This window comes from Lagopus muta, chromosome 1 (genome assembly GCF_023343835.1).
Source record: "Lagopus muta isolate bLagMut1 chromosome 1, bLagMut1 primary, whole genome shotgun sequence".
Taxonomy (NCBI): domain Eukaryota; kingdom Metazoa; phylum Chordata; class Aves; order Galliformes; family Phasianidae; genus Lagopus; species Lagopus muta.
Window position 1 is genome coordinate 82895425 of NC_064433.1, and position 285883 is coordinate 83181307.

Consider the following 285883-nt stretch of genomic DNA (forward strand, 5'->3'; position numbering starts at 1 on the left):
AGATGGTGGTCTAGCATTGGAGCAGGCTGCACAATGAGGTGGTGGAGCTCCCATCCCTGTAGTTTTTTAAGAGATGTATGGATGTGACATACAATGCAGTCTAACAATGCAACTTGGTTGATGGCTGGACATGATGATCCTGAATGTCTTGAACCTAGATGATTCTATGATTCAATTATTCTAGTTTAGTATTGTTACTTTGTGAAATATCAAGAGATATTAAAATGTTCTTTCTAAAAACCACCTGAACGCTTTGGATATTTGAAGGAAAGGAAGGGAAAGGAAAAGGGTAAGGGCAAGAGCAAGAGAAGGGCAAAGGGGAAGGAAAGGAATTTTGTTTCCAGATCAAGAAATAAAAGAATAAGGACAACCAACCTCCCTTGGGTGCTCGTTCCTGAATCCTTCTGAGTGGGATATGGGAATGAGAGGACATTCTCACTCCAACTGAAAGTTCAGGGGCAAGTGAATGGGCCAAGCTAAGCTTAAAACTGAAGGGCAATTCCAGATTTCCCTTCAAGGAAGCTTACAGCCAGGGAGGGCATGCTGGTTGGCAAGTCTCCGGGAAAGGTAGGAAGGAGTAGCTGAGGGGACATCAGCACAAGAGGAACTCTCCAGGAACCTCATGGCACAAAGAAGTCAGGCTCTACCAACACGAAAAGAAAAAGCTGAAGTATCGTATAGTGGGGCCCATGCATAGCGAAAGTTAGCAATCATTCAAAGCAATACAGGAATACACCTAATGGTGGTGGACAAAGTCACTACTGGTGGGGTTTTGCAGGGCTTCTTTTTAGTGCTAGGTCTCTTTAATGCTTTTGTCAAAGACTTTGATAAGAGTTTCAAAGGTACACTAAGTAAGGTTGTGGATGACATTGAATTGCAGAGAGGCCTTGCAGAGAGAGGTTGATAGGGCTGGACAATCACCAATTGCATGAAGTTCAACAAGATCAAGTACTGGATTCTGCGTGTGGGATGGGGCAGTCCTGGGAGAAGCTGGAGAGCAGTGCAGTGGGAAAGGACCTGGAGTTCTGGCTGATGGCAAGTTAAATCTGAGTCAGCAGAGTGCCCTGGCAGTCCAAAGGGCCAGCAGCACCCTGGGGTGCACCAAGCCCAGCACTGCCAGTCAGGTGAGGTAAGGGGATGTCTCACTCTGCTCTGTGCTGTGCAACCTCACTTTGATCGCTGGGAGCATCTATGGATGCCACAATACGGGAAGGACATAAAGCTATTAGAGTATCCAAAGAAGGGCTATGAGTATGGAAGGGTTTGGAGGGCAAGGCTGTTATCTACAGCGCAAAGCAGAGGAGCTGAGGGGAGGCCTGATGGTGGCTGCAGCTCCTCACAGGGAGCAGAGGGGCAGCTCTGAGCTTGGCTCTGTGTGACAGTGACAGGGCCTGAGGGAATGGCATGGAGCTGCGTCAGTGGGGTCAGGTTGGGTCCCTTCCAACTCGGAATAGTTTATTTTATTAACTCCTCGTTCCCCACAGGCTTATTTTAGTAGAAATAAGTAAATTACCCCATAGCTGAATAAAGATTGTGCCCTGCAGATGGTTCTGATTAAGCTGCTATTTTCTCCTTCAGGAAAAAACACTTAATGTAAGATCTTAAGACCTGAGCAGCATGCAAACTGCAGTGAAGTAGGAAGACGCAGCTAGGTATGACACCTTAGATTGTTCCTTGACTTCTAATGCCTTTCAGTGACACAGCATGGAAAAACAAAGAGCCAGCTGTAAGTCTCACCATTTTGTGTCTCAGGAGGCAGCCCAGAACAGTAGTTCGCACTGAAAAGTTCTCAATAAATTAAAACAGGTTTTGGTGAGGTAGGCAGAGGTACGTGATTTATGGCAGATGTTTGATGATGCAGGAGAGAAAAGGGAGGTCTGCAAGGCAAAAGCACAAAAGGAGATGTCAGTTCACAGCCAGGGAACTGTCCAAATCCACAACAGTAATTTCCACTTGATGTATCTGCAGCTAAATCATTTAATTAAAAATCTAGATTAGAAAAGGCCTTCAAGATCCACAAGTTCAATCTTCAACCTGACCTATCAAGCCCCATTGCTAAAACGTGCAACATCTGCATGTCTCTTAAATATCTTCATGGATGGGGACTTCACCACTTCTCTGGACAGCATCTACCAATGCCTGACCAATGCTTCTATGAAGAAATTATCCTTGGCATCCGATTTAAACCTCTCACAGTGCAACTGGAGGCCATTTCCTCACGTTCTATTATTTGACTCCTGAGGAAAGAGACCAACGCTCTCCTCATTACAACTTCATCTCAGGCAGTTGTGGAGAAAAATGAGGTCTCCCCTCAGTCTCCTCCAAGCTGAACAGTGCCTGTTCCGTCAGCTGCTCCTTATGTGTCATATGTTCTAGAATCTTCACTTGCATCTTAACTCTTCTCTGCATGCACTCGAGCAATTCAGACTTCTTCTTATGGTGATGATCTCAAAACTGAACCAATATTCAAGGTGTGGTCTCACCCCTGAAAGATATAACGAGAATACAGTGTAATTTCTTGTCTCACTCTTTGGGCTGTAATTCTGTATGTCTAGCTGTCTGTCAGTCCTCAGTTTAATGTTCTCAGTGTTTTAAGTCAAAAAGTCTCAGAAGTTTTTGAACCTTATTGGTCTTTAGGATGGAAAAGGTAGGCAGGAATAAGAGAGCTGCATGCAATTTGGGATGATTGCATGGGCTTTTTAGCTAAGGCAAAATCCTGTTTGCTGGAAAGCACCAGGTTGACGGAAGGAAGGATGCTGACCTAAGGAGCACCTGTAAGGTTAGCATTTGGATTTGGATCATGAGACCCCCCTCCTCAAGCTCAAAATGAGCAACCTGCCTCTGGCTTCACTCCATCAGTTCTGGAGAGCCTTCCCATGTAGAATGGGACGCTGTCCCCCCAGGAAAAACACCATTACTTCCTGTCTCCAAGTGTGGTGTCAAATGGGCTGCTCAGGGTAACCATTCTTTGGAGTTTGGGCTTTGGCGGGTGCTTTGGCAGCCCCAGCTTTTGGAAGAATGTGCCTCACAGCAGGATGTGAGGGAATCCCTATCAGCTTATTCCATCGCATTTTTCAGAACAGGAGTGAGGTTCAGTCTCTTAGCTCCTCAGCTTCTTTGCAGGAGAACATGAACTTCTCCCTGAAGACCATAACAGTACTTAGGAATGCTGTTGCTCTTTTTCTTGCCTTTTCACTGGGCCTTGGGCATTTTTCCTCCTGTGCCTACAGAACATCCTCTTTACTCTGCATGTCCCACTGTTTCGTCCTTAACCTTCCTGGTCCCCTAATTGCTCCTGTGTGCAGCACTTATCCTTGTAATAATATTATTTTGTTGTGTAAATTCATCTGTAGATACAATTTCTATGACAAACATTTCCTTCCAGAATGCAAATTCAGGATGCAGCCCCCCTGCTCAGACTAGAAAAAAAAGGAACAGGGAAGGTAAAGGGTGAATGGAAAGGAATTGACTCTCCTGTGAATCCCATCTGATGTGAGCTGTAGTGGTTTCCCTCAGTTTCTCCAAGGAGCCTGTACAGATTCTGCAAGCTGCTGTGCATCTGTTACTCTGAAGCTGCCTGACTTCCATGTTAGGTAGCTGCTGCAAAATAGAGTAAGTTTTGTAAAGTATTTGAAGTGGCCAAAGCTGAAAGGCATGTCATGCTTAGATGATGGGTATGAACTGAAGTTTAATCAGAAATTTGTGTGTTGTTGCCCAAGAAAGCTTTGTTTACATCCATTTGGCAAGCCACAGTCAGAGTTCAGGGTTTTATACAGCCAGGTCCTAGAAAACCCCGAGGTTAAAACAGAGCTTTTTAACAGTGTTCATTGTCAGGGGAGCATCTTGGCTGGCAGAGAAAGCAATGAAAGTTGCATTCCACCTGAGCAGTGCATATTGGACTCTGACTGTAGTGAGAATGAGCATGGCATGAAAGCACAGCCAGTAACAGTGAAAAACCCTCTGTTGGTGGTTTGTTTTGTGGAGGTTTTTTGCCTCTTTCTGGGCAGTGGGGGACAAGAAACCCAGAGACAGATTGCAAGGTGAAGGGTGAGAAGCTTGGGAGCGTGGCAGGGAGGGACAAACTAGCAGGAAGAATCTGTCTGAGGCCCGGGAGCTGGGCAAAGTGCTGAAGCTAGGGCTGTAAACTGAAGGAAACAACACAGCATGGACTGGTAAGAAGAGAAGGAGAGTCTACAAAGAGCTGCTGGACAGACAGCACCAAAAAATATGAAGGCTGGTGGAATGGACAGGAAGATGGAGGTAAAAATAAGAGAGAACACTGAGATTTATCCTAATTATTTGAAGTCTTTCACAAAAAGCTTTGGGGACAAGTGTGACTGACAAGAAAGGGGCAGTGTCAGAGGTTGGACTGGAGGGATTTAGAGGACATGGGCCAGGCTTGGGAGCAGTGGCCTCTCTCAGCTTAATGGACTCCTGTGGTGGAGCTGGAGAGCCAGGAGTTTTACCATAGTTAGTTAGCATATACCTGTGACATCCTGTCACATGCAGCTTCCTGCATCTCATTATGATCTATTGCTGCAGTCATCTATAGTGCAGACCATGTCATCACCTCCAACGGATTCACCCTGTCCAATATGTGAGTGGGGCCAGCATGTGCCACATATTTGATTTTGGGGTAGGGAGAAAGAGAAAAGTAAATGAGAATGGCATTGCGCTAAACCAGGAACATCCAACCTTCTGGCTTGCCTGGGCTGCACTGAGTGAAGAGGAATTGTCTTGAGCCACATAGGTTGCTCTGAAAGTAATACCTCTTATTTATTTCCATAGAAATTATAACAAAGAGCACAATAGCACTTCATTGAGCAAATTTTCAGCTACAAAACATGGTTTTTCCACATAGTCACCACCACTAGCTATGCATTTTTTGCCAGTGATGAACAAGAGCCTGCATGCTGTGCTTGTAAAAATCTGCACCATGGAGGTGACCCACTGTTGCTGTTGTCACTGCTAAAATGCATCACCCACCACCTCACTGTGCTCACATCCACTGTTTGGTCTCTGCAAACACTCAGCAAGCATTGAAGAATGACAAGGGGTGCCATTTTTTCCACATGGAGGAATTCAATTCCACACCTTTGCTTCACCCGCATTTCCACATCAGGTGTCATTCTGTCAGACTGCCCCTCTGCTGCCGTCTGTCACACAGCAGCAGCATGTTTGGAATGTTGGTGGGAAGGCACCACCCCTACTATCATCCCACTAACATTATTCTCTGATGTTGCGAGCCAACATAATAACATAGGAGGCATTATTTTTGGAGCAGACCTCATTAAATGTATAACATAGTTAATGTATACAATGTAATAAATTTATTTAAATTTTAATGTATTTTATTAAAATGTATACAAAAGAGAGTAACAAAGCCATAAAACTAGTGGGATATGTGACCTTGTTTGAGTCAAACCAATGCCTTAGGCTGGTTCGATGGCAGTGACTGCAATCCTCAGTGATCTCTCAAGGTGTTTGTCAGAGATTTTTGACAAAATTTTGCTCTTCCTGTGTTTAATCCTTAGAAACAGTTGTTCAAAAATGTACATGCTGCCAAAAGCAGTGACACAAATAAGGTGTGACTGTGAAGTGAAGGGTATTTCTCTCTGGTAATGAGGTCTGATCTAAGTTTGGTGAAGAGACATGATCAAATTTTTAATTGCAACTTATACATTCCATTTGGAAATTCACAGATGTACTTGGAGTGATTGAAAATGGAACCGCAAATAAACTAAAAATTTGATGATTTTTTCAGCAATCTTGAAACGCATTCTCAAATCCCCGTATCAAAACGGCTGTTCAGAGGACTGTGGTGGCCCAGTGTAACACACTGCATAACCCCACTGTCCACCACTTGAGCTGGCACCGCACTGCGCCCCACGTCCCAGTCCCAGCCCGGATGGGGTCACAGCGCACCGATGTCCTGTTGGTGCTGAGGGGCTGGGCCGCTTGGCGGGAAGAGACACCGCCATCATAGTGTGGGGCAGGGAATGGCTGCAGGGAGAGCTGTGCCGGACTGTGGGTGGGACATGCCTGCACTGAGCACTGTATTAATGAATGTGTAAAATTAAAACACTCCTAGCAACTATCGCAATTTATATTCCCAGCATGATTTAATTCAGTCCTGCCTCCGTGTGTAGTACAATCTTATATAAATTAAATAATCACATGGATCGTTATCTTGCTCCACTAGACCACTGCCACAGAGCAGACACAAGGTAGTCATTGGGTTCATACCCCAGACAGTGCTTAGGCTCAGGGAAACCATGGGCATGAACAGAACCACGCTGGTGTGGAGTATGCAAAAGAGCTTACATAGAGCAGCAACAAGGTCGGTTTTATATTTTTCTCAAGACAGTATAATATTAAGAACAGAGATAGAAAGGAACAGAGGTGGTTGCAAGGCTGTGGTGAGGCACAGCTGGGACAAAGAGGTGAGGAGGCTGCTGGGAGAGACCTACTACCATAGGAGCAAACGTGCTGGGGAAGGGTTCGATTCTGAGACTCTGCAAGGTGGGGATCTAGGTGAGAGCAGAAATGCCTATGGGTGAAGAGCAGTGTTTCTGCTGTAGAAAAACAAGAAACATCCCTGCCTCAGAGGAGGGCAACAGGTGTGAGGACACATCTCTTTATTGATTCTTGGTTATCCATTATACATTGAACAGACAACACGAATTAAGCAAATTGCAGTAGCGCCTTGGGAGACCAGTGTCCTAGAGCTGACACAAACACCTTACTGGCTACACTCCTTAAGGAACCACATACAAATAAACTGCATTTAAAAATGCTAAAGTTAGGCAATGTTGCATCCAGCACTTGGCAGCTTCTTCCCCACTGCACAGAGCTGCATTCTCCAGATATTTGCACCCAGCCTGCCACTCTTCACAGCCTTCACTCGACAGAGGAAGCATCCTGGCATGCCCTTCTCACTCCAGTTTTAAGCACAGCCTGGGACTGTACCAAGCTCATAGCTATAACTCCATGCACAATTTGCTTACACGTCTCCATGACAGTGGGCAGTAGAGGATGGATGACAGCTGAAGTTAATTGGACACATAGAGTGATCAGCGCAGTCCATGCCACACCATTCCAGAGCCCTCAATCAGGCTCTAGTCTCCTTCGTGGCTTGTCCACTCTACAGCCTGACAGCGAAACCCTTCACCAAGGATACCTGTGAACACGTCACCTGTAGAGACTGAACAGGCTTGTTGGGGTCTCCCAGCACTATTTGTCAGCTTGCTTGCTTGGGGCATGGCTGGGTGTGAGCTTACAGGTTTGGTGATGGCAGCACTGAGACCTGTGGGCATTTCACACTTCCAGTTCCCCCAGACAGGCTAAAGCTGGTGTTTGGGCATTGGAGCAGTTAGTTGAAGGAAGGGGAGCTCAGGTGATGTTTTTTCTTGATCCCTTCAGTAGTAGGGAAAATTACTGTGAGGATTCAGGAGGAACAGGAAAGCCCATCTCACAAACACATGGCTAAGAGGCTGGTGCCATCAAAGGAATATTTATTTGTTTGTTTGTTTGTTTGTTTGTTTATTAAATCATGGGGCAGTTTATTCAGCACCAGGCTTGCTGGTGAAAAATGTCTGAATGGGGAAAAGAATTCTCACCCAGGAGTCTGTGGGGCTTATTGAGAGCGATTAAAGCTAGGTTTGAATGGAGAAGGGGACAAAATGAAACTTGCTAAAGACGAGCTTAGGAGAAGCATGCCAGGGTTAGGGTTGAGACAAATAGCCCACCTGAAATACATCTCCACCAATGCACACAGAAGGGGCAACAAACAGGAGGAGCTAGAAGACATTCTGTGGGAGCAAATCTATGACTTAGTCATCACTGGAGTGCTGCAATGGATAAGCTCTTTAGGAAGGACAGGCAAGGAAGGAGAGGCAGTGGGGTGGCCCTCTCTATATTAGGGAGTGTTTTGAGGTTGTAGAACTCAATACTAGGAATGATGATATCAAGTTCTTATGGGTAAGGAACAGGGGAAAGGCCAACAAGGCTGACATCCTGGTGGAAGTCTTAGACTGCCCAACCAGGATGAAGAGACATGGTTGGACTAGATGATCTTCATAGTCATTTCCAACCATGATTCTCTGATTCTGTTATTCTCAAAATACCCACTTCTAGTAGCCATGTGTGCTCTCCATGTCTTGTCTTTCCTATCGCCCTTACCTACAAAGAGATTATCCCGGATATCTGCTATCCAGGCAGCAATGGTCACAAGGCATATTCATCAAGGTTACTCATTTCTTTAAAATGCTGCTTTCTGCAGCGCTTCCTCTCCTTACCCACAAGTCAGCCCATGGCCACAGATACATGAAGCCTGTTCCCCATGACAGTGAGCCTTGTGCTGTGCTACAGCGGGTCATGGGTGCTGCCCACTCCCATTGGGTCCACTTAGAGCTTCAGGGCCAACCCACTGCCCTGCAGAGCCATACAGACCCCATCTCACACCTCGGGAAGCATCTCCGAGGCGCTCAGGATACTTCTCCAACACCACGCTGCCGTTCAGCTTTTCCTCCACTTGCCATCTTCCATCCCAGGTTTAAGGCAGATTTCTGTAACTGTCTCCTTTGTAAAATCCCTCTCTCCTTTAATCTTTTAACTAACGATTTTTCAGTTCCACGCCCCAGCTGCCATCCCAACACCCCACGTTCCCACTCACCGAACCCCCAGAAGGGTTTCGGCCCCCACGGACCGCCGCCTCTCCCGCCCCCCCGCCACCGCGGGTTCCCGCCCGCCCCCTGGGCCGGGCCGGGGCGGGGAGGAGGCGGCACCGATCCCGAGCCCCGCTCGGCCGCGACGGCGGGGCGCAGTGGGCAGGGGTAAGTCTCACTCGCCGCCGGCCCCTTCCCCTCCCCGGGCCCCCCTAGTCTCCCTCACCCCCCGTACCCCGATAAGAGATGGGAGGAAGGGAGAACGGCAGAACGGCGGGGATGGGGGCAGCGGGGCTCTCCTGGCAGAAGGGGATATGATAGCGCTTTGGGTTGCGATGAGGTACGGGAGGGACCCCTTATCAAACCGCGTAGCAGGAAAGCCTTGTGCCTTTCGTTCGTTTTCTCGGGTGGTTTTGCTTACGGGCTGGGCAGCTGCTTTCAGTGCTACGGACCTCGCCTTTCGTGGCCCTAGACAGTGGAGCCGTGTCGGTGTACAGCGAGCCCCGACTTGGGTGGCTTCAGTGGGACCGCTCTGTGGAACGCTTCCCTGGGCTCAGCAGCAATGCTGGCTCCACTAGAAATGAATACTTCACATCCAGCGGGGGTCTTAACTTCTTGGTTGAGTCAGGCAGAAGAAAGACACAGAGGGGAGGCAAGTACAAGCACTTGCAGCTGAAACGCTCATGGTAGGAGATGGGTTCACCCTGTCCTGAAGGATGTCTGTGTTGGTGGAATGGGAAGATCAGCTGCCATCTCCTTCAGCCCTTATCCTCTCACAACGACAGGCTGGCATGGGTAGCTTAGTTTGAAGGATGCTTCTATGAAAGGGATTGGAGCAATTATCACCTATTACATAGCTACAAGTGCATACGTTGTGGATATTCTCTTCAGTGGTAAGATGGAGCAAGGAATATTATTTATAGTGCTGGCATTGCAATGTTCTGTCCTTGCCTTTCAAACCTCTCATGCTGATAGTGAGTTTAGCAATGGGAGCACTAGTAAAATAATAAAATAATTTAAAAAATCAGATAAAAGGGATTGAATGCCGTAGGACAACCCTGGGACAGCAGCCTTCATATACCTTGAAAAAATTAGCATCCTAAATCAGGAGAAAATCAGCCACCCGAATCAAAAAAGGGCAGGTTCCTGAGCACAATCACAAGCCCATTGTAAGAAAAAAAAATGCAGACCTTGCTTCATGCATCATTCCATTATTCCATCCCAAATGACAAGTTGATTTGCTCTTCAGCACATGAAGTGTATCTTCCAGCCAGGCATGGAATACATAGAGCACAATATGGATGAGATGGGGGCTGCACTGAAAAATTTGGCATGCTGAGCAAGGTTGAAGCTGAGCATCATTTGAACAGAAGGCCTGGGATGAGAACACATTGTAGGAGAGGAGTAATTCAGCCTGTGGTGCTCACTGTGAGGCTGCGAGGGTTCAAGAGCCTTCTTGAGCAGTGCAGGTGCGATCTTTGCCAGGCTGCTGAGATCTCAACTGCATGAAGATACTAAAGAGTTTTGTAATGAGGGAAGAAGGAGAGTGCTTCCCAGGGAAAAGATAGGAGCTCCAAGCTCTCATTTGGGTGAATGTGTTGGATCTTCTAAGTGCGATGGACTGCTTTGTTTTAGACTGCGCTTACGCCCATCTGGCCTAAGTGGTAGTGTGGTGTGACTTTGGTGCAAGTTGAAACTACTGCCGTTTTCCTCAGCTGTATTGGTTGGTAAGATGAACTGTTTGGATGAACACAGTTGAATATGAAAAGCTGAAAGTTGAATGTGAGTCAGCGGAGTGCCCTGGCAGCCCAAAGGGCCAGCCGTACCCTGGGTTGCAGCAGGCTCAGCACTGCCAGCTGGGCAGGGGGAGGGGTTGTCCCACTCTGCACTGTGCTAAGCGGCCTCACCTCCTGCACTGGGTGCAGCTGTGGGTGCCACAGAATGAGACAGATAAGCTATTAGAGAGCATCCAAAGGAGGGCTGTGAAGATGGGGAAGGGTTTGGAGGGCAAGGTGTATAGAGAGCAGCTGATGTCCTGTGGTGTGCTCAGCTGTGTGACAGCGACAGGAACAACATGGAGCTGTGTCAGAGGAGGGGCAGCTGGGGATTAGGGACAGGGCCTGCACCAGAGGGCGGTGGGCATGGAACAGCCTGCCCAGGGCAGTGGGCAAGGCCCCAAACTGACAGAGTTCAAGGAGCATTTGGACAGCACCCTCAGACATAGGGTTTGGATTTGGGGTGGTGCTGTATGGAGCAGGGGGTTGCACTCCGTGATCCTTTTGGGGCCCTTCCAACTCAGGATAGTCTATAATTCTATGGTTCTATGATAGGAAATGAAATACTGCATTCTTCTTTTGGCTTAGATTCAATGAAAAGCAAACCAGGCCAAACTAGACTGTAAAATGAAGCTCTGCCTTTATTTGAGCAGAATAAAGACCTCTAAATTTGACTTTAAGTAGCATCACAAATGAAATATGGCCGATAAATACCATCTACCAAAACGTATCATTCTCCAGAATTATCGTATGGCTCAGTTTTCCCTCATCTTTTTCTCTGTGCAGCAGCATCCCCATGGCACTCTTCACAAGAGCCAGCATCCATCTTAACGCCACCAGCTCTGTTCCCTGTGGAGCAGGTAACACAACAGAACCTGACCTGCCACGCTCACACGCCTACTATGCCCTCTGTTACTGCATCCTGATTTTGGCTATCATCTTTGGGAATGTGCTGGTCTGCTTAGCTGTGCTGAGGGAGCGCGCATTGCAAACCACCACAAACTACCTTGTGGTAAGCCTGGCAGTGGCGGACTTGCTGGTGGCTACTTTGGTGATGCCATGGGTGGTGTACTTGGAGGTGAGTATGTCTTGAAAAAGTGCAGCAGCATTGAACTGAGTACAAGTTAACTGGCATGACTGTGTGCATTCAGGATAGGCAAGCTCTGGGACAGATAAAGCCCATTAGCATTTCAGTCTCCCAGCTAGCTCTGGAGCACTTGCGGTGTGTGTGGTGGCCCACGGGTGGCTCTAGGAGACCATAGTCAAGTTGGATAAGTACACACCACCAGCACATGTCCTGAGCCCAATTCTTTCTGGCACAGCTCTTTTAGTTCGAATGGCATCTGGGCTACCTCCAGTGATGTCAGCTTTGGGTCTCAGTGTGCTAACAACATTTAATTTGGGTGTCCTTGAAGCTGCTACTACCAGCCAGACGGTTGCCAGTGGGCACTATGATGGATTAGGAATGACAGGGGGAGGCAAAGGGGTGGAAATTTCTTAAAGGAACTCATTTCAGAGTCCAGATCAATCCCTGCCTGCTGGAAAGAAAACAAAAGAATGGTCAAATCCTCATGTTTTGTGGAGCTTCAGAACTTTAATGTCTGTGATGATAGCTCCAAGTAATATTACCTAAGCAGGCTGACAAAGAGATGAAGCTAAGGATCATGCTCCAAAATCTCTTTAAGTCATGTGAGGGTTTTCACAATAACTTCAAAGGACTCATCAAGCCCTCAGGGCCTTATTCCCACTTTCCCAAGTTTTGCACATTGGGCTGGTGTAAATCTGTAGTAGCATGACAGTGAAAATATGAAGAACATTGTCAGATATAGGGTAGTAATGATGAACTCCAAATTCCCCCCCACAGTGGCAAAATTCTGAATTACTGAAGCCACTCCAGCAGTAAACATTTTTGCTACAGTAAATACAGAAAACACACTACAGCTGGCATTTGTATCTGTTCTCTTTAGCATTTTCATACTAACTCAAGTAAATTGGTAGATCCAGAAAAATTAGAGTGAATGCCTATGAGCCATAGGCTTTCAGCTGTGCCCTGTCAGCCCTGTTCCCATGATAACAGAGACAGAACAAGCCTCTGAGCTATGATCTCTACAAAGTCTTGTGCTCCTTCTCTAAGGGGCAAGGTGGGATCAGGCCAGAGGGTGGGTAAAGCATTCTGGTGACGGCTGCCCACCTTTGGCTGACCTCCTTCCCACAAAGCAAAGCAGCAGCAGAGAGGGATTTTAGCTTGTGTATATGGGCTATACAGTGCATGAAGAGAAAGTAGGACAATACAGGACAACTCCAGCGAATGCCAAACCAGCTGTGCATGTGCAAGGATATCTGATCAAGCAGCAGTGGAATGGCAGTGGTCTGCAGCCCTTGTCTGTCAACAGGGCACTTTGAATAGCCAGCAGATCTCTAAAGTTTGGCACTGAGTGCAGGCATTTCCCTTATGTTAAACCAAGCCTCTCCCAAACTGTATCTGTTGCAGTATCAGCAAGACCACAGTTTAGAGAAATTAAGGGTCTGTTCTGTGTACATGCATCATTAATTAGTAAGGGTATTGATGGTTAATTATTTATGTATAGCATCACTGTGGAATGAAAGAACAAAGCATCATAATCCTGCTTGTGTGATCACGTTCCTAATGGAGTTAATAGTAATATTTAGACTAATCTGTGTGGAACAGTCCTGGAGCTGCTCTGCAGGATGTGTGCCCTTCGGTGGTGTTACCTCATGGGGTAGGAAGGGGTGTTGGAGAGATGGAAGCAATAAAGAAGGAAAGAACAATAAAAGGCAAGAAATAATAAGAAGAAAGACAACCCAATTAAAAAAAATAACTATGCATTTTGATTACACCTAAAAAGTATTATTAAAATCAAATTTAATTTCAGACTGCTCATACAGGAATATTCCATTACCTCAAACATAATTCCAGTCTCGGAAGAAATCACCATATGCATTGCATTAGAAAAGACCAGTTGCTATTGCTGTGAAGAGTGTGTGCACAGGAGCACATCTGTGGAGCAGCCTCTGCCCCCAGCAGTTTCCCACTTGTCAGCTGGCCTGTCTGAACGCATGCTTTTAGTTTCTCTGGCCATGCAAAAGCGTAAGTGGGATTTCTCAGCTGCAGGGTGCTAATGGCATCCCCAAGAAGAACTTACTCCTAAATACAAAACTCTTTAAGTGATCGTGCTTAGAGGCACAGCTGCTTACAAACCTGACGCAACTTTGTGTTCATGCTTAATTTATTCCTATCCATGCATCATTATTTTAATACAATTTGCAGATTCCTTTGTTTATTTTTAGGGATTCAGGAGAGTGATGGATTTGCATAAGTTTATGAATGCGCAAAAATGGTTTTTAGATTGGAAGACTTCCTAAATTTATAAATACTAATGCTGCAGTTTTGTGGATAAAGCAGGCTGGTCACCATGTAGGACGAGGTGAGAGCCTGACCTGAATGCCATAGGGAGCATTAGCTGTTCTGTCTTTGACAGAACCAGGATTTCATCCTGGGCTCTGTTCTCAGTTCTGCTGTACACACACTGAGTGGTAATGAGAGATTGTATCGGCTCATCTCTATGAGATTTGCTCTCATCATCTGTAAGAGGAGAATGTTATTTAACCATCCACCTCATCCACGCAGTTGTGAGGTGACATTCAATTAATACCTGCAATGTGCTTTGAGATTCCTGGATAAAAGACTCCAGAGGGATAAAGAATAGGTGCCCTGCCAGCATATGAAAACCATGGCAAGTTATTGCTTCTGTAACAAAGATGAGTAGAACAAGAAAATAAAGAGCAGGAATAAAATTTGAAAGCATGAACAAGGCCTATAATAAAAAAGCACTTCTTTGTTCAATTCTGGAATAAATTCTGTATTCTCATGTATGTAAACATCAGCTTCTTCACTGACTTCTGTAGGGCTGGCCCTCATTCCAGTTCTGACTGGTGGATGCTAGAATGGGTTTTAAGCCCAACATTTTGATCTGCCAAGCATCCCCTGAACACAAGCAGCAGCTTAATATACAAGTGATGTGATCTGAATACATCATCCTGAGAGGGTTCACTTCACAGCCATTCCCACCACCGGCTTCTTCAGTTTTAATGGTCCACATTCCCAGAGCTCCTCTCTGGGCTTTGTGTTCAAATATGCTCAGGACCTTAGAAACTCAATCCATTAAGTGCTTGCACATCTGCTAGGATAGCAGCTGCTGGCTTCATGCAAACACCTGCCAGCAATTCCTGGTGAGATATTCTTCAGACTTCACAGATCTCTCTGTCTCTCTCTCACACACACACACACACACAAACACTCACACTGCACTGTATTTTGCCTCACACTACAGACGTACCCTTTCGAAGTGGGCAAGCAGGTCTCAAAATTTGCAGCTAATGCACAAATGATGTAGGATTTCCTATAAAAAAGGAACCTATCTGATCAAGTCTCTGAGGGGCAGCCTTCAGTTTATTCATCTAGTAGCTTTCCAATTGTGCAGAAAATCTCTAAGGTAGGTTTTGTTTGTCTTTTTGCTTGCTGTTTTTTGAAAAGGAAACAAAGGCGCCCCGAAAGCACTAGAAAATTTATAAGAAAACTGAAGATGAAAGCACAGTTCTTGTCTGCGTTTTGTAGGCTGATTTCCTTTTCTCTCCCATGCACCCATTCAGTGCTAGGGGATCTAATGTTCCTCTGGCAGTCGGTTCAGTGCCTGACTTCTGACATACAGCAGCTGGGCCCAGCAGAGAACACCCTGAAGGCAAAGCTCACCTCAGCAAGTTTCTGTGCTCGTCTGCAGGAGTGGTGGCACAGGAACAGCCAAAAACATGACAGTTTCTCAGGATGATTTCTTGAACAACCTCGAAAAAAAAAAATCCATACAGAGTGCATTAGTGTTGTTTCTTTCTGCAGTGAGCTGCACCCCTCTCAGGTACCAATGCTTGCCAGTGTTGACCCATTGACCTACAAGAAAAAGGCATCCCATGTGGCACCATCTCCAGCCTGTCCTGGTATGAGAATTTTCAGGTGTCTAGCTCTTGTCTTAGACATCATCAAAGACATAATAGACATCATAGAATGGCTTAGGTTGGAAAAGGACCTTAAAGATCATCCAGATCCAACTCCCTGCCACAGGCAGGACTGCCACCAACCAGATCAGGCTGCCCAGGGCCCCATCCAACCTGGCCTTGAACACTTGCAGGGATCAGACATCCACAACCTCTCTGAGCAACCCATTCCAGCATCTCATCACCCTCTCCCCATTTCATCTGATATAAATCTCCCAAGAGAGATAGTATACAATAAATGACTTAAGCTAAGATCAGTGATGTAGATGGGGGAGCAGGAGCTGAAGGAGGAGCACACACCCATTCTAAGAAAAGTCATTTATAAGAAGCTGTTACACCTTTCATGCCTCATCAGCTTTTTTCTATGCTGCATGGCCCAGGGACCTGACAGGTAGGTTGCTGGCACATATTCACAAGATCACAGGACAATTCTGGGGGCCTCTGGTCCCACTCCAACCTGAGGCAGGGTCAACCATGAGGTCAGAACAGGCTGCCTGGGGCTCTATCCAATTGGTTCTTGAAAACCTCAAAGGATGGAGCCTGCACAGCCTCTCCAGGAAACCTGCTCCACTGCTTCATTACCACTTTGAACCTCTCTTCATTCGGTGAATGCCTGTTATCTCTTTTTTTTCTTACCATACACTGCTGAGAAAAGCCTAGCTTTTCAGTAATCTGGCTCCAACTCTGTTAATACCTCCCATTAGATACTGAGGGGCTGTTGCTAGGTCCCCACAAAGTCACTTCTCCTCCAGGCTGATCAAGGCCTGTTCCCTCAGCTTCTCACAAGTCCTGCAGCCCCTCAGGACCATCACAGTGGCCCACTGCTGGCCTTAGTCCAGTTCATCAGTGTCTTTCCTATTCTGGGCCCCAAAACTACATGCACTACTTCAGATCTTAGCTGTATTCATTCATTAGGCTTGTCTGTTTTAGAGCAAGATGCTTCCTTGTTCATCTCCTGCAAGGAGCAGGTGCTTCTTGACCACCTCCCTCTGAGCCAGGCCAGCATTGCAGCCTCGAGGAGAGCTGACCCATGCACAGCAGTGCCACACAGTGTTTGGAGCATGCTGTTGCCAGATGAAAACATCAATTGCGAAGATCTCAATACCTGGGCCAAATATTTATTTCTCCATCACAAAGATTGGCCGCAGCTAAGCTTTCCTGATTAAAAATTCAAAGCAAGCAGAACAAGAACTAGACAAGGTAGTGACCCAAAAAAACCCTTTATCTGAATAGTTTTTTATTCTCATTCAGATCTAATAATCAAAATCTATAACTGAGATGAGAATCCAGATGAGGTTCTAGAGAAGCCTCGGGTCTCAGGTCTCTGCTTCATGCATAAATGCATAAGATTTTCAGCATTTTTCAAGCTCAGTGGCTACAAAAAAACTCCATCAGAACTCCAACAGCTAAGTTGAGGAACACTTTTAGCCCTTAGATTTCCTTGGATAATTCTTAATCAAAGAAGGCATACAGTGATACCATAGTTAATTCAATTTATCATACTAAGCCGTAAGAAAATGGACAGCTGCTATCTATTTCTGCACACTGCCTCCTTCTGTAAAAGTAAAGCAGTTAAATTCAGCTCCTAGATTTTTTGTGACTTATCACATGTTATCCAGAACATAACACAGATGCACCAGTTTCACTCTGAGCATCACAGTGAATACAAATTCATCTTGATATTGAGGTGCTTGGAGGAGAGCACCCTCTTATTCGTAACTTTTTAGAACTTGATGAAGAACAGGGCTGACAGCTTTGTGATTCCTGATGCAGGTGACCGGGGGAGTCTGGACTTTCAGCCGCATGTGTTGCGATGTCTTTGTCACCATGGATGTCATGATGTGCACAGCCAGCATTTTAAACCTCTGTGCCATCAGCATTGACAGGTGAGTACCGGGTACATACAGGAGAATAGCCTGGAGAGGTGTAGGCCCCAGATAACCGTGTAAAGGATGTGGATGAGGGATCTGCACAGGCAGCATCAGCATCCTCAGGAACATAAGCTTTCCATCAAGTCTGTCACTGTCTCTACAGCTGTGAATATGGCTTAGCCCACTATGTGCTAGAAGATGTCTACACTTAAGAAAAGGTGCAGATACACAAGCATTATAAATAATAAAGCATTATGTGTTGATAGCCACATCCTCATTCTTTCTGAAGGTAGAAACCAGAACAATCATCTGGTTCCCACTGAGTAGAGATATTCCCCCCGGAAGATTTACTAAAGGAAGTCCTGCCATATGTGTACGGAGGGGAGAAGATTATTGCTGCATAATCTTCAGCCCTGTCCTGTTTTTCTGTCTTAAAATTTAGCTTTTTCTAGGCAGCAGTGAGAGCTGGGAGCCAAGACCTTGGCACATGTGGTCCAGTTAGGCCGTAAACTTCCTCTTTACAGGGATCAGGAGGGAAAGGAAGAAGCATAACATACTGTACCTTTGTAATTTCTGGCTCAAAGCTAAACTGAAGAGGCAGCTCTCAGCAATGGGATGGACCAATGTTTCTCCATAGGAGCATCTTTTCCTGTTTCAGTTCAGTTCTGTCAGTGGGTGCTCCTCAAGCCAAGACTCCTGAGCTTTCCAAATCCCAGGCTTGTGGAGCTGTTTTCTAGGGCACCCTGGTACCCAAATGTTTCTGAATACACACTGGTGTGCAATCATCTGGCTGTGGCCAACACATGGGAGGGCAGCTGAGGCACAGCAGAATGGGCCACAGTTGCTCCAGAGAGTGCTCCTTCCCGGCAGTGCACATGTAACCCTGGGGGGCTGAGGGGTCCATCTGGTACCACAAACCTTGTAGCTTCATGCCAGCAGTTCTGCGCGTATTTCTCCCCAGTGCTGCCAACTAACTCTGTTTTCCTTTGTTCCTCCCCACAATACCCTGCTTATCATTTCTGCAAACTGCTGATCCATCATCTGTTCTTCTTTCCTCTTCCATCTCTTCATCACTTCTACCATCACATTCCCTATGTTGCTTTCCTTCCTCCTTTTAAAACTGATGCTTTTCCTCCCGCCATTCTTACCTCTCCTTTTTTGGAGCTGGTTTGGTTCACAGATACACTGCAGTGGTGAAACCAGTGCAGTACCAGTACAACACTGGGCAGAGCTCCTGCAGGAGGGTCTCTCTCATGATCGTGGTAGTCTGGATGCTGGCATTCGCAGTGTCATGCCCTCTCCTCTTTGGCTTCAATACTACAGGTAAGTGATATCCTGAACAATAGCACACAGGGTCGGGCTGGCAGTGGAGCTGCCCTTTATATGGCCAGGTCATTTAGCATGGAACTTGCAGGTTTTTGAAGCTATAGGAAATTTTAGGGAACTGGAAAGAGCATCTCAGGAGATGTCAGGAATGGCAGAAAGGACAAAGGAGAAAGGATCTGAGGAAGAATGGAAATGGAAGTGAGAGAAGCGGGCACAGCTGTTGGCCAGAAGAACAAGCAGATGCTAGATGGTCTGAGGGAGAGCTGGTTTTAATCACCCTTTAGGTGACTGGGTAGGCCTCAGTATAATTTGTGATAAAGGAGACTGGAGATGCTTGCGCTCCTTAGACTGCCCTTGTCCCTCAGCCAGCATATTACCTGCTTTGCCAATACACCAGAGCCTCCTTCCAATAAACAGAAGCAGCTCAGCCATTCCTCTCTCTTTTTTCTCCTCCCCAGGGGATCCCAGTGTCTGTTCAATATCCAATCCTGTTTTCATAATCTACTCCTCTTTGGTATCCTTCTACCTCCCCTTCATGGTGACCCTTCTGCTCTATGTCCGGATTTACCTCGTGCTAAGACAAAGGCAAAAGAAGAGAACCCTCACTCGGCAGTGCAGCTACAACGCCAGCACCAAACCATGTTTTACACACAAAGTAAGATCCACATGAACACAGTAGGAACTGTCAAAAAGGACAGGGCATTTATCATCTCTTCAGAGGGTCAAAGCACAGAATCGAAAGCACAAAGGGATATGACATCTTTTCATCCCATCCTTCATTAATACACCGTGGTATTTGAGTTGTAGAAGCTTTGGTTAAGTCCTTTTTTAGCACTCTAGAAACAAGATATCTCAAGTATATGTCTGCCTCTGGATCCAGGCAACTGGAAAAGAGCACAGCCTCCACCCCCCTGTTCCTTCTGAGCTGTCCTTTCTCTGCCAACGAAACTGATTTATTCATTTATTGATTTTTACTCCTTGAAATTTCATTCTTGAGGCTTCACAGACTTTAATGACCTAGATCATTAATAAAAAATCTTTATTCATCACACTTAAAAGTTCAAAATGCTCAAGGGAACCAACACAGTAATTTGAAAGGGATCACCTGGTCACGCAAGCCATGCAAGCCCATTTGTTTTAACCATTTTCTCAGAGTGAAGTACATTAGGAAAGGGTCAGGATGTTTAAGGTATCAGGGCCAATACAGCACAAGAAGGGAGATGTTAGCAGAGCAGGTGGTTCAACTCTTCTTGTTCTCATGCTTCTCCTTGGAGGGATAGAGGCAGAGAGCTGCCACACAATGGTTCATCCTTCAGATAAGTTAAGGCCAGTTCCAATCACTAGATTTTGTGCCATCCCCAGAGGTTAGTCTTAGCACCCAATAAATGATACAGGCTAAGGATAACTCCTACAACTCCTCTCCTCATCCTTTGACCCAATGAACAGATGAGATGGTTCCAAGCTCCTCTGTGGCATCCTCTTTTGCAGGAACACATCAAGAGGAAAACTTTGCCAAACAGATGCCAGGGCCCATTTTCCCCTTGTTTCCAGCTCAAATGCTCAGACCACGAGATGTCTACCAAAAGAAAGTTGCTGACTGCCTTCAGCCTCCGGCAGTACCGCAGCTTCTGCCAAGATAGATCTCTCAGCAAGACACCTGGGACTCCACAACACAACAGGCTGGAAGAGAGGAGAAAGAGCAAGAACCCTGGGCTGGAGGTACAGAGGCTCAGTAATGGGAAAACTGTCAGCTCTCTGAAGCTAGCACACCAGCAGCCCCGGCTGATCCAGCTTCGGGAGAGGAAGGCTACACAGATGCTGGCTATTGTTCTGGGTGAGTGAGAGCCAGTTCCCCTCATTAACTGAGTACTAACAGGGAAATAAAGCAGCCCTCATCATAACTCTTTAAAACAGCTGAGGCAGTAGTCTTCCCTCCTAAGTTTTGGTCACTGTCAGCAGGTCACATCTGAAGTATTGTACTTATCTGAGTACTGTACTCATTGACATAACTGACTCTGAGGAACCTGAACTCTTGCAAAGTCCCTCTCTATGAGAAATTAATGTCACCTTCTGCATTTACCGAAGGCAGACAGGTGTACCGGGCTGCAGGGAAATACTGAAAGGGTCAGGGATAAGGGCACATGTGTAGCCCTCTTTCCAAATTGTTGATTCTCTCTGAAGTCAGAGTTTGTTTTCTTTCTTTAAACTCAGGGACATTCATAGTCTGCTGGATGCCATTCTTCTTGATTCACATCCTCAACACCCACTGCCTGGCCTGCCATGTGCCCCCAGGGCTGTACAGTGCCAGCACCTGGCTTGGTTATGTCAACAGCGCCCTCAATCCCATCATCTACACCACCTTCAACACTGACTTCCGCAGAGCCTTCCTCAAGATCCTCTGCTGCTGATGGAAGGGCCAGCATTTCTGGTTGTTCAGGAATGCACTGAACCTCATCCAAAGCACGACCAGAATAAGGATTCGTCCTGACTGCTGGAATACCTGCTCTCACAGCACAGCCCTAGGGAGATGGTTTTGATAACATCCCTCTGGTAAGAAATAACTAGCACCTCAGGCCAGCTCATCAGTCCCCTTGTCAACCCAGATGTCAGCATGCAGGCTGGCCCAGTTTGCCACAGCTGTTCTGGAGCAGTACTTCCATGGGCTCCTTTCCCTGTGATATTCCACAAATCCATCTCCCAGTAGTTCCTAGGTCAAAACACCAGATGAGTCCTGCTAGGCCACATCAGCTGGTCTCATGCCAGAGCAGTCTAATGCTCTTCTCCCTGTTCAGAAAAACCCACCCTGGGACAGTCCTGATGTTTCTCCCATTTTCCCCTCTCACTGTACAGGATCCAGAGAGACTCACCAGGGGCCCCAGCTCTTTCTCCCAAGCCTTGGCTTAGCAGTGCTGTTAGCCACGCTTGTTTGACAGCTTTGGGCATAACTACAAGTTGTCTATGCCTTCTACACCTTGGCTCCTCCATCCAAGCAGTGCTTTCTCTCTTTCCTAATACTAAAGCCAAAGCATTGTCCTTCTCTTGTTTGATGGGTTTTGGGGTGGGACACTAGTGGACAGCATGTATAGTTTGCGTGGAGAGATGCTCCTCATCCTGTATTGTAACTGCAGTAATCCAATAAAACACATATCAAATTGGATGTTTTGGTGCTTTTGTGGGACCTGTTTGCCACATTTGCCATAAAGCCTTTTCTCACTGGTAGCCCTCTCAGCACTTTCCCTCTGTGAAGCAATCATCCTCCCAGGCATCCACACAAGGTCATTATTAGTGCTTGCCTTTTACTGATACAGAACAAAGCAGGGAAGTGTTTCTCCAGGCCTCAGACAGTGAAGCACTAGTGAAACTGGGAAAGAAATCAATGCCTGTTGTAAACACCTCCCGCAAACAAATTCTGAGAATGTGGTAAATTCATTTCTCAGCTGTGCTAAACAGGCATGTGGTGGTGTTATTCCATCTGCTTAGAGGTGCTGGAGTGCATAGGAGGCACTCAGGATATGCTGGGGATAAATCCAGCGAATCAACCTGTAGTAAGATTGTTGCCCCAGTAATTCTCATTAAGATGCTGTCAACACAGACCACCAGAGACCAGCTTTGGTTTCTTTACATGGAGTTGATAGAAAAGTGGAAAACAGGAAACAGATCTTTTAAAGGGTGAGTGAGTCCATTTTGGACACTGGCCTAGCATTTCTCAGTTGTTATGTTCAGTCCAATCTTACTTGAATCTGAACCTTTTCCTTAAGCAAAACCCATCCCAAAATACACCCACAATCACAAAAATTCAGCTGCAAAATAGAACAGTGACTTTTTCCCTCCCTCAAATACTGCTTGAGTTCTGTGCCTCAGTCTTACCATGGCAGTAAGAACACAAGCAGCCTTGCAGGAAAGCCCAAGGAGTAGAAGCAAGTGAAAGTGCTGTGAGCTGTTGGACTCCTTGCTACTCCAGCATCAGGCCTTGGAAGATGCAGAAGCTCCTCTCCCACGGAGGTAGAGAGGGAGCTTGGAGCCTGCCACAGGCTGCACATAATCCACAGAACTGGGAAGCCTGCACTGCTGGCATGGCACAACAGATACGTGGCACAGCCAGGTACTGTGCAGTCTGAGCCCACCCTCACTGTGCTCCACATGGTAGCAGGGATAGGATACTAAAGGTCCCCTGTGCTAGACACCATCTGTGATCAAGCCAGCAGGCAGAAGAGCCAGAAAGCATCTCTGTGATGGTTTTAAGGAGAGTTAAGAGCCTCTGGAGACAGAAGGGAGCTGGCAAAACCCAAACCCATGGGGAACAACAGCAGTTTGCCCAGTAAGGCAAGAGGAAGACATCCAAGCACTGCCTGTCTAGACATAACTTGGAGCAGTGGCACATGAAAAAATTGACGGAAAAATACCATTTACCCCTTTCTCCACCATTTCTCCTGGCAGACATTAGTCCCAACCCACAAAAGGCTGTGATTAAGCCACTGCAGCTCACATACTGCCATGCCTTGTTCAGGTAGAACCTGTCTTCCATGATGCCTCTCAGTCTGTGACTTCTCCTCAGGCTGCTGTGTGTCAGCCATCATGCTATGCCAGTGCTCATGCTCAGCTACTATGCTCCAGCTGTGGGACATGTCATCTAAACAGTCTCAGATACAGTCATATTTGAAAAACCATTGTTCAGGCTACAGTTAGGACAAAACCCTGCAAAGCCTTGCAGAAAATCTCTCTTCCCCACAATGAATGCTCCCTAGACTCCTTAAGGGAGAGGCAGGCCAGCTATTCAGCTGCACCTTGCTATGGGTCGAAGCACAAGCAACTCCTGCTTGGGCGAAGAACACCTGGAGACTGCTGTATTTCAGCCTGTAAGGGAATCCAGGGTGGCAATTGCACTCCTATTTTCCTCAAGTTGGTCCTCTGCTGACAGCTGGGGTCAGCACAACCACTCAGGCCAGCAGCTACGCTGGCAGGGCAGCCTTACATAAGATAGAGCTTTGTTTAAGCTCAGTGCAAACCAAAGTTCTGCTTCAGACCTGCTACTTTTGAAAACCCCAGTCAATCACTGCCAGCATTTGGAGGAAGGACCAGTGGGCTGCAGGCTACTAATACTGGTGATACACAGAAAACTAGGAGCAGAAACTGTGGACAGAGAACCTGTGTGAAGGTCCGCTCATGATATGATGACAGGCTCTAGCAGCCTGCAAATACTCCTGACCTGTGTGGTGTCACATCTCCCAGGAGAGAGCAGGAATGCCAGTTCTGCTTCAGACCAATACAAGTATCCCAGATCTGAATTAGCCGTCTAGTGAACAACTGAAGTGAACTTTTCCTAATGACGATGATGTCTTCAAAGCCAGCTCCTATGACACTGAATAGGAGTTAGAATCATAAAATCACAGAACAAACTGTGTTAGAAGGGACGCACAAGGATCACTGAGTCCAACTCCTGGCCCCACATAAGCAACACCCAAAATCCAAACCCTATGTCTGAGCACAGTGCTCAAGTTCACTCCTTGAACTCCAGCAGCTTGGGGCCATGGCGCCCACTGCCCTGGGCAGGCTGTTCCATGCCCACCACCCTCTGGTGCAGACCCTGTCCCTTAACCCCCAGCTGCCCCTTCCCTGGCACAGCTCCATGCTGTTCCCTCGGGCCCTATCGCTGTCACAGAGAGCAGATCTCAGTGCTGCTCCTCTGCTCCCCTCGTGAGAAGCTGTAGGTCGCCATGGGGCCTCCCCTTAGCCTCTTCTGCTCTGGGTTAAAGAAGACATTTCTTACATCAAACATCACTTTGGTTTCACTCAGTCTCAGCTGCCAGAACCGCAGCCCATCAGCCATGCCTCTCTCCAGTAGGGATGCTCCCCCTGGGTCCAGGCAAAGAGTTCTCCTAAGCCTCCCTCATGATTCTGACTGCACATCAGCAAGTCCCATCTTGCTAGACACTGTTCTCAGCTCTTCCCTAAAATGCCTCTAGAAATGTGAAACAAAGAAACAGAAAACCTCTAGAGTCAAAAAAAGAAAATGAGCAAAATTAAAAATTAATTTCAGAGTAATGATTTAAGCATCTTGGCAAGACAAGCACCAGCCAGCTCTATGCTTGGTGATGTGGGAGAGACCTTTCCGGTTCCCTGCCCTGGGGACTCTTGTCAGTTTTAATAAGTTTTATCCTGCAGCTATGAGCAATGCTAATCAAACAGCACAATAAGGACTACTTTTCACTGGGCAGAAGCATGCTGGCTATGGGACTGTGTGTCTCTTTGCCACCCTGTGCCTCTGCCGAGGGGCCATGATGTAGGTAGGCTGCTCACCTTGCTTTGCCCCAGCAGAGAGGCAGCAGCATTCCTGTCTGCCCATGAAGGACATGCAGAGGGAGGTGGGCAGACTGTGAGTTCCACAGCATTAACATCTTGTTAGCTGTATCTCTGTGGTGCAACTAACTGTTAGGGTGAGGCCAACACCACAGAGCCTCAGGTGTGAAGGCCACCAGCATCACTCCTCAGCCTCTTGCTTCCTGCTGAGCAAGAGGATAGCAGCCATGGCTGAATTTCCTGAACAAGATGCTCATCCCTCCTCAAGATGTGCATGAAGCAAAGGATGTGAAAGGCCTCATGCCAGTGTCTTCTGCAGCTCAGTGTTACCAATGCTCTGGATATCACGCACAGCTCCTGCTACTCTCTTTGCTGGCCTTGCCAAGTGCTAATAATCTTGTTTGCCTCTGCTTCATCTCCCACTCCCCCTTCCCTGAAGATTCTGCATCTCTTTGAAGGCTTCAGCTGCCTGCCAGCATCCTGTGATCTGCCCCCAGCCCAGCTCACCTGGCTCTGCTGAACATCTGCCTTTCCTACAGGTTGGTTTCCCTAGCTGTTTTTCAGCACATAATGACATTAAATGTGACATCATATTGCATATAGCTCCATTCTGGACTGGGAAGGAAAATATAAAAAAATCTGGGCAGATCTTGGGTGGATAGTGAGCTTTCCCATGATGAGGTGTGGGGCAGCATAGCCATTTTAGAGGCATAAGGTGCTGGCAGGGGCCTTGAAGGATATGCTGCATTGAGAGGTGCTAGCAACACTGCTGCATATGTGAAATCCTATGATGATGAGGTAGTGATTCCTGGGGCAATAGGAGAAAGCAATGGGGAAAATCAAGTGATATACCTAAGAGGCATTAAGGAGTTATCTGTTAAGGAAGTGAGGAGACCAGCTGCCCAGCTGAAGTGCCTCTACAGCAGTGCATGCAGTTTGGGAAAAAAAAAACAACCAGGAGGCACTGGAAGCTACTGTGCTACTGGAAAACCATGATATAGTTGTCATCACCGAAACCTGGTGGGATTATTCTCATGACTGGAGTGTGACTATCAATGGCTACAAGCCGTTCAGGAAGGACAGATGAGGAAGGAAGGGAGGGGGTGTTGCTATCGACATCACGAAGGGAACAGAGTGTGAAGAGCTGTTCCTGAAGAATACTCAAGACCAAGTTGAAAGCCTCTAGTTGACAGTTAGAGACCAAGTCAATGAGGGAAGCCTTGTGACCAGTGTCTACTACAGGACACCAGATTAGGCAGAGCCTGTTGATGAGGCCTTCTACCTCCAGGTACAGGAGGCATTGCAATTGCAAGCGCTCATACTGCTGGGGGACTTCAACCACCCAGACATCTGCTGGAAAAGTAGCACAGTGAGCTGTAGGCAACCCAGGAGGGTCCTGGTATGCATTGAAGATAGCTTCCTGACTTGAGTAACTCACCAGGGGGGATGCAAACACTATTGCTCGTCAGTGTAAATGAAATGATTGGTAACATCAGGATTGGAGGCTACCTGGGCTGTAGTGACCATGCTATGGTTGAGTTCACGCTCCAGAGAGATATGAGACAGGCAAAGAGTAAAATTAGCAAGCTAAATTTTAGGAAAGCTAAATTCCAGCTCTTCAGGGAGTTAGTCATCAGAACATCCTGGGAAAGTGTCCTCATGGGCAAAGGTCTGGAACAGAGCTGGAAGATCAGAAAGGTGGCTTTCCTCAAGGCACAAAGCTCTCCATTCCCACTTGTAGGAAGTCGGGAAAGGAAAGCAAGAGACCAGCGTGGCTGAGCTGGGATCTGCTGGTCAAACTGAAGAGCAAAAAGAAAATGCACAGGCAGTGGAAACAGGGATAGGTACTGTGGAAGAGTATAAGGAAGCTGCTGGGCTGTGTAGGGATGGGGTCAGGAAAGTCAAGGCCCAGCTTCGACTGAACTTGACAAAGGATGCCAAGAAGAACAAGAAAGCCTTCTGCAGATACCTCAACCAAACAAAGGAAATCCAGGAGGGCTTTCACCCACAGTCAATGACACAGGCAGGCTGGTAACAACAGACAAGAAAAAGGCTGAGGTACTTAACAACTTTGTATGCCTTCTCTGCTAACTGCTAACAGCCTGCAAACATTTGGTTTGGCAGGAGGGCACTGGAGAAGCAGCGTCCTTCCCACTGTAAGCGATGATCCTGAACATCCACAGGTCTGTGGGTCTCGATGAGATGCATCCCAGAGTCCTGAAGGAACTGGCTGATGCAGCCACCAAGCCGCTTTCAATGATACTTGAAAAGTGGTGGAAATCAGGTAAAGTTCCTGTGGACTGAAAAAGAGGTAACAGCACACCCATTTTGAATTCCTCTGTGCTGGGAAAGATCACGGAGCAGGTCCTCCTGGAAGCTACGCTAAGGCACAAAGAAGGCAGGGAAATGATATGGGAGAGCCAGCACGGCTTCACCAACGGCACATCCTGCTTGACCAACCAAAGTACAGGGGGGGTTTCTGCAGTTTCCCGACCCGCAGCTGCCGCCAGCTCTCGGGAGAAAGGCCGGTGTACGTGAACGTTGCCGAGGCAACGACGGCCGCACGCCCTCCCTTACAGAAAGCCTCAGCGAGAGCTACGATGCGTCGCTGCCCACCAGGCACGGGGAGGAGCGTGCGCGTCACGTGGGCCGCTCAAGCGCGCGGAAGCCATAAACCGCCCGTTCTCGTGTCTGCACGGCGAGGTGGCGGGAGCGGCTTGGTGAGCGTGGCAGTGTGTTAGGCTGGGTCTGTCCTACTCGAGTTGGGGGCTATTCCAGCGCTACCGAGGGCTATTTAACGCGGAGAAACCGTTTGCCACCCGTTTATGTGGCTACATAGTGAGGAGGCGTGTTGTCTCACCGTTCAACGAGTGATAAGTGCAGGGCACCTGCTAACGGGCTGGGAACAGGACAAGATGGAGCCAGCGCTGCCGGCAACGGGGAAGAACGGGTGAGTCACACCCCATTAACGCTACCCTAATGGTGCTAGCGAGTCTGCTGGTTTGCCGTGGCTGCAACCTGGCGGAAGGCTATTGCCAGGAAAAATGTGGAGACCCAGACAGGGGCCCTGCAAAAACACGCTGGTGCACGGGTCTGTGGCTGCAGTGGGTGCCAGAGCCTGGCCCTTGCAGGGCAACAGAGATAGCACTTGTGTTAGATGTGGTCAGCTGAATGATTTACTTAGCCTAGTGGCTGACCTGAAAATGGAGGTGGAGAGGTTGAGGAGCATTAGGGATTTGAGAGAGAGGTAGATTGGTGGTGCCAGACCCTGCCAGCTCTGAGATCTAAGCATCCAGCTGAGGCTCCACAAGTATATCACCCCCTATCCCCCCCAACAGCAGTTGCTGATAGACTGGGGGTAGGGGGCAATGGCAAAAGGTCCCTGCTTGGTGATGCAGGCACACCTGCCCTGCAAGTCCCCTACCCCCCCAGCTGCCCCTGCAGAATAGTGCTCTGCAGGGACAACTGGGCAGTACAGGGGGTGATGGTTCTTTCTGCTTGAAGGTATCACCAGACTACCCTTAGCATTAAAACCTCCTCAGTAAAGAAAAAAAAAAAAAAGGCAGGTCGTTGTTGTTGGTGATTCACTGCTGAAGGGAGCAGAAGGCCCAGTATGCAGACCAGACCCACTACACAGGGAGGTCTGCTGCCTTCTTGGGGGCCCGCACTGAAGATGTAAGGAAGAAAATTCCTTCCTTAGTGTAGCCCTCAGATTATTATCTCCTCTTGTTGTTTCAGGTAGGTGGTGATGAAATAGGAAGAACTTACCTAAGGACTATGAAGAAGGACTTGAGAGCCTTGGGGCAACTGGTCAAGGTTTGGGTGCACAAATCGTGTTCTCCTTTTTCCTTCCAGTTATAGGGAATGATGAGGGACTGAACACGATGGGCCAACAGATTGGATACTTGGATCTGAGCCTGGTGTGCCCAGCAGGGATTTAGGTTTTTTGACCTCAGATCAATTTACATGAGACCAGGCCTGCTGGCAACCAATGGGAAATAGCTTATCGCACTGCTGGAAAGGGGTTGGCAGGGTTCATTGATAGAGTTTTAAACTAGGTATGAGGGGGGCTGGAAGTGAAACTGGGGTCACTGGAAAGGAGCCTGAATGTAACATGCCAGCAATTGTGAGAGGAGGATGTGCTGGCAAGATCCCACAGTTCTGTGTCTTGGTGAAGGAGGAGGGTGACACCATTTTTCAGGAAGAATACAAGGGTTGGTGTGGGGCTGGTTACTATGGAAACACCTAAGTATGGTCTAGGGGGTATTAGGACTTTTTCCACCCAAAAGGTGACCCAGCTTAGATACACTTACATTAATGCATACAGCATGGGTAACAAACAGGAGGAGCTGGAGGTAATTCTGTGGTTGGAAAACTATGATGTGGTTGCCATCACAGAAACATAGTGGGATGACTCGCAGCTGAAGTGCTGTGATTGATGGCTACCAACTTTTCAAAAGAGATGGGCAAGGCAGGAAAGGCAGTGTTAATAAAAAATGTGAATGTCTGGAAGTTAATGATGGTGATGATAGGGTTGGGAGCTTATGGGTCAGAATAAAAGGGAAGGCCAATAATACTGACATTGTTGTGGGAGTCTGCTACAGGCCACCCAACCAGAATGAAGAGGTGGACAAGACACTTTATAGACAGTTGGATAGGGACTGCAAGACCTCACCCTTTGTTCTTGTGGGGGACTTCAACTTCCCAGACATCTGAAAGGGAACAGTCCCAGAGGTTCCTAGAGTGTGTGGCAGATAACTTCCTGACACAGCTGGTGAAGGAGCCAACAGGGGAAGGAAACTCCTGGACTGCTGCTTCTTAAGAAATAAGGTCTTGTGCGGGATGTAAAGGTTGGAGGCCATCTGGGGCAAAGGGATCATGAAAGGATAGATTTGTTGATGCTTGTTGAAGTATGGAGGGGTGTCAGCAGACCTGCTACCTTGGACTTCTGAAGGGCAGACTTTGGTCTCTCAGACCATGGTTGAGAGAGTTCCTTAGAAGGTAGTTTTGGAGGGCATGGCAGCTCAGGAAGGCTGGAAATACTTTATGGAAGTTATTTTAAAGGTGCAGGAGCTGAGCATCCTCAAGTCACAGAAGATGATCCGATGGGAAAGGAGACCAGCCTGGCTGAACAGAGACCTTTGGCAGGAACTCAGGAACAAAAGGAAAGTTTATGGTCTTTGGAAGAGAGGGCAAGCAGCTTACAAGGGTTACAAATATGCGGTGAAGCTGTGCAGGGAGAAAATTAGGAAGGCCGAAGCCCAGCTAGAGATGAACTTGGCCACTAAGGTGGAAGACGACAATAAGTATTTCTATAAATACATCAACAGTAAGAGGAGGGCTAGGGAGAATCTCCATCCCTTCTTGGATGCAGAGGGAAACATGGTGACCAAGGATAAGGCTGAGGTCTTCTTTGCCTTCTTGCCTTCTTTGCCTCAGTCTTTAATAGGAAGACTAGTTGTTCCCTGGGTGCACAGGTCCTTGTGCTGGAAGATAGGGATGGAGAACAGAATGGGCCATACATAATCCATGATGGATTGGTTTTGGACTTGCTTTGAAAGCTGGACACTCACAAGTCCATGGGGCCAGATGGATTGCACCCAAGAGTGCTGATGGAGTTGGCAGATATGGTTGCCAAGCCACTGTATGTCATCCTTCAACAGTCCTGGCTAACCGGGGATGTCCAGGTGGACTGGAGACTGACAAATGTGATGCCCATCTTCAAAAAGGGCTGGAAAGATGATCCTGGTAGCTGCAGTCTTAGATTCACCTCAGTGCCAGGGAAGGTTATGGAATAGATAATTTTGGGAACCATTGTGGATCAGTTAAGGGTCAACCAGGGGATCAGGCCCAGTTGGCATGGGTTCATGAATGGTAGATCCTGCTTGACAAACTTGAGTTCATTCTATACAAGGTGACGTGCTTAGTGGATGAAAGTAAGGCTGTTGATGTGGTCTACCTGGACTTCAGTAAAGCCTTTAACACTGTCCCCACAACATCCTCATGGGGAAGCTGGCTGCCCATGGTTTGGATGGGCATATGCTCTGCTGGGTGAAACACTGGCTGGATGGCCAGGGCCAAAGAGTTGTGGTCAATGGAGTTAAATCCTGTTGGTGGCCAGTCATAAGTGGTGTCCCCCAGGGCTCAGTACAGGGGCCACTCCTATTTAACATCTTCATTAATCATCTTGATGAGGGGATTGAGTATAGCCTCACTAAGTTTGCAGACAACACCAAGTTGGGAAGGAGCATTGATCTGCCAGAGGCACTACAGAGGGACCTGGATAGGCTGTATCGATGGGTAAAGGTAAACTGTAAGTTTCAACAGGGCCAAGTGTCAGGTCCTGCGTTTTGGTCACAGCAACCCTACAGGCCTGGGGAGGAGTGGCTGGAAAGCTGCCTGACAGAAAGATACCTTGGTGTACTGATGGACAGTTGGCTGAGTATGAACCAGCAGTGTGCCCAGTGGCCAAGAAGGCCAGTGGCATCCTGGCTTGTATCAGGAATTGTGTGGTGAGCAGGACTAGGGAAGTCATCCTGCTCCTGTACTCGGCCCCATGCCGAGTAATGTGTTCAGTTTTGGGCACCTCAGTACAGAAGGGTCACTGAGATGCTGGAGCAGGTCCAAAGAAGGGCAACCAAGGCTTGTGAAGGGCTTGGAGAATATGCCCTGTGAGGAGCCACTAAAGGAACTGGGGCTGTTTTAGTCTGGGGAAAAGGAGGCTGAGGGGAGACCTTACTGTTCTCTTCCAATACCTGAAAGGGGATTGCAGTGAGAGTGGGGTTGGTCTCTTCTCACTGATGACAGGACAAGGGGAAATGGCCTCAAGTTGTGCCAGCGCAAGTTTAGGTTGGATATCAGGGAAAAATTTCTTTACAAAAAGAGTTGTTAAGCACTTGTTGAGTTGTACTAGGCTCCTATTACTGAGTTGTAATAGGCTCCCCAGGGAGGTGGTTGAGTCACCATCCCTGGATGTGTTTAAGACTGTTTGGATGTGGAGCTCAGGGACACGATTTAGTGGTGGGTTGTTAGGGTAGTGTGGTCGAACTTGATGATCTTTGATCTTCGCCAACCTGATCAGTTCTAATTCCATGATCTTAGTGACCTTTTATGATGGAGTCACTGCATCAGCGGACAAGGGAAGAGCTATTGATGTAATCTATCTGGACTTCAGTAAGGCTTTTGACATAGTACCCCACAACAACCTCCTCTCCAAATTTGAAATGTGGACTGTTCAATGGATGAAGAACTGGCTGCAGGATCAAGTTCAGTGTGTGGTGGCTGAGATGGAGATCAGTAATGAATGGTGTTCCGCAGGGGTCATTGCTGGAGCTGATACTCTTTAATATCTTCATCAGTGACATTGACGGTGGGGTTGAGTGCGCCCTCAGCAAATTTGCTGATGACACCAAGCTCTGGGGTGCAGTTGATGCACCAGGGGGATGGGATGCCACCCCGTGGGACTCAGGCTTGAGCAGTGGGACCAGGTGAACCTCATGAGGTTTAACGAGTCAAAATGCATGGTCTTGTGCCTGGGTCAAGGCAACTCCCACTACCAACACAAGCTAGGGGATGAATGGATTGAGTGCATCTCTGCTGAGAAAGAGCTGGGAGATACTGATGGGTGGCAGCTGGACATGAGCCAGCAATGTGCCCTTGCAGCCAAAACGCCAGCCATATTCTGGGCTGCATCAAAAGAAGCGTGGCCAGCAGGAGGAGGAAGGTGATCCTGCTCCTCTGCTGTGTGCTGCTGAGGCCTCACCTGGTGAACTGTGTCCAGATATGGAGTCCTCAGTGCTGGTGAGACATAGACCTGGAGCACGTCCAGAGGAGGACCACAAAAATGATCCGAGGGGTGGAACACCTCCCTGATGAGAACAGGCTGAGAGAACTAGGGCTGTTCAGCCTGGAGAAGAGAATGCTCCGAAGTGACCCAATAATGGCCTTTCAGTATCTAAAGAGGAACTACAGGAAAGAAGGGGGACAGACTCTTTAGCAGAGTCTGTGGTGACAGAAGGAGGGAAAATGGTTTCAAGCTTAAAGAGGGTTGGTTTAGGTTAGATATAGGGAAGAGGTCTTTTGCAGTGAGGGTAGTGAGATACTGGAACAGTTTCCCACAGGTGTGGTTGATACCCTGTCCCTGGAGACTTTTAAGGTGAGCCTGAATCAGGCCCTGGGCAACCTGATGTAGCTGTGCATGTCTCTGTTCATTGCAGGGGAGCTGGACTAGATAACACTGAGAGGACCCTTCCACCTCTAAGGATTCGATGGTTCTGTGAGAAGGTGTGTCAGAAGCACAACAGGGCATTGCACTGTGTTGCACATACAATTCCCAGTTTAATTACATAGTAGGAATGACAGATGTAGAAATAGCCAGGCAGTTCATGGTCACCTCACTGTGATGCAGGAAAGGCAACACCTTTCCTATTCAGCATGCTCCGGGGGAGGACAAGGCATATTCTGACAGAAGCCATTCACACTAACACCATTTGAGGAGAAGCATTTTGCTGCAGGAAGAAGTTAACCACTTTTGTGCCAGTACTGACTTGGCCAGTTCAGCTTCTCCAGTGGATTTAACTTCATTCTTTTTTTGTTTGGAAATTCTTAAGCTCGTGCTTAAGGATGGTGATGTGCTTGAACTTGTAGTAGTGAGAAGGAGCTCATGCCAGAAGTGCATTAGCAGAACAGAGATTAAGTATGTAGTGAATTGTGTAGATCATGACAGAGTATTGTAAATAAGGCTGTGGAACAGGCCTGCACTGCCATGTATTTTGTATGTCCTCTCTATCACAGAGGAAACTTCGTTGAAATTACTGAGATAAAGACTTAAACATTTTATTAGAACAGGCCCTTTGCCCGCCAACGCAGGTTATGAGTCAAAAATCAGAGTTCAGGGACTTAAAAATACAACACAAAACCCACAGAAAACAGCTACACAGTGCTTAAAAGCACTGCTGAAACAAGTCTGGAACCAATTTTTCTATGAAAATGTTTTTCTATAAAAGTTCCATGATCTGAAAGCCATCTGGGCCTCAGAGGTTTAGAAATAAATGGAACATCCTGCTGGAACACTTTCAGGCTGCAACAGCTCTCCTGCAGGCCTGCAGAGCCATGGAACAGCAGACTTAGAAACTGTCAGACAAGGACTTGGTACAACCTGTCATGGTCAGTGTCATAGCAATCTACAGGATGGGGAGGGTTGAATGTCCAGGAGCAGGAATGTCATACCTGGAGGAACGGAGAAAACCTTTTTTGGTAGACCAAATTTGATTATTTTTTTCTTTAATACATTTTAAGGCATACCTTTGAAACTGCTAAGGAGTCTGCAATATTAAAATAGCTCTGGAATGAGTAAGTTACTGAGCAGAATACTGATGAAGTGGTCAGAGAGGCACAGAACTTAACGCTTAGCATATGGGCCTGCTGATTATTCTCATCAGAAATAGAAGAACACAGGTTTTTCTTCATCGAGGGGAAAGTTACACTAGAAGTTGCTAGTTTAATGTTTTTGTAACACACCACCTCTTCTGTACTCTGCTCTGTTCTTCTGTATTCGTTTTGTATTCTGCCATCTGGGAATGGAAGGCAGTCAAGAATGTTGTTGCAGAGTTTTCTGTGCTATGTAAAGTTAATAAAGAACAGGGAATTTTCTACTCTTTATTCATTTCAATTTTTGCTTCTCTGTGGAAGGTGGGGAAGAAAACTGCGTGTTCAGGCAAGAATTCTGTCTTTGAAATAAATTACTTCTCTGCTTGTAAATAAAATAAAAAGCTTCCTAATTTGGCATTAGAAACGTTGCTTAACTTTTACAATTTGAATTAGAAGTGCTGACAGAATGACAGCGTGTAAATATAACACATCGGGGTTGTTGCAGAATTAGTGCTGATCAGTACTGTGTTAGATAAAGAGCAGATGTAGGTGACCAAATGCAGTCTTGCCCAATGTGAAGTTGTTTAGGCTTTGCAGCTGTAGCACACACATGCACACACATACAAATCAGAGACTCACAATGAAAAAATTCATGAGCATCACTGGAGAATTAACAGGAACAGAGCAACATGGAATGACTGGATGGTGAGGAGAAAGAGCGGAAGTGTTTTAAGACTGGCATGTTATGGGCACTTAGATTGGTCACAAAGATCCCAACACGCAGCTTGTCAGCACGCTCAGGGTGGTGAACAAAGGAAATGAGTACAGCCTAAGTCACAGAGGTGGGACAGGATGAGGAGACTGATCAGAGCTCAGTCCTAAAGGGCACAGAAGGACACTTCTAAACTTGGTGATGGAGCAGCCAACTCAAGAACAATGCAGGTAAGAGGACAAGAACAACGTAGCTAACATTCCTTGTCATCTAGTGTGTTGCAGAACATTTCTGACAGATCTCCTCCATACAGGCACTGTGGTGCCTGAATGCTGGGCACTCATGGATCTTGCTTATTTTGAGTGTGTGCCTAGGGATGTGCATGCAGTGAGGAAATTTTAATAGCCACTGTTCCCTCCTGTAAAATTTCCCAATGACACATGCAGCATTGTGCAAACTGGCACTGCAGAAACAAGCACTGCAACATCCCAACATTACTGTCATTTCCTGCTTTGATCTTGAAAGAGGCATAATGCATTTTTGTACTTTGGTGAAACAGTGAAGAGCATAAAACTGCAGATTAATACTTAATTGCTTTAAAATCAGCAACTGCAGTATTTTTCTAAACTTCAAGGGAGGGGTAGGTGTCTTCAACGTTTTCAGGCCTATTATGGCTCCTTCTGAAGCAAGCAGTGAGACCTCTGCTCAATCACAGTATCCTAATCCCAGATGGGTCGTTGTTCTCTGTCAGGCTGCTGGTTCATGTTCCCAGGAGATACCACCTTGAGTGCTGCACTCAAGCTCCCCTGTTCTTCAAGGTGTGATGGAGATAATGTACCAGTGGAATTTAAAAAAAAAAAAATAATTTATTGTTGCTTTGCAATATAAAAAGAATAAATCCATAATTACAAAGTCAGAGGCATAAAAGAGCTGAATAAAAGGAATGTGACATAACAAAGCAAAATCTTAAAACAAGAAACAAACAGAATCTTGTCTGAATGCCTTTTCTTGTGATACACCCCTTCCACAGCTCCGTATCAAACTGGCATTAATGGAGCCTGCTATAAGTCCAGTGCTAGGACAGCTGGAAAGAATGGCACACAATTATTTATACTCCAGTAAAGGACTGAAATTTTAATCCATAGAGATGTAAAGGATACAGAGTAAAAAGGGCTGAAGTGGAGAGCCCAGAGAACATTCTGCACTGCAGAATAACAGAAGTATGGGTATGGTGTCTTTGTGCCACTAAATACAGCACACTTCCAACCGTTTCTTTTTGGGGACATGGATGCTGGCAGTGTTCACAAGGAGCATGTGTGCTAGGCTGAGGCAGGATCTCACAAGGAGCTGCATGAAGGGACAACCTCATCACAAGCATTTTTGGGGAAGAGGGGCAAAAGACCCAAACAGCTGCTGAGCTTCCACTCAGAGTTCTCACACATGGAAAGCCACCAACGAATAACTGGAAACAAAGCTGTCCATATTGGTTTTATGAGCTGTTTAGACTATTCTATAACCTGAGAATGCACCAAGCCAATTAACTTCAAGGGATGTTTGAGTAAAATCTTCCTCCCCTGCCTGGAAGTGAGATCTTAAAACATCCATTTACAGTCCCTCCAGGAAGGGAGGCATTTTAGTACCTAACAGGTGATTCTGCTAGCAGTGAAGTTTCAGCAGTCCCACTGGGTAAGGATGTAAGCTGTGACCTCCTCTATTTTCTCTGAACTCACTCATCTATCTTTGCATTTTCTGGGCCTTGCAGTGCCTGACTGAAGATGAGCTTTTTCAGCTGATCCAATTTGTCGTCTCTTAAGGCATCTCGGATGGCGCTGAAGAAGCTGAAGTAGTGCTGAAAGTTGTGCATCATGAGCAGGACACCAGCCAGAAGCTCATTGCTGACAAGGAGGTGATGGAGGTATGCGCGAGTGTGCCTCTGACAACAGTAACAGCTACATCCTTCCAGCAAAGGACGAAAATCATCATAGTATCTAAGGAGGGAGACACATTTGGTTACATCAACAGTCAGACGACTCACTCAGGTAACAAAGACTATCTAGTTACTCTATGGCCTCTACATGGACCTGAGCCCTGAGGGCTGGAATCTGCTGCATCTAAGCCCGACACAAAGGACTCTTAAGAGCATTCAGAAACTCAGTATGGAGCCAAGAAGCCACACAATTAAGTCAGAAGATAATTCTGACTGCATCACCACTAACAGTAGCAAGAAGGCTTATCTGCACCGTCCCTCACAGAAAAGCTGCAGCTCAAGACTCACCGTGTCAGCTATCAGTCTGCAGAGAAGGAAGCTACCAGAAACAAAGATTCACAGAATAGTATTCCCTGCTACTGTGAGATGCACTATGCTCACAAAGTGGGCAGAGAATGGAACAAATCAACACAGTTGATTAATAAGCTGTAAAAACACAAAACAAAACAACAACAAGAAAACAGTTGAAAAATAGTGTTTCATAGCTGAGAATTTGCTCTTCAGTGTTATTCTGCTCTCTGTATCTGTTGTAGTTTCCATGGAAATAAATAGGAGGCATTACTTTTGGAGTGACCTGTGTACCTTCTGAAAATGACTCAAGTTAATTAGATGCAGAAGAACAAAATGATCCTCAGACAGCTTTTGTCACACTAGTTTTGCAGCTGGAACATTGCTGTGGCCACAGTATTTCTGCTGGATAAGCAATCTGAAAATCTCTGGCTTTAGATCAGAGAAATGATAGCACTTTCAGCCATACACTGCTCTGTATATCAAGGTAAAATGACTACCTGACACTTAATTCAGTGTCTAGGTCTACTTTACGTCCTCCAGTGGTTTTGCATTTTATGAAGTTTCTCATCCAGCTACTGACAACATGAAAATATAGAGGACAAAAACCATAGTATTCCCTGGTACAGGTGCAGGTTCCTTCCTCACAAATATAAATACCTTTTCTCCTTCAGAAATATCTCAAATGGTGTCATTTCTGGGTCAGCTTTGACAACCTCCTCCTCGTCTTCTTCAGTACCATTTTTCTCCAGGTCCTGGGCCCCATTTTGCTTTAAAGCTGCTATGAAACAAAAAGACAACAGCTTTTTATCAACAGTCAGCAAGAGCACAGGGAGGGTTGTAATATCCTACATTAGAGTATTTCTGCCACTCTTGCCAAAAGAAAAAACTTGCCACAAGTTTCCACTTCCTTCCTATGGTAAGCAAGCATTTTTCTTTAATTATCATAGGTTAGTTAACAAAAATAGAATTTCAGATTATTAGAACAGCAAGAGACAAGTGAAAACTCATCTATCAGACTTAATGAAGAGTTAGAGCTGAAATAACAGCACAAGTTTGTGCTGCTCTGCTGAACTGAATTCTTAATAAAATGTTTCCAGTCTGAACGGCATGCTGACTAGAATGCAGTCACCTGAACAAATTGATTTTATTGGGATTTTGTTGGAATAAACAGGCTACTGATCTGCATTCAATCATTCTACTTTCCATTCTGTCACCCAACTCAAAGATTTAGATTTCTTTTTTCTTAAACAATTGAAACAAAAGAAGCTGATAGCACTGACGCAGGAGATGTAGATTCCATATGTGTATGTTCACAGTCTACCTTAAAACACCCCATAATTTTGTAGGTTGGCATTTTTGTTGTCGAGCAGGAGATGTTTCTGGAAACATCAGTAATATTATTTTTTGCACAATCCACATCTAGTGAGTGTTGCATAGGAACAGAACAAAGAGGTTATTCCTACCCGTAATTTCTTTTGGTTTAGTAATAAGATGAGATGAGGCAAACAACAACAAACAAAGAGAATGGTTTAAAAGAAAAAAACTGACAGCAAACAGAAGGAAACAAGATGTTCCTTCTGTTCTATTTATCTGGTTTTGAATTATCCAGGCATGAAAAGAAACCAAGTTCCACCTAGGAAGAAAAATGTAAAACGTTTTTTTTTTCTTTTTTCCATATTAAAAACATTTACTGAGTCCAAAACAAGACGACTGCTTGAAGAATGTTTAACAGCTGCTTTAATGGTTGCTATGCTTGCTCCTCTCTCACAGCCCAATGAGGTAATGCACTATGAACATCTTGGTTCTGTTCTCATATGAATACACAAACTGAGAGGAAAGCTACCCAGAGAAACAGCATCCCTAACTTTGGTCAGCTATAAAGGAAAAGGACTTCAAAATAAACTGTAAAAACAAACAAACACATACTCAGTTAAATGTAGAAATCGAGTATCATAGTAGAACTCCATATAAATTTGCCCAGCCTGCACCGCTAGCACTAACAGAAACATTTGTAAATGGTGTCAAACAGAGGACAGATACACAGTTCAGTCTACAGAAACAACTGTGTTCAGTGTTAGAGAAATCATTATGCACATTTTGCCTAACCAGACATTCAAATCTTTGGCTTAAATCAAGGACAAAAGAACCCTCAAAAACAGATTCTTCCAAAGCATGAATTATGCTTGCCACACTACCAGCTGATAGGGACACATCCTACCTGCTGCTTTGGGATCTGAATGGTAATCATAGCCAAACACCAAGGCACAGCCTCGCTCCGTCACCTGGAAGGGAAAGAAGCTCTCAAAGATGTCCACTCCCCTTTCAATGCACTCAAGCACCTCATCTGGTTTGCCCACACCGTGGATGATTCTGTAAGAGATGCATAAGAAGATAAACCTGAGAATATCCCAAGCAGAAACAAACAGATACCTCAAGGAAAAGAGGCATGTGGAACACATATAGGTTAACCCTGGAACTGCTAAACACAAGTCAAGTGTATACAACAGTCTATCACTCCAAGCCCTGCACAGCTCTATTTCCACACCCCTAACCAATCCAGTACACAAGAGGCTTTTCCTCCTTTGCCATTCAGAAGACAGCACAAACACTCATTTACCAAGAAAAATCTCATTCCGCTCATGTTTGAAGTGAATAAAATACATTTATAAAATTCACCTAACAGCTATGTTTTAGAACAGATATTTTCCTTAGTCATATTTCTGCCCTAAATAGCTACCAGGTACCAGATACACTGACCTCTTCACTCGGTAATTGCTCAGGAAACAGTCTGAAAGGACTTGGCCTAGACCAGCAGAAACAGCAGAACATGTTTCTAGCAGTATACAGTTCTCTAGCATCTGAAGAACTGCCTGGAGCAAAATGCACTAAGGAGAAACATAACTGGAAATAGTAAGAAGTTCCTTGCTTTTTTCTTCCTTCCTCTCCACACTCTTCCTAGTCAAGCCTACCTTTTCACCCTCACTGATACCCTTTATTCTATAAATGTCTCTGATTCACCCAAACAAATGACTTTGTCAAAAAACTGGGCAGTAACATCCACTGGGATACAATATGAGACAGGAACAGCCCAGCTGGATTGCCATCAGTGGTAATAGGAATCCTGCTGTTAGCCAAATTTAGCTGGCAGCTTCCTTGAGGGCTGGTGAAGCAGAGGAGAACAGAGTGGTTCTTGCTCTCCTGCAGGTGCATGGCTGGGCTGAAGGCAGTAAAAGCTAATGTAGGGCAGTGATCTAAACAGATAATTAGAAAAATACACAGGGGCTGATAAATGAAGTCACAAGGTGCCATTTTTAGTCACTTTTCTAAGTACCTGAATTAAATTGATGAGCAAAGAATATGGATGGGGAACGATTTACTGCGGAGCATCTTCTGCTTCAGGCTCTTATGAAAGGGAGAAACTAATGTTCAATAGCTAAAGCAGTAGTTCTGCATGTGTGATCAAAACCCTTGCTAGAATTTAAATTTGTACAGACAAGAACAAAAGTTTGTTCTTGCAAGGGTTCCACCCCTACTAGAAAAAAAGAATAAGAGATTTCTACAACCTTAGGTTCCTGAAAGGACCCTAAAGATCACATTCATGACATCATTTCACTAACACAAAAAGCAATTCCTTCTCAGGTGAAGGTGAGAGTGTTTGGCTTCTGGAGAATTTCGCATTAGAGTGGAAGACAGCTGCAAAACAGCTTCTCCAGCCAGAACGGCAAGGGTGAAAGCAGGACTGTCTGACACTCACTCAAGGTACTTACAAGACCCCAAAGGTGAACCAGCTTTCTTCTTACATAGGGGTCACAAACACTTGTCTTACTCAGACAAGCAAACTACTTGACAAATGAGGTTACCTGAGCAGATTGGACTTAATGCTCTCAGGGGATCTTTTTAAGTAGTTAAACCAGACAAGATGGCAACAACACAGCAAGGCTTCTAATTGTCAAGGAAATTCAAACCCTGGGCACCCCTTAGCATGAACAAGCTGCAGCATGACAGCACTTTCACATTTTCCTTTCTTTTGAACACCACCTGTTCAAACCAATGCTCAGATAGCAGAGGACAGCACAGCTACAGCAAAACTAAGGGGCCCTTGTCATTCCCTTCAGGAAATGATGAAAGAAGCCCCCATACAAGAGCAGCAGCAAGAGAGGAACAACTCAAACTCATACAAAAGTTAGCAAACTCAACACTGTTCTAAGAAATCCCTCCACATTTGAACCACTAGTAAGTATTAGCACATCTTTTCTGGAAGCCTTTAGTTACTTTTAGTGATTGGGAAAAGTCAAGAATGCTGAAACTACTGTGTGGACTCTGACATGGATCAATCAGATGGGCATGACCAACAACACAGAATATACTACAGTTCCCACACTATGCCAATCCAGAGAATGCAGTCAATCCAGAGAATGCAGTTTCTCTTGTCCAGGCTGATTGAGCTCTGGTAATTTACAGGCTCAGCACCTTAGGTACTAGGTCAGAGCCTGCTGGTCATGTAAGCACTTACTGATTCTGTCAGCACCCCTCTCTACTCTTCTCCAGCTCAGCCTGTATAGAACTGCAAACCTGACCTTTTTTCTTAGAAGAAGTCCCTGTAGAATGAGTTGATCATTTTTGTTCTAGCTGAACCTACAGTAAAACATGGCTTCAGAGGCCAAATGCAAACAAGTTCAGACAATAGCCTAGACATATCCCATCTATAATTTTTCCTCAAGAAAGCAAAGAAGCCCTGAACTCAAATTTGACTACTCTCTAAATGTGGGGAATGCTCATATCTAGAACGTGAACACAGCTTGGTGTCAGTTTCAACTAAAAACTGAAACAACAGTTGAAGCCTGCAGCCTGACCGTGGCCTGGCACACACACACAGCACTGTGCAAGACAGTGACTATTTCTCACAGTGATATTGCACAGCAGCCTTGTAAAAAGATGGGTGAACTTCTTGGGATGTCACCCATATAACTTACCTTGGCTTATCCTCTGGCAGCTCTGCTGTCACAGAAGAAATCAGGTTCAATTTGGTCTCCTTTGCCATGGCATGTCCCTGGAAGCCATCTAACAGAAAGCCACCCACGGGTCTCTTGGCAGTTTCCCTGGCTGATCTGAGCCTCTCTTCCAAGACATCTCCACCTTCAATTGTCCCAAACATTACACTTCCTTGTAGTTCCTGGCTCAGAAAAAAGCAACAAGCGTTAGAGAGTTCTGCCAAAGACATGCAGGATCTCACAGCACAGACTACAGATGCTTGCTACCTAAACCATGCATTCACAGGAACTTGGAAGAGCCACAGTGATTCATCCTATGTAAGATAAACCTTCAAATGATACTGTGAAGTCCAACTGGAAGGTAGAAAGGAATTAGGAGAGAAAAGATTCTGTTTCCAGCCTCAGCACTAATTCACTGAGAATTTCAGAGCCATTCTTTCCACCTCCCCACAGAAAGTAATAACAACAGATGATCTTTGTGCACAGCTTTTTGGAGGTGTCCCCTCAGCACTCCATGTCAGTCCAGAATACAAAGCATGTTAAACCATCTTGGCTGCCAGACAGCAGAGCTCACATTCTATTGCCCTTCAGGAGATGACAGTACGGGTTCCTGCAGCCACTTTCCTTTGTAATGCACACCTGAATAATTTGTTCCCTTTCACCAAAAGGTGAAACCATCTGGAGAAAATAAATGATAGAACTGGCAAATTCTGGCAAGTCCTCCTTCACCTGGAATTGAACAGATTTCAGGGGAAAAAAAAAAGACTTGTCTCAATCTGAATGAGAAGATCCTACTTTGCCAGAGTGCACAGCATGAAGGAAAGTGAAAAGAAATGCACTACAGTCCAAAAGCAGAATAATATAAAAAATAGAATTCTCTCAAACTAGTAGAAATTGTTGTTTTGTAGCTGGAGACAAGTTATTAAGAGAAGAGAAAGGCAGAAGGAAATCCCACAGTGCTACTGATCTTACCTCCTCCAGGACTTTCACCTGCACATCCTCTGATATATATGTGTGACAAGATCTCCTACTAAATCACATCCTGGAACTGGCACACAGTGCAGCATAGGCCAAAAAGCAGCTGCAATGCTACAGTCTTGACATCTTTGGGACCTTACCGGTGCCTTTTCCAGCAGCTGAAGGCATGCATCCAGGAAGGAAAGCGATCTGTCCACAGACTTCTTGGCCCTTTTTCTAGTAACTTCTCCAGAAATAGTGTCTCCATCAGCAATGCACTGGAACCAGTCAGGCTGGATAGCCCGCTGTATGTCCATGAACTTGGAAGCTGTCATTTCCATGCGTCCTGAGCTGCCCCATAGGGACACTGTCTGTCAAGAAAAGAATAGGACTGAAAGACCATGCAAAGGTTAATGGATCTCAAGTGGCAAAGGAGAGAAGTCTGATGAAACACCAGATACTGGAAAGACACTGAAGAGATAAGTTCTGCAGCAGCATGGCTCAGATATTCAGTTCTCCTTGATACAATGAGTGAATGAGAAACGACCAAGTTGGGATTTCCAGGATACTCTTTCATGAAACCATCAAACACATGTAGCACAGCAACTCCTCAAAGTGTTTGGAAGTCTCTGAGATGGAACAGCTGGCCTTATCACTCAAATTAGTGGCAGAATTGGAAAAAAAATAAAAAATGAAAAGAAATATAGATTTAGGTAATTCCTTTCCTGCACAGGGAGAGGACTCGGGCTGGTTCCTAACAGCAAAGAATATGCAGTGGAAAAAACTACATGGTGAAGCTTATCCTGCCGTTCATGATAAGTTGTCATATCCAAGCAGGATCCAGAACTGACCAGATGTAAGCAAGTACCAGGAATTGCCCCTCCAGGCCAGTGCCACAGCACCCAGTATGTACCATATGTACTGAGTGGGAAATTGATACATCTCTAGGATGGAACTGGCAAAGGCTCACAAGGCTCCTGGGTTACTGACATCTCTTCCTGCAGAAATACTATGTTCTTTCCTTCTGTGGGTTTGTATCAGACTATAACTACAAAGACAGGGTTGCAGGTTTACTGCAATCAGTGCAGTGGCATCACTGCAAGCCTGCTCAGCACGTAAGCCAAAATGCATGATTTTTCCTTTACTGCCATACTAACAGCACAAGATTCCAGAGATCTCTGTCCTATCTGAATCATCACTTAACTGCTCCGGAAAGAGACTTCCAGTAAGGAAATATCCAGATTTATTTAGTTGGAGCTATGAGCACACAAGCGTCACTTTTCTTACTACAGAGAGTTCTTTTTCTATATAGTGCATGAACATCATCTTGTTGCTTTCCAGACACATCCACACAAATGTGGGGACAGACTGGCAGCTCTTGTTTGGTAACTTTAAGTGGATTCTTTCAAGACTTTACAGTTACTGTACCTTGTTGGTGTTGTAGCCAGAAGGACAGGGAGCAGCTGGATCTTGAAGGGAGCAGTACAGCACTGTATCTGGCATACCTGGGAGCAAAGCAACAGAGAAGAGCTTCATGAACCAAAACAAGGCTAATGTAAAGGAATGGTCTATGAATTTGCAAAATGGAATATGTTTTCCTCCCACAAACAATCTCACAATCCTCCTCTGCAGTTCTTCTACAGGACAGATAAAGAAAAATGCCGCTCAATTGATCTCTCAGTACCAAAGAAGGTAGCCAGACTTCTTCCTCAGCTTTACCAGCTGCAGGGAACAGAGCACAGTAGTGGGATGAATCAGGAAACAACAGCCATTGTTTCTGCAAGCTGCACAGCCCTTTAGATTTTTTTTATTATTATTTCTTCTTGATTAACACACCCACTACTAAAATTTGCCAGACACAGTAGCTAACTCACTTGACAACTTGACAGGTACACTGCGAGACATCTGACAATCTAAACAGAATAACAGCCTCAAGCCTACTATTGTATAGGAAAGACAACATACTGTGGGAGATCAACTACAGAAATGAGAGCCTCATCTCTGCTAGACCAGAGGTTTCTAATGTCATACATAAAGCTCGTATGTCTTAACGCCACAGTTTTCTCTTCACAGACAGGCACTGAAATTGGTAAAGTCTCCAAGAAGTTTCAGATAGAAGGGACTTACGATTGTTCTGGATGGAATAAGCAGTCCCAAGACAATTATCAAAAGCTGCATGTAAATCTCCTTTGGAAATCCAAGCCAAAGCTCTGCTATGTAATGAAATAAATGTCCAAAATCTTGAAGTACTTTTTTTTTTTTTAAAGAAAAACAAACTCTGTCCAATAGATTTCTATCTTAACAACTGTCAATGTTACTGAAATAAATTCAAAATTCAACCACTTCAACAGGATTTACCATATAGCTGTTATAGCCCTAGATACCTGGACAAATCATCCCAGTAAGCCTGATGGTAGCTGATCACCCTACCATTCTTTGAGTTACCTTCCCAGATAGAAATACTTTGAATGTTCATTCAAGATGCCAACTCTGCTTTCACTGCACTCTCAGGTTCCTATACCACCTGAGTCCAAAAACAGTGATCTTGGTGATGCATGTGGGCAGTCCTTTAGCAGTCCCTAATGACTGACAGGGAAAAAAACCTACAACTGTTGCATGCACAGAAACCATGGTCTGTGCTCACTCTTAGCACCAAGCTAAAGGTTTCATTCATTAACTGCTCCAGTAATAGAGGGACTGATAAAAACTACAGAGGCTCAGTGCAGTAACGGAGAACTGCAGCAACACTTACTTCATATTCCAGCTTACTTGGATGTATTCCTAAAAGCGACCATTCAGCATGAAAAAATGGAAGGCGAATGGATCAGTGCAAGTACAATCTGACAAACTAAAAGGAACAAAGAACAGGAGGAAAATTGATCTCCAGCTGCTCATTTAGTTTCTCAGAGCTCCTGCAAATCCAACACGGCCCCTTCTCTCAGAACAAGATCAGTTTAGAGGCAGAAGCATTCACTCAATGAGACTGATTTGACGTAGGGTGTTTTGTCCGTTCCTCATAATGGATGAATGAATGGATAAAATTTTCTTCTTTAATTAATCTTCATGCCGGATTAAAACTGTCTGTTGGGCTTAAATGAAACCAACTGCATTATGATAACCAAAAAATGGCAGTGCTTATTAGAAGATGGATACTCTCAGAGAATCATTTAGACAGCTGCAGGAGAAGGTTATTTTCAAGGCAATGTTCTCCTCGCACGACTAGTTAGAAATTGCACTTAGCAAGATCCTTTTGTAGCCCCCCCACTGACAGTGGCTACTGTAACTTCTCTCTCAGTTTTAGTCGCAAATTTTGACTTGGGTTCATTCTTGCCAGAGTTGAAAATTCTACGGCAAAGATTAGGGAAGAAAAAAGTAAAGCAGAACTACATATCCTCATGCTCTGTTTGATGGATTTCTGGCCCTACTGTTGACAACAAAATATTTTAAGTCCTTAGATTCACTCTGACTGAGAGAATGCATAAATGTAGAAAGCCTGCACCTAGGTGTTCGCATCTCAAGACACACCAGTTAGATCCATCTCTCTCCAGACACGCATTGTCCCTCATTAGGTCTGAGTCTGTACATGCGGCTTGTAAGCACACAAGGTCAGAATTCATGTGAAAGCTTCATTTTAATTCTGTGCAGAACTAGGAGCCTGGCAAGCCGCCATAAAGCAAGTGCATCCCTGAATATTTACACGCCGCTGTTTACTGAACTTTCCCTCTCTGCAGTTTCTAACTGGTTATCTGTTCCATCTATTTTTCGTCACCCAGGTAACTAGTGATATGATGGGAGAACAGCCTCCAGTTGCACCAGAACTGGTTCAGGCTGGATATGAGGAAACTTTTCAGGAGTGGTGAGCTGGTGGCACAGGCTGCCCAGGGAGGTGGTGGAGTGACCATCCCTGGAGGTGTTCAAGAGCCGTGAGGATGTGGCACTGAGAGATGTTTTAGTGGGCACGGTGGGGACAGGCTGACGGCTGGAGTAAGTGATCTTAGTGGTCATCTCCAAACTTAATGATTGCAGGATTCTAAAAGTCAGCTATGGGGCATTTCCCCTCGCCTTCTGCTGACAGCAGTTTGTCACACTGGACATGCTTGTGTCATACTGCTGCCTTCTCACACATACTCGTGATCGTTTCTGCTCCTCGTCCACACAGACTCCAAGCTCCCGGCAGCTATAAGCAGTAAACATCCGCACTTTACCTATAAACTTCGCCGCTCCCTCCTTGTACTCCTCCAGGACGTCGTGCAACTCGGCCCTGCAGCCAGACACAGAGACGCATTAGGCACGCGAGGCGCTGTGGCAGAGGCAGGCACGGAGCCGCACATCCCGCCGCCGTTACTCACATGGTGGGCAGCGTGAGCTGTGCCACGGCAGGCACGCCGCCGACCTCGCGCAGCGTGTCGCGGGTGAGGTGCGGCGCCGTGCCGGTCCGCGTGTACAGCAGGCAGCCGGGCAGCGCCAAGGCGGCCGCCCCGCTCCGGCCCAGCCCCGCCAGCGTGCCCAGCCGCCCGCCCGCCGCCCCGCACAGCTTCACCCGCATCCCGAAAGCCGCAGCCGGCGGAGGAAGGAAGACGCGAGCCTCGCCGCTTCCCCTGCTTTCCCCAATCGCCTCCCGCTACGGCATCGGCGAGCGACGGAGGGCGGGCGCCGAGTTGCCATGGCGGCGCCGCGGAGCACTGTGGGTCGGCGGGCGGCCATGGCGCTGGCGGGAGGGAAGTCGCGGCTGTTCCGCTGGCGGCGCCTGGCCGCCCCGACCGGCCCGCAGGTAACGGGCAGCGGGCTTCGCCGCCGCCGAGCCGGGGCGGAGCACGTTGGAGCGGCGGCGGCCAATGAGAGCGGGGAGCGGCGCGGGGACCGCCAGGGGGCGCCGGGTGGCCAAGGGGCTGCACCAACGATTCTAACGGGAGGGGCGGGGTCAGTGCTCGTGGCGGGCAGGTGATGCGCTTTGTATTTTGATGACTGTAAGGTTTGCTTTATCTTGTTTCCAGGCCAGGTTTGACTCCGACAGCGCGGAATACTGGATGAAGGTGCAGTAACTCAGCTGCCTTACGGGGGAGCTCGCCCGTAAGTGGGGTTTGCCCCTGCTCCGCGGGGAGCCGTGGGTCAGGCAGAGCCGGCTGCTGAGCAGCACTGCACGGCGCAGGTGGAAGTGGCACCTGGAGCCTTTCTGCTGCTGCTGTGGCCACCTGATACCGAGGAGGATTGCGTGAACTCTTCCTGGCCGGCAATGGCTGTGACAAAATTTTCATTGCTGGTTGCAGGGCAGCAACGAGGCGAGTCCTCGTTCGACCCCCAGGGGGCTGGGTGTTTGCATTCCCCCAACGCGTTCTCCCATGGCTGTGATTGGCAGTAATTGCCAAACGAGCGCTTATCGCTTAATCATTTCTGAGTGAAATTTCTCCACTCAATCAAAAGCAGCTGCAGAAACGTGTTTCAAAAGGAATCTCTTTTAACGGCCATACTGCCTTGTGTGACAGCCCCACTGATGCTTGTTCTCTCTCGATGAATATACATCAACCCTTAGAAATGTTTCTTTAATTTAAAGAGAGTGGAGCAAGCCTCTGAGTATGCTGTTTCTGAAGCTTTTTCCCTTCAAAAGCCCAAGTACCTGCAAGGGCTTTGTGATCCTGCAGTGAGGCTGGAAACTATGGAACAGCTGCAAGAGCGCGATGAGGCATGTCTGGAAGGTGAGCCATATGCTGCCTAGGATGAACCCCTCTTGATGCAACACCCTGGTCTGGTGTGGACAGGCTGTTACGAAGCTGTAGACCAAGAGAAACAGTTGGCAGTAAAGATCTGAGCCTTTCATCTGAGGAGGAAAGGTATAAAAGAATCATTTGGTAGAGTTCAACGTAGTTCAGTTAGTAGACTTAGAGGAGTGATGAGCTCCCCATCTCCTGGAATTTTCAGGTTGAGACAGGTGAATACTGCCTTTGAAGATCTGGTCAAATACAAGTTACTGGCCCACAGGAAACTGGATGAAATTAGCTGCATATTTTTGACAGCAGGCCAAATGTGAAAATGGATTGGCCCTGTGTTACTTCCCCATCTATGAATAATTGTGTGGGCTTGCTTTAATTCCCACGCAGTTTTGCTTACTAATTAACTATCTAAATACTCCCTTTGCACCGTCTGCAGCCACAAGTGCTTACTGACATTTAAAATTAAAACTGTGGTACATTATAAAATGATTTTCCATCAATAGTGGAAATATATCTGCAGTGTAAAGAGCTGGTAGCGCTCTTGCTTTCCTCCTGTTTCCTTATTGTTTTTATTTGTCCTTCTATGCTCATTTTACTCAGTTTTTTATTTTTTAAAATAGCTATCAACCTCACCGGATTGTTCCAAGCACAACTGGAAGCCATTTATCTAGAATCTGTTATTAGAGTAATTAACAGTATTATCTACATGTATCTCAGTTTGCAAAGAAAGGTATAACTGAATGATACACAGTTTTTCTCTCTTCTTTCTCATATCAGATTTACTTCCTTGTTCCTGAGCTGAAATGATGGATTACAAGAGAAAACAAAAGTGATTTGAAGGACAGTAAACATAGGATTTATTTTTTCTAAAAAAAAAAAAAAAAAAGTTATTCTTTTAAAAAAAGTCTTTAAAAGCATTTTTGCCTTTGAATGAGAAAGGTTTGCTTGGAATATCACCATTTTCACAGAATCACAGAATTGTAGGGGTTGGAAGGGACCTCCAGAGATCATTGAGTCCAACCCTCCATTTTGAGTTAGAACCAGAGATTTAGAGCATCTGCTTCCTCTTTTTACACGCCTGTTATAGGTGTGCCCTGCACTGCAGCAGCTGGCAAGATTCCTGCCCTTTGCCCACCCTCACCGCATGGATGGTTCCACTAATGCAGCTGCTCCTGATGCCTTGTGGTTTACTGTGTTCTGCTTCAGGAACAGCCCAGACTCCCATGCAGTAAGAACAGGTGGCTCATTGAGGCAGCACTCACATTAACTGTCTTTGCTTTGACTAGGAGTGCTGAAAAAAGGATGTTTTACATTTTTCTCCACAGGAGTGGAGGTGCAAATAAAGTCTGCAGAAGAGCTTTTATACCCAATTGTGTATTTGGCATCTCATTGAGGAGCAGCAAATCCATCGTGGGTGCATCCCTGTAGTTAAGTTGCAGCCTTCTGAGTAAAGACAGTCCCTACTGAGGCTTGCTGTGTGACAGATTTTTAATCTAGACTTAACAGACGTTACTGGAGCTGTGCTATTTGCAGAGGTTAATCTGTACACTTGAAGTAAATATTTGTCTCAACAGTGATTCTTTTTGTATTTAATGTGTGACAACATTGGCTGTACACATGAAAAAAATCTTAAGTGCCTGCAGGTGCAGTGGTGAAACACTGTAAAGCTATCTGAGATATCAATTATTTTGTGTGCATTTTCTCTCCTTGATAAATGGTATAATGATCACTGTGGTGATCTAGATGTCCAAAGAATCTTGTAGGAAAAAATAAGGTGCAAAAGAATTCATTTGTGATACATGTGACAGAGAAGAAGTTTGCCACCATCCTATTCTTTTATAGATCAAGAATATGAGAACAGAATTATTAGTCCTATTCCATTTTCTGTTGTAGATCAGCTTCCAGTCATTTTAGAATGTTTTCCGAGCACGTGATACAACTGTCCCAGGGAAAGAGTTTTGCTAGTTGGCACTTACCTGTATATTTTTAAAGTCATCAGTCTCTTTCTTTGTGATAGCCCGAGAGCTGCTCAGTAACTGGGCTAAGTCCAAACTGCAGCTGGAGCTGACAAGTGATGGAGAAGCAGAAGTTGACTCTGTCCCGGAAAATCCTACAGCCCTTCTGAAGTATAAGCGGTTTGATGGTGAGAGCACAGCAAAACAGCTCTTGGCTCGTTTGTAGAGGATGTAGTGGGGAAGGGAGATGGGGCTCATGGCTTCTGGACTGAAAGGTGCAAGTCACGTTATGGGTGATGATTTCTCTCTCCCAGCTCTTAAAGCAGCTGGCCTTAGGGATGCCCAAATGTACCTCATAAACATCTGATCACAGAATGGCCAGGGTTATGTCTCCCTTGTAAAAGAAATTATATTTCTGTTGTTTGTGGGTATGTTCAAGGCCTGTCAGATTTATACAGCAATTTGAGATGCTTGGAGGCAAGGCAGTAAAAAATGGACATAATGTTGTTATTGCTCTCGTGCATTCAGTGGAATACACTAGATTAATCCTCATTGGGGATACATGGAGTGCAGTCAGTATGTCTGCTTTCATCAGAAATGCACTGACAGTCTGGGAAAAGTGATCCCTTTAATTATATTAGGCTTTGTAATCTGATGCAGGGATTTATTCATTTCAGACTAGTTTGAGATAATCTGAATTCCTCATTTCAGACTTGTACAACTATCTGGAACATGAATTGGAAAGTTCTTCTGTCCAAGAGTACCTACAGCATCTTTCACAGAGTGAAATTGTGAACTGTGGGATAGTGGAAAACCTCAGACTTGAAGACATCAAGGGAAAACAAAAACCTGCAGATCCACGAATAACCATGGAGCTCAGACACAAGCAGGTGTGCATGCAAAGCAGCACAGTTAAAAGGAATAAGACTGAAGATTATAGGATTAGAGTAAATGCTCAGTGACACTTGTTAGGTAGTCTCTCCTAGACCACAAAAATCCCTGTCTTGGAGGCAAATACACTGCAATACTCTTCCAGGATGGAGCTGAAAAGTTACTGTGCTTCAGCTTGCACGTTAGCCATTCACAGTAGCGTTCATGGTCAGCTTTCACTGTTCAGGTGAACTTTCACTATTTCATCTATTCAGGTTTTCCTCCTTTCTGAAGACTGACAGGAGAAGCCAACACAGCTGTCACTTTTGAGTATGCTCCTATCAAGTAATGCTGGTTTAATACCACTCTCTTGAACTGAGTTTTTTGGTGGTCTCAAAACAACCAGTTCAATCACTGCCAGCTACAGATAGGGTTGCGTGCTTCTCACCCTGTTGATTCGCACTGAAGCTCAAATTCTTGAGCCCTTCTCACCTGTTTTGATTCTTGCCAATGTCCTCCTCCTCCTCAGGTAAAAGAAAATCGACTGAGGCGTCAGAAGGCATTAGAGCTTCAGAGACAAGAAAAGGCTCTGAGGAAGGCCATTCTGTGCGAGGCCAAGCTTCAAATACAGGAGGAGGACAGAAGGAAGGCCCTGAAGGCAAAGAAGGAGGAGGAGGAGATCCGAAGGGAAATGGTGAAGCTACGAAAGGAAATGGCTGAGAAGAGGCAAACTATGGCAGAAGCATGGAGAATGTAAGGGGGGGGGAGGGGACATAGAAAGCACCATATGGAAGAGCAACTCTTTTTAGCTTCTTCAGGTAAATGTAAGAGAAGTAGTGGTCCCAAAGGAAACATTTTCGATCGCTCTGTCTTCAAACATCCCCAAACCTTTTATCCCTCTGTTACTTCAGTGGCAGAATTTATCATTAGAGAGAAGACGGGCTTAAGATGTTGTTAGACTCCCTCCAGCCATTACCGTTATGTAGACTGGAGCACAAAGCAGGAGTGTGTTTGTAATACCATGCGTTCTCCATCAATTTCACAGCCATAGCCAGCCTTATTAGTGCTTGATACAGCATGAAAGCCAGCATACTAAAGTAAATGAACGAAATGCTGGCCTACCTAGAATAGTCTATGTTGAAAGCCTATCACTTAATAGACCTCTTCTCCTATAAGAGTATAAATTATGTTCTTGGCTAAGAATTCTGCAGAGAGATGTTCTTTGCTTCAGCTAAGCTTGGATTGCCACAGAGATGTGACCTGTAGAGATGCCACTTATTTACTCAGGCAGCCCTCACATCCTAATTCTTCTCATACAGTTCCATTTTCGAGCTCTTTTTAGTTTCTTCTTCATGTTTTATTTTGGAAATGCTCCAGGCTGCATAATCATTGAGATCCCAAACCTTGACTGGTGCTGTTCTCTATGAAGACTGAGTTAAATAGCAGCTTGCTAAGTGCTACTGGTCACTCTCCTCAATCATCAGATTGACAAAAAGTAGATAAGACCTGTACTATAGTATTTTCTTCATTGTATTAGATCTCAATGTTTGCTCACTTTGCAGGGAACAGAAAAGGGAACAAGAAAAAAGCCAGAAGCTGTCAGTGCAGGAGGTATCTACTAATGTGTCACCACCTATGGACCTGAAGAAAGAAGAGCAAGGAAAGGAGAAACAGAGGAAGGTTCAGGAGCTGCTGAGCCGAATTCACACCAATAAACAGAGAGTAAGCATCGCCATCCTTTTATCTAGGGCTTTGAACTACCTGCCTTCAGCTACTCTGCAGAATTGAAATAAAAAGTCCTGGTTATTAAATCTCTTTTTACTTTTCCCAAGTTTCCCAAGATATCAGCAAAGTAGAAAACCAGGGCGAGAAGTAAGACCAGGAGCAAGAAATCTTGATTCCTCATACCCACTGCATCTAGCTCTCAAGTGTACCCTGTGGGAGATTTTGCTTAAAACTGTGGAAAAGATGTCACATCCAGAACAGCTGCAGGAAGGAAGTAAAAAGAGGGGAAGTAGTGGTGCAAAAGGGTATGAGAAGATACTTTAAAGATTGCCTTGAAAACCCCAGTACAGGAACAAGGAGTAGGAAAGAGAAGTACTGAGGGTTTAGGCTGACCTGAGCTGCATCTCTAAGAGTTGAAGCATGCCACTGTATCTAGAGTAATGGTTTCTTTGAGGATCCACTCCCACTAGGGTCAGGAGGATATTCTGCAGTATTGCAACAGCTTGGGACAATCATGCAGAGTTCAATAATCCTTAGTAGGAAGCTATTTCTTATACCCTTGTTATTGACTGTTAATACCCTATTTTCAAAAATATCTCAAAACAGAAGGGAAATAAAAACACAAATCTCCCGGAACCCTGAATCCACCAATTTGTTATTGGGAGATTAAAGAAACTGATTGGACGAAAAACCATAGTAACTCACTTCATCGATAGCTAAATCACAGGAGTGCTTTCCATCTGAAATCACCTACACTGTCTTACCAAGATAGGTATATAAATGTGGGGATTTCCAACGTTCTCCTTTGTATTTCTCAATGTCATCATCCTGAGAGCTTACAAAAAAGGAACACGGATGCACCTGCTCATTTGTGATACTGCAGCCAGCTGTAGGATTTATATGTACTTGTATCACATCCTTGCAATTAAAGAGATATTTTTGTACTGAATAATCTTATGTGGGTAGTTTCAGCAAAGGAAATAAACTTTCCCGTGTTCAGGTATGAATGCCATCCATCATGAAACATTCTTAATTAAAACAGCAGTCATAATTAACATCATCTATTTTTTTTCCCCCCACAATGAAAGAATCCCATAGCTTTTACAGTGATTATCCCCCAGCTTACTTCATCTGCTCACGCACCAACTTCAAGCTTAGCTGCAGTTAGCAGTACACAGTCTCCTTCCAGCACAGTTGAAGTTGTGAAGATAAGCCTAAATGAAAAGCCACTGTTTAACTGAGCTAAGCAATAGCAATTCTGATTATTTTCTTATAGCAGAAAGAAATAGCTAATGCATTGACATTTGTCCTTTTCTAAGTCTCCATTTGGAGATTTCAGTGACCGAGAAGAATGCAATTAATACAGGGCATTATCACAAAAGGGGAACAGCTGAGTCTTGTGACTTGACCCACTTGGAGGATCAAAATGAGCAGTGTCTGCAGTGGCAGGGCTAGAATTATGGAGAGATTAGATAGCAAATTTCTGTTCTGTACAATGTAAATCACCCCCAGAGGCAGTGACTCTAATTACACAGTAGAGGAATGGTTTTGCTTCCTTCTGGAACAAAGGTGAGCTTAGGTCATGTTATAAATCTACACTAGGAAGGATCTCGATTTTCATCTAAGTTAAAAAAAAACCCTCATGTATATCCATAGACTAGTTGCTGACTGCTTTCAGATCAGGCACCCTTACCTATAGAATCTTTGACATTTTCTAAATGTTTAAACATCTGTCTTGTTTCTAGAAATTGTTTCCATATTCCTTACTCATTTTATTCCTTTACATTTCATGAACTGAGAGCATTTCACTCAAAAGCATTGAGCCCCATGATATTTCTAGCCCACTTTTTGCATTAGGCTACGTTTGTTCTGCATTATTTATATTTACCCTCAAGGTATTTGTAGAAAGTGGGAATTATGAAAATAAAAATCTTAAAAGCAAAGTCAGATAAGGGGAATGATGGAAAAAGGACTGGTGTTTGTGTTGGTCAATATCTCGCTCACTGTTTTTTTGTTTTTGTTTTTTAAACTCTCCCATGCAGTGCATGCAGCGGCATTTCTCTGCTTGGTTCAGACTCATTCTGGAGCACAGAATTAAAATGGAGAAAGCCAGAGCTCTTGCTGACTGGAAATGCCAACAGAAGGTCCTGCGAGCATGGAGAAACTACACATGGGCCCAGAAAATAGAGCGGGAGACACAGCAATTAGAAGTTCATCTGCAAGATCAAAACAGGTAATGACCCTACACTGAAATTCCTCCTACTGCAAGTATTCCAGGTGGTGATCAGAGGGTTGTTAGGCAACAGGAGGAAAACAGTAGCTTGCTGAGAAAACTGCTACATTGCCTACAGTCTCCTAGAGGGCCTGTGGCACAGATGCTAAGGAAAGCAGAAGAAAAGAAAGAGCACTGTTCAACAAGTCTGCAACTCTCTCTGTCTAGGTATCTTTCCTGGAAATCTCACTCTGGCTGGCTCGGGGCCCCAGCTAATATTAAAAATATATTAATCAGGAATAAATATGGCTTATCGCCTACTTCAGTGGTATTACAGTCAAAATCATTTTGCCCACTACCTTTCATTAAAGAGGCTGTTGGATGAATTCCCTGTCAGCAGGGGAAAATTCTGTTCTTGCAGAGGCTGTGGGCAAGGCACTGGTGCTTCCCCCTCTCTGCAGCTGGCAGGAAAGCAGAATGCCTCTTTAGCACCTATTCTGCTGCCCAAGGATGACAGGAAAATGCAAAGTGCCAGGGAGGGAGATTTACTTCAAAGTAATGAGCATTACCTCTGCTCTCTCATTCCTCCTTGGAGAAACAGCACAGCTTTGGAAGGCCTCCAGAGTTAAGTAACAAAAAGACTTGGGAGCCTGACTACATATCTTGGCCTGCTGTACTCAATAGAGTTGTTCCAGGTGGGCTTTGGCAGATGCCTCACTCCTATCATAACACAAATGCTTTCTCATTCAGGAAAAACCAGCTGTCAGCAGAGCATAACCAGCGGCGGCTTTTGCGCTCCTGCTTTCTGGCATGGCAGCGCTGGAGCCAAGCAGAGGCTGAAAAACGAGAGCTGCAGCTCAAGAGAGAGGAGATGAAGAGGAAGATGGCACAGCTGTTGGAGACAGTGTCACTGGGGAAGAGTAGCTTGAACAGAACACTGGAGGTCAGCAAGTCTGAGACAGCAAAAGCAAACCAGCATCAGGTTTTGCAGCAAGACGAGGTAAAGTCCTGTGTGTAATTTTGTCTGTTGGCATTCCAGTACATTCACAAAGTACTTCTGTGCAATCTGAAATAAAAGGCACGCTGTTCCAGAGGAAGGCTTCTTGTTCAGGGTGACCTCCCAGTACCTACCTACAGCTGTTCAGGAGGGAAGCTGTTAAAGAGCAGAGGCAACTGTGAAGGACAGTGGATGAGTTTTAAAAATAACTAATTTCTTATGCTGCCAGAGAACAACCCTTCATGTACTGTGAGTCGCAGTCCCACCCCCAGATCACTTCTGCTGAGAGATTAGTTACATCTTTAATGCCTGCTTAGACTGAAAAAGAATAACACTTGACTGCATGGCAAGAGATTTTTGTCATGTCAGTACAGCGCTCTGGCTTTTCAGAAGCGTGGGGAAAAAAAAGGTGTCAGTGAGTATCTAAGGGTAATGCACATCACAAGGAGATGGGAGAATCAGAGGTTGCTTCCTTAAATTTCTCTTTCGTTGGTTCACAGCCTGCCTTTCCTTTCTGTCTGTAAAACCTATAGGGCAGGACCCATATGAAAGCTGACACATTCACATATTTTACAAGTCAACCTTTTCATTAGCTCATGTGTCAGTTAATCTGATTTTCCATTGTGTTTATATTATCAGAATAGGTCAGTACTTTCCTTTGGAGGCTTGTTGTGATGGAAGGATGGAACCAAATTTGGAGTTTGACCTAGAAATCAGTAAGCAAATCAGGTATCTCATGCCTCTTCTGAATAAAAACAGGTGCCAGAGGAGGCACAGCATAATTCCTCACCATGCACCAGTGTCATGGTAATATTTGATCAAATCTGGAGAAGAGGCAAAATGTAGCTGCCCTTTGTAGACTGTTCTCCCATCCGAGAGGGAGCTGTCAAGTAGATCAGCCTTGTAGATCACTTGTATTTCATTTTCAACAACTGTTTTGCCTCAGTCTGAGCAGAGCATTGAAAAGAGACAGCAAAGTCCAAAAGGGAGTGTGGTAATTGAGAGATGAGCTAACCCCTGAGAAATCAGTTGTCCCACGCTGTGCTCCCTAACAAAATAGAGATAAATTCCTGCCAGAACTCTTTCCTGATCAGGATTTCCTCCTTGCAGAGAAATGGCAGAGAGCTTCTTAAAATAGTTTTTTCTCCAACATCCTCCCATTTTGTGCATACCCAGGCCCCTCTGCCCTGGCTAGGAACTAGATAAAGATTGTATAGCTGAGATTGTTCTACTTATCAGGAATCTTGCTAGATTTTCATTAGAGTAATACTGTGTATCAGAAGAAAGCTTGCTTTTAATTAATGCCAAATCTTCCTTCTCGTTGTTTTTTTTTTGTTGTTGTTGTTGTTTGTTTGTTTTTTTTCCCACCCCCCCCCCTCCCCAGCCAACCAAAACATGCCTCATGCAGGAAGAACCTGACCAGATCAGAGACCACTCTTGTGGGGATGCTGCTCACATGTCTCATTCTTATAGAAAACCCAAGTTTGCCTGGCAGAACACCATCAAACATGCAGCCCCGAGTGCCCAGGACCAGGTTATGTACAGGAATGAAATAGCTGGTCTTCCCAAGCAGTTTCAAGCACCCAGCCCAATGACAGCTCCTGCTTATGGTAGCTGTTTTGAGTATCGTCACACCTTCCAGCAACATCTGATTGAGGAGCAAAAGCAGCAGCTTCAGAAACAGCAAGAGCTGATCCTTGAACTGCAAGAAAATCAGAGGCTGAGCAGAGCAAACGAAGAGGCAGTGCAAGCTACAGTGGCAACCCAGGCACTTGACTCTGCTTCACAAACCAAGGAGAAAAAACTGAAAAGCAGAAAACAATCCAGATGCCAGAATACAACTCCTTTGAGGTATATGTCCTAGATAAGGCAGGCTCAGTTAGTCATCATGTCTCATCCCTACTCAAGTGGAAACACAAATTGACAGGAATGTTTCCATCATATTAGTGCTATCTGCTGTTCCTCTTAACAGTGATAGCCTCAAGCAGTGTCAGTCTGGCCACAGTTCTCCATCCTCTGTTTTTGTAATTGCTTGACAGCACATGATCTGTACTTAGAAGAAGCAACGAGTGTTACACATAGTAGCAGCATGAATTTATTTAGTTAGGAGATTGTCATACTCAGTATTTCAGAATATGCAACAGCTCTGGGTACTCATCTCTTTTGTAAGAATGCATCGCTAACCACATTTTGGGCAGAAGAAAGGTGTATCAGGGACCTACAATGAAAATGCAGCACAGTGGAGAATAGAAATTATAAGGCCTGTATCTCAGTCATACGTGGTAAGCTTGAGACAACATTTACCATATTTATTGATGAATTTCTTTACTCTTTCTTTTCGTAGTCTACTTGTTTCTTGTGAGCCAGAGAACACAAAGGCAGCGACGCAAGGCAAGAGGTCAGCTCATCCCATAGTGAAAGGTATTTTTCTAGGCAGCAAAGACCATTCTAGGCTACTTTTTTCAAAAACTCATGTAAACTTGTGTTTATTTACCTCAACTTTGCTGGTTGAGAATGGTATGCAAGTAAAACTCAACACTATTTTCTAGCCTGGCCACCCCTGGGAGAGAGTAAGCTGTTTTCATGGCTAAATCAGGCATCTGTAGAACTTAGGCTACTGCAAGCTCTTGCTCAGTATGCTGTAGCAGCTGTTAACTAACACCTGAGTCTAGTCAGACTAGAAACAATCACTTGAATGGAGCTCTACAAGTTATTTTGCTATCATTCCCTTCACTGCACATTCAAGTAACACTTAAGCTAACTGCTCATTTTAACTTAACTTTGACACACACAAGTATTAGGAATTCCCAGGGAAATTAAGTACCTACCTAAGATTTTGAGAGACAACAGTAGACTGGAGAAGAAGCATCGGATTCCTGTCTTCTGTGAGTTATCTCCCCATCTCTGGCCATACTGGAACAGCATGCACACATTAAACATGCAACACAGCCTTTCATAGGGTATATTAAGATCACGTTCTGCTATGTCCTTAACTTATCTTTTTCCATATTAACCTAGGGGTGGTCACAGTCTGCAGAAAAGATTGTCTGCTATGTGATGTTTCAACAGTCTTGAGAATTTCCAGAGCAATTTTGGCTATGATGGCTAGGCATTAATAGGTATCTTTCATTACAACTGACTCTGTTCAGTTCCCAGCTTCTTAGTGCAAGCCATCACTCTGATTTCTTTGAGCTCTGTACAGCTTGAGGACAGTAAGAGTATTTCCGAAGCACTCAAGTGCTTTTCTTTAGAGATCCGTAAGTAATTAGAGGCAAAGTTGTTACTAGATATTTTCCCTTGGCAGAGAAATCTGGCACAGCTGATAGAAAAAAAGAACTTGAGGTAACCTGTTGACATCCAAACAATTATGGACTGCTCCAGCCTATGCTTTGCTTGTGATTGCAAGGGAAGCTTCACTGCATGTTCTGTGACGTTACATCAGACTAACATCACTGATAGCCAGCAACACTGCTGCACTGCAACTTACCTTCCAGAAGAATTAAGCAGTAGTTTCACACTAATGGGACTGAGTACCTGTGTGTCACCATGGCAGAGGCACTTTTTTATAATGCAGTCACTCTTTAAATAAGCAGCTGGAGTTGCCTGGTGACCTTGCTGTAACTGCTCCTAAATAGTTCCTTGATCTTTGGCCCTCAAACAGGAAATACTGGGGTGAAACTTCTAGACACAGCTGCTTTCATAATCCAGCCTCATTGCTGTGACTGACAACAAAGGAAAGTGGAATGACACTAATTGGGGCAGTCCTGAGTCTTATACGGATTTGTGGGCTCCTTTTTCATAACACTGACAGCGTTAAGGGGCAGCTGAAAACAAGTTCCTTAGTGCTGCCATTGCCAGGTCAAAAGGGGACTTGGCAGTATAGGGGTCATGTTCACCAAACTTGTACCATTACCCTATAGCTCATTTGTGTTTCCATTTCTGTAGCTATGGAGGAGAGAGCAATTCAGAGGGCAGAACGGAGGAGGAAACTAGAAGAAGCTAAACAACAAAGAGAAGAGGAAAAATTGGTATGGACAGTGGGAAAAATGAAAGACTTCCACACTATTCTAATGACAAGAAATGCTGTTCTAACCTCAAAAACCCAGGGACCAAGAAAAATCCCTTTAGTATCTAAATGGAGTTTTACAGGTTGTCAAAAAGCAAACATCCAGCATACATTAAAAAAAAAAGTTCCTGCTACACTCATATTCAGGGAACCCACTAGCCTTTCCATATCATGTATCACTTTGTGTTGATGCAGCTGCAACTCTAGAAGCAGTCTCCCTCAACACCCTCCAGCACTTTTTCACACTTACTTTATGACCTTAACTGTCCTTGCCAAGGATGGGAAGAGTGCAGAGATCCACTTGATTGGACCTGGTAAATGATGGGTGTTCCTTTTCCCTGCTTTTCCTTTCTGGCCACATGCAGCTTGAAAACATGCAGTCTAACCTAGTAAAAATCCTGTAGCTTGGTTTCTAGCAAATCTCTGCTGAAAGGAGAAGATACTGATAATGTTTACATAGTTAATATAGAAATTCCATGATACACATCTAACAGAGGAGCCTTCTTAGCTTCAAGGCATTAATTAAATCTGTTACTGAGAGCATTAATACTAATTTGCATTAGGAATAGAAAGCTAAGAACCAGGATCCTAAAACAAGCAGTGTTTCTTTCTTCAAGCAAGAACGATGCACATGCATACTGGAAACTTAAGCAAGCATTAGATATCGCTTTAACCATAGGGTGGGCAGACAAGCTTTAGGTTAGGTTTCTTTAGCTACTGCTGTTGTGATCATAGAGATTAGAGGAAGCACAGTGATTGCCATCATGCATGGTGGTGTGGGTTTTAGACCTCTGATGCACATGCCAAGAGCAAGAGCTTTGTGAATGAAAGCAGGTTGAGACTGACAAGGGTCATAGGTGAATATTAACCTAGAACTAAGAAAGACTGCCACATACGGGTAGTAGAAAGAACAATCTTTCCTTCCTCTCTCTTCCACACAGTTCTTTGTCCAGCATGCATCATGTCTAGTATGAGACAAAGTCTGCTTCTTTCTGGAGTTTCAGATACTAGTCAGTACTAGAAGAATACTGCTTGTCCAGGGGACGTTTAGAGGCCCGTGTTCTCCAAAAAGGGACACTGAACTAAGTTGTATCTATTTTGTGCATTCCAAGGCCCAGCTGAAGGCTGAAGAGGAAGCACGTCAGAGGAAGGAGGCTGAGGAAAAGGAAGCTCAGCAAGAAAAAAGACGAGAGCAGAAGAGGCAGCAGAAGCTGGTGATCAAACACGTCATCTGTCTCCCCAACTTCAGCAAGGATAGGGAATAAGAGCCATTACTCACTTGCACTCAGTCAGCAGCCAGTGCTGTGAACTTAATATCTTTGTTAGTAGAGAAGCATTCCACAGCACCAAATGCATCAACTCACCACCATCTCCCTTTCTAGCAACTTTAGAAGGGCTGTTGGCCAAATGCATGAGGTATATACTGTCCCCATCTCAGCAGCCAGACTAAAGGTCCCACATAGTGAATGTCCAGTGCTGAGCCATGGCCACGTAACCCGCAAAGAGGGGGTGTGTTTGGACTATCCTCAGGCTGTTCCTTCCAATTGTAGGCTCCTCCAACAACACAACAATACCAATCACAAAGACACAATTTAGAAATAAACAAGCCTGACAGATGTATGGAGGGCAACCTTCCATCCAAAGAATGCGAAGCATCCCCACCTTGGAGCTCACAATATCCAGCAGCCTGGGAATAGCCCCACATCGATCTTATTACTTACAAATGAGCTGCCCTAGTAACCCAAACAGCACCACACTTGAAATCCCACAGGAATCCAATCTATAAATACTGTTCTACTTGGACCGTTTTAGAATGTTTGACCTTTAACTCTGTGTCTCAACCAAAAGTAATACTGTACAGTTACGTAATACCCACATACCTTCTCTATTCTTCTGTTCTTCAGTGTTTAAGCTAGATTAAGTGATGGGTTCCATGGATAAAACAATCATTTTTGTACAGGTTTCCAGTCTAGTTTCATAAACACAAATAGCTACCCTTTGAGCTCACCTCTCTTCAGTTTGATGAGGGCCCAGCAGAAGGAGGTTGTTGTTACCTCAGCGCTGCTGGCAGCCACAGATTATATGGCATGTTACTGTAACACCAGACTGCAGTGCTGGGGGAAGGCCCTGTGTTCACATATGGCCCAAGGAAATGTCTAGATATATCATCTTCTTCCATGAAGATTTTCAAGACAGCTTGCTTTCTTCTACTGGTTCGTGTCTAGTTTGCACTGCTAAAGATAACACAGACCCTTACTTCCCGTCAGGAGCTCCAGCTCCAACACAACAACCTTAAGGTTCATTTCATCCAGACTGAATTAAAACTACTGCTCTTCGTATTGTAGAAAGAGCTGGAGAAGCAAAGAAGGCTGGAGAAAGAGCAACAGCTCCAGAAAAAGGCCAGAGATCACTATGAGAAGGCCCTACTGAGAAAACTGGGAATGGTGCCATGGAAGAAGCTAAGGGAGCAGGCCATGGAAAGCATGATGGTAAGCACTGTGAATAAAGGAAAGGTCTGATGCCATGGGAGGAAGGGAAAAAGAACAGATGTAGCAGAAACCATAATGGGCTTTTAGGACAAAGCAAAAATTCTTGCACACTCTGCCCTACATTGAGGCTTTAAATGATCTCATATGACAATAATCATGAAAGGTCATCACACTTGTGGGATTTTTTTTATATGTCCTCATTTATAGCTGGTTAAACAGGAGCCGAGAGGAGAATGAAAAGAACAAATCTCAATCTAATGAAAAGTCATTTTTTGTTAGCATACACTTGCCTGCAATTAACTCAACTGCCACTTAACTCAATGCCAGTAACACAGTAGAAGTTAGTTTAGCCCTCCCCAAAAAATAAAGCAAAAAAATAAATAAAATTGAAGTCATACGATTTGAGCCTGTCAGTTCTTTTGCACCACAGATCACAGCAAAGCTAGTTAGTAAGATACTGCCAAGCCATTGTATTTAGTTAATGCCAGCCCATCAGTAGGAGTTTCATTCTCCCTGGCAGCAGTGCTGACACAGTGTGTGGTACTGCTTGAGGTAAGACACATGTGATAATCCAAGTGACCAAAAGTCACCTCTTCCAGCCTTGCCACACCTTCAGTGGAGAATAACTAATAGCTTCTGAGATCCTGACACATACATCTTGATAATGAAACATTTCTGTATGTGACTGAGTTGGCATGCCTTATCAGTGGTAGATAATAAACTTTATCCTGAATATTTAGCCAAAGCCCAGGGCTAAACTGGCAAGCTTCCATTTTTAGTCACAGGAGCTACTTACAGTATTCAATCCAATTCACATAGGTGTCCAGCTGGGAAGAAGTAGAGGGATAGCAGATGCTCTGGAAGTCTGTCCTGCTGTTCAGTGTTAAGGATTGGGTTAGACTAAATTGCTAGGCAATGCCTCCGCTCCACAACAGGTGAAACTGTGTATCAAATTCAAAAGGATTTTATCTAGGAAAGACTCAGCATTCCCTGCTTTTAGGAACTTACCGTGCAAGTTGCTCCAGTTGTCAGACAACTGCATTTTAGGAGTCCCCAAGAGCTGGGGTAATATAATATTGTATCTGGTTTTCAGGACACACGCACTATTCCAAGTAACCAGCTGCCTTTTCTGTTGCCTTTGTTCAGGTGGCCCAAAGGCACTACTGCTCGAGTCTGCAGAGGAAATGCCTGATGAATTGGTTCCAGCACACCCAGGAGAGACTCATGGAGAAGGTGTCTCGGGCTGAGGCCTTCTTCTCCCACACATCGATCAGATGGTGCTTCAGGAACTGGCTAAAGGTTTGCCTTCTCCACAATGGAGAAACAACACCAAGGGAGCCTGCTGCTGCCATACTTTCCCATCATCACACACTTGTTTACAGTCCTGCAGCCTAGCCTTTGCTGGGATATGCTGTCCTCGTTCTAGCACCACCGTTCCCTTCCTCAGAGACCTTCTTTCAGCTCTACACTCTCCATCATTCTCTTCAGTTTAGGACGCTCCGACACTCCCCACATCCACCTTTACACACTCTATCCCTGTTACCCACTGATTTCCATCCGACTCCTGTTCCTGTTACCTTTTACAGCCACTGTCTCAGTGCTGCTCTGTATGTGTTTATTGGGATGGGGAATTGTGAGGAAGCTGCCATTCTTACCTCCTTCTGTCTTCCTCCCCCAGTACAAAGATTACTTCTCCACTCTGGAGAAGAAAGCAAGTGCTTTCCATGCAGTCTGCCTCAAGAGGAAGTCTTTCTGGGCATGGTTTGATCTGATCATGGAGGAAAAAAGCACCTTAAAGGAGAAGCTAAAGATTGCTACTGAACACTGTAACAAGTAAGCACATTCCCTTACCAGCAGTTCTTTTTATACACAGGTTTAATTCCACCCCACAGAATATTTTAGAGACTCTGCTTTTGACGGGGCAATGATCCTCTCCCCAACATTATGTGAAGTGGGTTATATACTGCTGGTGTTTTGTTTCTGTGATATGAACAGACAACATCAGCAGAGATTTATAGTAAAAAAAAAAAAAAGTCCATACAGCCCAGAGAAGGAAGTTTAGTCATATCCTTTACAGGACTTTTAAACCTGCTGGAAGAAAATACAGTGAAAGCAGTTAAGTGGCTGAAACTTTCTAAGCTAATTAGCAGATTGGGCCATGCAGCTTCCTCTAAACTCAGAAAATCTTTAAGTACAGTTACACCAAGCAACGATTGTGCGGGAATTACATTATATTGTTTCATCCACAGTGAATGATTTGGTTTACAAATTCAGAGTTGATTAACTAGAAACCCTACTTAGGGAATCATTCTGTTTCTGCCATCATGAGCCTGATTTGACAGGAAAAAACACAGCAAACAGTTCTACCGATCACAATTGGAGCTAGATGCAGCTATTTCACTCATTGTCACACAACTGCATCAACTGTGCATTTGAACAGGAAGAAAAGAACTACTGTCAAAGTTCAGCAGAAAACAGAAACATGCTTACCTACCTGACCACAAATGTATGTCAGCCACACAGTCACCGATAGGGATGTACTTGTGTACACCTCAAACAGGATCTGCCAGGATCACCTCTTACATAATATAGTGAAGCTGTTCTACCTTGCTAAGTCAGTAGGGCCAGAACAAGGCATGGTTTAACTCAACAAACCAGCAAACTGGAGGAGTCAAGGAGAATTCAGATGCAGGAAGAGTCTGGATTGATTCTACAGCATGACCTGCATTAGGAGCATAGTCACATGGTTTGCCTCATCACCTCTTCCTCCAGTGGCTGGCAACAGACAGTTGAGAGCTCAGCAGTGAGCTGTTCCTTAAAAGGGATGGTTGTTCTCCACAGAACACGTGGGAACCCAGAGCAAAGTACATTGGTGAGGTGCTTAAACTCAGATAAGAAATGGAGTCCAACTGTCTGTGTTCCCACACAGTTGACCTGGACTGAACAAACCCATAATTTCCATTCACACTTCTCCTGAATAAGTTGCTTTCAGAGACCCTGTTTATTCTTTAAGAAACATCTTTTGTCTTCAGAGCACTGAGCACACACAAGCTAATGAATCTTGTCAGAGAGAAGAGCAAAATCCTTGCAGGAGAAGGATGGAGAATGGCAATGTGTTATTTTTCCCTGGGATGACTAACATATTAATGAAATGGCATACATGTACACGTTCAAGGTGTCACAGTTCTAACTAGCTGCAGAAAGGTCAAATCCCACAGGTATTTCCGGGGAATTTCCCCTCAAATAGAGGTCATCTTTTATCTGGTCCTCTAAGCAAACATCTAGGGACTGTTCTTTATGTTCATCATTTCTTTCAGGAGACTCATGCTTGATGCATTCAAGGCTTGGAGGCAGTACCCACTACTGATGAAAAAGGAAAGAGAGAGAGAGGAAAGGAGGAACCAGCTACGAAGGAGAGTGGCTGAAATTCTTCCTGACTTCCAAACATGACAGAAGAAACTGAAAGGAGACTGGGAAAATGGACAAAAGGTCTCCTTCTGTTCAGTGCTATCTTTCTTCCAGCTGAAACAAATTCAAGATGAAGTTCTGTTCAGTGAAAATGGTAGTCTTACAGCCAAAGCAAGTTCCCTGGGGCCAAACCAAACGTATATGGAACTTAGTTTGATGTTTTTACTTTGGACTTGAGGGAGAGTTCTTCCCCATGAGATCCTCCCATGATGAAGTCTCCATAGGGATTTATGGGCTGGTAGCAGCAAGGCCTAGGTAGCCACAGCATTTCAAGCTGAGACCATTTCTACACTCAAAAGCTGCAGCCCTGACGCTAATCCACCCCAGCTCAGGAAGTGGAGAACTGAGATGTATCTATTAAGCAGAAACCTTGGTGCTTTTCTGTTGCCAGTACTCCACAGAATGACAAATTGACCAGAGAGCAAACAGACTTGACTATCAGCTGATCCCTGCTAACCACTGCTGTGAACTTGGCCACACAAAGAACAGATTTTAGCTAATTGTGCCAGGGAAGTTTGGATGGGAGGAGAAGAGCTGTTTGTGCAAATCCTATTTACTAACAGAATAGATCACAGCATCACATATGGATAGTCTAAAACCTGGACTTCTACAGTGACTGTCTAGTTTGTAGTGCTGTCCAGTTCAGAGGCATGGTGCTTTGATTTTGGTGGCAAGCGGTTATTCCAGGTTTATGAACCTCTTATGATAAAGATCCCCTCCTACCTAAGCCATTCTAAAATCATCTAGTTCCAACCCCCTGCCAGCCATCACATCTGGCTGCCCAGAATCCTAGCCAACCTGGCCTTGTATATCTCCAGAGATGGGGCATCCACAACCTCTCTTGGCAGCCTGTGCCAGTACCTCATCACCCTCTGAGTAAATAAAAAATTCTTCCTACCATCTAACCTAAATCTACCCTCTTTTAGTTTAAAGCCATTACTCTTGTCCTGTCACTATCAGACTGTGTAAAAAGTCAGTCTCCCTGCTGCTTCTGACCTCCCTTCCTGGAAGACCACAATGAGGTCTCCCCAGAGCCTTCTCTACTCCGAGCCAAACAAGCCAAACTCCCTCAACCTTCTCTCATAGTAGAGGTGCACCAGCCATTTGACTATCATCATGGCCCTCCTCAGGACTTGCTTTAACAGCTCCACATCCTTCTTATTCTGGGGACCCCAGGCTCGGACACAGCACTGCAGATAGGCCCTTGTGAGTGCACAGTAGAGGGGAATAATCCCCTCCCTCTCTCTACTGGCCATTCCTCTTTTGATGCAGACCAGGATTCCATTGGCCTTTTGTGCTGCAAGCACACACCGATGGCTCATGTCCAGCCTTTTGTCTATCAGGACTCCCAAGTCCTTCTTCACAGGGCTGCTCTTAATAAGTTGTTCTCCTAGTCTGCACTTGTATATGGGATTGCCACTCTCCCAAAACGTCACACTTGGCCTTGTTGAACCTCCTTAGATTCTCATTTGCCCACTTCTCAAGCATGTCTAGGTCCCTCTGGATGGCATCCCTCCCTTCTGTTGTGTCCTCTTGCTTCATGTCTGTCACATAAACATTCTCCAGGCTGGTTCACTGTAATATTTAAAGATTCATTGTGCAAGTCTGTCTAGGCCCTTTCACTTGACCCATACCTCAAACAAAAAAAACGCTGACTGTTTTTACATAAGCTAGAACTGACATAATCAAAAGGAAGGTTTCTCTTAACTCTAACCTTAACCTGCAGCATAGTGCAGATACACTAATGCAGCTAAGGTACGGTCTTTTCTTCAGCAGTAGCATAAGGGAGGAGTCTGGAAATGCTTTCCCCCCAAGATAGGTGAAGTTGTCTCCAAAATAGCTTGGCAATATGGAAAATACCAGGGCAAAGCAAGGAAGGTGGCAGTTTACCGTTACCCATTGTACTGGATAATTTTCTTAATCCTGTATATGCACTGAACGTTTTCAGTACACCCAAATCTGAAATGAACATAACCAGGTTTTCAGTATCAATGTGACAGAAGCTGACTGAATGATTGGAGTCTGTGTCTAGGGAGCGTGGACCAGAGCTAAGCACTATTGATTAAGCAGTGTAGGATAGGCCAGTTTCCAAAGCTTAAGAAGCTTTAGTTTCAGAAGATAGTCTGTCCAGAGAGCCTCCCCTCTCACACAAGCTGGGCTGCCCAACTGACTCAGTGTCTTTCTGAAGACGTCTGCTATGCCCAGGCTGCCTCCCTCCCAAGAATGTTAACATCTACCACTCTCCCCACGGCAAATGACAGACCTGACCACCACCAGGTCAGATGAGCGTGCTATCCAAGTGCAGGGAGCTGAAGGTGCCCACACAGAGTGTGGGCGAGTACAGACCATCTGGCTGCATTAAAAGCAGATTGTGAGAGGAAGCTACAAGCTGAGAGGGTAGAATAACTCATCTTGCAGAGGGGGAAATAGGCACTGCAGAAGGATGGTATCTCTTGCAGAGGACTGAGCCAAGGAGGCTAGCCATAGGCTAAGCAGAGCTAAGTCTCTCACATGTTAAAAGGGTACTGCATATCACCAGCTGCTCAGGAGTGCATCTAGTTTACTGAACTGTGGATTCTTCCTCCAACAATGCCATAGTTGTGCATTTTGTGCCCACTCACCAGCCATGAAAATAATGCTGCTTCTGTAGAGCATGACTGTACTTTAGGTGGAAGGGGGGGGGGGAGAATGAAGGGTGAGTCAGCACTTGCTTTTGAAGAGTACTGAAGACAAAGACCAGTCTTATCTTCTGGGGTTTTCTTCTATTCTTAGTAGTTCTGACCAAGGTTCTCCCACTGTCCCAAGATGCTCTTCTTCTGTATTGTTCTGGCAGCAAAAAGCCAAAAGAAGATCCAGGAAGGTGTACTTCAGCACCTATTTTGTCATTGCTGCAGCTAATCCCATAGAAAAAGGCATTTTCACTTCGGTATAACAGCAAATTCAGAACCGTAATCTGATCACAAGCTGCCCTTCTCTTTATCCCCATTCAACACCTGCCCTGCTGAGTTCTTTCATGTCTTCCCAAAAATCCTTGACTGCACCCAACACAAGTCTGGCTACTGCTGCTGAAAAGTCTTCATTGTCAGCAAGCACAAAGCAATCTTCAAAGAGACACTGCTGAACAGCTGAGAGAAATGCCACCAGGCAAATCAAAGCAGAGCTCTGGGAACAATCAAAGGCACCTGTTACTCTATTCATCAGAAGTCATCTTGCCTTTCAAAAGATGTGTCATTTGATCCTTTTGGTATCTTGGGACACGTCTCCCCACTACCTGCACAAAAAATATCCATGTCATTTCCAAGCATGGCTTAGAAAAGAGTTCAAACAAAGGAAAAAACAGTTCCTTTTCAGGGTTCTAGATGTACTGCAAGGGCAGGTACAGGAGAGAAACCAAGACATTGGATGGCATTACTCTAAATTCAAGGCCCTGGTTCAAACCCCCACTGAAGGGAGTATTCCTAACTTCTGTGGTGGTGAGAACTGCCAGCCAAGTCTGTTTCATCCCAACATGAAAAGATTTGAATGTCAGTAGTTGAAGAACTGCAAGAATATCTATTTCCAAATGCCTCCTTAGCCTGCTGCTCCCTTGTTCCTATGTCCACTTTACAGCTAAGTAGCCAGGAGATGGTGGCACATTTTGGATGTTTGACCTGGCTGTGGGCGTTGGCATAAATCAAGAGGCAACTTCACAGATAATGTCTGATAGTTTATTTTGATTTATCATTGCATCTATTTGAAATCACTGGATACAGTATACTGTGGACACATACACACACACCAGTCCTTTCAACAAAGCTCACAAATGTTTCAGGAAATTCTTCCTAAAGCTTTGGCAGGGGGGAAAGAAAAACCAAAACAGAGACAAGAAAAATCTCACAAGACACACTCCACTCTCCAAGGCAAACAGTTCTTCCAGAGCATGTCATTCTTAGTACTGTAATTAAATGCATGAAGACTTTGGGAGGCTTCAGAAAGAACCTCACCTGTCCAAAGATTTCTGTTGTGCAAACACCCTAGAAGAAGAAAATCTTAATAAAACAAGAGTTCTTCATTGAAAGCAATATAGGAAAACATCCATAATCACACACGCTTTCTGCCCTAACGAGGCAATATACATTCATATAGAAGGAAAATGTCAAGCACATTATTAAGACATTAGGCAATGAGGCAGTATCCATTTTCACTCTAGAAGAACTTTTATAGCAAATGGTTTCCATTAAGACACTTGAAAGCAACCTACTTCAGAAAAGCACCATCATAGCATGAAGGTTAAATATGAGAAGAAATCACAAGCAGCACCAACTTGGGCTCACCAGCGACTCTTGTCATCTGAAGACAAGTTAAATGGAGAAACAATGTACGTAGGGACCTATGACTAGTCTACAATGAGCAGCTCAGTTTAAGATGACAAAGTTAAGAGTGCCAAGCCACCATTTACACAGTGTATCTAATGATGTACAGCTCTTAGTACAGTCACCAAACAACAGGGTGCTAGTATTTGTACATAGGGGGCTTAACACTAGGACAGCAGCAACATTAGAACCCTGGCCCTTCTATAAAACCAAACCAGTCATGAAACAACAAAAGGTCATGGTTAAAGCAAGATCCACCCATTTCTAAGTTTGGGTGAAGAAACATCAAGGCTGGATACCATTCAAATACTTCCCTGCTTCTTATTGTCCCTGGGTACTCTCACACACAAAACTCTGAAACGACCAGCAGCGTACTGTTTTCTTATTGTCACACTGATGCATGCTGTTTACTGGTTTTATGGACTGACTCTCCAGCCCTACCAGGCTGCTCTAGTTTTTAGCATTTTCTTCCCAGCACAGCCAATGTTGAGCTCAGCAATAAAATTTAAAACAAAAACTGCCCTTTCGTGCACAAGATATCACAGCAGTCTGTCTACGTTATAAGTGAAACAGGAAACGTTGCCCTTTAAGGTCTTCTTAATTCTGAAGGCTATTAAAAGGAGAGCTCCAGTGCATACATCTGAAGCTTTCAACACTTCCACCCTTTCAGATCTCCACCATCTCCAAAGGTATGCACAAGGTAAATTCTCTCAGCAAGAAGCCAGGAGGATAAACAGTAGCCATGTCCTTAAAGGAAAAGCCACCACTGCTATGCAGACTACAGTGAAGTGAGCTTCCTGCTCACTGGGAAGTCAGCACTGCACTCTCCTCATATAAAAACCCGGTCTTGCAAGCATTTTATTGTCCTGAATGATTCTGACTCTCTCTGGATAGGATGCAAAAATAGAACTTAGTTTAAGCACTTTACCCTACATACTGGAATGGACTTGATCAAGCTTGGCAGGGTTACAATAGTCCAAGGTCCTTGATACCTAATTTGCACTCAAGCTCACACTGACAATTCCACTGAGAAAGCCTTGGTATAAGTAGTTTAAATTTTCCCACACCAGAGTTCATTAAAAAGCAAGGGACAAGGCTACACTGATGTGCAGCTGCAAATAATGAAAACCCACCCATGGGAGAGAAAAAGTACAACAGGGTCAGGTGACTGCCAGGGGAATGAATCTGTCACCTGCCCAGCTCTGCTTTCTTCCAGAGCAGAACTCTGAAAAACCACTTATCTCAAATCTGTGAGCACTCCCAGAGCTTGTTCAGTTTACAGGCATGATTGATGTCTGTGTGTGTAACTCAGAGGAGCAGAAAGGTTGGCTACCTTCACAGCAGGGGTTTAGTCCAGGAGCTCATTCTGGCTTCATCTTCCCACATGGCAGCAGAACAAGGTTTGGGAAGATCACAAGCCTGCTAACCCTGGCTCCAGGGTTGCCAAGCTTCAGCTCATCTCAGCAGGCACTGCAAAATGCATATGTTCTACAGAAGCATTTACAGACAACTCACACAGAGGAGAGATCTTTGCGTAAAGCTAAACTTCTAAGGTCAGACTCCAGCTCCAAACAATGAGAAGGTCATGCTTAGCTGCCAGAGAAATAGAGTCCAGTTGAGTGCCTTTCACTTCACACTAGTGCCAGGGAAGTTGTCAGAAATCTAAGTGTGTTAGACAAGAGGCAGGAAGCACAAGAGGTGCCTCCTTTACTTCCTTTAAAGAGCTGCTCACTAGTTGAAAAGGGGTAAGAAGAAACAAAGGATGCTCAGTAAATCAGTAGCTGTTTCTGAACAGCCACATTCCAAGCACAGCTGCTCCTTGGTTATCTGCTGGTTATAGAAGTTGTAGGTGCCACTTAAGATAAACAAACAGTGCAAAGAAGTGCATGCCCTTTACCTTAAACTGGGACACATACTCAGGAGCATACACACCAAATATGGCAGGGATCTCAAGGGGCAGTCCCAGTTCTGCTGTCCCTTAGCACCATGTACCATCTCTTCTTTAGGGAATATGCACAACAGTGCACACTGAATTTGCATCATGCAAGCAACACCCCTTAACTGCTTACCACACAAGCGGAAGCAGGGCAAGTCTGATCTGTGAAAGTTGCACACGTATCTGAAGGCATCATTAACTAAGATGAGGCTCTTACCACTGCTTCTGCATCTTAGGCTTAAGCCATAACTCTCATGCCACAGCCCCAGACTTTTCCAGCCAGACGTTTCTGCAGGGTCAACACACAGAAAGGATTTAAGGTGAAAAACAACAAAAACCCCACCCCCAAAAGGGTAGAAGCCATCACCACTAAAACCTTGTGATTTCAGCTGAAGCTCAAGTCTAGGCAATAATACAGTTGCAGGCTGCTGAAAGACATGCAGCCTTCTTGCAGAACAGAGTTAATGCTTTCATCTACGTGCACCTGTGGGTCATCTACCCCAAAAGCTGCCAGCTCCAAAGCATCTTCTCCAACTCTTTACATATGCAGACACCAAAATTCCTCAGCTTCCTGGCTTGAAAAAACCACAGTCAGGCACCAGGGCAACTCCCCGGTGACTGGGTTCAGAAAAGACCACATCATTCTTATTAGCAACACAACTAATCAAAACGTTGCTTACCAAAACTGTTAGCAACAAAGTCAATTCTCCCACAGACTCTCTCCTCCTTGAGAGGGAGGGAGTAGGGCAGTTCCTGTAAAACAACAGCATCAGGCAGCAATCTGTTTTCCCCTCACAATCAAACATCGTGTTTCTTCAAAACATTTTCCTTCTTACTCCGCCTATTTACACCTGCTGTCTCACATCAGCATCCATAATCAGAGCAGAAATATTTTGAGGGAGATGAGACAAGCCATCAAACCAACACAAACTCAGCTTACAAAAAAGAATGAGATCAAAGATGACACTCTTCTCACCCAGTCAGAGAGACAGGTCAAGTGACAAGAGGATCTTACAATACCCTACAGGAATGTTGCTCACAAAGGCACTTAATACAAGCAATAGCATGTATACAGCTAGATGGGATGGAAGAAAAAGAAAAATGCACCAGAGATGATGGAGCACTCAGTGACTGCCTGAGCAGTCTTTTTTTTTTTTTCTCCCCAACTAAACAGCATGGCTTCTGCACCAGTCCATCTGTTTTCTATATTAAAAGTTTGCTCTTCTAACAACACTGAAGCATTGCATGTAGGTACAAGCCAGAGATTCCTTAAGCTGCAAAAAACAGCGTACAGTCTGAAATCCAACAGCAGGTTCCCACTGATGCCAGAGTTCATACCTAATGAAAACTCAAGTTTTCATAACCTTGTGCTCTTCTTCCTGTCGAGCTGCACAAAGTTTCCCACAGTGCAAAAAGGCAGCGGGTTCCCACTCTCCAGGTTTGTGCATATGGCTTACTGCTTTCCGCATCCTATTGCTGGCTGATGGCACACAAAGAACCATTTCTGCTTGGGAAAGCCTCTGATGTCTGCGATGGGATGGGCAGCCCATACACCGACCACAAAGGAAAGGTGTAGAGGAGGAAGTTCTAGTGGAAGGGGCTGTTCCCCTGCTAAGGAAAGTCAGTCAACGTCATCTGCACAAAAAAGGGTGTCATACAATGTCTTCAGCAGAGCGCTGCTGGTGGGGAGAGCCCAGACTCAAGAAGTGGCCCCAGTTGCATAGAAAGCCCCTGTTATATTGGCCAGTGTCTATCACTAACCCACCCAGGAGCCTGCGCCCAGCGTTGTCCCGCAGAGCCAGCCGAGCTTCCCTCTCAGTCACGTTGTAGCTGATGTTCAACAGCTGGATAAGGAGGATGTATCCCATGCCAGCTGTTACAATTGCACAGTACCACACACAGGTGAACGACAGAGCAGAGCTGGCAGCAGGGAAAAAGATGGGAAGGAAGCCATTTAGTTTTGGAGCAGCTGCTTTACAGTGACTTTCCCTGGTAATCACTAGCCTTTCAAATCCCTGTCTACATCTGCCACAGTGATCTCACTTTGCTGCTTTCGTCACATAATCCTTGAAGGCTTTCTCAAAATTAAAGCTTTGTGGCATATTTAATGACAGCTTTTAGTGCTAGCAGAGCTACCCTTGCACATTCCTTTGGTACTACCTAGCGCTTCGCTCTTACTGCTGTGAAGCCCTTTCTTAAGGAAACAATAGAGCTCACGCTTGACAGATGATGGAGTACAGAAGAAGGCAGAGTCACTTGTGCTGCTGTACTCTACACACCAGTGGTAGAACGAGCCTCTGAACGTGTGTTTGAAGCTCCTCACCCTGCTCCCAGCCAGACAAGGCACGTTAACGCTGCACGAGCAGATAACTTGAAGTGACAAAGCCATTAGACAAATGCCATCGCCTTCCTCAGAGAGACAGCATACTGAATCCTGACTGTTGGACTATTGGCATTAACTGGCAACAAACATCTAAAGTGTCTGTCTACACAGGACACTAAATAAAGATTTTTAAGTCCAAGCTTCTTCACCAATTTGCTCAAATTGTGAGCTCTCTCACAGGCTCCCATCCTTGGCAAAAGCAGAGATGCATCCCTGCTTTCCAGAGCCATTTAAGGAGCACTTCTAGATCAGGTCTGACAGCCAATAGCACTGGCCCTAAGAACAAAATGAAGAACAGCTAAGGAGCTAAGCTGCCTGGTCAGGCCTGAGTTCCCCACCCAGTTCTCTCACCTGTAGTCAGAATAGGCCCCAGGGCAGTAGAACAATGCTGTGAATGGGGTTCGTCCCCTGCAGATGGTGTCCAGAGTCAACATAATCCCATACAGAGAGGTGAGCATGAAGAAGAACAGTGCAAGGACGAATGCTTGATGGTTCTGCTCCCCTACACAGCTGTTAATCCTCCAGAAAGGAAAGAAAAAAAGATTACTTTAAGGGGGAAAAAAATAAGCTGGCTTCTCTTTCCTCCTCCTTTCCCCAATCATCAGAGAACCTGATTTCTAAGGTCTCACCGCAACACAGGCAGCTTCAAAGCAGCTTTATAGCTTTTTATAGAAAGCTTATAGGCACAAATCAATAGACCAGTAAGGCAGGAGTGGTGAATTGTGTACCCCAGGAACTTTCAGGTATCCATAGCTGAAACACTCATACCCTGCTGCTCCTTGGTTACAATGCTGTAGTGATGACAGCTTTGGGTTCCCTTCACACATGAAAAGCAACCCCATTTCATAGGGTCTGGGAGAAAATAAATAAATAAATAAAGCTATCTTAAAAGAAAGAAAAGAAACGGAAAACGCACATCTTCAGCAAAGCCAAACATACCAGACACAGTGATGATCCAGTCTCCTCACACACCTGCCACACAGCCGGCAGTGCCCTGCTCGGGCCGGCCTGACCAGCTGGCACTTGGCACACCAGTCCATTTTCACACCTTCCCGCTCCTCAGCCAGCACTCTGGAGTAGCCTTTGGTCTCCCCATTCACAGAATGGCCGCTGGCAGCAGCTCCATGGAGCCCATTGGAGCTCCCTCGAACATTCTTGCTGGGAAAAGCCTGCTGGGATGGCCTGTCATCACCCGCTGAGATGGGAAGGTAGCCAGGGTCCTTCTTGGCTCGTGACAAAGCCGCAAGCATAAGAATTAGCCCACAGGTGAGAAGTGTCACTTGGGAATACCCCACGTGGCCTCGAGGAACCACCTCCTGGAGAAAAACATAGTACATGTAGCCCAGGGAGAACAGTCCCAGGCTCAGGAAGAAGAGAGTCCGCTCCTTCCTCCTGTGCGTGAGGTAGTAATACCACAGCACCACGGCGGGAAGCGATGTCAGCACCACCAGCCCCAGCAGGAAGTGCAGAGCTGCGATATGCAGGAAGACGGGGAGCAGGACCATGGGCGGCACAAGGCTGACGTTAATCTTCACGGCCCCGGCAAACCAAGGGACGCGGCACCGATCCGCAACGGTGTCGGCGATTCTCTCCAGCGCTCCTGGGGGCAGGGATCTGCAGGTCAGCCACCTGTTCGGGAAAAGCGCGGGGCGTCGCTGGCGGGCGGGCAGGCAGACGTGTATACGTACCTCTGCGGCGTTCCCTCTGCTCCCATCCCATCCCATCCCAGGGTCTGCCACCGTGCACCCAGCCCATCTTTCTCCCCGCTGATTCACGGCCGCTCGCCCCTCGTTCCCTCCTTCGTCGCAGGGGGCCGCAAAGTTCCCCGACGGCCGCTGAGAGCCGAGCCCCCGCTCCGTACCCGCCTCCACCGGAGCGCGGAAGGCAGCCCCGTACGCAGAAGGAAGGAAAGGGGCTCCCGGCCGTCCACTCCCGCGACCCGCGGGGCTGCCGGAACCCCGAGGGCGCCCAACGGCCGCCGGTTGAGGAGCAGCGCGCGGGGCCGCTACCTGTCGCAGCCCTCGTCCAGCTCCTCGCAGTCGCAGCAGCACGCCGCCAGGTGGTTCCGCTCACCCCTCCGGTCCACGTACTCGCAGCAACACAGCGGCTCCTCCATCTCCGCCCGCCTCGCCCCGGCCCGAGGGCGCGGAGCCGACGGAAGGAAAGGGACGGGAGGGGCGCGGCCGCACCTCTCACGCCCCTCCGCCGCAGGTGCCTCGCGCCCGCCCCCGCCTCCAGCCCGAGGGCCCCGCCCCCTCCCGCCGAGGCCCCCCGCGATTGGCCGCCCGCTGCCCCGGCCCCTCCCCGGCGCGGAGGCGGGGGGTGAGGGACCCCCCTTCCCTCAGGGCCCGTCCACCTGACGGCGCGGCGGCCCAATGCCGGCACGAGAGGGGCGGGGCCGCCGTGACGTGACGGCACCTGGCTTAAAGAGACAGCGCAACAGGTGGCGGCCGCGGCAGAGCTTGCCGAGGGGTGGAAGGCGGGGGGAGCGAAGGGCGGCAGAGCGGGGCTGGGGACCTACAGGGAACCTCCCCCGGGGAAAGGGAAAGCTGAGGAAGGAAAGGGCTCAAAGAAGGTAGGGTTATCGACATTACAGAACAGTTGGGATTGGAAGGGACCTCCAGAGATCATCTGATCCACGCCTCCTCCTTCCTGCTCAGTTAATTCATTATAGAAATACTCGTCCTTGGAGATGGTGACTTCTTGTTACAGGCTCCACCTGTCTGAAAAGGGATATCAATAACCTGTGGGTGTGGAACCTCTACCTGCTCCTCTCCTCCAAAGCACTTCTGGTTGGCCGTGGCTCAGGCTGACACCACTAGGACTCCTCCAGCACAAAGGCAGCACTGCTGAGGACCTTCCCTCTCCTCCAGTAACCAGCAGCACAGCTGCCTTCTGAGTGTCTGCTACCCACAGATCTTGCTTTGAGCACAGGGCTGGCAGTGAAGGCCAATCACTGAGCTACAGGAGCACAGAGCTCCACTTACTTCTTCTAGAAACCTTTATTCCATGAAGCTTTTGAGCCAAAATAGAAAAAAAGAGTCCAAAGATGGTTACAGTCCCTACTCCACAAGTCCTTAAACACACATCTTCTCTTCTGAGGTCCTGACTCGCAACCTGCCGTGGGCATTAACTCTCAGTCTTGCTGCTCTGTGTCTTGTTCAAGTGATCAAAGCTTCTTTGGAGCATGGAAAGGGAGAGCTTGAGCTGTGAAGAGAAATAATTGGGGAGCACAATGTGTTAAGTCTGTCTGCTGCAAGGGTCAGGAGTATTGGTAAATTCATGTCTCCCTGCTTCTTTCCTTTTAAGGATTCCATGTGATTTCCTCCTCCCTCTTCCTATAAAGAGCTTAAGAGCTGCTGTAGTGTGCTTTCTTAACAGCCATGCTCTGTGCAGTTTATAATTACTAACAGTACCACGTGATAAATCTTAACATCCCACTAGACAATAGCATGGAAAATAATCTGCCCCACTCATTTTTAGTCACAGATGATGTTCATGGAACATCAACTTTCATATTTTCATACCCAGCCCTCCCAGTGCATTTTGCTGCAATTAGATTAATGACACCTCCAAGGAAATAAGGTAACAGAACAGCAATGTGTCACAACTTCCCAACACGTTATTTGGGATGAAATAGGTGGCCGAGATCTCACTCCATCTTTTAGAGGTTTTCACTCTATGCCTGCATTCAAAAGGGTAATGCTTCAGAATTTGGAATTGTCTGGGTAGCAGGCAAAGAACCCCAAAGGGCAAGGAAAGCAGGAAATTCACTTCTGCAGTGCTTCAGCACTGGAAGCGTTTGAAGCTGTGATCAAAAGGGTTAACAGAGTTATAGCAATTTTGTGTGCAGAGACATGTCTAAACAAGAAATAGAAAAAAAAAAGTGTTTTTCTCTACTCTCCTGTATTGTGTGGGAGAACACAGAGCCAACTGCTGATGGATAGAGGTACATGTGAACTCCTCCACAGCTTTCCTAATCTAATAATTTCTTCTGCCACATTTTAAGATTTATTAAAAGAACTGAAAACCAGAATATTCACAGGCTGTAAATACAAACAATGTGTGCATTTACTGTCCTTCACTTGCTGAACTGCAATTTCAGCCAAGGGGTTTAAAGCTGTCTTGAATTTCAGGACCAGAGACTCACCCCACAACTTATTAGCAGTTTTTATACAATGTTTGTAGTACAAGAAGAGCCTGGAAATGCAAGTCATTGGCAGAAAGGCTTAATTCCATGGCTATGGAGCCTCTCAGAAATATATAGTCTGGAGAATTTATTTAGAAACATTTCACTGAAGGTTTACATGGCTCTCTGATACCAAGATTAAACAAAAGCTCTCACCAACAGTGGGAAGGAAAAGCTCAGACTAGCCTGCATGAAGAAACCCAGTGATGAGGTGAGCAAGTAGTTACGTTCTGAGACTTAAGAAAAGATTATCTGTTTTGAATAATTCCAATCTTGCTTTGTCATGATTCAGAACTGCTTCAACAGACCTCATCAATAAAGGCGCTTTACAGGTTTAAGAAAATTGATATGAACATTTAATTTTAGTCCAAAGACAGACCCATCAGAAACATGAACATTTCCTTCACACCAAATTCAAGCACAGGACAAAATTAGAGGCCAAGCAGGCACAGACTTCAGTTAGTATCAGAAAACATTAAAACAAAAGCTATTCTGGCATAAAAGGAAAAAACTTGAGCTGTTGAAAAAGTGAGTATCACAAGGAAAGCTGGGCAGACTTACCTGCTCAAGCATTTCAATTGAGTCTCTTAGTACTCCCTTCACGTGTTTAACCTGTTCCTTATCATATTGAGGAATCTCCTCTTTCGATCCCATTTCTGGGGATATGCTAGAAGAGATTGAGATCGCATCAGAAACATGAAACAAGCACCTCTGTGCCTTCCTATCCAAAAAGAATTGCTCTGTGACCATTACTGTGACATTGCTAAAAAAACCCATTTTTCTAAAAGCTGCAGAAAAGGTGTCAGCAGTTGATTTTCAGTTCCTTTTTTACTTGAAGATACTGCCTTAGCCCTTTGCAGACAACAATCACCAGAAACAGGTGTGCTCACATAATGCCTGCAAATCTTTCTGTGAAAGAAGTTACTCATATCAGTTCTGAGATCTTTGCAATGGGAGATCACTACACTGTCTCCATACTCAAGACCAGGAAATAATTTATGCATGTAGTATAAGCAAATAAATGACAAGCAACAACATCTAATGTTCATGTGCTTGAAAATAAAAGCCATCTAACACAAAGTTAGAAGGGGAGAGGGAATTTTGCACAAAAGCAGAAGCTAAGAAGCTAAGTGAATCTTTAACATTATATTTGAGATCATGCTGGCTTCACACAGGATGAAGCAAGTAATTCAGTTCAATGTTCAACAATATGATATTCACAGAAGATGAGTCACAAGAATGTGATAAATGCAAGCTAAGGTTAACACTCCCCCCCAAAAAAACCAAAGAAAAACATTTTTTCTTTAACAAGGACAATGCAATCAGAGATGTCACTAGATATCAGCATAGACTACAGAAAAGTAACAAGTCACAGCAGCTTTTGAAAACTCACCACCAAGATTCACTGTTTGAAACTTATTTCTTTCTGTCAGATTCTGCAATAAACTGAGGAAGAATGAGAGCTAAGATCGTGAATTCAACTTACTTCAAAGAGCTCTCTTCCTGAAGCTGGACGTGATAGAGGGACTGAGCTGCATGCTCTATTTTTGACAGCTTGAGAAACAGTGTTATATTGAGCAAAACCAAGAGCAGCAAACTGTAGAGACCAGAAACATGAAGTCAGACAAAGTTTGTATTACTGTTACAGTGCTACAGAAGGAAGAGCTGGGCTACAAACAACTAGGAAAAGAAAATCCTTCTGGGGCAAAAATAACTGCTCCAGCGCTATACTGAAAGTAAAAACTTATCTAAATAATTCTTAGCAATTAGCTTTAAGTTGTGTAATGCAACCTGTAGGAAGTGACAATAGTGCCTCCTCTTGGACCTTTCAGAGGTAGGAATGAATAAATTCTAAAAATTTTTTGTAGGCTCAGACATACAGAGACCTGAAAAGTAGGCCAGTTTGACAAATCAACGTTTTAATTTTGCATGTCCTTTCTGAAATCAATCCACCCCTCTCTTCTACCCACAAGCTCCTGTATTTACACTCCTTATAGGTTAGGATCAGTCAAGTCATGGCTACATGGAACATCAACATGCAGGTGAGGTAGGTACAGGCAAATAAAAACCAGGATAAGCTCTAATTAAGCCACGTTTTAATGCAAGTAAGTACTTACAAGACACTCATTACTACAATGATGGTAGTGGTCCTACTAATAGCATCTCTTTTCCTTCCTATAGGGCATGGAAGAGAAGGTGGTTAAAAAGAACTGAAGAACATTTCTAATGCATGTCTGCATATACACATCAGTGCTCAGAATTTTATACAGAGTAGTGTGACATAGCAGATCACTTGGGTGCACAAGAGCCTCTCCAGAATGCACTTGATGCACCTAGTCACTTCTGTAGGCATCTCAGACAAGTCAGCTAGACAGGCTCTTTTATTACAAAGAGGATTCCCTCACTTCAGTATGCTGCAGAGAACAGCTCTAGGATAGGTTAACATCAAACCCAGATAGCCTGAGAATACTACAGTGCACCCATTGCTGTCATTCAGCACATACACCCCTAGTCACACACATTAGTAGAGATGGTCTGCAACATGGCTCTCCTCTAATTGTTCTCCTGGCTGTATTAGTCTTTTTGCCAAGTAATGCTAAATCAAATTCTCCTGCAACTTGCCTAGTCTGGGCCAGCTATATTTATCTATTGACCTGATGACTCTTCTTGAGAAGACTGGCTGTCAGACAACAGTTACCTAAAGCTAATGGGGACAGGAAGTGTGTGTGTCCTCTCCAAGCTGAGTAGCAGTCACCTATTTATGTAAGCAGGTGGATTTTTAAGCTAATTAAGCTGATCTCCTGAACAGTTCCTTACATTGACATTTCCTGTTCTAAATGAGGGACATATGTCAAACATGTTGCAGCATGCACTGAGACACACAATCATCTTAAAAGGTGGAGCAGGAGTGGCAAAATTAAGGTTTCAGGAAGTAATCTCACCTGAGGAAAGAGGCCACCATGTCTGCTGTTGAACCAAATGCTCTCTTGCTGCAACATTCAGTACTGTCTTTCCCCTTTAGGGAAGGGCATTTGCTCCTGCTTCAGTTTACAGTTCAACTTGTGTTATGAAATCCACCATTCTCTGGTAAACATTAGTGAACCAGATGTTCCTCATCTCTTTGAGTGTAGCTAATAATGTAAATGCCTGTACAATACAGAGGCTAAGTCTGTCACCCTTAGTGGCAAAAGCATTCCAAGAAATGTTTCAGTGACCCAGAAGTTACAGGAAGAGACAGGAAATGGACTCTTCAACATTACCAAAAAATGTAAGTATGAAGTGATAGGATCAAGAGGTGATCAATATTTAATCATCTAATGACTTGGGTGTGCAACTTGAAGAAATTATGCATAGCAATTTTTCAGCAACTTAGCAGAATTCAGATTACATTTCTCATTCCATCTCATTTTCAATACTATGCAGGTACAGTGCAACATTTTAGAATTTCAATCCAGTCTCATAAGACAGAAGGTAGGATTAAGTTTGATTTCATGACGTGTAACAACATAATGGTGACTGTGTCTGTTCTTGGTCTGTTTTATGCAAGGCTGAACAGTCTACACATTTTCTGTCACACCAGTTAGATAAAGATGAGAGCAGCATATGCACAAGCACTAATCTTGCATTATTATAAAAGTTAAACTTTCTTGAACAAACCTTACTGAAAATAACAAACATAAGAATTCCTACCTATGATGCTACCCTGGGACTCTAGCCCCATGTCACCAGAGGAGTGCTGGGAAGAGCGTTTGGGAAGTGATTCTGCCAGACTCCGGTGTAAAGTGCGTCGTCTTCGTCTCAGGGCAACTAATTTTCCAGAGTCTTCTATGGACTGATTAATTGCATATTCCTCCATTAGCAGTTCTGATTCTGTAGTGGAAAAATAAGGTTCCTGAACTTTGAAAAGGAATGTTGAAAAGCCTAGCACTTACATTGCAAGTGACGTATCTGTGGTGGTAACGAGAAGAAAAAGCACATCTACCGCACCCTAACCTACACTGTCTGTCCTCTTTGCTATATGGCACTTGTATGCTTTTCAAATATGATGTAGGTGCAGTCTATGCAGGAATGTTTAATGACATATTAAGCAGCAGTTGGAAGAATGCTTCAAGACACTGTTAGGCTGAAACCAGGAATTGTGTTAGACTGCGAGCCAGCAGCCAGAGCTGACCAGGCTGTTAACAGACATAGCCAAGGAGCCTGCCAAGTGCCACTACTCTTCTCATACCCACAAGCAAGGAAATACTTGTGTTAAAGACAGGGGCATGCAGTTGAGAGTAACAGCTTTTCTCTCGCTCCTCATGTGTCCTCCAGAAGCAATTGCTGACAAGGTGTACAGGAGTTCTTGGCTTCCAGGAGTATTGATTTATTTATTTTTACACACTCCAGAATTGAAAAGTATATTGATGACAGGAGATTCTTCTGAGTGCTGCCTTCCTTTCAAACCATTATTTAAGGAATCAAGTTTGACGTACATTAGAATACACAAAGGAAAAAAGGTAGCCTCCTTACTTCAGTAGAAGAAGAAAATACCTCACCAAGTTGTTTGAAGTTCTCCTGTATCCCTCCCCAGGTGTTCTTCTCAATTACAGATTTGACAAGGCCCCAAGGCTGCTTTTTGTACTTTACTTCTGCAGAAACCCTAATAAACAGAATGCAACAGTGAAGAAAGGAAGAAGGAAAAAAAAAAAAGGAAAAACAATAGTGCTGTGTTAGGACAGCACAGTGACAGTAGAAATCTCTTATCAGAGGGAAGCCTCCAGCTTACCTCCACAGCCTGAAATACCAACTGGAATTGCCTTAACTTTCCAGCTGAGCAGCTCTTATACTGAACTGATGCAAGAAACAGATGCACGCAAAGACAACATATCCAGTTAAAACCTCAGGAGATCTGATCTTTCCAGGTTCTGGAAAGAAATTTTGTTTTCAGGCTCAGAGGAACAGGGAATTTCCCTTCTGTGAACTGTTCTGATTTTAACAAGCATTTAAAATAGCCTTACAAAGTCCTGCTTTTTACTCTGTATGTGCACTCATGGTACAATACAAGGGGCACAGCAATGTAAGCATGTGAAACTCATCACTACCAACTATGCATCCAGTACTAAGAATGTACCTTGAGTAGATAAATTGTCTCAAAGGAAGCACAGAGAGGAAATGGCATTCCTATCTTGTGTTTCTCAGGTTATGCTAGTCAGTAGTGCTTCTACAATGGAAAGGTACTCAACTAGAAGCAGCCCTCTGCAAGGTTCTAACAACTGAATGAATCCCAAAGCTTTTCATAAAGATAAAGGGACAAAATAATAGTCCACAATCTTTATTTATTAAAATCAAGAACACTAACCTTACTGGAATGCACACTTCTCTCCGACTGTTTCACATAATCATCCCAATCAGCATATGCATGCCAAGCTCCTACTCTAACAAAACAGCACATTTCAATTAATTTTTGAGCCACTTCAAACAGTATAAAGCCAGCTGTAATACCAGCATGCACGTTCTGTTCCATAAAAGCATGCTACAAAGACTGTAGTCAAACCCTGGCTTTTGCACTTATCCTAGTGTTGTCTTGTCTCAGTCAAACAAATACAGCCATCAAAAAGGAGTAATGATTCACTCAGTCATTCAGAGTGGCTGTTCAAGGACTTCTCCTTTTTCCACCCAGTGAGGGAGGGAGTCTTCAATACTTTTATAGCCCAAGATAAGTCAGAAGGAAAATTAGGCTTGCTTACCTTTCCTTACCTTATGTTCTGATGAAGTTTGAGATAAAAAGACTTGAAGAAAAACTACCAAAGATTACATAGTCTGTCACACAAATGCAGTGGACAATTAACTTCACCACTTCAAGTATTTTCACCAAATGGGAGAAGAGAAGGAAGTGTATTAAGACTCCTCCATCCACCCTGATGGTAACAGCAAAGCCTGATCTGCTTGAATAGCCTCTCTGTGACAATGAGTATGCTTCTTCGCCTTGTAATATCATCCTCCCCTGCAGGCTTTTAGCAAGGCTATTTCAGAAACTTTGTTACAAAACATCTGGCATAGTTCTAATTTATCACCCTTACATGACTGCATTTGAAAACGTACGGCTGGGCAGGACCAGCCCACAGCCCTGGAGATGAGCTCTGTATCAGTGTAAGAGTTCATGTCTCACTGAATTAATCAGATCCAAGTACAGTAGACATCTGACAGGAGATGAACCACACTTGTTTGTTTGTTTGTTTTTTCTCCCCAAAAGAAATTTCCAACTTCAATAGAAAGCAAACCTTTCCTGTGCTGCAGGCAGATCTTTTGGTAAGCACATTTCAGCAACCTGCTCCCTCCCCTCCCACTGCACACCGCTCAGGCTCACCGTAATCGACATTTGTGACTGGACGTGCGGCTGATGTAGTATCGGTTCACAGTGTAGAAATAATCATGGTAGGGGACATCATGGGTCAGCACCTCAGCATCCACCTGATAAGACTGACCTTTCTGGCTCTGCTTGTGCAGGACCTGCCACAAGAGATAACAGAAATGGATAGGTATATTCTATACTCATGGAGTCAGATTATTTATTGGTTTTTTAATTTCAAACCAAACTGCTTAGGTTGGATCAGCCAACTCCAAGTGAACTGGAATAGGTAGAAAGACTGAACAACCATGACAAAAATCAATTAAGAATGGTAAGAGTAGTGGAGGTGGGATGTCTCCAGCCAGAGCCAGCACAGGAGGTAGTAGTACGCCATTCCTCTTCCCTGCTTTTCCTCTTCTCCAAGATTTCAAATACCAAATGCAAGAATGGCCACTGACTCTTGACCACAGTCCTTTAGGATTGAGTTATGAGATCTTTCCCAAACCACAGTCACAGAAATATTAAGGTTAGATCTGGTCCAAGCCATCTGCTCAAGCCAGGTACACCAGGACTATGTCCATGCAGCTTGTGAAGATCCCCAAGGAAGGAGACTCTAACCTCTTTAAGAAACACATGTCAGTGCCTGGTAACAGTAAAAAGACTGCTTCCTGATGTTCAAAAGGAACCTCTTGTATTCCAGTTTGTGTCCAGTGCTTTTTGGTTTGGCACTGGGCACCACTGGAAAGAACCTGGCTCCATCTTCTTACCGCTCTTCCCTCAGGTATTTATGTACATCAGTAAGATTCTGTCTAAGCCTTCCCTTCCAAAGGCTGACCAATCCCAGCCCTATCAGCCTTTTTCTCATAGAATTAATATTCCAATCCTTTATCTTCTAGCTCTTTACTGAACACTTCCCAGTAGCACCGCCCTCTCTTGTACTGGGGAGCCCAGAACTGGACACTTGAAAGCACTTTGTTTCATTTTTTTCAGACTGCTCTAATTCATACAAGCGGTCAATACTACTCTCCCCAGAGTTTTCAGTAGAAGTTCAGCCATGCTGAAATTCAAAAGCCCCTTTGATTTCATCAGCACTTACTCAGTAATAGTGAAAGGGATGGAAAAACAGTTTCTGAGATGCTGTGTTTGAATTGGAGATCCAGATTCAGCTCAATGAACTCCAGCCCACGGTCAGATCTGACAGACTGTACAGCTCTCCCTTGCTTTAAATGGCATCAAATAGACACACATACAGACAGGTACCTGCTTTTCAGTTGCAGTCGTAAACTTCCCACAGAGTGGATTGTTAATTGTCACAGTGTATGTCAAAGTCCTCAACTGATTGCCGCTGGAATCTCTATTCCAAGGAGTTGACACAGCATCTAAATGACAAATAATGCTAAATCTCACATGCAGGTTGCCTGAATGGCATCATCTCTGCCCTGTCATATCTTAAACTGCAGAACAGTGCAGAGAGAAAAAACAGACTCCAAGCAGTTGGGTTCTTTTTTTTTTTTCCCCCCAAGAAAAGGGAAAACTAGTTCACTAACGGAGCAAAAAGTGAGGTAGTAAGTAGCTGAATCTGAGTCTACTGAAAGAAACTCAAGGGTGCAGAGAAGAGTAAGCAAGTAAATGAAAACGTGCTATTTCCCATCTGCTTAAAAGTTGAATAGATTCACTTAGTGATATTCAAAAGCTTTTGCAACTTTGCCTTCCAAGCTAATACTGAATAAATATTACCCTTTTAACTTAGTTTTCTTACCTTATTATCTCAATGAATAAAGCTTACTCATCCAGAAAATTAAAGCCTGCAAGTGCCGTTTAGGAGGCTGCAATAATTTCATCTGTGTACTAGCTCTACATATTTCACTATTTCTGGGACATAATGGAATCAGAAATACCCCACAGAATGCAACATTTTAATACCGTGCTCAAAATTCAGGCATCAAGTGATGGTTGGTGGTGGTGGGTTTTTTTTGTTGTTTTTTTTTGTTTGTTTGTTTTAAACAGCATTAAATAAAGTTTTTATTCAGAAACATCACTGATCTACAGAAACAAGCTAGCTTTCAATGTCTACATTCACAGAGAAAATATAGAGCTTCAAAATTCTTTTAAAGCAGGAGGAACAAAATTCAACTCGGTTCGCTTTAACATTTATCAGAGGTTTACATTCTCAAGGTAAATTGCAACACAGACATTAGGAAGAAGAGTACATTACCTACTATACTCCTGGAATTGAGAAACCTCTGCATGAAGTGAGAATTGGTGAAGAGGATTTCAAACATCTTATCTGCAGTGATGTGGAAAACTCTGTTTATAAAAAGTCTCCCATAGAGATCATTCTCAGAGGCAGTCTCCTTCACTGCTAAAGAAAGGCAGAGGGATCAGGTTAAAAAACAAAAAGAACAACACAACATTATGAAGTTTCTTCATAGTATTAAACTTTATTACAGCTCAAATCCTTTCTAATCTTGCATCAGTAATTGCTTCTTATTCCCAGAAACTCAGAAGTGACAGCAACACATCATTTTGTAATAAGATGGCTTTCAGGAGCAAAGTCAAGAGCTGGTTTTCTAGACCCTGTCTCACTGTTTCTTTGTACAAATGACTTGATAAATCAACAATGCAAGGTCCCATCACTTGGAGGGACCTTTGGCCTTCAGGATCCTACAAGCAGCATTGGAGAAGACAGTGTTACCACAATCCTCACTTAATGCGTGCCTCTTGTGTGAAGGACATGTGCACAGCAAAGGGGACAGTACAACCACACTAGCATTCCTTTTAAGTTGTGGCTAGTTTCAAAATACTGCTTTTCAAGTCTATAATGCCAGCAGCATCCACATTCTAACAGTCTCATAGTCCAGGTACAGACTCTCAAATAGCTTTCCTCAAACTGTTCCTCCCCCAGTAACTACTACATGGGAAGCACAAGCAGTACCTTGTTCTATTTTGCAGTCCTGACAAATGCTCTGAGATGCTTTACCATCCTCCCCTATTTCAACCCTATTTCAAACTACCAACAAGCACCCAAAAGCTGTTCTGTGTACACCACTGAGCTTTGCTATTTCTGCTGCTTGTTGGTTCCTGGAATGGCTCTGCTTTGTGGCTGTTTCAGCCACTCTCACAAGATATATGGAACAGAATTGTTATCCTGGAAGGAAAGCAGTTTCCTATGTCAACCCCAACTCAGTCTGCTTGTGCTTTAGGAAAAAAGTGCATCCTCAGGTTGTCAGGGAATTAACAAAAAAAAAAAAAAAAAAAAAAAAAAAGCCAAACAAAACCTGAAAACCCATCCTCACCAAAAATCCTGAAAATAAAGCTCATGAAGCAAGAGAAAGATAGGACACCTAGCCTTTCAATTGATACAAATAAATGCTCAGAGCTAGCAAAAGGTCACTGCCAGCACACAATGCAAAGGTAGTTTGAATATCATGCTACAGTTCACAAAGTGCCCATAGGCTAAGATTACAGCACTTAAAATCACTATTATCTGGTAGCAGTCAGTATTGATAAATGCAAGTACATGAAGTAAATACCAAAACAGAGCTCCTCAGTGAAAACAAGATCTGACTCTGAGCAGACTTCTGCTCTAGCACTGCTTCTAGCCTTCTAGAAGTCCCCATTACACATACACATGTCCCCAGAATAGTTCTTTGACACAGGCAGGCTACATTATACAACCCCAAAAATTGAAGTAGGAGTGAAAACTTTATGCCTGCACAAGAGATGTACTCCCTGCGCTAGGTTCTGCAAAGTGGAACAAGTAGCAAGCACATATTTTAAGACCTATTGAACCAACCAATATATAGTAGTTATTTGCTAGACTACAAAGCCAGTTGTACTGAAACATTCTGCAGACAGCAAAAAGCTCAGCTCCAGTTTTCAATCAAAAGTTTCAACAGTTTCAGAGTTTCCTCTCAGAGCTGAACCTACCAAAACACAAAACAAACTTGTCTGTCTGACCTCAGCCAACAAGGCTCCAACACTGCAAACCTCCTACTAGAAAAAGCATTCCCCACTTTCCATACTTTGCTAAGAAGGGGGGGAAGCTTCAGACATTCTTATGCTGACACCTCCTTCAACTACTATGCATCAGCTAATTAATATGGAGCCAGACAGTAGATAATCCAAAGACCAAGTGTTATTACTTTAAGATCTTACCTTGCTCTTGAAATACTTTCCTTTTCAAGCATGAATCTCTCCTTCTTATACTGAGGCTCAAGTTTAAGAGCATCCATGGGTCTTGTAATGTAAATTCATATTTATGGATGGATTCCTGTTAGCTGGCTTCCCTACATGTTTTAAAAATCCATTCCTTATAAGTCACGACTAGGGAATGAGCTGCCAAGTACATGGTAATATCTACTGAGGGATGTTTTTCCTCACAATCTCTTTCAGTTCTTGGAAAATTGATGGCATTATCACACAAAACAACACTTTCAGAAAACCCAAGCTGGAACTAGGCTGATATATCAGGCAAGTTAGCTACTTAGATGCTAGGATTCAACAGCCATTTTTCAGGAAGCGTGGACACCTTTCAGATGTGAGGTCTGCAACATGCATGTATTAACACCCCAACTCCACACCAGCAAAAGCTGGTCAGTGCAGGTACCGAGAGCTTGACAAGCCACTTTCATCTGGGCTACTCAGAGCATCTACAGAAATCCTCCAGGAAGCAGTGAGCACAAACAGTAACATAGCTGAAGAATAAGCACGCACATTACATACTTGCAATTTGGACAGAACAGGAAGCTCGAGTGCTCACCTTTGCTACAAATAGAAATCATGTTTGTCTGTTTCCTTTGGTTTAACTCACAGGTAAGCTTTTTACTTACCAGCAATTTACCCAGAATTGGCTTAGAAATATTATTTATAAAAAATGATTATTTTCTTGTAAAAATCTGTCTAATCCCTTAGCTTTTAGTGCTGTTCCACCCCCTTAGCAGTACGCAATTGCCAGCTGCTACCTCTCAGTCTGAAAACATTTATCGATGAATCAGAGATACTATCTGATAAGAGAATCTGAAATTACCCTGACTTTGGGTTAAGGATCCCCAGGGACCCAAAAATCCAGAAGCAAACATTGCCCTGAGTATCCTTGTTCTACAAAAAGGTAGCAAGCCTGCTCCCTCCCCCACTACTGCCTTGCACTTCATAAGGTCACTTCCATCACTGCAAGGCAAGCTGTGAAATACTGTTTGCAGATAATACCGTTACGCACCAGTGATTGCAGAGGTTTGAAAACATCTACAGTGTGAGACAAGGAAGAGCCAGAAAACCAGAGGGGAGCAGGGGGAAAGGGTCCAGGAAAGAAAATTCTGGTCTTTAAATTCCCACTAATAACCAATAGCTCGTGAAGCTAAATACATGCTGCAAGCAAATTAAAGGAGTTGAATCAGTTAGAACAGAGGCTATCCGACAAATTACCAAGACTTCTGATTTTTTCCACTCAGTGGAGATGAGGGAGGGTCAGGGGAAAAAATAAAGTATATACACAGCTCTTGGCACTGCCTGGGATTTCTGTGCCACTGGGAATAGGGGAAAATCGCACACTGTGTGAATAATGTGCAAGTCAGAAACTTAAAACAGATGCACTTCAAAATAAGTCAATAAGACCAACTCTTAGATGGAACATTTTCCAGACACCACCTATTTGAAGATTGCACAGCAGTGTTTGCCACCATAGTAGAATTCTACTATCTTTTCAAAGACCAAAGTGTTAAATTAGCTTAGAGGATGTATTGAGAAATATTGTTATCTTTTTCCTGCTCACAAGATAAAACTTAAACCTCCTGTCTTTAGACAATTCAGGACAGATAACTCTCCAAATGCCTAACCAACAAATTATTGATAGCCATACATTTAACAGAACATTCACTGTCAGGATTTTGATTAAAATGTTAACAAGGCAACACTGCTACCACTGTGTATACAAGGCTGTGTATCCAGAATTTCACCTCTTGAAAAGAACAGGACTAATTTCAACCAAACTATTTTCAACATTTTCTACACCACATATCCCTATCTATAGGATAAGTCCAATCACTGTGGCACCCATCTCACAGTATTATGCTCTCTCATCTCACAGTCATGCTCTCCTGCAGATCGTGCATTTGAGGTGGTCATTAATACACATAGAAACAAAACAGCATGTAAAGTTATTCAAGATCAGGAATTTATGATGTCCCCATCCACAGTAAAGCTTTCAATCACAAAAGACTGTTTTCCAGCATCTTATTTCTCATTCTTTGTATAAAGTATTTTCTGCTGCTGAGCTTCATAGCCACACATAGAAACTCTACATACAAAAAAGTCCTTTGAGGAAACTCAGAATCTGCTGCTTCTATTTTGGGAATACATATTCTGTGCTAAAATTTATCTTCCGAAATTTATAATTGAGACTACAGATATTAGCTTCTAGTTCAGCCAAGAGTTTGTCATGAGTCAAAGTTTATCACACTAATCTAGGAAACTAAACAAAAGCACCAAGATGCAGGTAGCGAAGCTAGTGGTGTACAGGAAGAGACTCCCTTCCCCAGTATGCTGTGTGAAAATTGCCTAGGACAAGAGAGCTACTTGCCAAGGCTCTGGTATTCCAGCTTTGGGTGTCAGGTAGGCCTGGAGGTAGAGAATGACAGCCTTGAATTTGCCCCCTCGCTTTATTTGCCAGGACACAAGAGAGATTAACTGCATGGGTAAACCTTTGCCATGTGGGTAAGCTAATTTCATCTGCATGAAGGAATTCACCTTGTAAAAGTATAGGGCAACTGCAATAGGAAACAGACAAGAAAAAATCCTAAGCATGAAGAAATGAACCTGTGAGAAAAGACTGATGCTGTGTGACTAGAAAATCCTGCTCTGAATAAAAGAGATTTATCCTGAGGGTGGGTGGAGAAATAAAAGCAGCATAAGTTCAGTTCTCTTTTAAAGAGACACCTCCAGTTTAATATGCTCTCTTTGCTCAGCATCAGTTGCAGGGATGACAGCTGTTATTTGCTGCTATCACTTCGGCACACAGCAGCACAAAGACAACAGGACTATTTTCAGTCTGTTTCATTGCATACCTTTACTACCAAAGGCTGAAAGAGGCAGTACAAAAAGGAAAACTGCAAAATCTCTCAACACCAGAAGGCTGAAGCTTTCTGCAGCTTTACAGGATACAACTGAGATTGAGTAAACAATCTGTAAAGCCTGTTAAACATGTACGGGATTAAGCAGCAAATTGCCCAAATATGTAGACTCACAAAAATGATACAGCTTGATATGTATTGAGTTGAATTTGAACTCAAGAAAACAGAAGCAGTACTGGTGAGCAAAAGGAAAGCTAACTGAAATATAAATATATCCTCGGGCAAAGATCACAACTTGCAGGTGGCCAATTCAATCGATTACTTTGAAAGCTTTCCTAGACACTCCAATGACCCCAATCTAACAGCATCTACAAGCACCTTCAATTGCCATCTCTGAAAAGGCAGATTAAGAGCTGGCCTCACACTTCCTGCCAGCAGATGATGAAAGTTCTTTCTCTGCGTATGAAACAAAATTAGCAGTGTATTCAGAAGCTGAGCTCTGCTGTCCTTCATTTGCACACATGTCACTGTCATCCAGTCTGGGTGCAAGGCACGCTCTGGCCTTACTCTCTCCCTAGGACATGCAAAACCTCTCACGCCCATGAAAGCATGAGAAGTGAACATCACATTGTCAAAAAGTTTTTAATATAAGATATTAGCAACTTTTTACCCACCAAAGGGAAAAAAGTATAATCAAAATTTTCACTTTAAACACCTCCAACATTTTTTTTCTCCTCTTAGAATAAGACATTGTTGCTTCAACTCTGTGAAATACTGAAAAGGCTTAACAAAATCAAAAAGGTCTCCAACTTACTCTACAGGTGAAAGGGGACAAGAATAAGGCCATCTTATGGATTCCAAACAGTTAAAAGAAATTACCTTCTTCACTGTCTGAGGCACTGCTCTTCTCTTGAAGATTTTCATTCTCATTCAGATCTAAGGATTTTTCTAAAGATCTGCTTCTGACTAGCTTAACAGATTTCCTTTCTGAAGATGGAATGGGGCTCTTCTTTATTTGTTTCTCATTTAGAGACTCTTCCACCTAAAAAAAAAAAAAAAAGGAAAAAAAAAATCATTAATAATCATAGGCCACTGAAAAAAGAAAAAGTTATTTTCAAAGAAAAACAATACAACCAAAGCCAGAAATTCTACCTGCTCAGTTACCACACAGTCAAGCACTGATTTCCTCCACCTCAGCCAGTCTCCCTTACTCTTTATCTCAGACTTTCACTTTACCCTGGTAACAAGACTTGTTTATCAGCTTTTCTTACCATGAGCCACCTTAAAGAGGCAGTTTACTCCCTATTACAGTTCCTTTCCCTGCATCAATGCTGGCATTTATAAACTCATTAATCTAATGCAGCAATTCACTTCTCATTTGTCAGATTCGTTTTTATACCATTTGAAGAGTCCAACAATCCTAAGGGGAAGCACAGTGAGCAGGCAGAGCACCCCTTTTTCACTAACATTTGGTCACCTCAGTTGAATATTTGAAAAATGTTCTTACTTTGTAGGGCTTCATCACCTTTTAACAAAGCAAAAAAGATAAATAAAAGAAAAACAAACAAAAGCACTTCATAGAGTCACGTTACCTATAAAATGCTACTTCTAGAAATAAAGCAATGGAGTATCATCTACCATTTCCAGTACAGAAGCAGAGCATGCCCCACCACACCAGCCATTGACTCAGTGATGCAGCTCTGAATCATGGGCTACAGTTACTGGGTGTTCAGCTTGCACACACCTTGAGAAGAAATTGCTAGTGAAACCACATACACAAGGTTTGTGCATTTCAAACTGCCACTTAAAACGTTTGTCTAAGAGTTCTAGTTCTCATGCTAAGCCCTCCCTTAAAGCTCCCATTGCATTCAGTGAAAGAACTGGGATCAAGAACAGTGAAGTCCCCATAGGCAGTAGCACACAGATGGTATTAAATGAGGTTTCCTTAACTGAGTAGCTCCAATTAATTGCAGTAAAGATTTATTCAGCACTGAGTCAAAACCAAAAGCAACCGCTGCTTGAATAATCATCGTGTTCTTCCTGTACTACTTGACTTTTTTCAAAAGACAGACCATTTACTATTTTGTGCAACAGAGAACCATTAGCAGAAGGTGTGTGGCTGGAAAACAGACAAATGCAAATTCGATCACAGTATAAGTGAGCAAAAATATTCCCCAAAGGTCAAAAAAAAAATACTGCATCAGCAAAGACAACCAATTAACAAATGCTGCTATTGAATGGAGCTACATGCCTGAAGTTATACTCAGGTACACAATGGAAATGAGGATAATAACCAACATTTCAATGATAACATTCTATCAACACACGAAAAAAGGAGAAAGGAACTAGTAGTGCTGAAGTGTCCAGTACTGCTGAGCTCTGTACCAATGCATTTCTGTTTTTGACCTGCCAAGAGAAGGCTACAGGATAGGGAAAACCTTACAGAGCCTTCTAAAGAGGAGCAGAATGAGCAAGGTGGTTTCCATACAGAGATGACCTGCACTTAGAGCAGACATGCCACAGCTGGCATTACACAGACTTCATTTCATCAACCACAGACAGCTACTGATAATAGCTTTTTCCAAGACAGCCCAAGTGATGCCAGCCAACTCCTTCAATAGTTCAGATCTCTTTCTGAAGTGAACTTGTGGATTTCTTTTGTCTGTCAAAGCAGTAAGGAAGGAGTTAAGCCTTTTTCTCTCCAGCCTTTGGAAGGCAATTATGCTGTGCATCATCAGTGCAATGATATTTGATAAAAGCTTTCTAAGCACTGCCCTCTCCTCTTACTGCCCTTGTGCTTCTACAATATCTGCTATAATCCTGGGCTGTGGGGAGAGCGTACGCATTCTTTAGAAACACCAAATGTTTAAAACAAACATTATGTATTTTAGCTACACTAAAATAATAATCACATTTATCAAGATTGCTGCTTTACATTATAATTAAACAACTTGTTTGAAGTGCGACTATCCAAAAAGAATCCTAAAATTAACCCTGCTCATAGATCAAATCCCTGGGTATTTCTGCTTACCTACACGCCCAATTAGATTTAGCACCTGCCACTAACATCTCTGGGAGCAACACCTAGTAGGCAAACAAAACACTTCTCTACACAGAGCCATTACTTTAAAATGACTTGTTCTTGTGCAAATAAGATTTAAACAAGTCCAAATCAAGGCTACCTGGGTAATTTTACTTACTCTAAAAAGTCAGAATTCCAGCAGCATCCACAGTCTTCCCAGGCCTCCCCTTCAGCTTTCCAAAAACTCTTGTTTTAGAATCCTAGGACTCAGGGACACCCTTTGTAGTAACTAAGCTTTTAACACAGCTTTTGTTCACTGGGTATCAGTCTCTAGCCACCAACCTGCATTTCCACTGAACCATTTAAAGCCTACTTAAAAGCCCAAACAAGTTTTACGAAGTAACAAAAGCCAGAAGACCTCAATGATAGTAAGCACTGTTACAAGCATCTCCTTTCTTCCCTCTGAATTTTTCCAAAGCTGAAACAGCAACTAAGTAGCTGATCTGAGAATAGCGACAGGCTTTGGCGCTCTGTTTGCTTTTCTCTCCCTTGGGGTATCTATTAACCAAGAGAAAATGCCTGTAACTGTTTAGGACTATAACTGCACATAGCCCCAGGAACCACGCTAAATGCTGTGCGCAACTCAGATACCGTTACTAAAGCATTTACCCTCTCAAATAGAGAATTACACTCACAAATTCATTCCACACCACAAAACCACCCACATTTGTTCAGTTCTTTATCAACTGAAAGGATGAGGAAAACTCATCCTAACCAAGGGTGTTCTTGTTTTTTTGGTTGTTTTGTTTGTTTGTTTTTAATTTCCTGCTTTCTAAATGATCTCCGTAAGTTTAATTAAGCAGGGGTAAAGTGGAAGAAAAGAGGTTTCATATATTCACAACAGAAGACTAGCTGAACTCTGAAGGCAGGGATACATAGCATAACTCACCCTCTAATAATCCTCATGTATAGCAGGCAAAAGAGCCTTGAGGAGATTTTTTAAATAGAAATAGCACAAGCAAAAAAGCATTGGAAGTTAACACAAGTACTGCTTTCATAAAGCACTTACATAGAAACGCACAGCGTGCATAGGAAGATGGACAAAACATGATTAGTTTTGTTTTTACAGCTGGGAAGACCAAGGCCTAAACCTCAGCATTATGCAGTGAATTAGAAACTCACACCAATGATGTTATCTTATCCTGAAGTTTGCTTCCCAAATATATTCTTGAAACCTGACAGTATTCATATCCAATTTCTGATGTGAAAACCTTTTAGGCTATCAGGAACTCCCAATGAATTTCACAAGTTACAATTCCCATGCATTTTATGTTTACAGATAGACAAGTTCAGCATATTTCTTATCAGTTATGAATAGCAAGAAAGACTGAGTCAGCACTTACGCCTGACAACACGTGTCTATTGAGTGACTCTCCTTCTGTTTGAAGTGTGGATTCCCGAACTAAACCAGCTGTTTTAGGTAGTTTGTCATCCCTTTCTCCAGGTTCATCACAAATGCTAGATCTGTCCAAAGGAAGAAATAAGATGTATTTGGAGCCACATATGTATCTGTAAGTAAATAAACTTGGCTTTGTAAAACTGAACAATGCAATCCGCATTTCCTTTTTAAGCTTTTAATGAGCAATTCCTGCACTCACACAATAGTTATTCTGCTAATATTAACAGCTACCAGCTAAATCCTCCCACATCAACCTCATTAACCTCTCAAGCCATGCTTCTCACCATAACCACCTCAATAAATCCAGCTTTTGCCTATGTTGTTAGTAAAAACAAAGCACAGGTGAGATAGAAAGCATGCACTCTGCAGAGGAACAGAGGTAGCCTTGAGTGAATTTAGAAAAAAGTACCTGAAGAAACACCGAGACTTTTTTCCTGCATCCATTATTCCGGAGTTGCACAGTACTGCATTTATTATTATTATTTTTAAAACAGATAAAACCCAGGAAATACTTAATGGGACATTTTTTGAAGCTTGCAGTGAACTGTTTTCTTTTCCTATTACACATACTCGATAATGCAGGAATGAAAAAGAGATGCCAGTTACATTGTTCAATTTTACAAAGTCATTTACGTACAGATACAAAATTAAAACTCCACTGTTAGGATTACACTGACTGTTCATAAGATATAGGTCATATTTATTCCAAGAAATCAATAAAACTATTTCAGAAAGATATCTATATACAGTTTTCTTCTAATTCAACCTGAGTATCATATGTAAAATAAGCTAAGACCTGATACATAGGGACAACAAAGCAAGTATTTTAGTCTCCACAGAGTGAGGAAAAGCATTTGAACAGCAGATATAGCTCCATTCCATTCAGCCCTTCCAAACTGTTGAAGGGCATATAGATCACTGACCAAACATTATCAGGAGGAAAAGTTGATATTTAAGCTATCCTGCCCTCCCACCAGGCAAATCCAGGGGCAGCAAGGTCTTCCTATCTCCCTGTATAAGGGGCCTCAGCAGTGTTCCTCTTTTAAGCAATGAACACAATTAAGTTTTTATGCATATTCAGCTTACGCTGTTCAGTTCTCTGCATAATTTTACTCTAGGCTTAACCTTTCAGGTAAGGCTACAGCAGCACTTTGGAAAGCAGTTTCTAAAATAAGAGATCATTACTTCCCCATGAGTATATCAATAAGCATTATAGTCTCCCCTTACCGACACTGCCCATTGTCCTCAGATGATGAGTGGAAGCTCTCCATCTCCTCAGTGTTCAGGCCCAGCTCAGAGCCATAGCTCTGGTGCACCAGCTGCCAGAATTCCTGCTTGGTCAGCCTCTGAAAGAAAGCGAGCTAGTCAAGAACTATGCTGTGGAGCAGTAAGGCACAGTAGGTAAAACAGTAAGAAGTTTGAATTACGCCACAGCCTTTAACCTTGCTTCTGACAAGGTCTGCAAGCATTTAGGTATCACATTTCAAGATTAGATTTCAGCATTTTGGGGAACTGAACTCCCATCTACTTCATGTTCCCAATCCATCACTGTTCAACCAATAGTGCCAGACGTTAAAAAAAACTAGCATTTCAAGAAAAAAATGCTTGTATTTGCATCTTCATTTATCACCAGCATTTTCAGAAATATCTTCAAAGCATCCCCCTCCTGAGTTTCACAAGACACGGCACAAAACCAGTAGCTAGCAGACAGCCACTCACTCCCTCCCCCTTTGATCCCAAACTTTACAGATCTGTGCCTGTTTCCTTGGGATGTGCAGACCACTCTACCAGCAGAGAGAGACTAGCACTTCACTCACTGCAGACATTAGTGCTAGCTCAGCCAGCAGTCCATCTCACCAAGGTGGGGCAGCAGGTGGGACACCGCCACAAGCTCCATAGGTATAATACCTCGTCTCACAGCTAGTCGCTCTTCTCTTTCCCTATAAGCTCCATGAATTCCACATTCTTTCTGACCATCAGGAAAGTTAGGGAAATGAGTTTTACAGCCAACTCATATCAGCAAAGTAAGCAGCTAGTTTCAAAGTCCACTTTTTCTGGCAGGAAAGGGCCAAACAAGAAAAAAAAAAAAAAAGAAATGCAATAATATTGTTTGTGTATTTAGTCAAAGAAGCCAGGCGTTACACTGGAAAATGTGCCGCAGTCATGATCCATATTGATCAAGGGAACAGAACCATGCTAATGAGGCAGTAACACAGGTCTGCTTACTATTTGCATGAAATGATCACATTAAATACTCGTGCATTATTTAAAGGGCTTTTAAGCGATCCTCTCCACCTCTTTGCTCTGCCTGCAGTGTTACACCACCTACACTTTTAGCCACCCAAAAAAGGCCGCTGCACAGGCACCCAGGTAAACGCTCACCTACACACGGTCGGTTCCTCACGCCGGGTCGCGGCCCCGCTCCATACGCTCCCCCCGCCCAACGCACACACAGACACACACAGCCCGGCACTTTCTCCTCTCACCCTCCGGGCCCGCAGCCGCCGCCCGGCTCCTCCCCGCCGCTCCCGGGCCACCCCGGCCCTTTCCCACTTCCTGCTCGGCGGCGAGGCCCGGCCCCACAGCCGCAGGGGCTGCCCCGGGCCGGTACCGCACGGCCCCTCGCCCACCTCCCTCACGGCGAAGCGCGAAGCCACAGGCGGTGTCGGCTGCTCTCTGAGGGGACAGACGTCGGGCTTTTCTACGAGCACCCTGCTGGCACAGATCTCTGCCTTTACTTGCACCAGGGACAAAGGAAGCGTTACAACACTGAACACGCACCTAGAGAGCACGGGTCCTAACAGCTAGCACCGGCCTCCATTGCCCCGTGAGATTTCCTGCGGGGCACCACGGTGCTCGGCAAGCACCAAACGCACAGCTGCCTCACCTTCCTTCCAGGGACATTGTGTGTGCTTCAGCTTTCTCTTTAATTGGCTGAAAACAGACAGTGCCTACCTGTTTTTAAAATACGACTGAGGTACACGCTGAGAGCCCACCTGTCCACCAGACATTAAATGGCAGGCACGCGGCTGCTTTCATTCTGTTACCCAGTACTTCCCCAGCTTTTTTTCCAGTCCTAAGAGACCTGCCATGGCTAAGCACCAATACGCTCATCAGCACGGTCTGCATCAGTCTGCAGGCTTATCAGCCTGTTCTTGTACAAGGAACTCACTGGTTCACAGAAGGAAAAACTACAAGCTGTGCATTTTAGTAATCTATAAAGTTGTTTCCTGTGGTTTTGAAAAGTCAATGTTACTAACTTCTGTTTCTAGAGCCAGGATTCTTGCAATCTACTCAATTATTTCTAGCTCAGTTAGATACAGTAAGTCATTAATAGTCAGCCCAGCTTCAAATCAGACTTGCTGTACTATAATCAGAAAAGATTAGTTCTAAAGGCAAAGAGGGCATGACTTTTCTGGCTCAGATTTCTGTCTCTGAGCAGAAGCAGTCTGGAGTGGCTCTGAAACTTGTAAAGCTGAAACTAAATCCAGACTACTCTGCCCACTCAAGGTGATGCTCTGTGCTAGATTATTTCTCAGTTCTTTATATTAAAAAAAAAAAAGAAAAAAAAAAAAAGAAAAAAAAAAGAAAAAGAAAAAAAAGGCTAAAAAGGCTAAAAGCAGCAGTGGTGCACATTTTTGTCCTTTCAGCCTGGAACGTAGTATCAGTACTTCATGTCACAGCAGTTAAAGTGGTGGCATCAAACAGGCTGTCCTACAAAATACCGTAAGTAAAGCTACTGATTTTTACCCCAGCAGACAGGTGCAGAAGTAAAGACAAGATACTGCACAAATGTTTAATCCAGGGACACCCCACACACAAACACACTCTCAAACCAAGCAACTCTAACATGGAATGTTGCCCAATTTCTTGATTACAATGGCAAAGGTTAACAGCGAATACTCAGTTCAGTTAAAACTGCCTGAACATGAAGGTCAAAATCGAACTCAGCCCTCTTTGATCTTTAAAACAACCTCTGCTGAATGCAAAGGTGCAACAAGTCTTTTTCAAAACCTTGCCTTAGAATCTGGTTGATTTACTGCCCCAGAGGATGTTTGCCACAAGAACCCCAGTTCAACTGAAGTTCTGGTCCCTTCTCACACCCTTAGACTTATCTGCTTCAGCACCTGGAGACTGGCACAAATCTCTATCAAGCGAAGCAAAGGAATAAAAGGAAAATAATCCAACTCTAAGGACAAGGACTCACGGGAATTGAGACCGAGTTAAGAGCCTGTTCTATTAGAAATAAGGAACATTGTGTTTGTTTGGAATTTGAATAATCTGCTTAATTATATTTTAATTTGTTCTTTCTCCCTCAAACTGGAGGGATAGTTGACATCCATGAACTTCAGGAGAATAAAGCGATAGTATAAATGCCATTGCTCTTTCTATCATTAACAACCATGACTAAAATTGTTTCTGCCAATTTGGAAAGCCTGTTGAAAAGCAGGAATCATTGCTGATTTAATAAACTGATGCATTATTTAAAGCTTCAGTGGATGGGAAAGCTGCTATCTGTTTTATCAAGGTTGGTGTCATGTCTCTTCCAGACCTACATTAATGATTCCTTATTTTCCATGATGCTTCCCTTCTAAACAGAAGCATTTCAAAAACAGTGGCATGGTAAAAACCTAGAAGGTTCACTTTGACTGCGTTTTGCAACAGGAATTAAATGTGGATTTCCCCCCCTCCCCCCCTCAAACAGAAGTCTTTACACGGACATTTTAAAAAGAAAAGTGCCATCTTAAGAGGAGGCTACCCACTGATTTAAAAGGAAACAAAGTTGAACCACATCAAGTACAGAGAAGCTACAAGCTACAGAATTGCAGCTCAGCTAAAGTGATCAGGAATCCTTACCAGACCATGAAGAAGTTAGAAGACAGCATCTTGGCCTAATTAAGCTTAGAGTAAATGGTTACACGTATTCCATGTCTTTCTCCTACATAATGCAATTTCTAATCCAAAAGGCAGACTTCACAGAAGACTAATTGTTGAACTGTCTACGAACATGACACTTAAGTACAAGGCAAAATGGCCACAAGATGGAGATCTGGTAAAGAGCATGCTGACCCTCCTGAGAAGTTCTGCAGGGGGTAAAAGCTTAGAGTATACTGGGTAAAGCAGGTAAGTTGCTCTTCAGAAGAAGTGAGACTGTGTAACACAAACTCAACAGCTAGGAAGTTCTGAAAAGGCCACAGCTAGCAACTGAAATCGACAGTTGTGCTAACACAATTTGAAGCACATGCAATTCCAAACCCCAGGATCAAAATCTGCAACTCTGGGATTATCTACCATAAGGTGGTGCAAACCAACACTGTGACAGTTGCTTACAGAGTTTCCTTCTGACGAGACACGAATAACTTTATTTCATAATTTAACAGTACCACGTCATTGCCTAGACTGGTAGATACATTCCAGAGAATAATTAAATTATCCATAGGGTTTAAAACATTCTGCTGCTAGCAGAAGAAACATTAAAACCAGCTCCTTTTGGAAACAATTCCAGGGAGATCATTACATTGTCACAAGCATCACAGATCCTGACAGGATCCCTTTGACAACTACCTCCCAGAAACACCAGGCTCACAGCACCGCATACCACACCAGAGCCTCAGAGGTAAGACGTACCTTTCAAATGTATACTGTCCCTCTGATGAGGGCATGTGCTCATCTACTCAGTGCCTCTCTGTAACTTGATCTAGTTGAATAAGCAGTAAAGATTTTCATAAACAGATTAATTTTGCCTTAATTGGCATTTTGTTGATTTCCAGCTTTTGGTTACAGAAGTGCCTCTGGGCTGCCTTAACACTCATTTAACCAAAAATGTATGTGGCAACTGTATCAGTACTGCAACAGCTTTAAGCCTTTGGGTACCACTACACTACAGACTGAAAGAGATATTTCAGTATTCAACTGCAAATACGTTGGAATATTTAAACAATGAGAGCCATAAACAGGAAGGAGACTGTTTTCAAAAATTGCATTACTTACACTGATGTTCTGCAACAAAATTATCAGTACATTTTTAGAAAGATTAGCTTATGTGCCCACAAATTGAAACATAAATCAACCTAACAAACAGGAGTTGCCAAAATACACTCCCGTATCATTCAGCTTACTTTTGTCACATTTATTCAAGGTCAGGGGAATTTTAATGAATGGCTGGCAAAGGTTCTAACTTATCTGAGAAGGTGACTTTTGGCCTTTTTTTTTTTTTTTCTTAAAAGGAAAAGAAAGTTTTATTTTTTCTTCAAAAATAACCAGCAAAGCTAAACACAGCAGTATAAAAACAAAAAGGATAAGAACCTTATTTGTCATCTGAAGTACAAGGAGGCAAAGGAGACCATGAGGTTAGAATTCCACATCAAGACAGAGTTAATTTTTTCTTCAGGAAAGTCTCATTCCCTCAAGATGCATCTCCATATATTACAAAAGATTCTTTTGTTATTTAACCACAGGCACCAGCACTTAGAAGCTTACCTTATCCAACAACACATTCTGCCATAAGCGAAAGATACTGAGGTAGCTTCTGTCTCTTGCACTGAACGATGTGAAGAAAAACTGTAGGAAAAAAGTATGAAAATCTCACTTGTAGGTATTTAAAGAAAACCACAATGCTTCCTTATACCTTAAACATTCTAACATTTTCAGTAATTGCATGTTCCTCAGTAACTGCATATTCCTCACACTGAACACTTCTTAATCGCTTCTAGTAAGCAAGAATTAGATCTCCAGTAGTCACAGCATATAAAAACTCTTGCTTGTCTGGACATTCAATTGCAACCATTTGTACCCCTCAACTGAATACACAAAGGCTTTCATCCACTTCCAAATGGGAAGTGAAACAAATCAGATGTATATGCCTATTCCTTAAAGGTCACAGCCCTTTCCATCCTACCTCTACATACTCCTTTTATTAAATCTTTTCACCTGGGACGTGAAATTACAATAATTAAAATCAGAAATCAAATTAATGTGTCATTTGTAGTTTTAACTACTTAGAAGTTGGTTCAGTAGAGAAAAAATATCTTCTTTGAGGAAAGAAGTTAATGTTTTCAGAAGAAATTGAGAGGGAGCAGCCAAATGTGGAACAACAGGAGTCATAGCCCCTTCAGAGAGAACAGCTCCAGAATCATCCTAGAAAATTATCTTCTGTATCCAGTCAAGAAGTCTCACTTTTGAGACACTGCCAGAAGAGGTATCATGAAATACACGTTGGACATGAGCATTCTGCATCACAGTTTTCAGTTTCATCCAAATTCAAGTCCCACAAAAGAACTATTTTTACCAAATAAAATTGGATAGTTTACATGTAGATTTCTCCATGACTCAAAGCCCATGTATCACAGCACTTTCACTTTCAGCAATTTCTTATGGAACATTTAAATCTGATGAGAACAAAAATAACAAATCCAAAGACATCCTGAATTCATTTCCTGTATTTTTAGTTTTTAAGTAGAATTTGATAACCAGTAGGACAAGAATTCCCCTTTCAGGTTACTGCATCAGTGTTATCAGTGGGGTTTGTAATCAAGCTAGAGTTGATAGTTTGGTCTCTCTGCACACCAGCTTTCAAGTCTGCCTTCTAATTCTAGTAATGTTTAAAAACTTGTCAGGGAAAGTTACATATTCAAAACCAGAAGTGCTCAGTTCTGGAAATTATCATTTAAAAGACAAATGTACTTAGATTCAGGCTTTCACCTTTTCTCCTTTTGTTGCTATCTGTATGGCATTTGGAATGAGCCGAGCAGTTTTTTCCTTTGTCATGAAAGTGATATCCTTCAAAGCAATGGAAATCTAAGCAGAAAGAGAATAAATACATTTTTTAAATTTAAGCTTTTTTTTCCAATTTACAGAATCATAGAACACGCAAGAAAAACTCAAATTTTAATCCCAAACGCCAGAATGAAATACAAATAAGATTTTGAAGGCAGTTGTCTCCCTTTGCTAACCTTCACAGCAAGCATCCCAAATTTGTAGCAAATTAAGTTGATTTAAGAACAATTTCTTCTTTCATATTAGGATTAGAGAAGCAAGTTGTTCTGTCTCTTCTTTCCTTCCACCCTTGCAGCAGCACTCCACAATGAAGGGCAAAATATCAACTATATAAAACCATACAGGCTGTGATTTCAAAAGGATTTTTTTTTTTAATAATTTTTTTTAAGTATCAGGTCTACAAGAAAATTTTGATCATCAAATCCATTTGATGAAATTAAGCTTGATTTCTAATTGAGTATTTCCATACCTTCTTAAGTACACAAACTACCTGTTGCCTGCACTGTATATGTCAAAGCAGATAGAATTCAAGAGATTAAGTTGTCAGCCTTCTCAGCTGCATGTTTTGATACATCACCATCACCTTTACCTAGGCTACCTTCCATTTCTCTTCACCTCTTTATGCTATTTATTCAGCAGGTTGCAACAACTGCTTTCATGAAAACTTAACTCATTAAGCTAATTTCAAGAAAAAGAGCCAATATATCATGAATATCTACTTCTGCTTATACTGATCAAAAGCTACACACCACAATGTGAGAACTTCTACCAAAGTTATTTTTCAGATTGCCTATAGTTATTCTTAGATGCTGATACTTTATATATACAAATATATATGACAAGGCAAATCATTAAAGAATTGTAAAAGATCAGCTTTAAGAAGAAAACAATTGCCAAATGTCTTCCTATACTGAATGACTGAGTAGGCTTATTTCTGCTCAGACATCTCCAAGACTACCCTCACTTTATGGTGCAACAGATTTGCATTTCCACTCAGGGATATAAGCTCAGCATGAGATGGACAGGATAAAAGTCCCTCAAACAGATCTTACATCCTGATACTACAAGGACAAAGAAATGGGTTTCAAGTACGCTAAGAAATCTTACTGTAGTCTCCCATCGGAAGATGTTGCTGTGGAAACAGAGCCAGTTTTCAGAGAGATACAAGCGTCCTTGCAGCAGGATATCCTTCTGGAGAGCACAAGCATAATCTGCATATGGAGAGAAAGAGCAAGTTTACTCACTTACTGCAGTTCAGTAGACCCAAGCATGTTAACTTAAAAGGAGATAATGGTATTACAATACAAATCAAAACGCATTTCTTCCACTCTTTTCAACTCTGATGGCAGACTTGCACTGGGTTGCACCCAAACTACTGTTTGGGAACACCTCAAAAGTCAGAGTCCATAGAAATACCTGTATAAAGACAATATTTCATACACTGACCCCCTGTGCCTTATCCTGTGTTTTCAGAGAAGAAGTAGGAATACATAGGAGAAATAGTCACAAACATTAGTCAAGCATTAGAGAGCATAAATAAAACAATACACAGACAATTTATAGTATAACAGATTCTACTACCAACTCCTACGTAACAATTATTCATATATTGTAGTACAGCAATGATTTTCCACTGAACAGATCCTATCACTAGCTAAAGCTATCTGCAGAGTAAGACATTAAAAGACAGCTTGAAGCAATCCAGTTCTTTAGGCAGGGGATATTTTCATCACTTGACTGTTGTTTTTATTATGATACTGCCTCAGGCCGAAACATCCCTACTAAGGAATATTTTTCATCTGGAATGCAATTACCCATCATCAGATACCTGCTGATCAAAACTGAGATATGAGGATTTGCTTGCACTTTTAAGTCTTTGAGAGAATTTTCATCAAGAGCCTGAAGACTCAAACTCTTCCAGAAGCACTCAGCACTAAAGTGAGGATACGGAAATAAATGTCAAAGTTCTCTTTAGTCATACAGAAAGAAAGTTCAGACAGACAGACCGCTTCTGAAAGCTACAACCTAGAGGTTACATTCTGTTTTTTCTTACATAATAGGCATCTGTTCACACAGAATGATTTCAACTGTAGAAGTATCAAAGTGTTTCTCCTTTTTTATTCTGAAAAACACTTTGTTATTTTCCAACCTATCATTTTTATTTTGTATGCATCAAAAAGATGAACACAGTTCTTGTCCAAGCTGCAAGAAGTTCAGAAGTCTCTCATCACACTAACTTAGTGGTAAATCTCCTGGATTTTCCCTCAAGTGAGTACAAATAAAGTTTCTCACAAGATGCACGAAGCATACGTACAAGCCCAAACAATTTCACAAACTTAAATTCCAAATGAATCCATTTCAAGTGCACGTTTAAAATTCAAGAGAAGTCCAAAACCAAAGTGCTGGAGAGATAGAGAAGGCAGCAAGAGTCTGAGGTTAAGGACTTCCAGAAACTAATATCAAAACGTTTCCATCTAACTTTTATGTTTGGAAGACTGGCTCCTATTTAAACCTGTAAGTACTATCTAGCACCTTATGGGAGCATCTTACTACTTTTTCCTCATCCACATACTAGCCAGATACCCATACTAGAAACAATATCCAAAATAATACTCCTCCTTTCTTGCAGAGCTAGCACAAAATTACTCCCCTGGGAGGCTTGGGCAAGTGACAAGCAACACCATGACGTACCTACAAAAGACAATGTCAGAACAAAGGAAGAGGTTAGCATTTCTCCTTTTGTGTTATCAGATCCAGTAACTTAAGATGCTACCTAGAAACAATAATTTGCAGACAAATTAAAGTTAGTGGCACTCCTTTAAACTCCCATTTTGAAAGTCTAAACCTTTTATTATCATAGAATTTTTTCATATGATCTTTGAAAGTTTGCTCCAAAATTAATTCTTCCTATTTATTTCCATGAACATTACAACAGCTATAAAGCACAACTACACTTTGATACAGCAAATTCTCAGCTACAAAACACTACTGCTCAGCACAGTCACCACAGTTCAGCTATGCATTTTCACTAGCTATGAACAAGAGCCTGCATGCTGCACTCAAAAATCTGCATCAAGGAGATGGCCTGCTGTTTCACACGTTCTGTGACAGCATCTATACTAGGAAAACGTTGCCCATGTCAGTGTGGACAGATGAAAGTTGAAAGGTGCCAAATCTATTTGACTAGACAGACTATACAGTGGACGTGACAGAATGGCCCAGCCAAGATTGGCAACATGCTCCACAGTCTTCAAACTGGTATGAGGCCTGATGTTACAATGTTGCAACAGAAAGGTTATCTTTTCTGGCTGGACTCTCTAAGGCAGAGCTTTCAGCTTAGTCAGCACCAACAGTTTGTCCAGGCTGCAGGATACCCAGAAGGATTATCCCTCTCTTACCCTAGAAGAGGGTACGCACACTGTACTCATCACTTTACTCACCAGGAGCTGCATCTTAAACTTTTCCCTTCAGTGGGGAATTCATATGTCACCATTCCACAGACGGTAGTTCCGACTCTGGCTTATAGTGGCTTACCAGTATCTCATACACCAGTAATGATGCAACCCAGAAACTCACTTTCAGCCTCATATTGGTTCAAGAGGTCCTGACAAATTGCTTAGTGTTCTTTCTGCTCTGGGTAAACACTCATGGGATTCACCTGGTGCAAACTTTGTGATATTCCAACATTGCCACCATGGTTTCTAATACATTGAAGCTGATATTCAGCTCTACAGAGTTTCCTGGGCACAATACGTTGATTCACACTGATGAACTGATCCAAAACACGGACCATATTTCATGTTGCAGTCACTACTGCTGAAATGCACCACCCACTGCCTCACTGTGCCTTAAATTCACTGTCTAGTTTCCATAAATATTCAGCAAGCCAATGAATAGGTCAATAGGTGACTTTTTTTTCCCCTCACGTGGAGAAATTCACCTTTGCTTCATCTACACTTCCATATCAGATGCCATTTTGTCAGACTGCCCCTCTGCTGCCATCTGCCTCATGGCAACAACATGTAAGGAAATACTGGTAGGAAGGTTCAGCCATACCACCACTCACCTCTGACATTGTGGGCCAACATAACAAAATAAGTGGTGTTATTTTCAGAGCAGTTCTTGCTCATTACAGCAGAATAGTTTTTTTTTGTTGCATGCATTTGGCTTTTTTAAACAGTTAAGTTACGAGCAGGAATCATTACAGTTCTTTTGATGAACTATAGCTTCTTTGAGGAGTGTAAATCCTGTGATATCTTTCTCTGAATCAGGCAAAAGAACAGCTCTTAACAGAAAATGCAAGAGTTAAGTGGCAACATGTTATAGAGTAACAAAAAAAAAAAATTATAAAATAGTAACTTTGCATCTGAGAGAAAAATGCAATATTGTTGACATTAATCATTACCAAATAATTTAACTGTTAATTAACTCTGTTGATTGAAACTGTGCTTCAGAATTTGCTCCACTGCTTTCTAAATCACTCCTGTGCAAGGAGGATCATCAAATCAAACCTTGGAAGTAATGCTATCTTCTTTTGTCTTACTTCTGTACTGAACTTCAATATTTTTAAACGAGGAAGATATTTCAGAGTGTAACTGCCTCCTGAGCTGACAGAGAATACAAGGATTTAACCATTTCCATGCAAGTGAAAGCCCTAATTTCTCTTTCATTAACCTGGAAGGAACTTGGCATGCAACAAGCATATACTGCCTCTCAATACTCTCTGCCTTGAAGGTTGCAAAAGATGAGGTGTGAACTTTAGAAACAGCTACAATGCTGCTTCTGTATAAAAACAATGCTCAGCTCTTAGTGCAGCTGTTACTCAATGCTCAGGCAGCACAAATAGACTCACCTGCAAGGTAAGAAATAAAAATGGAATAAAGTGCATCACTGCAGGGAAAGGAGGTAGAATTTTATGCTTGTCACCTTTTGATTTTTTTTTCATGGAGCAAAACAGGCAGGTAGAGTTCTGAAGAAGCAAAGTAGTGATAAGTTAGACACTATAGGCCAAAACTCTTTGCCAGATGCCTCTCTTTCCCTACACCTCACATTGCACCACGCTCCTCACTACTCCTACTTTGAGTTGAGTTGTACTTCTACTCCTACAGCCACATCATCAGAACCACAGAACAGTTAAGATTGGAAGTCTGGAGGCCACTAGATCCAACCTCCTGTTCAAGCAGAGACAGCCATATCAGTTAGCTTTTGAAGATCTCCAAGGAGGGAAGCTCCATAACCTCTCCAGGCAACTTGTGCCAGTAGTTAGTCACTCACATAGTAAAGAAATGATTCCCAACGTTTAGAAAGAACCTCCTCTGCCCCAGCTTCTGCCCACTGCTTCTGGTCCCGGCATCAAGCACAACTGAAAATAGCCTGGCTACATTGTCTCTTTCTACAGATATTTATTGACATCAAAGGGATTCTCCCTGAACTGTCCCAGCTGAACAGTCCCAGCTGAACAGTCCCAGCTGAACAGTCCCAGCTGAACAGTCCCAGCTGAACAGTCCCAGCTGAACAGTCCCAGCTGAACAGTCCCAGCTGAACAGTCCCAACCTCTCCTCCAAAGAGAGGTGCCCTAAATCCCCTAATCATCTTGGTTGTCCTTGTACTCTTTCTAGTAAGTCCACGTTTCTCTTGTACTGTGAAGCCTTGTGCTGGGCACAGTACTCCAGATGCAACACGTTGAGCAGGGAGAAAGGTCTTATTCCACAACTTGCTGGCAATACTCTGCTTAATGTAGCTTTCTTAGAAACCAGGGCACATTGCTGGCTCAGCCTATGGATAAGCTACTTTGGGCAGTAAAAAAAGTCTTTGGTTTTCCAAGGGTAATTATTTTCCTTTCAATTACCAGTTTTTCTGTCTTCTAAACATACAGTTGGTACTTGTCTTTCAGAGTCCTAAATTGTAGGTGCCCACTATGTCACTCTCAGTCCCGGAATCTGCACCAGTCAAGGTGTCAAGCACAATGCTTCAGGCTTATTTCCAGAAAGCAAAGGAAATGCTATAGGCAATGGATGATCTACTTGCTTAACTGGGTCAATGAAGCAACACTCCTTGCCTTTGTATCCTCAAAACAAAGCCAGTACAACTATAGAATTCCTACATTCTCTCACAACGTCTGTAACAACTAATTCAACCATAATTAATTTCCTCTTCAAAGAGATACAGAGGACTCTTCACGCACTCAAAGGATAGGAAAATGAGTAATCACAATGCTTCAAGAGTTACCAAGTCGGTCATTCACTCTGAAAAGAACATAAAACAAATCCAGTGCTCTTAGGATTTACTTCTACCTCTGTTCTCACACTTGCATTGCACAATTCAATACAAGCATATTACACTCACAGGCTAAGTGCTCACCGTGATCCTACAGAGTAACCCCTTCTTCCCAGCTTGTCAGCTAACATGCACCAGTCACACCTTCACCACTTCCAGTGGGTATTTTGTCACTCAGTAAAAAGTAGCAGTAGTAAAAGAAACCAAGAAGCTTTCACCCAATATACAGATGAACCAGATAATTCTGTATATTTTTCTTCACTTCTCAACCCAAACAACAGTCCAGCTTTTCCAAAAATGGCAGTACATGAAAGGACTTTGGGCCAGGCTTTCCCTACAGGTATTTGATAGTAGTTTAGAGATAGGAGAACAGAAAATGCTGAGCTACAGATTGAATATGCCATTAAAAAAAAGATCTTGGTACAGCTGCAGTCAGAAATTATCAGCCTAACACAAGAGCTTTTGGTGTCATTGTCTTACCTACAATGAGTCTCTCTGAATCTGGCAGATGAGAAAACTGCCTCTTGAATTCCTCACTCCTGTATTTGTAAGTGGAACTTGAGAGCTGCAACAAAGAACGGCAAAAGGTTAAACAAACAGATTTATTTTCAGCCATTAACTGTCTTCATACTAGATCTGTAACTTTATCTTAAAGACCAAATTAGCATCAAAGGAGCAATAAGGAATAGGTGATATCTAAATGTGGCAGTGTCTCAGCCACAATCTTCCCTTATACAAGACTGTGCTCCCAGAATTCAGGATAGGATGATCCACGCTGTACGAGGCCAGACGCCGGTTATAAGGCATTTTACAGCTGCTTGATGTCAACCTATTCCACTCAAAAACACAAGACAGCCCTGCAAGGGCTCTTCTATCTCTTCTAGCATAGACTCAGTGAAGAGAGAGCAAAATCACAGCACAAGAGGTGCCAGAGCAGATCAGGTCCTCACACAGGCCACCAGCTGGACAGGACACCACCTACAACACCAATTTCTAATCAGAGTGCCACTGAAGAAAAATGTTACCATAAAAGGGATTTTTGCTAGTTGCTATAACTAGACCTGTAGGAATAAAAGCCAAAGCTTCCTTCTGTATGTACAACCATCAGCACCACTGTCACTTCTTGATTATCAGACCCGAGCTACTTCACCATGCATTTTAAAATAAGATCAAAATCATTGATGAAAATTGTGTGGTAAACTCGCAGCAGAACACATCCAGCCAGGTGGCCCTTAACTTCTCATTCTTATAAATCAATGTCCATGCTCCCTTTCAAATGAAAAAACCTCCACATGTTCTCCAAAAACAACTCTGCTGTAAAAGCCCAATTTTTCACTGTACTAGCTTTCATTGTACATAATGAGGTCTCATTTTTTTCCCTAACAGATGTTCACCACTTATTCTAGGGGTCTTCCTGATGAAATGCTGCATAAGTCAGCATTTCAGTCAAATTACAGCTAAGACAGGCAGAAGTCACTCTCAAGCAATACAAGTTCTTCTTTTGTTGTTGTTTGTTTTTTAAACAGTCTGATTTCAGTTGAGCTTTTCTGAAAAATCTTGACAGCATACAGCTGCTATTCTTCCCCGGAGCACCCTTCTCATTCTAGAATCTGGCATATATCTTAAACTCATTTCGGTTAAGAGATCAGTGGCTATTTATTTTCCGGATGGGGGAAGAAGGGCGGCAGAAGAACCACTGTTGACCATATAACCTTAGAGTATGTTTACTAGAAGACACCCAGTTTTGGCACACTCCTGCAGCACAGCAGTTGGTCAGTACCCTTTAGATACATCCATGGGTGCTTTTACAGTTTAGTTTTACAGTTCAGAACACAACTCGCAGGCCACAAGTACAGATGTTTAAGTGAATAAAATACACCAAGGACAAAGTTTCCAACTCAGTTTAGCTTTAAAAAGATACTGAGTAAATAATAACTGAGTAAATTATCCTAAATATTACCTCATATTACCTCTAATAACAGAAAGTCTTTATGTCTGACCTCAAGAGAGCACACACTTGCTGTCCACTAATATTCTGAGCACTGTAATGAAAAAGGCAGTGAGGGAGACAGAGAAAATAGATACTTCTCCCAAAAGGAGAGCCCCAACAGGGCTATCTAAGGCACGTCCTCTAAGCTGTATGTTTACACCGTTTCATTATAGCTATTTCTGAAGTTATAAGTGCTTTATTATTGGAGTACATGTCATCTATTAACGTAGATGAGCTGTGGTTTCTCGGCCTTGTCACGTCATACTATGAAACACGCTTTTCACTGATCACCTGAAACAGATATTCACTGACTGCATCCCATCAAGAAAGGGTTGTTTTCAATTATTCTAAAGAAAAAAAAAAAAAAAAAAAAGACATAGGAAAGAATTAAAAGCTACCTTGAATTTGTGAAGTTTCCACCTATAGTTGCAGAGATGCACATTAAATAGCCACGACTGTCAGACTGAAGTCTGAGCCTATTCAATAACACTAACTCGATAACACTACTTCAAATATGAGAAGAGGGAAAGAATTCATCTGTCATGAGAACAGAAGAAAATTGAAAGTCTTCCAGTCTGACATACGTAGCCATATTTTAAAGGAAGATGAACTTTCTCAGAACTGAGCTATATCAAAATCGACCATTTCTGTGGTTACAAGACAAAAGGAATCAGGGAGAGAGAATCAAGCTGTTACAGAATCACAAACACTTTTATACCAGTGCCTGAATCAGCCAGTTCAAGAGCTGTAAGAACCCAAACCTCAAGAATCTTGAGTTTTACTTAGAAATGGAATTTCTGTAGAGCATAAAACCTGCTACAACTTGTCTGAGAATCCCTTACTGCCACTGACGAGTGTCTTTTGTCAAGTGATAAGCAATAAGAAACACTCTTATTAATTGTACTTTTCTATGAAGCTCTTAGAATGTTTATGAAGAACCTGCTCCAAATCCTTATCTAATCAGCAAAAGAAAAATGAGCACATTGAAGCTTTTTAACCTTATCTTTTCCTTATTTTGTATGAAGAGTAGCTCACTTAGATCTGTAATTATTATGCGCTCAGCATGTGGCTTAGTGATTAAGACATCAGTCAATGGACTCTGGAAACAAAAGGAGCATTTTTAATACAACTGGGAAGACCAATTTCCTTCAAAAGAAGAAAACAGACATCTGCATTTACGTGAATATAGCATCTCTCATATCATCACTGAAATATTCATAACACAGCAGTGTTTCAGGCAGGTTGCCACCCCTCCAGGTTACAAAACTTCCCATCAAATTTTAAAACAAGAAAGGCTGACATTAGGCTGCACTATAGAGCTTAACAGAGGAAAACAGCAGTTTTTAATACGTGTATATTTTTAAGTTTAATTATGAGTCATCAGGCAAACACTTTGCCTCAGGATAATCTTAGGCATTTCTGGGCATGCTATATTTGATCACTAAGCAAACCATTAAGTCCAGTCAACAACATACTAGTACTCTCCATCTGAAGCCACAGAATACACCAGAGGTCTGTAAAACAACATAAGCAGAAAAACCTCTTCAGCATCATCCAGAAAGTTTTATAAAGGTGGTTACTTAAGAATCAGGTACTACCTGAAGACACTGAACCAAGAGATTAACACACCTTGTTCAGAAATGGACCAGAGTCCAACTATATTAAGCCAAGTTCCAGAAATAAGGTCAACCTAAATAGGACTAACCTGAGTTATTTATATGATGAAAGCTTGTTAAAAACAGCGTCCTTTCACACTTACAACATCAAAGTGTGGACAATGAAAAATAATTTGAGGCACTTAGGAAACCACAGAGGAAAATTAAGCTAAACCCTCTCCCAAAGGTACCACAAAAAAAGCTACTTGTCAGGAAATAGTTTGCACATATAGCTATGCATGCAAAGAGTCAAACTCAGCAGAATTGCATACACATCTTTAAAGCATACTAATGACAATAATAATTTTGCATATGCTTTGTTAACATTTTGCCCTTGTTTTGAAACACCACAAAACTACACACGACCTGACAATTTGCAGTCTGTGTTTTTGACCTGCAGAAGTAAATACAAAAAGCTGAGAGCACAGGTCAGATGACCTCACTAAGAGTAACACAACTTGGACATCACCTGATTTTAAGAGATCCACACAAGCTTCCAATGAACTTCACAGTCCTGGAAACACTTATCGTCATGTGCTTGAGGTCATACAAGCTGCCCGACTTTCTCCTTTTATGTTCAGAAGCCTCACTTAAGCATCAAAACACGGCCAATGAAACTACTGCTTTTGCTCTCCAGTCCACAAGCAAGCAGAGTTAATGCTGTCCACCTCTCTTAAAGACCACCTGACGTGCTATTCCCCAAGTACAGACAAACTTGACCTATTCTTTCCTATTAAGTTTCAAGGTGTGGCTGAAAATAAATTATTTTTTAATCCTACATTAGCACATTAAAAGAGCCATTAATTATCCTTGGTAAAATATTTGCATTCTTAAAGAACATACAGTTTTCTCCTCCTCCGCTATATCTAAAATTCTACTTAATATCAAGAGTAAAGTCTCCAGGAAGACAACACACAGTGGGAAAGGAGTTGAATTTTACACAAAGAGCACTTAAAGTCAGAAGTATTTTTGAAACTTATCTGTAGAAGGAGAAATGTAAAAAGCAATCCAACACTAAACTTTCCAAGTCTAAAGTTTCATTAGGCTATGAGAAACCTACCTATGTCAACAGCCCTGAACAAAAGTCTCATTTAGCAGAAGAATGCAACCAAACTAGGACTTTATTTCCTCCAAAGTAGATACAGGCAAAACTTACCTATAAAAAAATGGAGCAATTCCCACAGCACATTTGGGCAGTGGTCCCTCCACTGAGGCTAACAAGCATTTTCATCTATGAAGCACCGATCCCACAACAGTCATTTCTTCAGTCTAAAAAGCTTCATTAGAACCATCCAATCTAACCTACAAAGCACAAGCCACAACTTTTCTGCTAAAACCCCTGCTTTAAAAATTGGAGCTGTGATGATTAAAATTCCTCTTGGGAAAGAAAAAAATTACACACTCATTTTATCTTCTTGATATAAGTAGTATCACCACTGGTGGAGAATCTATCCTAGCTACAGATTGAATGTTACCTTCATCTTGTGAACTGCTGCAAGAAAGCTACCCTCTATCTTCTTTTGGAAGACATTAAGTTTCTCAATTCTGTTGCCAGGAAGATTTTTTTTCAGACTTGTTTACATGCTCTATTGAATTCTCTCTTACTTTCAGTTTGCTTCTTTAGCTGTAAGCTACTGAGATACACACAACATTGCAGGAATCACATCAAACACATATATCCAAGGCTCATGTTTGCTACTAGGCAACACAGTGGAAGCTCACTGTTCACATGATGACTAGACTCTTATATTTCCAGGATCCTGGGACAGTTTTCTATTTCTTCTGAAAATGAGTGCGAGGCTGTACTTTGAATGCCAGACTTGTTCTACAATTCACCCTATCAAGGGCAAACAGCACAGATCCACTCCTTTACAGTGATCCAGTTACACTAATCAGACCTTAACAGAATCACAGACAAATCTTGGGTTAGAAATGACTTCCAAACTATTGAGTGCTCTTAAGCTTTACTAACAGTAACTTGCTGCTAACAAAGATATTACACCTGCACAGAGAAAGCACTAGTCACAGGACTTCAGGTGACTTACTGTGATGTGTACAGTACATTGTGTACTTTGGGACTCAATGTGTACAGAGACTACTTTTTTTTTTTTTAAATAAGGAACTGTTTGATCTTACCTCATTATCTACACAGTTTTATTTAATTAATAGGTCATATGATTCACATCAAATAAGAAGAAAAGCAAGTTGCTAGGGCACTTTAACCATTTTAATTTATAGGTATCTGCTCCCTACAAAATCCCATACTCTCAAGGAAATGGAAACTAGCTCAATCACAATGGCAAGAAAGAAGAGTATAAGGAGCCTAAACTATTTCACTTGCATTCATTTTATGCTCTTCTTCACTCACTCATCTTCTCTGGCAAGAAGAGTTTTCTAAGCACACAGCATTCTTTTTCTGAGCTACTGGCAGACACATGGCCCTGCATTGGGTTGTTATGTCCCCTTCTGTGGACCAGCCCCATTCTTACTTGCAGAGGCAGAATGAGAAACGGGTTTTAAAATTTCTTAGTGCCTGAGCAGAGGGCAAATCACTGTCAGTCTTGTCCTTCCATAGCATCTGAGTATAGGCAGAGAAATTCACTGTGCTGTATGCACCTTCTGTTGGAAATACACCATGTAACATCTCAAAGAAGGGATATTAAAAGAGCAAGGAATCAAGTTATTTTCTAGGTTTTTGCTTTAAAAAAAAAAAAAAAAAACTAAGATACCATAAGCAAGGCAGTACCTAGTTCCCCTTAAAATAAGTGTTAGTAATATTAAATAGTTTCTAGAGAAGTATAAGACAGGCACAGGAAAAACGATGACTGATTTTTTCTGCTTAATATGAGTAGCTTCCAAAATTACACATAGCAAGAAAATTGAGGCATTTAATTATGAAGAGCTTCCATGATACTGGACAAACTCTCAAGAAGTATTTGAAAAACATTCAGTGTCATTAAACTGGCTGAATTAGGTACTTCTGGAGCGAGACTAAAAACTGGGTCAAGTACATTAGAAGCTCTGTGTCATGTCCCCCAGCCTCATCAGTTCACCCACTAATGCCCCACATCTCAAACAGCAGTCCAGCCCTACCTAGCTCCACTACAGGCATCAAGCCCTTGTTGACCTGATGCAGACTAAAGCATCACATTTCTGAAAAGCAGTTCTGCTTGTCTACTCAAGAGGAAGGCTGTATCACAACTGTTTACCATGTGGTGTGATATGAACACAGCTGGCCTGGAATCCTGCTCACAAAGGCCTGATTGTCTCTTGTATTCCACCAACCACCTTCTCCTTTCAAGAGCAGGACAGAAGGTTTCATGCTTGATAGGTGCCTATACAATATAAATATCAGATCGTGTTGGAGCACAGCTTGGAAAACAGTCTATGAAGTCCAAAACCAAAGTCATCATAACTACAGTTCCCACAGACAAAAAAATTTAGCACCACGCAAGTTACAGCAAACTACATTGCTAATGCCAGGCTACACAATTAAAAATAAATCAAAGCTGCAATTTTGGTAAAAAATAAAAATTGAAACCTGGCTTTTTTCCAAAGCAGAAAGGCAACTCAAAAGGTTTGATATTAAGAGACGGGGGATAAAAGATCTTCACAGATGCACAGCCAACTAAAGATAAGTTTTCTACTTCTCCTCCTCCCTCCTCCCCTGCCCCCAGTAACCACCAAAGAACAGTAGGAAGAATCTTGAAACAAAGTGTTTCAGTTCAGAACTTGTGAAGACCTCTGCAAAATTCCTCCTTCAGGACTCCTTTCAGAATCAGCTTAGTTTCACCAGCCACAATATATCAGGGAATTAGGACTCAGCAAAAAGCTACTCTAACAAGGTCTATATTTAACCTTATGGGGCTCTATTCTCTGCTCAATAAAGAAGCAATTTAACTATGCACATTACCAGACCAGAGCCTAGTTTTCATGAGAGCCCGCTATCCAGAGGGAACAGTGCCTACTGAATAATGCATCTTGCCAACACAAAAGAAAATACACTTCAAGCACACAAAAAACAAAGCCTGCTGGGAACACATTACAGATGGAAATGCCTTCTTATCAATATGAGAGAGCCTCTTATCATAAGGAACACTATAAACTTCTCCTTGGGAAAAAACAAAACAAACACAACCACACTGTTTAGATTGAAAATACTCCATGCTTACCCTGAAGCACTTGCTTTGCAGTGTTTAGTATTTTCTTTATGCAAGGAAGTGTTCTGAACCATTCCTAAATGGCGATATACTTTCCTACGCCAATGTACTTTTATAACTACTCTGATTTGGATGCAAAGTCTCAAGTCTGACATGTACAGCGAGGAGCAGAGCATATGTTCAATTTCAGAAATAAAGCTGACTGAAGCATGAAGCTAATGTAAAGGCAGAAGAAGTGCATGCCTACACATACCTCCTCCTCTAGCTAACTGCAGCCCAATCCAGTCCTGGCCAACACTCAGGCAGTCTCTGCAGCTCTCTTCTCCTCACCCACTCTCTCAGAGCCAGCGCTGGACACCAGCCAGCAGCACCAGTTAGCTTTCTGCCAGCCTCTGCTCACACACCAGCAGGGAAAATGGGCAGAAACACGCTGGCTTTGCAGAACTAGCACAGAAATGCTACAAAAAGAAGTCAAATCTTCAGGGGAATGAGGCAGCAAAGGGGATTCATGTAAAGCCACTCAGTTCCAACCTGAAATGGCCATAATCTTATAAAGACTTTGGAACGCAGACTGAAGTTGCATAGGTCACTTCAAGTTCACAGAAGTCCCAAAGGGGACAGCAGAGGAAACTACCATCACCAGGGAAACATCAACTCTGAAAGGAGCACTTGGTCCTCAGTGCTCCTCCTCTCTGCATCAGACAGCTACAATCCCTGTACCAGCTGCACACAACTCTTAAAAGACAGACCATGTCTACACCACTTAACTTAGTATGCAACCAAACCTAGGTTGGCACAACACCCACTCTTTGCCTGCTTCTTTAAGTCTTCACAGCCTTGCTAAGAAGCCTCCTCAGGCAGAGCTCCAGAGGATCAGAGGAGAAGACTGAGGCATGCTTCACACAGGGCCAAGCTGCCAAAATGAGTACACTGCTGCCTGGAGCTCAGCTCTTCACAGGCATAGAACAGCTGCTGCTAAGTTATAGGGCTATGCATACCCAATAGGACTCTCCACTTGCTCCCAAAGGGGAATAGTAGGCCCATAACTACTCTATTTCCTTTGTGCTCCCTATGTTTTTCTGCCTGTCCCATCTAGGGCCTGCCTGTTGCATTTCTGCAGGTAATGATGTGAAGTCAGGCTTTGACTACCTCTGCAGAGAGACGTTCTGGAAGCAAAACCCAACTGTGAAGAAAAGAATGGGCTGCTTGTGAGCATCACTTGCTGCCAGCAAGCCACTGACGTATGGAGAGTCTGCACAGCCCTTTTTGGCTACATATCAGCATGCATCCCCAGCTTCAACATTCTGTCCAAAAAGCTACTGTAATACTCATAAGGTTTCAAAGATACAAGAGAAGAGGCAGATGACTTTGTGACACTGTATAAGAGTCTAGGCTGTGAGTGAGAAGATACCCTTGAGCACCTGGCTGAAGATGCAACTAATGACTCACCAAAGCGACATCCCTATCCTAGTGCAGTGCTACTGAGGGAACTGAGAGAAAAAAAAATATTGATCTCAGCACATTTTTATCATTCTAACAACCAGATTGAAATCTAAATGCCTGCAGGAGAAGACAACTGAATACAATGGGCACATATTTCCAGTCATTTTACAAACCACAGATACACACTGCTCTTAAGCACCTACTAGGGTGGTGACGTTTTGGATGGCACACAGTCCCCTTGTCAAGATCAGCTGCATGAGCAAATAGCATGAACTGGTTTCACCAGAAAAACAAGGCAACTCTTCTCCCTTCCCAAGGCAAAGATAAGACACGTCACAGGGAATCTCAAGGTTCTATAAGAGCAGCAAGGCACTGAGAGGAAAAGCTATAAAGGAAAATATTTGCTGGCAATTTCTTCCTCATAGATCACTTTAGGACCTCTGGTCTTCCTCAGAAAGGTATTGCCAAACACTGGATGCCAGTGTGATTCAGATCTCAGAAGCAGCATGAGTACAAAGAAATTTAAGGGCATTCATTTCCTGTTGATAAAGTGAAGTCACCATCTGATTAAACACCTAAGCATGGAAGTTTGACCCACTTCACAATAAGGCTGGGAGCATCAGTTTCAACTATAATTATTTATATAACTACTACAAAACATCTCTGAGGTCAGATGAAACACTTTGATTTCTAAAGATGAAAGTTAAGCAAAGATTTGGACTCTTCCATAGGAAAAAAAAAATATATACCTTTGCCAGCTCTGAAAAGAATCCTGACGTGCTTTTAGCTTTCAGGAGGCAAGATCTGATTTACTCAGCATCCTCACCAACACACTGCATTGATTGGCAACAACTTCTTTAGATCTGGTAGTAAAGTTATGCCTATAACGTTTCTTCTAGAGGTGATGTTCCACACTGTCTCCCCAGTACACCAATAGAAGTCAAATTGACAAGGGTCTTAAGTGCCTATCCTCATTTTGGTTTAGGAGAAGTTTGTCAGTCTGTATATTTTCCTGATTACAAAGATGTAATTAAAAGATTCAAGTAATCCTTTCCCCCCTCATACTTCAGTTGTTCTTTTCCACCCTTACTTTGCCAGAACTGGACTCTGGCACTTACAATTTGTGTTTTGGGACTACAACTGAACTTGTATACAAGTCAGAAAAAAAGAGGTGATGACTTCTCAAAAGATTAATTCTGCTTTCCCTTAGCACAGATGCATTAACTGACCTTTGTCATTTGCTTTTCAGCAACTCATAGAAGGATATACAAATATTTTGGATCAGGACAATAGTGAGAGATTGCAGAAGCGTATTAGACTATGTAAATGGCTGCAGTTTATGCTATAGTGAATGCAGAATACTACAGCAATTACAATGTTGTAATTAACAGTGGTCATCTCATTTAGCCAATGAGTAGCTCTACTGCATCTGAAGTTGCATGAAAAATAACACTGAATTAACCCTAAAGATATTTTTCATATATCTAATTTGACTTCCTTTTCTGCCTCATAAGTCAAATGCAGATTCTACCCATTGCTACATTAAGAGCTGCTACTGGATTTGATCGAATCACTCTCACCAGGAGAGAACACAGTTTTTCAACTTTATATAAAATGGAATGTAAAGGGTCAGCTATCAGAAGACATTTTTGTCAGTACAGGCTAAGCAGAGCTACGGAAGCTTATGTATGATCACAATTTATGATCACAGACTTCCACTCGCTCTAAACAAGGGCTGATATCTTGAGTTCTGCTGGGCAGAAATAGCAGTAAACAGGAGGAGTTGACAAGTTCCACAAGCAAGCTGAAGTTCTGAATGACTCCCATTTCCTTGAATTTCAGGGAAAGTGGGAGTGGAAGGGAGGGAAGGAGGACAGGTGTGTTGTGATCAGATTGCATATCCGTTACCACATGATCAAACTTAAAAGCTGTGACAGAAAATCCCAATTTACTGACTTCACAAGCAATTTTCAGGAAGCACTACTCAGAAAGCACTTTTATTCCGTATAACTTCCAAAATATGGCTGATATCACTAATGAGTCTTTACATAAAGAGACATAGCCATCTGTTACATAGGATGAGACAAAGTATGATTTCCAGAGTCATCATTAACACCAAAACCATTTATTCACCCTGAACATTTTTATGCTTTTAGAAAGGCAAGTCCGTGTCCCAAATCATCTAAACACCTACATGAGATTCCAGATTGATTTTTTTTTCTCTTAAATGCTTCCTAGAGATTTTTCCACCAGTTGCTGCTAATGACTTAAGTGCAGCACTACACAACCACACATGATGTAGTTCTGTTTATCTGTCCTCTTCCCTTCCAAAAGGATCCTAGAAGAGCTTCTGTCTCTTAGAGCTCTTTTAAAGCTTTCACTCCTCAAACTGTGAGGCTCTTTTCCATTAAAAAGATATGATCATTCAACCAACATTACATTGATTTTCTAAGCGATGCTGCACTTCCAATTGTTTTGTTTGTAGTGACCTAATAAATAGATCACACGAATCTGAAGTATTTTCTTCCTGATCTGTTAACCATGCAGTTAATTCTTCAGATGAGTGTGACAATACATGTTGGATATAGCTTTAAACCACTGTAGCTGGGGAAGGCATATTTGGACAGGGTACTAACTGCCAGACTTTGTTCGGAACAGGCTGAAACTCTTTGGCAGACAGATCTATTCTAGGGCTCGCTTTGGAGCTACATCAACAACAACGAGCGATTCCCAGGATGAAAATAAGCAGTGTGGGGAAACAACCACCAAATAAACAAACAAACCCCACAAACCTAATAAACAATGTGCAAGGGCCAGTTAGAAATACAATTTGCCTTTTCCTCGCTCTTTTAAAATACTGCTGTAAGCAGTGTTATCACAGGGTTAAAAGAATCTATTCTAGAGATTCCAGGTAAGTCAACACAACTAAAAGGGCTAGAAGTAAAGCAAAAGCTATTTGTACCAACATTATGGCACTTCAGAAGAAAACAGCGTAAGCTTAAGACTTCTTTTATTTTTTATTCTCTTCAGAGGTCTACATCTGATTCTTGTTCTCCTGACCAGAATGCTTTATACCAGCAAATAATGAGGCAACTAAAAATCCTCCCCTGATGTCACAAGCAGAGATGTCTCTTCTTCATAAGCCAAGCATTCAGAGGTACAGATGAACAGAAAGCTTTATTTAGAAAAAGAAAGTATCATGTCAAGCACACAACACTGGAGATGAAGTGACTAGAGGACCTTAAATAGGAGACTGCCAAAATATATTTAGTGATACAACAAGCCCAATAATTCATCCCTAGTGCGAACATGAGTCTGCATAGAAAGGAGTATTAAACTATTTTTTGCATCTCTAGTTACTTCAGCTAACTCTTACCAGTCTCAGGCCCCAAAGTATCTCAGTGGACATCTGTGCTGCAACACATTATCATTTGGATGTTATGTATGTATCTGCATCCCTCCTGTGCAGGTTTGAGCTTTATTTACTGTATTCTTGACAACATATGTGCACACTCCCATACATTAGCTCCTTGTATCAACTACATCCACACTTGCCAAACTTCAAAATCCTTTTCCAAGCCTTGTGCAACCTTGCTTGTTCTGGTATTATGAAAAATAAAAGATTTCCTGTTTTAACTTTTCCCTGCATCACTCATTTGCTACCGTTGTCACATGCCTTCACACTGACCACTTCTTTCAACATTATATTGCATTCAAGTTTTCTTCTTCAAAACATCTTCTACTACTTTTCTTTACAACACCTCTCTTGCACTCACATCTCCAAGCTCTTAAACAAGCCTCCCATATAAAAGCATTTCCCAGAGAGATGCTTATTTGATTTCAACAACTCCTTCTACCAAACATTTTGTGACAAGGGAAGGACTTACTTTTTTATTCCTTCTTTCCATTGGCATTCTTCTTATGATATACATATATGAACTTTCTTTGACTGCTTGTTAATAGAAAACAGAGTTCCCAGACAGAATATGCTCATTTTGGATGCAACAATCCTTCTCACTAGTTTCCTTGTCCATCTTTATCTTTTTGTTCATCACAATAGGAAAAGTCAAGACTTCCACAGATTTCTTCTTCCAAGGATGTTAAACTTAATTATATTTCAACACAAAGAATGTAAAAAGGGTGGGGGAAAAAAAAATAAAAATCAGTCTTGAGATAAAACTTCCAGATGATGACAATCAAAGAGTCTTTGGAAGTTAAGTTTCATTTCTACCTGCAGACACCAGAACCACATAATCAAAAACAGATGCAAGTCTTACAGGTTCCAGTAAAGAGGGAAAATCCTCAGATGAAAGTTCCAAGTGAGCTTTTTTCTTACTCCATGAGATTACAAAATTCTAGCTGGGGAACAGACTCCTGCCCCCCAAAAAAACAAAAAACAACCACCAAAAAAAACCCCACAACACCATATATATATATATATATATATATATATATATATATATATATATATATATATATATATATATATATATATATATATATATATATATATATATATATATATATATATATATATACATACATATATATATATTCTCAAAACAACATTTTAAAAAGGTATTTATGAAAATGACATCCTCAAAGAAGCACTGCAAGCACTACTAAATGCTGTAAATCTTGTAGAAAGGATTCAAAGTGCTGCTAATTTAAGAATTGCTTACAGTAACTGGGAAAATTCATTCTCACATTTTTTCCAATAAAGCTGTCCAGACCGTTCTTGCTTTAGAGATGGGGGGGGAAAAAAAGTCGGGCATAATAGGATGAGTTTGTTTTGTTCTCTTCTTTCCCTTTCTTCCTTCTCCCCACTCACCACAGTCAGGAGAGAGAGATTATAACCCAGAAGCTCCCATCAGAGTCTGCTGTTAACTGCATCTGCTCACAGCACATACAGAGAATTAATGATACCTGGCCTGACTCTCAGAGGCATGGCACAACAGTTTACTCCCACTCAAATCCATGAAAAATTGAAGTCAAACCAGTTAGGCTTTACCATTGACATTTGGCTTCCATCAGAGAAGCAACAATACATACTCAGGTAAAGAAAAAAAAAAAAAAAGAGTGTCTGAAAGCAAACAAGACAGGCAACAAAGCTGATAGCTGGGTACACCATAGGCTATTCCTGCTACTGTAACAATTTCTTAGTTTTACTGACTCAAAGGTAGGAATGAGAGTAATAAATCCAAACCTGCCACATGACACTAAGATCATCCACAGTAAAGTGTTAATGATACACACTTAGCCCACTGCAGCAAGCTGCCTTCCCTGCTATCACCTACACATCAACTGTGACTCAGTACTCAGGGAGTTTTAATGGTTTGTTTGTATACTTAAGCAGCTGATCATCAACTATGCAAGTTATTAAAATGCATTTTCTGTCTAGAAGAGGAGGGAAAGATGCCAATGACATAACGTTTTAATTAGAAGATGCAAACACCTTTCTTGCCTTCCTTCTGCGACATTCTGTCTAATGCTACTTCTAAGTCCCCTTGAGGCTAAGAAAATGAGTAGCACTGCCTCCTACAAACAGATCAATAGAGGTTTTCTAAAACTAATCAGTGCCATGAACAGCACTGTTAGAACTTTACAAGCCACAGCACTACCTTACAAGAGAACTGTGTCAATATCTGCCTCTTAAGTACAAGGTCATATTTATCTATCCAGATAAACATGAACTTCAAACAAATACCAAGGCCTTCAAGTATAAATCTTAAGCAGATGGCAACCTTTTAAACACAGCAGAGAACACTTCCCACTTCTTTTTGTGGCTGCCAGAGCACTAAAGAATCCAGATCTCCGGAGAAGCTGTGGGCAGGCAGAAAATGGCACTGTGAGGACACACAATGTACCGAGCGCAAAATACGTGCCTAAAAGTTCCACTCAGAGAAACCTCAAGTTTGGTATATACTGGGATCTGAGATGTGAAATCAGTGTTCTCACCGTGAGAACATCCACTCAGTTTGAAAAGAAGCGATAAAAAGACACAAATTAGATTGATTAAAAAAGAGTTAGAAAACCCACAGTCCTGGTCCCAGCTCTGCTACTGACTCCCCAAGGCCTTTAATCTTTCATCTGCTGTGCACAACGAACACCCTGATGACCTCATCAGGACAATGATGTGAAGGTCCAGCGGATGTCCCTGTGCACAAGCTAAGGCACATAATTCACTCTGGGGTCACCTGATGCAGAACTTGAGTCACACTGTCAGATCTCGGAAGAAAGGAATCCAAACACCTCATGAGATCAGGCGTTACCACACCTGTTGCTGTATACAACACACAGGGCTCCCCCTTCCTATCCAACATCCACCCATCCATTGAACTAACAGTAAAGCACATTGTTAAGTCCACAAATTACAAGTTTACTCTCTGTCAAGATACTGGGGACAAAAAAAAAAACAACCACAAAAACAACCACTAAAAGCATGGACACAGTGTTAAAGATGGCGTTTCTTACTACATACATTCTCCACTGAAGCAGCACCTTGGAGAAGAGCAAAAGGAATCTCCCCTATCTGCTCCCTTTTGCCCTTCCTACTGACAGATTCCTTTTCTACAGAGTAAGCCTACTTTCATGAAAAACACATGCTTACCCAGCAAGAAACAGATACAAAGGAAGCTTATCCAAGACTAAGCATCAACAGTACCTTTCTAAAGGCATAGGGACACTGGATAGGCTCATGAACCATGCAAGGAACTGGGAGACAGGACTAAGCACAGAGGTCTGAAGTCCTGCCACTAACTTGATACATGACATCAGGTAAACAACCTCATTCCCTCTCAGTGTCAGCTTACACTTTAGAAAACTGATAATGACAAATTATCTACCTCACTACATAGGTGGAGAACACTTCACTAATTCATGACTACAAAGCAACCTGAGAAGAAGGGATATAAAGCTAGTATGTAAACACATGGATATAGATAGAGGAACAAATTGGGGAAAAAACATTACCCAAAAGCTCCAGTCAGCACTCCAGCTATACTGAGCAGGAACCTGCATCTTCTCTGTGCACGAGCTGTGAGTCTCCTGTGAATCTGCAACCAGCTGGCTAGTAACACCATGATCCACTTCATCAACTTCCTGTGAACAAGGAAGCAAACAATGTCGTTGGACAATGGAAGAGAATGGTTCTGAAATAAGATGTTTAACTCATATGAGAGCCGTGTGTTAAACAAAACTTGACATGCCAGATCTACCTAGGTGAGTGGCAGGGAAACACTCCCAACTGACAGGCTTTTAATTGTTTTTACAGAGTATGCTGTACTTAATTATTACTTACATTGTTATCAGAGTATATTATTTCCTCAGCAGCACCTCAACCTACACACTGAAGCCACACAGGCATGTAACACCAGAATAATATTAACACAAGACACCAGCACATAACATACAGAGCATCTCTAAGATCTGAAGAGCCTTTGAGTGAGCGAGAAAAGCCATGAGAAATCACAGAAAGGATGGAAAAAGATCTCTACGATCGCCAAGACCAACCATCAGTCCATCTCCACCATGCCCACTAAATCTTGTCCCTTGGTGCCACATCTACATGGCTCTTGAACACCTTCAGAGACAGCGACTCCACCACCTCCCTGGGCAGCCTGTGCCACTGCCTCATCACTCTTGCTGAGAAGAAACGTTTCCTAATATCCAACCCGAACATCCCCTGGTGCAACCTGAAGCCATTACCCCCTCATCCTTCCACTATGTACCTGGGAGAAGACTGCCACCCCACACACACACCTTGCTACAATGAGATGCAGCGCTTCACAGGTAGACACTCCTACCTGCATCACTTATTACAAAAATAAGCACGCTTTTGACAGCGTTTTTCCACCGGGGAGGTCACTTTTATTTCACGACAGGAAGCCGAGCCTCAGAAAGGGGAAGACACTTGCCCCAAGCCCCACAGCAAACTGGAGCAGAAGGAACCACCGCCCATAGCGGTGATCTAGAGAGGCAACAGAAAAGGCAAAGCCGCGTTCTCAGCCCCGAGGGAGCCCAGCCTCACCACGGCATCCAACAGCCGTCCCGCGCCACCACCCCACGCCGCAGGCAGAGATCTTAACGCCACAGAGAGACTTCCCGACCCGCTCTATAATTCAGTTAAGCCCCGGGCACCCCGCAGCCAGTCCGCGGGCGGCCGGCGCCTCCCCGCGCAGCCCCGAGAGGAGGCCGAAGCCGTAGCGGGGGGCAGAAAGCTGCGGGCCCCCTCCTCCCCGCGCCCGCCCCCAAAAACTTTGCGGAAGGGCGGAGGCGTCCCCTAGGGAAGGACCCCCGCCGCCCCTACCTGCGCAGCCCTAGGGGGGCTGGCGGGATAGCGGGCCGACGGCCGGGACACGGAGCCCGCCGGCGGGGCCGCAGAAGAGCAAGGGCGAGCCGGCGGGGAGGGCGCGGAGCGCGGCGCTTACCATGGAGGGGGGCGAGAGCGGCGCGGCGCCCGCGAACTGCCTGAGCGGGGCGCACGGCGGGGCCGCGGCCGCCATTTAAAGGGGCAGGCGCCGGCCGGGCCGCGGGGCGAGGACCCGGACGGGAGGCGGTTGCCAGGGAAGAGCGGCTCAGCGGGAGGCCGGGCCGGGGCTAGGGGCCGCCCGCCCGCGTCGAGGGGCTGCCAGGGTGGGCGGAGAGGGTCTGCGCTCCCTCCTGCCCACACGCGCGCGGGTCGGGGTCAGCTTCACCGACGCTTTTAGGGAGCGTAGTGAGGGCTGCGCGGAGTCGGGGAATGTTTAGGAGTGCGGCCGGGGCGGACGCGGCTGGGCCGCGGCTGCCTCTTCTCCTGACAGCGGGAGGCACCGGGGGAGACGGGCGGGGCCGGCCCCGCGCCCCCCTTGTGGGTAACGGCCGGAGCGGGGCTGTGCGTTAAACTGTCAGCTCGCTCCAGGGGGACACCTACAGGGGGAGAGACGTAGCCGGGGTGGAAGAAGTCCCTGTGACAGACGTCCACTCCCAGCCGTGGGGCCCGGACAGGACAGCCGTGTGCCGCCAGTAGAGAGTCTCCAAAATGTACAAGAAGGTGTAATAAAGAACACATTGTTTAGCTCTCTTTTGTTGCTTGCTTTCTTAATTTGGACACCCGAAATTCACATTTTCCTAACTCTTCTCAACGTCAGCCAGGGGACCATCTTTCCTTTTCATCCGAAAGTTGGAATTGTCTCTTAATCTCACTGAGTTATCCCATGTGAGAAGCTTCAACTGACAGCTGCCAGCAGCACCGAGAGCACTTTCTATTCCCTTACGACTGGCCAGCCTGACAGCTTTGCTCAGTCACGTCCTATTTAAGGGTGGATTCACGGCAGAATTACTGTCACAGGATAATATGAACACAAACACCATTTGCAAAAACAACAGTAGAACATCCACCACAGCACGCTTAAGGAGTTTTTTTTTAGAAGCATACATGTACTTGAGTTTACATCAGATGGAGTCTGGAATCTCTTTGATCCAGCTATGTCTTCCCACATCTTCTCTGCCATGCAGCCACGGCTAGTAGCTTTGCCCTGGTTGCTCTACATCTACCTCTGACATTGCTGACTACTCAGTCCTCAAAATCCTGTTAGATTTTGATTCCTCTTAAGTCCCAGTACTCCAGCACTTGGGTCCGTGCCAACTGCCCAGCGCCCTCTGGTGCAAACCCTGTCCTTAACCCCCAGCTCCATGCCGTTCCCTCGGGCCCCGACTCACATTCAATTTGCCATCAGTCAGAACTCCCAGATCTCTTTCTGCAGGTTTGCTCTCCAGCCTTTCACCCCCACTGTCTGTATATAGTTCCAGAGTTGCCCCATCTCAGATGCAAAATCCATCACTTACCATGTTAAACTTCACGTGGTTGATGATTACTCAGCTCTGAAATTTGTCAAGATCTCTGTAAGGGAGTCAACAGGTCTTACTAATTTACTATCATCCACAAACTTACTTAGTATACCTTTGAGCCCTGTATCCAAGTTACTGATGAAAACAAAGAGAACTGACCCTAAAAGTGAGCCTTTCAGAAGCCCTCTAGTGACTTGCTACCAGCTTGATATAACCCAGTATGCCAAACCTGTCAGCTGGTTCTTCACCCACCACATTATGTTTTTGTCTAGCTATATACTGCACATTTGTTAAGAAAGATACTGTGAGAAACACAGTTCTTTACTGAAATAATCATCTAGTTCTGCTTGGCTAGCTAGCTGGGTAAACTTACAAAAGGAGATTAAGTTTGTCAGTCAACCCATGTCAACCATTCCCATTGTCAACCCATGTTGTTAGTGATCAATGGCTGCATTGTTTGTCAGGTATTTTTCAGTATCTCCCGAAATAATCTTCTCCATAATTTTGCCAGGCATTGAAGTGAGACCAACCATTCTGTAAACACCAGGATCTTATTTCTTGCCCTTCTTGAAAACTGTGACAACATTTGTCAGCTTCTGGTTGACTGGAACCTCTCCAGATTCCCAAGACCCAATCCTTTCTTGATCTTTGCTCTCTAGCACTTAGTTAATACTTCTTTCAGAAGAGCCTTGCAATCTAGCTTTCACTGTGTTCAGCTAAGTGCTGTGTTGTTCTGCACAAAGACCCAGCTCCCTTCCTACCTTGTAATTCCAGATCTTCCCACTCTCCCAACCCATTTAAAGCACAGAAGAAATACTTGCTTCTGGGTTCTTCAGACAGTTTTCCTCAAGGTGTGGTAGGGTCTTTCAGTCACATGTGGGTTGTTTTTTTTTTGGGGGGGGGAGGGGAGGGATGTTTCGTTTGTCATTTTTGCTTCAAAACAATAAGAAAAGCAGTAATCCTAGTGCAGTGTATGTGTTTTGATTGGTGTGGAGCTGAGTTTTTAATGGATATTCAAGTACAGTTCCATTATCTGAAGAGACCTAAAGATAAACAAAATCATTGGATGAGTGTGCTTCTGAACAGGTGCACTGTGAGAGGTGTCAGCCAGCTAACTGGAGTGGCATATGCTCCATACAGCTGCTGTGCTGCTGGCCAGGCTGAGTGTTACAGGTGGAGCTTTGGAGCTGCTGGCATGCTTCCCACACAGTAGTGTTGTGTATTTGCCTTTCTGCAAGCTCAGATTTCCACTTCCAGAGTACAGCAGTAGTTCTGGATGCAGGTAGGCCAATCGTTTTACCAGTATTCCCTTCCATCTGGTGACATGGACAAGCTTTGCTTAAATGGAATTGAAGTAATGAACTTTTTGATAGCACTGAGGGATAATAATAATAATAATAATAATAATAATTAAAAAAAACGGTAATATATTTTACCTGTGAGTATGTATGTGTCCACAAAAAATACTAAATTCCCATGACTTCCTTTCATGATGAATAAGGATGCTTATTTTTCAACTGCTCAAAAAATCAATCCAATTGTTCTCTTTACTCGCCTCTGCTATGAAGGAGTTCAGCCAAGGAGAGATCTCCTTTTGAACATCTGAATATTCTGTAAGCCCAAATTTCTGGTTAAATGACATCAAAGCAATTAAAAAAAAAAAAAAAAGATCATTTTCCCACTGCTCTCTGAACATTTTCGGCATCTTTTCTAAGACAGATGAGGACAGCCCCCAGGAAGTCATTGTTGTGACTTCAGACATGGCTGCCATCCAGGCAGCAGGCAGAGACCTGTGGTAACTTTAGTAAGTGTGACATTCACGGGGCAGAATGTGAGGTCCTGTTGCAATAACATACACATATTTATTTGCCCACACTACTAGCAAGATCATATATTTCAGCAGCTATGAGCCAGCACATTGGGAAGCCCTATGGATCTGCAGTGACTTTGTTCCTTTTCTTCCTCCTGGTGGGTGAGTACTAAAACGCCTTCCTTCATTAGAAGAAATACAGTTTATTCCTAGAGCTTGACTTGGAAGCTTCTCTTCCTTTTTTTCAGAAAGTCACTCTCCTCTGAGGGCTCCCTCAGGATGCAGGAAATCTATATCCAGTATTGGGCATTGCATTAAAACATGTTTTATTAGCACATTGCTTTTTAGCTAATATGTGTTTATGTCAATATGTGTTTGAATTTGACCCCCAGGATAGAATTCTTTCTGGAAATCTTTCCAGAAGGAGTAGATTTTCCTGTCTTTTTCTAGAAGAAAGGTTGCGTATCATCATTGTTAGAAGTTTCATTTCTATTTCTGGTTCTCTGATGTATTAGCAACCAGTTGTCTTCCCAAGGTAGTTATTCACATCCACTTGTGAAGATCAATCCTAGTGCAGGGCAGAAGTCATATAAATTGAGATAAGCTATGAACAGTCATTGATTGCTTAATCACAGACAATTGGGAACCAGTTAGATCTTCTAAAGCACTCTTATGGTACCAGCAGAGTATGAAGTTGAGCTCTAAAGCCAACAAAACCATCCAAAATATGGTCGTTCTAGGGCGTGAGGATTTTTATGTGTTTTGGAAGTCCTGTTTGCCCTCTTCTCCATCTGTTGAGCATGAACAAAGGAAAGGAGGCACAACAAGAAATGTCATATTGTGCACTGACCTCCAGCCTCTATTTTGCTCCCTTGATGTTGTTGGCAGCTAGCAAGCAAAGCTTGCACAGCTGCTCTGGTGTACTCCAGTTTGCAAGGAGTAAGTCAGAGGTTTCAGGACTAGAAGAGAGAATGGGTATATTTTAATCACTTCTTTGCAATTCTTCCTTCTATCACCATGCTTTGTGTATTTTGCAGTTACAGCCAAGATATGACCCTACATGGGAAAGTATGAACCTGTGGATTGCGTAAAGGATAGGATGGCAGATTAGTAGGTGCCCTGTTGTGACTGGAAAATGTGGAGCACGTTGTCACATTACAGAAAGTTCCAGAGAGCTTTCACCCCTTTGGCTGAAAACTGGCCATGAATTAATGACTTTATATTACAGTGACCTATTAGATCATCTAATCATTTCTCAAGATCTTGACAGGATCATTCATGCCACAGGTACTCTGCCTAACTTAAGTGCTTTCACCAAAAAGCCTTGCATTTCTCTCCATGGGGGATTGAGTCCTATAACCCACTTGACAGGAGATCCACACATCATTCTGCTAATGAAGCAACCAACTTAGAAAGAGCTTTGAAGCAGACTCAACAAGGCATTTGGCATTAGTATGCTGCCAAATGCCAATATGATAAAGGCATTGTGTATTTAAATGCCAGTGAACTAGCATGTTCCTGATTTGTAACCTTACAAAAGAAAAACATAGAAGAAAAGTAGGAAAATAGAAGCTGTGCTGTGACCTTCCTATTGAACTGCCCAGAGCTGGGACTAAATGATAGCTTCCTCCTTTTGCATTCTGGTTTTCCTAATTAAGCTGTAGGTTAATATTTATTGAATCATAGATGTGGGGTAACACAGATGACAAGGTCAGTTTTTTCCTAAAGGTAGTATAAATAAAATTCATGATGAACAGAGGCACCATCAAAGTACATCGTTTTTGTACTGTTATGATCTCTTTAGCACTATCTCTGTGTACAGTTGGACAGGGAATATCTGGACCACAGATTACTCTGAATAGCTCCAGTGGGCTCATGGGTAAGATAATGCACAGACACGAGGATAATATTTCATCCAGTCTTTTTGATATGGATTATTTATTTTAAGGGACTCAGAACTACAGTACTGCTTGGGTTCCTGGTTCTCAGGCTGCAGTTGCCACTGAGCAGTGATTCAGGTACTAGGCCAAAAATTTCCATTTGACTTAATAGCACAAAGCACCATACATCTCTGAAGTTTTCTCAGGATGTCTATTTCTTTTACTTGCAAAAGTTGCTCAGACAGGTGTGTAGGTGATACTCTCCCTTAGGATTATGCCCTCCTAGCACACCAGGTCTGGCATACTGTGAGGTGAGCCAGGCTGAGGCATCAGCTGGTCCCATCCCTTTTCCCGTTATCTATTTGTAATGAACCCAGAACACTCAGAATATGGTTAAACTTAATTATTTGCTTTCCAACCACTCATGAATTTGATGGTGTACTACTTTCATCTGTCTTCTCCCTCATGTTCGTGCTTTGGTCAACACCTGGAGCTGAAACCCATTCCTGACCAAAGGGTTTTGGAAACTGTTACTGTCTCACAAAATTGCTCTGTTCCAGAAAATTGTCTTTCTTTTTTTTCTCTTCTGGTCCTTATGGTGTGGGTTTTCCTCACACAACTTATCATCTTATGTGGGCAGCTCCTGTGAGCCATCCTAGGAGAGCAGAAGCATCACATGTTGTTGCCACCAGATTTCTTAGCTAGCTTGTATTTTCTATATTTTTGGATCAGTAAGTTGTCCAATAATTGAACTGTGAATGCTGTACATCATCCTTTTATAAGGCACAGAGAACTACAATGCCCTGCCTTCTGACAGAAACTGTCAGTCCTACTTTATGATTATACAGCTCATAAATGACAATAGCTACAAATACAACTGTAATTTCCTGCCCAACCATGCCTGGAGGAGCCATTCAAGCACTTCTCAAACTGACCATCAGTGGAGTTGGTTCTCCATTGCCTTGAGGCATTTGTCACTGAAGCACAGAGACTATTGTCACTGAGAAACCCTAGCAGGCCCAGACAACAACATCCCACATCATTTTCATGGCAGTGAACAACTCCGGGTGCTGGGGAATCCAGACCTTCACCTAGAATGGTCTAGAGTGATCAGGAGGGAGGGCATTGACTTGAGTAAAGAAAAAAAAAACAACAGAAAAAAACTTTTTCCAAAAATTGGTTTGCATTTTTTCTTGGCTAATGCTGTAGGTTTATTGTTAAGAGTTTGTTTTTCCTTCTTTTTTGTTCCAGCTTGGGATTTGAGACTGCAACTATTCCTCTCATCTTCTCAGTCCAGGCTTGGTTCCAGAAACAAGATCTACTTGCATTGCTCCTAGCTCAAGCCTGCTTGATACTATGATTAGCAGTTGTGTGAAAGAGGGCAGATTTAAATCGCTATTATGGGCATATCATCTATATTTTTATAACAAAAAGCAGCAGGATAAAGTAATCCCTTCACAGAGAATAGATGTCAGCCAGTGACGGAAATCCTCTTAATTAAAAATACAATAAAACAGCAGTGTCTTCAGGTGTGCCTTCTATGTGTTTCAGGATGTTGGTTGTCAAAATGGAGTTGGCTATTTCATATAGTGAGTGTTTTCACAACAGCTCAAAACTTGTACATCGAAACCAACAGGACGAAACTCACAGTAGCTCTAAGTTGTTGAAAAATAGTTACAGAAAGTGGACTGCCCAGGCAGAATGGCTTAACTAACTTCCTGCTAGGCAAACAAATAATCAAGTCCCATCTTTGTACTTTCCTGCTCTATTTGTAAAATAGATGTGTAATGTACTTAAGTCAGCACCTCTCACCACCAGCTTCCCTTGGCTCCCCAGGTCATATATTCTCCTCCCTTTAATTCTCCCTCTGACATCAGCTTTCTATATTCTCATACAGACACTTCAGCAAGGAATTTATTTTCACATTTGCAAAGAGTGTTGCTGACTTCTCAATTTTGGCCTCTTTGAAAATCTTCTCTTCAAACTGATTAAACTTTGTCTTTGGGAATGACTGAATTATAAAATCTTTATGTCCTGAGAGCAAAGCATATAACCATTCTAGAAAAACTCATTCACACCAGTATTTTCAGTATCAATACCTGCAGCATACTAAGATGCCATCCCCAAGGTTCCTGATAGCATCGATTGGGAGCTCAGTCCCTAACAAAGGAGATTTCTTCCTCTGGTCCCAAGATTTTCCTATCTTAGAACTGGAAGTGCATGCTGAAACCCCTAAGAACTTCACGTTACGTTTTGGGATGCAGGCATTCGGGCACACACAAGTTCTCTGTACTTGTCAGAACAGAACTGCCTCTGTGTAACAGTATGTACATTTCTTTCTGCACCTTGAAAACAGTTGGGATCCTGAGACCTTTAAGAGTGAAAAGTGGGAGGTTAAAATTCCAGGCCAGAGTTCTGAATAAATTCTAACTTTCATCCAAAGCCATTGGACAATGACAATAGCGCTCCCCAAGTATAGCAGGAAATGAGGATCATTCATATTTGCACACATGAACATAATCTTAGCAGGAACCAGGGAAAGAAACACTATTGCCATAACAGTGACTACCCTTAGGTCCTAATTCCGGGAGGCATTCCTCTCCATGATCAGGGGTCAGGAACAAACAGCTATTATCCTATTGCCCTCAACCCTCTTCTTTCTTCTCTTTTCTGATGCAGATGTCGGTGCTAGTGATGGAAACACAAGCAAAGAGAATGCAACGGTATCTCACAGAACACAGGCTCCACTGCTGACTGAGCGATGGCAATTTTCTGTGACTCAAACACCAGCCAAGGAAAAAGCCAAAGAGGGTGAAACTGTGGTCTTGAATTGTCACTTTAACAGCCCACAGCATCCTTCCCTGACTGGTCTGTCAGTGAGGTGGTACAAAGAAGATGAAAAGGGACAGACAAACCTGCTAGATAACAATGTGACCATGCTGCCAAATAATTCTAGGGTTTTCATGAGCGGAGACTTGTCCCAAGGGACTGTCTCCCTGGTGATCCTCAATGTGACAACCAGTGACCACGGTATCTATTTCTGTGAGGTTACACTTCCAGATGAGAAGGTGATGACAGGAGATGGGACAAAGCTGAGGATCAGAAGGGCTCTAGGTAACATTTGATGTTATTTGTATATTCTTTTTTCTCTCTCTTCCTCCTCCAAAACTAGTCTAAGCACTTGCAGAAGGAGTGAAATTAGTCTGCTTGGTTTCTAGGACATATGGCCTAGTGTAATGGAATGTCCCCACATAGTTGGATTTCTCATTTTTTTTTCAGGCTAGCTAATTTTGATTGGCTTCCTCCTAGAAACAATCAGACAAGTATTATTGTAACAAGGATCATTTACAAGTAAAAAGGGGAGAAATAGTTCTGTCACTAAAATTAGTGAGCACTGAGAACAAAACTGTCAGAAAAGTTCTCTTGTGTACACATCTCTCTTTGTCAGAACCCCTCTGAGTGGCTGGTATCAGGATATCACCTCAGGAAACAGCCTCCAAGTCTTTTCTTTTGACATTACTTCTCCCCAACGCACTAATCTACATTTCATTCCTTAACTCTGGATGACATAAGTAATCTCACAGTGAAGCACAAGGATCACGTTATATCAGTTCTGCTTAACTTCAGTCCCATTAAAATCAAAGTAGCTATAAAACCACCACGCTATATTTTCTTAGCATCACAAATATACACTAGGCATATGAAGTAGGGAGATAGCTTGTTTTGCCTTTATCAGTTGGAAATGTCAAAGCAGCTCTCCTTTTTATCAAGGCTAAGCACATTTCAGTCCCAACAAATCAATACATCAAAAGGTTTATTATCTCATTATCTAACTAAAAAAAAAAAGTATCACCTTCTGTGTCAAGAGCATATCATGCAAGTGCCATTTCCCCACTATTTATTATTAAAACTTCTAACTCACTGAGATTCACTAGGCCTTTGCCCTTTTGAGCCTGAATTCTTCCCTTACTAATTTTTACGTAACTACTCAATTTAAAACATGACTAACAAGGCAAGGTGTGCACGAGGACCTGACCATGTATCTTATGAGGTCTCCCACTGGCTTGATCTCATATTCTCTGTAGTGCATGTTACGATTGCAGTGTCTGCTCCCTGGCCAATGTAATTGCCTTTTTGTGTTCCTGAGAAGATGAAATGCATCATTTCTGCACTACACCTAAATTAGGGGGATGAGAGAACATGAGAAATATAATTCACAAATAAATGAATTGTGCCACAGATCAAGACTGCCCCCCAATTCATCTAAAATGAAAAGGAGGAATTAGATGACAATGTTAAATTCTCCATTACATGAAGCAAATTACATATATTTTGAAGTGAAGAAAGCAATGGTTCTACAGCACCATTGTCCTTCCAATTCAACAAGCAGCCACAAAAATGAACTTTAACTGCAGGACACCTCTCTGTAGGTGGGAAGAGAGAGCTGGATTTTTACTGGTGAGCTACAGCTCACTCACTGGTGAGCAGCTGAGTGTGCATCTATTCATCAAGGTAGCAGAGAGTAGCAGCTTCTCCTATGAATGGTTGAACAGATGTTTGTAAATCTGTGCAATAGCTTTCATTTCTGGTTATCACTGCTGACTGGGCATGCAGCTATAGTTATTGGTGGGTCTGTCTTAAGCATGTGCATGAAGACAAGGGTCACCAGAACAGTTGGATCTTTTCTGTACGGACCCTTGCTTCTTCTCAGTCTTGCCTGTGCAACTTGGTGGTAGGTGTCCTGAGTTAGACTAATTAAGTGCTGATTAAAACTGATGAAAGATTTCAGGATTTGTCTTGTAGTCAGTACATTAGCAACACTATCCAATTTTTCTCGTGAAGCTTAAACGCAACTAGTGTCACATATATCATGAATGCCTGATTGTATTCTAAGGGCAGATGAAACTGAAAGGCTTTAAATTATTCTTTTATTATCCTTCCTGGATGAGTCACCTGGCACAATGAGTACCACAGGGCAGTCACTTAAAATCTGATCAGATCAGTCTTTGTGCCATTGTCCAGCCAGTTCCCTCTCTCTACAAGTACACTTTTCCTCTAGCAAGCTCTGCATCACAGGGCAGGTGCTTCTCACAGTACACTCCATAATCCTTGTCAGAGACCATGCTAGTGTGCTAACCTAACCAATGGCTCTTCCCAAATCATCCTTCAGTTTGAGCAAATAACAAAGGTAGAATTCCAGTGTGCATCTCAGAGAAAATGGGATAATTCTATCCCTACCGTGTTCCCAAAGAACAACAGATAAAAGAAAGGACTGCAGCAGAGCTCTGCACACCTTTAGATGCTGTTTCATAACAGTACTTGACTGTTAAGGGAAACTGTCCTATCACTAATTCCCCAGAAAACGTAGCAGCTTCCTACCAAGGAATGAAAAAAATCAACTCCACTGTGCAATACGTTCTCTCCTGTGTGGAAGCCAGCAATGTCATGTCAGGCAAGACATCCGTGTAATCAATACCATAGTAAGTAGCTTCCCTATCGACACTGCAGAAATTGTGCTAGCTGCATTGCATTTGCTTGCCTGAAAGACACTTTACATTGCTCTCTGCCTTTTTTTGTCCCTCAGGCTTGTTTGGTATAGAAGAATCTATTGGAACAATCATTGGGGTTGTGGCAGCCGGTATCGGAGGCCTAGGAGTTCTGATCATCATTTTAACCCCACAGCTAAGGAGATGCGTCCTCTGCATGAAACAAGGCTCTCAACAAGGTATGGAGCACAAAACAAAATCTGGCATAACTTGCTAGGAAGTTACTTGCTTCCAAAGACGCCTTTTCAAACTTAGGTTGGAATTAGACATTTACTTACCACTAGCCAGAGGTCACCTGAGGAGAGTTTGGCGTACCCAAAAGCTTACCTATATTTTCCAGGTCAGTCATCCGGTCTAATAATAGTAAGCTGACACCAAAGGCTGGATTTCAAAACAAGTTTAGTTCCCCTTTTGTGCAACCCAAGATGCGGTCTGCATTTATGAACGAGCTCAGCTCACTGGAAACTTTGCTAAACAGGACTCTTGAAAAACCCATTTTTATTTTCTCTTCTCCCAACGCTCAAAAATCTGATTCAACCTGCTGAAACCAAACCAAAGCGCAAAAGCCACGCAGAGCTGCGCTCGCTCCTCACTGGAGCGCTGCCGCCCTCTGATGGCCATTGTAGTGGAGACGGGGACACAGGAGCGGCCAGGAGCTCTGCTCCCTCTCCCCGCAGCATTACTGAGCACAGCGTAGTCCATTTCTGCCCACACAGCATCAGCCCTTTGCAAAAACACTGAGAGAGCGGAGTTCGCAACACACTGCCTTGCCAGATTGCCTTGGGAGAGTTTGTTGTGCTACACTAACCCGGCTCTTTCTTTTTCTTCTTACTCAGCATAGCTTGATCTGCAGAGCTACACGAAACACCAGAAGATGCAAAGGCTAAACACAAAGTAATTTATCATGCCCTGTAAGCCAAAAAGGAGGCTCTAGATGTAATAAAAGCTTTTGCCTCAGCACATGTTGTCTTCGGCATTTGCAATATGTTTATTTTCCCACAGCCTTGACAGCCACAGTGGAATATTCAACAGCCTCCTGCCGTGAAGAGCAAAACAACCTTTTTAAAAGGAATTTGTACTGTTATCTACTGAGGACCTACTCAATCTGGCCACCTATCTCTTTATCTGGACTCTGATGGGATAGTTCAGATCTTTCTCTACGATTACATATTATCTCAAAAGTACTCCGAGTTTGCCAGCACTGCTTCAAAACGAACAGAATGAAAGCTTCCACATGCTAACACCTGCCCAGGGGCATCCCTGTTTACCTGCCCAGAATGTGTGACTTCTGGGGTGTTCTCATCTCCCTAGAAACTTTTCCATCTTGGTGCAGAGGCTCTTGTACAGTTGGCTTGCTCCAGCCTACAGTTCTGCAACAAAGAGGCAAAGGATCACTTGAATGCTACCTCATGCTGAAAAAATAGGGTTTAGTTTTACTCTTCCAGCACGAAACACAATGTTCGTATATAAACCGTAAGGAAAAAATATTGAAGGTTTGGTTGGTGTAAATAATGTTCTCTATAGCCTGAGTCCCCTGACATGACAGCAGTTGGTTCCCAGGAGGTCAGTGGCAGGGGAATGTGCCCATAACTGTATAGCAGAGCTGCACATCAGTGACTGAAGCACACACATATGACATGTGAGGAACATGCTCTTTTTCACAGTGTAGGTGATCCTCCTGGTAAAAGTCAGAAACCCACGCACCAGGAATATTCCAGTGTGACTTTGCTTACCTTTTCATAGAAAACCATAGAATCATAGAATCGTTTTAGTTGGATAGGACCTTTAAATATCATCTAGTCCAACTCCCCTGCAACGAACAGAGACATCCACAGCTAAATCAGGTTGCTCACTGCCCTGTCTATCCTGACCTTGAAATACTCTATGGACACAGCACCCACCATCTCTCGGGTCAGGCAGTTCCAGTGCTTCACTACTCTTACAATAAAAAACAAAACAAAACCAAAAAAACCCCATTCTTCTCATATCCAGTCTAGGTCGCCCCTCTTTTAAACTCCCCTGAAGTGTCCCTAGCCTTGAGGCAAGAACATAAGACAGAAGATGTCTGGCTATGTTAGCTCAGAAACATGTGGACTCTGTAAGAAGGGACAGAGCTGCACCCTGGGCAAGAGCTCTTCTCTTCCCTTTGGTAGGAAGCAGCTCAGCCACTTCTCTGAGTGCCCATAACAAATACTCAGGATCCCTCCCTTTCCATTGTTTCTGCTCCTGCAGCTCCAGGAAGATAAAGTGGATCACTGTACTTGAACACTAGCATGCCCTGGGTCTTCAAAATCATCTTTTTTTTTACAGATACTTTTTTTCCTCTCATTTTTTTTTTTTTTTTTTAAACAAGTCCAGCAGAAGCCTTTACCTATTTTCTAATTGATGTACAAACACATGGGAGCTGAAGATCAGGTTGCTATGAAAGGACAAAACAGCCATTTAGTGACAAGCAATGTGTCCTAACATGTTTTTGGAAAAAAGATAGGAAAGTAGGGTTTTATTCTTCCCTCAGAAATTAGAAGATGCATGTATCTTACCCTATTCTTCCTTCCCATAAATTATGGCCTAAAAGAAATTTTCTCAAGCTATCGTTAGCTCTGGTAAAAGAGGTAAAATTTTATTCCAGTGTGTTCAGATTCAAAGGATTAGAAGAAAGTTCCTTTAAAAACTATTTTGACCCTCCATATCTGAAATGGCAGGTTGGATGAGTCTGCCCACATAGAAAGTCTGGCCAGAGGACGAACTGTGGGTTGTAAGGGGCTGTTCCCCAACACTGGGCTGCTTCTTGGTCACACAGGCACACCATTTTTTCACATGGGTCTGTCAGGTTATCTGCAAAAGAAAATGAACAAGAGATGAAAGATTCTATATTGGATCAAGGGGATGAGCAGTTGTAAGAGCGAGCAAAGCTCTAATAGGCAATACAGGTCATGGGAGGAGGCAGAGGAACCAAGGAACTCAGCAGCAGGGTTAGCTATCTGATTTCTTTTAGTCAAAATCTACAGGAGCTGATCCAAATCATATACATGAAGCTATATAGAATGTAATCATACAATTGCTTGACTAGGTAAGGAGCACAGGGAACATAGAAGCAATTAGCTCAGGTGGATGCACTGCAAAGGACTGATTTTCATATAACAAATCCCATCCCACCTATAGGCATCTTAAAAACATTAAGCTGATATTACCTAAAAGCACGGTGCTTTGTTTATTTGAAGCTGGTCCTATTGATTATCTAACACCCTCCAAAGCCTACAGTAGGCAAAGTTTAAAGTGTAATTTCATGCATGTGTGCCCAGGCTTTGCTCCAAAACTAACTCTAACAAGTAGAAATCTTTCCAGATTTCACTGGACTTCACTGGATCAACACTGTGTCTAATAAATACACAGAGTCCCTACTTCCAAAGATTTTCTGAGGAGAATCATGTGTCTACAGCTGAAGGGTTTCAATGGGCCCATTCACAAGGACTCAGCAGTAAGTCCTTTTCTTAATTAGCTATCAACACTGCCTGGTTTTCTCCCTGCCCACTGCTTCTTGAGGTCTTCCTGTGCTACGCCAATCACTGCCAGCCTAATGTCAGAGAGAGCCTGCCTTGTAAGCCAGTTCTAAGAGCACAATGTTGCTTTTAATTTTTTTCTGAGCAGACCCCACAGCTCAAAGCCTTTTTTTTTTGTATTCCAGATATTTACCATACTTACGTGTGATGGCCTAACTGAAATATATGGCTTTGCTTTCCCCCCCCCCCCCTCCATTTCACAAGCAAAACTGCATAGCAGTAGCAAACGACGGAGAGAAATCCCAGGTAAAATGAGTTTCTGTTTAATTTACCTGAAAATATCTGTGTTCAGGATACAGTGCCAAGCCACAGGCATTTAATTTCCTCTTTCATAGCATGCACAGTGAAAGCAATTCTGCTTGTAATTTCTCTGGATATCATTCCTCTAGATCCAGTAAATGTGCCTCAGACTACAACACTTCATTTGTTTTGTCTGAACAGAGTAAGACGTCACACCTTCACACCTCAGTGAAACCTGCTGCAGCCTAGGGTAGGAAATATCCCTTCAGAGAACATTTCCATTGCTCCTCTCCATCGTGGATGTAAGAGAAAGTGAAGTTTGTGGATTATTCAGGGAGAACAGTTACCAGTCGCTCATGGGGCCTTGCCTGGACATCAGTTAAGGAATATATGGCATTTGTTTAATTAAAGCTTATGAGGCAGGCTGGAACAAGTGCAGCCCATTGTTACGGGACAGCATTGCATGTCTCACGTGTTTGATGGTAAACTTCACATCTGCAATCAGGATCATTCCCTCACATCAAAAATGATGAGTTACATATTGAAATAGTTAGCAGAAAATATCAGTTAGCTACTAAAATACAGAATGGATAAATCAAAAGAGCAAGTAATGTCCAGCAAAATATTCCTTAGCCAGTACGTAGTTTAATAGATGGTTCTTGAACTGGGAAAGGATATACAGTGAATGTGTGGTGCCACACCCTCTGTCTGCTGGCATTTTCAGCTGCTCGGGGAGGCTGGGAATTGTACTGGAAGAATATGATCTTCTAGCAAGGTAGAAATAACTCAGTTTTCAAGCAAGTAGCTCTGATGGCATGGGGACAGGTTTTACTCTCACGCAATCCTTTTCAAACTTTCAAAGAGCTATACAAAAGATATTACCATCAGGGACTTCTGGAAGACTTCAAAATAGAAGTGAAAAAATTCTAAGACTCAAGTCATCTGGTGCATGTCAAAACAAACTGGTGTGTACTATTGACGGGCTGCTACTGTGCAATTCAAGACCTCCTTGACTGGTACCAGCTGTAGAGCTGAGCAAGCCTACACACACTGTATGTGCCTGTGGCACTTGAAATCACTCAACTCTGAAAGCCTCAAAATCCCATCTCCGAGGCACACAAAGCTTTTGTGTTAGTCAGTGTTTCTGTGGAGGAAGGAGGGAACTAACACAGGCTACTGTGTCCTTACCACACCGCACGGCATTCTGCTCGCACACCCACTGGTAGCGCTGTGCCTTCGGACTGCAGCCCTCTCTCTCTGCCTTGTCGTAGCAGCAGTCATGCCTGTGGCAGCACCTTAGGGAGAACAAAAAGCAGAGTTTGGGATTGGGCATCCTGCATACTTTGCTCACTGGTGTTTTCAGGCACTGCAAGGTTACTCCACTCGCCCACCGCTAATTACAGCTCTCTCAGTAAATCAACAAACAATGTTATGGCATTTCTATGAATGCTCTCTTGTCTTGGGAGCATATTAATGCCATATTTGTCCCCATGAATACCACGCGTTTCTCCTTTCTCTATGATTTTGCCTTCAGAAAAACAGGTGTGGCCAATCCCCAGATCATGGTAATCTGCCATACTGAAAGGAGCTGAAGCATTATGATGAGGTGCCTGACCATGGCTCACCAGCTGAGGTTCGGATCATCTCAGAATCTGGTGTCAGGATGATTTTCACTTTCCTTGGCATCAGTGTAGCAGCTGGCTACAAACTCATCATCCTCAAAAGTGGGATTCAAAGCAGTTGACTTTATGACCGTAAACATAAAGGGACACAAGGGACAGATCTATCCTCCCTTCCTGCCTATCGAGAGCACAGTTCACATGATCATATTGCAGGGATCTAACAGGTGAAAAACAACACATTTGAAAGTACTGATTGCTTGTCACTGACCATAGAGAGGGCTGAAGGTGGCTAGCTCAGCTGTTGTCTGTACCACAAGACTACTCAGGAAGGACATTTGCTCTGCTAAGTGCTTCAGAATACACAGGAAAACTTCATCCCACTCGAATTTTATTCCAGTAATTTAGTGAAAGATTCAGCAATTGAAGAAGTTCTATGATGAGTAACAAGGTTTGTTTCAGCAAGAGTGATACGTCAAAAGCTGGAGTCAGGGAGGAGCCATCTCCTGTTTCCAGAAGCTGTCCCATGGGCATGCTATAGAGGAACAAACATTTCCTCAGAGAACTTCAGAATGGAGATCAGCCTTACTGGATATAAATACCTACAGGTTTTCCTGTTAAGAGTGACAACAATTTCTGTAATTCAGCAGGTGAGCTTATTCAGCCCACAGAACCAGCTCTGTTGGGCATGATGGCCATGTGGCTCAGATCTCTGTTGGTCCAGGAGCACCTCACTCCTGGGCTTGTCCTGAAGATGCTGGAAGTGAAAGGGCAAAGGAGAAAAGAATTCATTGTAGAAAGCATGAAAGTCTCAGCTTTCTTCAACCCAAAGGAATGAAACTGCCCTTCAGGGAGAGTCACAGAAGGAATAAATAGGAAAAAAATGTACAGTGAGAGATAGATCTTTGAGACGAGATCTTGTTGGAGGTGGAAGATTGTCTATAAATCAGACAACAAAAGGAGAGCAGAAGTGGTAAGCCAGCTAGCAGTGAAAGCCAGCTGTTTTCAGCTCTTTTAGTGAAAGTCGGGGCAGTTACATGAATTCTGCAGGGCCACAGGAACTGGGGCACAATTCTGCTTCCATTAACACCATTTCCTCCTGTAGAGAGTGATACCAACACAAAGTGAGAAGACTAACTCATATTTTAGCTGCTTTAAAAAGACTGTCAAGGTATGAAGAGTGAGGAAATCTATCATCCTTTTGCCATCTTCAGACATCTGTTCTATCTGGAAATGCCCTTTCCTGCATCTGGGTCAGAATGTGGCGCTGAACTCTTAATAGCCTGCTAATGCTCAGTCACACTAAAGCAAACAATGCCCGCCAACAGTATGGCAGAGCACTGGTCAGTAATTATAAAAGACAAAAACAACTGGGTTCATCTAGTTAACAAACAACTGACACATCATCTGGTGGGATCAGACAGCCCTAGTGACTACAGACAACCCTACTGGCCCAATCTGACCCCTGCAGTGAGCACAGCTGCCTTCAAGGTAAGAATTTGTCACATTGTATTTGTCATGTAAACAGCTCAGCCATCCCCATGGTGCTTTAACCCAAAAAACAGAGAGGAAATCTCTGAGTTTGCCAGGACTGAGTTTGCCCCTCATGTCACTAATGCTTTCGGGAAGATTCTGAGCACTTTTGGGTCCTGCTCGGCAAAATGGATTTTGCCTAAATACCTCTCCTCAGGGTTTCTATGGATTTGCTTTGCATAAGTGGGAATGTGGATGCTTCCTTCCAGGAAATCTCAAGCAGAAGGGTGGTGCCATGTCCAAGCTGTGCACTAAATCCTATGCACCACGTTTCTAGGAGAAAAAAATAAGGCGACAAGCCCAGGGAAATGCAGACATTATGGCAGCAGTCCTTTCAGTTGTGGTGCAGCAATGCAAGGAACAGAACTGGGAAGGAGAAACCAAACTATCAACATTATGGAAAAGAAATGCCATCATGACTAGAAGTGAAGAGATTATGGAACAAAAGGAAAAACTGCCAACACCGCATTGAAGTCAGAGTGTGGAATAAACGTTATAAAACCATTACCCACTCAGTAGCACCTTTTCTTCCTCCATGAAAGAGGGATGCTGAAAAGCACTCTAGCCCTGTCTAGACAGACTGACTGAATTACTCACAAGCAAATCACTCCTAGGTTTATTACTGAGACTCCTAAAACAGACAAGATGAGGTGAGTCATTTCCAACTGTGTGTGTCCTTCAAGGCCTGTAGCTTTGCCACTCCGCATCTTTCTTCTCTAGAATTGCAAATATGGAAAATAATGTGGTCACTGTAACTGGCATGGGATACTCAGCCACAATGATTTTTGCAGTATCAGAGGATTTCTCTGGTGAACACAGCCTGGGAACATTTCTAACTAAATGTAGTGTCATTGCTGATTCTTCCTAGCTGAGAATCAAACTAAAAAATCTTTCTGGTTTTCACCAAGCATTACTGCTATGCAACAATAATGAATGCTCTTAGAGCATCAAGCTTTCTAAATACCTAACTCTCTGGTATTTAGAGACATTTCCATTTGCAGAGTTACCTTTTTCTGCCATTAGGATAAAATTCAATCCCATGGAAATCAAAGAGCAGCAGAAACATCCACCAATGAATACCTGATCAGATGTTGCTCTCTATTTTTCAGGAGTATTGAGCACTTGCATCACCCAGTGTCACCAAAACCTGATATCAGTGAATATCTGTGGAAAACAGCTTCTAGGTGACTCCATCTGGGCATTCAGCAAATGAAGTATTCAAATTAGTGAAGTCATGTTTTACTTCAAAGAGTTGACTGTAAGAGTCTTTGATGATAAGAGATTATAAAGGTTAACAAAAATGATGTAAATATTTACAATCACAGCTGTAGATGGTTACAAGCATATCAAGAGGTACTATTAAACATTAGCAGTAATCTCTAGGCCTGAAACCTAGGACACATCATTGCTAGCTACTCATTTTTTTTCCTAAGTCTTATGTTGACTGTTTCACAGACAGCACCCATAAACCAAAGATGTGAAAGAATGGCTTTGGGAGGGAAACTTTCCCCTGCATTAATGAAGAGAGATGCACTAATTTAAATGGCTCCTTGCTCCTTCATGCCCACCGAGGAACCGGTCATTAGCCTAGGCATCTTGCACCCTGGAAAGCTCAGTCAATTTCCTTTCCAGTGAGCTATGCATTGTCTTCCCTTCTGAGAAAAGCTGCTCTAGTGTGTGGATAACACCTGACTTGCTGACTGCAGATAAAAGCAGACACAATTGCGTGCTCTGCCTTTGAGGTTTTAAATGAGACCAGATTGCACGTAAAGGGCTCAGAGCACACCAAAGTCCATCACATTAAAGATTTACATGTATGGTAACTGCAAAGTACAAGAAGCCTTTCATTGCAACATGTCATCAATTCATTTTTACTCTTGGAAATAAAAAGCACAGCAAGGAAAAGGGGAAGTACTACCATGTTCTAAACTGTTGTTTTTCTTGCTTGATTTGCTTTAAACAGACAGGTGATGAAGACAACAGGTTTGATTAACTCCTTGCAAAATTCCAGATCCCTCCAGAGGGTGACCAGTAATATTCCCATCACTGCCATTTTCAGGATGACATGAATTGATCATCCAAACCTTTTAATCACTCCTATCTCTTCATGCAGGGCTTGCCTTCTATAGGATGTACTATTCAATGAGCTCATATCCTGGTTTCTTCCTTGCCCTCCACCCACGTAGTACAAGGTCCCAGGAGCTCTGCTCTCATCCAGGAGGTGGCAAGGCCCTCATTCAAACACCAGATGGTACACGGCTCCTTGCTCATAGTTGACAAATATTACATTTCCTCAGTAGAGAGTTCTTAGAGGCACAGGAGTGCAGATAGGGAAGAATATAGAGATCTACACTGCTTTTGGAGACACAGTTGAGGTTCTTCTTACCAGTCCGTTTTATCTTTAGGCCAGCCTCGTCCTCCCAGTCCACAGTAACATCCGTAGCCAATATATGCCAAGGGAGACCGTCCCGTGCCACATGATATAGCTCCTGCCAATTCAATGATTCCTCGGGTGTGTAGTGAATGGGATTTTCCCAGAGTACTTTTCCAAACTGCAAAGACAGGACATGGTTTCACACAAGGATTAAAAATACGCTGATTTTCTTAAAACCTTCACAGGGAGATTATTGGTCTTGATTAGTTATTTAGATCGAGCCTCGACAATCTAACTAGCCATTATGTTCACCCTGCAAAGGGAACTAATATGCAAACATACTCCATATAGGCAGCTCAGATAAGCCAGACTTCCTTGCTCTGGTGCACCAGTGTGTGACTGTAGCTAGATTGCATCTGCAGCTACCTTGCAATTTGAAGCTGCATGCCCAGATTTGCACATTATGGAATCTGAGAAGTTCATCCTGGCTGGGGTTATGCAAGCTCCATGCAGAGTCAAGAAGGTTCACTGCACTGTAGAGTTCCCAACCTGGCAGAGCATGTTGGCTAGGCCAAGATCCTGGTGCATTGTGAAGCAGCAGTGAGCCACCATACTGCCTGACTGCACCCTAACTCCACAGAAAAAAAAAAACAAACCATGAGGTTTCTCTGTTGCCCAACATGCCTTGTATTATTCATGATATTTTAACTTGTTTTCCAGATCATACAGAGCTGACAGTACTACTAACTTTCATCCAGAAACAGCTGCAAGCCCTCAGGCCTGCAAGGCATACTTTGTTCAAGACAGAGGGCCTACGTTAGCTAGGATGTGTGGATAATGGCTTTCTTATGAGCATTTTGAAGCACTGGCAACACACATTTGTTTCTGTTACTACAGTCCACTTAAGTCATAACGCTAAGTTGGCTGCAGAAATTTGGGGGAAGAAAAAAACAAAAACAAACAAAAAAAAAAAACAGGAAAAAACAAGAAGTTCTTTGTTACTTGAAGTTCAGCCAGCCACCTAAGCCAATCTGGAGTTTTTTGAGTTACGGATCTTTCAAATAATATCGTAATTTCAAATGTTTAATTTAAATCTTTTTTTTTTCTTTATAAAGAGAACCACCGACTCAGTTGCAGAAACTGTTACAGAAACCAAGAGTATCAGCCCCAAACACATAAATCACTTTGAAGCTCGATAGGAGCTTTGATGCTTATCACAATAACAATGCAACAAACAGCAGTGATTAGTGATTACCCTCCTGGGCTCACAATGAACGACCAAGTGTACTTTGGGCTCTACCAACATGCACCACAGCCCATCCCCATTAAGGCTGGGCTGCTCACTGCTGGTACCAAACCCCTTGGAGGTGCTGCCAGGCTCCCCAGCATTGGCCCCACTGCCCCCTGGCTGTTAGATGGCCTGAGCTTAGGATGGGGCTCTCAGCATTTTGGAGCCTGAAGGAGCTCACAACACAGAGCAGGGCTTTGACCCTGAGCTGGACCTCTTTATAGTACTGTGCAAACACGGGTTAATTAATCCCCTAAACCACTCGGGGACTCAATACTATTATTAAAACTGTTACTTTCCTTTTAAAACCCAGTCATCTAATCCCCTCTCTTGGGCCTCTCCCCTCTTGTACTCCAGCTCACTTTCTGGGTCTGATCCAAACCCCTCCGAAGGCAATGTGGGTCTGTCCCCATTACTGTCAATCTGTCCATTTGCTCCTCTCTGCTAATGGTGGGCTTGCAGCCCAGCCCTCAGTGCTTCTGTCATCATTTTACCCCAGCTGCTGGCTGCAGCCAGCTCAGAAGAGCGAAGCCCCTGTCTCAGGCCTTCACACAGCCTCCTTATGTTTTCAAGGCACTCCTCAGGGATTAAATGCACATTCCTGAAAAAGTAACAACTCCCCTCACCTGAACACTACTTGAGTGTTCAGTTTTTGTGCTAAAAACACATTAAACCCATGTTGTTTGAAAGTGAAGTGGTGACCTGTTTCCCTTGTCCAAACAGTGGATGCTTCACAGACAGCAGCAAGCTGCAGGTCTGCCACAAGTAACGCCACCAAAACTGCTGAACTGCTCTGGATTTCAGGCAAAAAAAAATAAAATAAAATAAATCACACTTCTACAACCTGCTTTAGACTGCAGACCTAAAAACATTCCAACAGAAACCTCTTTGTAGGTGTTCAACCTTCTTCCTGAGAAGGAGCCTGGTTTATTTTTCAGCCATCTTTCCTGACCTTTTAAGGTGGGACCACTGGACTCAGCCTGGAAACAGAGGCTGGTGTAAGGTAACTGCCTCACCCAGAAGAAAGACTATTCTTCTTCTGGGGATATCTCTGAGGATCAAGGAACTGTAATTACTGCACAGAGTTAGTTATGAAAGCAGAGAAAAGGACCCAGGGGGAATTGAGTCCAGAAGAAAGGCCTTAAGCTTTACTCCTTGAGAGTTTGACATAATTAAGATACTCAGGCAGCATCTGATGTTTGTCTTATCCTTTGAAATCTGGGTGGGCTTAGAGCTGGCAGCAAGGTACCGTAGCTGATGGCTGGCCTTAGAAAGCAATTTCACTATCAAGTGTTCAGTTAATAACTGGAGCAGAACCAAAACTGCATTTTCTATGCTGGGCAGCTAAGCAAAACGTGTGGAATCAGTGAGAGAGACAAGTCTCCCCAGCAGCTTGAAATCAGCCACAACCCCCATTAAAGTATGGTCTATCATTAGCTATACAATGAATGGGGAGCCTCAGCAGGGAGCATACCTGCAAGGAGACGAGAGGAGGTGGGTCTGACAACTTAAACCTGCTATTTCCTTTTGAGACAAGCAGCCTTTGTTGTAGATTAAGGCAATGGGATTTTTTTGTTTTGCTTTTTAAAAACAGTGCTACAGATACAGCCCACCAGGACAAGAAAGTAGACATAACAGTCTCAAAGGGTGGAAATTCTAGTTTGCCAAGCACAAGTATAAACAGTTGATCACAGATATGCAAAAAATGAATGAGAAAAACAATTTAGCCACAAGTATGGCAAACATACAATGATGTGTTGATATCAAAAAGAATGGATGAGAAAGTGTCCTATAAATCACTTTCTGGTTCTTTAAGGCATAACTGCATATTAAAAAATACACCTATCATTAAGGAGATGAGATTAAAGCGGGACAGCAGCTATTCCTTCCCAAATCTATAGCCTTCCACTCCATGATACGCATTCCCAGTGAAGTTGAAATGCAGTAACCAGTTAGATACTGTAAAGAAAAGTGTTTTGTTTTTTTTAACAGCTACATGTAAATAACCTCACTTCCATTCAAGAGGTACTTGCTTTGCAAAGGATCACCAGGCACCTAATTCTGTGCAGAATTAAAATAGAGGCCTTTGTGTGAATTCTGACTGTGTGTGCTTATGGGCATGAATGCCAACAGGGATAGCACAGGTAGAACCTCAGACAATTCACTGTCACAGTGCTATTGCGTGCAAGGTCTTTACGTTAGCAGACATTCATTGCTTTTCTTAAAGGATTTTTTGTTTTGTTTTGAATTTTGCATGAAAGGAAGGCCAGGTTGGATGAGGCCCTGGTTAGCCTGATCTGGTGGGTGGCAACCCTGCTTACAGTATGGGGCTGAAATTGGGTGGGCTTTGAAGTCCCTTCCAACCCAACCATTCTGTGATTCTACGAAGATGGCTCATTGGGCAGAAACATAGAAAGAAGGCACTTCTGCAAAGAAACACCAACACCAGCAACCTTGCAGCAGAAAATTATCCTCAAAAGAAAGTAATCTGTGTTTTTGCTATTGAAGCCACCATGGAAACAAAACAGGCACACAGCTTGCTTACACAGTCCCACACTACAAAGTTGAAAAGAAAAAAAAAAAAAGGCAGTGCAAATACTATGGGTGAAGTAGGCAAAGCTGGCAGCAAGGGGAGAAGCTGTCCAGGGTAGGTGGGGGGGGGAGGGATGGAGTGTGGGATGTAGCACTCACCTGCCTGTAGCAGAAGCAGCAGCAGCAGCCGCCAGCCCATGGGCAGAGCTCGTCGGTACCAGTACGATGCTGTACTGGCATTCAGCAGCCCAGTGCTGCCAAGCAAACGGAGCTGTGGGTGTGTTCAACAGCCCTCCTCTTCCAGGGTTTTTATGCATATACATCTGCCTGCGTCCGCCTGCGAGACAGAAACACTCCCTCCTGCGACTTCCCTCAGTCCCAGCCAAGTCCCAGACCTCCCCAAAGGGCTCCCTGCTGTGCTGCTGAGGGCGAGGGCTGCCCCTGTGTGCGTGCCAGTGGCTCCACGAGGGGCTGGCATCCCTGAGGCAGCCCCAGCATTAAGCTGTGTTCCTTCACTAAGCTGTTTTCTTACAGACCCTGGTTAACCTCTGAGTGGCTTCGGAAAAGGGAAGCTTACCACTGCCCTGCCTGTGGCTTGGGCTTTTCTGCTGCAGCATCCACCTGACAAGGATTCTCCCTTTTTATAGATATTCTTTCAGGGTGTATATATATAAAATACATATATATAAAGATTATTCATCATATTTAAAAAAGAAGAGACAAAACTATAAACACCTAACAGAAAAATAATCCTGTTAGATACAAATATCTAATTATAAACTGACCAACACAGCTAATTCTAAGCCACTCCTGAGGCAAAAATACCCACTATTGCTGAACCTATTACTGCACCTGACCAATACCAACTAATTTCCTGGACACTGCCCAGTATGTGGGTTCCAACCACAGACGGCGGTTAGGATCAGGTCCTAAGGCTGAGCTGGCATATACTGAGTTCATTCCAGTTGCTGCAGGCAGCCTGACTGCAGAGACAGTGGCTGCAACAGGCTGCTCCACTGGGAGAGGAAGAGAAAGAGAAAGCTGTCAGCCTGTTCCTGAGGCACCCTTGATGACATTCACTGTGGTAAAGCTGTGTCTCCCTGCTTAATGGCGTGCTTCTAAATATTTGCTTGCTAAACATTGGCATTTGAATCAAAGGTCAGTGGCAAGTGGCTTAATTGGGCTTCCTTTTTCTGAGCACAGTCTGGCTGCAGCTGCAATCTTTACTGGGCAAGTTTTCAGGGCACTGTTATATACTGGGTACCTATTGTGACACAGAGCACATGAGAGAACAGAGGTAGGCAAAATAGGCACAGCAACAGAAATGCAAGGCATGGACTTCACCAGTCAAGCAATTGCTCTTCACTCAGAGCTCGGATGGGCAAATACAATCCTGCAGTGACTGTGAGCCTGAAATCTCACCTGAAGGCTCACCACTACCTCTGCCATTGGCTGTATGCTTGCACCAGGAAAGGGAGGAAAGCAATGGGAGGACAGCACCCAACCACAAGTTCATGTGCAGTCTCAGTGCCCAGGAGTAGCTGTGCAGCTTATCCTTCCTTCCTCAGGAATTCCCTCAAGTAATTAGACTGAAATGGTAATTTGAAATCCTTGTTGAGCTACTGCTGGCTAATATTTAACCTCACAGTTAAATAAGGAAGGAGGATGTTAGAGGTTTGGTGTCTCTATTCCTAGGGCTTTAGGGATGCAGATAATCAAAATGGGAAGTGCAAATAAGGCGAGAAGCTTTAAAGAATCTTGTGGGGGCAGACTGAATAAGGCAGCCATTAGAGCGAGTTTCAATGGCAGACACCTGAGAGGTTGTCATCTTCAGTGGGGACCAAAGGAGTGGTGTGGTAGATTACTTACTGGATTCTCAGGGTTCCTAAACCAGGAGATTAACTAGAAACTGCACAGTGCCTAAAGGACTGAGAAAAATACAGATTGAATGTTGTATCTTGTCCTGGTATCTTAGCGACTCCTTGCCTATGTCTGTTGTTTGGTTTGCACTCTACCTCCAGTCTGCAACATAAAAATTGACTTTCTCAACAAGGAAATCAGGGACCAGGACAAGTAGCAGCCAACATTCACTTGTGAAAACAGTTGTGCACACCCAAAGGGGAGCTCCACTGAACCTCTGGCAGGAAAATGAACACAGAGATAGTAACCTGCTGCATAACTCTGATGGACTGTCTGTCACTGTAAGTAATCTGCAAAGCCAGTTTGAGTCCTCCAACCATCTACTCTATGGCTTGGATATATCTGAGTCATTTAGGTTTGAAATGTACATTTAATGTTTTTATTTCAAAGTCTTCCTGAATTACAAGCCTGACCAAAAAGGCATTACAGCATTCAGATCACAGTTTCATTCCGTTCTTTACTTTCTCATACTCCCTTCCTCTGGAAATACTGTTTTTCCCCAGATCAGCAATAAACACAAAATAAATACAGACTCCTCTGCTAGCCAAATGTATTTGCCATGTCTGAAGAAGAATTAAAGTATTGCTTCCTTCTGATTACTTCACATTGCAGATTGGTTGAATTTGTTATCTATCTGTGCAATCATTGATTGCTGTTGCCAAAGTTAATTAACATACAAATGAAGAGTATCAAATTAAGTGTTAATCATGGTCTCACTATGCTATGGTAAGCATATTGGGATCATCAGGACATTTTTATAATTGCTTAGGGAAAGTAAATGAATTCTCTTATTTCACTTCCCTCATGTGTATTTTGTATGTTACTCTGCTGGAACCTAGCTAGTAACAGAAGGTAGCACACAAGGGTATTGGTTATCATCTCAACAAACTGAGCTATACAGACACGTCACCACTTCTCCAAAACTGCACATAGAATAAATTCACTGTGAGTCTCAGTTGACTTACTTGTGTCAATTGGTCTACACAATCTGAGGGCTATTCAGGGTGAAATAGCTCTGCAGGAAAAAAATAGAAATCCCATTGGTTTGCACCACCAAAGCAGCTGGCCCTCCATTTCTTCTTGGGTGCAGGGATGAAATATTACGTGCTCTTGAGCTTCCTGTTACTGAAAATGATTATTAGAAAAAGTCTTCAGACAAAGGGAAAAAAAAAAAACTATGAGCACTACACAATATTTAATGATTTTTACCTGATGATTTTTGAGATGCATGTTCTCGTAGAAGCAAGGCTATCCTTTATCCAGTACAGGCTGTTCTTCAGATGAAATACCCAGCTATTTCTGTGGGTGTCAGCACCAATGGCAAGGTGAGGCCTCTGCAACACTGAGGTTTCTTCAGTGCAGTGTGAATTAGCAATTCTGTCTCTCCAAAATATTGATGTATAGGAGCATGACAGAAGAGACTCAAAGACAGAGAGCAACAGTTTGTGTAGTGGCAGTTAAAAGATAAAGCCAGATATAGAGCGGAACAAGATCCATATGAGCCATTAAGAAGGAAAAAAAATAACTTCTAGGACTGCAAAAAGTTCATGCTGGGAAGTTAAGCAATGGAGTTAATACAGCAAGATAGTAAACGTTGTCTAATATGTTCCTTGAATGAAAGGTCTGCTCATGATTTACTGACAATACAACCTTGTCAGATTTAGATGAAGACAGAGCATTATTGTTGTTTCCAGGTTACAACTGAGACCCAAAAGAAATCTGTACAGTGTCTACTGATCTGTGAGTGCCAGGTGTGCAGCATCTAAGGCTTCACTGCTACAGTGCTCTGGGGTCTTAACTTCATGGTGATATATCTCCAAAAAGAGAAGCTTGAGAAGTACAGAAGGGAGAAATGCTATAGGACAGGCAAGCTTAGAGAAGAGGCTCAAATCCTCCAGAAACTGTCAGGGTTTAGTGGACACTGCCTTACCTAAAGCAACTGTCAGGGCAATGGGGTCATATCCCCTAAAAGATTTAAGGCTGAAACAGCTTTTAACCACAGCTTGCCAGGATATCAGAAGTGCAGCATGCACAATGTAACATAGCTGATGCTAGAAAATAAGGGAAATAGCAGAAATAAAGGAAATCCCAAGTGATCCAGCCTCAGCCTGACATGCAGCTGACCAAGTAAGAGAACAGAAATAATGGGAATAACAGAAATAACCTCCCGCATTCAGCGTCAGCCTGATATGTCCCTTGACAAAGGAAGAAAACAAAAATAACTAACATAAGGAACGTAAGCTCCACAGCAAACCAATGAGAGTCATGCTTTAGAAGACAAAGTCAAAAAAATAATTGAAATAATGGACCCTCAGAGCCTTGCTTTCCCCCCCCCCCCCCCCCCCCCCCTCCAGACTGAAGAGCAACAGCTCACCCAGCCTATCCTCACAGCAACAGTGTTCCATTCCAAGATGATTTCTGCAGCCCTACTCTGGACATTGTCCAACAGGTCTGTCTCTCACCTGTACTGAGCAAACCACAGCTGGATGCAGTATACCAGGTGAGGCCTCACCAGCACAGAGAAGAAAAGCAGGATCATCTCCCTTACACTTCTGGCTATTCTGACTTAACGGACGGCAGGATACAGGCGGAAACAAAGGAAGAAGCATCCAGATAAAAGATATGGAAGTGCAGCAAATCAGAAAACGTATAAAAATGATGACAGAAAGACACAAAAAAAATCTATCAGAGAAATAACCTCCAGAGAGTAGAAATAGCAGTCCAGCACGTAGAAAGACAAACAACAAAAAGCAACAGGAGTACTGGCAGTTCAGATGACAGACTAAGAAAAGTTACGGAAATCAAAGAGATAATGGAGGTAACCTACCTACAAAAGGAATGGCAATCCAGCACTTCTGATGACTTCAGAATCTTTACGGCAGCAACACCCTGCACTACAGCTATAAGACTAAGAAAAGTAACAGCAACCACTCAGGAACTGCTTCCTGGGAGTAGTTATGGAAGTCCCCACTTCAGCTGACAGTCGAAGAAAAATCACGCCATCCACATGCCTAACAAAATGTATTTGTTTTTGGTGATATTTCCCTGACTACAGAGAGATGCATAGTTCTCCTCCCCCTTCCCCCATTCCTCCCCCAGTCCTTCTAGTGCACTCCTTCCCTATCCCAACAAATCCACACAACGTCAGAAGTTTCTGAGGACTGTTTTATTTCACTTAACCAATAGATCTGAGACAAGGTGGGAATTGAGCAGCACCTTTTAAAAAAAAAAAACAAACCCTGTTATGTGCTACATAGGTAAAATAAGAGCATTTACAAAAGTTTGTATTATGTACATATACACACACATACTAAATCAAATTCCAAGTGAAAAAGGTTGTAAAGGTTTGCCTTCAATACAACAGGAGATAGGAAAGCCTTATTTCACTACAAGCAAAAGCACAAGATTAGAGCGCATGACCACAGGTAGTGCAGGTACCTGGAAGCAGCGTACCTAGCATAGCAAGAAGTTCCACATAGGGAAACTTCTCTTTCACAGCAAAAGCAGCACAGTTTCTCTGTTTAGCAAAGTGTGCTGTGCAACCACTTCCAGGGCCAGCTGCTCTGCCTACATCAGTTTTGGTGGAAGCCATAGAAAGTAACAATCTAGCAAGAGTAAGAGACCCAAAGATAAGCTACAGCACTGATTTAACTACAGTACTTCCATAAGACAGGTTCCTCTTTTTCCATGTCTCTTGTCTCCTCTATGGCCTATGGAGAGTGCCCAAATAGTGATTATTTGTAATTTCCACTCTGCAGTTCCCATTCTCGCCTACCTGCATCTTTTCCTATCTCACTTCCACATCACAACGCCTTCCCTATATCCTCTGTCAGGCTGATAGAGTAATAAAATTAAGAAAAAATATACATTTAACTAAGAGGATATTCAAAGAAAAGTCAACTAAAGAAAACTTACATATATATATATATATTAAAAACCATTTTTTAATAACCAAGTTCTGCAGACTTCTGGCAAAGTTTGGTCATTCAGCCCAAAGGTCTTTGTCTTCAGGGCCTCCAAGCTATACTGTATGAACTGGCAAGAAGAAAGCAGTACGAGGCCAAATTTCTGTCTAAAAGAACAATAAAAGTAATAAGGGTTGAGGGGAGTGTGTCACATGGAAACCTAATACTTGTGTAGCAGCATTTACTATGCTACACGGTATGCTTTCAAGAGAGTGAATTCCTTTCTGTTGGTACGAGCTGCCCAGATGAAAAGAGCAGCTGCCATAAACTGCAAAGGTGCTGAGACACAGGCTAGGCAGAAGGACCAGCCAAATTCACCCCTCACATCACCAGGTAGGGGCAGCTTCTTATGAAGCAGCTCAATCCCAGCTACATAGCAGCCAACCAGGCCCAGTGTACAAAGTCCTGGAGAAAAGAGAAGAAAGTGCAGTTAGTTTGCTGCTGAAGCAGTCTGGCTATCACTAAGAGCTCATAGAGGAGGGAGAATAAGCGGATGGCAGAGGACCTACCTGCAAGAAAATGGAGGACTCCAGTGGCAATGGCAGGGTACAGGCTGCGACAGGCGCATGCACAGAGCCCAATCAGAGCTCCAAAGCACATGAGACCGAGGCTGACAAATGGCAGGAGAAACTGCAATCGCCAGAGATCTGCACATTAAAGAAACATATAAGCCAGGTTTATTGAACTGACCTGCTCCACCACGCTCCTTTCCACCCACACTCCTTCATCAGTTTATCTAAAAAGGACAAAAGGCTCTGAAGAAGAAAGAACTTTAAACTTGCACATTCCTGTGGAACACCTAAGCTTTCCTTTAAAGCTTTGACCTACTACTTATGCTACAGTAAAATAATAATAAAAAAAAAAAACAACACACAAAAGCACCAACAAACTGCAGAGCAAGATGCAGACGTTGTCTCCTCAGCAACTGCATTCGGAAAACCCCATTCTGCTTTTTTTAAATCCCACTGTTGTTACCTGCAAGATGTGAAAGACACTTACAAGTCCTATTCAAATCTGTGCCACTGTTGTGATTTCCAGGCTCTATGTACTTCTCCATAAACTGATCAGAGAGGGAAAAACTGATGCAGTTTGTAGTCATATCAGTTTCTGGAACAACAGCAACAAAGAAAAACAACAAGACATCACAGACAATTGCCTTTAGTTTTTTTTCCCCCAACTCCCCTTCTCCGTTCAATTCTCCTAAGCATTTAAACTGGAAAGCTCCTCCATGTAAAATTTTAGACTAAGAAAAAATAATTCCCAAAACAGTTTTTAGGATATCTCAACAGCAAGGATAACGTAGTTAGTAGAACAAAGCATAGCATTACATATGCAGAATTTCCACCAACTTCTTTATAGCAACCACCATTTGTCAAAAATCAGTCATTCTATATCCAACAGCTCCAAATTCTGCTGATGCCACAGTGGAGCATTTGTAATATGTGAGGAAAACAAATAACCATCTAAAAGGAGCAAGTGTTGCCTTGTTTTGGTCCCCCCACTTTGATCTCACCTAGGCAGAAGATAACTGGCAGAGCCATAATAACTGCATCACCTGTTGGGCAGCAGATGCAAGAAAAGCACACAACAACTCAAGTTATACCAGACTAAATTTAGATCAAATACAATATACCAAATTCAGATTCTGTAGCATTGACAGGCACAGACCATTTCTCATATCACTTCTAAAGAAGTTTACATTGCCATTACTAAAAAGCAAACATACAAGTTAGAAATAAGCTTCCCAGGTGAAAAAAGTGCCACTTTAGTCAAAGTTGTGAAGTGTTAATTAGTCCAGAGATACCTGGTGGGCTGTACCAGTGAGAGTTTTTGGGTACAGTGATGCACCTCCTCCACAACCCAACTGTGCCATTGCACCGGAAGAGTGCATCTGTGTAGGTCTTCTCATCTGCCTCTTCACTGACAAATTCCTCCCAGATGCTCCTGCCAGCTTCAGTAATGTTCTCAGCAGGGGACAGAGTGTGGTACTCATACCAAAAATCAGTGCCCAAGGAAGCTGCCATATATATGGTGGAGATGAGGCTGAGAACACACGCAATTACCAGTGCTGTAGCAAAACGGTTATCCATCATTGCTGCTGAAATGAAAGAGAAGGTCCAAGTGAGTGACTTTTCTGATGCTAAAAACAAAGCTATCTTAGCAACATCAGCCTCAAGACATCATTCCTATAATGCAATATTTCTTTAGGATATGCATCTTTTTCTTTTCCAAGATGCCAGAAGCACAGAAATGCTACGCCTGTGTTACTCCATGCTCACTGGAAATGTGAATTCAAGGCACAGGTATCGCTCTTATCCCAGCCTCTATACATCACCCCAAGAGAGCAACAGCAATTCTGCCTCCAAAGCAGATGGCACAGCTCACTTGCACTTCTCTTCTTGACTGTAGGCAACCACAGAAAGCAGAGAATACAACTACAGCACTCAGCCAGAAGATTTACCTTCCCTTAAAGAGATTAGCAAGTGTAGAAGCTACTTTTAGCCTACCACTCCATATGGCTTTCACAGCTTGTGTTTACAGCAAAGGTAGGAATCATGCATATGCCAAAAAGCCTTTTCCAGACTGTTCACAAAGGGCAGCCATGGCAAAATACTGGAATGCCTTTTAGGAAACTGCAAAGTGATCTAGGCACTACAGACAGAACACAAAAGAAGCAAGGAAGGACAGGTATGGAAATTACACTAAATTCTGAGATAATGCTACACCATATGCAGAGGCATTTCTGAAGAACTACAATACTGCCAAGAGAATGCCTTGTTTCATGGGCATTAGATGACAGTACCTTCACATACCACCAGGAGGACCTTGTTCTGGCTCCCTGTAAGAGACAACCAAGGCCTTCCTTCACAGGCCCACATCAAATCACAAACTCAGAGGCAAAAGCAGCACAGGAGAAAACTGATAAGATATGCACTTACATTTGGACAATACTGTGTTTGTAACGAGCAACTGATTGCTAATACACAACGTTTTCTAGATACTGCAATGTCAGATGACTTTGAAATGTTTGTCATGTGTTTACAGTACTCAATTTTATGGATTATGATAAATAGAGCTTGATGCTCTTGCCAAATGTGAAATATCAACTGAAGTCACTTCTGCAGCTAAAGCTGTTCTGGTGTTATGAGCTACCACACAATCTAATCAGTTCTTCTCTACTGCTCATTTTACCTTCCTTCCCCTGCGCATCTTGATCAGTTTTTTTAATTTTAGTTTAGCTCCTTTGAAGTTGAATGAATTGGGAACAACAAATGCCTAAACACACAACATTCACAAAAAAAAAAAAAAAAAAAAAGAAAAAAAGAAAAAAAAGAGTGCTCAAGTCAGATGTTCCAATACAAGTTTCTAAACTATGAAACAAAGTGCAAAATAAGCAGGGAATTTCAAAGGCATTAATATCTGTTGCTAACCATTCTTCTCCCTGCTCCTCTACTTGGTTCAAATCTGCTAATGGAGTTGAGAGTGAAAGATTATGTATACTTCTATCATTCCCCATACCTCATTTCTATATTGGAAGAGAGATTATTACAGACAGTATGCCTTATTTAACTGCTTATTAGAAGTGATCAAGATTAGAACTGATGTTTTTCTGAACTAAAAAATAGCATCCACTTGAAACACCACAACACATGCAACACTAAAAAGCAATCCACAAGCTCTGAACCTTTATAAGCTATGCAATCATATCAGCAGGAAGAAATCTTATCTGGGCTTATTTATCCAGAAGACACAGCAACAAGATTTAGAAGCAAATATTTTGTGTACTGTTCAATCTTAAGTTTCGTACTTACATTGCCCCTTGACATTCTAGGACCTAGCTCAAAGTACACAGGGCACTGGAGGAGCAGAAGAGGAACACAGCAGGCAAATTCAAGCACCTCCTAGCATTCATTATCCATGGCCACCCATTGATGTTCAACCATGTAACACCAGCACATTCAGCCTGCAGGCTGTACGTGGTCCAGACCACCCTGCAGCCATCACCTGCCCCACATCATCATGGCAGCAGCTCTGCCCCACTGAGGGGGCACACCCATTGCTCACAACAACCACACAGCAGTGTACAGCTGGCACTGTCAGACACAGGGCACTGGCACAGGGCAGTGCTGACTTAAGTGATGGCAAAATAACATCACACACTTTGATACATTGACTGAACATAACAGTTCTGTGGACAGAGAAAATACGCAGTCATGCTTTTCATTTAGATAAAGGAATTTGAGAATAAGTTTCAAGATCTCAAAAAACATCAATTGCTTCATTTATGACTATTTTTAGGTGACAAATATATTTACCTGAAAATTCTCAAATTGAACATAGAGTTGCACTCAAGTATTCAACTCAAGTGTGATTATCTCTCTCTACTGGATTTATATAAGCCCTCCATTACAAGAGGAAAAACATCCCTCACTTCACCTTACTCACTTCATCACTTTTTGGCAGTATGTACATTTGTCAGCAACTATGATGAAGCACAGAAAGAGTAAAATTCCTTAAAAAAAAAAAAAATACCTGACAAGGACCTTGAGAACTAAGAATTCCAGCCACTGACAATGAACTGTATTTGTGCTAGTTTCACAAAACCAAGGTCAAATATCACATTAGTTTTGTGTTTTTATTGCTCATTTTTTCATCTTCTAATTAAAAAATAAAGTTTTGTGGCTTACATACTATAACTAATATAACTATTTACATACTAGTGCTGCTTTGGAACTAACATCTCTATTTTATTATGTCAGCCTACAACAGAGACAGACATTGGTGGTATGGCAGTAGAGGCTGAATCTTCCAGACAGTATTTAATCACATTTTGATGTTGTATGAGATGGCAGCAGAGGGGCAGTCAGACAAAATGGTACCTGACATGGCAGTGCAGACAAAGCAGAAGTATGGGACTGAATTCTTCCATGAGGAAAAAATGGCACCTGCTGACTTTCACTGATGCTTGCTGAAAGTTTGCAGACACCAAGCATAGCACGTGAGCACAGTGAGGCAGTGGATGGTGCATTTCAGCAGTGTAACAGTGACACCAAATTACCTCCATTGGTGCAGTTTTCTACAAATGGGCATGCTGGCTCTTGTTCATCACTGGCAAAAATGCACAACTAATGGTGGGGAAGAGTAGTGCTTTGTAGCTGAGAATTTGCTCTATTGAGTATTATTATTATACTCTTTGTATCATTTGTAGTTCCCATGGAAATAAATAGGAAGCATTAGTTTCAGAGATGTCTACGTACATGCAGCCCAAGACAATTCCTCACTGAATGCAGCCCAGGCAAGACAAAAGGTTGGACATAGATGACAGAATGCATAGCTCTGGAGATAGGCAGAAACAGCTGACGTGGCTACTGGCCCCTAAAAATCAGCATGTGGCTTTGTGTTGGTTCCTTCTGTGAAGAACATACATGGATTTGCAGAATAGACAAGACAGCGCCAGAGCAAGAGCACACACCCTTGTTAACAACAGTCCTTAATGCTTCTGTCTAGCACTTAGAGTGCTTAAAGAAAATACAATTATAGGAGAGATGAATAACTCAACAGCACTTCAGGACAATTCTGAACTAGAAGTTCTCCATGCCACAGACACTGACAGAAGCTTGGCCACTTTGCTCATTTGCAGAGTATCTTCACTAGCAGGAAAGGCTCACCATCTAAAGCAGGTGTCCTCTGCTCAGAGCAGAATCAAGCTTTCATTGTCAGGCAGGGCTCAATAGAAGTTGTAAGCATTATCAGTGAAAATAGTTACCAGAAAGCTGCACAAAAAAAAAAAGTGTGGGAGATACTTTTACATGAGACTACTGACAGAAAAAACCCACTACTACTAAAGATGATGACAATTATAGAGACAAAGATTAATGCTAAATAGAAGTATCTTTTCTCTTTATAGGCTGTCAGCAAGAACCTTGTTTTTAAAAAGGTATGTTCATACCTCACCACCAGCACATTTCACTCTAATAGCACAAACTACTTAAAACAGGTCATGGCTGAGACTGAACTAGGCAGTGAACATAAACACAAAGCAATGGAATACAGGCACTCAAGCATAAGTGCCTCAAAGGAAACTGTAGTTACACTTCTTTGAAGAAATGAGGCATGTAAAAATTTCAAAACATGGAAGAAGACCAAACCAGCAGCAATATTTGAAGGAATGCAAAGATGTACACACTTCCCATAAGAGGAAAAAAGTGCAGGTCATTAGAGCTGGAAATGAAAAACAAACAAAAACAAACAAACAAAGAATAACACAAAAGCAAGTGTTCTGGTAAGCAACCAAGCACAGGACTCACAGGACTAGGATGTGGATAAGCACTTTATGAAGTCACTGTTCCATAGCAGAAGGGAATTTGTCTCCAGTTACAGGAATTGCTCCCATGAGCTAGCAGGCCATCACGTATAGGAAACTCCTTCTACCCAGCATCACAAAATAGCAAGGCTGCAAGCATAACCTAATAAGTTCCAGCACTTTCTCAGAAAATACACTCGCAATTGGGCTGCTATGAGAGAAAGCAGGCAGAAGATCTGAAAAATTAAGCGTGGGGACGTGGCCAGCAACACTTTCAAACACACTCCTACTTTTGATACTCAGGCAATATAGGATTAGGAAGCAATGCTGCTCAAGCCTTCTTACCTTACTGCTCCTCAGATCCAGCAGCACACACAGTTCCAGTTGTTGCAGGTGACTTCAGAGACACTGAGCTACCGCTGTCCTGCAGTAAGCAAGAAGCATACACCGCCAACTGCCCGCTGGCCCTAACCTCTCCATTCATACCGCTCCCGCAACGCCATCGGCACATGAGCAGCAGCCTGGAAGGAGACAAGAAACCAAAGAGTTCGCAACCGCCATAGCAGCAACCCGCTGATGTTAGTCAGCGTACGGTGAAAACGATAAAGAACGAAGGGGAGAAAGCTGAAGGCGAGAGCCCTCGGGACCACATCACCGCCCGCAGCCCACGCGGCACACAACCGGCACGACGGGCCCGCGCCCCGTACCGCGCCGCCATCCGAGGAGCCGCTAACGCCCCGCCGGCCTCGCCCCACCGCCGCGCCGAGCAGGCCGACAGACCCCGAGCCCGCAACGCGAACCGCCTCTCCCTCCGAGGCCGCCTCTCCGCCCTCCAAGGGCCGCAACCGGCCCGGAGCGCGGCACTCACCGCAGCGGATCGCCTCCATTCCCAGCCCCTCAGCCCCCCCGGGCCAGGACTACGCCCCGCCCTCCGCCGCTTAGCTCCACGGGAGCTGCAGTCCCACCGACCTCCTTCCCTAGGAGCAGCGCTCATAAGGCCGCACGCCGCCCCGCCCCCCCCGGCCTTCCCCTTCCGGCGCCGTCGCGGTGCTGCTGGGAGCTGTTGTCACCCGGCGCTTCCGCTGCTCGCTGTCGTTCCCTCAGAAAATCGTCTTTCTGGTTTAGGTTAGATATCAGGAGGAAGTTTTTCACACAGAGGTGGTGACGCACTGAACAGGTTGCCCAAGGAGGCTGTGGATGCCCCATCCCTGGAGGCATTCAAGGCCAGGCTGGATGTGGCTCTGGGCAGCCTGGGCTGCTGGTTGGCGACCCTGCACACAGCAGGGGGTTGAAACCAGATGATCATTGTGGTCGTTTTCAACGACGTCCACCGGCGGCATCGCGGTCCTGGCGTCGCCAAACGTCCCTTCCCTGTGGTGAGATTCTGCAGAAAGACGAAATGCCTTGTGAGCGCCGAGTGGCAGCCCTGTCCCTTCTGCAGCTGTCATTGTACAATCTCCATTTGTGGCCATAAAGGCTCATGCTTTTTCTTTTTTGCTCGTAAAAATGGCGACACAATATCCCGGCTAAGTGACTTTCAAACCTTCCTCTCCCGCCAAAAAACAAAAAAAAAAAAAAGTGAAAAATGCAAAAATCCTTCCACCACTGGTCCCCATGCCCACACAAGCTAATCCAGGACGCCCACCCATGGCTACCAATTACCTGCAGGCAGATCTCCACACCCAGTTTTGATTTTAGCAACCAACAGAAATTCAAAAACACCCAGGAATACCTACAGTTTTCATTTCTCTGTGTACTGCAGGGGAAATAATTTCTAGGTAAGAAACCCCTCCCAGGACAGCCCACCTTTCTTGATCATGGAATTGGCTTACCAGCACCACAAAATTTGGAACAAAGGAGGATTTGGGGGTCTGAAATATTTAAATTATATATCGATAGGCTGGAAGAAAGCAGACTGTCATCACTGATAAAACATCACAGGTGGCACAAGGCCTGAAGAAAGGGTAAATAATTAAATGGAAAGGGGACTGGTACAGGGTGACCTGGTCGTTGGAAAGCTGGGGGCAAGCAAACATGCATGTCAATAGAGTCATCGATGAGCTCATTCATTTAAGAGCACTGAGGAGAGACTACACATAGAAGTGGCAGAAGACTTTATCCTGGAAAGCAGAAAAGGGAAAGAACAAACAGGCGATGGTGGGTCACCAGCTGCTGAGATGCAGCCTGGTCAAAAACCCATGTCTCTGCAACCTCAGGTGTATAAAGAGGGAAAGCACGAAGACAGAAGCTAGCGGTCCTCCAGGGGAGGACTACTAGGATGATCAGAGGGCTGGAGCACCTCTCCACTGAAGAAAGGTTGAGGGAACTGGGCTTGTTTAGCTTGGACAAGAGAAGGCTCTGGGGAGACCTCACTGTGGCCTTCCAGTACTTGAAGGAGCTTATAAACAGGAGGGGAACAGCTATTTATGTGCATGGATAGTGATAGGACAATGGGGAATGGTCTTAAAGTGAGACAAGGGAGGTTTAAGTTAGATATTAGGAGGAAGTTTTTCACACAGAGGTGGTGACGCACTGAACAGGTTGCCCAAGGAGGCTGTGGATGCCCCATCCCTGGAGGCATTCAAGGCCAGGCTGGGTGTGGCTCTGGGCAGCCTGGTCTGGTGGTTGGCAACCCTGCACATAGCAGGGGGGTTGAAACCAGATGATCATCGTGGTCCTTTTCAACCCAGGTCATTCTGTGATTCTATGAAAAAGAGGTTCAAAGACTGTCCAGTCTTCCCAGTAACACTAGCTGGTTTTCTACAAGATACTGCCTCTCTCAAATCTCTCTGAAATAATAAAAATGGTGGCTTTAGTTTTTCATAAGCACTTCACACAGATAGTGCAGCAGAAATCCCCCAGATTCCTCTCAAACCTTTTTATTGTCTCCCTGGTTTTATTTTTGCCTTCTGTAGTTCTCTATGCATGGCACAGAAGAGCTAAGGCTAATTTTCACAGTGATAAGACTTTCCACATACACTTCTTTCAAATCTGAGCAGAACCAGTTTGCTTTAATGACATCCACTCATCCAAACAGGCCCCTGGGCAGCCCTATCTAGTGGGTGGCAACCCTGCCCAGGGGAAGGGGGCTGGAACTGGATGGGCTTTAAGGTCCCTTCCAATCCACTCATTCAGTAGTATCCAAACTTTTTTGACTGTGCCCTTCAATCAGAGAAAAACATTTGAGCATGCACTCTATTATGTGTATATTTATTTAAAAATAACATACACTCACTACTGTAATAATATATTATAAAACAAGCACAAAAATAGAAATTAAAAAGGAATAAAAAATATTTTTATTTAGTAATTGTACCAAAAAGTGTTTTCTTCCCATACTCCACATTGGAGATTGTTGCTCCAGATTGGAAACTATTTCAGCCCATCTCGGTGTACTGGTTCAACTTCTGTTGGTAGGTACTCATCTGGTTTCCTCTGAGCCTGTCTCCACCATGGCTACAACATACTAAGGCAGTTTCAGCCAATCTTTTTTTATTGGCCTACAAATCCTTGTTCTTTACAAAAGGTTTTTGAAGCACAATCATTTAGAAACTACTCCACTTTCTTTTATGGCCAAATGAAGCTGCGTTCCTTCTCAGCATTTATTGTCATTAATGCTTTACTGATGCATACCTCACCCTGATCTAAATTCCCGTGCTTACGTAAAAGCACTTTCTGTACATGTAGTTCTGCTGTGCATCTTTTACTCACTTTGCCATAGCACTAGAAGGCTACTATAACATGTGCTGCAGGCTTTACCCATCAGAGAACGGTTATGTGAAATGTTCTCCCTTGCTACTGCCAGAAAAACTGCTGAGGCTTTACAAGAGTAGGATTGTATTTTAATTTGTCCTGCTGTACCTATCTAGCAGTTGCCTTCAGTAAAATGACCCCAGGAAGGTTTAAGAAAATGGTGCAAACACTGACACAACATGCTTCACAAGTGCATTTTAGAAAAGCGGGACCATGAGAGCAGATGTGCCGAAGCAGGACAGACCACATGCATGGCCACAAATGCAGCACCTGTCACAAGTGTGTGATCACAAAAGCTTCAGGTTCATTCTCATGTTCAAAACAACTCAGCATCCGGCGGCTGCATGTTTCACATTGCCTCAATGGGACTGTAGCAAAGGTTGGAAAAGATGAGTGCCTTGATTGGAGAAAAACACACCAAAGCCAAGCTGGAGGCTGCTGCTTCAGTAAAGCGTTTTGTCCCTGGAAAAAGGCAGACTCATCTTGGGAGAAGTGGGAGAGGGAGGAAAGTACTGTAGACATATACAGTAGGATGGGGGTGTAGTAGGAAGGGGGTGAAGAGAAGGTGTAGGCTGTCCTGGTGACAACATATTTTGCTGCGTTTCTGGGATCTTGGTGCATCATGTGCTCGGCTTTCTGAATTATCTGAGCAGCAAAGTTGCGAGGGGAGCTTCTTTGTGCTGAATGTTCATGAGAACTTAGCTCTCCTTCAGAGAAATGAACTCTGGAAGAGGCAGACCCTGCATGAAGATAAGTTTCATGCAAATCATTCACACACACACACAAAGTCAAGACTTACAGACAGTTACAGATGGCTTCATCATTCATGACACATCACAATATCTTTGCAAATGCTCTGTCCGGATGAGGCAATGTCTGTAAAATGGAAGTCACAGCAACAGCCACAACTCTCTTCAGAGCATTCAGCAAATACAGAGCACACTCCAGAGAACAGAGCTGATCCCATCCATTATTTTTTTGTTTTGTTTTGTTTTAAGTAAAATCACAGAATTGTTTGAGTTGGAAAGGACTCTTAAAAGTCATCTAGTCCAACTTCCCTGCAATGAACGGGGACATCTACAGCTGGACCAGGGTACCCAGAGCCCTATCCAGCCTGACCATGAATGTCTTCAGGGACAGGGCATCCACCAACTCCCTAGCCAACATGTTGCAGTGCCTCACCACCCTTACCATAAAAAAAACTTCCTTATATCAAACCTAAATCTCTCCCTTTTTAGTTTCAAACCATTTCCCCTTGTCTCATCATAACAGATCCCACTAAAGAGTTTCTCCTCTTTTTTCTTATATCTCCCCTTTACAACAAAGTGAGGAACCACAAGCACAAGCATAGATGACATGCACACACTTAACTCCGTGGTTTCATCAGATTTCTTTAAAAGTCTTTTTTTTTTTTTTTTTTTTTTGAGTACCCTGAGATTAAGAGAGGGTGGAGTCAATTTCAAGGAATACATAGAGATGTGAGGTGAAGAGAGAGAAATTCATGCCTAATACATAAATCTTGTGACTGCATGTAAGACGCTCTGCATCTAAGTGCAGAGTAGAATAACAGATGCCCATGACTGCAAGTGAGGAAAAGCTATTATACACAGACTGGAAGGTTCAACGTATCTTCTACTCCAGCACACATAAAAAGAAAATGTCTCTACCATATCACTTCTCAGATCTTCTTGGAATTATAAAACTGAAGCACATTTCTCAATGTAGAAATAAATAAAGGTGATCACAAAAGCACCTCTGCAATGAATCCATCAAGAATCATTTCTGTAAACTGCAAGACATTTGGGCACTTTTATATAACCCCAGTTGAAAAGTAGGTGCATCTTTTATTATCTTCAGATGCTTGGCAAAGACGGCTAAAAGACGACTTTTAGCCTGTTCAGGTTTACAGTTCCACATAGGGTTACAGGATACAAATGGGTAATGTAAGCAAATCTCTTTTTATACACCTTGATCTTTTCTTACAGAGGCCTCTATGGGTGAACAACACTCAGATAATTAAATCCTTACTCATTCCATGAAAAACCATCAGCGAGAGTTCATTAGTGCCCCACTGATGGTGTATATAACTGGCTGTTGTATATACTTGGTTCTTTATTAATCATCAGCATATAGAGGCGTGCGAGTGCCCGTCTAAATATCTCTCGATCTGACAACCATGCATGTAACAGCAGCTGGCTGCCTGTCCAGGCACCTGGAAGTCTAACAAGAACCCAGCACACTGGAGCACGTAACCTCAGCACTGGCAGAGTGATCCTGAGGGCATCCATAGTGCACTGGATGAGACTGATTTGCTCTGTGTGATTGAGTTGCTTTCAGCCTATGGAGACGTGTGCATGTACGTGGATGTGGCCTACACGCCTGGGACTGGACAGCTCTCCAGGAAGCTGTTTGCTCAAAGTTTGAAAATCCCAAAGACATGACAGGTCTGTGAACATGCAGGTGGGAGGGGAAGGAGAAATTGAACTGATGTGCAGAAGAGAGAAAGGATGATGTAGACCAGAAGATGTTTGAAATTAGCACGCACTGACAAAGTCATGATAAATTCAGTACTTGAAAAAGGGAAAATTTTCATTTGCGTTTTGCAACGCTGAGAGAGCTGACTGTAAGGTAAGGCAAAGCTGGACTAGTGGGTGAAACTGTGAATGAGAGATGGAAAAAACTGGGGCTTTTTGGAAAAGAACGCCATAGCTAAGAATGGCTCAAAGATGTGGAGGCTTCACAGGCAGGAGGAGCAGGACCATGCCACCGTTCAGCTGATCAAGCTAGGGTTTGAAATGCAGAAGAAATCATGGCACATCAACAAACTGTCCTCTAAATATCAAACAGATTGGTAAATCTGAGTGTGGGAGTGCCCAGGTGGGAGATCTGGGGGGCTGAGGGAAAGGAGGGGGAACTGGCAGGGCGGTGTGAGCCTGGGACTGATACCGAACAAGTACAGGAGACCACAGTTTTAAATATTTTTGCCTAAGCACATTCATATGACAGAATTACAGAGAACAATCATAAATGAATAAAGAAAATATAAATGCCTCCAAGCCTCAGAAAAGCTGAGCTTGCAAAGAAAGATAAAGAAAGTAGAGCCCAAATTCACCACTCCCTGATTTCTTCTGAGATGGTATAATCTCTAACCTGCAGACAAGTAATATCCTGTCCTAAAAATTTAAAACTTCAGAATCTTGAAAACAACTTTCCTTCCCCCAAAATAAAAGCAAAACCCAAACCCAGATTGCTTCTACAAGCAAATATAAAATACAGATAAAATCAGATCTAACTTTAAAAAAGCAGCAGCTCCTTGTTCTGAAGATGGGGTTTTGACTAATCAGAGATGCTCATCGCTTGTCTGTTTCCTACACGATTGGCTAAAAGGGTAAGAATTACACCCCAAAACCACTTTTCTCCTCCTCCCCCACTCCTCCCCCCTTACATGTTAGCATGTTTTTAAAGAAGACCACGAGGGGAAGGGAAGAGGGGAGCTCAGAGCCTTCATCAGCCTCAAGATGAGGACAGCTGGGCCAGAAACAGATCTCATTCAGCTTTCGCCTGTGACTACGGTCACTTTCAACTATGATGACTACTACTACGAGGACAGCTGCCAGTACGAGCAGCTACAGCATATGACTGCTTTCCTCCCTGTCCTGCCTGTCCTGTATGCTGCCGTGTTCTTGGTGGGCATTCTTGGCAACTCCATCCTGATCGTAGCCTTAGTCTTCAAGCGACGGGTCCAGAGGCTGATTGACGTCTTCATCATTAACCTTGCTGCTTCAGACTTCATCTTCCTCATCACGCTGCCATTCTGGGTGGACAAGGAGGCATCAGATGGGATATGGAGGGTAGGATCTTTCCTCTGTAAAGCTAGTTCTTACATCATCTCAGTCAACATGTACTGCAGCATCCTCCTCCTCACTTGTATGAGTGCAGACCGGTACCTTGCCATCATGTATCCCTCCATTGCTAGAAGGGTCCGAACCAGATCCTATTCCAGTGGCCTTTGCTTCTGTGTCTGGCTGTTATCCTGCTGCTTAGGGATACCAACCCTTTTGTCCAGAGAACTGAATGAGCGCTACGGCAAGATGTACTGCACAGACAAAGACGTGACAGAATCCAAACAGATCACATCACTGATGATTTTAATCCTGGCCTTCTTCTTCCCGCTGTTGAGCATTCTGACCTTCTACTGCTCCATCACAAAGAGACTCTGTGTCCATTACCAGAGATCTGGGAAACACGATAAGAAGCTGAGAAAATCTATCAAGATCGTCTTCATTGTGGTGGCTGCTTTTGTCATCTCTTGGGTGCCCTTCAACCTCTTCAAGCTTATGGCCATCCTGTTGGGACTGCAGAAGCTGCCTGACTGTTTCCTTGACACGGTTGCTCAGGTGGGCATGACGGTGAGCAGCCCCTTTGCCTTTGCCAACAGTTGTGCCAACCCTTTCATTTACTACTGCTTTGACAATTACATCCGCAGAGCCATGCTCAGGTGCCTGTGTCCGTGGGTGAAAGCCAGCAGCGGCAGCACCATCTCCGACACCTTGGACACTCGCCTGAGCCACTCCTTATCCAATTTCATTGCAGGGGAGTACACTGCAAGGAAGAGGAAGCGCTCCGTGTCCCTCTGACTGGGAGCCAGGACCACGGAGGAAGGGACCTCTCTTTCCAAAGGTGGCAGGGAAAGAATAAAGCAAGAAAAGGGGCAAAAAAGAAATAAGTGGCAGAAGCAGAGCTGCAACTGTAGTGCAGCCAGCACTTCAGGCTGGTGGTACAGCACTTCCCTTTAAACACAGGTATATTGAATAGGAAACTTTAACCACAGAGCTACAGTTCACAGAGATCACTGTGTCACTGCACAGCACAAGCCTGAAACTGCTGTGCTGAGAGACATCCACCTAGGCTGCTGCTGGAACTGCAGCCTGGGTGCTACCAGCTGACAGCAAAGTCAGGCCATCAGCCAAAGCTGCCCCCAAGCAATCTTTGAACTTAAACACGTAGGTTTTCATTCTGCTCAGAGCAAGACAAAGCAACAGAAGTACTTCTCTCTGGTTCCTAGCTTACTTGCAAAAATACTGCAATGTCCTGTAAAAAAAACCCTGATGAATTCTCCTTTTTTTGGAGGTTTTCTGTATTTAGAAATGCAATGTTTTAATGAATTTGTGTTACTTGCTCTTGTAACTTGAGTCTTGTGCATTTTTCTTGAAGTTTCAGCTTCTTGATTAAGAGATTAAATATGTTTTAATCAAAGGAATTCAAGTCAGTTACTAGACCCTGTGGTTTCCAAAAGCAAAAAAAAAAAAAGACAGCTTGAAGGCAGAGAAACCAGAAGACAAGCAAAAGAAACTGCATTTAAACCTTTTGTTAACAGCAAACAACCAAAAAAAAAAAAGAAAATAAGAGAACACCTTCGCACTTTTTAAGATGGTTTGGGGGGTTGTGACACAATTTCTGGTTGCTTGGCTTGTCTAATGCTACAACATTCTGGGTCATTCAAAGTGTACATTTGCTTTCTTTAGGTGCAATCACTTCATGTTAAGATGCAAGCAAAGTCGAATGCAAACATGCCTGAAAAGCAAAATGAGCCAAAGTTTCACTAATGTTTGACTGAAACAGAGAATGCTGAGAAACCTTGGGTGCAGGAGCACTCACAGAAAAGGAATTCTGTGAGAAAAGTAAAACTGTTTAAGTTCATTGGTGGAGTTAAGCTCCATAAATAATGAATAATATTTAAAGCTCTGTGAAATTGCCTCCTCCCTATCCATCAATCTCTGGGAAATGTAGAAATCTTACATTTCATATACTGTAGAGGAGATACCACTAGCCCAACTGGTGTTAACTCTGACAGTAAATGGGATGGGGAAACAGAGAAAGCTCCCTATTTTTAACAGCTATAATACCTCTTCGAATTACAAACTGAACAAATAAGGAGTTAAGCAGCTCATTAGAAAACTGGTGCGAGACTTCTGCTTCTAAATGCTAATGATAGAAATGTGTGCTTAAAAGGAAAAAACCAGAGTGCAATGTTTTAAGGTGCCCAGTTGAAATAAGCATTAGACTTGTAACAGTGCTGACACCTCGGGTTGCAACATCTCAGATTCTGTTGTGCCTTTTGTAAAATGTTTAGCTTAATATATATTACTGCTTGTCATATTGTAATAAAACAATACCATAAAGCATCCAGATTGTGTTACGTGATAGAGTAAAAAAAACTGTTAGAAAACGTCCTTCTGCATTTCCTGATTTTTCAAGATTTCTATTTCTCTTTTTTTGCATTTAGCCCTTAAAGCTTTTGAACGAGCTTGCATAAAACCCACAAAAGACCTTGACTTCAGTGGCAGAAGTCATCACAATGTGATAAAATAACATATGTGGAAACAAATCTTGAACTGCAGTAAGTAAAAGATCTTTAATGATACTCACAGGCCTGTAAGATCTGATAAGATAAGAATGTGTAAAATCACATTCAGCTCTGCCAATGAGAAAGAAAAAAGCTCAGCAAATATATATCTTCAGGTCTACTTTTTAACAATAAGATGGTACTTCCACACAATGCTATAGAGTGAACCCCTCCCCATTTTACCAGGCAGAAGTTTGAAGCTAAAACTACTGTCTCAATTGGCTCCTCCCAACAATCCATTTTATTCCCTCTACTTTACTATTACGTAATGAGTGGCTTATTTTTTTGTAATTGTTAGAAAGGAAGAAAAGGAAGAAAAGAAAGAGAAGAAAGAGAGGAAGAAAGGAAGAAAAGAAAGAAAAGAAAGAAAAGAAAGAAAAGGAAGAAAAGGAAGAAAAGGAAGAAAAGGAAGAAAGGAAGAAAGGAAGAAAGGAAGAAAGGAAGAAAGAAGGAAAGAAGGAAAGAAAGAAGGAAAGAAAGAAGAAAAGAAAGAAAGAGAAAAATCTGTGAGTTGCATTTCAAATACTTTGTGATCCTTATTACTGAAAAAAATCACTCTCTTGTTTTTGAAGAGTGTTTCCTCAGTAAATCAGACTCAAGTTTCCATACTAGCCCCGGGGAAAAAAATAAAAGCCAAATTAACTTGCTGCATATTGCAAAGCTTGAAGAAAATCACCACAGCAAATGTTTCATACAAAGGAAAAATAGTATAAAGGAAGCAACTAATTAAACTAAGCAATGTAACAGACTGTGTGTTTCATCCATACTAAAAGAGCCTGATGACTGCAGAGTCCTTCACGGTGCGTTATGGAAGTGATGCAATTCTAACATGCCACTTGCCTTGCTAAGTAATTTGGACTTCTTAAAGTAAATCTGAGATAACTACATCTAGCAAATGTAGATTTTGTTCGTCTTTTTTTGTCTGTTTTTATCTAGGTTTTCTGTTCATTGTCATGAAAATGGAGCAAGCATTACTAGAAAAACTGTCTGCAGATCTGTGTGGGAACATGTACATCTGCCTATCCCACAAAGCTTTTCATGATTTCAGAGATATTTTTGTAGTGCCTTGGAATGAAATCAAGACCTTTGAGGTTTTGCATGAAAACAACTACAAACAAAATAAACAATCTAGAGGTTAGTGCTCTTTCCTGAGATGTACACAATTAAAGTTCAAGTGCTTCTATTCTTGATATAAGATATATACCTAGTCAGATGGACCTGTTGGTCTCCGTTCTAGCTTCAATGAATCAGCATTCAATGAATTTTGTATCTTAACACAAAGGAAAATTGTATCCAGAAACAATGTCTGTTTAAAAGGGCAAGGAATTTAAGCAGCCTTCATCTCAGCAGTAGATGTGCCAACATGAACCGCTGCACAAAGACACTGATACATCCAAAAAAATGTGCTGATTGCTGCACAGGAACTGTAAGCTCATTGAGAAAAGGAGTTTTTATGAGTGTTAGTGAAGTGTGTAGGACAAAGATGCCAGCTCATGAATGGGGCCACTTACATGCATTTTCAGGAGTTACATATTGCTGGAATATCAATTTGTTATCCTTGGATGATTATTTATAATCATGAGGTCAACAGAGATTTGTGAGTAGATCTGCAGGCAGTCAACACAAATCATTACGTGCTCCAAAATTTCTAACTGAAAAATGATTTCAGCTCTTCCCATCTTTAAAAGGTTTCACCCAGTTAAGGACCTTATTAGATAAAGGCCTGGCAAATGAAGAACAGGAAGAAGTTACCACAAATGGCTTAAAGCCAGTTTTACAAGGGCAAATAGATCTACACAGACATGTTACCAAATATGTTAGCATTCTGCATGCAGTCAAAGAAACCATTCACAGGAATGAGGAAAGAGCTATCTAAATTGATGATCAGTGGAAACATGCACTGACAATGTATTATGGACTCACATAATTGCTGTGTTACCTAATGTCACCTACAGGGGTTGCTCTGTAAGACCATGAACAGCCCATATGACCTAATACAACATTTTAATATTTTACCATAAAACCTGCAATCAGTGCATTCTAGGTTTCAGTAACAACCCTGTTACTGAAAGCACCTGCACAGTTTCCAGATATGGATCTTCAGCATCCTGCTGGAGTCCTGCTGCAAGTGACAGGAAATTTAGGAGAGCCCTCTAAAGCAACTGAGTACTCTATGCTCAGAAAAAAAAAAACAGAGGGAATCTGGCCCCAAACAAGTGGGTGTCTAAGACGGGAGTTAATAATAAAGTAAAAGAGCATAAAATATGGGAGATGAGAAAGTGGACTGTGGGTACCAACAGCCTTCAAGAACAGCCTTCCACACATTACTCAGTAGAGAAGCCTTAGCAAAAGTCAGGCTGGTTGAGTTGATATTTATTTTAAAATATGAATGGAAAGGTATGTTTTCTTTTCCAAATTTACCGCTTCTGCATTTTTGTAACAAATTACAGCAGCTTTGGAAGTAAAGGCTACATGTTATGATTGAGAGCACGCAACATTACCAGTATCAGTCATCTGCATTACAACCAAAATACATCCTTTCAAACTTCAAAACAGTTTCCTTATTAGTAAGAGATTGTATTCTTAGTCAGAAGCTCCCACTATGTCTAGTTAGTGAACTTACTTCCCCCCCACTGCTTGCTTGTCACATTTTCTAAAGCTCATGGAATCCTACAAGAGGCATTCCAATAACAGATCTCAGAAGAGACCGATGATTCTCCAGAATTTTGGACTGCATTTTGCTGCTTTGTGCACTGGAGTAGGGCACAGGGTAAGTAAGGCAGGAATCTGTGTTCAAAGAAAATGCTTCCCACAAAGCGATAGTGACTTCTGAGGCTTTCATTTGAGGATGTCTAGCTTCAGATCCTCTGCAAAGCAATGATTTTCAGTACGCACTGAGTACCCACAGCTGCCACTTGAAGGATGCCCTTTCTTTTACCCTCAGTTTGAGGCAAAGCAAATCAGATTGTGAAACTGTGTGGCACTTTGCTCAGAGAACGAAACTTAGACAGCAGTTTTAAAATCGGTACGCAAAATGACCAGAAAGAGCTAAAATGCAAAGAGCATCTTTTCCACTGAGGAAGCACATGTATAAATATTTAACTTATATAGCAGCATGCACCTGACGTGACCACTCTCTTGACTTCTCCATGTGCTGCCTAAACACCTGCATGACCACACACCCTGAGCCATCACCACCCATTTCCCCTGTAACCTACTCCTCACCCTCCCTCCCCTGGGAACCACAGAAACACTTACCCACGCCTCACACACAGCAAAACAGTTACACCACAAAAAAAGAAACAGAAAAAAATCATTAACAAAAAGAAAAGCAGAGGGAAGGGAAGGAAAAAGGGAAGGGAAGCAGGAATGAAATTTGCTATAAGAAGATGCCCATGAGAAACTAAGCTGCATATAAGAGGACATGTCAGAACAGAGCCCCTGCACAGAAAAGGGAAAAGATTTAGCATGAGGAAGGTAAAGAATAAAGCTGCAATAACCCTTATAATACAACAGTATCCAGGGCCCAAGCTTTGACAGAGTGAAGTGATGGTGACGCGGCACACTCACATTTGTGCAGTTGCTTCAGAAATCCTTGCTGAAAGGTGATGGAACCCTCCCACTATTCTAATTTTTAAGACCTTGTGCAACTTGACTAACGATGCTTATATGTCCCTACCTCCACTGCCACCTAAATAAATGTCAATGAAAGTTGGTGGGGAAACTCCCTTTTTCACTGAAATCATCCGGAGTTTTGTATGGCTAACTTCAGAATAGCCGAGGTTTGGCTGAGTGATAAGACTGAAAGCCTGACTCCACAGACTACGCAAACTTAGCAGAGATCTCAGCAGGATCAGCATGCCCTCTTTCAGAGTTCATGCGAGTGATTCATCTCCAGACAGTCCAAGGACCCACAAAGCTCCTAAAACTACATGGTCCTAAAGATCCATATAGATAAGAGCATCTCAGTAGATGCTCCCTGCTGTACTGCCGGACTTCCTGAGACCATCAGGGGCACCTTCCTTAAATTGCCTTTCAGCTGCTTGGGTAAGACATAGGGCAACATCATGGCATTTAGGCATGATTTAGCTCTCTGCTGAGGTATGTATACTGTAGGCACCCAAAATCAGCTCAGGTTTCCAAGCTGTCATGTGGCTACCACAGCTCTGGTAGCACCAAAGCCAGTGCATTACACAGAGAAACACCTTTGGTCCGTGCGTTTGCTTCATGTGTTTCAAGGCTGAGTCTCCTTTCTTGTGATGTCCTGGGACAGTGCTCACTTCAGCCAGACTTGAAAGCCAGAGATGGAGAGTGAAGCTAAGCAGCTTAAAAAAAAAAAACCGAACACTAAAATCTGTATTTGCCATAAGACTTGATAGGAAAGCGTGTACCCTAAATCGGGTCTTGTGAAAAGGTCCAGGGGAAGTGAAAAAGGAAGACTACAATAAAAACAGGATTTCCAAAACACTGCACATAGAGAACAAGGACCAAAGTATACATTTTCAATCTTATAATTAAACTAAAACAGCAACAGCAAGCGGCTACCCATTCATCTTGCTCGGAATCCAGCCTCTGTACGGCACTGCATACAGTTTTATGAGATCGAAACCAAAGCATGGCCTCCTGCCCCACAGTGGGTAGGGTTTGTTTAGTGTGTGAGACGCAGGTGGAGCAGAGGTGACAGATGTGGAGAAGGGCTCTTGTCGGCTGACAGAACAACACATGACACATGGCCTTCCTTTTATTTTAACTGTGCACTCTGACTCATGCTTTAAGGCAAGTGGCATTACCAGTGCAGCACAGCCAGAGGGGACCTCAGGGAGTCATTTCTATCACCAGCAAATACATGTCAACTATCTTTGACATGTATCTGTCAAAAAACATAAGCGTAGGCCATCATTTCTCCTCAGAAATTCCATTAAATGTATCAAAAATCATGAGCTCCTGTACAAATCTGTTGGGAGGATTCCTTTCACTGCTCTTCAACTCAATGGTTTACCCCTCAGCCACATGTTGCTTTCTTTGCAAACAGGAGAGGAAAGAAATCTTCTTTCAAAAAGCAAGCTGGTGGGCTCTGAGGCCCTACCAACCTGCCAGCTCACTGTGTTACGCCAGCTCTGTCATTTACACCACAGCAATAAACCAAAAACCCCATGCACCCTGTAGAGTAGGACAGTACTTTGAAACTGCAGCCTAGCAGAAGCAGAACAGCCTGATAAGTAGGGACAAGAGAAGAAAATTTATTTCCAAGTGACAATGTTCTTAGAAAAATGACTGGAATTAGATGAAGGACTACTTTGGATGGAGAACTGCTTCTCAGTACATACTGCAGTGTCAGATATTATGTGTGAGTGTTGATTTTATGTAGTAGATTTTTGTTTTTCTGAGGTATTGGACTATTACTTGGGAGAATGGGTAAAAAATGAAACTAGCACTCTCTCCTGCCAGCAGCACCTACCAGAGTTGTTTTTTACATAATATAGCTTCTTTTGGGTCAACTTTATAACACTAAAGGCTCCTTTTCAATCTAAAATTACTGCAAGTTTTACCTGCCAAAAAAAGAGTAAACGAGCTGTTTGCAGTGCTAAAACAATGATATACGTACATAGCTCCAGCAATTTTTGACATCCAAAAAGGAGAAATACAAGAGACTTCCCACAGCGGCACTGAACAAGGCAGCTCAGAAGCTATAAGCATGGGAACCTTAAAGTCGTGAACACAACTACAGTAGCGGTTTAACCAAAGAAAGAAAAAAAAGAAAGAAAGCATTGAGCTAAGAATATGAGTGACCTCAAACTATTAAGAAGACTTCACTTTTTTATTCATTTTACAAAACAAGAACTTTGCATTCTGCTATCTGTAGCTGAAAACAGCCGGATCCTGCAGGTCACGACACCATGCTGGTTGCCTTCCGCCTGACCAGACTCCCCCTGCATGCCATTTTGTATACACCGTGGGGCGAAGACAACCGAGGATCCCAATGTTGCTGCCCAACAAGCAATGTTCCACCAGCAGACACTGCTGTTCACAACTCGCTGGGTCTCTTGAGAGCAGGGAGAGTGTTGCAGTTAGAGCAAAAGTAAACCAACCCCTTAGTTTGCAAAGGTTGAGGTGCTTTAGTCTCCTCGGTGTCTCAAGCAGCCCCAAAAGCAATATCTGAACCAGGATGCTACTGCAAACCAGGAGACAAGAAATGGTGAAAATAAAAGATCTGAACTGTTGGCTGGCACACACCACAGCTACACCAGTACGTGTTCATGCTGCTGTAGTCGGTGCTGCTTAAAGTTGACAAGAAGTTCTCTACAGAATCATTTTCAGAGATGCATCCGGAGCAGCTTTTGTGAGATGTTGCCAGCCCTGATGCTGTGATGGCGTGTGTGACACCAGGATGCGTTATGAAGCCATTTTGAACAGAGCTGCCATCAGACCCCCTCCGTTGGACTCAGTGATCTTTGTGGGTCCCTTCGTTTTCTGATTTTATGATTGTAACGCGGTTAGTTTGCACTCCCAGCTGCTAACACTGTAATTTTCTAAGTTTGAAGTAGCAAAACTAGAAATGCTTTTATAATTGTAGAATCACGGCATGGTTGGGTTGCAAGGGACCTCAGAGGCAATCCCCTGCTATGGGCAGGGGCTGCCACCCACCAGCTCAGGCTGCCCAGGGCCCCATCTAACCTGGCCTTGTACACCTCTAGGGATGGGGCACCCCACAGCTTCTCTGGGCACCCTGTGCCAGCACCTAAGCTTTCTTAAGTCACCTAGCCCCACGTCCCCCAAAACCCAGGCGTAAAGCGGGATTCTGCAGGGTGGGACGGCACCCGTCAGACCACAGGGCGCTGCGCAGCCCTCACCGCCCAGAAAGAGGCTCTCCCGCCCTACCAGCACACACGCCAATCGACAAGAGAGCCCAAGGCGAAAAACCGACGTTCGGCGGGGCACGGAAGCGGCCTCCCTGCCCACCCCACCCAGCACCACCCGGGCCACAGCTCCCCTCCATTCAGTCCATCAAGCGACCCCGGACCATCCCCGTCGCAGCTTTCCAAAACCCAGCACTCTATACATCAAGAAAGCGTAGCCGCCCGTCCGACCTCCCCAGCCCTACCTGGCCGGCCGGGCCGCTCCCGCCGCCGCCCCGCTCCGCCGAGGGTATGAGCGCGCCGGGACCGAGCGCAGGCCCAGGGGCGGCAGCAGCCTCGCGTGCGAAGCACACGCGGCGGCGGTACCGCTTTGAGTCACGGCGGCCGCGGCGGCGGGGGAGCGCGGGCTGCGGGCGAAAGAGAGAGCGGCGCTGAGTGATCTCTGGCAGCCGCCGGCCGGCGCGTGGCACGCAACGGCACCGGAGCCCTGAAGGCTTACGGTGTAGTTACCAGCTGGAAATTATACGTGATGTGCGGGACTTTTTCCCCACTCAGTTGTCGTGGCAGCTTCCTGCGATCAGAACGCGTCGTGCTTGCAGGGGAGAAGTGTCTCGCCGTGAGGGCGGGGAGGCGCTGGGACAGATCTCCAAGGTAGCCACGGATGCCGGATTCCAGGGCGCCCTCAAGGCCAGGCTGTACGGGGTGCAAGTCGCTCAGCGTCATGGACGAGATGAGCAGGGACCTGCAATCCAGCCCCACGGCAGAGTAGTTGAGTTGGGTGATCTGTAAGGGCACTGCCAGACCACTCTGGGACCTAATTTGTTGCTGCCAAAGGACTTGTGCCATTGCCCAGCCTTCCCAGCACAGTCACCCAGCACAACACAGAATCACAGAATCATATAATAGCTTGGAAGGGACCTTAAAGCCCATCTGGTTCCAACCTTCTTCCATGGGCAGGGTTGCCACCCACCAGATCAGGCTGCCCTTCTTTGCATATAGCTTTTCCAAGTATTTACCAGTTAAAGGGAACTAGGATATGTGAAAGGCAAACGGCTCTGTGCCTTGACAGGCTGAGCAATAGGAACAGCGTGTAGTAGTCAGCATAGCGGATGTTTTTGAGAAAGGGTGTTTTTGCCGACTTCAGGAACGCATGAGATGTTAACTCATTCATCTCAGAAACAACAAAAAATTGACATTTCTCAACATTTCATCTCAGTGGACTCAGTTGAACTGATTACACTACAAGCTTTCCCAAAGCTGGCAGTAAATGAGTGATGATTTTTACAACTGAGGTAATGAGGCACTGGAACAGGCTGCCCAGAGAGATGGTGGGCTCTCCATCCCTGGAGACATTCAAGGTCAGGCTGAACAGGGCTCTGAGCAACCTGATCTAGCTGAAGGTAACTTTATTCAATGCAGAGGGGTCAGACTAAATGAACTTTAATGGTCCCTACCGTCTCAAATGATTCTATGATTTTGTGATTACTCACAAAGAAAGTTTCTGTAAAGTGAGTATCACTGAAGCGAGCCCTTCCCCTACAACGCTTCTCCAAGAAGGGCCCACAGTAAACTTTCACAGACATCATTTGGAAAGTGATTTCCATCCCTATTTTACAAAGAAGTTACAGACGCAGTAAGATTAAACTGTTTATTCCTTCTGAAACAACGGGAGCAGTTGTGAAACAGTTTAACTCGAAGTAAAATGCAAGACCTCTCATTACCACTCCTGTGAGTTTACCCTAGGATCTCTATTGGAATCCAACTTTATTATTTTTTCCCCCTACTTGGTCGGAGCTTGCATGCTGGTCCAGCTGTCAGCTGCCAATTTCTGCTCTTGAAGAATTTCCAAATGATGGCTCGTTCTTACAGTATCAGGGTCACAAGGGGCAGCGGCAGGCTTTTTGTTTTGTAGATTGCCCTACATTGTAGATTGTGCAGGAGATTAGCCAGCCAAAGTGTTTGTGCAGCATACAAATGCACAGATAAATCTGTGACTGTGAGATTCAAAAGAATCAAGAACAGAGATCTACGTTCTGATTCAGTTTTACCCGAATACTAAAACTGGTCAGACAGATAATCAGCATGTGGCTGGTTCAGATTTTCTGGAGATTACATTGCAGAGGAATGGAAGTGCTGTATCTAAGTGCATTTAACCAACATCAAAATCTTCATTAAGTTTTAGCACGAAATTCACAGCAGGTGATGCTCACTCCAGATATGTCATGATACAGTAGACTAATGCTGCTGAGTTGCATTGGTAAAGACACGCAATGGACTCAAAACACAATGGATTTCCTCTACTTTCCAAACTTCTCCCTACCTTATTGTAGCAGCACATACAAACAACAGTATGAACTGCCAATTTCCAGGAGACCAAACTCTAAGGATGTATTCAGGCTCTTTTATATGACTTGTGAATTTCACTCACACAGAATCACACAGAATCACACAGAATCACCCAGGTTGGAAGGGACCCCAAGGATCATGTAGTTCCAACCCCCCTGCCTAGCAGGGCCACCAAACATACACATTCAGATCAGGTTGCCCAGGACCCCGTCCAACCTGGCCTTAAACACGTCCAAGGACGGGGCATCCACAACCTCCCTGGGCAGCCCGTTCCAGGGCCTAACCACTCTCCTAGTAAAGAACTTCCCCCTAACATCCAACCTAAATCTTCCCTCCTCCAACTTGGATCCATAAAAAGGAAATACCTCTGGAGTTCCTAAGCAGTAAGAGCAAGCCCTGTCCCGATAAAAAGTCCCAGGATGCCAAATGCTTCTCTGATACAGTAGATTTAAACTGGCAGGACTTTGCCTGCAAAGGTTACATTTGGGAAGGAAGAGAGTCTGAGCAGATATGAGCAAAGCATAGCTCAAGCTACCTCATATTTGAGGTAGCAAATCATTTCTTCTGCAGAAAGGGCTGAAGTTTCTGTCTTTTTCATGTGGTAAATGTGCTTATCAGCCCAAACTTTTTGTGCTTTTCTAAATCTTCATTAAATTCCAGGTGCATTTATGCAATACATATGCAAGTGTGTACTGATGTGTGACCAGGGTAGTGGAGCTAGTCTAAGCAGAACACACAGCAACAGAGAAATCTGCAGCAGAGGTTTGCGGAAGCAGTAAAGCAACGGAAGGTGGAAGAGTTTGCTGCTCTGCACAGTGCTTTACACCTACAGCTGTACATGGTACAAAGCATCCACAGAGACACAGAACTTGTGAAATGAGCTTTTTTACTCAAGGCAACTTGTTAAATGCAAATTTACATCGATAGCTGATCCCACTGGTAATCAGAAAGCAAACAAACAAACCAGTCCTAATACATGAGAGTCCCATCTCTCCAAAGGAGCACTATAGTGTGTTATTCACAGCCTATCACACTGCTTCAAAAGAACAACGGCTGGAACATGTTCACCTTTATGTTAGAGCAAACTTCTCTCAGGAGGATAGCCCTTGGGAGAGGAAATTCAGAGCGGTGCATCAGGTAAGTGGGGAATCAGGTACTGCTGGCAGTAAGTCTTTCTAACCGTTAAGGAAGAAAATGGACACATTTTCAGTATCCAGTGCTTCAAGCTGGAGGAAGCCTTCCTGCTCAATGGGAACCTTTTTCCCCCCAGCATAATGTAGCCCAGGCAATACAAGTACTGAAGCACATCAATGGCAATGCGTAGTCTCTTGAGATAGACAAACACTGTTGTAAAGTGTGGAGTCCTGGTTAAAATACAAAGCTAGAAGTGTGTGTCTAGGGTTAGGACAGCTTTCCCACTAGTGCTAATAGGAGGATGGCACTGAGATACTGGAGGAAATACAGCTGTTGACTGTTATTTAGACTTTTGATGATGAAATAGAACAGATTTCTTTACCAATGTGAATATCTGAGATGAGGCACAGTTACAAAAGGCTGTCAAGGACCTTTCAAGTCTTCATAGACCATTCTGAGCCCCCCTCATAAATTGATCACCCTTCATCCTGAAGCTAAGGAGGGATTTTCCTTCCCTTCTCCTTTGGAAAGGCTGATCAGTAGACTCACTGCTTGAGTGATGAAATATGCTTTCAAAGTCCTGATCAAACTGATGCACAGTTCCATTTACTGGCACTTCCCAAATGATCTGAACTCTTCAGATATTTGATATAGGTGCACCTGCTTGCTTCTTACCTAACCAAGCAGGACAATTAGTGGGACTCAACTTCTCATGGCCTTTCATAGTGTGAGGTTATGGCTGCCCTTGTTGCCATGCTGTGGTGACCCCAAAAGATGTTCAAGCTCTCATCCCATCCCATCCCCCCATCTGTGAAGAACCTGAGCTTAGTTAAATGTGCCTGTACTGTCAGGGTTTGCTCACACAGCCTGCAACAACTTCTTGTGAATCACAGCCACTTTCTCAGCAGAACAGGATGCAGAGTTGGATGTGATTTTATAACAGTCAATTCAAGTAGGAAACTGAAGAAAGTGTAACAACCAACATTTTTTTATTAGAGGGTCAATGGCCAAGTCATTCAGGAGGAATTAATTTTCAAGATTTGGCTACAGCAGAACTCTGTAATCTCATTGCCTTCCTCAGTGCCCAGCAGCCTTTTTTTTTTTTTTTTTTTTTTTTCTATTTTCTTTTTCTTTTTTTTTTTTTTTCCAGGGGAAACCTCAGCAGATGTCATCCATCCTTTGGTTTTTGATGCTGGGTTTCCTCTAGTTGCATTAACAGGAGCATCGATTCTTTGTTATTGACTGATCTTGGTGTGTAGTAGAGGCAAGGGAGAAGAGGACACTGCAGGATGCTACCCACTCACTTAAGGGAACACTGACTTTTCTTCCAACTAGTAGCCTAGTACTTTTGTGTACCACAGGTTCTTTATTTTTTCCATCAGCTGTTCTGCCAGTATAGTGAGTCTAGTTGTTTCTCTGATGAGGAAGTTCCTGCAGGAGACAACAGCATACATGGTGAGATATATACGTATGGGAGTGAGAGTAATCTCTGTCTGCAGTAGTTATCAAGCTATCCTTTCACATTGCCTGTTACTGAGTGCAGAGCTCCACTGCAGTCCTAGAGGTGCTTTCCTCAGAAAGCAGGAATAGGCAGTCTGTATTTGCTGTAAGTTAGGCAAAACTATCTCTTGAGTTGTCATGCTTTTCCGTTTGGGGGGAACTCTTTCCCTTTCTTTAGGGAATACGTATTTACAGATGGTGAATTTTATAATCTGAGTTGAGTGCCATCAGTGTTTGCTGACACTTTCAGTACTCATCTCCCCACAGCCAACACCACAACATTTGCTCAGCTTCTTCCAGGGGGCTGAAACTCTACCAGTCATTGCTCCCCAGTGCCATTTGGGGGGCAGTTGCCACCCTTACCCATTCATTCACTGTCCCTTGGGTTCCCCTCATATAGATACTTGAGCAATCTTTTTGTTCTCCCACTCCTCCCTCTCCTTTTCCACCCATAGCTATGCAACACTAGCACAGAAGTTTTTTTCCATACCTGGTCCCAGAAACGACTGTAGTCTGGGAAACATCCACCAAGAACTGACCAGCTCTAGGGGACATCTTGTTCACAGCTTCGTAGATATAAGCTGCAACTGCATCAGGAATGACCAGCCAGTCACGACGGTCTCTCTCAAAGATGGACTTTGAGTGCACTTCTGAGAGGGAGGAGACAAAAAAACCCATGAGGCTTCTCCAGTCACATGTCCCTCTGGTATCTTCCACCAGGGACAGTGGGAAAAGATGCAAAATTCTCAGGTTCAAAGAATTTGCTCTAACAGCATTGAGATAATTTTCATTACTAATTTCTGGGCACCTGAGTCATCTGACGTGGCAGAGTATTTGCACCAGGTATGGATGATTTACAAACCAAGCCCCTGCTTTCACTCTAGGAAGCAGTATGTGCTCATGGTTTTGAACTGTGTTACTGGGTTTCTGGGTCCTACTTTGTGGATGGGATAGAATTCTCTGAGGAAATGAGAACCCATCTCAAAAGCTGCTCAGACTTACCAGGGACAGTGGTGCTAAGGAGCAGAATCAGAGCTATCACCAATGCCCGGTATTGCACCATGGTTTGTTGGTACCAGTTCAGCCCTGTACACCAAGAGACCTGCTGGAATAATCATACAATATTTTGTTTGTTTTTAGAAAAATATCATGTCTGCTAAACATCAGGTTTGTGAGAAAACCTTAACCAATATATAATAATTAAAAAAAGAAAAAAAAGACAGGAAATGTGATGGTGCAGTTCTTCTTAAGCAGTGAGGAAAATATAGCACAAAAATGAACGTCCTTTTATTCATGTAATCACAAATATCCACAATGAATGATAGCTTTCACATCTCCAAGAAATATGTGATGTTTAAAGTTATTACTTTTGTAAGAGAGTTAAAATTCCTTGCTTCAGCATAGAAGCAAACAGTGAACACTGTGGTCAGGAAAGGCTTCTTCCACACAGGGGTGTAACTGAAAAAGTCATGCTGCAGTTTTGTTTTTGGTTTTTTTTTCCTTGAATTTTTGTAGATGGCTGTAAAGAATCTTATGCTAGTCAGTGCAGCACCTGCAGTGACCATCTGAATGACACAGTGATCTGAGTACTTTGTCTTGCTCTAGTTGAGGAAAGACCAACCAGGTTCTCTTGTCTCTTCTACACTGTGATAAGTGAAGCAAAGAGCAACCCAGGCAAAGCCCAGAAGTTATCATAAATAAATAAGTGCAAACTTCACCATCATCCAACATCCTTTATACTGTCTATTGAAAAATCTGGAATTAGAGAAACTTTTGAAAAGTTGGTACGTTGAAAGGATGACATTACATCTAAACAAACTTTTCGAATGCTGTGCATTTAGAAAGGTGTTTGAAAGTTAGAAGTTAAAATTGATTTATCGGCTGAAGAACTGAGTTGCATCAGTCAGAACAACATGATGAAAAAATTAGTGCTAGGAACTGCAAAAAGAGCTGCACACCTATTCTGTATGAATACTTTGCTAAATCCAGTTCCAAGTAGTGGCACTAGCCGGCGCTTCTTATACCACAGCAGGGCAGTGTATATCTAGTTTTATTTCCTTTTATGCACAGATTACATCCCAAAACTACCACTCCATCTTCACTTGGAATTTGCTGACTAGCAGCAGTTGCTCAGTTACTACCCTTCTTTGAATTTTAATCCTAGGGTCAGTTTCTTCCTTTGTAGACAAAAGGCATAAATTTGCTTCCCCGGACTGTAAAGAGGAGATCTTACCTACTTTAGAGCCTGAAGCCATTATGGGACTGGGAAAAAGTCATGTCTACTCCAACACTGCAACTCCTCAATTCCCTAACCATGGGTTTGACCTTGCTATGAGTATCCTATGGAGCTTCCATCACTCAACATCAATCCACTCCCTCCCTCTTCCATTTCAGCAATATTCCATGCTGGGGAGCATGAGGAGGGTCCACGCTTTGTAAAAAGTGGAGCAGGCCACCTCCACTCACTTGTCAATGTCCCAAGGTCCATACCACCCAGAGCAGAGAGTGCAGTTCTTACCTGTCCTGCTTTCTCTCTCCCAGGCTGAAGCTGAGGGTGATGCTCATCTGAGACACCAGCATTTATGCAGAACTAATATAGAGATAGTGAGGGGTCAAAGGTCCTGTTTTATTTCCCCATTTGCTCTTTTGCAAGCAGATTCAGCTCAGTGGTATGGACAAGAAGCTGTGTAGGACTCTGGACCTGTTGTTGGGATTTGGTAATGGAGGGTCAGTCTGACCTGAGCACATGAGATGTGGAAGGCAGCTCCTGGGTCACTGAGCCCCCTACGTTTTCAGGCAACCATGTCATGGAGGACCCTTTCATAAACTGAGCAAATTCCACATAAACTGTAGCTAGAGCTGGACTGATTTTTGCTCCCACTGTTCCTGTGGGAAGGCTCACGTTGAAAGCTGACTGCTTTGACAGCTGCAAATTATTTGTTGCTATTATGCTCATTCATATTTTACCCTCTGTTTCCAACAGATGTATTAACCAACTGGTGCACACAGGTATATGTATACATATAGTGCTCTCGCAGTTCATTTTTCCCCATAGCCAAGCCTTTTTGCACAAGCTGACAAGATGGGTGCAGATTTCAGCCAGATGTCAAAATCTGCACAGGGGAAGCATAACTTCTCCCCAGACTGCCCAGGGATCTGCACCCAGTCAGAAAGCATCTGTTGTGTCATGCTGCGGGATGTGCTTTTCCCATAGCACAATCTCCAAGTGCCCATTGGGTCTTCAGTCAGGCCAACCATCAGTATCTGGCACATACAACCATTGAACAGAAGGCAGAAAATTTGCAACATGGAGCAACAAATGGCATTAGCTGAGGAAAAGGAGTGGGCACGAGGCATACATTAAACCTACAATGAGAGGCCCAACAGAACTATCTTATGTCAGTGACATAAAGTAGCGTTAGTCACCTACTAAGTCACTGACGTGACTTTCAGCTAACAGATGGACACTCCAAAAAGCTCAACCAGTTTCTTTATCAGCCCAACACATTATTCTAAAAGACTTTTCTTCATGGAGCTTTGTGTATTGTAAACCAAACAGTGTTACCCTTTTACAGATATGGCAGCCAAATCAGCGATTGCAGCAGTGATACAACTGAGGTCACATCATTAAAGAGGACTGCCCATGGCCTCCTACACAGTTTTTCCACTCTCTTGGTGAAGTATTTAATAAATATCTTTTTATAGTACTTTATAGTACCTTTTTAGTATCTTTTTTCTACGAAAAACAAAGAAAAAGCCGCCTGAAACATGAACATTGATCCCAAAAAATCCCCAAAACAAAAAAAGCAAAAAAAGCTGAAAATTATTACTGATGTCTAACAAGGTTACTTCTAGAAGTCAGAACAGAGGATTTTCAGTTCCACTTCTCGTGTAAATACTAAAAAGCAATTTATGGTCTAGGAAGAACACACAAGAACAACCAGAGTTTGAAGTTCTCTCATGTTTTAATTATACATTCTACAGTCATTAAGGGGATTCCACAGATTTACTGCCTGCTTTTAAAGCTGAAGTAACGTTCAGAAAACCAGTACAAGACACATTATAGACATTCAAGTTAACAGAAATAGCAACAGGCAGTCATTACTTGTAGGGGTGAATTTAATATAACCTCAAGTGTGATCTCTCTTCTAAGTCAGGCCAACAAATGGCAGTCTCTGGCCATATTAAGGGTGTGTTTTAAAGTGATGTGCTGCCTGAGGTAGTAAAACAAAGGGAATTTAGCTGCCCTATGTAGTAATATGTACCTCTGAAGAGCTTTGTGTTATGGTAACTTTAATTCCTGCTAAGGTTGTCTAACTTTATCCAGTGCTGTCATGAATACAATCCCACAGGTAGCAACAGGGCCTTTCAGTGCTTTCTACTGCCAAACAGGCAATTGCCAAGCCCAAATCGATGATTGCACAAGCAGTCCTTGCCCTTCATTCCTGGAATGGCAGAGTGCTCTGCAAATAAGCAAGGAAGCCAGGTATTGCAATCCTTTTTAAAATCAAATGAATCTTTGGTTTGAGGTGGAAAGCAGCTGACATGAGCAGCAGATCTCATCTGTTCCATGTGGCATAGTCACCTATTCTTTATTTTAACATGAATAACTCCAGTGGCTATCTAGGCACTTTCATACACAAAATTCATTGGGTGCAAGGTATATTCCCTCACCTGCATAGCAGGAAGAAACAAAAGTCTAAAATAACTCACATATGAAATCACATTTATTTCTTTCAACGCAAATGGGTGACACAGAAACATCAGCCCTTTGGAATGGCTAAAAAATTAAAAATGAGAAAATTACAACCTAGAAAGAATGAAGCTCAACTATTCCCTACTGTTCTTTCACTGTGTAGTATTTCAGCTGCCAAACTTAATCTCTCTCTTTTAAAAAGTCAAAGGCCTAGTAATCTCACTGTTAAATAAAGTCTACATAGTATTGAGCAGTGCCATTGCAAAGGCTTTCACTTTTAACCAATTAAAAATAGAAATATGCATTCAAAGAGTAGCCTATTTCCTTCCTACTTTTCTGTCTGCTCGCAGTTGCGAAGTATGTATAATAGGTTTCCTTTTTAATTACTTCATAGACCACTAATCAGTGCTTTATGAACCACAGTGGTTTGTGACCAGATCTTACCAAAACTGGTACCATTTCAGTTTTCCTTCTCAGCAGGACTATTCTCAAGGAGTTCTTCTCCCAGTCTGTATAGATATCTGGGATTATCTCAACCAAAGTGCAAAATCTTGCACATGGCTTTGTTGAACCTCATTAGGTTCACAACGCCCCATCTTTCCAGTTTGTCGAGGTCCCTCTGGATGACATGCTCATGCTACAACTGCTGCTGCTCTTACACACAATTTTCTTGCTGTCTGAGAGAGTTCCTACTCTTGGGGAAACTTACTGGACTGTATTGGAACATGAAAGGAAAGCAAGTTCTTTTTCACGCTACCATCTTGGGATTTCAGTTTTGGCACTGGCAGGGAAATAAGCTGGACAGTACAGTAACTGACACTCACCAGACTCTAGTGTCTCAAAATTATTCACAAGATGCTCCTAAAGCTCCCTGTCAACAATTGAGTTTCTTGAATCCAAGAATATCTTTGGCAAGCCTGTTTCCTGTGCATGCATCCAGCATGTAACTATAGCACCCAGAGAACATCAAGTTTTCCAGTACATTTTAAATGATCACAGTGGATGGATGAATCACATCAAGGAAAAATGGCAAGCTTTTCTCCTTTGCAGGTAGTCTTAAGGAATTCTAGAAATTCTGCATTCAATTTGCAAGGGAAGGGATGAGAAAACCCCTCCATGTAGATAAGATCAGATACATCATGCATTCAGAATTGATTTGTGTCAGGGTAAAGATCAAGAGAATAATAGTAAAAATTGTTAGGCCTCTTCAGAGCCCTTTATCCCACCCCATGTGTATAACACATGTTAGAGAGGGCAAAGGGAGAACATAAAATGAGTATATGGCCCAGGAAACATACATCCAACAAAGTTATGCTTCCTAGAGTTGAAGGAAGTTCTGGTCTACAGTATGAAAGATAGTAGTCATAACAAGCTCAGTTCCTGTGGGGATGACCAAGCTTTGGTAAATCTAGCTCATTACATTTACACATAAATTCAAGTCTGTGTTAAAGGCTAGAACAAGCATCTTTTTAGGTACTAAAGTCTAAGCTTAATGTAGAGCGGGGTTTTCAGTCAGTATAGGGCAGACAAGCTGGCAATTTGCAGATTGCAGTGAGCCCTTAGTAAGACTTCTACATCCTTCTAAAACTGGAATTCTGCTGTTTGGGATCAGGGAGGGGAGCAACTGCTTACACTACACTGAAAAGCCAGGCAGAAGCAGCAAGCATCAAATAATTCTGAAGTACATTAGAGGGGCTCAGAAAGGAAATGCTATGCCTCTCTACACCAACTTCTGAGGTGACTGGGTCAGATGAGCTCCAGAGCTGTCTTTCAACCTAAATTACTCTACTGTCCTGTGACTTTACATCTCTGTGATTATCAGAGCCCTTCTCCAGTAACTGGTGCCCAAAGGATCAGCATTCTACATACTCTACTACTGCTTCTAGTGTCAGGGTACCTACCTAACAAAGGCAATTGATATCTCTGGGAATAAATTGTTTATTAAAAACATTTGCTGTATCCAATAGCATGTTTTCAGCCCATCACAAACCTAAGTTTCCAAATCAAAGTAGGAACAAATATGGGCTATATATCGCTTTCATGTCCACTAGACATATCTTCTTCAAAAGTAGTTTCATCTTCTGTTTGTTTTCCCTTTGCTGGTTCAATCAAAAGCAGTCATCCCAACTATATAGTAAAAATAGCTAAAAAGAGTTCAGTGTGAATCTTCATTCTTTCAGTACTGGCATTAAATGACAATGCTTCTTGCACTATAGGAACTTCCTCTGTCCTGCAGGAGAAAATAGAAGATTCAGGAACAAGGAAAGAGAGATGAAAATCAAGTGTCTGCCTACATATTCTGAGCACTGAAACAAAACCATTATATGCATACACATCATAGCTGAGACTAAAACTACGTTGCCTTCCAAAACTCAGAGGGGAAAATTGTAAAATGCAAAATATGGCCCTTTGAGAACAGAGCCACTTGGAAAATACAACATAGAGGTGATAAGGGACACTTAATTTCGTTGCTTTTGTTGTTTTTGAAAAACTCCCATTTTTTAAGGAGGAACATACTGTCTAGCTTCAGGGCTACCAATTGGATACTAAGATCTTCATGCACAGGACACTGCTTGAAATCTAGTCACTGTATAAATTGATAAGATGAGCTGTGAACAGCAACTCTTTACTCCCCGAATAATGCATGTCCAGTCCTCAGGAGCTGCAGCTAGCAAGCCACCCTATTCTACATGGACTGAAGGATCATGTGTTTCCCACCGTTTCCTAGGGCACTCAATACTCTTTACCCTTCTTTCAAAGACATCAGGCCGCAAAAAGTAACTGACTTTCACTGTCACCCCCAGAACCCATCTCTGCCCTGTGACTGGAAGAGAAAAGGCAGCTGACTCACCGAGCGTGGCCCTGCACCCTCTCTGTGCTTGCTGTCCCGATCTGGGATGATTTCTAGCGAGCGATAACTGGGAGGTTTATCTTCTGGCCATTCCCGAGACCGGTTGTGCCGCCTGCGGTTTGTCGCTGGGAGATGGATTTGCTCTTCTGAGGAGCTCCATGATCCCCGTCGAGATGGGGGAGAGTAGCTGTGCCGCCGGTGCCTCGAGTTATTGCTGTTCCTGGTGTGCTGCTGGTACTCTCGCCTCACTGCAGACTGCTGTCTCCGGCCACGATGGTGGCTAGAGTGCTCCTTGGCCTCCTCTGAATAGAAACTGCAGCTGCTGCTGCTGCTTTTTCCTCTCTCAGTCTGGCGGGTGGGTGACACATCCCGCCTGGAGTGCTGCGGCCTGTGATCATAGCCGCCTGCCCTCTGCCTTGGAGGATGGTCATCTCGCTGCCTGTCCCGGGATTCCCGACTGTAGCTGGAACGAGAATCTTCACTGGAAGGCAAGGGCCACCTCCGATCTTCCCTCCTGTTCTCTGCTATGGAGTCCCAAGTTCTGGGGCTGTGGGTAGTTCTCTGTGGACGTGAGGAGTTGCTGCTCCCATGGGAAGAAGAAACATGACCAGTGAGAGGAGGAAGACCGTTTGTGCCACGCTGCATGATGTCGCTGCCCAGGGAGGACAGTAAGCTGGGCTGCACTGCCTGCCGCTGGTTGGAGGGTGGCCGGGGCTGTGATGGGTTAAGGTTCTGGATTTCAGACTCCAGATAGTCCAAAACACCTTTGTTAGGGGAAAGTCGAGCTTGTGGCTGCACCAGTGGAATACTGTTCTGCAGAGACACATCTGAAAATTAAACCACAGGAGAATGTGGTAAGTTAAGGAAAAACAGAGTGAGCCTCTCTATGCTAATGGCCTCAGCTAACTCTTCAAACAGTGGTTAAGACTGTAAACCTGTGACTGCAGTACAATGATGAAAAGCTAATTTCATATGAAAAAAATCCTGTATGAGAAGTCATGCTGAATTCTGCTATTGTTCTTGGGGTGGTTAAATAATATTGCTGGTAATAATTTATTCTATTGCTTATATCTCTATGACTTCAGACACCCTATCTTCCCTATTCAATTAAACTCAAAAATATAAACAACTAATATAAGCAATTTTGAGGCAGAATACCTAGCAAATTCTTCAGATTTATTCTTTGCTGCATGTAGGGTAGATCTGTTGCACAGAAGGCAGTTTGCCCTCAATTGTATGAAGACCAGACATTTGATAAGAACTCAAACAAATTGCACCTCACTTCTCATGTCAATTTTGGATATAAGGAGTTGACCGTGACCAGCACAGCAGAACAAAGACAAAGTACCCTCTTCCACCCCATGAAGTGAGATAAGCTGGGTATATTTACCCTGCAGTCACTGTGGTGTAGCACAAGATACACCTTAGTTAGCATTCAACTACTTCACCCAGCACTGCGCCTAGCGAGACACTTAAGATGGGCATGCTGTATTCATCCACACAGGCAAGTCTAAAGTAGGTTGCAGACGAAGCAGAGCTGTCATGCTAGGACATGTAGTCATGCTAGGAACATCTTTCTCACTTTGCAGTAGAGAGGATAAAATTCACTGTTGAAGCTCCCTGAGAAGTTACCTGCTTCTCTTTCCTATTTCCCTCTGAAATGATGACCGCAGTCTCACCTTGTTGCAGTAGAGGGTTCAGCTGATAAGAGGAAAGTTGTGAGTTCCTATCAGCACCTCCATAGAACATGTTAGGTAACATCCACGGTGCAAATGCCTGAGCCTGCTTCATGAATCGATGCTGTTCCAGTACTGTAAAAGAAGAAGAAAGCTTTGAGTAGCCATGCCTAGAGTACAGCTTGCAGAATACATACCCCTTTGCTTGATAGACTCTAGCCTTTGAATGCGATCAAAGAATGAGAAGTTCTCTCCAACTTATGACAAAGCTTACAAATAGAGTGCAGGAAATTTTAACAGAAAAGTTGTACAGCTTCCAAAATGCACCTAAAGCTAAAGAAAAGGGTTACTGCCTCATACATTTCCAGGAACCAGGAACAAACTGCACTAGGATTAAGTATACAGCACATAACCTAATGCAGGACTTCTGTCTGCCGCGTCACTATGAGTACAGATGTGGCAAAGTAGGAAATAATGTTTCATACAGCAAGATATACCATGTTGTTTTCTTTCTTAAAACTTTCAGTTCACCATTAGTCCTTTCCCTACAGTTAAACAATACCTTTTTAGCTCCTCTCATGTAGGCTTTATATAGATCCTACCTTCCACACCACACACAAAAGCAGTTTCTTCTCTGTTCTACAAACAAGGCACGCAGAGATGCATTTACTGCCTTCTTCCTGTCTAGTCTTCCAGCTGCTCTTATTGTCTCTCTCCTATTTACCTCTGCATGACTGCAAAAATTAAATCCATTCAGTCAGTGTGGTCAAACTGGTGAACAAACTAAACATCCTGTTCTCAACAGCAATGTCCTGTGTCCCAGAAGAGGAAACTCAGAGGAAATTTCCACTTTGTCACCATTTTTCCATCACTAACTCCAGTCTGCTACCAGTGGAGTCAGGCTTCAATCCAACTTTATTTTTTTCAGCACCTCTCCCCTTGCACCTCCCCCCTACAAAGACAACATCACCATCTCTGCCTTCAAAACCATCACTCATTGCTTTTTTTTTTTTTTGAGAAAGCTACAACATCTTAAAAAAAAAGCCTTACACTTTCTACCAGAGACAAAATTCAAGTTTACAAGCAAATTCTGCAAGTCCCAGACATTACAAAGCCTGACTCTGCATGGTTTGTCTTTCATCTTTGGGTATAATGCTTCTGCAGCTGGGGCTTTTGCAAAAATTCTCTTACATGGCTTATTTGGAATCTTAGAAGGGGCAGTCTTTTACTGCAGTCTCTTCCATAAGGCACATTCTTGCCCATACATTTCAGCAGACAGTTAAGCATGTAATTGCCTTTGAGACACTTACCCCTCTAATAAATGTCTGAAGTTGGCTGATGAAATTAAAAGTTACTGAAGGGGAAGAGACTGGGGATACACAGGCTGGCTGCACAAGCCTTCCTTCTTTAAGAAACCTGGCTACAGCTAAGCTTCAATTAATTCTGTCCCCTGAGTTAATCTGCAGCAAGCAGCATTTAGACTGAGTACTCTCAGGGTCTCAACTCTTCAGTTTCATGTAGCACTCCATTTATTACACAGATTGCAGGTATGCACTGCTTTAACTGTTTCACTGAATTTACTCAGAGCACCACCTGTAGCACAACAGGGACTGACAATCCCTCTGAGCACATCCTTCCCTTTCTACACAGCTCACACAGCTCCACTTTGTTCTCCACACACGACTCTTTCCCCAGCCTGGCTCCAAACGTAGGGAACTACAAAGCTGGAGACTTCAGGAGTTTTAATCCTAATACACTGATTTTTCTTCAAAGTGTTGCAGCCTGAGGTAGCAGTTTTCAAGCACTTAATGTAAAACATGCTTCATTATTTTCTTTCCAAGCAATTTTCCACCAGTTTAGCTTTTAAATTTGGAAGAAAGAGTGAAAGAAGAAAACAAAGAGATAGAAATAAAGGCCCTAACTGTTCCTCTCCCATTCCTCTGGTTATCACCTTCAGAATGTCCCTGCACCTGTGGAATGCACATCTCTGAGTTTTGAATGCAGTCTTACCTGAGCAGTGAGAGGCTCAGCAGTGAAAGGTACACTTAGAGCACTACAGGCTCCTCTCTCTTTAATGTATGAAGGCAGCCACTAGCATCAGCCATCCTAAGCCTGTGATTCTCTGATCTATCCTTGTAGCTGAACAAATGCAGAATTATCCCTGGACTTTCTTTACTACCCTCATCTTTTTTTCCAATTCATTAATGGAAGAAACGTGCAGGAGAAAAGGAACTAATAGGAACAGAAGGAGGTCATACATGTATTTACCACAATATCTGTACTAGTAGGCTTTTTGCAGTTTTCCATGGGAAATGTAATTGGGTTGCCCCATGGAGCATGCTTAATATTTCTGTAACACCAATTCTGAATTACCCAAACAATTAACTTCTATTACAAGGTTCAAAATCATGTTAGCTGATGACCTGACTTAAAACACTGAGTTACCTCACCTCAGCATATCCTAATTCCATTCAACAGATCTAGGCTACCCTCTAGTGGCCATTAAGTGGGAAAAAACATCCACATTCAATTCATGCTGTAATTTTACAGTTTAATTGACGACTTTTGTCTTCAACTACACGGAACTGTTATTCCTTAGAACTGCTTTTTAAGATGTTTCCTGCCTCAGCCTTCTGTTTTGTAAGTCCCCAGTTCATTTCCTGGAGGCTAAAAGATCCGTTGGAAGCAGAATGAAGTGAAAGTGCACCAGAGCAAGGGATTCCTTGCAAAGTGGATCAAGAGGGCAGGCAGCTGAGATGGAAATTATATTCACAGATTCTAGCAGCCAGCCAAGGAGGCTGAACCCTTCTGTACCTTCTCTTGTGAGCAGGTAGAGGTTCTGGGAACCCACAAGAATTTCTCCTGTTTATCCTCAGCAGAAGGCAGGAAGGACAAAAGCAGCACTCTGGAAAGTGCCATTGCCACCTACAGCACAGAAATTCTCCTTAAAGAATTCAAGCATTTTCAAAATCCTTTCCTCAATGAGAACTAGGAAGTCTGGAGGTGCAAATCTTTCATCTCCATTGCCTTCCTCTCATGGAAAGCAAGCTCTCTGCCAAATGTTCATTCTATCCTCACTTCCATTGCATCCTCGGCACCACACAACCAAAAAATTCCAAGAAACTGTTTTGCTTGGGTTTGGCTTTAGCAAATGAGATGGTCTGTTTGCTCTTTGCAGAGGCTAAGCAGATTAAGCATAAAGCTAAAACTCTCACAGTAGCCTCTTCCAGCTGTTAGCGAGCTTACTAAGACCCAACATGACCCAAATAATGAGCAATTTAAAAGAAACACAGCTCCTGTTCACAAGTTCTTTCCTTGCAGCATTTGCAGAAGAATCTAGTGATTTCAGTGATAGGTAAATGTATATGATGCAATTTGTTCCTATCAAATTGTATGAAGTGTGTGTGTGGGGGGTATTGTACCTTGTGTCACTCCTAAATTACAGTTACAGGAACACACAGATTAAACAACCACAGCAGTCAAAATTAAAATGCTATGCCTGGCTGGCCCTATTAACAGAACACTGTCTGGCTACAGAATCTTTACTATTGCAAGAAATTCCATACAAAAAAGTTTCTCTTGAGCTTAAATCTTCAGAAAGTATTTGTAGTGTTGACCACTATGATAGGCCTTTTTTCCTTTCTTTCTCATTTTCTCCCTCGCTCAAAAAAAAAACAAAAAACAAAAAACAAGCCCAAAGAGAAAAAACCTTTTTCTTGTGACAGGGGCAGCTCTAAAAATAATAAGATGGCACAGAAATCCAGATTTTATACAAGTACCTTTCAGAGCAACATACTTGAAGGTTAGGCCTTACAGTAACATTACTGTAACTACAAGGCATTAGCTTGCTTGCTTCTCTCAAGTACACAGGCCTCAGAACCACAAGACAGGTTAAAAAACAGTCTTGAGCTACTCACACCAGTGAGGCCAGTGACTCTGCCCTGGATGATGACATGTGAGAAGTTGGCAGTGAGATGTCAGTAGGGACAAATTTTTGAAAGTAGGACACAGGGATGCAAAATGGGATCCACATCCCTTTCTCTAATCTCAAGTAAAGTGGTCATAAACGCAACATCATCACTCAAAGAAATGTGGCAGTCTATTTGGACACAACTTAGAGGGAGAAAGTGGAACTCATAAAACTGCATCAGGTTTTTGTCTTGACAGAAATAATGAATGGACACATATTTCCCTGCATCTCACCTTTCTCATTACAGCAGCACCGGGTTGGGCAGCAGACACACCGGATGTGGCAGCAGCAATGCTGGGGGCAGCACTGGCACCAACATATTCCAATCAGCAGGAGGAGGAGGAGGCCACCGAGGACGATGAGGAGTACTGTGAGCCAGTCTATGGGAGAAATGGAGAAAGAAAGAGGATCCTGACATACCTGGTTACAGTAACTTACCAAGCACCTTTCCAGGACTGGAGAAATACTGGGAGCGAGGAGGAAAAGAACAGGAGGAGATACCTGTTGCCCAGGCAACAGGAACTTACGTAAAACAATTAGCTTAACTTCTTTGTCCGGATCCCCTGAGGTATCTCCTGGTGCTTCCACAGTGCAGTAGTATACACCATGGTCCCACCACATGACTTCACTGATAACAAGGTCTGCCCCTGTGGGAGAAGGACCGAGAGGCGAGCAGAATATTTGAAACTGACACTCCTTTCAGACCCTACTCTAAGAAGGCCCCTTGCCTGCAGGCAGTATCTACTACTGCATATCCCCTACCCCAAGGGTAGCCATCACATTCAGACAATCCTCTAGGTTCACTGACAAATTCTGTGAATAACATTAACTGCCAGTCCTATTTCTCTTTGTGTTGCTGAAAGGCAACATTACTTAGAAGGGTAACTAGTTCTGTGTGCAGTAAAACAACAGAGTGTTTCTGGGTCATGTATGTTAAAAAGCACACTGCCAGCTGCCAGCACTGGTTTTGGAACACATACTCTTGTAATCATTAGGCCAGACATCCCAGTAACTAACTCCCTTGCAGCAGCAACTGCTATTGCTCCACGGACAGCACAGAGCATATAGCACACCTATAAAACTATGCAGTGTTTCTTGAAGGAAATAACTGTCTTCTGGCCTGTGAACTCCTCAGCTTATCTTAACTCTTCAGCAAAATGCTTGGGTATCCTCAACTCAGCCTTAACTTGTAGTGCCTCCAACACTCTTAGGCCAGATAGGGGACAGAGGACCTGGCCCTTCAAAACCCTTTTTCACAAAATCACACACAGAGTCACTTGAGTTAGAAATGACACCTAAAAGTCATCTAGTCCAAGTCCCCTGCAATGAACAGGGACACTTAAAGCTAGATCAGGTTGCTCAGAGCCCTGCCCAGCCTGACCTTGAATGTCTCCAGGGATAGGGCACCCACCAACTCTGGGCAACCTGTGCCAGTGCTTCACTATCCCTTATACAAAAAACTCTTTCCTTAGACCCAATCTAAATCTCCTCTCTTTTGGTTTGAAACAATTCCCCTTGTCCTGTCACAACAGATTCTGCTAAGGAGCCTACCCCTTTCTTTGTAATAGCCCGCCCTTTACACACTGAAAGGTTACTCTCAGGTGTCTGGCAAGAGACTTCTCCAGGCTAAACAGACCCAGCTCTCTCAGCCTGTCCTCACAGGGGAGATGCTCCATCCCTTGAATCCTTTTCGTGGCCCTTCTCCAGCAGGTCTATGTCTCTCTTGTACTGAGGACTCCACATCTGGATGCAGTACTCCAGGTGAAGTCTCACCAGAGCAGTGCAGAGGGGCAGGATTACCTCTCTCCACCTGCTGGCCACGCTGCTTTTGATGTATCCCAGGATACAGTTGGCTTTCTGGGCTGTGAGAGCACACTGCTTACTCATGTCCAAACTGCCATCCATCAGTAGTACCCCCAGGTCTTTTTTGGCAGGGCTGTGATCAGTTCTTTCATCTCCTAGCTTGTATGGATGGCAGGGGGTGCAAGACCTTGTACTTGGATTTGTTGAACATCACGATATTCTCCTGGGCCCACTGCTAGACCTGCTTAGGTTTCCACTGCCACATCACAGAATACATAAGCCACAGACAACATTACCCATATTTATGCTTTGCTTTGCTCTGTAAGCCCGCGTACTGGATAGTTCACTGCCTGCCTGTGAGGCCAAGTCACTTACGGTTCTGGATGGTGATCTTTCGTTGCCGGTAGTCAACACCCAGCACAGGCTCATTCTGCCCATATTTCTGGATGACAATGCGCACCTTTCGTTGGACATCATTGCAGTCATCAGACGGGTCCTGGCCAAGAGCTAAACTGGCTTGGTACGCTATAAGCACACATCATCAAATAAGATGCAAAAAATTATTTCAAAGGGCCAATTTCTATCTCCTTGTAAGCAGCAGAGAACTCCTGAATGCACATGTGCACTTGCTTTTGTTCAGTAAGACAAAGCACGGCTTCAGAAGAGAAAAGATATGTTGCTTTGGAGTGCTTAAAAGCAAAAAAGACGAAGGGCCACAGGAATGACAGAGATTTTGAGAGCTGTACAGGAGCTCCTGGGCTCACAACTGAAAGAACAACAGCACAAAGAACCTAAAAAAGGTGAGAGGGCAGGACCGAGTACAGAAACAAACTGCAAGGAAAAGAGTCACAGAACTCCAAGAATTATTGGAACAAAAGCAAAATTGTGTTTATTTAACAACAAAAAATATCTCCAGAAACATAAAAACCACTGTGGGATTGCCTCCCTTTCCCTTTTCTATCTCATTATATGTTGTGGGGCTCCTAAAGACAGGAAAACCCATCCTCCAATTCCTGTACAGGACTATATTGTATAGAGACCCAAAAATACTCATGAAAGACTAGAGGCAATTTCTGACTAATACTCTTACAAAAGATTCACAGTGTAACCAAATATTGAGTTGCCAGGCATCTGAGAACTGAGATTTGTGGAGACTACTGATACAGGCACTCAGCACTGTCTGTAAACGACTTGCAATGAAGAGAAGACAGGACAAACCTTGTCAAAAACATGGCTGTGTTTACAATGGATCACAAAGAGAAGATCCACACAAGCAAACACCATGACCTTCATGCTTTCTATTCTTGTTGGGGACTATGGATTTGAACCACATTACTCTGGGAACAGCAGAACATCAGACCCACCTGTTTGCAGATTTGGCTATAGACCACATGCTTATCCAACCTATCCAGAGATCAGAGATGGAATTCAGGCACCGAGACACCAAACAAGTTTAGGGTCTTAATTCTTAAGTATGCAATTAAGCTAAGGCTGGCCAGTTTAAACACAGTATCTTAAACACTCCTGAAACAATGCAACAAGCACCAGAATATCTGCATATAAAGCATTGCCACTAGTATTAAATACTATTGCTTAGAAGCCTTCCTGCACTCCAAAGAGCATGTTTCTGCCTAAAATCAGTAACAGTCACTGGTCTCCAGCTTCAAAACTATTGCCTCCCATGTAATCATTAAGTCTACATGTTGCAAGACTTTTGTTTTCAAATATGGTGCTGCCAAGTCTGACACACGTAAAACATGGTTAAATCTGTCTGCCTTCTGATCTGATGACAAGGAGGACAAACTGTTTGGCTGGGATTTCTGTGATTCAGTACCATAAAGTCTTGACATTGCAAAGGAAATCACAGGCCCAATCTTGTTTTCTTGGATCCTGGGAAAACACCACTGCCTGACCTACTCTGTGGTCAGGCAAAACCTATATTCCCCAGTAAGTCTGCCTCCCTGTTCCTTTACATTTGAAGAGCGATCCCTTGGGAGACAAGCCTGATACTCACAGGCTGAGTAGTAATCAAAGATGGGGTCCTTGCAGAAGGATTTGAAGCGCCAGGTCACCACTACGTCCTGCAGCTGGGCTGAAGTACTGTAATCACACTTGAGGGTAATACTGGCAAATAAGGTGGTGTAACGCTCAGTATCCTGCACTGTCACCAGCAGGGAGAGGCAACCTGCAAAAAAGAACACAGGAGGCAGTCAAGCAGCAGTGGCAGATATCACAGCATAACTCTCACTCTGCATCAGGCCAACAACTGAAGTACACCTCCCTTGGCCTCACACAGGACCTGAATTTATAGACCCTTTTTTTAATAAAGCTGTTACTGTGTATGTTGAGAACTCATCCATAACAACTTCCACAGCACTGTCTATCCAAACAGCTGCATACATCCAGTCACGTTTTATGAAGTTTTTCATAAGCTATGCTTTATTTTAGCCACACTCAGAGACATCTCTATCTTGTTTAAACTTTGATAATACATTAATCTGTACTTGTCATTAACAACAGAAAAGTTATCACAAGTGGCCTTTGATAAGGCAATACAAATAGTGTGGAGTGAGCGTAGGAGATGCCCTGTCTGGAACATATCCCAGGAAACAGGAAAGGCTCGTGGTGCTGTGCTAGGTGCTTCCAGACTGGGAGCATGGGAAACAGGGAAGGAGAGAAGAAAAGAGAATGTCTAAAATTACCAAAAGGATCATAAACTAGCACTTGTATTCCAAGTCTTTCCCTGTAATCTCATATTCAGGATGAGAACCAAGAATAAGGGGATATATAACATCTGGATCACACCTGCAAGCATCATTCTTTCAGTGCCCTGTTAGGCTGCATGGAGTATGCTCCTGACAAACATAAGCTCATCCAGTTTCCACCACATAGCTGCAGAGGTGCAGCATTGTCTCAACACGTATTTTTGCAGCTGGATACTGTTAATGCAATACTTGCTTGGTTTCTGGATTGAAAAAAGACTTGTGGCCAGCCAACTCAAAACAGAGAAGAGCAAACTCTTTTGCTAATCATGGTAAACTCTGAGTCCAAGACCTTTTTGAAAAATAAAATACACACAGGCTTAAACACAGAAATAGTAGCAATGGTGCAAAATTCTAGCAACATGAAGGCTGTTTTTTACTGTGCAGTAGTTAGACAGGGTCCAGACTAGTGACAGGTAGCTGCTGTGACTTTTACTTCATGGCACTGTACATTGACACATTTTGTTCCAGCTTTCATTGTGAAACAGCACATACACAGGATCTTTCTGTGTGAAATCACAAGAAACCAAACCAAAATCCAAATCTTCGAGGCTGGCAAAACCTCAGTCTCATTGGCAACCAAACAGATCTTTCCCATAAGAATTCTGACCTTTACTGACACAACTTTTCTCTATGCTCTCCGCAGCAGCATCTCTCAGACAAGAATATTCAATACAACTTTGTGCTTTTCAGTTACAGAAACCAAAGTTCTTTTTGCAGTCAGATGTCTCTGTACATCTGGTGTTTCATATAGCCTCCCAGCCAACACCACACAAGACAACTATGAAATTAAGATAGGTTCCTAGGGTTGAATGACACTCCTCTCCTGCATGATGCTCTTTTTTCTGCTTGGAAAGAACAAATTTGGGACTACCAACCTAGCAAGCTATTGTTAACTCATATCTCTGCCCTACTTTGAAAAAGATACTGACCTTTAGAACCGGTGAAGCCAATTTTTAGCTAGTACATCAAACAGAAATGCTGCTGTCAAGCTAGACAATCAACTGGCATACCTCTGTATTTTTCACTTCATTTACCATTTCCCTTTTTGGTGCTTAAAGCTACATCATCAGCAAATATACCACTGACTCAAGAAGCAAAACGATCAATTTGGTCCATACAGGAGATCAAAAGCCATCAAGCAACCTGCAAAACTTGGAAGAAAGGCCGCCTCTGGACAGGGAGGGCAGCTCTGGTTTCCATGTAGGAGCACACCCAGCAGGTACCGAAGCGGTGCAGTCGCATCAGATCGTAACGTGGCTGGGGCACTTGTGGCCACGCCGGAGGGGACCGCTGCGTGTCTTCCCGCGCTCAGGCCCAAACCAACCTGCAGTACACAGGCGACACGGGAGGCGGCCAGGAAGCAGGGGGTCACTTCCTCCTCGGCCACACACGGGCCTCGCTCTCGGGGTAATGAAGCCACACGCGGACCGGCCTCGCTATAGCCGGGGCGAGGCGCTGGGCTGGGGCGGGCGCCTCAAAACCTGTCCCAAGGGGAAACGAGGCGGGACACCGCAGTCGCTCTCCCGGCCAGGCGCTCCTTATCCCGACCTCTCCCCTCACCCTCACTCCGAGGGTTCCTCCCGGCCCCCGCTCGGTACAGGTGTCAAGGGGCGGGGACCGGCCCCGCTCCGCCGCGCGGTTTCACTCACCGGCCGGCAGGCAGGCCAGCAGCAGCCAGGCCAGCGGCGGCGCCATGGCGCGGCCTCCTCCTCCCGCCCGGGGCCGTCGCGACAGGCCACCTCGCCGCGCCCACGGGCCCTCCCCTTCCCGTGGCACCTGTCCCAGAGCCGGGCCGCCGCCCGCGGCAGTCCCCTCCCCTCGCTCCCTCTCTCCTTTCCCGGGCCCGTGGCGGACGCCTCTGCTGTGGGCAGGTGCGCCTTCCTGCCCTTCCACACTCTTGCCCTGCTGCAAGCGGGGAGGACACCGGCTCCCAACTTCAGAAACCTGCTCCAAGATGAGTGTTTATCGGTAGACATGTAAACACGCACAGGTTATGTGTGGCTGGCAGCAGGTGCGCTCAGTTTCACTCCCCAAGTACACGGAGGGGGACTTACGTGAGGGTGAGAGCTCTGGCCCCTTGCCTTGTACAGCAGGAGCCCTCCCTGACAGCGGCAGCCCTGCGTCACGACTCCAGATTCTACTGGATGGAGCCACAAAATATCCCAAGTTGGAAAGGACCCACAGAGATCACCGAGCCCAGCCTCCACAGAGGATCACCCAAAATCCAAACCCTGTGTCTGACAGCGGTGTCCAAACGCTCCTTGAAACTCCCACAGTTCGGGTCCGCGGTGGGCGCAGACATAAATACTCATTTTTGAGCGGGTTCTGTTAGCGTCGGAAAAGACAACCCAAGCATAGCCCTCCCGCCCGCCTGACCTATGGCAGAATAGCTGCCGCCTCCGCCCCAGCCGTTAAAAAGCGTAAAGGTTCCCCAACCCTCCAAACTACCGCTCCCAGAGTGCTTAGCGGAGCGGTTGCCTGGAGACCGGTAACGCCGCGCTGGATGTGGCCCTAGGTAAGCGTTGGGCTCCGGGCACGGCTCCGGCTCCATCACCATCACCCCTCACACGGACTGTTGGCCCCTCCGTGCAGCCTCCCCTGAGGCCCTGCAGGACTCCTTAGGGATCGCTTCCCTGCCCCTTAGCTCGCAGCCTGCCGCAGCGCCCCCCTGCCTGCCGGTGGCCGCGTCCTGCTGTCCTGGTGAGAGGCGCCCGTGGAGAGGAGCGTTGTCATCGGGTCACGCTGCTGTCCGCCTCACGGCACGGCCACCGCCACTGTGTGCTGAAGTACGCATAAATGCTTAGCTTATCTTGAAACAAATGTTCTGCGGCTGAAGCGGGCAATCCTTTATCTCTGAAATGTGGGACATATTGGTTTTGCTGTACTGCCTGTGAAAAGGCCATTGTTTTTATTGCATACATGCTCTGTAGTTCATTTTTCTGGCTTCCCTTTACACCGTGTGTTAATAAGTAACTGTGGTGATACGGCCTGTTTCATATCTTGCTTGACCGAAACCTGATTACTCACCTTCATCTGCACAGCAGGCTCTAATAGACTTAGCACTCTCACTTGCATGAGACAGATCTGGGATGTCTGGGTTGTACAGAGAGCTGTTTAAGTTTGAAATTAGAGTTAGGTTTTATTCCTTCTGTTTTATTGGAAAATATTTTGTGTGCAACACAGCAATAGTCAGGTCTACGCAGGGCTCTGCTGTCCACTTCTTTCATCTCTCTGTTGGAGAACAAAAGACATAATGGGGCTATGGGGGTGGTGATATGCCTAGATCCTGCTTTGCAACTGTAGCCTTGCTGTCTCTGGCTAGTAAATATTTTATATGCATAACCTTAATTGCTGCAAGAATTGATAATTTGTGTCTTCTCTCTCCTAAGTCCTCCGTTTTACAAGACAGCAATATTCTCTACTATGAAAAATTATTTCCTAGGGATTTCGTGCTGATTGCCTGGAGCTGATTTTTAATACTAATTTTGTGGTAATGCAGACTGATAATGACACACAGACAGCGCTATGCCAGCTATGCCTGATTTACAGTTGTATGTTTTTCGCTGTGTATATGAGCACTTAAATATTTTAATTTCATTTGGAGTGAAGTTTCGTTTTGCAGAACTCTGTTGTTTGCACATGTTGTGGCTACCAGTGGCCCAGTAAATTGCTGGCATACTGTGATGTGGTCTGAAAGCTAAATGGAATCCTTAGTTATTGAATGATGTGCTGCTTTTCGTAAAGAGAAGGAAGAGCCAGAAAAAGCTACCAAGAGAACGGCAACTGAAGTTGAATTAAACAAAAACAGCTTGGCAAATGGGGAGAAATCTGACACTTTCAAAGCAGAGCTAGACTTGAGAAAGCAACCTGGGACAGTTGGTTAGTGCCTAATTCCTCATGACAGACACTGCTCTTAATAGCCACATTTTCAGTCCTAAGTTCAAGCACATATTAACTCCAGGCCAGAAATAGCAGTGAGTAGCCCATAAATATTATGCTAACAGGAATCAGGATTGGAATTAATAAAGGAAAACAAAGTCCTGGGATCAGCTGAGTTTTTTTTCATGTGGACTAAAGACAAGGAAAGGAAGAACACAAGAGTGTCTCTCGTGAAGGAAAGAACAAGTTACTGAAAGTACATTTTGAGTTTTGTTCAATACTCACTGGTGGCCAAAACTTTTGTAAAAGAAATTGCAAAATAATAACTAATATATATGTTTGATTTCTAAAGGATAATAACTGTTGGCCACATTTTAATCATTATTTAATTCAATGATTTTATGCTGTTGAAGCATCAGTCATGAGCTTTGTGAAGGCAAGTACTGCATTTATGAAGCTTTACACATACCTCAGACAATTGTATCATATATTTGAAATACAAGGAAAATCAAATCAAATGAGCATTTATTTGACATGACAAACAAATTCATTGAGATGGCACTGTCATCCCACATTTTTCCTCTTTCTGGAAAAAAAAAATGAAAATGTGTAAAGATTCATAAATGCAGTGCACAGGAAAAGAAAATCAGAACTCAGAGATTCACACTGAACTTGCATGAAAGTTTTCTTGGATCAGTCAATCCGTAGAACTGCAACAAAAGTGGACATCCTTCTCCTGAACCTCCTCAGAGCCTTACAATTATATTATTTTTGGGACAGTCTTTGAATGCCATTGTAGTAATATGTACAGTGAACATTACAGCAGCTTTCTGTGACTAGAACCTGGATAATGATGAAGCAGAAATGTTCAGACCCTCTTTCAGCCTAAAGCATTTTCCAGAGAGGAGTTAATTTATAATGAAAACTATGATAGACTTAATTTTTAGAAGATAAATGATTGGTAATTAGTTGCAATAATTTGAAATGTTATAGCACTTTTCTCTATGGATATCAAAACACTTTGCCAAGATGGGTAAGCATTATTATCTCATTTTTCACAAGAGATAACTGAGACAGCCAGAGGTGAAATGGCTGATAGAAACTGTACACATCCTTACTGGGTTTGGAATTGGAGTTCAGGTCTCTGAAGACTCCACTGTATATTTATGCAACTAGTGTGAAACTTTCTTCAATAGTATCAGTTCTGTCATTTCACTAAAATCATTTCAATATATCGAGATATACTGTAATTGTTTTGATTTGTTTCCTGAATTCAACATTTTTCTGCATGTCTATTTTTGAGCACCCCTGAGGGGTAAATGCTCATTTTAGTTCTTAAAAGAAATTATGCAGAAAATTCAGACTGACAAAACCTCACATCCTTCAGATGAAGATTAAGTAGGGTAAGTTGACTATATAATGGCATTAATGGCGTGTCTACAATATGTCTTTGATTTCATTGTCTTTCTGGGGGGGTGGCATTATGTTTGGACACTCTGCCTTTCCTGAAATACCTGAAAAGACCAAGATAACACAAAATATTGTTTTCTCAAACATAATGTGCCCCAATGTCAGAAAGAAGAAATGCATCTTTAGGGATTTATTCTTGCTTTTGAAGTCCAGCTTACACATTCAGACCAATTCATTTTCATACTGGCTCTATTTGTTATGCTGAATATTTAGATTTTTTAATAGTCAACTAATTAATTTCCTGAATTCTGTAGTATTTGTACATAATTGCTCCCATGTCTGTTTTGCTTTTTGTGAAATCTACCAGAAAGGTTTTCTCTCAAAAACAAAACTCACCTGAGTACACTAAAGAGAAGCCCAGAACATGCAAATTTCTCTTCTGCTTCTTCCACTGTTGCACAGTAATTAGATGACAGTTTTTCTGTAGCAATGTACACAGAGCTCAGAGGTCTGAAAACTGAACCAATTAATTCACCCTATAAAGTAGGACATATTCTTGGATTTTCCATACTTGTAGTGTACAGGCAGATCACAAATATTATGTTTGGGAATCTCAACATTGTGGAGGAAATGGAAATAATCTGAATTTAGTCTAAATTAAATAGTTTATTGCTAAAGGCAATAATACTAAAAGTTTTTCTTCACTGCCTTCAGATAAAGAGGACATGTCATCTCCAAATGAACAGGAGGGAGCAGATGAGAAGGCAGCAGAAGGTACACAGGCAGATCACAGCAGTGTCCGTAAGTACTTTCTGATGTTACAGTGATTCCAATAGTAAACCTACAGCAGCTCCTGCTTCTCACACTGCTCACACCTTCCTTTCTAGTATGAGTTCATCTTTGGTTACCATTCTTCGTGCTGTCAAATTTTGTTTTTAGCCTGGTCAAAGATGACTTCTTCCAGAAATGTTCTGGACTGACTGCTATGTCAGTAGTTCTTGTCATCCTGCATCCTTCAAAGTCTCTCCCCTGACAATTTTTGCTGCTTAGATCTGTTTCCATAGCCATTACTACAATCAATTTGCTTTAAAACATTCTTATTTGGAAGCAAACTTCTCTCTACGCTTCTTGCTAAACAGCAAGAAATCCACTGTTTGACAGGCTTTTTTTGCTTGTTTTGCTACTGGAACTATACTAGATAGATCTATATTTAACCTGATGTGTACAAAGAAATTAGTTGAATTAATTCATACCTAAGAGATCCCAATTGTCCTTTACAGAAGAAAGCAAAAGTAGTCTTCCAAAGGAATCACCAGCTGGAGAGGAAGAAGAGGAAGATGTGGAGCATGTGGAAACAGATACAGAGAGCATTGGTGGGTACTGCTATCCTTTGGGGGGATGTTGGCATTAACTTAAAAATCCCACTGCTTTCTAGTTTTCATTTTTTGTCCGTTGTTGTTATGAACAGCATCTCACACCAGTGCCATCGTGCTACAGTTACAGAGTTTCACTGAACCCTTCCTGTTGGCTTACTTTGTGTACTTCTTTTCACTCTTTTTCCTTGCTGGTGTCTGACCCCTTAGTTGGTTGAGGGGGAGAAAAAGAAATTAATATAGGGTCAAAAGCTTGCAAAATCGGTCATGGAGATTGAGTTTGAGATATCTAACTTGAATTCAGTTTTAACAATTGCTTCTGACTAACTGGAATTCAAGTTGACGATATTTTGCATTGTAGTCCAGTAAAGAACTTCACTTAGTAACACATTAGCAGTATGCATGTTCTGAGACAGTGTCTTAAGGTGGTCAGCTGTGTATGAAAGAGCAAAGAGCACTTGCTTTTACTAATAGTTTTGTATGATGATTCAGCAGATGCTGAAAAGAGACATTTCTAATACTGTTTTGTTTCTAAAGCTGAGCCCTAAGCACCACAGCTGAACTACTTCAGTATCCTAGGCTTTGAGTTTTAAAACCAATGTTTTTAAAATATTCTCATTTTTTCCTCCTCTAAATTCTTCAATTTTCACAAGTATTCACAGTAGAGTTTTTAAAAACAGGAGAGCGGGATTGTTCCAGGACAAGCTGTTACTAACACAGCATATCCCTGTGTTCAGCTATGGAGTGCCTATTACTCTGTCAAAGGAGACAGTGCATGAATCCCTCTCTTCCTCAGTTAAGTACAAATATCAGCAAGAAACCTACGATTTATTCTAAATATAAATATTCTTTACATTCCCACTTCTGGCATGCAGCGGATGATTTGGAAGAACAAGATAATACTGAAGTATCCCCAAAAGAAGAAAAAATTCCTGAGAGGAAAGAAAAGAAAATCTCAGAAACTTTCTTCTATAGTTATGAAGATATATATTCACGGCCATTTGTCACTGAAGACTCAGGGATACCAATTAACCTTCTTACTCTGAAGTATCCTTTCTGTTGAGGCTGTGCAAATTTACAGCTAGGTATTTCTTAATTTATGTTGATAAAATTGTACTTGTCTACTTAGGAGTATCCAGTATGGCATTAGTGGAATACCCTTGTTTGAGGCATGGATAAGAATCCAGTAATGGTCCTGGATGAATTTAACCTTAAACACTGCCTTGACCTTACAAACATTTCTTATTAGGCATAATTTTTCCTTTCCTTTTTTTTTTTTTTTTTTTTTCTTTGCAAACACAGCCAAGTTGCTATTGAAGACTGGATTTTCTATTCTCTACATCTGCCTGCAGACATTTAAGAAGTGAACCTGAATGTTTCTTTAGTTTGAATGCTTGCCTGTAAAAGAGTTCTTAGTACTCAAATGCACATTTCTTATATTATATTTGAAAAAAGATCACCAAACTGATAAAATGTGAATTTCTAGCTGCCCCAAAGGATTCTGCAGAGGAAAGAAGTGTACTCAGAAATGGAAGTGAGAAGGTGGAGCATGAAATTCAGAAGGTCTTTCCTTTGCTTTCCCCTCAGTTATAGAAACTCAATATTGTTTACCTTCCTGTGCATTGAAAAAAACTTGCCTACTGACAGACTTTTAGTCACTGGATTCAATATTCTTGTGTCAGTTTTGGCGTAAACATTTCTATCCATTTAGTAAACTATTCTTGAAAGCCAGCATCAAATCTTTTCCTTAATGAATTGTTCTCAGATATTCTTTTGGATATGACTGCATCAGAAGTGTAAACCTGATGGTGATGGATAGCCAAAGCCTACTCTATGTAGCAGGCAACCAAGTGGTGATTCTGGACCTGAAAACTAAATCTCAGAGTTACCTCCGGAGCAGCAGTGGAGGTGGAATTGGGTTTATTGCGGTATGCCTTTCTTTTTTAGGATGTTAGTCCTTCTTCTAAAACAAAATGGTCACTTTGTTGCCTAATGGGAGATTTCCACAGCTGCACCTGTAAGAAAGTATGGTATTGATTAAAGGAGTGTAGTGCACCATGCAGTACAGGCTAACTCAATCTGTCAGTATAATCAACAGATCACAAATATCTGCGTACTTGTCTCAGGCCTACATAATTTAAAGGACTGATAAGTGCTGGCAGAGATTAATTTCAGTATCTATTACATTCTTATTTAAGTATTAGTACTCATTTCAGCTCTCTTCTTTCTTTCTCTCCCATTCACAGCTAATACTGATATATTGTTTTGTCAGTGGTTAAAACTTAGAAAACTAGCAACCTAAATAAATGAAGAGAAAAAGGATTTGGTTTCACTCTAGGAAACTCCTATGAAAAGCTTGGAATCTCAAATGTTTATACGGTTTTGTGGCACCTTACCCTGTGAATAGCTCTGCCATTTCTCAGTTGTACTATGAGCAAAGCTTTCAGTATACCAGCCTCAGTCTGTTCTGCTGATATAAGCAGCCCTTCATGGAGAATTGTGGTGCATCTATCCATCTTCAGAAAAATGTAATTCAGGATGGCATTTCTACATCATTCTGTGTAGATGAATGCTGACCCAAATAGTGCATATGGAAAGATCAGCTAGTGAGTTAAGTAGGAAAAGAATGCACAATAAAGGAGCTTATTATACAGTTTCTCATGGTTCTGAAGTATATATGTGTGATAATCCTATTTTGTGTGCCTAGTAGTTTTACCACTGTGTGCGTATAATGGCTTCATTCAGGTGTTGAGCAATAGACTGGCAGTTGTTCAGGAAAAGCATACAGAAAAATGCAACTTAGTATTTACAGCAGTATCTTTTGACTGAAACTGAACTTTTGCTTTTCAAGGCACACCCTACTAAGCAGTACTTTGCAGTGGGAGAAAAAGGAGAGAAACCAAACCTCATCATCTACGATTATCCTTCACTGAGGCCTTACAGAATACTACGAGGTAGTGTAAAAAGTCCTATTTTCATTTTACATAAAGGGGCGGTGTTTGTAGATCCCAGCAGATGGAGTAGCACCTCACTTTATAAGGAATTAAAGTTTTTGGTATTCCATGCCTAAACAGAATACACCAGTTTCCAGCTTTTTCATTACGAGTGGAGAAAGCTTTTATTTAGCAGAAATAGCCAACTTTTGTGAATGTTGACCTCCCCTTAAACAGTTTTTCCTATTGTTTCTTCCTTTTTCCCATGCATGTGTGGATTGGTATGTTTCTCCAGGTGGAACAAAAAAAGGCTATGTTTTTGGTGATTTCAACCATACTGGCACTCTGCTGGCCAGTATTGGAAGCAGCCCTGACTACATGTTGACTATCTGGGACTGGAAACAAGAAAAGATTGTGTTAAGGTCAAAAGCTTTTTCACAGGATGTTTACAGAGTCACGTTTTCTCCTGATAACGAAGAACAGCTAACTACAGCTGGAGTAGGACATATCAGGTAGGTTTACCAATTATGTTTAATGTGTATCAGTTCTAAAGGCATAGTACCTAGATGATAACTAGCAGGAACATATCATTAGCAAACACACATGAGTGGGGAATGCTGTTTTACCTTGTCACTGCAAATACAAAGCCAAAAAGTCTTTCAGCTAGTCAGCAAAGTCTTTTAAACACCCTTGTTCTCAAAAAGGGATGATGCTTGGCATTCAATATGTGTACTACTGGCTTCATTCTTGTAATTCCAACAAACACTGTGGAGAACTAATAAAAAACATATGTACATACCTGTCTTGTAGGTGTTTACACAGCATTCATGCCTCCTCAGCTTTCTACCAGTGATTTATTGAGCTCAGCTGCTGTTTGGGTAGCCAGTAGAACTGGCTGTCAAGTCATGGGTTAGAAAGTCACTGATACCACTGGTACAAAAGCTGTGTCTCCATACACTCCCTTCTGTGCTAAGTTCACAGTTCTTTTTTACAGTAAAAAAAATAAGTGAGAGCTTTTAGTCTCTGTTCCAAAGAGTTTACATTTTGATATGCGTTTATCCAGAGTTCAGCGTTAGCACTGCAGGGACTGAAGATATGGCTTGGATGCTACCATAATAGATACTTTTAAAATTGCAATGCATCTAAAATGTCTTTGAATTTTATGGAGGAATCAGATCAAAATCTGAAATGTGCTTTATAACTTGGTTGCAAGATGGGTCTGAAATAAGAAACTGCTTATTTAGACCCAGGGTGAAAGTGGTTTAGAATACATTATTTATGGAAGTCTGACAAAAAAATCTTTTATAAACTTTCTTTTGAGCTAAGATACTGTGAATAAGATCTGACATAGCTTTATAACACGGATATACGCAACTCTTAACACATACGTATTCAAATCCCAATTTCCAGCACTTAACTTAAATGTAACATTTCCTGCACACACTGTGTACCATCCCTAATTGCAGTATATGTTTATTTTTCTGTAAAACAATAATTTAAAAAAATATTTTATACTGCAAAAAATATAATGACTGACTAGGAATAGCTGTGAAGGTCTAGGGTAAAATTTTTTGCTCACTGAGATTTTTACGGTCACACTCAAGTCCATGGAGTTGTTTGTATGAAAATCAGAGAAGAATTTAGTCTCTTGGATTTACAGAGTTAAACATCATACACTAGAGATAGCAAGAGTAAACAAGGCAACTAGAAGTATGTGTATGGGTTGTATCTGGAAAGATATAGCTGTTAATTTAACGGTTATTTGTTTTAAATAATAGTGTTAAATTCTCCTGGGTTTTTATTAAAGGTAATATATGGGAAAGTTTGTGTGTTTACAAAGCTTTATCTCATTAAAACAAACAAACAAAAATATCCAAGGTCTCCTGTGAAAAGTAGTAAGGAATTAACAAAATGGAATCCCTGGTAAGATAATTACAATGTCAGAGAGACTGAAGAGCGTGTCTAGGAAATCTTGTATCAGAGAGGGATGTGCTTCCTTTACTCAGGTTTTGGAAGATGGCTCACACATTCACTGGTCTCAAGTTACAAGGAGCTTTGGGTAGGTTTGGAAAAACAGCAGTGACTGACATTATAGGGTATGTGGAGCTGCCCGATGGGAAGGTAAGTAGCAATAATTTTAATTGATTTTTGTGTTCCTTTTTGTGTTTTGATGAAAAGTTTGAGTAAGTTGGAGAGTTACTATTCTGAGTGATAGGAGTTAGACCCCCAGTGCACTGCTCTAATAAACTAATATTGACAGTAATTTGCCAAGGAGAGTTGCTTGCTTTGTAATAATTGCAAAGCATGTTTAATATTATTCCTGGACAAAAGATCTCTATTGGTTTAGAACTGAGACTCCTCTTATAGCATGGTAAATATGTTCGTGTAAAGAAATGAAAAGTATGTTAGCCACGTCTTCAGTCACTTCAGAGTGACTGGTAAATCAGGTAAATGATGTCATATTCCTTAAAAGTTGAATCTTCTCTTCCTCTACAACTTCTCTTGAAAATACCTGTGCATTGCTATCTATTTTAATGCTTTTGTAGTAGGAAGTCACAAAGTTGAGCAGATTCTTAACCATGCAGAAACACTAGTAAAGTACAGTTGCTTGTGTGCTTCTCTCCGTTTGCACTGAAGGTCATCTCAGGGGCTGAGTGGGGCAACTTGCTCCTTTGGGAAGGGGGCCTCATCAAAGTAGAGCTCTGTCGAGCTGGACACAAGCCTTGTCACAATGGCCCTGTCAGCCAGATAGTTCTGGATGAAGGAGAACTTGTCACTGTTGGAAAAGATGGCTTCATTCGGGTGAGTATTTTTGCTCTGCTTTTGGGTATACAAATCAGCAGATAGATGTCATGTATTTTCTCTGCCAGGGCTTATTTATGGAGACATCGTTGCATTGCAGTTGTTTTCTGAGAATTAATTTTCAGATGAGAATAAGGACCAGTCTCCACAGTGCACGTGTTTGAATCAGGTTCTGTTTCATTCTGGTAAATGTTGTTTCAAAGGATAAACAATGGCAACATTGAAATTAATTTTCTGGTTATTTTTATGCTTAGGTCACTTATACAAAAATTAATTAAATCTCAGACATACATGTACTGAAATAGAGGAACAGTCAGAATAAAAATTACTGGGTGTCCTGAAGTTAACACGCAATTCTATAAATTAAAGTAAAAGTGGTTTACTTATTCATACTAGTTTCTGATCTCATCCATTAATTATCAAGGATTTGGCAGTGTTGTGTACCTGCTTTTTAAGGGGAGACAAGGTGTGTCTTCTCTTCATTTGTGAAAGACCGAGGTAACTAACAGGAAGCTGTTGTAGACAGCAGAAGGTGTCTAACACCCTGTTTTTGTTGTTGTTGTTTTTTAATAGTTCATAAATTGATTTTATCCCATTAGGAAAATTAACTTATTTCTAAGAGTGCCAATTGACATTTTGTTGTCATACCACAGAGCAGAACCACGGGTATGTTACTTTTCCCATTTGTTCCTCCATGTTGCCTCTGTATGAGCAATGCTCAGAGCAGTCAGATAACACTTGATTTCTATAACTCTGAGGTTATACTTTGCATTGCACTCAACTGTGTGAGATGGTATTTGCTAATTGTCAGTGTTCCAGGTTATATTTAGAAAAGCGAGATGTGTGCTGTCATACTTTACCTGTAGAATGTATCCTCTCTTGGTTTGTCAAGATTTTGAATTTCCCTATTGATTGCATGTGAAAACATAATCTGACCTAATAAAAACCAGGTCTCTTTCTTTTGTTTTCAATTCTTTGAAGGTATGGAACTTTGAGGCAGTAGATCCTGCTGATTCTGTGGATGAGACAGGGTTATTGGAGATAGAGCCTATGAATGAACTTCGAGTTGGCAAAAATGTCAGTCTAATTTTCATGTGTAAAATTCATGACTGTGGACAGCCCTTTTGGTATGCTCAGGTAAGATACACTCAAAGTACATACAGCCCTGTTGAGAAAATGAATGACAGAGGCAATGTTAATGAATAGCGGTAATACTTTACAGGTTGGTGCATCTCTTTTCTGTAGAATCAATCTTTTGGATTTGTATTTGCTGTGTAGTAACATGTAAGTCTATGGTTTGTAGAGCCTGAGCTGCCTAAGAGTAGGAGAGTGTCAAAATTTATTATTCAAGTTCTGTTGTCCTGGACCTATGGGTAGGACTGGTGAGACCAACATCACCACTTGAGTCATTTCATTTTCACAGTGATAATCACTAAGGAATTTTTAAAGAAGTTAATGTGGACAGTTTTATTTCCACACTGAGGTTTGAAAATATTCAAGTTACATGTTTTGGTTTTGCTTCTTCAGGATGCCAATGGAAAGATCTGGAAGCTGGATTTGACTTTTTCAAACATAGTAAGTTTATTTTCTTTTTCGATTTCTTCATTTCCTTTATAGTAACTCGTTTTAACTATGTGAGATGCATCTACAATGAAATTTGTGGTTAGTGAAGTTGCAGAGCTGAAAATTTTGTGTTGAAACAGATCTTTTTCCGAATGGTTTTTTTTTTTTTCCCATAATATTATTGATAATCCTGCAGAGTCATTATAGTCAAAAGTCATTATTGATTTTTTTGCTTCCTGAAGTGCTGGCTGCTAAATTCAAATTATCTTAAACTGGAAATAAAAGTTGCATGTGTGCAGGAAATGAGTTCAAGGATTCCTTATATATTCTATTTAGTTGGTGTATTTGAAACAATCGCTATGTTACCTCCTAATGACAAAAAGAAAAACTAGGAAAAACAAGGAGAACGTATGCACTTCATATATTTTATCCAACTGACTTCTATTATTACTGCTGGAGGTGTTTCTGATGAAGGAATAGATGACAAGGTAAAATGAAAGCATGTAATTTTTGCTCCAGGACATATTAAAACTAATGGGAATATTTCCTTTGATTGGAATAAATTTTAGGGAAACGGCTAAATAATGTTTCAAGAATTGCACGATTAGAAAAGATTATTAAAGCATGCTCTAAAAAATAAGGTAAAGAATGGACAATGAAAATTGAATCCCTTGGATGATGAAAAAATTTCCCAGGTATTACAAGCTCTAGGCTTGACAGTATTTTCAACTTTTTGCTAAAAATGTTAATTCTAGGCTTAAAGTACTTAATGGAAGTGGGTATGCTATAGTTCCCCTTATTTTTACACTGAGAATGGTGGCATTCTAAATCAACTTAATGTTCCCGTACTGGTTTGCTGTTTGCTCATGATCTTTTAATGAACATTTGAGCTTTAAAAAAATAAAAATAAAATAATAATAATAATAATAAAAAAGCTGCCTATAGGCAACTCATGCCTGGCAAATTTTGTTTAAATTTTGCCTAGATTTTTCATGTTGACTGTAGTTATGGCTAGTAATAATTTCTAAGCACATAGAAAAACTTACGTTTTTCTATCTCACACGGCAGACCCGTGATCCAGAGTGCCTCTGCACCTTTCACTCTAGAAGGATTGAGGCCATGAGTGTCTCTCCCATGACATACCTTGTGGCCACCACTGCTCTTGACCGTAAGTACACAATTCCTTTGTTCTTATACCACTGTAATCGTTTTTTTTCAGAGCAATGATGATTGGTTTGGAACTATTTTCTTTTGAACAAACTGTGTATTGGCTCTTCAAAAACCGCTTTACAGACAAGCGTTATTCCTGGGATTAGTTCTTCTACAGTTAGGACAAGTCATTAACGTTTTGAAGTACTACTTTGGGACTGCCTCATCTTAAAAGCCTGGGATTTTCCTGGGAAAAGTTTTTAATGGGAAAAGGTTTTAATGGTAAGATTTGTAAATTGTTCTGAAGGAAGAGCTGAAAAGATGAGACGTTTGGTTTGAATAACAGCATTTGTATTCAAGCCTCCAGACTGGTAAGTGTTGGGGTCTTTGTTTTGTAAGGAATTACTTACATTTCAACCATTGTGTAAGTCATTGTGAATATTAATATTTGTGGCTTTATTAGAAAAAGCAATAACTACCTCACTCTCAGTAACAGATAACATGTTAGTTATATATACTAATTTAAGTTATATAAATATTGCTATTTATGCCTCTCACTGTTAGCCTTACCACAATTTGAAAGAAGCACAAGACAGAACATTAACAGTGTCATTTATGATGCTTAGAAAATGCTACAAGATCTTTAACTCAATTATTGTCAGCTGTACCTTGTCATTTGTCTGTGTTATACAGTATACATTCACTTCTAGCCTGAAGATAAACTTGTAACAGTTTAGCAAATTACACTTAGGATATTTACCAGCTGGAATGGAATTTAATGCAAACCAATGTGTGTCTACTAATCTACCTCTGGTGAAATTGGATTTTCTTTGGAAAATTTTCCATTTCCATCCACTTAAATATTTTCCTCCCTAGGCAATTCCAAGTAGCAGTGTATCATCTTTTCCTATGTTACCAGTACAGACTTCCCTTATAGTAGTCCACAGTTCTGCGATTATTCAAAAATTACACATGGTGTTCTCTTCAAAAGCATGGGACTTCTTATTACACCCCTCAGCCCTGACAACTCTTGGGATTGATTTAAAAGAGTGAAGTAAGCTTATGTTTTGTTGATGAGCACCATGCTACTTTGTAACCATCAGTTATGTCTTTCTAGGTGTATGTTTGATACTGAAAGAGAGAAATTAATAACTTTCCATACAGCTTTTCATTCAAATAAATAGAAATTTCTCCACTAATCTTGAACTGGAAGTGACATTGTAAGAAATAAATTCCTATTGTTTCCTTTACATGCAGGGTCAGTGCGTATCTATGATTTCATCAGCAACAGTCAACAGAGTGAAATTAAATTTAAACAAGGAGGAACAGCATTGTCATGGGCACCTCATGTTGTAAGTTTTTATTTGTGTGTTAACAAAAATTCATAAAGGACCTACAAGTCTGCAAGCATCGAGGAAAATCCTCATGATGCAAAATATTAAAGAAGTTACTGTTTAGTTCATGCTGGAACTTACTGTATTAGTATGTATGTATAAACTTGTGTACCAGTATGTATATATACAGTGCAGAGTTTGATTTTACTGTGAGTTGTCGGGTATCCAACTCTGTGAAATTTTAAAATCAGATCTGTGTGTGTGTTCTGGGAAGTAATGTTACTTTATAGACTAACAACTTCTGTTGAATCTAAGCAGAGCAATTGGCAATTGACATAAATTAGTTAACACATGTCAAAATGACAGCCCAGAAAATCCATAAACATTTGGAGATTAATCATAAAAAATTGTTACCAGAAATGATCATTTGTAGACTGTGGAGTCTATCACTTTTAGACATATTTACTAATTTTAATTAAAACAGTATCTAATTATGTTCTTAAAGTTTCACTACAAGCAGATTTATGGAGTGCTTTTGCTGAATTTTGAAGGTAAGGACAGCAGCACTGAGACAGTACACTTGTAACTGTAATTCTAGTCACACACTTGCAGAAATTCTATTAGGTGATGACCAAAGCATTCACTATGTCACCACAATAATTTGTACAGCATTACAGAACAAAATCAGATCAGTTTTACAAAAGTTGATACTAAACACAGACTGAAAAAGCAGGGATATTTAGTCTCCCTAGCTTCTCTTAACTCTCATTAAATACTTGCATGTAGATTAAGGTTCTTGAACGTATTTGAAAATTTGCACTTTTAATCTAAGAAAACACATAATTCACACAGTTCAGAGCATCTCTATCCCACTACATCCTCATAGACAAGCTGCCAAAATGGAAGTTAGGTAAGTGATGTAGATATTAAATTGCCTGAATTTAATGGGCCTCAGGGGGCAGTGATCAATAATCAGTATCACAACCTCCAGTTAGAGAGAAGCCTCTAGTTGTGTATTCCAGTGGTCATTACATGGACCAATACTTCTCATTAATTACCTGAATACTGGGACAGAGTGCACCTTTGGTAACTTTGCAGAGGATAAATATTGAGAGGAGCGGGTGATAGGCCAGATGGTTGTGCTGCCATTCAGAGGAACCTGAATGTGCTGGAGAACTGAGCTGAGGGGAATCTCACGGAGTTTGGCAAAGGAAAAATACAAAGCTCTGCATCTGGGTAGGAATGCCAGAGGCATCAGTACTTCCTGGGAGCCCACCAGCTGAAAAGCAGATTCACAGAGAAAGATCTTGGGATTCTGATTGATGCCAAGCTGGTCATTAGCCAGCAATGTACCATCATGGCAAAGAAGGCCAACGGCATCCTTGGCTGCATTAGGAAGGCTGTTGTTAGCTGGGCAGGGAGGTGATCATTCCTCTTTACTCAGTGCTTGTGAGACCACAGCTGAAGTACTGTGTCCAGTGCTGGGCTCCCCAGAAGAGTAAAGATGCAGATTTGCTGGAGGAAGTGAAGTGCAAGGCCACAGATCTGAAGACCGAGTGACTGACTAGTTCTGATCATCTAGTGAGCAAAGTTGCCATGTACCTGCTTATTACAGAGATGATTTTTAAGATATGATGACATAGGCTCGTTTCAAGATTTAAAAAAAAAAAAAAAAAAAAAAAAAAGCAGTTACACTTGGCTTCCTACAATAACCTCCATAATAGTTTCATACATAGCACTGTGCTTTTACCAGCTGCTCACCAATCTTATCCATTCACCCTTGTCTCCTCACACAGCAATTTTCATTTTGGTCTCATTTCTAGCATACATTAATGTTCACATTATTACAGCCTGTACATAACATTATATATGTGATGGTGCAGTTTGCAACATAGCTGAATTTGACTCAGCTTGTAGATCACTTCAAGATGCTACTGCATATGGCTATTATCAGCTGCAAGTCCAGATAGATCCAGCTAAAACACGAGATTGTTTCTGCTAACTCTTCTCTCTCACAGTTTAAGTCTGTCTATATTTTTATCAATTGTATTACCCTCAAGGCAAATTAGTTAAAGTCTCCATAACCTCATATTTCTGTCTCAAGTCCCTGCTGACAGTTGAACTTTACATGGTCAGCCAGACACAAGTTTATGCCCACATCTCTTCAAATATTATACCCACATTCAATGCCAAATATTATATTCAGGATAGTATAATAATTATTTTTTGAATTTCAAATCTTCTCCTTAAGAAGATTCTGATATGGATACCTATCTGTAGGAACCACCTTTTCCTCATCAGTTGTAACTGTATCTTCACCAATGTTTCCAGTCTCAAAGCATGTCATCAGTAAGTAAAATGAAAACAACAGATGAAAAACCCAAACCAATGAATGTATCTAACCACCCCTCACCATCACCTTTACTCAGTCCTAACCTTCCCTTTATGGTGGCTTATTAGAAAGAATAAACAAAATTTCCCTGGTCACATACATGTAAGATGAGTTACAAGTTAACAGCAGAACACGTGACATACAGATAATTATTCTAAACTCCCTGAGGTACACTGTGATTTATTTTTTTTTCATTCTTCCACTCAAAGGTAAATCCTAAAGGAAGTCTAATTGCTGTGGGGTTTGAAGATGGTGTTGTCCGCATAATTGAAGTTTATGATCCCAAAGGACTTCCCACTCTTGCAGAACAGCCCAATATGAGAAATGCAGGGATAAATCTGAAACAAGCTTTTAAACCTCATACTACTGCAGTCACAGCCTTGGCATATGAACGAAATGGAGATGTCTTTGCCACAGGGGTATGTATCACTTCCTTTGTTTATTTTTATTAGGCAACAACTTCCAAGATTATTTAAAGAGTTAAGGCAAATTTTGGTCGCTGACAATGCAGTTATACTTCTGTTATTGCTGTTGATTGCTTCTTGTACTTCTCAGTAATGCCAGGGGAAGAGAAGGATCTGTTTGCACACATTGTTTCCTGAAGGAAAGCAATCATGCAATACATACAACTTGTTTTCGAATTACTGGATTGTTTAATGTGAATTTTGTAATCCCTTTTGAAGATGCATTTGGCTTATTTTTGAATTAGTTTAGTAGTATCTTGCATCTAGTAAAAGTAAGTCCATTTGTACACCAGCTTGGTGTACAGAACACCAGTAGATACCTAACACTGTTTTGCATTGCAACAAGATCAACTGATCAGTTTTTCAGTGTGTCTGCTAGGCTTTGAAATGATTTCCAGTCAGAAAACTGGAAACAGGTAACAAGACACATCAGAGGAAAACAGGAAATCCAGACAATGGTTTGGGAACATCAGAGTACAACAGGTATACCTCTGACATTGCTCAGGCTTGGGCTGAAGACCTGGGCCTAACCTTTAGGTGAGTTCCTGGAGCAGTGGGCAAAAGTTGCCTAAATTGAGGTGCCAGGAGAGGCTCATAAGGACAACTGAGGCCTATAGCTTTACTCATCAGCCTAGAGGAAGTTGAGCAGGATTATTATTCCCCCTCACTGTAATGATGAAAATCCAATTCTAAGTTCTAAGGCACTTGCAAATCCCTTCATCTAGCCAAAGAACATCTGAAGGATGTTTCACACAGTACTTAAAATCGTTCAGATGTTTTGTCAGCTTTCAATCAGTAATGATCTTTTATTTTTTCTGGGTTTTTTTGGGGTTTTTTTTTTTTTTTTTTTTCTGTTTTCCTTCAGAGTAAAGACAAAACAGTTTTCTTTTTTGCTGTTGAAGATGAATACAAGCCAATAGGATTCATCCATGTCCCTGGGGCTGTGCAGGCATTACAGTGGTCTCCACCTTCTCATGTGAGTAATGCATGCTTGTTTTTTCCTTTCTCTGCTATGTCAGAATGAAAACCAGTGAAGGTCCATCAATCTAGCTACGTTCTCTATACACAGTGCAAAACATGTTTTGCTGCTTTTTTCTACACACCTTCAGAATGAAAGATAGATTTTGTGTAGCTGTACCTCTAGCTCAGTCACTTTGGATAAATGTTGGACTTTGCATAATCGACAATAGAAACATAGATAAGCTACAGAATTTTGTGCAGTATTTTGAGTACCTGCCTTGAACTTGCAAGCCTGTGCCTTTTGCCCTTATTAATACAATCATTTGCAGTTGTAGACAAAACTTCCAGAGCACATCAAGAAATTTTTTGTGTGTTTCTCTGAACTTATGCTAAGTATTCATTGTCATTCAGTGACATAAACAAATAGATTCTTGATAGTTCTTTAGAAATGTGATGTGATTATGGTAACACGAATTTTTTGCTGGTCCAGTATTGTTATTTGGAAGGAAGATAGTTCACTACATTTAATACAAAGTGGCTACCAGGAAGCATTATAATGCTTTACAATGGCAAACTTCAACTAGTATTGTTTTTTGAGAGCAGCTAAAAACTGATCTGGGAAAAGAGCTCTTGCTAGCATGAACTTTATCTTACAGCAGAACTGACAGGTTTTGGTCAAACAGTTACATTTTGGGTCCTTTGCTTGAGAACAAGATGCTTCTTACTACCTGAAAAGTACCCATCATGTTTTTGATGTGTCACGTTCCTCCGAGTAATTTTTACTACAAGTAATAAGTCTCCACTGGTAGATGTGAATGCTTATTAAACATAATTCAAGCATCAGAGTGTTTTGTTTGTTTTGTTTTGTTTTTCCCTCTTTAAATAAGCACCTTGGTAATTAAACACTATACATTTAATGAATGTGTTTTTAAGGATGAGATTTTATAGAAGATATGATTCCTCATTAAGGTTTCCATAGCAACTCTAATATATCCCCTGGCACATTTTTAGTGTTGGGTCAGATGGTAATCTCTCTGTTCTCCAGGTAGCTTATGAAAATTGAAACTACATACAGACTTGCATTATTTAGTGTTTTGAGAATTTATAATTATTACCCTCACCTTGTCTATTCTTCCTGACCTGGCATTTTAAGAGATTCAGCATGTACTAACAATTAAAAGAAACAAACAAACTTAAGCTAAATAGCATTTGGCAAGATTCCCAGGCCAGTCTTGAAGGTATTAAGGGATTTAAAATCATAGAAGCATACAAATTTTCAAGCATTTATCAAAACAAAAACTCAGCTCCTAACTTCTGGGCCAGATTTATCTTTAAATTTACCAGACTCCCAATATATTATGATTCTTCCTAGCTGATGGTGTTCAGTATAATAGCAGTTCTGTATAAGGCAAGGTCTTTTTCAGTTCCTTAGCTTTTTCTGGGATACATATGTGCCAGTCACTACAAAATACCATGTCCTATTTATTTCTATGGAAAGTGTAACAGATACAAAGAGCACAGTAACACTACTTGATAGAGCAAATTTTCAGCTATAAAACGCTCTTTTTCAACATGATCACTGCCATTAGCCATGCATTTTCACCAGTTATGAACAAGAGGAAAAAATCTACACTAGCAGAAGCAACCCAGTGTTTCATTGCCTCTATAACAGCATTGTTGCTAGGAAAATGTTGCCTACGCAATCCATCTGTCATTGACCCAAACAGATGAAAGTCAGAAGGTGCCAAATCCAGACTATGTGGTGGGTGTGGTAGGACAGTCCAAGCAAGGCTGGCAAATGTGCTCCATGGTTTTCAAACTTGTGTGATGCCTGGTGTTAATGTGTTGCTGGAGAAAGAATGTCTTCTTCTGCAGTCTGACTCTGGAAGTTCAAGCCTTCAGTTTAGTCAGCATCACAATGAAGTAGTCATGGAAGAGTTCATGGTTTGTCTGGGTTCCAGGAAATCCAGGAGGATGACCCCTTTGCTATCCCAAAAGAGAGTGCAAATCACTTTATCAGCTAAAGGCTGCATCTTGGACTTTTTCTTTGATGGGGAATTCACATCACCATTCCATAGACTGCCGTTTTGACTCCAGCTCATAGTGGTGACACCATGTTATCACTGATAATCATGCAGTGTAGGAAATTGTCACCTTCAGCCTCACATTGGTTCAGCAGGTCCTGACAAGCTTGCAGATAATTTTCTGTCTGTTGCAGTGTGAACATTTGTGGGACCCATCTCAAACTTTGTGATGTTGCTACCTCTGTTCCCAACATACTGAAGCTGATCTTCAGCTCTGTACACAGTTCCCTGATTGTAATCCTCTGATACTCATAAATGAACTAATCAAAATGCTCTTCATTTCATGATGTGACAGCTGTGCATGGCCATCCAGAACATGACTCATCTTTCATGTTGATGTCACCAATGCTAAAATGCACCTTTCATTGCCTCACTGTACTCACATCCACTGTTTGGTCTCCATAAATGTTCAGCAAGTGTCAGTGAATGCCAATGGGTGCCATTTTTTCCTCTTGTAGGAAATCAGTTCCACACCTTTGCTTTATCCACACTTCCATGTCAGACCCCACAGCAACAAAATGTAAGGGAATATTGGTAGGAAGGTTCCACCTCTACTGCCATACCACCAACAGCCTCCTCTGACATCATGGGCCAACATAATAAGATAGGGGGTATTGCTTTCAGAACAGCCCTCGTATAAGAGAAGTTTGCTGCTTTCTGGTGTCCATATAAGAGTATCTAATCAAATAACGGTACAGTTAAATGCTAATGTCTCCTGACTGGAGTTTGATTTTGAGAAGGTTCATCTGCTTTACTGACTTTTTCCCATTTCTCTCAATTCCATTTATATACCTGTCCCACACTTGTGTTTTTTGTGTTTTTGTGTAGGTGGCGAGCATGCTTCTCATCCTTTGTGAGAATGGATATGTTCTCCAGGTTCCTGCCCCTCTCCCTGAGAAACAGGAAACGGCATCCACCTACCACATCAAAAACCTGCCAACACAGTACTTTCATTTTTATAGCATTAAATCCCGAATCAAGGTAAAGAAGTCTCCTTTGGAAAAATCCCATATTTATGTTCAGAAGACAAAGCTTCCTCCTGGAGTTTCTACTCTCTGTATGTGTCTAAGAAAAGACTGAATGTATTGTGTGCTGAGTTTTTTTTTGCAGTTTTAGTCAAAAGAGGACAATATAAATATAAATTCATACACATGTATAAGACATAGTAAGTCTTAGGAAAATAGAAAATGTTGTCATCTCATTCCTCTGGGAGAATAGGTCAATAATTAATAAGTTGCAACAAGAATGTGTGAGGAAAGATGTAACAGCTAGGAAGGTGAAACACCGAAATAGTTTATGCAGACCATGGAATCACCATAGTAGGAGATCTATAAAGTGTAGATTGGAGAATGTCAACACATAATACATTAGGTTCAACTTACGCTGCTCTGGGACAAAAGAACAATCTTTTGAGACCCTTTCCAGGCATTTCTTTGTGACTTTCTATCAAATATTTTCTTAGGAAAAACCTGTTCTAGACAATTTTTTGGCTATTTGTTTTTGCTGAAGGTGGCTTGAATGGAAAGATTTTATGTGTCCTTCCTTTAGTTTTAAGAAGTCAAGTCCATTACAGTTTCTCTCTTTTACTGTATGTACATCAGTGACATCTTAGAACCTGAACTTCAACTTAGAATCTGACTTCAGCTTTCCAGGCACTTTTTATCCTTCCCAGGAAGATTTCTGCATAAGAAGTATACTAATAGTGGTTAATATTGGAAATAATCTCTTTGAGGAAATGGTGAAGTCTGCTTCTTATGCAGAATGGCTTCTGTTTCCAAGGACCTGATTTAAACACTGTGGAGGGGGGAAATGGGCACTTCCCATGAGGTTTGGTTGATTAGTTGAAGGAAAAGATATTTCTCTTTCTGTGTATGTAATGCCAGAACCACCTTGAATTTTCTTTATGAGACTACTTCAGTCAGTAATTCATGAATTGCATTGGTTTCACATCTCTGTGTTTCACTGCTTGTTGTAACAGCTGGAAGAGGAGATTGCACTGAGGGAGAGAAAAAAGCAAGAGAAGGAAAAAGCAAAACTCGAATGGATAAAGCAGCTACGGGAGATGGGAAAGGAGGTGGAAGAAGAAGAACCTGAAGAAGAAGAAGAAGAGCCATTGCCGTCAATCTACATACCAGAGGAGCCCAGCCCCATTCTCTGTGGGTTTTATTCAGCACCTGGGAAATTTTGGCTTTCCTTGGTAAATCCTTTTTTCTTTTTCTTTTTTTTTTTTTTAAAGTTGCTTGGATTGCAAGATATGGCAACATTCCACTCTCATCTGATTGTCTTCAGAAATTCATTATTTGAAACCTGCAGTCTCTGGAATACAGAATTCCCATCACAGTTGATGGTTTCAATTATCTTTTTGAAGTAAACCAGTAGTGTTAGTCCAATTCAGAAATTTTTCAGTTAGTGTTGTCCATGACCTCTGAACAGGCAAAAAGACTACCCTGCTCCATTTCTAGTAGGATGTAGAATTTTAACATATTGATTCTACTGGCTGGATTGTAATGCCAATCATATTTATAGATTTTCTCTGTGAGTATCTAGGTTCTCTAGATGTGTTTTTTAAGCTATCCTTAGGACAGAAAAATATTATACAGAAAATTGCATCCAGCTGTTTCAGTGTTCTTTTGTTACCATTTCTTTGTTTTTTTCAATTCAGGGTGGATATGACTCAGGTTTCCTTTATCACTGTGCATTCTCCTCAAATGAGCACCAAGAAGACCCTGAAAACAGGCAAGATGAACCTTTTGAAGTGATTCCTATTGAGGACACTGATGACAACCCCATCCACCAGATCTCCTTCTGGTAAAACAGTTTAGTGTAGAAGATAACTTTGTTATTAAGCTTGATGAAACTGAACTTGAAAAGGAGGAGAGTACACCACTTGGTCCCTTTTAAACTGTGGGTCAATTCAAGTGTACAGGAACTCTTCCTAGTTCTTCTGGTGCCAGTTTTCACTTAATGCTTACTGGAGAACCATTAGAAGCCTCTGCGACCCTTCTAGTTGGACTGTAGATCACCATTGGTTCTCTTTACTGGTTAGCAGTGAAAGGACACAGTTAGCTCTCAAGGAGAATATTGAGGGGTCAGTCCATCTCCTTTGTCCAACAAATGTAGACTTCTCAGGATATTCTGTGAATAGTACGAATGAAAAGGGTGAGCTGTTTTCAGAATCCCAGTGTCAGGGTTCCCTGTAAGGCTAAATATGATCTACATCTTAGGAGGCAGGTTTAGTTCAGACTTTAATCCACAGCTGTCTGCATTCTACTTGGCCGCCATCTGCACTAGATGGATATTGGGAAGGAAAACTGATTCTCTGACTCTGTGCTAGCTATTTGCTACATTGCCCAATTTAGGGCTGAGACTAGTTCTGTGATACCCAGCAGATGCTAGAACATTACTAGAAGCCAGCTGACTTGTAAAAAAGTATGTAGTAATACCACACATACTTTAAATTGTTCAAATACCTTGCTGCCTGCTTATGAACTTGGGAAGGGTCTATTTATTCAGCTACATTGTCTGTCCTTTAGAAGTACTGTGCTTACTTGTTGCAAGTTACATAGTATTATTGTTTCTGGTTTCTTATTTGACAGTACCAGCAGACTACTGATGTTCTGTGGGATGCAGAATGGTGCCCTACGTGTTTATCCTCTCCAAGATAAAGACCTCTCAGTGAACACCCTGAAGGCATACTGGTCGTTCAGTGTACATGACAATGATTATGGCCAGATCCGGGGGATCTGCTGTAGTTATGATGATAGGTTTCTGATTACCTGTGGAGGAGATGGGAACATTTTTACCTTCAACATCTTGTCTCCAGAGGATGTTCATGAAGAGTTAAAAGCCCAAATCCCTCCTCCTAGGGTAAGTCACTAAATGAAAATCCCCCAAACTCTCGTTTTTATTGTACGGATTGTTGCATCTCTAGTTCCAGAACAATTTTGATTACATGCCTTGCTAACTTATTTCAGTGAATTAGGCCTATGAAGCTACTGCAAATGGCTATAATCCAGTTCAATAATTTGGCATCATAGATCTTTCATAGCAAAAGCTAAGATTTCCCAAACAATTTAGAAGAAGAGTTCTTGCAAAGCCTTTCCTAGTAAAAAGGCAATATGATTGCATTGCTCCTTCTCAATCTTTCATGTTTTTCTCCCAGTGCACATAGTGTGTACTGACTTGAAGATGTAATCACAGACATATCTAGCATGAAAAAAAAAAAAACACAAGGATATGGCATACTTAATGTCTCTCTTGGATTTTATTCCAGTAGAGTATGATTCTGCTTTGTATGGGGATTCCAAAATTAGTACTGGAAAATTCCAATTGTATAGTTTCTCAGTGCCTTTGGTGCCGTTAATATACAATAATACAAGATGGGAGATGACATTGGAACTTGATAACAAGTATTCCACTGATAATAAGCAAAAAGAGAGACATATCAGCAACCACACATTTTAAAAATTTCTTGAATGCTTGAATGAAACAAAACTAACTTGAAAGAAGCAATTAAAACTTTGGAGTAAGGAAGTGCTATCATATGCAATTAATTTTGTAATGATTATGCATTCAGTATACATTAAAATATAAGTATCAACATAATCAAATTTTAAAATATTTTTAATATTAGTCAGTAACTACTTTTTGAAAGATTTTTAGCAAGGAGACAGAGAGGAAATTGGGATTTTAGTTATTTGGGTTATATTGTTCATGCTAGGGGAAATTCTTGACCTGTATTAGAAGAATGTTTAGCACTGAAAATAGACTAAAAATTATTTTCTTAAACAAAGCAAATGATTGTAACCTGTGGTATCAGAGCCTTATTAGCCCCTATTTTACAAGCAGTAATTAATATGCAATTATATTGCATATATATAGTTTTAGCATTCCAAATATATGAATAGCTCTATATAAAGATCTTTATGGTTAATTGCTATTGTGCAGGCTGGCAGTGTGCTTAATGACCATCCTAATAGGGAAGTTTATCTTCGTTAAGTATCTATTCGAGTTTTAAATCATGTGGAAGATTTTTAAAATTCCATCATAATTAAACTTAATGAGATTCCTAGAGAATCAAATATAAGTCCTCTGAAACTAATCAAGTTAAATTACAGATCAATTTAGTACCACTGCATTCACTATGATAGGCCACCCTCATGTCTTAAAGCGTGATTTCCTAAGGAAATGCAGCTTGTATGACTGCAGTATCCATCCATCAATCCTAGCAGCTAACAATTGGGAACCCATTGCACAATCAGCAGAAGCAAACCAGATGAATTGCACTTGTAACTTGGAATTAGCCTGGGATAGGATGTGTCTTGTCAGCCTGGCAGTTAGTGGGGACAGGAGAATTATATGTAATTGCAGGGTCTGTGCAGCGAAGAACCAAAAGTTATGGGACAGTGAATCCAGGACAAGCAGTGATGTAGGGGTTAATGTTAATGCAAAGAATATAGGACTTCTGTTCTGTCCCAAAGAACTCAGCTCCATTTGTTCTTTTACATGTAAACTAACTTAAAATTATTTCTTGTTCTTGAAATGGTACAACCTTTTACCTAAGACTAGTATAGCAGCATTGATCATGAGGTCTTCTTTTGATTTTGTGAGGAAAAAATGGGAATTCTATCTTAATCTTTGCAAAAGCTTTATCGTCTGTTAAAACTATTATTGTTTGTTTAAAGGCGAGACATTTGTATTTCAGATGGGACTACTGAAGGAGAAGGCTGCTGAAGACATTGAGGATCCCAGTGCTTGCAAGTAAGAGATGCTTGAATAATGTTGGAAGAGATTTCCAAGCATTAGCAGCTCTTCCGTCAGACTATATTTCTCTTTTTCACTGTTAAGAGAAGGGAGGAGTTGACCACTCTCAGTTTGGGTCATTTCCTCATTACACACAAATTTTTTTCAGGCTTGCCTTCTACTTTTCTGTGGAAATAATTCAAATTTATCTCTCTGAGACTTGTGTAACTTCAGATAACACAGGGTCAAAGCCAAAGCGCTAAGATGTTAAAACAATGTGAGAATACAGTAAGTTGGCTTCTTTCTAAGTTACCTTCAGAGATGTTGAGTCCCCTTGAAGTTTAAGGCTGTCAAGGAAATCTAAAAGGTTACATAAATTGTAATCTTTCCTCTATTCATTGTGATAATACCATTTCTTTCTTGCATTTTCAGCATTGAGGAAGTCAAGCAGAAAAAGGAGTATGAACGGATCATGAAAGAAGCTGAAGACAAGAAAAGCAAGAAAAGAGAGAAGTTAATAGCACTAAGACAGGAGTTTCTTTTTCTTCTTCAAAAGAATCAGGAGTTACCAAAGCACATGCAACTGCAAAGAGAGGTTTGTTTGCTTTTCATAAGTCATCTGCTATTAGGGAAACTCTCTAAAATGTTGATACCTAATATGTTGGGGTCAAAGATGTCCAGTGCTATGGGCTAGTATACTCAATTACATAATTTGCCAGGACTCACAACAGATGATTTGTGCCATTTAAGAAGTGTGTGTGGGGAAAAAAACGTGGCTTTCTGTGGAGATCTGAATAGCTCTTGAAATAAAGGATTGTGTTAATGTTCATGAAACTCTTGACATCGGGGCAAAAATATTTGTTAGCAAAACCCAACTGTCAGGATAATATGATGCTGGCTTTGATGTGTTTCTACAGCAGTATGAGATGGACCGTAGGGTCTTTGAGGAGCTGAATAGGCAGACTGCACAAAGAATCCAATTAGTGGAAAAGGAACTAGCTTGGGAGCATGAGAAACACTTGATTGGACTGCAGAAGTTACAGAATTGGTAAGTACTGCTTTTTTCTACCTCTCCTGTTGTCCTTGCCATGGGGCTTACTTTTGCACAAAGTAGAATTTGGGTGTTGTTTTTTTTCCTTACGGAATAAAAATTTTTTTCTTCTATTAATGATTCAGTCCTTATTTGACTTGAAAAATACACAAGAGTATACACTGATATTTGGATGTGCTTCCTTCTTTTGAATCCCTGATCAAAATTCAGATATGCAAATCGAGGAAGCGTCTTAATTCCAATTTATCTCTATATCAAGAAAAACAGTCTTTTTTGGGGAGAGGCAATAAGTGTGCTTGGGATTTTGCCAGCAAGGTGAGTAAGAATCCGGAACTCTTATTCGAACTATGAAGAGCAACCTATGAAATTAACCCGTTTTTTAGGTATGCTGCATGTCTATCAGTGTCACTGCTACAAAAATGTTCTCTATACACCTTAAAGTTATAACATGAGCTTCCTCAAAAACACAACTTTAAGTGCAAGATTCATTTTTGGTCTATCTTCCTATGGCAAAAAATGAATTCATAACAATAAATCCACAATAGAAATAATACACAGTGACAAAGATACCTTAGTCACACTTACTGTATGTCTGCATAAGAGGCGAATGAATATATATTTATTTTTAACCACCCTTTAATGAAAGATGACAGGTACTCTCATGAAGAACCTGTTTTTTTTCCTTGGTTTTGAACTTGGGAACAGTGTTAATGTAGTTATTCTTGAGCATCTCTATTCCTAGATTGGATAAAAGTCAATAGATGATGTCATATGTCATCATGCTGTTACTTAGTGACTATATTGATGTGTATTTATATGTAATGACTGTATATGTACTAAGTAAATTGCATTGCTCAGGTCCTTTTCGTGGAGGAAAAATGGTAGGTTGCACCTACTGGCATCAGACAATTTTGTCTACTTTGACTTTTTAGGTTTCGAGACTCACTGGAATTTGATACTGTTGTTGTTCATGCTATTCAAAGCAATCATCAGATTTCCACCTATAGACTTGTAGCAGTCTCTGAGGAGTACTACCAAGATAAGGAACGTCCATCTTGGAAGAAGACAGTACTTAAACGGGCATGGAAAAAAGAGGAAAAAAAGGAGACCATCAGAGATAGAAAGTGTAAGCATAGGGCTAATTATGACCTTTTGCAGATTAACAGTAGTAAGTTTTTGTCTTTCATTTCTGTTCATTTTCCTGAGTCCAGGCTAAAGAAATGATAATTTCTCTAGGTACAGATAAAGAAATATAACTGTAGTGTGGTTTTTAGTACCTACATACATACAGTGCTTTCTACATTTAAGTCAATGTCAGCAATCAGTTGTCAACCCAGTGGGAAGAACTTGACTAAGAGTCATCTCAGAGAGCTTGAATGTGTTCAGAACATCCGCTGCAGTGGAACTATCTTGATCAACACCAGCTTAACAGGAGCATTCCCAGGAGATTCCTGATAGTTTAGATTATACTGTGTTGCACGATATTTACATCTTCACAAGATTATTTTTTGTTTCAAAAGCTATAATTGTCAAGGGGGAAGCTGATCAACTGATGTCAAAGGTCCAAAAGCCAACGACACGTTTTATAGAAATGAAACGTGAGCAAATCAGAAGAATTGTTGAGAAATCTGTCAAGGAGAAAGCTAAGATAATGAAGAGGAAGGAAGAGTGGGAAAAACTGTGAGTCTTTAATTGGACTCTGAGTCCTTTTAGTTCTGCGTCTTGTCAGGTGTTCTTTGTTTAGCTGTCATACAGCACTATCATATCTCTGCCCAGTTTCCTATGTTCCTGATGGATGTAATTAAAATATACGAGCCTTTTTATACCTCAGAGTGTCAAGAGACAGTTAAAACCTTTCAGTTATTTTCCATGGTTCTTCTAAAACATTTAAAAAAATGAGTTCAGCTAGGTAAATGCATCTTCAGATAGGGCTTAAAAGGTCTAAATCAATCATGATCTGGTGAAATGTGAACTATTAGTCAGCCTCCTCAGTTAACCCTTCTCTCACTATATATACCACACGCTGCAACAGCTGTGGGTTAAATTAGTTGCACTTCAAGACTGCTAGCAGAAAATGGAACCAGTGTAAAGTCCAAAACCAGAGCAAAAGCTTTTAAGGTTACTGAAGATTTGATAACATAGGATCAGACATTTTGTGCTGCACACTGACAGACTTTAAGATAGAAAATATAGAGATGTACAAAACAGGGCCATTTTGTACATTCTGTCTTGAAGTTCAGCTTTGCTTTGTACCTACCAGATACGAAAGCAAGCCTGGTGATGACTATGAGGATCCCAGAGATGTTCAGGCCATCAAAGAAGCACAGGAAAATATGGGGTGTTACAAGCTGAAAACTGCCAGGGATTACAGAGTGCCTGAGGACAAGTGTATGAACACTGAAAAGAGGACGATGCAGCTTGCATCCCTGGAAGTGCTGGTATGTGAACTGTTTCACAAATGTGGGTATTTTTCTCTTTTCACAGGAGGGAGGATAGTTTAGTAGTCACTGAATCAATCCAGGATAACACTCAGCTTCTTTTAAGCAAAGAAGTTACCCTTTCAGCTGTTTCAGCAGGAACATGTATTCTTTAATTCTGAAAGTCTCACTATCTAGCGACCGATATGCTTTCCTTACAACGTGAACTAAATAATCCCTATCATGAAATGTTTTTACAAAACAGGGATGTGAGCAGGAGCAGGTCTTTTTAGCATAATGTCTTCATGTTGCACTTGAACAATCAACCACTGCTTCTAAATAAGAACTAAGTATTGGAATCTTCCTGGAAAATGGTGTTTTGGAGCCACCTTCCTGTATCAGGATTCCTACAGCTAATTAATGTCTTTTCACCACAAAGGCCCAGTACCTCAGATGTTTACAGTATCATTATTACTTTTCTTGTGACTTCTACTACCCCCTTCTACTCACAAGAGCTGTTTTACATTGTACTGTGGTGACAATGTTACTGGATATCATAAAATCATAGAATGGCTCGGGTTGAGAAGGAACACAATGATCATCTAATTTCAACTCCCCTGCTGTGTGCAGGGTCTCCATCCATGAGACCCTGTTTCCACTTCCTGTATATTTCCTTCTTTTCCATTAAGCTGCAGGTCCTAGCTCAGTGTATAATCAATGGAAATCAGATGTTACAATCACAATATAATCAAGAGAGTTAGGCAAAGTGGACAATGATAACAAAAGAGAATAAAATGGAAGGCTTACCCTTCAGCTGGGCTCACCACGAAACACCAATAGAGGCAATCTCCAGAAGAGATCCTTCCCCACTCATAGCCAGCTCTTAAATAGGTCTAGGAGCAGCACAGCCTTCACCTGCCTTCACCTGTGCTCCTTTGGCTGGCTCATGGCTCGCCTCAGGTGATCAATCAGAGGTTCAGGCTGTGACTCAGTAGTTCCCATACACTCAGGCATGCTGTTCACCTGCCTCTCCTGCTCAACTTCTGCTGGGGGATGGAGAGCTGTTGCATTCTCAGAACGGTGTCCATAAAGAGCTGCCAGTTCTGTTCTATACACATGTCCTTAAGGACAGTTTCCCAGGGGGATCCCATCCAGTGATTCCTTGAGCAGCCAGAAGTTTGCTATCCTGAAACTCAGGCCTGCATTCTTCAAGATCACAAACTCCACGAGGCCATGGTCACTACAGCCCAGGCTGTCTTCAACTTTCTTCCCTAATGCTTTTCCAATTCTCTCCTTTGTGCTTGTGAGCACCAGATCCATTAGGGCTTCATCTCAGGTCGGTTCATCCAATACCTGGACTAGGAAGTTATCCTCAACAGATTCCAGGAATCTCCTGGATTGTCTGCCACCCTCCATGCTGCTATCCCAGCAGATATTCAGGTGGTTGAAATCCCCCATCAGGACAAGAGCCTGGGAGCACAACACTTCCTGCAGCTGAAGCAAGAAAGCCTCGTCAGTAGATTCCCCTGACCAGGTGGCCTGTAGCAGACCCCAACTACTAGATGCCCTTTACTGAACCGATCCTCGATTTTAACCTACAAGCTCTCAACCTGATTATGGCTGTTTCTCAGACACGGCTCTTTGCAATCTATCCACTTCCTAACATAGAAGGCAACTTCCCCGCACCTCCTATCCTGTCTCCCTTCTGAAAATCCTGTAGCTTTCAATCAGAGTATTCCAATTGTGGGATTCATCCCACTATGTTTCCGTGATAGCCATTAGGTCATACTTTCTCAATTGCACCATGGTTTCTAGCTCCTCCTGTTTATTTCCCAGCTGTGTACGTTGGTATAGAGGCACTTCAGTTTGGCTGTTGGCCTCACTGAGTTCTCAGAGGAGCTTTCCCTAATACCTCCAGGACAAGTCTGGGTGTTTAACTCAGTAGGACCAGTCAATGCAAGTAAAAATGAATAGTCCTAGTTATAAATCTAAGGTTTATATAGATGAAGAATTCTAGTTACTTCAGATGATTGCTGTATAAGACTGTTGTTTATTATAAAGATCAGAGAAGTTTCTGCCATGTGTATTAATGTTAAATCTCATTCTATTATTATTTCATATGAAAAGAGAAAATCAGTGCAGTGTCTCTTTATCACAGTAGAGTCACAGAATGGCTAAAGTTGGAAGGAACCTCTGAAGGTCATCCAATCCAACCCACCTGCTCAAGCAGGGACACCCAGAACAGGCTGCCCAGAATCATGTCGGAGTGGCTTTTGAAGATCTCCAAGGATGGGTGTCCACCATTTCTCCCAGTTTTATATTTTCAGCAAACTTGCTGAGGGAACACTGCCCAATCATCCAGATCACTGATGATGCTTAATGTAGTTATTATTACTGGATTCTGAATATAGAATTATTGAGGTACTGCCTGCAGGTGAAGCAGGACGCAAACAAACTGTAACCAGTTTTGCTGCACTTGGCTGTTTAATTCACAACTCTTACATGTAAGTGTCACTTCTCACATTAGTGCATCTTCATCTTGAGTTGGGGAAGATTATTCAGCTAATGGCAAAGTTTTCTGAATTGACTTTGGTAATCTGGATTACTGTAAAGTCTGGATAGGATTTGTTTTGAATTCATATTGGCTTTTTATTAAATTCAGAAGCATACTGTCTTTAATTTTGCTACCTACTCTACTTTGAAAATTCAGAACTTCGCTGCAGTCAATTAACAAAGAAATGGTTGGCATTTTGACATCACTTTCACATATTTTACTGATAGGATTACATCTATATTCTAGAACCTATGTTCATGAAGGACTACTTCAGTGTTCTTCATAAATGTTATGGAGTTATATAAGAAAACTGCATTGTTGTAAGGATGATGTCAGAAGTCTAGATTTCTGTACAGTAGCGTTAGTGTTACAGTAAAGATCTTAAATACAGTTCCTTTGTCTCTATACAATTTGTACAACATGTAAAGAGAGTCATGTATCAAAGCTGAGATACTCTCTGTATTTAATGAGAGACAGCCCCAATTACTAATCTTCTGATCTACAACTGATCCACAACTGATCTACACAGTCTCTGACTGCTTTCTGAACTACTTCAACATCTCATGTCAGAGAAATTCATGATCAAGTCATGGGAGACAGGGGAAGCCTTTTTTTGTGCTCCTTTGCCTTTCCTGTGAAGAGTTAGAGAGATGGTTTTGAAGATTTTAAAACCAGAGATTTTTCAAAATGCTTTTTAAAAAACACTAATTTGTGGAGATGTTATGGAAAAGAAAGCTAGTAAGGAAAGAGGGAAAGTCGTATGACAAGCCTCTTCCCTACTACTTGTGTTGGGGAAGACCACGTGTCACTGGGGAAATCCTACTAAAACTGTTTTTCCTTTGCAGATCTATAAGAAGAAAGTGAATATGAACAAACAGATTATGTCTCTGAGGGACTTTAAGGTTTCTATTATTGAAGAAATCAAGTGTTTATTGCAAGAATTGAAATCCGTGCAGGCAGCATTAGATTTATCAGAACGTCTCCCTCTTCCCCTGATTCCTCAATTACACCCAGATGAAGTTCCAGAAAAAAGATTTGAGTATGACCATGACATCCTACTGAAATTCAAAGAGAAGCAGGCAGCCAAGGCAACACTTCAAGAACAATTGGAAGAGTCTCCCTCATCTGGTGCATTTGGGCATAGTTTTAAGTCTTCCTATAAGGAAACTGGCTCTCTACAACAGACTGCAAGCTCACCCACGATGAAAAGATCGTCATCTGTGGTCACAGAGCAGCAAAAGATTTTTGTAATTGAGAAAGCAGAGCCAACAGAAATAGAACTGGAAATTTTAAAGAAGGAGAAGATAAAAAACCTATACTTGCAGAAGACCTTAATTAATAAGGTAGGAAAAAATATATATTTTTTTCATTTTGAACAATCTCACTAAGAAATAAAACCCTTTCCTTCTTTTTCAGAACTGCAGCTACGCTGTTTATCAGAACTTCTGGAAAATGCTATTTAGTGTAAATCAGTATCAACTTGTAGCAGCAACCTCTGTTATCACTTGAAAAACAGGTCTTAGTTCTGTGAAATTCTGAACTCAGTGGCCAGAAAAAAAAAGAAAAAAAAAAAGTAAAATGTAAGAAATTATTTCAAAAGCGATGAATAGAAAAAGTGTAGTATCACTGCAACTTCATGGATTCATGAAGTTCTCAGCTGTTCAGAAATATGAGTAGTACAGTAGCCCCTCTGGTTTCAGAAATGGTTTTAAGCCTGCAAGGGTCACAGAAAGCTTCCTTAAAAGGCACATCTATGTGCAGAAGGCATAGCATGATTAAGCTAACTTGACGGAGAGAAATTTTCCCTAATGATACTTTCTGTAGCTTTATATATTTAGCTCCAACGCTAACACCTTCCCTGTTGCTCATTTGCTTCTCTTATGCTCCAGATCAATGCACTGGTAACCAACTTTGATGCTGAACTGCGCTTTCTGCGGCACAAGAAACTGCAACTAGATGTGCAGATGAAATATGCTGACCTGAGCTACATCACTTGGTTTGAAGAGCTGCTTATCCTGAAGAATGCTGAGAAAAATGAGAACATTCTCCAGGGGCATGTTAACACCCTCCAGAGTGAGCAGGAGGCCATGCAAGTATGTAGATTATGTCTTTGCAATTAACAGTACTGATAATGAGTGGCCTAAGCCAAAAGGAAGATGTAAAATAAACAGGAACTTTTCTTTGCTTCCTTTTTGCACTGGTCCAGCATCCAGTGCTAAATTCTGGAAAACAAGAAACTCAGTCATCAACCATGATGGTAGTTTCAGACTTCGAATCGTTAATCTTTTCACAGTCTTCATGATGTGGAATCAGTGACAAGTCATATTCATTAAGAAGGTTCTTCTAAGTTTTGATTGGCTGGAGCATAAGTTCAAAGAGTGATAGTCAAGTGTAGCATCTCCAGGTCTTCATTGATATGTTCTATCTACATTAAAGTTAAAAGTTTGTGTCTTTTGACTAAAGAGGTTTTTTTTGTTGTTTAGTCAAAACTGAACAGCTGCCTTGCACAGATGGAGGATAAAAAGTCTGAGATTGTAAAACTTCAGGAATGTGAGAAAGCTGTTTATGCCAGCTTCCAGGCATCCCTTGGAGAAAACAATGAATTTGCCCACTTTCTGACCAAGGTTCTGAGGAGAAAATTCAGCTCCATGAGAAAAAAAGTAGAAAGAGAAACAGGTTAGAGATAACTGTTCTTGTCTTTTGGATTGTTCACACATACTTCCATGTAGTAAAATAAATGTGCCTCAGTCTATCTGGAGCCCTGGGTGCATGCAATGCTAAACACAGTTCAAAACACCAAATAGATTGGACCTACCCAAGTTCTGCTTTTTTGTACCAATCCATGTTCTGTGAGCCATCCTGAAATATGACAATGGTAATTTAGTCTCTAACATGATTACATTTGGTCTGATCACAGCTCCTAGAATGTACTTGCTATAAGTCAATATGTCAATACTGAGGATTGGTAATTAGTATGAAGAAGAGGCAAAGCTTTAAATAGCTACTTCCTATGCTGAACCAATTAGAGCTAAGGAAAAATGATTAATCTGCCACATTCATGACATTATTCTTTAATCTGGCTATTGATTAATGAGAGATCACAGACCTAATCTGCAATAATCTATTAATCACACGACTAAACAAATTATGAAAGGATTTAATTTATCTCAGGTTTTAATCTGTAAAGGCCTAAGCAGTCTAACTGAGCTAGAATGCCTTGGCTTTTGCTTTCACCTGAGACATGGCTGCCAAAAAGCACAGACAACAGTCATGTTTTTGTGACAGTTTTGTGCTTCTGTGTATTTTGCTTGGTTGTTTAATCTCTATAGTGTCTCACAATGATAAACCTACAAGGTTGTTTTTTTAAATTCCAAATACTTAATACACATACAGAGAGGAAAAAATCATAGAAGAAAGTCCCCAAAATATACCTATGTTAGTGCATTTGGCACTGAAAGGTGCCTGAATCTGTGTATTGCTAAGTGATCTCGTGTGAGTTACTGGGGTGTGTTCACTAGCACATTCACATAATGCACAGCTAGTGGATTTGCGGGCGATCCTACAAGTCTGCCATACTGTCATTTTCTTCCAGATGAAAAAGATGAGAGTGAAGAGGAGAGTGATGAAGAGTCCAGCTTGGAGAGTGATGAAGAAGATTCTGGATCTGAAGATGAAATCTTTGACATCTCTGTTTGCCCAGAGAGTAGCTAAGCCATCATTTCCTTGGGTTGACTACTTGATCAGCTTTAGAGCAGTGCTGTGCTTTTAAAAAGGAATTTTTTCGTTATTCTCTTCACATCAATGCCAAAAAGGGCCAGAATGTGTGTGCTCCTGGCTGCACCATTTCTCCCCAGTAAATCTCAGTGAAGATAAGGAAAATGTTGATGGTATAGGGTACCATAATTAAAAAGTTTGGAAAACTAAATCTCAGCTAAGTGCTAAGAATTAATTATTTTGTGTAAAGAACCATTTGCCATTTCACAGCTGTTTTCTGGGGAGAAGAGGCTCCTCGTAGGAGTAGAGCTGGAATGAGGCTGTAGTTGCTCTCTGGAAACCTTCTGCCAAGCATAGCTGGATCCTTGTTTAGGGAAGTTATGTGGGGACCCGGCTGCAGCGTTGAATTAAGCTCTTTGTTACCACCTTGTGGATTTATGCAGGAATTGCCTGCTGCTAGGCTGCTCTCTATTTGAAAAAGTAATGGCATTGCTTTGCAAAATTCTCTTGACTCATTCATTCATGCAGCAAAGGAATCTGTTTTTTTATTTTTTAAGATCTTTGAGTGACATATTAGTGAGCACTTAACAACACTGCTTTATTTTCAGTTCAAATTTACCAGCAAGTTAACTGGATCTGATTTTTTTTTTAAATAGAATTTTTATTAACTCCTTGCCCATGTCTTTTCAATGCATTACTGGAAGTACAGCATTTTTACTTTTTATTGAAAAAATCCAAATTACTCATTTAATGGGGAAATGACACGTTGCATTAGCCTCTTCATATTTGTGTCTTTAAGTGTAATTCTTAGCCTTTATTGGACTTTTTTAATAGGAACTGATGAGTGTTTTGTGCTGACAATGCTGAATTGATTGGCATGACAGATAGCACTGCACCAGCCAGAACTTTGCAGGTCCTATGAACCACAGCTTTCTTTACAAGTAGAGCTAGATCCACACAAGAAGATCACCACAGAAAGTCCATCGTTTATAGTTAAAGATGCTATGGATAAATACCTACATGTTCACATAACTAAAGATTGTATTCTAACATGTTAATTACCTGGACTAACTGTGTTACAAAAGCTAACTTTTGCTATAATACTGGCTTTGATGTGTTAAGTTTTACTTCTGGAAACAAAATGTCTTGACTGAATATAAAGAAAAAAGATCCATCCAAGACATTGGCTCCTTCACAGAGGATTTGGTCTACAGGGCTTTTGTTTGAGAAAGCCCTAAGGAACCAAGGGCATTATAGAGAATGCTGGGAAACCTGCACCATCAGGGAAACTACTAAATCAAGCTTGAATTGTAGAGTTATAAGAAAACTGAGCTATCTTCTGATCCTTTCCTTCTCAGACTGTGATAAGGCACTCTTCCAAAACACCATCCAGCTCCGGGAAAAGTGGTTAGACATTAAGGAAGCTTTAATAAGGGAGAAGAAAGTTGCTGCTAAACTCAGAAAGGAATATGATGTCTTAGTCAAAAAGGTATTGTAGTGTTTTGTTCTCAGCAAGCATCAGCTGGCTCCAGTACAATGAAAATGTGCTCTTGATTTTGGCTAAGGCATAAAAACACAGTCCGCACCTTTTAAGAGGCCTCTGTTTGGGGAGATATCTCCATGCTAGCACACAGGCAGGAGGCAGCTCACTATGGGTCTCCTGTCCTCCTGAAGAAGGCAAATCAAGTTGGTCTGACCTTGGCTGCTGGGGGACCTAAGTTTTAGATTCCTCACCTAACAGAAGCCAGACTCTGATTCAGGTGGCACACCTGGTGTAGCCTGGCCCCCCCAGTGTACAAGTGATGGGGATGGAGAATATAAAGGGTCATCCTAACGCAAATGCTTGCTAGAATACATGCATAAAAATGCTCCATTTCTATCTGTTTCTTTTGCTTTTGGTTATTTTCTTCTGCTCTTTGTCATAGTAATTATTGAATAAACTCACTTGGTGTGAGTTTTCCTTTCAGCTTTTACGAGGTCCTGCATTCGTCAAGACATTTGATTTATATTAAATCAAAAATATCTTAATTTAAAGGGCTTTCTGGGATAGAGAAAGAGTTCTGCCAAAATGCCATTATGCAAGGCTTGCTTTTATTGTGTCTCAAAAATGTCCCATCAAATAAGCTTAACTTACAACGCTTTTTTGTTTTGCTTTTAAAGGCTTTCCTATGTGCCAGCTGCCACATATTCACCCTGGGGTCTGACATTTGATTCTGAATTGTTTCTCATGCAGAATCACATTTCCAGGCATGAAACAATAAAAAATATCTTGCAGACACTGTTGATCTAGAAGCTTTTTGTATGCACATTAAACAAAGCAGCTGTCTCTTAATACATAAGAAGTAGCTTCACAAGTAAGAAGATACTTATGAATGTACCTGTGTAAAGTATTCATCATAGAATTCTGTTTGAATACATAGATGAGCCTCATGTTAACCTATGAAACTCATCTGTCATAATCTGTACCAAAAAAAAAAGAACATTTTTTTCCATGCTTCTTTTCCTTCAGGTCAAGGACTCTAACATAGAACCCTGTTGTCTGCATATTTGAATAATATAGGATTTTTGTCTGTCCTCAATTTATCTTTCTGCAGGCAAAATCAATAGAATCCAGTCTGAAAACAGCAGAGAAGGAACTTGACATCTTTCAGTGGGAAAAGCAGCAGAAGCTGAATGACTTATATGTAGTTGTGCCTTTGAAACTCCATCAGGTAATTCATGATTTTGTGTGTTTATCAGTTTTACCTTTGGCAGGTGCAAGTGGCCTATGTATATCTAAACAGTGGTGTCACTGGCTTTTGAGGCCTTTGATTTCCTGATCCACCACTGTCTCCTTGGAATGACAATGGCATTAATTGAACGTCATGTTTCCTCTGGGTTTGTTTTTGCTCATGTAAGGACAGGTAGAGTCAGTACACTGCTGAAATGTGTGTTGCCTTCAAGTGCTTTACAGGTTTGGAATGGAATATTCCTTCAGGTCTATGCCTACTAATAATCTCTTGAGAAAAACAAAAACAACAACAAAAATAACAACCAACACAATAGAAACAAGCAAACAAAGAAACAGCTATTGAAAGTAATGGGAGTTTTGCCCAATTCAAAAATGCTGGATTGCATACAATGCATTCATCTATGCAGCTGTTATCCCAGGGCTGATAAACAGAAAATGAAGGGGAAAACTCCAGACAATGCTGTAATTTCCTCTGGGTTGAATCTTGTCCTCAGAGAGATAGGCCTCTGCCTGTAGTGGCTTGTACGCTTCTGAGGCAAGCTCAGCGTCTCTGTCTTTGTTTTATCTACCTCATTAAAATGTTCCTAAGAAAGACAGAAGACTCTCAACAGGAGTCCCCCACTCCATTTTTGTTCTCAATGTTATAGAAGAGTAATCAGCTTCATACATAGGGAGCCCTCATAGCTCTAAGTCATCTTTGAGCTCTGCTGTGTGGCAGTGATTTCCTGGCCCCAAACATGAGAGTTGTGCCCATGCTATTTCCTCATTCATTAGTTTACAAACTCTCACACATTTTTTATCCAGAACTGTCAACAGCACCCTAAACAAGTCAAGTCAGCCTTGCTTGTGGCTGTTTCTGGCAGGTGGAGTACTTCTTTAATGGGGAGATACCCAGGGACTTCTCCCAGGCTCTGGTATTTACCAACCAGTCCCTAGAGTGTCTGCAGAAGAGAATTGTGGACTTACATCACGAAAAGATAATGCAGAGAAAGATCTATAAGAAGGCCCAGAAGCAACATAAGCAGCTTGTCCGGGACAAAAAGGAGATGGAGATAACTATTCAACGTGAGTAACAGACTTCATATTGCACAGGTTTCTTGTTTCTCACTGGCTGTGACTAAGTCAGCAGATCTGTCTTTATGCTCACCCAAATGTCACAACTGGTCACTGCAGAAAAAGTGTATCAAGTGGACTGTTTGGGTGAAGTACTGGTAGTTCTCCAGCACTGTAGAATCACTAGGCTGTGATAGGTCAGTTTTAAAAGCATTTTCTTCCGTGTAACATAAGAGGAATTAAAAAACCTCTCTATTAAAACATTTACATTCCCAAGAACCAGATGCAGATATGTCGAGGTGTCTGCAACATCTGAACCTCCTCTGCCAGCCTGCTGAGGCTTTGGTGTGGGGATGGCTCGCTGGCATTGGCTGAATGTGGCTTAGTGATAGCTCAGGTGTGGTCACAGGCAAGAACAAATGGCAGTATTCAGTTGTGAGCTCTATTGAATTCATGTGAATTGTTTATTATGGATCGTATATGACAAAGCTCAGGCAAAAAGTTGGGGGTACGGAACAAATTCTTATTAACCCATGAAAAGCAGTTCTGCCACTTGTGCCTTGCCTCTCCCTTTAGATCTGGAAGAGAAATGCAGTCAGCTGATGATGCTGAAGTTTGGCCGTGTGGTTGATTTTGAAGCAGTTCAAGCACGCTCTGTTAACATACGCCTGGAAGAGCTGCAATTGCAAATAATAGAGAAAGAATATGAGCACTCCCAGGAAATTAATGAGTATACGGTAAGGTGCACGAATGGGAGGAGGGTGTATGTGTGTTCTATTAAGTCTTCTTTTGCCTGGGGCTGAATAGCTACACTAAAGTTTTGTCAACATATTCATTTTTGTTTGATTTTTTTTCACCTGTCACCAACAGGTGTCACCAAAATGTCCAACTTCCATGACTTCCCATCATGACTCCTACCTTTGCACTGCTGCTGCTTCACATCCTATTTTCTTATGCAGGCAGTTGATGGTGTCTTTATTTTTAAACTGGCCTCCAGTGCATTTTTCTGTTTCAGTCCCTATGAGAGGTTCTCCCAGAGTGCTATCCTGCAGGTTTCAGCTGGCAGTCAGTATCTACTGCCTGCTTCCATCATATTTCTTGATGAATTATTTGAGTACAGTGCACCCCTGGCTGATGCCTGGGACACTAGACTGTGCAGCATGAAAAGTGCGTGTCTTCCTGGGATACCTAAGGCTCAGCTGCTGTAGTGCAGCCAGGCAACAGTCCCAAGCTGTCCTTACAGAATGCTGTTCTTTTCCGACACTTTAAAAATATGTAGACAAAACAATTGGAATGCAAGAGTATCCCAGAACAGCCAGAAAATATCTCTGAGTATCGTGCCTAATTTGAATTTGTTTGACTAATATTTCACCCCTGCCCCTCCTAATAGGTTTTGTGATTTCTACCTCTTCCTGTTAATGTCAGTTGTCAACATGTTTTGGGCTTACTTTTTGCTATGGGAAATGCTCTGCTCCTTAGAAAAGTTAGTCTGGTATCCTTCAACACAGCATACATCTGGATGTGTTGCAAGGTTTGCATAATGGACTCCAGAAAGTAAGAACTGTGCTGCCTACTCCTATGCATGTTTGCACAGCGTAATACCTCATGAAAGGAGAATGTTCAGATCTGCAGTTCTTTGCTCTCCTGGTTGTCTTGTGTTTGTAGCTATGCAAAGAACCCCTGTCTTCCTCCTCGATTTGGGTGTGAGAGCTGCATTTCAAATTGGAAACTCATAGCCTTAGCCTCCTCTGTTTGTCACCTGTGCAGGCTTGTGGCAGGGGTAGGTGCCAGTTTGATACCTTACACACGAATGGATTACTATGTGCCTAACAGTCTTCCCTTTCCCATACTTTTGCCTACCTGCTTTGCCAAAATGCTTAGTCATTTTCAATACTAAGAAAACAACAAAAAGAAAAAAAGAGATAAAAAAAGCCACCAACAACAAAACAGCTTGTAGGAAAGGCATCACAGGATCACTTGTATGCAGGATCAGTTTGTTGTTTCCGTCCCTTCTGTGATGCATATTCAGCTTAGCCCTCGGTCCCCATTTCATCCTTCTTATCCTCACTCCTCCTAGTTGAACTTTTTCTTTCTTTCTAGAAAAGAATCTCAGACTTAGAACAGAAGCTAATGATGCTGACAAAAGAAAACACCATAAAGGTGAGGCAGCTGAACCAGTTCTGCCTTGAAAAGCAGCAACTTGAAACTAAGCTGGATTCACTGAAGGATGATCTGGTAAATTTCTAAGCTACTGTACTACATGCAGGTTTGGGACTGTTAGAAAGCTGAAAGCAGTTCATCCAGCCCTCACCATCTCCCTGGTCAAAAATCCTGCTGTGCAGTCAGCCATTCAGGCTGATGTTGCCTAGTGGCAAAGGCAGAATGGCTGCTCCAAGTCTTCTCCAGAGAGGAAAATGGATGAACTGATCCTGAAGTAGGCCACGCTGTAACTTCTCTGTTAATTTCTTAGCTGCTTTCTAATACTGAAGTAAAGTCATCTTATTTCTAATTAGAAAATGTTTTGCAGAAAGTCAAAATTATTCCTTTGGTACATGGAAACAGACAAATGAGTTGTTTTCTTTCTCTTTATTAGGGAATAAGGCAGCCATTGGTAACACACTGAGCCAAAGATAAAGGCCTATTACTCTGTCTTCCAAGTAGTTCTGACTGAGGAATGGAGCAATCACTGTCCCACTTCTTGGAATGCTTTACTTTGCCAGATGAAAAAAAATCCACTGTTAATTCTTGCTTTTTTTTATAGGTGCAATTTTTCTCTCTCCTTACAGAGAGTAGAATTTCAGGGCCCCCGAACTGCTGATATTAAAGAGAAGGCCAGGATGGAGTCACAGCTGAAATGTTTGGCTCATGACGAAGCCATCCTAAGAGAAGAAATCAATCTTCTAAGCAGAAAAGATGGGCATTTAATTGAAGAACTCAGTCTCTTAACCAGGAACAATCAGTTTCTACAACCTTCATCACCACAGGACTTGGAGTCACCAGATGAAATATTCCCTGTTCTTAAACCATGAGAGGTAACTAGCAGTTCAAGTGACCCTTAAAAGCAGGCATTGAACTATGGCAGTAGTAATACTTGCAAGTGTGAAATTTATAGTTTTGGTTATACAGGGATTTCACTGTAAAGGATTAAATTTGTTTCCTTTATCCAAAAATGGCTGTAATGGTGGGTAGGGAATTAAAAGTGCAATTGCAACCAGTAAATGATGTTGTTGTCAGTCCATTGCAGAGCTTTGCACAAAAGAGATGCTCTGTGTGTGCACACGCCTGTTATTAGCTCTCAGTACAAAATGGCTTTTGAAGGCTGGAAATGAGAATGTTTCACATGGCCAACTGTATCTATAGCATCTGGGTTCTCAGTAGCTGGTACAGGAGGTCTGTCTTAAGAGTGCATCTTGTTACTTGTTGAACATTCCCACTGCAATGGCAGTTGTCTCCCACCTGAGTTAGGAATATTGTAAAAAGAGATGGGAAGCACTATGCTTGGGAAAGCAAGGGGACCTTTTTCCTCAGGGCCTACAATGCTAGAAAGGTATGGCACCAGTGAGAGCCCTGACCCTGCTCTGTGGAGGTGGGAAGCTGCACTCCAGTGCAGGATACCCCATTTATTTGGAACAAGAAAACTATAGCAAACGTGAAGTCAGCCTGTAATTTCACTGACTTGCATGCGTTAGAGAGTAGAGCTAGTCTTTGTTTTCTGGTTCTAACTTTTCTTGCATTTGAGATGTTGACAGTGAGTGATCACAGACAGTGCTTACTTTGTCTTACTGTGAAGTTTCTTTAACCTCCAAGTGGAGGGGTTGTGATGCAATGTTCTTCCATTGCAAAGTTTCCGACAGCGCACAAACCTTTGGGGTCGGTTGCTCTTTTTTAATTAAAAAGCTCAAACAACCTGCAGCTGCTCTTGCTTCTTCTGCCCTCTCCATCCCTGCTCATCGCTTCTGTCTGGTGCACCTTCAGCCAGGATCCAGTTGTGTCCCAGCCAGGCACAAAAACTGCTGCTGTTGGCCCGAGTACAAGCAAACGAATGATATTTGTGCTGCCTGTCTTCAGCGAGTCACTGTGAAGGTGCAGACTGGGGCCAGATATTTGGGTGTCCTTCCCAAATCTCATGTAGCTATCCTTAGATGTAAATGAAAATTTTCCCTGGCTCTGCTCCCTGTGAGAGGTTTTATATCACTTAGCTGGCATAGATAGCAGCCAGCCCTTTTCTCCTAAGCTCAGCATTGAAAAGTTTCACATAGATTAGAGGAAAACTATAACTGCAAGAAAGTGTCACCTTCCCTCAGGAGTCCTTTTTGCCATGTTTCCGCAGGGAAAAAGAACGTAGATCCATTCTGTGGAAGGTTTTAGCATACAACCAGCCACAGAAAATACGTAAGCCTTTATTTTAGTTGTTAAAGCATGGGTTTGTCTTTACAGATATGCAGCTGCAGATGGCGTCTATGTGAAAGTTTGTTTATGTTGATTAGGCAGAGTGCAGAACTCCAGTCCACTCACAGGAGTGCGTTCCTGGGACATGCCTTCCTGTGGGCAAGGAGAAGCCCTCGCTGCAGGAGGCTGATTGATCTTGGTGGCAGCAGCTTCGTTTGGACCCATGTCTTGCAATATCCCTTGTGCTGCTGTTTCTGTCTTGTGCTCTGATGAACAGCCACAGGTAGCTGCTGCTTTGTTTCTTGGGCCCTCCTGTTGCCTTGCTGAAGATGCCTTCTGTCTCCATAGCATTATAAAAGGCACATATACATCTATATACAAGTGCATAAATATATAAATAGAGGTGTTATACAAAAATAAATACCCATTCTTTTTTTCTCTTTAGAATAAGTCTTTTGCAAAAGGCAGCTTAGTCCCTAACTGATAGGAGAGTGAGTCTCTAAGGGCCTCAGCGATAGTGAGCTGCTGTTCAGATGTCCTGGTAGGTCCTGACTCAAAGATGTGAGCACTGGAGCCTGGGGATGGAGGTCTCCTCTGGACTGGCAGCAGTCTAGTCTTTCTACCTCTTCCACTGGCACTAGGCCTAGGCAGAACGGGCTTCCTGAAAGGCAGAGGAGTGAGAGAGAATTAAAATGTGTACAGAAACGAAAGATACTATGATAGCTTTCTAGTCAACAGTCCACTTTATGAGGATAGATAGTCTGATCAAAGACCAAGAACTGCATTCTAAAAGTCCTGGCTATAGGGGAGTTTTCTCCTATGCTCGTATGCAATGTGTTTGATCCACGCTGCAGGAGGGATGGATCAATAGACCTTATCCTAGTGGGACAGACTCACAGAATTTTTCAGGGGCCTTGCTGTTTGACCAGCCTGGAAGATGTAAGGTGAAGGACTAAGTGATTAATCTCTGCAACTGCAGATGGGTATGCATCCTTCCAGCACCATATATGCCATCTTACGGAGAAAAGAAAAATATGTTTTCTAAAAGTGGCCCAGGCAATTTACAATCCCAACTGCTACTGTGGCCTTCTCATGCTATTCTAAGAGACTGTCCATGCACCACAGAACCGAGCACGAACAAAGCCATCAGGCCTCCTCTACAGTGAAGTTTTCCTTCAAAATAAGACCAAAACAATGAGATGAAGCAAGCACTGAATTTTCCAGACCACTGACCACGGTGGAACAGTGGATCTCGTCGAGGATCCAAACTGGGACCTCCCACTTTATTGCCCATTGCTGGATGATGCAGGCCAATGAAGTGCTCTTGAAGGTGTGGACAGTCATCTTGTGGCTGAAGAAGTTGGTGAGTGGAATCATCTGGGAGGCTGTACAGGAAAGAGCTGTCTTCTGGTCTTGAATTCGGCAACCTAATGAGGCAGACAGACAAAGAAAGAAGTTCAGCACTACTCACATATTTCCTCCTTGAAAGGTATGCTTCCTGCAGCATCTCAGCCAGCTGCACTGATAAAATGACAAACCATTCCTAAACGAGGAGAAAGATGGATATAGATGGATATACTTGTGGAGTGGGAACGAGGTGATGCGAACTGGTATCTGTGATTCAAAACCTGATGAGTGCCACAGAAGCTTGGAGGAGTTATGCCTCCTGGGGAGCATGGGAATAATGACGTGGCATCTGAACATGAGGCACTAAGTGTCTGCAGATCACCAGATCCTGGATTTCTCTTTATCAGCATCCAGCCACAGATGTTAGTTTCTCTCATTGTACTTTCCAGCCAATGCTTAGGAGGCACAAGGAGGAAACGGGAGAGCCATCTCTAAAGTGAAATCACCTCTCTTTCCAACCATTAGAGGAATGAGGTGTGTGAAAAAGAGCTTAAACCAAACAGGCTGAATGCTGGAGCATAGGTTTGTTTCCCAAGTGAACTGGAACAGATAAGGGCATGTTTGCACAAGCCATCCTAAGCATGTATTTCAATGGGTCCCACATGATCGACTGTTTCATCCTTCCCCTTGGTAAGCCAGGACCAACCTGGTGGGCTGGTAGTCTCGCTGGGCATTCCCATTTTGCAGCACTCTCGCCTGCAGCAAGGCATTGGTCTCCTCGTGTGACTGGAATGAGAGAATGGATCTTAGCAGAGCAATGACATAAAGCAGCAGTAAGAGATTGGTGCTGATTTCTAGCAGAACCTGAACCACAAGCCAGAATGGTGAAGTTCTTACAACGGAAGGTGGAAAGAGCTGGAGCTGTTTCTTTTGTAACAGAGTAGAACTAAGCACTGAAAAACTCAGATTACTTATCACTGTATCACCGGCTCACGATAACCGATTTATACTCTCTGCTGTGGCACTGCATTTATTTTACTGTGAACATATGGAATACTCAGCATAGTCAGTCCCTGGGTGCTTTGCTCAGGAGAAACAGAAACCATTTCCATTAGGAGCAGTCTTTGCTCACTACCTCCTACTGCCCCAGGATGCCACCTCATCACAAGTCACTGGGAGACCTTCCTGCTCATCCCAGGTCTCATGTAACTTCACTGCAACAGGGAAACTTCAAAAAGGAGCCAGTTTTGGCACTTCTGTGTGCTGCAAAGTGTCAAGCATGCCTGGAGAAGCCCTCCCATGCAACCATGGCCATGGCTCATGTCAAATCAGCTGTTAAATGAGGGTGTGGACATACCTGCTGCATGTCATCTGGACTGTAATCTTGGGTCTTTGTGCTCACATAGTCCACTCCTGCAGAGGGGCAGATGCCGTTCAGATGTGCCCCACTGGCATAGGGCTGCCCATTAACATAGGGATGTCCGTTGGCACGAGGAGCAGAAATGCCCCTCAGGGGCACCATTGTGTACTGGCAGGATGACACCAGCAGTCCAGCTCCTGGGAAGCCCATGTCAATGGTTTGCTCTGCAGAAAGAAGAACAAGACAGTCTGAGGCCAAAAGCAGAGGTAAAGCTGAGCTTCCTGAAGTGAACTACTGAAAATGATAGTGTTAGGCTGTCCTATCAGGCAGGTGTTTTGGCACACTAAGCATCCTCAGAAATACATGATACAAAAGGGAAGGCAGTGCCCCTTTCCACCACTTGTAAGTCCCAGGGTTCCTTCTTAACATGGTAAACAAGATAAGGGATGAATGTTGGCCTTTTATCTTGATGGGAGGGTTCCATTGGACATTTGGAACCTCTGCCCTTCTTTCCCTGCTTCCCAGAATGCGCAGCGTTCACGGTTTGGATGTTTGATCCAATTACATCCAGGATCATATCTAACCCACAAGGTTACATCTTGTAAATCAGCCCTCAAGAAAGGACCCTTACTCTGCTTGGACCAGGCTCTCCAAAGGCAAAAGGGGATGAAGGCCACGATGAGGAGTACGATAGAGCCCAGCACGACGCCTACGATCAAGTACGGTAGGTCGCTGGAACGGGCCACCATGGCTCCTGTCCCCAGGCCACTGTGCCCACCGCTAAGTGGGGGATGCTGCTGAGGTGCCACTGTTGAGGGTGGAAGACGACCCGGCAGACCAAGAGATTTTCGAGCTATGAAAGAAGAGACAGAGAATGAGATACAGCCATGGCAGGAGGAAGAGCAACACGCTTAAGAAATACGAGTACTGGTGTGGGTGTATGCACATAGTTAGCAACAGCATAACCAAGCCGACCTGCCCTCTTCTGTCCCGTGCCAGAGCTTAGATGACATGCTGTCAGGCAGAGATGACTCCTGTCTTGCTGTGCTCTGGACAGCAGTAGGGACAGAGTACTGGGCTCCCACATGTGCCCTGCAAAGCTGCTCACCTTTGGTTTCACAGATCATCACATTGCTGAACTCGCTTTCACCACCCTCATTGAAGCATTGCATCTTGATGTCATATGAGGTCTCCGGCTGCAGGTGGCTGATGGAGTGCCAGTATCTATCTCCTGAGGACAGAACACACACACAGGGTGTCATTAGCTTCCTGTGTGCAGACAACCCACCTCTGCAGCAGTGCTAGGTGGAAAAAAAATAATCCAGCAGGAGCCTTGTGCCTTTGGTACACAGGGCTCCTTCTGGGCACATCCTCTTACAGGAGGAACCAGCAGTTATGACCAGTGTTCAAATATCTCCTACCTTCTACCACATCCTTCTTGTAGTCGCTGTCATTGTCACTGTCTGTGGGGCGGTAGTAGATGTAAAAGCCATGGATGGGAGTGTTATTGTTGCTGGCTGGGATATACTGCAGAAGAAGAGCAGAAATTAGCAGAGATGTCTGTGTTGTCAGATCCATACTGTTCTGGGTGAGGAGCAGTCAGGATAAATGGGATGGAACAGGAGGAAGTCCCAGCAGAGGATCTCTTCCTTGTCTTGCCACTGGTTTTCATAGTAAGTAAATTCCTTCCCAGAGACCACTGATGTTTTACACTCTCACATTTTGCTTCTGTCACACAGCAGGCAGGCCATTAATTTGGTTCTGTCCACCCCACCATTCTATACTCTGCTTCCGTGATTCTTCTTCTCTGAAGCATCAGATGGTTTAGGTTGGAAGGGACGTTTAAGATCACCTACTTCCAACTCCCCTGCTATAGGCAGGGACACCTCTCTCTAGACCAGGTTGCTCAAAGTCCCATCCAGCCTGGCCTTGTATGCCTCCTAGGAGGGGGCATCCAACCTTCTCTGAGCAATCAGTTCTAGTGTCTCACCACCCTCACAGTAAAGAATTTCTTCCTAATATCTACTCTAAATCTATCCTCTTCCAGTTTAAAGCCATTTCTCCTCATCCTGTTGCTACATGCCCTTATAAAACATCCCTCCCCAGCTTTCCTGTAGGCCCTCTTCAGGTAATGGAAGGTCCCCCCTGCTCAAGCCCTCTGATCATCTTCATGTCCCTACTCTGCCCCTCTTTTTCCTCAGCAAGTTACTCAGCTGGGCAAGGACAAACACACCATCACCTTGACTTCAACAAACTCATGGCATCCAGACAAAGTGCATCTATCCTGCTATGAACCAGTGACTGTAGAAGTCACGTATTTCTGACGACAGCTCTGCTCCTCCCTCATCTGGGGCTGCACTGCCCCAGCTCCATGTGCTCTTGCAAGCTTTCATCTAGTATTTTATCAGCTAGTGTGTTTAAAATAACATCACTGCCCATCCTGCCCTGGAGCAATTTTGAATCAGATGTTGGGAGAGAAGAGTGTGACACATCCCTCTAAATAAGCTCTAAGCTGTTGGAAACACTTGGATCTGGGCCTGTGAGCCAAAATATCCTGCGCATTCCTAAAAGTCCTCAGGGCTGGACTGCTGTACATGATTACCAGCACTTAGAACTGCTGTTTAGCAAGTGAGAGTGAAGGACATGTCTGCTGGAAACTACTGGGGCAGACAGAGGTGCTAATAGATTCCAGGAATTTGGTCAGGAAAGCAAGCAGCCACCCCACGCATTGTTGAACAAAATGGTCAAGAACCAGAGGTTATCCACTGAAATGCCTCCCATTTACAATGCTGGATTCAGATTAAAAGGTTTCCTAGGCTCTGACTGCCTGCACTTCTGCAAGCCCAGCCCTCAACGCCTGTGACAACTCTAGGACCTCCAATCCATCTGTGCTACTGACAAGCTCCGGTGTGGCAGCCTTGAAGATGTGTGAGCTGGACAAGAAGCACCTACACACTTGCTTTTTGCAGAGATCCTTCTTTCTCCCCCACAAAGCTTACCATCCACTTCAGCATGATGGTGGTCTCATTAATGGCATCTGTGAAGGTGATGTATGGTCCAGCCACCGGGCGCTCGTACACTCGGTTGTTGTGCCCAGACACCACATATGGCCGAGATGCAGCACTGGGCTCACTTTCTCCCAGGATGTTCAGTGCTCGGACACGAAACTTATAGGAAAACCCTTGGGAAGAAATGGGGAATAAAAGAAGTTTCACTAACACGGCACTGATGTATTTCAAGAGTTCTGTTGTCAACAGAGGCCTGGCTGTGGAGAGGGGGCTTTGTCTTCTCCAGAAAGTGAAAAAAACTACAGAGATGTTTTGTTTGAAGTACAAACACATTTCGGCCATGTGATAGACAGAGTCTGCTTTTATTTGTCTCTCCCAGTTCCTGTCTTGTTGGTCTAGAAGTCATGTAGCAGTTATGGGACATGGGGTAGATGGCTGGATTCAGAGATGCCAGAAATTTGCCTTTACCCTAAAGCAGATACGAGATAGCATCCTTCCTCTATTGCACTGAAATTAGCTACATAAATCTCACATAAAAGTTCTAAGCCTAAGCCGTTTTAACTGGGACATCCTTTTTCTCCTTTTTAAGTATGGGTAGGTATTTTGCTTTTTAAAGCTGTCCCACACAACGATGCCTTTTTTTCTCATGTGAAGTTCAATGGGAATTGCAAGTCCATCTGTCTTGCCTGTGGCTACAGAAAGAGAAGTTCTGTCCTATCTAGTAAATTGCAAAAACAAGACACTAATGCCTTTAGTAACTATGTCCCATAATACAGAAAAGCAGGCATGAGCCTCCCTGAGGGAGGTCAAATCTATGTTGGTCTCTGCAGCTGGAGAAACTGGAGAAGCATTTGCAGCACTTCCCCATACACCTAAGGCCGGAGCTGGGGAGGCTTTGTTCTGCTTACACATGCCAGGGCTGAGTGCGACGTGACAGATGGTTCACCATCCTACAGGGACTGCACGGCTTTCCTACAGACCCCACGAAGCAGAGAACTCTTGCCTACCTTTTTCCAGGTCTGGGATTTCCACAGAGAGGCGAGAGGGAGGAATGTCACTGGTGGCCAGGACCCAGTCTCCCGACTTCTTTTGTTTCTTATATTCCACACGGAAAGACTGGATGGGAAATCCACCGTTCCCACGGGGGATCCAGGTCACATACACAGATGTCTCTGATGCCATGGAGATGGTTGGACGATCTGGTGCCTCTGGAGCTGTAAGGGCCACAAGTGGACATCAAGACACTTTTAAAATGTCTGGAGGATGCTCAGAGGGATTTAGGTGAAGGACAGCCTGCATCACACCCACCCACATGCTCTCTAAGTCCCAAGTGCTCTTCATTAGAGCTGGGACTCCCAGATCCTCACTCCTTTCAGTTTGTGTTCTCCAAATATCTTTTACTGCTGTTTGTATCTCACTTCTTTTTCCCTTTCCTGCTCAAGGAAGGTGTGTGCACCCATCACAGAAGAGACACAATGAGAAGTGTGGATGAGAGTCTGGAGATAGAATGGGAGGCCTCACTGATGTGGGAGCAGCGAGCAGGGGGAGATTGACACTGGGGACAGAGAAGAGACACATGGGGGTAGGAGATGCAAACAGGAAGGGCCTTGCCCAGAGCCTTACGGGACAGCCGGCTGTTGTCAGACTGGTTGCTGCTCTGAGTGCTCGTGCCTGGGTCATCCCTCTGGATTTGCTGTTCTTTGCTGGCAACAATCTCTGGTTTTGGGCGCCGGCCTGTGTAGGGTGGAGAGATGGCATCAGGGACACAGTGGTGTGGGTAAGAGTTAATTTTTGTTGTGATGAATAAAGAAAATATTCCTAGTCACAGTGCTGATGTAAATAGTCTTTGGACTCAAACAGTCCCGAGGACTCAAAGTGCTCAACTTGCAGAGAGGAACTAAAGCAACACAGTCAGATTTGTTATACTGTTGATTTATTTTTGCCCCCACTAATGTTTAATTTTCTAAAACTTTTTATTAGTTTTCTGAAAATCTTGTCACTCGATTTCTGCCTGAGCAGGAGGTAATCAGCTCAACGCAGAGCCTGAGAAGGTACATGAGCAGCCCTCTCCACAGGGAAGGTTTCTATGTAGGGAATGCCATCTCCCACACTTTCTGGGGACAGGAAAAGCAGCACGGGGACACAGGAAGACTGAGCTGAGACTTTTGGAGCATCCTTTTGGCACTAAGCAGACTGCCAGCAAGGAAGACTTGGATTTCTCTTAAAAACAGCTCAGAGAAACACCTGTCTGGAATAAATCCCAAAAGCAGATCCTTCCTTCAGGCAGTGAAAGGATTAAGTGACCTCCTGACATCTCTCTCAGGCCTATTCTCTGTGGTTCTGCAGGTGTCCAACTGAGACACCGAGAGAGGAATGAGGGCACCCGACTGCCTCAGAGCAAAATACCCCAAGACCGTTTTGACCTTTACCAGTCCGGAAGGTCACCATGGCCGTCTGTCCCTCGCCGGCGCAGTTGTGAGCAGCCATCTCCACCTCGTAGAGGCTTCCAGGATCCAGCCTGGTGAGCGTCAGGCGGTGCTGTGAGGCTGGCACATCTCTCACTGCCCAGCTGTCTGAGGCGTTGGCCACCTGCTGGGAGAATAACGCAGGCAATGGACAGAATTAAGGCTATGCAGCCTCAGCTTGAGTAATTCTTGGCTGAACTATAACGCCCCCTGCAGGGAATGGATGCTGTATGGCTGTGCCCTAAGAAAGACGTGGAAACATATTTTGTTTTTCAGTGATGTCCCACCACCCCATACAGAGCGGGAGGGAAGGTGGGATTCTCTGCCTTCTCCCCAGCTGCAAGGATAATATTATTGCAGGCAAACACACAGGATGCTGAGGTGACGCGGTGCCGAAAGCAGCATTAGCAATGCAGGCAACGCGACAGAACGGAAATGCCAGGATTCAGCCGTATCATTCATCTTCTCCAGGCGTTTGACACTGACTGATTAATGCCTGCCTCATTTTATTTTTATTCCTGAGCCCACAGAGCTCTGAGGCCAGGAAGGGGAGTCCTGAAGACTGCTAAGCATCCAGGAAAGAAAAAGTGAAATTCTTAAGAAACAAAGATAATAACTACACAGCATCTGACTGCTTGCGGGCTGCTGACATTTTAGGGTCAGTGTAGGAGCAGGGAGAAGAGACATCCGTATATGTTTTGGAGAGGAAAAACAGACCCTTGCCCAGACAGTTTTAAGCCTCCTGTCAGAAGGTTTTACTTTCCTCGGCCATTTCTCACACAAAGAGCCTTTTCTTTTGTTGCTGAATTGATTCCTTCCCTCTCCACACACATGCTTTTCCAGTCAGAGATGTTTAAACCAGATCATTATATAACTTGATCCTACAGATCTCTTATAGAAAGAGACTCTCTAAACAAGTTTGAGGGTTATTGGGACTAATTCCTTTCCACACAATCCTTCAGCATCTCAAGAAAGAGTCTCCAGCTGAGAATTTGGACTACACTGAAAACATATTACTGCAAACTGCAGTGACCCATGATGACCTCCACTGCCCTGCAGCCCCTTCCAGGTGAAGCACTGAAAAACAAGTAAAATATGGACAAACTCCAGCCTGCAAGCCAATATTGCATACAGAATTGCCTGTTACATGATACACCACTGGGGAACAAATCTCTTCTTGGCAGACTACTAGACCCTATGCAGTCTGGTGAGGCTTTTGGCATCTTTTGTTTTTGAAACTTGCCCCATTGTGTTCTTGTGTTGGCATCTTCTGCCTTTGCTTTAGAGAGTTATTTAAATCTCAGGCCTTAGTTTTGTTTAGAAAGAAATCAGCAATGTGGGGGTGTTACCAAAGCCTCCTGTTATACCAGTCAAAAAATTCTGGGAAAAGAGATAACATGTATTCACATATAATCAAAAATGGTGGCTTGCAATGGCTGGGAATCCCAAACATACCAGAACTGAAATGTATTCAAAGCCCATTGCAAAACCAATCTCTCTACTGCAACCATCTGTGTACCCAAAGGAAATACAGGCTTTTTCTCCCATGCTCCCAGTAAAATGACAAGAAGTACTCTTCACCTCATTAGCAGAATTTTTACTTCAATGGTGCTTTGCTTTGCTACTTAGAAAATCTGCTGGGTAACGGCTCTGCTCGCACCCTGCCTGCTGGGCTGAGAGGCACTGCAGAAGGCAGGAGCCTTCAGGCTCAGTGGGGCTCAGCACTGCTCCATGCACCATGGCGTGTCACCAACACGTGCTTTACAGTGCACTGCTTTTCAGCCTCCAGAATAAAACTATCAGGAAGTGGTAGTTTAGAAGCTTCCCAAAGGAGTTAGCATGGCTATGAGAGCCAGAAAGGCACAGGTGTGTGCACACGCACTCTCTTCATTTCAAGGCTGACACACAAACCCCTACCATCTTTTCTCAGATTTGTCCCACTGACCTGCACTGCCAGTGAGCAGTGTTTGCCCATGTCCCCAGTGCACTGTCCGCAGGGCATGCGACAAGGCCACCAGCCACACCAGAGAACAGCATGGGAGAAAGATGGAGCAGGGCAAAACAGCAATACCTTGCGATGCTTCACCACGTAGTAGAGGATCGGGGCCCTGCTGTCGGGTCGGGGTCTCCACACTAGGTCGTAGCTGTCTGTTTTGGATGTCCGGGGAGAACTGAGGATGATGGGGGCCTCGGCTGGAGACACCAGCTCCTTGTTGGCTGAGCACTGCGGAGACGCTGCCAGTGGAGTGGTCACAGGCTTTGGTGGACTACCTTTATCCAAAGGCAGCTTTAAGGCACTGTCCCTGGAAGACGGTGTTGGAGGCTGAGCTGAACCAAGCTGGGTATCTTGCCCAGGGTTGAGGGTAGCTCCTGAAAGATGAGATGCTGAGAGTAAGTGAGTGGTGCAGGCAGAGTAAATGTGTGATCCAGGCTGCAATGAAGACAGAACTAAGAGAAGCCCCCTGAATCCTCTTACAAATCTGGAGCTATTCACCTACTGCATCACCGATAACTAAGAGGTATCAGGTCCCAGGTGGTGCTGCCTACTGGGCCTCTCCAAAAAGTGTCAGAAACAAACTTTCCTTCTCCTGGTACAAACACAACATGACTCACTGGAGCCTCTCCCAGGACAGCTCTGTGCCACAGGGGGCTTCCTCTGAGAGCCCCCCTGACCCTAGGTAAGTCCAGCATGGTCCAAGGGAGGAGATAGCATCTCCAAAACCATTCACAGTGCAGGATGAAACAGAAGGAAGAGCGCAGCAGCCCAAACCCAAGCAGGAGGGTTACACACCAATCTTCTCCTCCTCACTGCTCGTTTGCTGTTCATTGGCCTCTAGCACTGAATGACCACAAACTTCAATGAAGGGACTCACCTGGCTGGGCCGTCCTCAGCTGCACCATGGCTTGTGCACTTCCAACCTCGTTCTCTGCCATGCACTGGTAAATGCCATCATCTTCGGGCCCCACACTGACCACCCGCAGCGCCCGGCGGGACAGCCGGAGCCGGTGGCTGGCGGACAGGGGCACAGCGTTGCGCAGCCACATGACTGAAGGCTGGGGGTTCCCTCGCACCTCGCAGGTGAACTTGGCACTCTGGCCCCAGGGTATGATCTGCTGGGACAGCTCCATCGTGACCTCTGGGGGCTCTGAGAGGGGAAAAGCACAATAATGATGACCACTTGGCAAGGAGCATGGCACAGTCCTGGCTTTGCACTCTCCTTTCTGGCAGGGAAGAGAGCGAAGGGATGGATGCTCAACCCTTCCTGCCAGCCCTGCTACCTTTATGGGGTCCCACATGGATCTGGTTTGTTACAGCAGCATCCATGTGAACCAGAAGGAGAGATGGCCTAAGGCCAGCTTCCCCTCTCAGTCACATAGTGACAGCAGGGACCTATGAGTCCCTTTTTTCTTAGCTGAAACAGTACTCTGCAAAGGTTGCACTTGTGCCAACAACACTCTGACACTTGGATGACATGCAGTCCAACAAAACATGGGCTTACCTTCCCTGAAGTTTGTAAGAAGGGGATAGATATGTGGTAGAAATACCTAAGGTGTGGTGTTCTTTCTATTTCTCACCCCACAAACAGCTTCCCTACCGAACAAAGTGAAAAGCAAAACTCTCTTATGCCTTCCCTATACTAATCTCAAATATGTCTGAGAAAGAGCCAGTCCTCCACCAAAAAGCGTTGGAGCAAACCCAGTGACACAAGGGACAAGAGATGAGCTTCCCCATGGGAGGGGGAAGCTTATGCTGGCAACCTGGAAGGAAGAACCTTTTGCCTTCAAGATAGAATTTATCCCATCTCCTAGAAACTGGAACCACAGGCATGGTGTGACTTACACTGTGGTTTATCCAGAGAGAGGAAAAGTACAGCAGCATTAGTACTTTTCCCTGAAAACAGATGAGAAAGTCCCACCCCTCCTGAAACAAGAGCTACAGCAGCACTCACCAAACACCTGCACATTGTAGAAGATGAATGCTGCTCCAGCCTCACCAACCCCATTGTCAGCTGTGCAGCTGTAGGTGCCCGAGTCCTCCTCGCTAGTGGGGTCAATCAGAAGGTTGCTGAGCAGGAACCGTGTCTTATTGTATGCTGAGACACTGGAGCCATCTTTGGCCCAGGTGACACGGGGCGGGGGGATCCCACTGGCCACACACTCCAGGATGAGGCTTTGGCCTTTGGTGACGATGATGGTCTGAGCTTCAGGCGGGTAGATTATCCGAGCGGCCTCCGCTGTGGAGCCTGGGAGTAGAGGAGCAAGGAGGTAATAGGAAGGAAGGTGGCAAAGCAGGACAAGAAGGCTGTTCTTTAAAAGATCTGTGCATGCAACAAGTGCTTTTGCTGACGGACTAAGGGCCTTTACTCATGCATCACCAAGAGTAAGTCCTGAAGAGGTACGGCAATCCCAAGGCTGCACACACAAGCCCTGGGAGCAGACCCAGGGCAACTCTCCTGCAAGAAATGGGTTTTCTCAGCAGCTGCTAATGTCAGTTCACACCAAAACCCAGCTAGAATAGCACTTTGTATATGCTGCCTGGACTGAAATTGGTAAGAAGGTGACATGCAACGAAAGGAGAGCAACGTACGTCTCACGCGGAGCCTCTCACTGGAGACTGAGGTTTTCACCTCCTGTGTTACAGGGTTGTAGGCAGCACATTTATAAGTCCCCTCATCCTCTTGGCTAGCATTGACAATCTGAAGGTTCCCGGATGGCATGATAAGGTAATTGTCTGTAGGGAGAGAAGAGGAGATGGCTCATGGCTCAAGATGTGGCACCTGGATGAAACAGTGCCCTAAGAGAAAAGGTGGACAAGTGAGAATGAAAAATACCGATGGGATAACACAAACAGCACTGAAATAAGCCCTTTTTGTTCACGCATCAGGAGGAGATACGATGCAGTTGTGGGAGGAAAAGTGCTGCAGGTGAAGCTAGCTTGTAACAAGTATGTACGGTAGATGAGAGTGAAGCTGCAGAATTTAGATCCAAATTTTAAGAATTCCCCCAGGTTCAGAATCATCTTTATCCAGGGACTGGGCTGGAAGAATACTTCATGGACATATGGAGACGCTCAATGAAGAGCAATGTGGTTCATCACCTAATTCTATTTCCTTTCCCCAAGCTTCCTTCTGCATGCTGGTGTTACACCTGATCCTCAGTCCCAGGCAGTGGGAACACATGGAGCCTTGTGAGAAACCCTCAAAGAACCAGCGCTCAGATCAGCCAAAAAGAGTACAGCTGAAGCCATGGGGATGCAGTGGCATAGAGCTTTGTGGTGCTCACCTCGGGAGGCCTCCAGCCACTCGTGCTTCACGCTGTAGCGGACCTGGGCCTTGGGATGGCTTTCGGGCAGGTCACAGGCGATGACAGCCGTATTGCCTTCATCCACCTCAATCACGTGAGGGCCATCAAACTTGAAATCCTTGAGATCTGCAAAGGGAACAAACAGGACATCTTAGCTGGCACAGCACCCAATTCATCCTTTCCCCACAGACGCAGGGCTGCTTCGCCACTGTGCCAGCAGAGGACCGTTCCATCCATGGCAGCCAGGGAAACTGGCCCCATATCAGAGCTATATTTTTCTTCTCCTTCCTACAAAGCATGTAAATTAAAACACAGCTTCAAGAGAAGCTGCCTGTTCCATGGCTGAAGAACTGGGTGTGAAAAATCCTGGCCTCAAAGTAAAAACGGAGCCAACTTACTGTAGCACTGAGGGGCAGCCAAAAGCGGACCTTCTACACCTCCTAGTTCCAGCACAGCTGCTGTTCCACTACTGAACAGTCAATGCTTTAATCACCACTTTGGGATGCCTCAGGGGCGTGTAGACACTGGGTGGCAAGAGGCAAAAAGGTGGGATACCAGGGTGATCATGAGGAAGGGAATCTTCTACATGCTCCTCAAAGGCATCACCCCCAGCTCTGCGCATCACCACGACCTCTTCCACCACATGAAGAGGGGGGAACTCATTCTCAAACCCTGTGCTATGGAGCATGAAGCCCTGCACTGTCAACAGCTCAGCCATCCCTTCCGACTGTATCCAGGTGCATGGTGCCAGTGCCCATGGGCAGTTTGAGGAGCTGGGGAGCAGAAGGGCTTGTGGAAAGCAGACTCGGTGCAGTCTGCCCTTGGCAGCCAAGCCAGCAAAAAATGTGTTTTTGTTCTCTGCGAAAGAGAGCAGCGCTCCAAGAGAAAGAGACAACGCTGGCTCCGAGCTTCTCCCACCCACAGTCACAGAAAAGTGACATGAAATTTCTCAAGCAGACTTTCTGATTAAAGCAAGATCCTTTATGGGGTTTAAATAAAAACCAGCCCTCTTGGCAGGGTGGCGAGAAAGCCTCCCCGAAGGCGGCGCGGAGGGGCTGTCGGGCGGCTGCTTGGGGAGCGAGTGTTCCCGTGCCCGGATTCGAGGGGAGGGGAGTGGGCCGAGCAGGGGAGGGGAGGTTTTGCAATGTCATAAAAATGATTTGCAGTGAACATGCTTCATACTTTTGGAATTTCTTGGCATCGTTCAATTAAAAAAAAAAATACTAAAAAGAAGGAATAAGGGTGAACTTCAGAAATGCCATTAATCCTTTAAGACAAGCCGAGGAGGGGAGCCATGTTTCCACTGGGTATTAAAGCCAGATGAAGATTAACTCTTAACTTGTGAAGAGCTGGCGGCAACCCGCTCTCTTCCAGCAAGGAAAGTTGCTGCCGGGGAGGGGAAGGGTGCCGGGTAGTTTCTCTTCTTTGCTTTCCTACCCGATCAAGGAATAAAATAGCAGGAGCCACAGAAATGGAAAGATGTGGAGAAGAGCCTGCACACATCACACATACTTCTCTGATCAACAAAATATAAACGAGCATCAGGAAAATTAATGTGCGCCTTGGTGGTCTGGATTCATCACAGCCAAATTAAGATTCTGGAGCCAAGGCATAGGCTCCAGCAACTCTGGCAGGGATCTGCACACGCACACACGTATGCACACACACCAACCCCAGAAAGCAGCCCCACAGCCACGCCAAGAGCTCTATACCCATGTGGGGACCCTTGGGGTGGCCTCACGGAGGATGGCTGCAGGGGGGTCCTTCACACGCAACCCCCCAGCAGCTTACACAGCTGCAGATGCCCCTCAGAGGGGACCAGGGCCTGTGGCTCTCCCTGCTTCCCTTGGGCCACTTGCAGAGAGGATGAAGAAATGGGGCCACAGGGCCCAATAGACATGGAGCGAGAATAAGGCAAAAGGATGAGAGATTTTCCAATATGCAGGCATAAAAGATTCCTTCTGGACTATTGCCCTGAATTCTTGCTCCCTCACAGGGAATGAGCCAAGCTACTTGCCAGTGAGTTTTGCCTGCAGGTGGTCACAGCTCCCAGCTAGTTCCCCCTCTGCCACATGCATCGTAATAGAGCTACCTAATCGGACAGCTGCTTTACCCCGAGGGCTTCATGCAAGCAGGAAAAACTGCTTATCCTTTCCACGGCTGCAAATCCCGGCTGTGCTGGGATAACAGGATTTATTATTATTGTTATTTTGTTCTTGCATGTGGCAGGGAGTGCAAGCAAAGGCCACTCCTTGTGTCCATCCACAGCCTGTGAGGAGGCACGAGGAGGGTCAACCCCACAGCTGCCCAGCCGCTGTCATCAAGAGTGAAATCAGCTGAATCCTGAGATGGGGGGCAAAGCAGCAGGATGGGTGAGACAGATCGGATTAAATGAATGGGAGGTCATAAATAACTCTGAGAAAGAGCAGTAAATAGAAAGCAGGCCCTCAAGGTGAAAGTTCTCTCACTGCCCCCAGGGCACACCCATGCTGCCTCCAGCCTCTGGCATCCTGAAACCCTGTTCTCCCTCAGCTCCTCATCACCCCCAGACATCTCACAGCGCTTGTGCCGGCCCTACAGAGGCTCACGGAGCCCCACCTGTGTTTTCCTTCTCTCACCTCCTCACACCCCTTCTGCCCCCAGGGCTGGACCCCCTAAGCCGACTCAGCAAATGCTTTTCCAACCTGCAAGAGGCCTCCTCCCTACCAGCACCTCTGGGGAGCTGTCATCAGAGAGGCCAAGGCAAAGGAAAATGAATAGGGCCAGTTTCAGCAAGCAGCTGCAAACTCCTCAGGGACCCCCAGCCCGACCCCGTGCAGGGTCACTGCCCACGAGTGCTGCATCTTGGCTTTCCCCACGTGTGAGCCTCCCCATTGCATCCCCAGGGTGCACAAGCATTCCTCTCATCCCTGGCTGCTGGGTCATGCTTTGGGGATCCACTACAGCAGGTGCTTCCCTTTGCTTCACCCCAATTATTTTTTCGGTTTTAAATGTCATGGCTATCCATTGCAGGATAGCTCTTGAGCTGAATGCATGGATTTTTTCATGAATACTGTTGAGTTGCTTGGCTTTTACTACCTCTGACTGCTCTGCCAGCCAAGCACTTCAGCATGCTTTTCCCTGTGAGTTACCACAGGATCCAAGGAGACCCTGCAGAACTGGGCATGAAGGGCCCGGGACACTCTAGGGTACTTCCTCCAAAGGAGGAGAAAAAGGAGTGCAAGCAGCCAAAAAGTTGGGCAGAAGATGTTACCTAAGTCCCTCAAAATCTAGCAGGACACTTTCTCCCATGACTTCAGATCTGCTTCCAAAATAAACCTAAGCCATAATCTCAAAAATACATTCTTTCCCTCCTGCTTTCATATTCACATTCCAATTTCACTCTAGCATCTCTGAAAGTCATTTCTGGATGAGGCTGAGACTTTCTGAGGGTTTCTTTCAGTCCAGCAGGTGATCTGGAAGAAGCCCTAAGGACCAGTGGCAATGCCAACGTGCCAGGTCTTCCCTCTCCGCGCAGACCTTGGTCTCCCCCAAACCAGCTCACAGCAAGGCCCTACAGGTGAGGTCTGGAGCAGGCTTGACAGCTTGTGGTGCATGCGCTATCACAGCTATCCATCTCAGTCCCACCACAAATCAGTGTCCTCTCATATTTTAAAACCACTGCAGAGCCACAGATGTGAGCAGTGTCCGTCTCATGGACATAAAGCTGGATGTCTGAACCCCCTCAGAAGGTTTCTCTCCTACACCTCCAGCCCCACATCTTTCCTGGGTCTGTCTGCTCTCTCTTCACCCCTAGATTTCCAAGTTTTCCCCGTCCAAGTCTGCCATGGTGAATAGGACATGGCCCCTATTTCCCTAGGAGGACAGGGGATCCACAGTGCCTAGCAAAGAGCCCCTCTGGTGCTGTAGGACATATCTGCTATTCACCAGCGATGCCAGACCCAAGGAGGCGTATCAAACAGACGTGCTTTGCTGTAGAAGACAGAGCTGGTGGTGGTGGGCTGGAGTGAAGAGAAAAAGAGAAAAGAAGAGCAGCCTAAGAATGAAAAGATCAGGCTGAAGAGCTGTGCACACCCCGCTCTCCTAAATGCAAACCATGCCCTAGGTAATCCCATCCACCTCTCCCTCCTCTCCTTCCTTCTATCAGGCCACCAGTGCACACAACGCCCTTTCTGCTCTGGAATGTGTTCTCCGAAACTTAATCTCGGTGCAGAGCTCAGGCCAAATCCCTTAACATATTCAGCCCCGTGACAATCCCCTCCCACCCCACTTTGGAGCGCAGCAACTCTCCTTCACCTCCTCCTCCCACTCAGCCTGGCCTAAACATTTCACTTCTGATTAATGTATCAGTGACAAGCCAATAGCTCTTGGCTTTAAAGCCAAACCAGCCCCTACTTTGCACAAACATCTTCACTTCTGCACTTTCTTATGGCTTAGCCCCAAGCTCCCCTTGTGCCAGGAAGATGAAGCAGTGCTGTCACTGCTAAAGGATGGAGGTCTCTGTAGCACAGACCTGCTCCACCAAACATTGCACAGGACTCAGAGAGGATCAGACTCTCAGGTGCCCAAACTAGGGTGGTCCACACCGAGCCTCCCCAGGGAGCAGTGGTGAGGATCACGTCAGAAATCCTGAAGCTCAGAAAGGAGGTGGCTCACAGTGGCCAGGCCACTGTGACCTTGCAGGGAGAGAAAAAAGCCTGAGGAAGGAGGAGCAGGCAGAAGTTAAGTGACAAACAGCAACAGGTACTTTCTGGAAACCTCAAGAAGTCAGCAACCAGAAGGGGCAGCATGGCAGTAAGGGAACTAACCACATGTCAGTTAGGAACTTCCAGCTCTTTATGATCATGTAAAAACTGTTGCTGTGGGACAGGTGGGCCAATGAACTGCTTTGAAATGATCTGTTTTGGATAAACACTGAATACGTGTGTTAGAATATAAAATCCTTGCTTGGGAAAATAAAGGGAATCTTTTGCACGAGAATTTCACACGAGAATTCTGTGTTGTGTTGCTAGCATGCAACAGTAGGCAGCCTACTGTGCAGAAGGACTGCATAGGTTATGGCTGGGCCATGACACCACAGCCAGTCTATGGTCTAAAGTGCAAAGAAATGACCTGAAAAGTGAAAGGAGCCTTCCCTGCATGCCAGAGTGAACAACTGAAGTTAGATGAACCTCTCCAGATGGGCGAGTGGAGGCTTGAATAATGCACAGGATGGCAGCGTTACTCACTAGCCAAGGTGACCACTGCGGGGACACTGGCAATGACTCCTTCGGGCACACGAGCAATGCACTGGTATCGCCCCACGGTGTGGTTGTTGAGAGCTGTGATAATGAGTTTTCCTTGCTCGATGTGGATCCCCAGCACCTCATCTGATCCATCCAGCTCCTTTCCATTCAGTCTCCAGGTGAGGTTCACTCCTGGAGGGTCTACGACACACCCCAGGCTGACCGGGCCCCCAGGCTTCTGGACAGTGGAGGCAGGCTGCACAGTAACTTGCAGAGATTCACCTGCACAAAGAAAAAGAAAGGGAAAGGAGAAAGCCCCATGAGTCTCAGCAAAAGAAAAGATAGAGGGAAAAAACTGCAAAACTGCTGTACCCCATTGTTTCTATTTGTGCCTCATGCTCTCCTTAGCACCACACACACACCCCCTACACTTTGGAAACATACATCAGTCCCATTTCTTCTTGGCAGCACCAAGCAGAGATGTCCAGCTCCACCTGTAACCTCTTCTTCTAATGAGTGTCACCCTGCCATGGATGTTCACCCCCTTCAGAATGTAATTGGACATCGCAGCATCGTACATCCTGTACGCACATGGGAGAAGCCAAACCTCTTCGGAAACAAATGAGATCTTGGAAGCTCGGTTTGCCTCAAGACAAAGCATAAACAAAATGGAACAAATAGATAAAACAGAAACTCACTCAGTTTGGCAAAGCAGCTCGTGGCTGCGAGGAGGAGGCAAAGGATGGCGGACATGGGTCTCTTCTTTCCATGTGTCATTGCCATCCCATGCAGTGTCTCCTGGGGCAGAGGCGCCCAGAGAAGGGTCCCATAAGCTGCCTCAGGGGATGCGGTAGAGGTGTGGTAGCGGCTTCCTGCAGATGACAAGAGAGACAGTGGCATGAAACTCAGATTACCCTCTGTTTTCCAGTCCTGACTGGCTTCTATCTCAGTACTCCTAAGATTCCAGGCATTCACCAAGCCCATGGCCTGAGCAGGCTGCAGACACTGATGCAAAGTGGCCCACACTAACTTAGAATCACACAGAGGGTGGTGTCACACTGGAACAGGTTGCCCAAGGAGGCTGTGGATGCCCCATCCCTGGAGGCATTCAAGGCCAGGCTGGATGTGGCTCTGGGCAGCCTGGTCTGGTGGTTGGTGATCCCGAACATAGCAGGAGGGTTGAAACGAGATGGTCATTGTGGTCCTTTTCAACTGAGGCTATTTTATGATTCTGTGATCACACACTTTTATTCTAAACTAAGAAATCAAATATATAGAAAGATATCATATTAACTAGTTGGCCTAAAACACACAACCTATTTTGAGTTTAACAACCCAGTTTGGAACAAGCACTAGGTTTGCATCTGAATGCAATAACAATCTTCAAAATGCGAAGCTCAAAGCCACCTATCACAGCTCAGATCGCTGAGAGGAGTTGCACATTGCAGGAGCTGTTAAGGAGGGAGTGCCACGAATGAATGCCAAAGCAGACTAGGAGGATTAAGAACCTAAGTGGTGCACCCACATACACCTCAGATGTCATACTGAAGTCATTTTCAATTGAAGGCTAAAGGCTAAAGTTGAGGAGAGATTTCTCTCTAGGGACACTGTAAAATGGCAACAGGATTTTGAGCACTCTCCAGCCGTAGCACCAACAAGATGTCCTGCGTGTCCTGAAGGAATTACAGAATTGTTTCTGTAGCATGTCTACATTGGCAGAGGAGATGAGAGACCAGATTGATTACAGCAGCAAGCCCAAACAGCAACTGTGATATTGCCTGCTCCCCCTGCAGACACCAAACCCTTTACCTACAGTTACCATCTTCAAGAGCACCTGCAGAGAAGCGTTTCCTATTTCCACCATGGTCAGTGTTTGAGCCACGAGCAATGCATCCTTTTATACACATCTCAGTCAAAAAGAAGGGTGAAATCCTTTCAAGTATAACCTCCAGAGGCAGAACTCCTGAAGCGCAGACTCCCACAAACTCCTGGTGAGATGCTCAGGGAGTCATTCAGGGTAAGCTCCATTTGCTGGCACACAGCTCCTGCCATCAGGGAGCTCTCACCAAGCCACTTTGCTGGTGGTTCCTAAAGGAAGCAAAGCCAAGCAAACTGGCCTGCAGCTGAAGCTTTGGGATCAGCTGAAGTCATACTGCAGCTACTGTAGCCCACAGCTCAGTTACATGTGGAAATCCACTGTGGGTAACCACCACCACCAAAGCGATAACACAATTTCCTTCCCATGTGCCTCAGCCTTCCCAGCATCACTCTCCTTCCCCACGGAGGGAAGAAAGCCTTAACAATTTGTCTTTGAGGAGTTTCCCCCACTAACCAGCACACGATGTGGTATGAGATCCTTTAGTCGTCATCTTGGAGAGCATCTGAGTCACTCAAGTTAAGCTCTCCACCTAACATAGCCACCAAAGAACCCTTAGTTACACCACAGCTGTCTCAGACAAGCTACCACTGACCAGACCTGATGTGAACACGCACTGGTGTGCCACCTTAGCCTAGAAAAGGCTTAAAAACTGGGTTTCTACTTCACTCTACAAGGTATTGTGGGGATTGGTAGTCTTCCACCAAACCAGAAGAATCATTCTGAGGTAGACCTTAAGCCTTGTTCCTCAGCACTGGAAGCCTACAATGCGAAGCTGACTCACTTGCCGTATCTGGACGAGCTTGGCAGCAGGATGGAAAAATGTTGGACAGGAAAGAGTTGCTCCTTGGAGTCCATGCTGAGGGTGGGGGAAGGTAAAGAGGTTTCCAACCAGACCTCCCAGCAGCAATGCATTGCTCAGAGCCTCTGGCCAGATAGAGAAAGCGTAATGGACCCTTCACGAGCAAGGACCACCCATGCACATGGACGCCATGTCCGAACTGGCTCTCCCCAGTCTGTAGAAAGAAGAAGGGCAATAGGTGGGGAGGGAAAAAAAGGGGAGATCACAAAATTTGGCCAAAGAGCCAGGCAGATTAAACAGTATTCAGCGGAGGCCGAGGAGAGAAGGTGTGTTGCGACAAGTGTACGGTACCTCCCCAAACCTCCAGGCAGAACATGAGCTCTAAATAGGGACATGTGGCCATTTCTTTCACAGCTGAGTGAAGTACAAAAAGTAAATGGCCGGCATAAAAATAATGAGGAAAATGAATGAAAACATCAATTCCAAAAGGACTATTAGGATCCGGGGCCAGATTTCGAAATTCTCAGCTTCCACAATTGAAGCCAGATTTTCAAAAGCATTCAGTTCTTGACATGCTGAGCTCTCCTGAATAGGCGACCAACTTATTTCGACGCCTAAATGGGAGCTGACCTCTTTTGAAAGCGCTGCCCTTAAGCAGCCTGCAGTAGTGCAGAGCAAGGCACTTTATTAACCGGGCAGCTTGCGAGCTGCCGGCAGCCCCGCGCACGCCGGGAGCGGTGCGGAGCTGAGGTGGCCCCCGTCTGCTGGCACTTCAGTGGTCACCCACACTTCCCACCTCTGCTTAACGGCTGCTTGGGAAAAGAAAGGGTTAAAGGCAATGGAAGGGCTTCACTGGGGAGGGGGGAATTATTTACTTATTTATTTTTAATTCTTTCCTGTCAGGTTAAAATAACAATTTCCTGTCAGGGGAGTGAAGGCTCTAAGTCTCTTTCAGACAGCCCCGTAAATCAAAGGAGGGGCCATTAGGAGAGCAAAATTAACGAGAGCTTTGTCAGATTGGGGGGTGTAAAATCTGTCGGCTTCGCTTCCCGCCCCGTGCGGAAGGCCCCAAAGGAGGGAAGGGAAAGGCAGAGGTGAGGCCATGAGAGGGGAGAAAAGCACACAGGGGGGGCAGAAGGGGGGGGGAAGGCTGGAGTGGAAAAGGGACCTGAATTAGACACGGGCAGCGAGAGAGGTGTCTGCTGATTAGAAACTGAAGGTTTTACTGAGGAAATGCTGCCCACAGCCCCGAGCCCCCTCCTGCTTAACAAGGGCCGGGCCGGCAGCCCTCATTACAGCCACACCACCCGTGATTTACAAGGCCCCAAATGGAAACCAGGCCCAGCCCGCTGCCCAGCTCCGTGAGGCAGGCAGCGAGGACCGAGGGAACGCAGGCGGGGAGAGCGCCGACACTGCAGGGCCGGGGGAGGGCTGCAGGGCTGGGGCCAGATGAGGACGTGCGGGTGACACTGGGGGATCGCCGCAGCTGCTCCCAGCAGCGGGTCAGGCCGGGACAGCAGAGCTCCCAGCTCACTGCTGGGGCTTTGGGACTGGAGCTCTTCAGAAGAGGTGCCTTCCACAACACAGCGAACTAACATCGCTTGTGATCAGTAGGTTTTAATACAGGACAGGATTTTTTAAGTTGTTCCGTGGAGCTTAAAGCACTGAAAAGGAAGACAGAAGAGGAAGGAGAACTGCTGTACCCATTTGCTTCAGAAAAGACAAGAGGGAGCAGAGGAAGCCCACCTAGCGCAAGGGCACGCAGTTGAAACAGGGCTGGGACCCCCACACACTGACCGCATCACCTCACGCCACTGTGCTGCACTGCTCCTGTGTGAGGGCATCTGGGAAAGGAGAGATGTGTGGCAGGAGATGCATTAACTGCTGTGAGGATCCCCTCAGCTATCCCCACACTGGGGCCCCGCATGCAGGCCAGCCTCGCTGCTCCTCGTGCCCTGAAAACGGTTCTGGTTTTGAGACGGCCAAACGCCCAGAGAGCAGCCGAGGCCTTTCTTCGCCATCATGCTCCCCCTATGCCCCGACACTTAATTTCCCTCCTCTCCCCCCGGCCCCCCCCCTCTATTCTGAGTAAATTCAATTTGACAACCCTGCTAATTGGATAAACGCTGCTCCCCGCGCTCCTTTAAGGCAGCCCGCTTTTCTCTGCTCGTTTTCCAAGGGCGATTGTGGCTGTTCTTTAACACGAATTCCATCTGCTTTATTTCTCCTCTACCCATTCACGGCCCCTCCTGCATATGTATGAGGGGCTGCCCCCCCTCAGCTCCCTCCCCCGGCCCCCCCACCCCTCTCCCTGCCCTCTCCCATTGCCCGGGACAATAACCCCCCAAATGCCCCCTTCTCCCACCCCGGCCCCTTTTTTCGCTTTAGATAAACACAGGCAGTGTCAAGTGTGAGGAGTGGGGGGGGGAATGGGGTTCAACTGCCAGTCAAGCCCCGGGCCCTCAATGAAGCCCGGAGGCCCATCCTAATCTGCTGCATGCTTGCCATATGGGAGCTGTGTTGCCCTGGGAAACACTAACAGGCAGAACGGAGCTTAATAGAGTCCATATTCATTGTAATGCAGTGAAATGGCTCGAGGGACTATTGCCCCTTGGGTCTGTTTTCATTCTTCTGCTCCCCCTCTTTCTTCTCTCCCCCTCTCCCTTTTCCTCCCCTCCCCACCCCACACCCCCTTTCCCTTTCTTCCTTTCAAAAAGCCCCTTCCCTGGAGAGCTCTAATCTGGAGAGGCTGGGGGCTCCCGGAGGGACGGCCCGGCCAGGGGGAAGGGGCTGGGGGAAAGGCGCGGGCGAAGCAGCTGGCAGGACGCTGCGCTCCCACTCGGGGGGCAGGCGGTGGGCAGCCGGCCCTGCTGGCACGGGCTGCGGGCCCCGGTGCCTCCGGCCTGGCTGGCAAAACGCGGCACCAGCAACACAACCCTAGGCGCAGATGGAGCGTGCTGCGCAGCCTCTTCAGAGACAAAGTGCGCCCAGCAAACAGATGTTGTTGCTGCAACATGCTGGCTGTTGTGCCGGGGAAGGCTGCCCTGCAGCAGTGACGGGGCCTCATGGGGTGCCCTGCCGAAATCCACAGCCGAGGCACCTTTGTGGTGGGGTGCACCATAGAGGAAGCAGGACAGGGGTAACCCCTGGGCACAGGTGTGATGTGCCAAACCTCAGAAGCTGGAATTTATGGCATCACACCACTCACCTGTCAGGCCTAGCGCCCTATCCACGACAACAATACCCACTTCAGCACGTCACCACTGCAGCCAGAGACCACTGTCAGGGCAGGCACAGCTGTAGACAGATGCTCCACAAAACAGAGCAAAAGTCATTCCATGCTCTAGGTACTTCAAACAAGTACTTCAAACAAGTACTTCAAACAGGCCAGGATCTCTTCTTTATTTGGGATGTTTGACGCAATGGATACCAAAATACATGCATCTACACTTCCTCCTTCTCCTGTTTGGAGAGGCTGGGTAGCATATTTGCCTGCCCATAGCCCTCCACTCAGGCATCCCCTACATGCTCCTGGCTGCACCTCTATACAGATGGAGTTATACCGAGTGGCTGACACGGATTGCAAGGCTGCAAGAACAACCCTTAGCAAGACACTGGGCTCCAACCGTCCCCCTCTGCCACCAACCATGGAGAGTGGAGTGCTGCAAGGGACAGCAGCGCCCACCGGGAGCCGTCATCACGCCGGCACAGATGTGCCTGTGGCTAGTTTACACTAGTCAGGGGGCTGCTTTTGTTTTCCCATTCTCATCCTTCCAAACAAAAAAGAGAAAAAACAACAAAAACAAAAACAAAAAAGAAAAACCACCAGAACTAAGAGCCTGAGGTTGAGGCTTTAATTGCTGCTTGGGTTAGGGAGAGGTCAGCGAGGAGGCAGGCCCAGATGAAGCAGGGAAATAACCACGGGGAGAAGCCCTGAGAGACAGCGAAGGGAAGTGGGGACAGAGGTGGCAGAAAGCACAGGGCAGGACAACTGAACAGAACTGAGCAAGTGAAGGGCAACTGCTTGGGGAGATCCAGGTAGGGAAACTACTTTGCTCAGATCACAGCCAGCTGCTTCTTTGTGTTCTTAAACATGAACTTCCTTCTCAACTCCAAATTTTTAAAAAAATTCTTTGTCTAGAAGCAATAGAAAAATCTTCACCGTGTCAAATTAGGTACAATAATAGAGTGAAAAAACAAACAGAACCCCTAAACCAGAAAAGCCCACGGAAACTGCCAGTGACAAACTGTGAAGCATTCCTTGGGGCAAGTTACAATGGGAAGATCTCCTGATAGAGCAGAGAGAACCCTCAGTGGATTTCCTGGCTTTAGAGCCTGCACCCAGGGCAGAGTGGGGAACAAGGGCACCTACAACAGCTGCAGTGTTAACAGCAAAAAACAGACTGAGCTTATGTGAAACACATGTCGGAACTACCTGCTAAAATACTGCATCCAGAAGGTCATAGCAGGGGATTTGATCTGGCCGTCTCCAAAACCAGTGTGATCTTTGCCATGACTTCAATGGGAGCAGGCCCAGAAATTGCATTAACAAGTGCAAGGCTCGTTTAACATAGTTGACATCAAAATCCAGAAGAGCATACAAAAGAGACAGGACAAAGTACTCGCCAGTACCGTCAATACAAAGTTTAATCCCCAGATGGCTGGCTTTAGAGGCATCCCCATCACCACCATAAAGAAAAACTGCCTTCTCGCTTGCACTCCTTTCAGCAGTGACTTGTTGCTGGGATGCAAAAGAGCACAAGCCCATTTTTCTCAGCCTTTGAAGATTGTATTTAAGAGGGTTGTTGTTTTTTTTCCCCTCCTTTTTTAAAGTTTGGGAATAAATGGGAGTTTTTACTCTCCATTGCTGTCACTTTAATACTTTTCACTACCAATAACCATGTTGGTAATTGGAGCAGGTCAAAAGCCTCTAGGACCCTCTGCTGGGACACATTTTCCCTGGAAGATATGTCACTACTCCAAAAAACACAAGAGGAAGCTCAAAGCCAGAGAAACAAAAGGACAGAGATGACTGCCTGCAGAAAACACCCTGGCAGTACCAAGCACCTAGGTGGGGCACAGGGCAGCCCCAGGCCTGCCATGACTCTCCTAAACCTTGCACGATGAGTGCCACCTGCAGCAGGGCAGCACGAAATGATGGACTGCCTTGTCCCAGAGAATGAAACTGCCTCGTAGCATTTTGTTATTATTATTTTTGTTGCTGTTGTTAATATTTACATGCCTTTTGCCCCATTTATCATCCTGGGAGTAAACACACCTTTCTGAAAATGATGGCACACTTGAGGACAGTGACCCAAACACGGGCAGGACCAGCACATGGTTTCTCTATCTCCAAGACAGGATGCTCCACAACAGAAGGACAACAGCTGGGGCAGGGAGGCTCACCTGCCCAGCCACCAGCACGACGCAGACTCACTGTCAGCTCCCCGTTCTGCATCCTTTTCCTTTCACACTTGCATTGAGAGGGCAGGCACGGCCTCCAAGCCACCTCCCCAGCCCCTTCACACAATGAGCACCAGCAGCAATTCCAGCTGCAAAGTTTGCTTTCCTTGACACACAGTTTACTTTCTCCATTCCCCCGCATCCCGCCCCTGCCACTTACCCCTCACTCCAAAAAGGCACTCTCAAACAGGCTTAAGCTTTAAACAAATAAGGGTTTGGAAAGCAGCAGCCTGCTCCCGTTTCCCTCCCCACCGCCCCTGCTCTCCCCCCGCCTCCAGCTCGGAGCAAGGGTGCGAGCAGTGCTGGCAAGCGCCGTGCAGGCACAGAAAACAAACACGTGGAGCCGAGCCAGCTGTGAAGTTGGATTTGGCGCACACTGTTTGCAAAAGAAATAAAAGCACATGGGAGAAGGGGGAAGAGGAGAAGGGGCAGAGCCGAGGGAACTGGGGGTGCCCCGGCCCCAAGGGAAGAGTGTGAGTAACTTACAAAGGCCTGGCAAGCACATAGGTGGGTTTGGATGTAGGGACGCTCTGTTGCAACATGTGAAAAATAAACACGTTGTAACCTCCTGGTGCTTGCAGCCCTCCCCACTCGACCTGAGGCTTTCCTATTCCCCGGGGCTCAGGGTGCCAGGGGGGCCAGCACAGGGATCACCAAACCAACTTCCCCATAGCCTTAGCAGAGACTATGTGCGTGGAGGGCATGCATTCACCCTAATCCTCATCATCAGCCTTTTTTGCTATCTCTTCTCCACTGTCCCTTTCTGAAAGTGCTGTAGACAAAATATTCCTCCTCTTACACCCCAGCTCCCTGGGGATGCCAGTGGGGGTATTATGCTGCTCTCACCGGTATGATCCAGCCGTGGGAACGGCACTCGCTGGTGCTAGGAACAGAGTACCTACACCTTAGGGCAATGCCAGTCCCATGCCAGCTTTTCTCCAGCTCTCTCTTCATCAAGTGGAAACTAAACAGAAGCCCATACCCTCTGCCTGGTTTGGGGTAGAATCTAGCAATTTGACATGGTCTCCCTGTGGTTTCCACCAGAAGCCATAAGCCTTAGAGAGGCTTATGGCTCTCCAGGAGTGAGCCTGAACAGCCCTGGCTCTCAAAAGGTCCCCACACGCATTAGAGACAGCCTGCAGTGACCACTCAGCCCTCACAGGCAGGTTTCCACCAGCCTTGTCACCACCTCTGAAGTACAGCAGGGTCTTTTCCCTGTCCAGATCTGCCACGAACACTTGTCCTCCTGCATCGCTCCAATGTGACTCTAAGATACAATACTTTGTTATCACCCATCCTGCAAACCAGGTTATTGACACCCACTCACAGACAAAGAATGTTAACTTACTTTGGAGAAATCTTATAATTGCTTTTTTGTTCTCAGATTGGAATTACTGAGATGCCAAAATAGCCGGGTAACACTGCAAATAAAACACTGTTTGAAACCACCCAACCCTTTCCTTCTGGGGACAAATTACATATAGCAAAGAGGGATAGAAACTCATAGTCTTGGAATTTCACTGCATTTCTGGAATCACTTCATCTTTTGGACGGAGAGTCCTTCTACCTTGTGTCCTGCAAAAACAAGAATAGCAAACCCCAGCTGGTGCGAGTGGTACCCAGATGAACAGTACGCACCAGACAGCTTTGGATTCTCAGGTGAGAGGTGCTAGGCAGGTATGCAGTCTTATGATTTATACTGCTTCCTGGCAGCCCCAGGACTTCTGGATTATTAAGATACAGATGTCAGCATCCTGGGGGTACAGCTTCAGCAAGTTAACCAAGCAGGGAGGGGCAGGCTGATTACAACAAGAGAAGAAAACACAAATTTGCACCACACACCAAATATTGTGGTTAAGGGAGACAACAAGCAAGAGATTATTGACAACAAGAGAATGGGATAACTCAGCAGAGTTTGTCAGACTAAACTTTCCGTAATCACAGACTTCAGGGAAATTTTTTGTCAAGCAAACATTCAAACATTCAGCTGCCAAGAACTAAGTAAACAGAGAAGGAGAAACAGCAGTCAATGTGCCACCATATGTAAATGCCCCATGACTGGGCACTGCAGCCCACCCAAGCCCATCAGCTGGCACTCATGAAGCCCAGGGCTGAGCTGAGGCAGGAAGACCTACCACCAGGTTACTGAACAAGAGGCAATTCACACCTTCCAAATATCCTCACAGAGCCTGGCAGGTGTGGGTACAGCAGTTCCTGTGGGTTAGTGGATGCTTTCCTGCAGTATGCGCATATATATGCAACCACCAGGATAAGTGAAATGGAGCCCAACTCCATACTGAAGGGCTCCAAGACACTGAGTGACACCCAACAACCACTGGTATCACACATCCATTTTCAGTCTCCGAAGCCTGCGGTGGTCGTTACCCTGCTTAAGAAGAGCCAGAGACCTATGCCAAATCCACACAGATCCCAGACCCGAGGCCAGGGGTGCTGGTGGCACCAGCAAGCTGAAGCAAGCTGTACCTTGGAACAGTGCTGCCACAGTGTCCCTGTGCTGCACTCTAACACATCTATGATGCTCCCAGGCCTAAGCAGGCAAACCAATAGAGCACCAAGCCATGGAGATGGGCCAGCTGCAGGAAACACTGTGCTAGGTGCTGCAAGGCTGCACAAAGGCTACAGCCACTCTACGTGCTTTTTATTTACGTTGGCAAACACCAATGGGCGGGAGGAAAGCAAACCTTGAAGAGGCAAAGGAAATTTCTTTAAATCATGCAGAGAGTCAGCACAATATAGCAAGAAAGGGAAATGCTGGTCTTCTGCCTCCCACCCAAGAGCTTGCACCTCGGTCAGTGCTTCCCACCCATGGTTCAGGAGACCGCTGAAAGGGACATGTGGATGACTTCAGGGGTCCAGGAAAAGGGATGAAAACATGCAAGTCCAGATTAAGTGTGCAGTAAATTGTATATGTGCTTCTACTACCTCCATGGGAAAATATTCAAGAACATACATATAAAAAAAAAAAAAAAAAAGCTGAAAACCAGCATGTGCAATCACACATGTGCTTCTTCTGTCTGCCTGCCTCTATTTTCTTCCATCATATTGTGACAGGTGAAACCAGGGTGGTTATATATTCATTTGCTTCAGATCAGACTTCTCTTGGTTGACAAAAAAGAAACGTGCAAGACACAGGGCATGTTTTCAAGGCCAGCATTGGCTGTATCACTCTTCTGTTAGTCACTGGCAACCAATGCACACACAGTGGTGTTGCTGTAGCCATCTTTTGGCACATCTGGGGCCAGCTGCACAAGGAAGAGACCAAAAATTTACACACTGCCGCCAAAACTGCTGGGGAGAGGAAGCGTATGGTCTCCAGACCAAAGTTACTGACACCTTTGGAGCTTGAGTTTGTGGTTAAGCTCAGGAGGTTCAAAATGGGATTAAGGAAGCAGCTTTTCCCCTAGCCAGGAAAAAGAAGTTTTGAAAGACCGGAGGGCCAGGGAGTCTGCTGGTCTCCATCTTGCATGTTTGGTGGCTGTGGATAGTGACTCTGCCTGGGACTATACCAAGGATATTTACTTATTTTATGTATATAGCATTGGTGCTGGTCTCCAAACCAACAAACTGCCCAGCAGCATAGATCAACTGCCGCACGTATTTGCAACCACGAAAGCACCTTGGAGTAACAAGATCTCTCCGTTAACTTTCTCTTCTCTGTGTTCTCGCCCTCAACTTGCTACTGTAGAACAGCCTTGGGGTGATTAAATCAGCAGCCCACGCACCGTGCAATATTGGTGGCCCCAGGCAGTCACCAAACAGTGGAACATGCCTGAGTAGGCTCTCCATCTACCATGCCCTCCAGCAACACAACTCTGTTGCACAGGAGGCTCCTTTGGATGGAGGCATCAAGGGACAAGGTGCTTCCCAAGCATCTTACACGTTTCAAGGCTCCCTATGGGAACAACTGAAGCAGAGTCCAGCAGCATCCCATACCACACCAGGTGCTTCTGGCAGGGCACGAAAACTGCACAGCAGTCCTGTCTTCCTGTGGGGAAAATGCTGATTTTGTTTTTCAAACAGCAACCATACTGGTTCTGGATCCTCGCTGATAAAAAACAGGCAGATTTCTCATCCACTCACTATAGCTTCCAGCAACTGGAACCTCAGGCTGCTGTTAGTATTCAGTCACAACAGTAGACTTTGTCTTGAGACTGTTCAGGTCACCTTGGCCACACAGCACAACACAGCCAGATTTTAGGACTATGACTTCGAAGCTTCCCTGCATGACGGAAGGGCTATGATAAAGGGTTAAAGCTAGTGTAACCTCAAAATCACTCTCTGCTTTCCAAAGCAAGAACATCTTTGGCAGGGTCCCCATCTGGGAAATGACATCCCTTCCCCCCTCACTTCCCCTTCTTCTCCCCCTGAACTCAGAACAAAGCATTACACTGCCCAACATGTTCCTCAGCTGGTTTCATCTTGGTCCAAATGCTGCTTGTGTTTTAACTCTTGCCAAAAAGAAATGCCTTAAAAAATAATATTAAAAAAAAAAAGCATGTGTGGGGCAGGGAGGGAGGAAGCAGAGAGAGTATAGGGAAGTCATTAAAACTGAATCTTGCTCAGCTACCAGCGGAGAAGAAAGGAAACAGTGGGGAGAGGAGATTTTTCTCTTGTGATATGTCACATCGTCTGGGAGCCAAAACCAACGGACCCACAGGAGACAAGATTTCTCTGCACAATCTTTCACCTGGGCTCAAACCAACTTACTTTGCCTTTCCAGACTATTGCATGCCACCCCACTATTATCAGAAGAAGCATCTTCTTCCTCAAAATACATTTTTCACTGCTGTCAGCTGTAGCTTTCCTGCATGGCAAGAAAACAGCATCCAGGGCTGATGGAGACCAAATGCTCTTCACTTCTGCTCATCCTGGGGGCCATACTTCAAGCATTCTGTCCCAGCACGGTACCTCTTCTTGCTGCAAGGCCAAACCACCCCCTGAGCTGTAAGACAGCCTGCAGCACAGCCAGTCTACCCACGTTAGCCCTTCTGCCTTCTTACTAAACATGGAGGCTTGGCCACGGAAAAGCCATAGGGAATCCTAGAGCAAATACAGCCTGCAGATGGCTTGTGCGTGCTCTGTGGATAAGCTGGATGGGCCAAACGAAGAGCCTCAGACAGACTCTGTCTCCCAAACAGACACCCTCCAGCCAAAAATAAAAAAATACTCTAAAAAAAATCACATCAGTTAAAGAAGCATTTAAAAGAAAAAAAAAAACTAAAAAACAAAAAACAAAAAAACCCCCCGAAACAAAAAACAGTCCAGTTTAGAGAGTCTGCAAACCCTGAACCCAGAGACATGCAGAGGATGTTTTTTGTTCCCTCAGTACAAAAGCCCTCGGTTTCCCCTCCTCCTCATTCCCGCGTCTCCCCATCAGGGCTGTCAGAGACAGTTCAAGGCTACCCAGCAGCAGTAAGAAACCAGGCCTTGCTGCCCTGAGGGAGCAAGGGAGGGAGAGCTAGAGAGTCCCAGCAGCCTGAACTTGTTTCCCCTGGAGGGTGACTAAAGGGGAGCCTCTGTGGCATCCTATATCCCACTGCTTGCTTGGTGCTTCCCTCTGGGGTTTGGCTTTCTCCACTGTGACTCTGGCTAGCAGGGCTGCGATGCCCCAGGACTTGCTGACACTACAATTGGCAGCCCACAGCAGGTTGGAGAGGGAGAGAGATTAACTCCCTTTTTTAAAAGTATCTCATTACTGCTATATTTTTAAACACAGCTGATCCAAAATTTTTTTTTCAGTGAAACCATAAATAAATAAATACTTGAAGGAAAATTGCTGTGATCTGAGAACTTCACCTACTGGTCTAGACTTTGTCAAACAGCATTCTCTCTCTGCTACATGTAAGCCTTACGTACTCCCTTTTTCTCTAAGGATGAAATCCATTGAACTGTGGAAGGAAGTTTGAGATTTCACTGCCTTCACTGTTAGAGATTTTAACAACCAAGCACCCTCCTGGCCAGCATAGCAATTGGGTGCTTGTCCTTGTCTCATCTGTTGAGCTTCCATTTTTCTAGTTGAAGTGGTACTTTCCCTTAAAACCCAAAGATCCAGACACTGAAATCACTGAATCCAGACACATCCCACAGTCCCATTTGCAAAATACTTCTTTCCTTGCTCCTTGTGAGGGTACTACTTGGTGCCCTGGTCTGTCTTTCTTTTGCAGATCATCCTACCTGTCATCAGCTCTCACTCCTCCAACCTTCTGAACTTGTTTCAGAGAGTAATCTGTTTCTATAGCTGTGGAAAATATTCAAAACCATCACCTGTCATGACATCCTGCATAAAGCAGTAAGAACTACAACAATACCCACCTCCTCCTATTAGCAATCTGTTAAGGAAAGCAGACACCCACTTCTGAAAAAGACCGAGAGGGGAGCCAGTTTCTCTCCTCCAGCCCCCTGAGTACCAAATACATATAAAACCCATATAGCAGTGTGCAAGACTTCTCTGCTACGTAAATAGTAAATAATGTCTTGGAGGTATCTTAAAAAAAAAAAAAAAAAAAAGAAAAAGCCTGCAGCCTGACCTTTGCACACAGAGCAATGGGAGATCTTGCCCCCAATGGGCTGCCCTTCCATGGTACATCTCATCTGACCAGGCTGGAGCCCATTTAAACCTTGGGAAAGATGGCTTGCAGCTCAGGGCCTCTTCACCCAAATGCTAACCCACTTCGTGCAGCCCAAAAAAGGAAACAAATTCATGACCAAATTGCTTCCAATATTTTTTTTCCAAGCTATTGTTATGTGACTGCATTTGGAAGCAAGAGAGAAAAACAAATGCATGACTGTGGTCAGTGCCTGTTCTAGAATAGGGAAAAAAACAAAACAAAACAAAAACCCAACAAAATCCAATCCTTGTTTTATATGCTTAGTGACTTCTGGAGAAGATTGTACCTAATGAAGAGAGCAGGGAGAAGCAGTGACACACCATAGCCAGCCACTGGACCATGAGGGGTTGACCATGGGAGATGCAGAACAGATGGCAGCCTACCATCCTCTTATGAAAGTATACAGTTCAACACAAGAAATTCTTAAAAGACAGCAAACCTGGTATGTGCTCAGTTCTTTACTGGGAAAACAAAACAGCAACAGAAAGATGACTTTTTGGGTTTTTCAAAGATCCTTACATTACCTGTCCAGTAAAGGAAAAACAAGGAACATTTGATTCTCTTATTTTACAGAGACTCTTTTAATATAACATTATTAGGTACTCTCCAAAACTACAATAAAAAGACATCCTCTGCCTCAAGGAATGTATCCCTAATTGCTTACAGAGACTGTCAACGCTTCCTTTGAGATGGGAAGTCTGTGACTGTCCCAGAGCACCAAATACCCCTAGAAAAAACTTTCACTGTTCAGTGCAACTGTAGAGCAGCTCAATCAGTACCCACCCCAATACGATCCCCTCCAAATTATGTTAAATACTGTCAGCTGGCTATGGACCACACAGACAATATTAGAAGTGGAAAGGAATAAGGACTTTGTCCCACCCTCTGAAGCAACTGGGAAAACTCACCTGCATGGGGGAAATCCAACCTCAGAAACATCAATATCGACCATTTATTAACTCAAGCATCTGCCATACTTTATCCTGGAACGGGTGAAGGAAAGTATTCTGGTATAGTCTCATCTCCAACATGCTTCAGGAGTTAACAGTCTCTCACGAAAGACATAAGCTATATAAGCACAAACTGTAACAATGGGCTAAAAAGCAGCTTCCAGAATTCCCTCTACAAGCCTAATAGGGAAACAATGACCATTTCCCTCTGTGCTTCTCAGCTTCTCACCAGCTGAAGCCTGTCTGTTTTCCAGCCCCCCTCGCTTGGCCGATAACAAACATCTGGTAGGAGCATCTTCCCTCATGTGAGAGGGAAACTGACCCATCGCAGCATCTGGAGCTCGGTACCTCAGAAAAGCCCTGGAGAGCCTCTGCTATAAAACCCACAGGGGAACCTCTGCCTGTTTTATCTATTGACTGCAGAAGTGCTACATGGAAAATAAGGCTTTTTTTTGCAGCCCCCAAG

General features: G+C 43.5%; 11 protein-coding genes across 27 annotated transcripts in view; 4 read left to right on the plus strand and 7 right to left on the minus strand.

Annotated features, from left to right (window-relative positions):
* Positions 1-8732: 8732 nt before the first annotated feature.
* Positions 8733-21862, plus strand: DRD3 (dopamine receptor D3). The gene is made up of 7 exons (XM_048933388.1): positions 8733-8834; positions 11228-11519; positions 17282-17394; positions 18560-18702; positions 19164-19360; positions 20194-20539; positions 20917-21862. Exons 2-7 carry the CDS (start codon positions 11238-11240, stop codon positions 21111-21113), a joined length of 1278 nt encoding a protein of 425 aa, XP_048789345.1. The 5' UTR covers positions 8733-8834; positions 11228-11237; the 3' UTR covers positions 21114-21862.
* A 14629-nt stretch (positions 21863-36491) lies between these two features.
* On the minus strand, positions 36492-77697 carry LOC125688163 (queuine tRNA-ribosyltransferase accessory subunit 2). Of its 5 annotated transcripts, none has more exons than XM_048933838.1 (11): positions 77480-77697; positions 76410-77099; positions 75822-75989; positions 48924-49077; positions 47515-47570; positions 44738-44814; positions 43471-43676; positions 42335-42534; positions 39580-39731; positions 38019-38136; positions 36492-37071 (listed from the first exon to the last, which is right to left on the minus strand). In XM_048933838.1, exons 1-11 carry the CDS (start codon positions 77584-77586, stop codon positions 36810-36812), a joined length of 2190 nt encoding a protein of 729 aa, XP_048789795.1. In that variant the 5' UTR covers positions 77587-77697; the 3' UTR covers positions 36492-36809. The 5 variants fall into 5 exon arrangements, with proteins under 5 accessions (XP_048789795.1, XP_048789788.1, XP_048789812.1 ...); XM_048933831.1 differs by having other exon boundaries at positions 38019-38139; XM_048933855.1 differs by lacking the exons at positions 48924-49077; positions 75822-75989; positions 76410-77099; positions 77480-77697 and adding an exon at positions 47659-47860 and having other exon boundaries at positions 43471-43680.
* CCDC191 (coiled-coil domain containing 191) lies at positions 48892-69481 on the plus strand. The gene is made up of 15 exons (XM_048933817.1): positions 48892-49002; positions 51035-51160; positions 51684-51862; positions 52372-52595; positions 53405-53564; positions 55610-55800; positions 56530-56779; positions 58161-58627; positions 59121-59197; positions 60722-60804; positions 61955-62056; positions 63188-63331; positions 64478-64630; positions 65010-65164; positions 66649-69481. Exons 1-15 carry the CDS (start codon positions 48963-48965, stop codon positions 66779-66781), a joined length of 2484 nt encoding a protein of 827 aa, XP_048789774.1. The 5' UTR covers positions 48892-48962; the 3' UTR covers positions 66782-69481.
* On the minus strand, positions 77017-129698 carry GRAMD1C (GRAM domain containing 1C). 4 transcript variants are annotated; one of them, XR_007374640.1, is made up of 19 exons: positions 129268-129695; positions 127811-127939; positions 112071-112155; positions 106422-106525; positions 105240-105335; positions 104019-104099; positions 98766-98884; positions 97483-97603; positions 93937-94099; positions 88206-88352; positions 87251-87369; positions 86009-86151; positions 84198-84301; positions 83350-83529; positions 81777-81834; positions 81146-81256; positions 80221-80326; positions 78236-78677; positions 77017-77099 (listed from the first exon to the last, which is right to left on the minus strand). XR_007374640.1 is itself a non-coding variant. In XM_048933889.1 (18 exons), the coding sequence occupies exons 1-18, from the start codon at positions 129340-129342 to the stop codon at positions 78600-78602; spliced, it is 2016 nt and encodes a 671-aa protein (XP_048789846.1). In that variant the 5' UTR covers positions 129343-129698; the 3' UTR covers positions 78080-78599. The 4 variants fall into 4 exon arrangements, 3 of the variants coding, with proteins under 3 accessions (XP_048789846.1, XP_048789837.1, XP_048789854.1); XM_048933889.1 differs by lacking the exon at positions 77017-77099 and having other exon boundaries at positions 78080-78677; positions 88206-88349; positions 129268-129698; XM_048933880.1 differs by lacking the exon at positions 77017-77099 and having other exon boundaries at positions 78082-78677.
* A 12875-nt stretch (positions 129699-142573) lies between these two features.
* On the minus strand, positions 142574-153286 carry LOC125697849 (phospholipase A2-like). Its single transcript, XM_048955511.1, has 4 exons — positions 153208-153286; positions 149241-149406; positions 144891-144997; positions 142574-142737 (listed from the first exon to the last, which is right to left on the minus strand). The coding sequence occupies exons 1-4, from the start codon at positions 153245-153247 to the stop codon at positions 142574-142576; spliced, it is 477 nt and encodes a 158-aa protein (XP_048811468.1). The 5' UTR covers positions 153248-153286.
* Positions 153287-158118: 4832 nt separating this feature from the next.
* CLDND1 (claudin domain containing 1) lies at positions 158119-166316 on the minus strand. 3 transcript variants are annotated; one of them, XM_048936450.1, is made up of 6 exons: positions 166207-166316; positions 165583-165758; positions 160738-161028; positions 159933-160040; positions 159443-159580; positions 158119-159338 (listed from the first exon to the last, which is right to left on the minus strand). In XM_048936450.1, exons 3-6 carry the CDS (start codon positions 161024-161026, stop codon positions 159118-159120), a joined length of 756 nt encoding a protein of 251 aa, XP_048792407.1. In that variant the 5' UTR covers positions 161027-161028; positions 165583-165758; positions 166207-166316; the 3' UTR covers positions 158119-159117. The 3 variants fall into 3 exon arrangements, with proteins under 3 accessions (XP_048792407.1, XP_048792385.1, XP_048792396.1); XM_048936428.1 differs by having other exon boundaries at positions 160738-161031; positions 166207-166314; XM_048936439.1 differs by having other exon boundaries at positions 160738-161031; positions 166106-166211.
* A 5636-nt stretch (positions 166317-171952) lies between these two features.
* Positions 171953-174396, plus strand: GPR15 (G protein-coupled receptor 15). Of its 2 annotated transcripts, XM_048936413.1 has the most exons (2): positions 171953-173387; positions 173584-174396. In XM_048936413.1, the coding sequence occupies exons 1-2, from the start codon at positions 172509-172511 to the stop codon at positions 173686-173688; spliced, it is 984 nt and encodes a 327-aa protein (XP_048792370.1). In that variant the 5' UTR covers positions 171953-172508; the 3' UTR covers positions 173689-174396. The 2 variants fall into 2 exon arrangements, with proteins under 2 accessions (XP_048792370.1, XP_048792363.1); XM_048936406.1 differs by having other exon boundaries at positions 171953-174396.
* Positions 174397-187024: 12628 nt separating this feature from the next.
* On the minus strand, positions 187025-189781 carry LOC125689400 (apovitellenin-1). 2 transcript variants are annotated; one of them, XM_048936466.1, is made up of 4 exons: positions 189752-189781; positions 188236-188338; positions 187724-187883; positions 187025-187164 (listed from the first exon to the last, which is right to left on the minus strand). In XM_048936466.1, exons 2-4 carry the CDS (start codon positions 188294-188296, stop codon positions 187065-187067), a joined length of 321 nt encoding a protein of 106 aa, XP_048792423.1. In that variant the 5' UTR covers positions 188297-188338; positions 189752-189781; the 3' UTR covers positions 187025-187064. The 2 variants fall into 2 exon arrangements, with proteins under 2 accessions (XP_048792423.1, XP_048792430.1); XM_048936473.1 differs by having other exon boundaries at positions 188236-188335; positions 189752-189780.
* Positions 189782-191194: 1413 nt separating this feature from the next.
* ILDR1 (immunoglobulin like domain containing receptor 1) lies at positions 191195-206765 on the minus strand. The gene is made up of 8 exons (XM_048936391.1): positions 206644-206765; positions 204244-204414; positions 202605-202754; positions 200954-201073; positions 200660-200806; positions 196460-196591; positions 194781-195607; positions 191195-194159 (listed from the first exon to the last, which is right to left on the minus strand). The coding sequence occupies exons 1-8, from the start codon at positions 206687-206689 to the stop codon at positions 194118-194120; spliced, it is 1635 nt and encodes a 544-aa protein (XP_048792348.1). The 5' UTR covers positions 206690-206765; the 3' UTR covers positions 191195-194117.
* Positions 206766-207461: 696 nt separating this feature from the next.
* Positions 207462-248653, plus strand: CFAP44 (cilia and flagella associated protein 44). The gene is made up of 33 exons (XM_048936340.1): positions 207462-207509; positions 210998-211084; positions 211564-211656; positions 212532-212703; positions 213422-213584; positions 214508-214610; positions 214885-215101; positions 216596-216710; positions 217227-217391; positions 218373-218528; positions 218919-218966; positions 220023-220122; positions 221361-221455; positions 224039-224248; positions 225159-225269; positions 228166-228318; positions 229316-229534; positions 230000-230145; positions 230934-231204; positions 233042-233097; positions 233512-233674; positions 233997-234127; positions 235063-235256; positions 235651-235810; positions 236391-236568; positions 239947-240444; positions 240991-241194; positions 241585-241777; positions 242694-242804; positions 244174-244304; positions 245410-245526; positions 246410-246611; positions 247176-248653. The coding sequence occupies exons 2-33, from the start codon at positions 211009-211011 to the stop codon at positions 247400-247402; spliced, it is 5178 nt and encodes a 1725-aa protein (XP_048792297.1). The 5' UTR covers positions 207462-207509; positions 210998-211008; the 3' UTR covers positions 247403-248653.
* Positions 248654-250979: 2326 nt separating this feature from the next.
* The window catches only part of BOC (BOC cell adhesion associated, oncogene regulated), a 44375-nt gene continuing 9471 nt past the window's right edge, over positions 250980-285883 (minus strand). For 2 of the 6 annotated variants that reach the window (XM_048936380.1, XM_048936353.1), the window contains exons 2-19: positions 270396-270569; positions 269701-269979; positions 264452-264598; positions 263757-263900; positions 263119-263412; positions 262042-262314; positions 261240-261538; positions 259127-259295; positions 258327-258437; positions 257711-257917; positions 256695-256876; positions 255117-255222; positions 254804-254926; positions 254327-254548; positions 253693-253919; positions 253042-253121; positions 252222-252415; positions 250980-251649 (exon numbers count right to left, since the gene is read on the minus strand). In XM_048936380.1, coding sequence (XP_048792337.1) covers positions 251465-251649; positions 252222-252415; positions 253042-253121; positions 253693-253919; positions 254327-254548; positions 254804-254926; positions 255117-255222; positions 256695-256876; positions 257711-257917; positions 258327-258437; positions 259127-259295; positions 261240-261538; positions 262042-262314; positions 263119-263412; positions 263757-263900; positions 264452-264598; positions 269701-269979; positions 270396-270480 — 3327 coding nt within the window. In that variant the 5' untranslated portion in view covers positions 270481-270569 and the 3' untranslated portion in view covers positions 250980-251464. Of the gene's footprint in view, positions 251650-252221; positions 252416-253041; positions 253122-253692; positions 253920-254326; positions 254549-254803; positions 254927-255116; positions 255223-256694; positions 256877-257710; positions 257918-258326; positions 258438-259126; positions 259296-261239; positions 261539-262041; positions 262315-263118; positions 263413-263756; positions 263901-264451; positions 264599-269700; positions 269980-270395; positions 270570-272357; positions 272590-285883 lie in introns of all 6 variants that reach the window. The other 4 variants (XM_048936385.1, XM_048936361.1, XM_048936367.1 and 1 more) reach the window with 4 other exon arrangements.

What these genes read in the sequence shown, in the direction of transcription:
- GRAMD1C (XM_048933880.1), bottom strand. Translation starts at nt 129,342, where the DNA reads ATGGCGGCCGCGGCCCCGCCGTGCGCCCCGCTCAGGCAGTTCGCGGGC. An exon ending in GGAGAACTTCAAACAACTTG is followed by an intron (nt 83,530 to 84,197) that starts GTGAGGTATTTT and finishes TTTCCACTACAG; the next exon opens with AATCAGAACTGCTAATGGAG. An exon ending in ATTGTAGTAATGAGTGTCTT is followed by an intron (nt 81,257 to 81,776) that starts GTAAGTACTTAC and finishes TGGTCTCTACAG; the next exon opens with TTTGCTGCTCTTGGTTTTGC.
- CLDND1 (XM_048936450.1), bottom strand. Translation starts at nt 161,026, where the DNA reads ATGATGGATAACCGTTTTGCTACAGCACTGGTAATTGCGTGTGTTCTC. An exon ending in TCACTGGTACAGCCCACCAG is followed by an intron (nt 160,041 to 160,737) that starts GTATCTCTGGAC and finishes CTGTTGTTCCAG; the next exon opens with AAACTGATATGACTACAAAC. An exon ending in AGTCCTCCATTTTCTTGCAG is followed by an intron (nt 159,339 to 159,442) that starts GTAGGTCCTCTG and finishes TCTTTTCTCCAG; the next exon opens with GACTTTGTACACTGGGCCTG.
- DRD3 (XM_048933388.1), top strand. Translation starts at nt 11,238, where the DNA reads ATGGCACTCTTCACAAGAGCCAGCATCCATCTTAACGCCACCAGCTCT. An exon ending in CATGGGTGGTGTACTTGGAG is followed by an intron (nt 11,520 to 17,281) that starts GTGAGTATGTCT and finishes TTCCTGATGCAG; the next exon opens with GTGACCGGGGGAGTCTGGAC. An exon ending in TGTGCCATCAGCATTGACAG is followed by an intron (nt 17,395 to 18,559) that starts GTGAGTACCGGG and finishes TTTGGTTCACAG; the next exon opens with ATACACTGCAGTGGTGAAAC.
- CCDC191 (XM_048933817.1), top strand. Translation starts at nt 48,963, where the DNA reads ATGGAACAGCTGCAAGAGCGCGATGAGGCATGTCTGGAAG. An exon ending in CGATGAGGCATGTCTGGAAG is followed by an intron (nt 49,003 to 51,034) that starts GTGAGCCATATG and finishes TCTTTGTGATAG; the next exon opens with CCCGAGAGCTGCTCAGTAAC. An exon ending in GCTACTGAACACTGTAACAA is followed by an intron (nt 65,165 to 66,648) that starts GTAAGCACATTC and finishes CATTTCTTTCAG; the next exon opens with GAGACTCATGCTTGATGCAT.
- CFAP44 (XM_048936340.1), top strand. Translation starts at nt 211,009, where the DNA reads ATGTCATCTCCAAATGAACAGGAGGGAGCAGATGAGAAGGCAGCAGAA. An exon ending in GCATTAAATCCCGAATCAAG is followed by an intron (nt 228,319 to 229,315) that starts GTAAAGAAGTCT and finishes TTGTTGTAACAG; the next exon opens with CTGGAAGAGGAGATTGCACT. An exon ending in ATGATGTCTTAGTCAAAAAG is followed by an intron (nt 244,305 to 245,409) that starts GTATTGTAGTGT and finishes ATCTTTCTGCAG; the next exon opens with GCAAAATCAATAGAATCCAG.
- LOC125697849 (XM_048955511.1), bottom strand. Translation starts at nt 153,247, where the DNA reads ATGGGCTGGCGGCTGCTGCTGCTGCTTCTGCTACAGGCAG. An exon ending in CCTAAAGATAAAACGGACTG is followed by an intron (nt 144,998 to 149,240) that starts GTAAGAAGAACC and finishes GTTCTCCCTAAG; the next exon opens with GTGCTGCCACAGGCATGACT. An exon ending in GCAGAATGCCGTGCGGTGTG is followed by an intron (nt 142,738 to 144,890) that starts GTAAGGACACAG and finishes TTTCTTTTGCAG; the next exon opens with ATAACCTGACAGACCCATGT.
- LOC125688163 (XM_048933831.1), bottom strand. Translation starts at nt 77,586, where the DNA reads ATGGAGGAGCCGCTGTGTTGCTGCGAGTACGTGGACCGGAGGGGTGAG. An exon ending in CTGGATCATCACTGTGTCTG is followed by an intron (nt 75,990 to 76,409) that starts GTATGTTTGGCT and finishes TCCTTTCTGGAG; the next exon opens with GATTAACAGCTGTGTAGGGG. An exon ending in TTCAGATCCCAAAGCAGCAG is followed by an intron (nt 38,140 to 39,579) that starts GTAGGATGTGTC and finishes TTTGTTTCATAG; the next exon opens with CAGCTTTAAAGCAAAATGGG.
- GPR15 (XM_048936406.1), top strand. Translation starts at nt 172,509, where the DNA reads ATGAGGACAGCTGGGCCAGAAACAGATCTCATTCAGCTTTCGCCTGTG.
- LOC125689400 (XM_048936466.1), bottom strand. Translation starts at nt 188,296, where the DNA reads ATGGTGCAATACCGGGCATTGGTGATAGCTCTGATTCTGCTCCTTAGC. An exon ending in CCTTAGCACCACTGTCCCTG is followed by an intron (nt 187,884 to 188,235) that starts GTAAGTCTGAGC and finishes CCTCCCTCTCAG; the next exon opens with AAGTGCACTCAAAGTCCATC. An exon ending in ACAGTCGTTTCTGGGACCAG is followed by an intron (nt 187,165 to 187,723) that starts GTATGGAAAAAA and finishes TGTCTCCTGCAG; the next exon opens with GAACTTCCTCATCAGAGAAA.
- ILDR1 (XM_048936391.1), bottom strand. Translation starts at nt 206,689, where the DNA reads ATGGCGCCGCCGCTGGCCTGGCTGCTGCTGGCCTGCCTGCCGGCCG. An exon ending in AAAGATCACCATCCAGAACC is followed by an intron (nt 201,074 to 202,604) that starts GTAAGTGACTTG and finishes CTTCTCCCACAG; the next exon opens with GGGCAGACCTTGTTATCAGT. An exon ending in GAACCCTCTACTGCAACAAG is followed by an intron (nt 195,608 to 196,459) that starts GTGAGACTGCGG and finishes TTTAATTTTCAG; the next exon opens with ATGTGTCTCTGCAGAACAGT.